At 47.0% G+C, this 216278-nt stretch overlaps 7 protein-coding genes and 1 long non-coding RNA gene across 22 annotated transcripts; 1 reads left to right on the top strand and 7 right to left on the bottom strand.

Moving 5' to 3' along the window:
- Window positions 1–247: 247 nt before the first annotated feature.
- On the bottom strand, window positions 248–72655 carry MYH9 (myosin heavy chain 9). Its single transcript, XM_030040493.2, has 41 exons — window positions 72474–72655; window positions 56292–56644; window positions 50520–50676; window positions 40181–40208; window positions 39283–39376; window positions 33960–34052; window positions 33206–33269; window positions 32550–32648; window positions 31530–31673; window positions 29253–29348; window positions 28044–28162; window positions 26792–26944; window positions 24774–24947; window positions 23803–23976; window positions 23112–23226; window positions 20551–20744; window positions 20092–20213; window positions 19639–19708; window positions 18512–18672; window positions 17673–17781; window positions 16568–16699; window positions 15690–15896; window positions 15047–15184; window positions 14422–14545; window positions 13384–13555; window positions 12557–12769; window positions 11954–12098; window positions 11223–11429; window positions 10143–10247; window positions 8739–8891; window positions 8137–8385; window positions 7306–7518; window positions 6381–6593; window positions 5864–6025; window positions 5059–5187; window positions 4632–4720; window positions 4306–4429; window positions 3033–3241; window positions 2493–2601; window positions 1961–2133; window positions 248–1771 (listed from the first exon to the last, which is right to left on the bottom strand). Exons 2-41 carry the CDS (start codon window positions 56622–56624, stop codon window positions 1654–1656), a joined length of 5883 nt encoding a protein of 1960 aa, XP_029896353.1. The 5' UTR covers window positions 56625–56644; window positions 72474–72655; the 3' UTR covers window positions 248–1653.
- Window positions 72656–75060: 2405 nt separating this feature from the next.
- On the bottom strand, window positions 75061–95122 carry LOC121233901. 3 transcript variants are annotated; one of them, XM_041129626.1, is made up of 7 exons: window positions 93198–95122; window positions 90986–93026; window positions 83088–83163; window positions 80418–80502; window positions 79805–79970; window positions 79522–79679; window positions 75061–76763 (listed from the first exon to the last, which is right to left on the bottom strand). In XM_041129626.1, exons 2-7 carry the CDS (start codon window positions 91638–91640, stop codon window positions 76761–76763), a joined length of 1143 nt encoding a protein of 380 aa, XP_040985560.1. In that variant the 5' UTR covers window positions 91641–93026; window positions 93198–95122; the 3' UTR covers window positions 75061–76760. The 3 variants fall into 3 exon arrangements, 2 of the variants coding, with proteins under 2 accessions (XP_040985560.1, XP_040985561.1); XM_041129627.1 differs by lacking the exons at window positions 90986–93026; window positions 93198–95122 and adding an exon at window positions 84601–84639; XR_005934248.1 differs by lacking the exons at window positions 75061–76763; window positions 79522–79679; window positions 79805–79970; ... (1 more) ...; window positions 90986–93026; window positions 93198–95122 and adding an exon at window positions 83282–83377 and having other exon boundaries at window positions 81500–83163.
- Window positions 82747–83524, top strand: LOC121233902. The gene is made up of 2 exons (XR_005934249.1): window positions 82747–82792; window positions 83266–83524. It is a non-coding gene; the product is annotated as an uncharacterized LOC121233902 (long non-coding RNA).
- Window positions 95123–95296: 174 nt separating the features above from the next.
- On the bottom strand, window positions 95297–103608 carry TXN2 (thioredoxin 2). 2 transcript variants are annotated; one of them, XM_030040413.2, is made up of 4 exons: window positions 103475–103608; window positions 102513–102730; window positions 100744–100867; window positions 95297–95996 (listed from the first exon to the last, which is right to left on the bottom strand). In XM_030040413.2, exons 2-4 carry the CDS (start codon window positions 102728–102730, stop codon window positions 95880–95882), a joined length of 459 nt encoding a protein of 152 aa, XP_029896273.1. In that variant the 5' UTR covers window positions 103475–103608; the 3' UTR covers window positions 95297–95879. The 2 variants fall into 2 exon arrangements, with proteins under 2 accessions (XP_029896273.1, XP_029896272.1); XM_030040412.2 differs by lacking the exon at window positions 103475–103608 and adding an exon at window positions 103363–103426.
- Window positions 103609–104953: 1345 nt separating this feature from the next.
- On the bottom strand, window positions 104954–114189 carry FOXRED2 (FAD dependent oxidoreductase domain containing 2). The gene is made up of 9 exons (XM_030040407.2): window positions 114060–114189; window positions 112934–113479; window positions 111089–111340; window positions 110305–110574; window positions 109436–109602; window positions 108613–108778; window positions 107863–108104; window positions 106808–106978; window positions 104954–106024 (listed from the first exon to the last, which is right to left on the bottom strand). The coding sequence occupies exons 2-9, from the start codon at window positions 113455–113457 to the stop codon at window positions 105759–105761; spliced, it is 2058 nt and encodes a 685-aa protein (XP_029896267.1). The 5' UTR covers window positions 113458–113479; window positions 114060–114189; the 3' UTR covers window positions 104954–105758.
- A 171-nt stretch (window positions 114190–114360) lies between these two features.
- Window positions 114361–122195, bottom strand: EIF3D (eukaryotic translation initiation factor 3 subunit D). 4 transcript variants are annotated; one of them, XM_041129623.1, is made up of 16 exons: window positions 122037–122195; window positions 121540–121674; window positions 121164–121209; window positions 120639–120775; window positions 120456–120541; window positions 119912–119984; window positions 119660–119775; window positions 119310–119442; window positions 118531–118678; window positions 118146–118276; window positions 117596–117681; window positions 117239–117368; window positions 116610–116752; window positions 115506–115786; window positions 115149–115247; window positions 114361–114481 (listed from the first exon to the last, which is right to left on the bottom strand). In XM_041129623.1, the coding sequence occupies exons 2-16, from the start codon at window positions 121660–121662 to the stop codon at window positions 114468–114470; spliced, it is 1746 nt and encodes a 581-aa protein (XP_040985557.1). In that variant the 5' UTR covers window positions 121663–121674; window positions 122037–122195; the 3' UTR covers window positions 114361–114467. The 4 variants fall into 4 exon arrangements, with proteins under 4 accessions (XP_040985557.1, XP_029896268.1, XP_040985559.1 ...); XM_030040408.2 differs by having other exon boundaries at window positions 115149–115244; XM_041129625.1 differs by having other exon boundaries at window positions 119660–119772.
- A 13276-nt stretch (window positions 122196–135471) lies between these two features.
- On the bottom strand, window positions 135472–189163 carry CACNG2 (calcium voltage-gated channel auxiliary subunit gamma 2). Of its 2 annotated transcripts, XM_030040669.1 has the most exons (5): window positions 188798–189163; window positions 188109–188254; window positions 141337–141420; window positions 137513–137653; window positions 135472–137015 (listed from the first exon to the last, which is right to left on the bottom strand). In XM_030040669.1, exons 2-5 carry the CDS (start codon window positions 188248–188250, stop codon window positions 136480–136482), a joined length of 903 nt encoding a protein of 300 aa, XP_029896529.1. In that variant the 5' UTR covers window positions 188251–188254; window positions 188798–189163; the 3' UTR covers window positions 135472–136479. The 2 variants fall into 2 exon arrangements, with proteins under 2 accessions (XP_029896529.1, XP_029896528.1); XM_030040668.1 differs by having other exon boundaries at window positions 188109–189163.
- A 3112-nt stretch (window positions 189164–192275) lies between these two features.
- Window positions 192276–214096, bottom strand: IFT27 (intraflagellar transport 27). Of its 8 annotated transcripts, XR_003927163.2 has the most exons (9): window positions 213943–214079; window positions 210452–210531; window positions 209325–209384; window positions 208596–208655; window positions 207588–207705; window positions 207167–207276; window positions 205683–206958; window positions 194985–195119; window positions 192276–194542 (listed from the first exon to the last, which is right to left on the bottom strand). XR_003927163.2 is itself a non-coding variant. In XM_030040670.2 (7 exons), the coding sequence occupies exons 1-7, from the start codon at window positions 213974–213976 to the stop codon at window positions 206860–206862; spliced, it is 561 nt and encodes a 186-aa protein (XP_029896530.1). In that variant the 5' UTR covers window positions 213977–214096; the 3' UTR covers window positions 200323–206859. The 8 variants fall into 8 exon arrangements, 2 of the variants coding, with proteins under 2 accessions (XP_029896530.1, XP_029896532.1); XR_003927164.2 differs by lacking the exon at window positions 194985–195119; XR_003927162.2 differs by lacking the exons at window positions 192276–194542; window positions 194985–195119 and adding an exon at window positions 200323–200568.
- Window positions 214097–216278: the final 2182 nt, after the last annotated feature.

Below are 216278 nucleotides of genomic sequence, written 5' to 3'. Positions count from 1 at the left end.
AAACAAGGTGCATTATCGTCCTCCAAAATCCCCGGTGTTGGCCACTGCCAGCTGCCCCGGTGACACGCCGAAGGTGCTGTAACGCCTGACTTCAGCTACAGAGAGTCGCTCGGCGTCAGGGGAGGTCTGCAGCGCTGCTGACGGGACAGGCCGATGCTCTGACACCGCAGCCGCCGGTTTTGGAGGCGACGCGTATGGTCCTCACTGCACCTAGGGAAGGGGGGAACGGCAACACACGCACACAGACTGCAGCACATGGATAATCTTTATTGGTAACATCAGTGGAGCACCAGTAAACCATTACTGACTGTAGTGGTGACACACAGCTGAGGCACATGCTAAGGCACTTTTATTATATATAAAAAAAAAAAAATTAAATTTTTTTGTGACAGCAATTGGGACACGAGGCTCCTGCATTTAGAGCGCTTCAGGCATACAGTATGGTGCTTCATATTTAATTATTTTTACTTCGCTCATAAGTAGGTCTAAATGCAGCATATACAATATGGTTAAGAATACAGGTAAATCCAGCAACCAGTGTACGGTGTAGAAAAGTAAAGACTATCTATATATAACCATGGTCCCAATAGAAAGGCAGTGATAAAGACCTTTATTTTTTTCTTAATTACTTATTACGAGAGATACAAAGGCCTTACATATATCTGTGCAGATTAAAGGGTTTTTAATATACTCTTAGTCAATGGTGCACAATAACTAATCCCAACCCTTGGTTACAGAGCAGGTGCAAGAGGCTTGGACATGTCAATAAAAGAGGGATTTCCCTCCCCTTATCCCCACCCTCTGCCCACTACCCTATTAAATTCCCCTAGATTCTGTCTATTACCATTAAATATATTTGGTCCCCCAGAGATTCTCAGACAAGCACAAGGACATTGTTCTGCTTCCCCAGCCTGTCATTAACTACTGGTCCACGCTACCTTAGATGAAACCGCTCAGAGGCAGAGACACTAACAGGACATCATTGCACTTCAGAGATCTGTCCGGACAGTAAAAATAAGAAGAGAAGAAAAAAAAAAAAAGACAACTTTGGCAAGTCCTCCAGGTAACTGGTCCCGAGAGGAGCTTCCCTCTTCACCCCTCCCTGGAAACATGTGAAAGAAGAAAGGGCAAATTGCCATGGCCAAAGCACACCGTTTTTCCTGAAACTGCTCCCAAACCATGTGGGTGGGCAGATTAAAAGAGGCAGAAGTCTGAGGTCACTGAACATGATTGCCGAAAGCAAACAAAGAGGGAGGGGAAAGAATACAGGAAGGAGCTTCCCTGCAGCTAGAATCAAAGACAAAAGGAGATTTACAGCAAAAATAATCTTTCCCTAACCCCACTCCCTCCAAACTGTGTAAGGATTCACCAGCAGACATGGCACGGACAGTTCTACAGGCCTTTGTAGTGGCCAAACTGCTGGTCAGATTTCAGAGCCCCGACTCTTTGGCATTAAATACAAAGAGGATTAGGAAACTGGAAAGAGGAGGAAACTAGGAACACAGATGCCCGATGGCTCCAGATACACAGAGCTGGGCTTGCTCTGCAGATCCCCAGCCAATTTAGGAGGAGAGGGTTTGCTGAAAGTCCAATGGAAGAGGGGAGGGTGGATGGGTCACTCCATCACGTGTAACCTGGGTCAAATGGGAGGACTTATTCAGTAGCTTTGGCATCACCAGCATCTGCCTTGCCGTCCACTTCCTCATCGGAGCACTCTCCTGCACCCTTCCTGACAATTCGACGTGTGACGACAAACGGCAGGTCCCCACGCCTAGGGAAGGACAGACAGTACGTCAGCAACACAAGGTTTCACTGAACTCACCAAACAGGGCAGGCTCTGGAAAGCGGTAAGGAAGTACCTGGCCACGCCTTTTACTGGGGGCAGCTGCCACTGTGGGCAGTTACAGCAAGACTCCGCTGGACCGGCTGCCAAGGTACTGCACAAAATGCTCTGCCTTACCTGAGTTTGCTCTTCAGGGAGCTGACTTCTCTATTCATTGCATCAGCTGTTTCAGTGGCATCCTCCAGCTCACGCTGGAGCTTCCTACGGGATGCGTTGGCTCGTTGGGCCTCCTCTTCTGCTTCCTCAAGCTGGCGTTTCAGCTGCTTCAAGCGCATGTTTGCCTTGTCCGCCTGAGCATGTATGGAGGGGGACAAAAACAGAAGGAAAGAAAAAAAAAAAAAAAAAAAAAAAAAAGATCAGTGTTTCCCCAGAGTTACAGCACAGTAGTTAGAGCAGCAGAAAGCAGAGTTTCCAAAGCCCCCTCTTCCCTTTCTGAAGGGAGCTGCCTAGGGCTTGACAGCTCCAAGCTTTTCCTTAAAAGCATTACATTTTCATCTGTATCATCTTGTAATTATCACAGTCAGGGAAAAGAAGAGAAATCCATTGGAAGGTTAATGCTAGAGCCCTCTTACATGCAGATGATGCCTTGGTCATAGAGGGAAATCCTCCCACCAGAAGACTCACTGATGCTGCAGGTAACTATACGCACCTGATCTTTGAATTGCTCAGCGTTACGCCTCTCGTCATCCACCTGCAGCAAGATATCTTTCAGCTTCTTCTCAGCACGGCGCACCTGCTTGCTGGCAGCCTGGCGCTCCCTACACAGAAATACAGTGATGCTCAGACAAGAACTTATCTCCTATTGTCCCCAACAAGATGACCTCACTCGGGCAAGTTAGAAACAAGGAAGATGACAAAAGTCTTCCTAATTTAGTAAAAAGGGGATGGGTGGCAATGTTTCCCAGAAATGACCAAAAGGCACTGATGTCACACAGATACGACCCTTCTTGCAGCTACAGAGGGGCAGCAAGTGTATCACAGCTGCAGTTTTAGGGGTGGTTAATTCTGGAAGAAGCTAGAAGTCTCTACAGTGAAAAACAAGGAAGGTTTGCCAAGATCTTACTGCTGTACTACCCAGTATATCTAGGATGAAGCCCTCACTCAGACAAATAGGAATTTGTTCAAAGAGCTTAAAATGCCAGAGTGGGTGGAGGCTCATAAAACAGACGGAGTTTCTACTAGGACATACTTTGTCTCCATGTCCAACTGCTCTTCCAGCTGCGCTATCTTTGCTTCCAAGGCCGTGATGGTAGCCTTGTACTTGGACTTTACTGCACTCTCCATCTCCTGCAGTTTAAGCTTAAGCTCCTTGTTCTGGCGCTCCATCTGCTGGCGAGCATTCTCATTCTTCTGCGCATTGCTACGCTCAGCATTCAGGTCGGCATTCATCTGATCAATCTGCAGAGAGAAGAAGTACTCAGCATATCGAGCGCTCCAGCCTGAAAGGCCCATTTATTTCTCAGACACATGCTGACACGCAAAGAAGAAGGACCCTCAGGGTGAGCCGAATACCTGGAATAACTCTGATGCAGAGGGAGCTGTCTGTAGGCAGGGTACTTATCAAAATATCTGAAGTTTACCCAGATTTTCAAAGTAATTCCTTGAATAACAGGTTTATCAACCTCCTCTTAGGGCTAAATTTGCCAATCACGTTCAGTGCTCTCCAGGGCGAAGGCCACGATTTGGCACTTAACACAGTAATTATCAGTCTTAGTGAATTACAAAAGTCCTGAGGCAAGTGGATCCAAAACGTGTGTTTTACTAATTTATCATTTATTTGCTGTCTGTCTACTTCCACTACAAAGCAGCAGCTCAAAAATACTGACTTTCAAGGGTGAAAGGGCAAGAACTCAGTCCAATTCCAAGCCAGGGCTCTGGCTGACAGTCAACCAAGGAGAGAACTATGCTCTCATCCACCAGAGTGAAAAACCGTTTGGAAAACCATCAGCCTAGCTCCTTGGCTTTGGAGCGCTAAGAAAACAACATGCCTGACTCTCAAAGTCAGGCAGATAAAATACGGCAGAGAACAGGCAGATTAAGATCATGGTTTCTATAGCAGCCTAACAAATTCCATATGGTTAGTCCATTTCAAGAAGCATAGAACTGGCAGAAAAGTCATTTTCCACACATACTGTGGCACTGTTCAGCATGCCAAGTTGGAGCAGCATGCTACAGATCATCTTTCTCATAATCCCTTAATACAGAAAAAAACCAACCTCTCAGTCCCTTTTTTATAAACTTGGGAGATTGTTCCAGCTACCCAATGATTTAAATTATCAAAACCAGTGAGTTAACATGAGCTCTGACTGCCCACCTGTATTCAGGTGTTTCATCTTGCTTGCATCTACGGACTTCTGAGGGCCTGTGCTGTACACAAAGCAGCAGCTGGCATTACTCAGAGTGCAGTCTGACAATTTACAGACTAGAGAGCCCCTACTGGCACATGAAGCCTGAACAGGTACCTGAAGATTTGCCTTCTTGAGCCGGTCATTGATTATCTCTGTGTTGCCCTGTTCTTCTTCTAACTCCTCCTCCAGCTGAGCTATCCGGGCCTCCAGGCGTCTCTTTTCCTCCATGGCCAGTGCTCTATAGGGCGCAGAAGCATTAAGGTAGTGTTGGTGGCATTAATGCCTTGGGGAAAACTTGCCGGTTCTCATTTTACAAAATAAGCTCAGTCTTTCAGGAGCAGAGAGGATAGAGTGCATGCTGCAGTCTATATAAAAATAACAGCCTGCAAAGTATTTTCTCAAACCAGCTCCTCCACCCTTAAACAGGGAACATTACTCACCCTTTACCACTGTTGTTGGCAATCTCATCAGCCAGCTCATCCCTTTCTTGCTGGGCCTGGCGCTTGGCACGCTCAGCAGCTGCAAGTTCCTGGAATGAAAACGAGACGGTCAGTGATCCAATGGGAAGCTACCAATTAATGCAGCATAGGAAAAAGTAGTTATTGGTAATGGGTGGTACGGTCTCTAGCTAGATCCAGACATAATTATAAGACATGGTCTGCTCCCCTCCCACCGCACAGCTTCCTTTGTTTTGCACACTCCTATAGCTGTCAAGAAAGGGCCAAATTCTGCATGAAGTGGACTTTGTATTTAAGCACAGCAAAAAGTACAAAAGAAAGGAAATAACCACTCCAGCTTAGACTGCTACACTTTGTTCTTGGCCAAAGAAAATGAACAAACCCTTGACTTGCATGCATATTCCATTACCTCCTGCAATTGGATCATCTCTGCTTCCATGCTCTTCAACTTCTTCTCATTTTCTTTGGCCTGTGCCAGGATCTCTTCTCTGGAAGTACGTGTGTCCTCCAGTTCCCGCATGTAATCCTTCATTTGTGCCTGAAAAGGGAGAACAAAAAAGGATGAATTTCAGAGCGTCCACATTAACAAATTGGGTTTGTTTATCTTACAGGAAGCACGGAGAGGGAAAATGGAAATAGGGATTCATTAATCTTCAGCTACCAAAAAGGTTGCTCTAAAAAGAAGAGGAACCATCCTTTTCCCATTTCACAAGTAACACAGAGAAGTAGTAATGGAAGGAAACAGGAACGCTTAAATTGCAGGAAAAAAGAGGGGGGAAGGGAGGGTACAGGAAGCTTTCTAGTGAAGCAATGGAATGGACAGCCTAGGGACGATTTGGAGTTTTTCCTACAAACAGATCAGACAAATACCTGTAGGAATTACAAAGGCGTAACAGACCTGTCTTGGGGCAGGAGAAGGCCTAAGTGATATTTAAGTCCCTCTAGCGTTGCAGCTCCATAATACTTTCCAAACCACTGACATGAGGCAAAGCACTAGAGTGGACTTTCCCTACAGCTTGTCTCCCAGGGAGTTAAACAGGCAGATCAGGGTTAGAAGGATATCTGAAATGCCAATAAATCTTTTGCAGTAAATTGCTACAAGGTTCTGCTGCTCTTGTGACAGTGAAGCATGGTTCTCATGAGGTGAAATCTTGTATCCCATTTCCCTAGGTAAATGCTCTACACTGACAGCTAAAACAGTTGCAGTGTCTCACCTGCAGTTTGCGGAGCTGCTTGATGGCTTCTTCACGATTCTTGTTAGCAGTGTCTATATGGCTTTCCAAATCCTTCAGGTCCATCTCTAGCTTCTTCCTGGCAGCTACAGCAGTGGAGCGCTGTTTTCGTTCGTCTTCCAATTCCACCTCCATCTCTCGCACCTGTATGGAGAAAAACAGGCATCAGCATTTCAGCTCCTTGATTTCCCAACAGCCGCTTTTCGCATCCCCCTTTCAAACTGTACAGAAGTGCAAGCATGTGACTTGTTTTCATTCTTCCTGGCAGGGGGATGGGGCTAACATTCCTCACTAATAAAGCTACACGGGTTCTTTTGATAGCCAAAGGCTGTTTGAACAATTATGCACACAAGGGGAAAAGTCTCTCACAGCTTTGCAGTGCTGCCTGAAGAGTTACCATTAACAAGAATCTGTGGATTGGCAGTGTCTGTCTAACCATCTTTGGACACAAGTGCTTTTGTGTACGGAACACTTTCAAGATTTACAGAGCAATTCTTACTTGTCTAATCAGCTGTTTCTTCTTCTCTTCATTCTGTTCATCACGTCCCTGGAGGTCACGGTCAAACTGTGCCTTCATGGCCTGTTGGTTCACTTCTAGACGCAGTTTGGCATCCTCTGTGGCCTGCAGTTCATCTTCCAGCTCTTCCAGCTGTGTCTTCATCTCCTCCACCTGCTGCTCCAGGGCTCGCTTAGCCTTCTCCAGCTCATGGACCTACAGCACAGTACCACACATGAGGTTTCCTCAAAGAGTGCAGACAATTTCACCTATCCTAAGAGCAAAAAAGTCTAAGAACAGCCACTCACATCAGATGGGATACAACACACTGAATCTGTCCCCTGTATTAGGGCAGAGATACCCCTCAAATCCAGCTGCTCGCATACCTGCAAGCTGCCAGTATGAATCATGATTACCTATTAGTTCTGGTCATGTATGTGTGGTGGTGGGGAGAAAAAGAAAAGCATCTGTTAGCTCAGTCCTGACCTACTGCAGACTTATCAGAGCTGGACACCTCTGGTTCTGACAGAATTCAATAAAATACTTTTTAGCCTCCGATTATTTTTTTTCTTCCTTCCTGCTTATCATAACATTTTTTGTCTTGAAATATTGGGGTTACTGTGTTCCACTGCCTGGCTAATCCCTGTGTTTTACGTATCAGGCTCACATCATACCTTTATCTTTGCCACAATGATAGCAGTTAATTTTCAGTTTGCCACTACCTCATTTGGGTCATTTCCAAGCTCTTCCAACCCATCTTTCCCACTTACTAATGTAATACAAACATAACATTCACAAACTCACAGTGTGTGCAGTGTTCTCTACTACATCCCTCTGTGTTCACACTAGCATAAGCTTTTTGCAGTATTAAACTAACAGTATCACCTGTGTGACATTTCCTGCCCAGATACTTCAACTTCATACTTACACTTTTCCCAACATCATCCTTTGAACTCATCAGGTCTTCCATCTCTGTACGGAACTGCTTATTGATTCGTTCCAGCTCAGCTTTCTGCTCTATGGCCTCTTCCAGGGCTCTGGCCAGGGAGAGGGCCTTGGTCTCCTTCTCACGGGCTTCTGCCTCAGCATGGTCCCGTTCTTCTGCATACTTGGCAGAGATGTTCTTCTCCTCTGCCAATAGCTACAAGAGCACAGCATCAGTATTCTGAGACATTACTGACAAATTTTTAACAAGGTAAACATGCATTTTTTCTTTACTGCCTTCTTGATAGTGTTCTGCCATGGATAGAAGGAACCAAGAAAATGCAGCTTCAACAAATGAAGCATGCCACCCCACCTTTAGTAACTGTGCTGACCCCAAGTGAACAAACTTCTGAGTCTCTAGGCCTCCAATCTATTCTTTCCAACCTTCCCTCAAAGATGATTTGCAAACACCACTTTGAACTTGGTCTTGATATAAATGTTATCCCTTTGGGAAAAGGAGCATCACTAAACTTGTTATGCATGGAACAGTATTAATTTACTTCTATGAAAGCTTATTTCTCCACTCTATATGCTATGCCTTAGTTCAGAAATAATATGCATTCTCCAAGTAGCATTGCTTAGGTATTCTTAAAGCAGACCCGTCAACAAGGGCAGGTTGGATGGGGCTTTGAGCAACATGGTCTAGTGGAAGGTGTCCCTGCCCATGGCAGGGGTGGTTGGAACTAGGTGATCTTTAAGGTGCCTTCCAACCCAAACCATTCTATGATGCTATGATAAGATACACCTACTGAATGCCCAGTGACTGAAGTCATACCTGATCAAACTTCTTCTGCTTCTTCTCTAGGTTGGAAACAATCTGCCGCTGATGATCGAGGTCCACAGCGAGGTCATCCAACTCTTGCTGCAGGCGGGTCTTCGTTTTTTCCAGCTTGTCATACGCAGCTGTCTTCTCTTCATAACGCTGGCTCAAGCCCTCCAAGTCCTTCTGCAGCTTCTTCCTGGCTTCCTCTGCTGACTCAAGGCAGCCCAGACCATCATCCATCTTCTTCTTTGCGTCTATTGCCTGAAGGAGAGAAAAGATAGCACATGAAGCTACGCCACAGATAACACTATACAGTAGCAGAAGTTGAGGAAATAAGTCTGCTCATTTCTGAAGGTACTACTCCCCCCTCAAATAATACTGTAGGACTGAATTCCCAAAGGGATTCCTGGATAGAAATCTACAAGCAGTTCATGTGATCATCATCAGAGACCTCTCCATTTCCCCTCTCATCCAAATCAGCAGGATCACCCTTTCCCTGGAAGGGTTCTGCTACTAGAAGTCAATTCTGCATTTAGATTTTACTTCCTTCAAGACAGACTTACGTTTATGCTTCCTCTCAAAAGTCATTGGTTTACGGGATGCAGATTTTGTACCTGTTGCTGAAGAATAGAGATCTGTTTCTCCAGGTTTCTCTTTGTCTCCTCTTCTTCTTCCAGTTGCTCTTTGAAACTGTTCTTCTCATCCTCCATTTGCTTCAGCTTAGTGCTGAGGCTCAGTTTTAGGCGAGTCTCCTCCTGCAGCAGCTCCTATAAAGCAAACAGCCCAGTGGAATTCAGCACTGATCCTTGGCTTTAAAGGCTCACAATCCTCACCCACTCTCTCCAGAATGAGTACTTTTGAAGTTGAGTTTAAGTATGCAACTTATTTCACAGATAAGACAACCAAAGCCAGAATTTAAATAATTGTCTTCCAGACAGTCAGTATAGAAACAAAATATTCAGAAGGGTCCTATTCTCTCGTGCACTCTAATGATTACAGTATACTACTTTACTACACAAGCCATCCACAGTCCTTTCTGGAGCCCTCCGAGTAGCATACAAAGCATTAAAACCTCTCCCAACAATAGCGTGACTGTACTCTGCTACATGACTTTCTCATATTCAAGTGTCAAAGAAACAGACAACAGGCTAAAGTGATTTAGCACGATCAAAAACAACATTAGTCTTAGCAGAATTGTAAGACACTGGTCATTTATCAACAGCATTTATTGACTTATGCTGTCAGTGCTTGAGCTGAAGGATCTGTAGAGACTAATAAGACCAGTCTTCAAACTAGTACGTAATTTTTTGTATAGTGCACTACCTTTGAGTCTGTTTTTTAAAAACAGGAATAAGTAGACAGAACATCAATGACTGTTTAAGGTTACTCAGTATCTGAGGTTTGGCACGCTCTTCCTTTCTTTCCCTTCCAACGTTCTGCTTGGTACTCCATGCTTTACCAAAAGACTTACAGTCTATTAACTGTAAATGGTTGTTTTATCCCAAAGAATAAGACTAAGCATGATTTTTTCCTGAGAAAATACCAAATTATTTGAATCTATCACTTCCCCAACATGCACTGGGAAATAAAATTTTCTGCTTAACTTTACAAATTTACCAGAAACCACACACACACAGACACACACACACACACACAAACAAAACCCCTATCAAATATTGACTATGAAGATCTCGAACAAGAACTTAGTATTGCAGTGCGGTTCTAGCATTAAAGAGCTCTCTAGCAGAAAGGTGATAAAGGAGGACTTCTAAATCTAAGACAGAGAAAGTTACATGTTTCACATACTTAGGAAGTGGAAGGAAGATAAACAGCTTGTTTCTGCAGAAATGCTCTGAATGCCATGCAATATAACCCCTTAGCAAAAACCAGCCAGATCCAATCCTTTGAAGTGTTGTATATCCAGTATTTAATGGTGTCCAGAGTGATTTCTCACTTTAGAATTTGTAATGGACACTGGCTGCACCACACACAGCTGCCTTGGCTTCCAAAGCTCTCACCTGTGTATCCTGAAGCTGTGATTCCAGAGCAGAGAAGTCCTTTGCTAATTTGATTGATTTGCTGTCAGACTGGTTCAAAAGACCTGTGACATTGTCCAACTCGACCTGAAGGAGAGATCAGAGCATCAATTATTAAATGCATCAGCAAAAACAAAGCCAGGAACAGGCGAGCAGTTACGAGACCCAAAAGTGAAAACGGAGGCACCTCTCAACAGTAAAGCATGTGTATAATCTCTCACAGGAATGAATGCATCATTTCCAAAGTCCCAGGGATGAAATACGAGAAGTCGAAAACAGATTTTTACTTGGGATCACCTCTGTTGCAACAGCCTTCTGGTTTTGGTTGTTTTGGTCTTTTTAAAGCCTATATGAGATTTTAGACAGCCTGACAAGAATTTTAAAAGCTTCTATTAAACTAACTCTCTTCTATTTTATACTATCTGCTTCAGGACTATATCCAGAGTCTTAAAATTACATTTTCACACTCCAAAAGACACTGCACACACCAGCAATGCTCAACTTCTAATGACAACCCTCCATAAAAGAGATGGCAGAAGACAATGCTCCACGTGAGTCAAAGGGATTTGTTGTTCCCCTGAAGAAAGGAGGAGAAAACCCTAAATTTCCACATCACCCTTGAGCCACCCCTCATCACCATCAACCACATTACAAAGCATCAAGACACTGTCTTCCAAATTAGTTACACAGTCATCAGTCTGTGCCACTTCAGGTCCACAAGCAGCTGAATGTTTACAGAACTGTACTGTACAAACTGCTGCATGCTGAAGGGGAGCAGACATGCTGATACTTTAAGGCTTACAAAACTCAAATGGCAACTGGTTATTTCACCTTCTCAGGGCTGCTCATGATAAGCGACATCAATCTGAATGTCCTGCCCTGGCAGTGAGTTAAGGAGTTTGCATAGTCCTTGGGAAGCAAACTATGGATTTGCTTTTTGTAGGAACTTTATCCTCAGGAGGAACAAGATTTTTGAACTAGCTATGGGGAGGTACCATCCTACAACCTTTTCTCTCTAGCCCTGGGCTGAATCAGAAGCTAAGGAAAACCCGTGCCACTCACCTGCAATTTGTTAACCTTCTCAGCCAGTTCAGTCTTCACTCTCTCACCTTCTGTAAATTTCACCTGCAGTTCTTGGAGCTGAGCATCTACTTTTTTCCGCTTGTGCTCAGCATCCCCTTTACCCTGCAGAAGAACCTTCACCTCATTGGATAGTTCAGCCCTCTCACTTTCCAGAGCTTGTTTTGCTTTTTCAAGATTTGCTTTCACCTGAGGAGGGAAAAAAAAACCAGCAAAACCCCTCAGACTTTAGATATGGCAGGATCCTTCCACTGAGTACTCCCCCGCCCCCGAACAAGCAAGCTCATGTTGCACGTGTAACAGATAAGTTGTAGACTGCTTACTCAGAAAAAACAATTTGACAGCCTGTCACTGATAAGCAGGAGACAATGTAACAATCAGAGAAGATGACAATACAGGAGATAGTCTTGCATCATCAGATTTCCAAATTAAAGGTTGTACAAGTCAACAAGTGCTAGCAGTGAAAAGAATGTCTTGGCTATGCAGTATAACATGCCTGATGGGAAAAAAGAATTAATGCAACTATTTAAAACAACTTCACATATGCTTCATAGTGAAAAATGATCTACCAAGGGAAGAAGAAGAGCACATGTATCAGAAGCCTAGTATCATGAATACTTCATCTTCTTCTGCAGCTTTAAGATATTGTCATAGAGCAGCTATCATTTCAGGGAGGTTGACTGCTTTGGCCTTGTGTTTTCTGTTCCACATACCCGTTTGGTTTGTTCTAACTGCTCTGCTAGCTCTTCAATAGCTTGTGAATGTTTCTGCCTCATCTCTTGGATTTGAGCCTCATGAGTCTTTGCCTCATCTTCGAGGGTCTTCTTCAAAACCGTTACTTCTTGTTCTCTCTTTGACCTGCAAAATTCACAAAGTCCATTTAGATGACAAGGAAAGAATCAAACAGATGTGTATAACCACCAACAGCATTTCTAATGCAGGAAAATGCCAAGGCCTGTTCAGCCCTTTGAGCTACAAAGACACTTTTCAAAGTTAGAACTTAGCATTGCACCCTTCTTAAGTGCAAGCCGGCAGCATTACTTTCAGCCTAAGAAGGAATAGCCTGAAAGTATGAATGTTTCAGGGGTATCACTAACACTATGGTTAGGGAGCAAATTAACTTTCTTACATCAGATGAGGTAATGCAGTCTTGACTACAGCTTGCACACTACCTCCTTCTGTAGCCACTGAGGCTGCTAACCAGCCTACCCTGATAAAGGCAAAGACTTGCTTTGGTAAGAGACTGGATGCGGCAGCATTTATTAAAAGTCAAAACCAAAACCAAGTAAGACAACACATCTACATGCTGGAGTTACCTGAGCTCTTGCTGAGCAGCTGTAGAATCTAGCGTGTCTTCTAGCTCTGTTTTCAATGCTTCCAGCTCTTCTCCCAGATCCCGCTTCTGTTTTTCAGCTTTATTCCTGAATGCTCTCTCTGACTCCAGGTCTTCCTGCAGCTCAGTGATCTGGGATTCAAGTTCCCTGATCTTTTTCAGGGCCATGTTCTTCTGAGCTGCCTCTTCTTCCACCCTGTGTTCAACATAGGGTTCTGGTCAGAGCCAGATTTAAACTGTATGTAAATTAAAACCACCTGTCCTACTAAGAATAATCAAGAAAAAAGCTGGTATTGGTCAGCTCTACAATATTACATTCAAACTTTGATCCATACATCATCTACAAATTCTAAGTTCTATTTCCCAATACTTGAGAGAGCACGATTACTTACCTTAAAGAAGGGGACAGAGAGAGACTGACAACAGAAGAAAGCAGAAGAGAAAGCACCATTTTACATTGGAAATTGGACACTTTACTGAATAGATGAATATAGCAACTACCTGAGAGGCAGCGTGTTGCCACTACTTTTGAACCCCCTCTGAATTCTTACTGCTCCAGTGAAACATGTGCAGTGCACATTACATTCATAGTCTGTACAGAGACTACAGTCTACATTCATAGCTCTGTACAGAGAATGTGGCGGTGAGCAGCAGCCAACGAACTCTGATGCCGAGGACATGGATCTTAACAGTTCACAGGCTGAAATACAATAGCCACAGATTCCATTTAGTCCCTATTCCAAAGTGACACAAGACAAGAAATACTTCCCAACCTGGTGGTCCCTGAACCCTGCAGGGTCAGGTTCTCACCTAGCTAAGGCTGCCTGCAGCTCCTCTTCCTTCTTGGCCAGCTGCATTTTCAGTTCTGCAATCTGAGCCTGCAGCTCAGCAATCTGGTCATGCAGATCACTGGAGTCCCCTTCAAGCTTTCGACGAGTCTTTTCCAATTCTTGCCTCTGCTTTTCTTCACGTCGCAGACGTTCTGATGGAGATGGGGACACATTAAGTTACACAAACGACACATACTCAAAGAACGTTGTACGAGCAGAGAAAATAAAGCTATTTAAGCAATACTTTCTTTCCTAATAATACAACTGGCCAAACCGTAGCTGGAGTGCATTATTCTGTCAGGACCTATACATGCAACTGCCCCCATATTTTGCCCTTAAAACATACCTGGGCAATTTCCCTTTCCCTCATTTTATAGCCAAAAACCTCCTTCCCCTCTTTCACTGTAGTAAATAGTGCCAGCACAATGCCAGTCTTTCCCAACACCCGCACCACACAGGCGTAACCACTCATTAAGTGATGCTGAACACAAGGTCTGTTCTCCCTTTACTGAAACTAAATAGGCTGTCTCCTGCTATGTTAACCTGGGCAGTCTCCAGATGAAGTGCCTCTAGCTTAAACTCTGAAGAACTTGTGTCAACAGGATATCAGAAAGAGTACTAACCCTGACAGATTGATGCTGCTGGAAGTAGAAAAGTGGAGACACTTCCACAGCAGGAGAAGAAAGAGAACCAGCCTCTCTTCTCCATTGGCCTGCTGCTTTGGAGAGGATTTTTATTTAGATCAAGGGCTCAGCTGACAAGGCACATAACCTTCAGCCAGCCACTGAACAGCTCTATCAAACCGATCAATAGCATACACACTATAGACTAATTTTTAACCCCTCAGAAACTGGAGAGGACTAAAACTCTAGAAATTAAACTGAAGTTCAACAAACTTTAAGAAGAAACCACCTAAAACTAAACTAAACAGGCAAGTCCTTTGCAGGATCTGCCTTTAAAAAAACAAACAAACAAACAACAAAAAAAACCCAAACCACAAACACAAAACCAAAACCACCTTCAAGGTCTGTGATCATGGCCTCATGCTTATTCTTCAGTTTGGCTAAACTCTTAGATTTCTCCTCTTCCTCTGTGAGGTTTGTTGTAAATTCTGACATTCTGTCTTCCAACAGTTTCTTTTCCTGCAGAATTAAGAAGGCAGTGTCAAAGCAGTTTCTGGAGTTACAGGAGATTTTTCCAGAGTTGACTGTGCTTAAAGATGGCAATGTCATGAATGCCTACTCCTGCTACAAGGAAACTTGGAACAAAAGAAATCCTTTCAGGATTACAGACAGTATTCAAATAAATGGTTACTTAAAGATTTGTATTTGATAGTCCTTTCAAAGCCGAATGGGCAGTCTGTTTATGAAATAACTTGATACTGTTTGGCATAACAATCTATCACAAAACATTTGCTCATGGATTGTTATTTAGTCAAGGCTATTTAAATATCATATGATACTGACATGTAAAGAATACAGGCAGGTAGCTAATTTCAAAAATTCAGGTCAGAGATGTCAAAGACAAGATGGAATTCATTCATAAGTTTCCCTGTAATATGGGAAAGGTCACCCTTTGATGGGTGGCTCCAGGAGAAAAACCTGTGCATCTTTAGCCTACATAAGAAGCTGCAGGAGTCTTACCTTAGCCAGTTTGAGATTCTGATCTTCCAGAACTATCACATCTTCTTCCAGTTTCTTCAATTTGGCCTCTGTGGTCACTTTTTCTAGCTGCAACTTCTGCCTTGCGCTTTCCTCTTCTTCCAGCTGCTCCTCTAGTTCCTTCACAACACCCACAGAAAAGCAAGGCATTTGTCAGTGCTGCTCACTAACCAATGTAACAGCACAGCAGCAATACTAGAACTTGGAAGGTTTCTTTATGCTTCCTTCAAGGTATTGTTAGTACTTTCCAGAAGTGACATCTCTATCATGACTTAATGCAACACACTGCATTCTAACAAACAAGTTTTCTAGCAGAATAAACAATGCTATTTTGCAAAGAAGAATGCTACCATCCTAAAACACCTGGCTTAAGCAAATACTTGTCTAATTATTTGACAAGTGGCCATCATCTTCATCTTCAGGAATGGAACAGTTCATTCCAGATGACTGACTGAAGGCCTCAGGCTCAGCACCAGAATCGCTCTGTTCTATTGCTATTTCCACAGATAGATTTTTCTATGCTTTTTTTTGTTGTTGTTCTCTCTCTCTCCCATTTCCCTCCAAGCTGAGACAAAAGAATGACTCTAACCCTTACTATCCTCTTTACTGACAAGAGGCAGCTTACCTGGATGTTCTGCTGCATTTTCTTCTTTTCAGCCTGCAGATGTTGACACCGTTCTTCCTCTTCCTCCACCCTTGCTTCCAGGTCATGACAAATCTCCTCCAATTCTTGTTTCTTGGCTGTCAGGCGGGCTCTTATCTCCTCAGCTTCAGCACAGAGTTCAGTTTCTGCTTGCAACTGTTCCTGCAGCTGCATCTTCTCTGCCATCAGCTACATTGGACACAAAGCCAGAAATAAGACAAGCTCCAGTTTACCAAAGCACTTGGCAATCTGTGTTAAGTGAAGTTATGTGCTCCTGTGTTCCAGTTAGTCTTAATCATTGCAGCAGTCTCCTGCTGCTAATCAAAAGCTAAATATCAAAACATAGTTTTTAAGTGTTTGTTCTCCTTCACAAAACATGCACTGCAACTACATATTAGCCTTAACGAGCAACCACATTGTTAGCCTTAACAAATTTCTCAAGACCACATCCATTTGAAATAGGGAGATTGTCTAGTTTTCCCCTGCAAAATTAACACAAATAATTATCAGCCCTACAGAAAAACAATCCTGCTGCCACCTTCTGTGTTCCAAACAAAAAGGATTCCATTAATGACGAGGTTGAATTCAACCAGCTTGCTATAATACTCAGCCAAAAGAGACTTTTCGTCACATAATGGCTATAGAAGGGCAATAGGTGGTCACTGTACAAAATGACCTGCTAGAGGAACTGAGCTGGGAAGAAGGGCAAAGGAAATTGAACAAGATAGCAGCCAAGTCACCTATTTCAACAAGGTGGAATCCTGCAGCTTGTCCGTCAGACCAATAAAGCAAAGGAGGTGCTCTCAAGCAGCTGGCCAGGTAGAGAGAGGATGACTTTTACACGAGATTTGCAAACTCACCTGGGCCTGGAAGGTCTCCATCTCACTCAGTCTATTTTCTGCAGCTAGCTGCTTTTCCTTGACCTTTATTAGTTCTTCTTCCTTTGCCATCATCTCCTCTTCCTGTCTGCTTACTTGCAGAAGGGGCTTCACCTGAAAGGGAAACCAAGGGAATGAGACTTGTATAAGAAACAAGGAAAACATGAAGAAATGCTCTTGTACTTGGATAAGCATTGAATAAAACAATATTTTAGATAAGTGTGATTTGAAGGACTGACCAATTGTTTTGTTATGAACACTGGGAGGATCACAGAGGACTAGGTATCATCTGCTCTGCCAATAACACACTTTCTGCCTGCCCAACTTTTTCTCCAGGATGGGATGCATCAGAAAAGGGTTGGGTAAATTCCAGACCCTCAAGGGCTAAGTAGTAATAGCAGGAGAATAAAAAAGTTGCCACAGAGAGGGGAAATTCACAGGTAGGTCAATGTAAACAAAAAACAAACACCACCCATCTCCATGCTCCCCCATCAAAAACCCTCAGAAGTCATTTCATATGAAAGAGAAGAAAAGTTTAAACACTGCTCTCAACTCTCATTTAGCTCCAAAGTCTCATGGCTAAAAAGCAAGAAATCACATACATTCAGAAAAAAGACCATTTCTTCATGTGTTCATTGTCCTTGTAAATGTAAAATATCTACAAGTCTAACAGCAAGATCAGAGCTCAGTGCTTTTCCTCTGCTCTTACAACCCTGGAGAAAGAGATGGCAAGCCATCCCCATACTAACAATTTTTGATTAGCTAAATTGACTAGACGTGTAATAAGTGACTCTTTGAAGTGCCATACCACCAAAGCAAGCAATGCTCTTACTCTTCTTGGGCATAAAGCATTAAAAGATGACTTCTGCTTTTCCACAACATTACTTGGATATAGTCTTGCACTTGGTTTATGCAGGCATACTGCATAGGTATAAAATATGCTCTGATATTCTCTGCCTAAATGAATCAAGGTGTAGTTGTAAGCCAGCCCGATTGTAGAGGAAGTAGCTTTTGCGCTCTGGTTTAACTTGAGAAGCTCAAATTGCAATCAAATTGTCAAAATTGCAAAGGGAAAAAAAAATATTACCTTGGTGAACAATCTCCACCATTGCCAGTTCCGCAGTTTCAAATAGGCAGCACAGTTCCTCTGAAGCACTTTCATGGCTGTCAATTGCTGCTGGCGCTTGGCAAAGGCTCTGCAAGGTAAAAGGAGGTCAGACAAAGGAACCCACAGCAGCACGCAATTCTCTCCACCAAGCCCTTTCTTGGATAGCTCTACATTTTTACTTTAGAAGGTTTCCTCCTAAAAAACCAGCAAAATTTCCAGTGAACTTCCTCTACCTTTTCAAGTTTTTTTCTGCTCAGGTAAGAGTGGTTATCCTTTCCTTTATTCAATTTCCTATTTAATAAAGTTTTCCCCTAATATCTTCTAATCTGAAAAGCCTCACTATTTCCACTTCAAAAAAGGGAGATCTGAAACAGAGGTCTGTTTTCCTGCCAATCTGACAGGAATTATTAGTTTTGTTTTTAAAACCATACCATTTGCAGTCCTACCCAATAGCTTAAGAGAAATCCTGTACCTCCTGGATCAGTACCGTACTAAGACCTTTTCATTTTCACATTTGCAGTTTGCAGCACTTCTGTCAAAAACTTTGCCTGCTGTATAGTATTCTTACAGAGAGCAATAGACTTTACTGCTCTGATAGTATGTGGGATAGTAGCACATGGAGTTTCTTGCAGGTGCCAGTAGTCCAGCATTACAGAGATCAGAAAATGCTAAAACACCATCAACTGTTATGTACAACAAGTAAATCATGGCCTTTCTGACAAAAAATACTTTCTAGTCAGCTGTTTTTGAAGAGAAACTTATACCTGAATGGGAGAAATACACATGCTTATAATGTACTTTACAAATATGGTCCTTACTTTCTGGCCAGGTAGCCTCTGCAGCATGCTTGGAAGCCAATAATGACATCTGTGATCTTCAGGTCTCTCTCTTCCTCAAGATGAGCAAGAACTCCAGCTCTGAAAAACACTTTACTCTGTCCAATTCGGTAAAGGTTGGAATCCAGCTCCAATGCTTTGATCTAAAATGAGAGAGAGAATAATTCATCTCCTGCAAAGATCGCTTCAAGTGAAACATCATAAAACATATTTGTGTGTCACAGCTGTAAGATACCCCCGCTTCCCTACAATGAGCCAGTCAGGCCAACCAAAGTTGCTAGCTCCCAATGAAGTCCTGTCCCAATTAGAGGAGTTGGAGCTCAGCCAACCACAGCATGAAATGGAGGTAAGCAGAGACAGAAAATATGATAGAAAGCATTGTTTAATACAACAACACATCAAGTACCTAGAACTACAAGGATGCTGTGAGGAACATACGCCTAGTCCCAAGAGCCCTCTTCCTTTCCTAAAGGAAACACATCTGTTGATCGTTCCTATTTAATTTTTCCCAGTCCTAATCTTTGTCAGAAAAACGCACCCCAACCAACTTTCCCATCCTTTAAAGGATTTGCTGTCAACACTTCTAATCGTTAAGAGGAATAAGGTATACTCCTTTAAGACAGAAAAAAAAGGAATCCCTTACAGCCAAATTCAATTCAGTCTCCCCTAGTCTTCAAGCTACAGAGCCAAAGCTTTCCCTTTGAAGCAGGCAATTCTGCAGAAATTCATTGGAGCCTTCTACTGAAAGCATTTGTCATCAGCAGGCCATTACAAAAAGTTTGTTGAAGCTCATACTTTAAGCATGTGCTAAAGATAACATTAATGCTTTTAAGCATTTTGATTCCATGAATACTGCTGGCATCTCAAAGTGTATGCATCTGTGGAAACACAAAGATCCTCTTTGCCTAGGATTATTGAACCTCATGCTAGTCAAAAGCCTCCCTCTGCGAAGCCAAGAGAAAGCTTTTTGCACACTCCTCTCAGACAAAACATTTGACTTTGGAATTTTGGTCTGTGAGTACAAGATATATTTAACATGCACAACTCTGATTTCCAAACCGCGCCCATTAATTTTATTCTATTCAAGCAGAGTTTCTGGGATGTCTTACCATCAACACGCAAGCCTGCTTTCCATCCATAAATCCTTTGGGAATTGCATTTGGAGTTAAGATTTCGTATCTGAAAAGGAGAAAGCATTAGACTAGTTACACTAGTTTTTGAAAACAACAACAAACAAAAAAAAGAAAATCAGTAACGTGTTCCTATGTCATTATGAGTTTGACAGTTTACAGTCTTGTTACAAGAGAGAAGTTGCATCTCTAGACAACAGAGCATGAAGCAGCAGTCTTCAATGGGGTCCTCCACACCTCACCTTAACTACACGCTTAGTAGAGAAAGTCAAAGATGCTTTTGGGAGGCTTCGCGCCAGGGAATACAAAGGGACAGATGTGCTGCCTTTGAAAACAGTGGCAATCTAGTTGCAATAAAATACATCCATTTTTGCGCTTATGTCTTAACTTTGCCAGGGTAAAGACTGCTTCAGATTCTTTTCCAGGCCTTACCTTTGTCTGAATTCCTGGAATACAACTCTGTTGGGGAAACCTTGACGACAAATACGGATTCCCTCCAGCACTCCATTACAGCGAAGCTGGTCGAGGACCAAGTGGGGATCTAGTTTTCCAGCCTAGGGAGGAAAAAGTATACTTTATAAATACCACAAAGCTTTTACAAAAGAGGCTTACCCCCTTGCCTCCCCCTCTTTTTTGTAAAGCAGCCAGTTCTCTCTTTTCTAGTTAGAAGCAATTAAAAGCTTTTATGCCACCTTAAGAAAAACTGTAATGATCAGTCTCCAAAATTTTGGTAAGCATACAGTTATTTAGGATGACCTTAAAAAGATATCCAGAGAAAACAGGACCTCTTTAAAATCTCTTGTAAAACCTGACAAAAGATACCAACCCAGCCACGCGCCCCAGGAAGCCCACATAAGACTGCATGGGCTGTGCTGTTATAACAGTCTTTACCTTTTTCTCATGGTTGGGGATAATGCAACGGACGAAGTTGGGGTTGGTGTTCCTCAAGGTAGCCATCAGTTTAGCCAACTGTTCTTTATAGAGTTGTCCCACTGTTCGGAACATACCCTTCCTGGTTTTAAAGGCCCCTGGCAATGCTGTATCTGACATACCAGCTACCTGATCCAGCCCAACAATACGGTCAACTAGAGAGAGAACAAGAAAGAGTGTTAAAATTCTGCCGCAAACAAAGGAAGCATTGGAACGTACAAAGAACATCTGGGTAGAACAGGATAAATGAGAGGAGCTGCAGGATCCTTTTTGCTTCATCTCTACACAGATGTAGACTCCTGTACAGAATTTGTGCAGGGATAGGAGCAGGAAGGAAAAAAAAGCAACAGCTCACTACAGGAAGTTTGAGTGATGGAGTCAAACTTACTCCCAAACATATTCTACTGATGCTCTGGATGGCAGCTCTGGGAGAGCAATCTAGAAGTAAGTTTCAGATGCTTCTACTTGCTTAGGTTACAATGAAAAACAACAAACCAAGAGTTGTAGCTGCTAGCCCAGCAGAGTCAACTTTTAGTTAACTCTGACCCAGAAGGGGCCACAGTTAGAGAAAAAGCCCAGCTTCACTCTTGCATTACAGGCAGAACTGCCATGACCGGTGATCAGAAGAGACGTATCTACTTATAAAATGAGCAAACATGGTAAAAGGCATGATAGAAACCAAACCTCAAGATACCACTGTTTGAGTTATTTTTGGAGTATGAGTATTCTATGACAGAGACATGAACAATACCGCTAGGAGCAAGTCAGAACTCCTTGCCCCAACAGTTTTCTCCACTACGCCACAGTGACATCCAAGCACTGATGAAGCTATCACCTTGATGGGTGGACTCCAGAGATCCTTTTTTCAATAGAAGCCAACTAGATCTGAGAGTAGCAGGGCCAAGAAGAAACTAAAGCATTACTTTTTCCCATTGCTCTTCTACATGGAGATCAAAATTCACCCACCCAACCAAAACCAACTGTATCACTATAAATTTCCACACCCCCAGTGTATTTTTATTAAGGGCTTCAAGCTACTACACTTTATCTTCAGTGGTTGGCTGATGCCTACACTCTGGCTCCCAATGTTCACTTCAGAAAATACATCAACTTGTGCTCAACGGGCTTCTGATTAAAAAAAAACCTAAGAGAAACCCCGACAAAAGAAACAAGAAAGGATACTCTGATTTACAGCTAACATTAGTTTAGATCTGCTCACTTCTAGAGCAGCTGTTAGAATAGGGTCAAGGTTGTCTTATCAGAAAGAAAAGAAGGTTATGTTACTAGATGACATCACAGGGAAATCCACAGAAGAGTGTCCCAGATTGCAGCTGGAACAATCCTCTTAAAAATCTTGAGCCCTGCAATCTACATCAAGATAGCAAAAAGGACAGTCACTTGCAACAGAAGATCCAGCTAAGAACAATAAATGAGAACTGATAAGCTGTGGCTCAGTCAACATTTCAAGTCCAAAAGGAGTCCCACACAGCAAAGGCCTTGCTAGGCACAAGTTGCTGACAGTCATTTTTCATGGAGTACAAGTTCCTTTGCCAAACTAACTTTCTTTTAAATGATCAGCAGCTGAAGTCCAATCCCAATACTAGAATCAATATTAAACTGGATTTCAGTTTAAACAGTCTCAGAAATCTTCCTTCCAAATCTTGCAAGAAATACTGCCTTGCTAGCTCTACGTTCAGTTGACAGGGATTTGCTTTTAGCTGCTCCTATGCAAGTCTTGCAAGAGCAACGTTTAGCACCTGAATATGTCCATATTTTTCTTGTATCCACTTGCAAGGTGAGTTTGCTTTTGTTTTAAAGTCCGTGAGGAGCTACTAGCACAAAGCAGAGGAAATGAACAAGAAAGACAAGCAGGTATAACAAAGGGACAAAGAGAAGTTAACGGAAGCATTTCTCGCACAGCTCTAGGATGCATTACACACATGACACGACAGCCGGGTTTCTCAGTCACCTGGTTCTAGATGAAGAATAGGAAAGTGTTGATAGAAATAGGCTCTCTGAACGTTCTGCATCTCTGCAACAGACAGAGACGTCAAAGAAAACCCACCACAGAAAGTGACAGCAACAGTAAGACTCAAAAGCAGATAAATCCAGAGAAGATAGAGTAAAATACTGAACAACACTGCAAAAAGAACACACCAGTTGCAGGACTGAAAACATAGATTCAACCTCAGATCTTGTGTTTGAGTGTTGCAGCTATGCAAGCCGCTGGGACATAATGATGCATTCATATTTTACCCTGGCATTCTTGGTTTCAAGAAATAATTGCTATATATGCAGTGAGCTTAACGTAGGTTGATGCAAGTGAATCTTTCTCTTGAGTTACAATGAACTTTTAATGAAATACCATGATCTAAGCAAAGGATGTTCCAGATAATGCTCATCTTGGTGGCTTAGTCTGCAGGGAAGAAAGCAAACGCAGCTCATCTCAGACTTTTGATGATCAAACAAACTCTTCCACATAAAACAAGAGAACACAAATGAGATTAAGTTTAATTACATACCATCTTTCCACAGCTCAGACACAAACTTATCCGATGACTGGTGGAGAAGAGTAGCAATGTTATCATTCAGCGGATCCATGTTCTTCATCAGCCATTCATCTGCTTTATAATCCACCTGGAGAAGACAAACATGTCAAGAAACTTGGGGGGGGGGGTTTCTGCAGCACAAGATGCAACAAGATCCTGCAAAGTCTATAAAAGTAGCACTGAGGTTTGCACAATCAACAACAGATTACCTAATCATTCTTGGATTTGCCATCTAAGCAAGCATACCTACAAATTTCAAACCCTGACAGACAGCTGCATGTTCTGTTCTGTCAGTAAAGGGAATGGATTTGCAATGCTAGTTTGCACCACCCAGACTGTGACACTAAAACAACTGCATCATCATTTTTGGTGATGAAGTCTTGATGGAACGTTTCTGAAAAACACCTCCAATCTCATCAAGTCACAGAGAACAAATTTAAATTGGTGTCAGTTTGACACGTCTTTGACTATACAATATGTAACTTGCAGGCAAATGCCCTTAGGCCCTGTAAGGTCCAAAGCAGTGGAACAACATAGTGAAATCTTCCACTGGTTTCCCATAGGCAGCCATTTTGGTAAGTAGCCATTTCTAAGAAGCAGTGGTTATGCATTAGAAAATACAGCAGACATTCCAATCTTCACATTTTAGCTGCTAATTCTTTACCTTGCCAGCATAATGTATGATACAGAAGTCAGCTTTGTCTTTCAGCTGCTTGGGCTTCTGAAATTTGGGGTGGGTGCCTTGCTCTTGTACAACTTTTTCCACAAAGCTTTTGTCTGTTGCTTTTGGGAACCAACACTCTTCATCCAGCAGGGCCAATATACCAGGAGGCCCAGCCTTAAAGAAGGGAAACATCAAAACATCATTAAATACATGACTACACCAATAATTAACACCTTTAGATAGCTAGGGAAAAAAAAAAAAAGACGATACCTAAAGACTGATCCCCACCACATTCACCTGCTGTGTGGTAACGGTTCAACTACTTCCATACTAATAGAAATTGTTAATAATTCTTCAAAATCCTCATCTCAATTCTGAACATTTTTATGTTTTATTTCCATGACATTTATCTAGGTTGTTTTACATTGAAAAAAAAAATCTTTTTAACAGAAGGAACACTATCACACTGTTCTCCAAATATCCAGGTGTCTAAATACAGAAGAACATAACAGAACATTTCACAAACTAGTCCTTATTATTGGAACATCTACTATGAAATTTATAAATTTCCAAGTTTCATTGGAGCAGAATGAAAGCAACAGAAATTCACAGCTTCTTATCACACTTATAGTTAAGTAAGGAAGTTCACACCACTTATGGTAAGCCACACATACATCTAGTACCATGCAGATCTACACAAATGAAGACAATTTTGTGAGAGGAAAAAGTGGCTGACTAGATCTATTTTCATGCAATGTTTCCTACAGAACTGATACTAACAGATTTATTGGTGACATACTTTCAGACAATGAGGAAACTGTTCACTTCTGCTTTTAAGCATTACCACAGTGTCAATAGAGGATTACAAAAGCTAGAAAGTTAGTTTCCCATCTACACATAGAGGTTATGTCCTCAATGACAAAATTAGTGCAGTGACTTCTGGCTGCTGCATGGTAGAAGAACAAGCTTACCGGCTTCTCTATGAGGTCAATGCAGGGCTGCAGATCCAGGCCAAAGTCAATGAAATTCCACTCTATGCCCTCCCTTTGGTACTCTTCTTGCTCCAGAATGAACATGGTGTGGTTAAAGAGCTGCTGCAACTTTTCATTTGTGTAGTTAATACACAACTGCTCAAAGGAGTTCAGCTAACGAAGAAAAAGGTAGAAAGATGTTTGAACAGTTGCTTTTGAAGACACACCTACTATTCTCTTAGCACAAAAGATCACATCTATAGAATGTGAATTCAGGAATTTAAGCTACTGTTCTGTTTGGGGTGGATAGCCCTTTGTCAATAACCCCATTTGGTTATGAACTGCCTTTCCTGTCACATGCCACTGCATCACTGCTGCAATCCCTAGGGAAGTTCAAACACACTGTTCCTCAGACTTTGCAAAAGAATGTTTAGTTGTAAACAGCAGAAGAATTGCTGCAGCTGCTTAACCTGGGAACAGAAAAGACTCCGGTTTTCTCACAAACTCAGAGCTGGCAATTCCTCTTCGTAGAAAGAAGCAGCAACAGAAGCCTGAAGACAAATTCCTAAAAGCATGTGGGCTGGAAAGTCCCTTTTTAATCCTCATATATAAAATCAGAGCAAGGAAAGTGAGGGAAATTTATTCAACATCTCCAGGTTTCTTCAAACTGTAAGGACAAGGTTAATAACCCACGGTGCATTTGCATGTTAGACCACACTAAATATAATGCAGCTGCTAAAGAGAAAAGTCCTGTTCCACTTCTTCCATGTTTCAGTAATTCCTAACCATGTATTTCCACTCCCCTCCTTTTCATGAGATCCAGCAACCATAAAACCAAAGGCAGACTGATCAGAGAGGGGGAAGGAAAAAAAAAAAAGAAAGAAGGAAAAAAGAAAAAAAAACAATCAACTTTTCTGTGTCTTAGTTTTCCATTTCATTAATAAGTTGGTCCAATTCACTTTGCAGCTGCACATGAGATAGATCCAGCATAACACAGGTTGATAGGATCTGCCTGGCTGGGATAATGGCAGGATAGTTCTTTTCTGACGGCAGCCTGTGTTGCTTCAGACTAAGTATAATGCAAACCCACATTCTACAATTGTCATTTCATAGACATAAGGGTTTAGCCTAACAGCTCACTGCCACCTATAGAGGGAGCTCCCACCTCCCCTCTTTTCCATCTCTCCCTCAACTTTCCTTCAGCTCTTCCTCTCGTACATTTATCTTGCATCAGTTTTTATACTCAGATTTCCTTTTGCAGACTGATTCAATTATAAAACACCCTAAGAAAATATTTTCCACGGAGCTAGAGAGGTGAACAGTACAAGCAGTTGCAGCCAGGAGCAGCAGAGGGGAAAAGCAGCAATTTCACTCCCTTTCTGCATCAAGAAGCTGCTGTTAAATCAGTTCAGCTGTATGTGAAATCACACTCTGATCCCCAGTTTTCAGGCTTCTTGCAGAAAGGAGCATGCATAGGTCAGAATTTGTTGAATCTGATTTGGTCTACCCTGTCTTTGTCTTTTTCAAAACTCATCAGCAGGAAGATGAAACCATTTCTAACAATTTTTAATGACGCTAATAGGTTTCAGTGGGTCAACACTTAAAAGTTTTGGGACATAAAATTTTAAGTCCAGTGGTGATCCATAACTCTACATGACATTTTAAAAGACTTTTTTTGTAGGTTAGCAAACTCTTAAGCTGTGACCTATAAAACCTCGAGACTGGAACTGTGAAATTAAAATAATTCTAATGCACATGTGAAAAAGGATGTAAGCACCAGAATATACAGCAATGAGATAAAACATTTGCAGAATACATAAAATACTAAAGAATGAACCACCTAAGTCAGTTAATAACTTATCTGACAGTTCAAATCACCAGAGAACTCAAATAACAAAAGCAGAATACACATCCTTTCCAAAACTATACTGTTCTTTTCCAGTTTTAAAGCCATTTCCTTCAGCGGTCTTTGCTCCACGGTAAACTGTGCTGAGTGCAGGGACTTGACATCTCCTTACCTCAAAAATCTCAAAGCCAGCAATGTCAAGGATTCCAATGAAGGACGCACCCTGTCGCTTGGTCTTATCCAATGCCTTGTTAATACGCATAACCAGCCACCGGAACATACGTTCATAAGTGGCTTTAGCCAGCGCTTCAATGGCAAAGTCAGCCTAAATAGAAAAAAGACGAAGATCAGGAGTTACATTATAATCCAAAGGAAGGCACAGATTACACTGTTTCAGCATCTAATGGCCCAACTGTAGTCTGAGATTTTTCTCTCTACCACCAAACTCACTGAATAAGGCTCATTTCAGAGGTTATTCCCGATGAAAAGTAGATGGCACAGCGATACGCCATAAACAAGTGCAAACAAAGTGTCTTACTAAATTAGTGTGTCAAAGCCAAAATTCAGGATCCTGCCTGTTGGAGAAACCAATGCCTGGTATTCAAGAAAGAAAAATTATGCCCAGTCACCTCCAAAGACTATAGTAACACAGCTTGTTTCACAGGCCCAAAGAAAAGCATTTAAATTCTTTTGTAATTTAGGCTTTGTGAAGCCAAATCCCTCCCTTCCATGCCACTACCCTACCTGTGACTGACACAAAAATACTATGTATAGTAAGAACTTAAATATCAAAATGGAAAGGCAGCATGGAAAGGCAGCCTGTGACTATTTCTAGACTTCACTCTCTTCCTAATCTTTTCCATGTTACGTGGGCATGTTTATTTACACTGAGAATAAGGATGTGTTCATAAAGAAGCCATGCAGTAAGTAAGCACAGGGGCTTTGCTCCATTCAGCAAGCCACTAGCTCCTAGGTCAGGCTTCATTTAGAGCACAACCTGAGTCAAGTGTTACAAAATTTACAATCAGTTTCAAGGGCGAGCAGCAAATTCTTCCACCCTCATAGCTAACTTACTCAAAAACGGTGCTTTCTGCATTACAGCAACTTGAAAATGTTATCCTTGCACGCAGCACTGAATGAACTTACTCCCTTGGGACAGCCAGTCACCGAAATCAGGGGAGCCGCATTCTCCCTCTCTCTTTTTTTTTTTTTTTTTTTAAGATGAGGAAAAGTGCTACAGGGGCAGGGTGATTTCTATCTTTATACAGATCAAGTGAGCAAATACTAGAAGCAATATGTGGTTGCCATACACTGCAGTCATAAAGATGGTTATTAAATGTTACAGAAACCTCTAATACATTTGTTAGCTTTGTGGCGGCAAGATTAAAGACTAAAGTACTTGTTCATTTTTAGAGAATGCATACCTGCTCTTTGGTTTGAGCTTTCTGGACATAATCTCTCCCAACTTTGATGCGAGGAGTCAGGATACCTCTAGTGAAATCCGTCACATTGATACCCAAAAGGTGAGACACTTTCTGAGCAGCTAAAGACAGTAAGGGGAAACAACAAAGAGATTAATTTCTTTTATTTTTCTCACAGAAAGCAACAGAAAGAAAAACATTCCTGCAACTGCTTTCCCGAGAGAGTCATAAAACAGCTTATAAAAAACATTAAATGAAGAACAGATTGATGAGACAAAGAAAGGTATCTTCAAAATGAAAAAATAAAAAAAAAACTCTTGCAACCCATACTACAGGTTATTGAGTTTCTCCAGAAGCCATGAGAGTAAATTTGAAGCAACATACCACTAAGTCATAACACGGAAGCTTTAGGAAGTTCATAGTCTGTAATCAATTTAAAGATACATCAAGTAACGGATTTCTTAATCAAGCTAATTGTTCTGTCTTCATTTACTGATTAGTCTTTGAGGCAACTCTGTATTTCAGATTCAAGATCCAAAACCCAAATGGTTTACTCTCCTTCTCAAAATGCCATTTAGAGCATATTTTCCATAATAATAATAGCCCAAAATATAAACACTTAAAGATAAACTGGCAACCTCTTATATTTCTGCAGTACATCTATAATGAAGGTCTAAGAGTTAAGTCTTCCAACAGATGGCCTTCCATCATGTGAAACACGGTACTTATTTACACATGTAAAAATGGGCAGTGCAATTAAAATATGTACACGTACTTTATACCCACCATGAAACTATCCGTCTTACTGTTACAGTTACAAGTCTACCTACAAAGTCAGCAGAGAACATTCCTTAAAGTCTGATAATATAGCTTTGTAGGGGCAGTCATTCCTAGCTTGGTTCAAACACACACACACACACGCACCATACTCCAGTAGTAATCCTTTTCATCTGGTCATCACATGTACTTTCTGCCTAGCCCTGTCACAAGAACAGTACCACATTCCTGCCCATGGGTGGCTGCAAACACAAGCCTGGCAAAACATGCTCCTTTGTATGAAGGCCCACGTCAGCTCCTTTGACAAACAATTCACCTTATAGAAAAACAGGACTCCAGCATTCCCTACATACTGTAATACATTCTTCTACTTGCAAGAACTTCCTGTAGGCTTTTTTCTGCATTTTTTTTTTAGGGGAGGAAAGGATTGGTTACCTGTATTGTCTGGCATAGAGGCTTGGTCTGTATTACGCTCCTTTTTGAAGACTATGTTGCCAAGTTGAAGAACACCTGAGATAACCTTCAGCAGACCTTTTAAAGTAATAATAATAGCTTAGCGTCAGACATCACCAAAAGCCCCGATATGACCCAGTTACCTTTCCTGACATGGTTAAGAGGCCCTTTTCCACATCCCAAGGATCTTTCTGGCATTTGGAAAAAACACCACAGGTAATTCCTCTGTATGACTCCCATTCAGGGCACAGGACTTTCCCTGTCCCTCCTATGCAAGACTACACAGCCTGGAAATTTACCCATTCTCAGTATCACTAAGTAAAGTGGGAGACAAGAGTGAGAGTAATGCGCCACCCTACAACATCTATATTTTTTGATAAAACATTTGTTCTCTGTTAGAGGGCCAAAATTCACTATTTTCATGTTAAACACAGGAAAGAGACAGTTATTAAGAGTACAAACCAATTAAAAGAAGGAAGACTTTATTCCTTTAACCCTGTATCACTTTCAGCTCCCTGACCAAGGTCTGTAGTCCATACAGACATACTTTACAATGTATGAAGGGCAGCAGGATGTGGGCAAAAGTACCTGTACCATAACTATTATTAATTACATGCTGAAGCACCCTACCCATTGCTAATGATATATTCATACTCTTCGAATAGTGCATGTCACAAAAGCAGCATCAGATGCTAGGACGGGAAAGACATTTTTCAATGCCAATAGTATCAATTCAATTTTCACCTTGTATCAATCAAAGCTGATTGCATAATAGCTTCTAGTTGCCTTGAGCAAAGTAAAATGCCAGTCACTTGCAATGGGGATCTTGTACCAAATATTTTTTCGTCCCCTTATTTCTACCTGTTACAGAAACATTTGTTTCAAAACAATATCCTTTTGATAGCAGAGTGAACAAAAGGCTCTATATATGCTACAGCAGGACTAATAGAAAAGAAACATACATGTTCCTAGTGGCATGTTATGAAATTCAGTGGTTTGACAGCTGAATCTGGTGTCCTGGCACGTGGACAGACAGCTTTGATGTTGTCTCATAAACAAAGACAGTGTTTAGACTTTACATCAAAACTAAGCAACCCTACCATCCAGCCAACTACTGTATGTATTATTCTTCTAAGCCTATGAGGAACATTAATGCACTTCACACTGAACAGCAAGTGCAAAACACTAAAGCTATCTTTGCTGTAGTGGCTGGAACCAATAGCTCATCTGTGTGACAGCAAAGACATGCCCTAGAGCATACATTAAAAACCCAACTCAAAAAACTGAGCATAGCAGAACATCCTGACAATAAACTAGGCTGCCAATTCTTTTATTCGGTTTAGACAAATTTCTCTTCACTTCCATGCAGCAGTTTCAGTCTCAGATGATTCAGGATATCAAGAAGTGTATTAAACTGTGGGTAATGACAGCATGGATTTACAGCAGGCTGGACTGTGAAGAGCAATAGTTAAGGCACGGGCACATATTCCCTACAGCCACAAGAGCTGCAGCCTCCAGCAGAGGAGATGGTGACCTCAAAGCACCACAGATGCTTGCTTCAGTGTAGAGCAAAACCAGTCCTAGTTTTAGAAGACCTTATACATTTAGAAACTGAGATTTTGCAGAACACTGGTTCCCAACCAGTGAGACAGATCATGAATGAGACAACACAGAGCTCTGGTGAATACGTATCACTGCACTTTGTGCTGGCTGCATGCAATTCGAGCTTCACTTGTCATGGTACTGTGCTCCCAGAATCAGACAATATTAATTTCTGATCAGCAGTTCAGTGTTAAGCTGGAAAGAAAGGCACTATGACCAGGCCATTCTCAAAGTACTAATCCAGCAGTGGTTGGATTAGATACTTTAAAGCCACTGCTTAGGGATAGGGGGAGCACACAAGCCACGCATTGCACAAGAGAATGAGGGGATTCTTGTATCTTGGATGTGTTATTCATAAACGGGATATACAGCCCTCAGATTGGGAACAAAAACAGCAAGCAGAAGCATGTTTTCTTTAGCTGCTTGACTTCTAACATTAACTGTATAAACTGAAACTGTGCTGGTAGATCCTGAGGTGGTCACTCCAAAGCCACTAAGTTTATTACTTGCACACTGTTCACTTGGGGAGGGGCTGGGAATGGACACCAGACAAAACAAAACCAACAAAAACCCCCAAACAAACAAACAAACAAACAAACAAAGGACCCCCTCCTCTTTCATTTCCTTGCATTTTCAAGCCCTTCAGAGGGTTCATACCTATCTGCTCTTCATCTGGGATGCCCATGATCTTCATTGCCTCCATGGTCTCCTGAAACATATCTTTGTCTTGCTGACCCGGGATCGTAACATGCCCATTGGAAAGGAAGCGATATTTGTTGTAAGGCTCCAGCAGCAGATCAGCTTAGGAAAGAATTGAGAAAGAAGTTACTATGGCTTTTTCTTTTCCTTTTTTTAAATAGACAACAAGCTACCACTGAGATCAAATTTCTGACTTGCATATGCTAGCAGGTGCTGGATGAATCTGCAATTAAACTCAGTTTTACTGCAGGCTGAACTTTTAATGTATTTTAGATAAAACTGGAGTTTTTCTGCCTTATTTCTTTCTACTCCCTCCTCTGGACTACTCCACCAAAGCAGTGTCAATCATCATTACGCCCTAAGTCTCTAAGAAGCAGAGATTAACTTGAAAGTAAATGTGCCTTTCATTTCAGACACCTCATTTGTTTCAAGTCAGGTGAAAGTTAATATATAGCTCTTGAAACAGCAGCAACTATGAGAAAAGTCCTCTCCTCCTGTCCTTCCTCCAGATCAATTTGCAGCTCTCGCATAACATGGGCCCTGACTACTAGGCTGAGATATTAAAGCTAGATGCCCTGGGATACTAGACTTCTAGAGCTGCTTAGGTGCTAGCAGCTTTGCTCCATTCAGTTTAATGCTGAATACATCACAGTAGGACCATTCCTGCACTAGAAGGGTTTACATCATGCAAGATGAGACTAAACATGGGACAGTGATTTAGATAACAAAGGGCGTAGAGTCATTGCTGGCAAGGAAACAAGTGCAGGAAGGAACCAGAGAAGCAAGTTTTCAGGAACTGAGACGTGCAGGGGGAGGGCAGAGGGATGCATGAGTGTACGGAAGAAGTGGAGGAGGGTTGACCATATCTAAAAGGCAGAGCCAAGAAACTATGAAGGAACAGGTCCTAGTCTACAAGTGTTTTGGACCCTCTGTCGTTGTGATGAGGGAAACCTGTAACTACAACAAAATCATACTTACTCTTCAAATGCTCCCCTGCCCCAGATAGCAGGTAGTAAAAAATGTGGAAGGTTCTCTCCTCTTTGGCTTGACGAATTGCACGTGACTTCTCGAGCAGATCTTCAGAGAGTGAAGGCATATGGCAGGACTTACAAATCACTTCCTATTCTATGGCAGGAGAAAAAATTCCTACTACCCAATGTTCTTCTCATGCCAATTAACAGGGGTATTGATTTAGCAATCATTGTCAGTCAACAACCCACTGAGCTTCTGGTCTCAGTTCTGCCAGCCTCTGAATGATGGCTACAAGAGAGACTTAACTGATAAAACCAGAAAAACAGTTGGCATCCATCCCTACTTGCCTTGGACAGAAGTGAGAATGGCTTATGAAATTCCAAAGCTATTCATCTTATCACAGTTTATGCTTCCATTTTAGCCTCCTACGATTAGAATTCATTCATTCAGAAAGGACTCCCACCATGATCACAAAGGTCACAAAATACTATATGAAGAAACAGAAGACTACAACAGTAATCTTGCTAGCATAAATTTAAGTGTTTCCTACCACTTTCTCGACCTGACAAGTAGAAAGTCAGTTGTGAAGTGATTGCTAGGTACCATTATTGCCACCTCTCTAGTCTTTAACTTCTCCTTTTAAGTGGTTACAGAAAGGATACAGGTCTCGATATTGGCTCCAACAATGTAGCCGTTGACATCAAAGTTGATTCTGATGAACTTGCCCTAAGAGGAAGATAATAGCATTAAAATTAGTATTTATTCTATCTGGTAACAGCAGTAAACAGCAAAGGTAAACTTTCCTTTTTTAACCCAGGAAAGGAAATTCAGAACCGGTCAGGCAGGTTTTAGGCAAAACATACGGTCAGCCAATAGGCAATGCCTGCTGACCACAACAGCAATTTAACAAACAAGACACCAAATGCTTTCAGACATTTCTGACATTCAGACAGCCTACAATTCAAAATTCATTATGTTTCAGCCTAGATTTCCCACAACCAGGGTCCCTTCAGTTTCATGTGTTCACCCTTCACTGGTCTAGACAGTTCTACCTCCCTCAATGTTAACTTCAACCATCTTCATTTAGTTCCAGCTCTAGTTCTCCCATCTACCTCTCACACACTGTCCATTGCTCTCCAGAGCAAGCAAAATAAGGACCAGTATTTGCTCTCCAAAATAAAACTGACTGTAACAAACTTAAAATAAAAATCGGCATAGATGGTCCTGGCACAGGGTCAGGTTCCTTCACTCCAGGGGCCTATCAGGTTAATTCTGGATAATTCACTGAATGAAATTCACTTCCCAGATTAATCTGAAGGAATTCACTCACAGACAGTTGTCCTATCCCTGACAGCAATTCACCCAAAAGCAGACCAAGTCTTCCCTCTGGCACCCAGGCCGGATAGTAATACTCACAAATCTTGAGGAGTTGTCATTCTTTACTGTCTTCGCATTTCCAAAGGCCTCCAGGATGGGATTAGCCTGGAGCAACTGTCTTTCCAGTTCTCCCTAGAGAGAAAACAGAAATTAATAAATAAGGTAGTGGTTCACTGCATTAACCTTGGGTCAAACCAGCGCTGAAGTTTCAATTCATACTAGCTTGGCATCTGTTGTAGAGAAGCCATATTAAACCTTAGAAGATGATCCCTTAAACCTTCAAAGGAGACTCATTAGTTATCCGGGTAAAACAGAAACAGTCACAAATATGCCTTATTCCCTTCCTCAATACAAGGGCATCTCAGTGCTGTCTTTCTGTTAACAAGAAGCCCTTCAAAGCCACTCGGCCATAACACCCCACAGACTTCCCAGGACTAAAGCGAAACACCGTACCATCCAAGATCAGGCCCTCATCCCAGAAGTGTCTTGCCATCTAGGCTGGAAAAGTGAGGAAAATCCTGTCTTGCTACTGCAAGACAGCCCTGAACTCTGCTAGTAGTAGGTTAAGAAGTTAGTCTGAAAAGGTCTAATGTTTTTTAAAAAAAAAAAAAACAAAAACCAAAAAGCTTGCACTAAGAGTCTGCATCTTCCAAAATTCAAACAAGCAAAAACCTCCTTTGTAAGGAGGCACACAAAAAAAGGAGAATTAGTGGTATCCCACAAACTGCATGATCGCTTGCATTCTGCTGCTGTATTCGCACACTCCTCCCCTCAAGGAACACAAAATGCTGGAGCTGTAGAAAAAGAAAATTCAGAACTTTTATCCCTGCCAAGTACTAGACCATTGAAGCATATACACCTTTCCCTGAAGGCTCTAGATATATCCCTGGCTGTTTTTAAAAATTACTTGTCCTCTGTGCTAAAAGCATGGAGTTCTATATCTTTCAAGATTACCTAAAAAGCTTCTAGAGACAGAAAATGACAGTTTAGATTAATGTTTCTCTTTTTAGCAGTTCTCAGTAAGTACTCATGACTTCCTGTGCATAACGGATGGAAATGAAGTTTGATTCTCAAGAACTGGAATTTATGGGCAAATTATTTAAGGGTATTTCTAAAGGAAAATTGTTCCCATTCATTCTCAAAGTACATTATAAAACAGATTAGTCCTTACACAGTCTCTCTAAAAATACATGCAATCCAAAAAAAAAAAAAAAAAAAAAAAAAAAAGGGGAAGATACATGAGAAACTGTATGAAGAACTACAAGTCTTTATTTCTTACTTCCACAACCACCTTACTTCATGCTTGCAAAGTACTAAGGCCAAACAAGACCTTCAGTCCCTGTAGAACTGCACATATACAGAAGAGGCAGCTGCTGCAAACACTGATTCACTGTCAAGTATACATAACAAGGGGGTTAGCCCTCGGAAGGGAACCTGAGCTGGGACATCTGCTCTCACAGCAGAGCCAGCACGTGCCTCTGTAAGGAGAAAACCTTGAAAATAGGGTTCAGTCCTTGAAACTGTGTGGCAGTCACATTTCCCCTCCTATTCTGGCACATGTACTGAAGTTGGAACAATCTTCCCTCACCCCATTCCTCCTCCCCATCCTGCAGTGAAGTCCTATGCCTTTGTGACTGCAATATGTTACTACGCAAGTGAGTATCCCCTCCTATGCTGGCATCTCAACCAGCATTTCAACAAAGCATTTCAACCCAACTATGGAACAAGGAGGGAAGAGAAAAAAAGCCCATTTTTTCCTCTAAACAGAAGTCAGGCTTTGACATCAAATCTATTTTAATTATTTGGCTAAAAATAAAACTAAGGTCATGATTAGCTACACAAAGATCAAAAGTTTAGAGAAATCCATACTATAGACCCTCCTGTTATTTAGTACCTCAGGAAGAAAGTGTCATTAGTGTCAAGTAGGTGTTGGTAAACTGTAATTTAGAGGTGATTAGGTCTCTTGAACCACTAAGGTAGAAATATGCATAGAGAATGCCAGCTCAGGCTCACAGCAATATAAAGCTGTGGGGAAAGGAAAATGCTGAAGAGTTGGTCAAGTCAGTTAGCTCTCATGACTTGCCTTAGCACCATGATACAGTGGGAGGATCAAGTTCTCAGCATGCCATGGCAATGGCACGTAAGATTAAGTGGCTCTGATTACTGCAATGTATCCATTCCTCACTGTACGCTGTCTTTGTTTAAAAAGACAATCCCATTATCTTCAAAATTTTAAATAAGTTTTTGGGTGGAGTTTGTTGGTTTTTTAACCTTAAATTTTGACGGTCACCTTTCACTTGAAGGAAGAGACTTCATTATTAGCATGCAGTGGGTAATTCTGCAAAGCAAAACCAGTACAACAGAGAGCTCTCCGTCACAAACTTTCTAGAAATTCTAAGGTTCCTATCATAAAGACGCTGCCAATTTTCTGACACCTGTAATTGCCATTCCTTGACCTGAAACAAATTTGTTTAATACTTGGCATGCATTTGAAGTATGTACAATATTCCTCATGAAAACAGAAGCAGAAACAGCCACTGGATCTGTTAGCCTGTGGTTGGGCAGCACACACTCTTCAGCACACTCTCTTTCTACTGCTCTAAAGTTACACCACCAATTTAAAGCAACAAAAATCCTTGACATCTATCCTTTACTCTGAATTTTTTGCATCTCATATACTTTTTGGAATGATTTCTATGCAAGGTAGAAGTTTTGCCAGCCATTTATTCTTCAGGAAGTATGGAGAAAGGCATCTAGACATCACAGCTAGCTTTAACAGCATGCAATTTAAAAAACTAAAAGATAGGGGTGGTTGGTTGTTTTGGTGGGATTTTTTGTTTTGTTTTTTACACTTTAGGGATTTGCTTTTGTATTCTTCTCTGCAGTCATGTGAGAGATTCTCAAATAACTGAAGCCCAACAACAGTGAGTCGGATGGGGAAGGGAGAAAGACCGTTAGTAACTGAACCTTCATTGAAAATATTTAAGCATTAGCCACTATTACCCATGAATTTCTGATTAGCTGCGAATAACATTCTCATCCTGAAAAACTATTATGTGATTTAAGAAGTCAGTAGAGAAGCAGAGACTAAACATGGGAAAACATCAAACTCAATTTCCATAAATAAAGTTTCATCAAATGGAAAAAAGTGTTTATATAATCAGATTCAGTACGCCCCAAAAGCAGCCTTAATGTGCTTAGTAGTCACACCATGCAGCTAGAAGCTATTTAGCTGAATATACTAATGCACTAGGATCGGTGGAAGGTGCCACTACCTCCAAAACAAGAGCGCTAGTATTGAAGAATATGCTTTATAAATCTGTTTTTGCTCCAATACTTGGAAAAACAGGGGTTTACATCCAAAACGCCTAATAGATGACAGTCAAGAAACCTTCCTGGTACATAAAGCACCACTGCTTTCTATATTATCATTGGTTAAGTTCCGTGCCTAATCTCGCAGAAAAAAGGTTCTACACTACCACGTTCTACCTAAAGAAAAAAAATTTGCCCTGACCAGTATACCCGAGATCCTCAGAAAATTTAACGTATTCATCTTCATAAACCCTTACAATCTGGTTCCAGGTTTTAAGATTTGTAAAGAATTGTTGCATAGAGCACTCATTACCAATTAACATTCAAAGGCTCCAGGTTTAAATCCTCTCTGGTAAGGCCAGCGCTACCGTTTAATCACAAAACTGGAGCAAAATGTGAGCTGCAGGACTTTTTGGAAGAATCAAAACTTTGGGGGGGGGGGGGGGAATAATAAACTTGGGCAAATCACCAACCAGTCCAACTTAGGACTGTTTTATTCTCCTAGGCAGACTGCCTGTCCTGCTTTGGTGGTTGAAATTTTGCTCAGGGATAAGCAGTGGAAGAATACTTAACTCAACCCCATGATTCTATTTTCCACACTTAAAAAAAGAAAAAGAAAAAAAGAGAATGTTTCTAAATACAGCTACTGACAGACCACGGAAAAAGCCTTCATATGTCTGAAAGTTTGGCACATACAAAGTTTTTTTTTGGTTGGATTCCAGAAGTTACTTATGCCTGCGTGCAGAGGTGCCTTCTTATTCATATACTCTACACACATAAGACATGCCTACACATTAAGCTACTATGGGAAAACTCTTATGTAGAGATACAGTGGACACATTTGGCATCTGGCTTTTGTTACACAGCTCACCAGTGAACATTTCCAACGTGTTCAGCTCTGGCTAACAAGCTCACAGTCCTGGAACACCCTGTCTGCAGGGCAGTCTTCCCCCCAACCTTTTCTTGTAACCTGCAGCCGCATGTCGCTGCAGGGAACAGAAGGATAAACACCTAACTACATTTATCTTACTAGGAACACCACACACACTAGACGCTTATGGTTCTAGGAAAGCCTGGTCCAGTCCTATTGCTCTGAAGGAATACTTCTCAAATGGTGTATCTGGGAAAATCCTGCAAGAAAAACCTTAAATGCAAACTAGTATTGAGCACAGAACACAAGTATTCTTGATATTACTTTAGTCTCCAATTGAACATCCTCACAAAAAGATTACTGTGCACCACACAAAAAAAATAAAATCGTGAATTGTCTATGGATTTGTTTTAGCTGCAGAAAGTGATATTGGTGTGGAGTGAAAAGCTGCTCAAAAAAATCACACAATGGGACAGAAAACGCATTCCTGGTGCAGAACGTGCAGTAAACGTGCAGCTCACCTACGAGGATACAACTGACGAATTCGGCAATAGTCCATCGGGGGAGAGGGAGGGGGAAAAAAATATAAGTGAGACATCTTTAAAGTCCTCCCACCATCACCACCACCCTCCTTTCATGTGCTGCTAATGCTTGGCTGTTTTCCACCCTTTTAATGTTTTCCTACAATTTCAAAGTTTTCAGCTGATGTCCACTAGCCTATCACTGTGTTCTCCAGTTTTGAGACAGTATACATAATAGCCAGACCTAATCTATAATGATACAGAGGGAAGGAGACAACTCCTTCATGGAAGGATCAGTTTTAAACTGCCTAGACTGGTTATAAGCAATACATCCGTGTGAAAAATCAGTACGGGTGATGCTTCATTTATAGTGTCTCTTGCCCATGCACTTGCCCATGAATCCAAGAGGTTGTGGATGAGTTTATCCCCACTGTAGGTCCACTGAATTCAAACGAGTTATGACTTAGAACAACGTCCCCTGGCTTGCAATTTTTGACAAACTTTTATTGTTTCATAGTTCACTGTCCTCCTCAGTCCCCTGATAGATCGTAGTATCTAGGCTTTTATTGAGCAATATAGCTTTTACCAACATCAGCCAATATATATTTATTGTCCAAAGTCAGCACAGCAATAAAGCATCATTAAACCTAGGTCTTACCTGGTCTTTTTTAGACTTGTGTGAGGAAGCAACATGAGCCAGATACTGAATGACCTTCTTGGTGTTCTCTGTTTTACCAGCTCCCGATTCACCTCTGTAAAAAAAAATCTGCAATTCATTCACAAACAAGACGCAGGGGGACATATTCATATTTCTAACCCCAAAAGGGCTACAGAGCTCCTTAACTGCATTCTGGCCATTGCAGCACCTCCCTCAAAACCAATAAAAACCAAGTTGTACTGGCAAGCAGTAGCAGTATAGCTGGACTGCAGGCTAGCCCTCAGCCAGTTTGCTGTTGGGTGCAGGTTCCATATGCGTGCACGGAGGAGGGAAGGCAATGAAGAACTATGCTTTCTAGCCACTTGGATACAAAGATTGCCAAGTGGCTGAGGAATAACTCGGAGGCTGCTGTAGAGGTAGGACTGAAAGGTAATGAAGTGAATCTTTCAAAAGGAAGCCTCCTGGCTGCAAGAAGAAACATACCAATTCCTTAAGAACTTAGGGACAACCAACTTTGCTGTGCCTAGAAGAGAAACTGCTGAATCAAGAGTATCTGTTACTGTATCAGCCTCATCAGTATGAATGTACTTAAACATAACAGCTGCATCAAATCTGAAGGACTTCTCCAAGCCTCTTCCATTGACAAAGCTGTATTTCTTTAGGAGTTTGAGCACAGGGGCTGTTTCAAAACCTCCCTTCTTCCTCCACTTCTTACAAAAATTATTCTGCAGAAAGGATTAAATATATATTGGAGGAACTGTAGTGGGACCTTCCTTGACTCTCCATTATTACCTGATTTACTGAGCCTACCCCCGGCACTTACAAGAGAGTCCTCCAACCCAGAATTTAACAACACAAATTTTGACATCCAGACAAGCTGACAACTGTAAATACTCACGTGCAAAGGATGGACTGATCCTCTCGATCTAGAATAAGATTTAAAAAAAGTAGTCAGACTAAGACTCTAAAATTAAACTTCTGTGACAGAATTAAATCAACACCAAAGACAAATCCAGGCACTAGTAAACTCTGACAAGTATCTTCAGAAATATGGCCAGGTAACCCCTTCTCTGGCAATAAACCCCAACCTCCCACCATATGCCCAAGTATAATGGCACCACAGCAATTTAGTTTTCTTCATCCAGAAAGAATATTGTTTGCATTACAATTCTTCTACAAACAATACAGAAGTCTCCCACTGAATGTTTCCTTACCACAGAGCTACAATTTGATGTACATCTACTTGTTCTTCAGCCCCCTCCCTGCTATTACACTGAGCCCATACTGACTTACAAAAGTTATCAGGAGAGCAGTGGAAATGGAAGGGGGAGGGGGGACGTGGGACGGCAACCATTACAAATCCCAAAGTGCCAAAAACTCACATCAAACAGAGGCTTTCACCCCCAAAACAAACACTGGAAGCTCGGTGAGAAATTTTTGTTACTTATTTTGTACAGAATGGACTTGAAAACTACAACACTGAGCAGCAGCCCAAGTCCTCTACAGCTGATTTGTTTGTGACACCATCCCCTGTTGTATTAACACAGCAGCTGGTAACAGTAGAAACCTTTTCTTTTCCATGTTGACATACCAGTAGACTACTAATTCCTGTGCTCAATTCCCAGCTGTGGATGATAATATCCTTCCAGGTAGAGAACTCACTTCACCCAGCCTATCCACCACTATCTTCTCCCACATCTTTAACCTCCTTTCAGCTTTCACCTATGATTCTGCTTCCTCATATGCAGTCCAGACTAGTCCTTCCACCATGCCTTCACCCACTGTTCCTCCACCACTTCTGTGTGAACACACTGCCCTGCTTCTGCCTTGGTTTCTGTGCCCTCCCCCTCCAGTCTGCATCCCATTCCTCCCCCATGCCACCAGGACCCAGCTGGGAGCGCTGGGCAGACTGGAGAGTGCCCGTGCCTGCACCACAACAGCCTTAGTAGCTTGTAGTCATCACAGGGACAGCGAGACCTGTTCAGACATGGAACAGACCTGGGCACAGCAAGTCATTCACAGACAGTCCACAAGAGCTATTGGGGCACTCACAGAACAGACTGTGCCACCAAACTCAAAATCCCCATTAGTTTGTAAGTTATCCATTTGGCTGTGGTTTTTTGGTTTTGTTTGATTTTAGGTGGGGGTTTTTTGCTTCAGATCAAGACCAGGGGACTATCAGATCATCCAGTGTGAGAACCTCAGTAACACAGCAGTTAGATTTCATCCAGTTATTGTCATTCTTTCCTTTTTCCATGCTGAGCCCCAATTTTGTGTTGGACCGAAGGCTAATCTCCAAAGAGAGAAAAAGCAAACCTCAAACATCCATGAGAGTATACAATTCACTGGATTGCTCTAATAAATTATTTCAGCAATTGGTAACCTTCACTAGTATGTTTATGGATGTGACTGTCTCCATATTTTAGTTACTGGTTCTTTCTATTCCTTTCTCCAGTAGCTTAGAGAACCCAAGTGCACTCAGTATTCTCCCCACCAGAGAATACTTAAGACAATATAATTGAGTCATCATTCAAGTTGTTTTGCGCAAGATAAAGAGATTGAGCTGTAATTAGGGAAGGCTTTATAGTCAGATAAGAGTTCAAGCACCTGAAACCACTTTCTATACCCTTAAAATACTGCTGCTGCAAGTGAATTTAGCATTTCAGTCCTAACATCATGAATGCCGTATTCATCAAGAAAAATCTCCTATAAACTCAGTTTATAAAGAGAGAAGTATGTCTAGCCTTTGGACACATTTTCATGGAATAAGGAAAGCAGGTAAACCTACCAAATTTGAGATTCTATCTTTTCTTAAGTTATTCTGAAACCAGTAATGGAAACGTTAGGTTCACATGCTACAGGATAGGCAACTCCTGCTCTTAAGCTTCTTTACTGGAAACTGACCGTACGCAGATGAGCACAAAAAAATAGAGGAAAATAATCTGCTTTATCCCTGTTAATACTGTTCTCAGAAAGAGCTGATCAGCCCTAAGACTGGAAGAAAGCAAACAGAAGAAAATAATCACTCAAATGGTTTTGGCCCGGAAAATTCTTAAGCATTCAAAACTAGATACTGCAGCTTTACGAGCATTGCATACTCATTTTTTCAAGTGCTGACTTTTATTGATTGCCTTTAAGATACACACCCCTTTTGCTGAGGGACAGGCTACGAGTAGATATTAGCCAGCTCTGAAGGCCCCTCCCATTCAAGGTTCCCAGTGGGTCAAGGGCTCAGCAGGCACACACCAGCCCTCTGCATGACTGGGCACTTTGAGGGTGGATCAGGAGAATAACGAATTACTCATTTAAGGACTGCCTAAGGAAATGTATTCTTCGGTAGTGGGACACCTGGGTGCAGTTCTCCATCACCAAGCAGCTATGTGAAAGGACAAGATTGTGCCTCTGAATAACATCTGACTTTTGAAAGCTTGACTATAAACAAGCAGCCCACTTGTCCTAGAAAAGGTTATACTCACATTCAGGTACTACAGAGGCTCTTCTAAGAAGGCAATTTGAGAGAAGGGGGGGGGGGGGGGGGGAAGAATAACCCTAAGGAAGGTGCTCCTTATTCCTGGTAGCCAGCTCTGGTCTTGGAATTATGAGCTGGGGCTCCTCGAACAGGCAATGGAGCCCCAGGCACTTGAATAGCACATGCCTTCCCATTCCCCCTCCTCCAGAAGATCCTTATTCCAGCAAAAAAGCATTGGTAAGCAAACAGATAAACCGACTGCCCAACAGAAAAAGAGATGATCAACATCAGATAATACTAAGCAGCTCTTTGGCACTGAACACTTTTTGATCATGACAAGTTTTGTCCCACTTTGTCAAGAAGCTCTTTTCGAGCCTCATTCCAACGAGGTAAGGTAGCAACAGCACCCTGGAGTGACCCGAGGAAGTCCCAAAGGGGCAAGCACAGGATTTTTCCACACCTTAACAGAGAACAAGGTGTTGAAAGGTGCTCAGGCAGGAAAAGTCACAGACAGTTTTCAAAATCCTCTTGGCACTACGTTCTCCTCCCCCAGCATACTTTCCCGGTGGCCCGCTGCAGCTGCGTTAGTCACCTCTGCTTTAAGCCAGCAGGAACGTACCTGCGAGTGCAGGCAAGTCACCGGCAGCGTGCAGACACTGCCATAAAAGGCAACATTCCTGTTTGCAATCCGGGGGAAATTCTTTCCCAGGACTGCAAAGCAGCAGTCACTGGGATAGCTGGAATTCTTCTAATTGTGTACAGACAGACAACTCAAATAATGTGTTGAGCAACAGGAAACTGGAGCCGACCAAAGGGCCAAAGAGCTAACGCATACAAAAGCGTAACTCTTAGATACACTTCCAATTAAGAATTGCTTTAAATGCCAATATTCATTCTCCATACAATACTGACTTGTGCCATCACGAATCAGAGTTCAGTTGCCCAGACAAGAGGCCACCTCCACCCCTTTTTCTTTTTTTTAAAAAGGATCATTCGACATGGGCGTACTGCACAACTTCAGTCAGCACTTGCCTTTACTCCATTGTCAGTTGTGCAAGCAACCTACTCAGCAAAAGAGAATGTGCTGGGTACCATAAACTCAGTTGCTTATAATAACACAATCAAGAAACGCCTGATTAAAAGAAATCTGCATCTGCTTTTCAATCCTAAACAGAGTCACTTATTAAAAACAATCCAGAATAACAACTCATTAGTTAATTATAGCAACAGTTCTGTATTTCAGACCAGCTGGCAGGGAAAGCTTTTTATCTAGGCGCTTCTTTAGCTCTCATCACCATAGTATTCAAGTGATCATAAGCAGCAGCAGCCTCAAGCACCCAGAAATTCAGGAAGAAAAACATCCTTCAAATTTAAGCTATACAGCAGTATGGTATAGTAAGATCAGCAGATTAATTTTACTATATAAGAAGAACATAGTATCTAACTCATTCTTGACTTTCTTCAGTCCAAAAATAAAAGACCACATTTTAGACTGCTTCCAGGACCTTTGGCATACATTAAAAAATTAATTAAACCAAAATTTGTTTTCACAAGAGAGACATCTTGTACATAAAAAGTCCTCAGCCAAATATTCTACTGCAAAACAACGAATCCGAATGAATGCTGAACTACTGTGGTCGAATATATTGGCATAACTGATAAATTAACAGAGCTCCAAACTCTTGAATTTTGTTTTTAGATGTTTTGGGATGGGAGAAGAAAAAGGTTGGGAGGCTGGAAGAGCATGTGCGATTTAAGCTCCACATCTCAGTTTCAGAACATCCTAGCAGGCCTTTATCACCCACTTCCTCTGCATGAGTGACTCCAGTTTCAAGCCCGTTCATCTCCATAAAAGGAGAAGTAATATAGCATTCACACAATGGTGACATCATCTCTCCGGCTAAGAGGAAGTGTAGCTGAAAGGCAAAGGCTTGGTTGGCTTGCAGTCCCCTGCCTATAGCTGACTCATTAAGGCTAAAAGCTTAACCATAGCTCGATGGTACCACCCACCTCCTAACCACCAAGCATCTGGCAGAACTGAGCAGCCTGGCCCTTTAGGTTTCCGTTACCATACTGCTCCCCCAGCATCACGGTGAATGCCTCTAGCCCAACTTAGGCAACTAGCTGCCTGACCAAGTGAGAGTTGACCTACAGCAAGAATTAGTCTTAAAGGCATTTAAGTGCTTCAACCGTGCAATAGTTTCAGTTCCTCAGTCTCTCCTCAAACTTCTCTTCCGACCACAGCATAAATCTTACAACCAGTGTCGTTCCTTCAGGGCTCTAATGCAGGAGCAGCCCCGGGCACTTGACACACTGTGCTACTCGCAACCACCCCACTGGCATAAACTCTAATCAAATACGTTCACCGTGGTGCTTTAACCTACGTGTTGGTTTGAGTAGGATCAAAAACACTCCAGGGGAACACCAGAACAGAGCCTGAGAGCCTGCTTCTGCATTATCATTTAAGGAACGCGTTACAGAGAAGTTTCAAAATGCTAATAACCCATCATCAAGTTAAAAAAAAAAAAAAAAAAAAAGAAATCAAACTAAGGACAAACATAGCATATCCAAGACAGCTCTCAACAATAGAACTTCAAGATATAAAAAAAAAAAAAAAAAAGGAGAAAAATCACTTGAGTTGGCAGGAACACTGCAGTGCCAAGATGCAGCTTTGCATTAGCTGAAGTTTGAGGACAGTCACAAGAAGAAAAGAAAGTTTCATTTCGAAAAATGAAATATATCCTACTGGGTCAAATGCAAATGTTTATTTCCCCAAGCCATTTTTGGACTAGAGCCCATACCCCTTTCTCTAGCATTCCTCAACTGAATCTGGAGATAGCAAAACAGGAAAACAAGTTAGGCTGTAATTTTAGGTTACACAAATGTTTATGAAGTTCTGACACAAAGGAAAAACTGGTATATAGCCTGCAAAAGCTCAGGCAGCTCATCATACTGAAACAGTGAACTGTAAGAAGACTGACAGCAAGGGCTGAACCATTACACAAGTGACTGCCAGAGAGCTCCTGCTTTGGTTTACAGGAATGAAGCAAAAAGGGTGTGGTAACTACTAAAAAACAAGTGGGCAACGGACTCTTTTTTAGCTCCTTGTTCTATTGAAAACCACATTGAGACACAGATTTTGAGAGCTGCATTTAGAAATCTCAAGTAATTCAAAGCATGTAAAACATTTCTTAAGACAATCAGAAACTACGTACATCTTTTCTTGCCATTTGTATACAAAGACCATCAAAACGAACATCCTCCATAATTAGTATCCAAACTTAACATTGCCCTTTGCATCAGAAATTTGGACAACTCTTGGAAACAAACTAGTGAAACCACAGGCTATATTCTTTTGAGTTTAGTGGAAACAGAACTTGACCTATATACGCAACTCGAAAGACATCTGTGCCTCTACATAATTTGAACAGCTCTGTCAATCAAGTATCCCTGAACTGGTAAGCGCACACAGAATATTGTACAGAAAATAAAGATGCGCTTTGGAACAGTGCGATATACAGTGCAGCATAGCAGACCAACGCTAAGAAGCAAGATGAGAAAGAAGACTTGAGACCAAGGAAGTTAAAACAGAAGTGTTCTACTAGCTCGGAAACTTAAGAACTACATAAACGTCTAAGAATTAAAAATAAAATACTTCAAGGTCATGTTCTATAGAAGCAGACCTAAGGACTGTTTCTTGTGAAAATGACAACTGGGCCTGAGGTGCATGTGAAGATCTACAACAGCAAATGATTTGTCTTACAATAGCTAACACTGTTTCCTCCCTTAATGTAACAAGGCAAATAAAAATCATGAAGTTACTACGCTTCAGCATTTTTTCTTTTAATCACCAAACCCAGAGACTACCTAGCTCCCAAGTGAATACCAGCAAGGCGCTGGCTGCACAGGCTCCTTTGCAGACTAATCCATCAAGGTCAAGGAGGGTTTAATCACTGCACAATGATTTAAGAGTTTTGTTCAGTGAACTGTTAGGAGCCCTACACTAATACGTGGAGAAACTGGATGAGAAAGAAGATGGAGTACATTCATTAGCAATGTGCTGTCTATTTCCTCTCCCTCCTATCTCTTAGTTGAGGAGGTTGAGCTTTGGAGACCAGAATAACCATTCTGATCTAACCTACTACAGAAGTTTCAGACACTGGCATTAAAACAGCCATCATGCTCCAGATACCAGTGATATTTCTAGCTTCTATCAGTCTTTGACATAGAAAATTCCCTGTATGTGTTCCAAATGGACAAACAGGTGCTGTTTAACAGCTTTAAAATATGTTTTTCTAAATAGATCCTCTGGAGACTATGAATTGAGTTAAAGAATGTACCCCTTCAGTGTACATCTGTTGTGTTAGAATTATGATTTGTTTGCTCAAGACACCACTCCACTTGCAGGCACTGTGCTTCAATCATCAGCACCAGAAGAGTAATTCTTCTGAAAGCCGTCGGACCTGAGGCTTCTGGCATTCAGGTTACCCAGGGAACAGAAACATTAAGACAAATGGTTGCTTTCTCCGAAAACAAAAATGTTACACTTTTTCAGAGTTCTGCTCTTGAAGCACAGGAAGTCTCTCCAAGTACCATGCAGCAAAATAATGTTTCGTCTCGGGTCCGAGTCTTAATGTCTTCAGTCAGAGAAAGGAGGAAAAAAAGAAAGAAATTGCTTTGAACATGTTCTCCATCATGTTATTGCTTCAAGGAAGTACTTCTGATGAAATTTAACAAAAAGCAATTTAACCTCTTGGAATAAATAAATGCCACATGACATTTTTGTGAATGGAGGAACCAAGGTAGACACAAAAAGAGGACCAAGCTCACCCATAGTGCATCAGCATAGATGCCTGAAAAGGGTTAAATAATTTCTGGATTAGCAGAGGTTGAAATAAAGCTCTCATCTCCTCTCCCTTCCCCATTCCTTTCCTGATGAACGTCCCTTTGAATGGCCTGCTTATTAGAATACCATAAATTGACTGAAAAGCAAAAAAAAATTCAGAGTCCAAATCAATTAACATGCAAGGCTTTTCCGCTCTGTCAGCTTAAGAGATAACTATACCCCATGCTGACAGAAGTCAGAGTCAACAGCTTGCTATCCTTCTCCAGACCATGAAGGATTCCCGGTCTTCAGGGCTCTGAAAGTAACCTAGGGAAGGCAGCCTAATCCTAAATGCCTCCGGCTCATGTGGAGCACTGGACCCTTTCATCTTCTATTCTCTGTACAGATTCCTGCCATACCACTGGCTGCTGCACCAAGCCTCCCCCACCGCTAAGCAAAACTGAGAAAGTGGAATAGGAATGTTGCTTTCCGTTGCCCTAGAGGCTAGCCAGGACCAGAGACACTGCAACAACTACCTCACCTTCTCTCCCAGTAGCAGACATTGGAATGCTACTGTTATCCTTTGCAATAAGGAAATAAGGCAGCAAATAAACCTAAAACGATCTCTAGGGTTCTTGCTAGCACACATATGCACATGTGAAGCAACACACACACACAAATCTTTCCAAACCTAGTTAAACAGGTCAAAGCAAGCTAGTTCAAAAGCTAACTGGGAATGATATTCACATCCAACAAGCATTCAAAAAAGTCAGCGACAAGATATCTCAAACCAGGCAAAGAAGGGCTGGGGTAAACCTCTAGACTGTCAATTCCGCTGAGAATATTGCATAGCTGGAATTGTTCTGAGAAAGGTAAACACTCCAGCAGAGCTCACAGCAACTTTCCTGTGCTAGGAAAACAGAGGCAGGGTTGCCATTCTTTAGCTTTGTACACCAAAGCAATTCAAGTGGGATTTCTGAGTTTTAGACATCACTCAAGCAGTGGTCTGACGGAAACACCTTCTCTTTTCAAAAGGAAAGAAAAGATCCACGTAGATTATTCACTAGCTCTGAACCACCATCAGACCAGGAAAGGTCACCTGTCCCTTGTTGCAGAATTACAGCTGTCTGGATATCCACTGCCACATACTGATATATCTGAGAGGGATGAAGGACAAGATGCATGCACATGCAGTTCCAAATGGTTTAACTGTTGTCTATAGAGGGAAAAAGACTTCTTCAGTCTCCTTACAACAATGCCAAAGAAACTGTTTCTGATTTGACATAGACAAGATTTCTTTTTAGGGAACAATAATTCTGGTAGTGTTTAAGAAAAATGTATGTTGGTACTTGAGCTGACAAGGAGTGGGCAAGGTAGAGAAGGAAATAATAAAGGAAGCGAAACAGTGGTAAGAGGTTTATGGACAACCATGCTGTCACGTATAGTACAGGCAGTGCATCTGTCCTTGTCTTTCACGGCAGATCCAGTCTTTGAGGGAAGTGAGGTCCTGTAGGTTCATAGGTTTTTCCCTCTGGATACAACATTCCTTTCAGAGTAACCATCAGTAGTATAGCTGTATTTCTTCAAGACCTGCCACATCTTCAACAAATTGCCATCAGTACCCTGCCACCAGTCCACTCCAGCATGTCTCTCTGGCTCACCCCTCCCCACCCAAGGCTTTTACAAATATAGCTTAATCAACCCATCATGTTAGCTCTCCCATATGCTCTGCTCTGCATGCATCACACTTCAGCAACCTTTCTCAGCATTCTTCACACGTAAAATTTGTTTAAAGTCACTAACAAAGGTAAGTGGAAGGAATTTTTCTTCCTCCCTTTCCACTCTGGGCAACCATATTGTTATAGTCCTCCTGTGTTTGGAAGTGCAAGTGGTGGCGAGGGCAGGGGAAAAGCAGAACTCTTTAAAATTGAGTCTAATTAGAATTTTAAAGCACAATTTTATTGTATCTGGCCTTTGTTCAAAAAAAGCTAGGCTCGTGACAAGACCTAGGAGAGGCAAACCCTAATCATTGCTAGTCATCAGAAAATAAAGGAGTAATCAAATTCATACAAGCCATGCCAAATCAAACTGCCCATTACATCCTTTAAACCTTACAAAGCATGCCTCTTCATATAACCCAGCTACAAACAGGAAGAAAAGCACAAAATACCTCCATACCTGAACACTCTCCAAGCATCCCAAACCCAAGCACTGACTGTGAAAGACCTTCTCTCAGAAGGGGGGATATGCACAGGACATTCAGAGTTCCATATTTAAAAGTCCTCAAGTGACAAACAAGCAGCACATAATATATATGGTTCTTTATTTCTCATTTGTATACAGGGGGGAAAAAAAAAAAGGTCAATCTGCTTGCTTTCTTTTATTCTATGAAAGGCCAACAGATGTATTTAATATTGCCTGATAGTAAGTTTTATTCTTAACAGAATAAAAATGTAACCAAACAACTCCTGATCAGTAAAACTACCACTGACCATCACACTTCAAAATGCAGGTTATACTAAGCTTGTTTCACCCAACCAGACTGTATGACTGGATTTTAAATACTTTTGTTAAAAGCCTCTATCAACCAATACAGGTACTTGACCATTTACAGCTATCATTCCATAGGCTCATCGTTGAGAGGGGGAAGTTCACTACCTCGGTTGTCCTTGCCTGCTTCTCTGAACCCTGTGCATTCACACCAGTCTGTTCTTTGTCAAGTTTAGCTCTTGCCAGACTCTTTGTAAGGTTCTTCAAGCCACTAGAGCAGGAGAAAGCTATTCACCTGAACACAAAAGCTGGTACCAAGTAGGTGTCAGGTGTCTGTAAGCAAGGACAGAAGGGGCAACAGTGCCTTTTGATAGCAGTGAGTTGTTCTCTTACAGTGTTTTGACTGCAACCTTGATTTGCGATTTCAACAAGAGTCATTATCTCAGCACTCACCTTGCATCATACTCCTGTAGGCTGTGTCTGTGATGGCATAGATATGAGGGGGCATCTCATGTCTCTTTTTGCCTTTGTACATCTCCACTATTTCTTCTGAGTATATGGGCAGGTTCTTGTAAGGATTGATTACCACGCAGAACAGGCCTGAGTAGGTCTGGAAAGAAAATACCCCAGCAAATAAAGACAGGAATTAAAAATGTTGTATAGTTGCACATTTTAACAGTATATTACTTGGAAAAACAAACCAACCAACCAGTCCTTTTTTAAGTGCTCCTTCCAGTGATGCCATGTGGGATGCTTCCCACTAAGCAATATTAGAATCTGAGCAACAGCTAAAGTCATATCAACTTGACTAGTACTCAACCTTTCCAAATATGCACAGAGCATCAACTGACACATTAGTCACACTGATATCAAACTGGCCTGCTCCCTGGCTAATTAACAGTCCACTAGGACTGGCTTTTCTTCCCTTTAAAGTTCCTATATTCAAGTCAAGTGTCCATTTCATTCTATAAGGTAGGTGCTCAGCTCCTAGAAACATGCATTTTATTATTTTCTGCCTCATGTTTGCTATGGATTTATCCAGTAATTGATCAACTACAACATAAAACTTCAAGCCAAAATAGTTACTAAAAGAAAAATAAGACCAGTGTACTCCTTAGAGGTTTTCAAGACCACTGGACTAGGCTGAATTCAGTGTTGACCCTACTCTAAACAGGAACTTGGATTAGATGGCCTCCTAAAGGCCCTTCCAGCCTGAACGCTTTCATGATTTATAAAGTAACAAGTGTAACTAGAACTAGACTCAAAACTGTAAGGTCATTAATGTAGTATAGTTCTGAACTAGTCAATATAGGAAACAATTCATCTCAAATGGTTAATTGGTTGATCTGTGACAGCAAACCTCAATTTCTCAACTGGTTTCCACTGGCTTATATTCTACAGTTCTAATGGAAGACAACTGTCAAAATACTTCTAGTGAAAATATTAAGCTTCTTAAAAGAAAAAAAAAATTTTAAAAATACCTTTGAGATCTGAATACCTACCCCCCCCCCCATTTTACTTGCAAAGGGACTAGAAGGAGCAGAGGTTTCTTAGATATTTCCTAGATATTCTAAGAATAGCATTCCAAGCGTTGCTCCTGGGGTTTAGAGCTACCGTAGTCCCTGTCAATTTTAGAGGCAGCTGCTTCAAACATCTGGAGAGGAGTAGCTTTCTACAGCAACTTGCAGTGCTACCAGAAGAGAGTACATTTGGCACTTATTTCTATTGCTACCATCTCTTCTATTGTTTGCTCAATGAAGAGTGCTTCGGAGTGGTAGAATTCTCCACAATGAGCACAGAGTACTTAATCAGATTTAGCCTCTTTAGCTAGATAAAGGTAAGGATTAGACTACAGTGATCAGAAGGGTGAAAATAGCATCTCCTACAGAGTTTATGGTCTTATATCCAAATTTTCTACACGCTGGCTTACCATTAAGTAATTAGCCCACTCATATGCAGCAGATTCACATACAGCTTTTACCCTATGTCCCCCAGAAAGCAAAATTTTTATAGGTATTTAAGGTTCCTTTTCCATACCCCAGCATAAACTATCAGGATATGTTTCCAGACCTACTTTTTTTTCTATTTTTCTAATATTTGAGGAATATTTGAATAGCTTACAGAAAATACTAAATCTCTTTCCAAACTGGGAAACTACAAAAGTTGGCTAAAAACCTTTTAGTGTAGGACTTCTAAAGTTTTAGGAAGCTAAGCTTCAGTGAGACATTCTAGTCAGGTTAGGTTTGAGGTAGTGCTTGAAAGGAAGTTTAAGGAGTTTGCAGAAACCAACTTGGCAATGCTAGTTCCTTTTGCCTCAGCCTTAGTTCTCCATCATATCAGACAGTACTTGTACAGCACAGAACAGCAGCTGAAAGACTGGGTCATGCTTTCCTGATCTTTGACTACACTAGTGGAAGACAGAGTAGGACCAAGAGGTAGAAAGGAGTCGACTCAAGAGCAGCACATTCACAGTACATGCAGTACACCTTTTCCTTATGCTGGTGTGGAAATAATTGACATTGGAATCAAATGAATTGTTAGAAGGAAAGCTGTAATTTTATCTGAGTTCTGGAAAACAAGTAAACAAAAACCCTCTAGGCTGCCAGTTCCAGCTATCTGCATTAGCAGCCATCTTGCCTCAAATCCCATGGCAGCAGCAACCTGCACATATTAATCAAAAGAAGATGCCCTATATAGACCCTGTTCCCCCCTGCAACAAAACTAACTCAGGCCACAGACTGAACCTCCCTCTCCTTTGAAGAGGTTAATACAGCTAAACGCCTGTTCGCTGCTTTCGGGGAATTAGAAGTGAGAGCAAAAGAAAAGTGGTAGCAGTAGCAACTACTGTGGTAATATTCCACAAGGAATGTAAAGTTTACTTGTCTGTATTTGTGTGACTTTTTATGGCCATGTGTACTGAACAAATTAGAATTGTTGCTTTTTAAGTAAGAGTAGTGTAAAAGTCTGAAGCTGGGCTGAAGCAGTCTTACAGACGAAAGCAGCAGTTTAGAAAACGGAAGACATTCATTTCAATTACAGTGATGAAGCCATGAAGCAGGTATGCAGGAAGAAGCCATCACCTTCTTCCAGCATTCTGGTTGCCAGGAGAAATACCTAAGGGAAGTTTCCTTGCAGTATAATGATCTCAGTCAGATGTGTGAGGTGATATTTTTGTCTAATAAAGAGAGACAACTAATCATGGCTGGGATAGGCAACTGAGCTAGATAGACCACCATGTCACAACTCCTGGTCAAGCACAATGACAGAGTTTTATATAGGAAGCAAGTTGAATAATACCAAGCAAAAGCTGCCAGCCCTACCACAGAGAAGACAAGAGTCATCCTCATCTTATTAAAGTGCAAGTAAAGACTTATATGCATAAACCTCTGAATTGAACCCAAGGCTCCAATTGAAAGGCTAATCTATTATAAGCGTAGCTGGCTTGGAATTCTGTACTTTGTTTCAGACATTACTATCTCAAAATAGAATTCTGGCATTACCTTTCACTAACTATTTCAAGTACCACATGGGCCAAACTGGAACTAGCTTTATTTTTCTAACTGCTAAACTAGCTCTGAAGAGCTGAAAGGACCATCTGCAGCATGGCACAAAGCTGACAGCATCAAAAAGTTTATTCTCCAGGAACTGTTAACTTCAATGAAATAACTGGAACATGTAATGTTGAGTTTTGAGTTTCGCACTGAAGACAAACAAGGCAGTTCAGGTAAGCAACACAGAAGCTGAAAACGATCTTCTGGTGAAGCATTCCAAATAGAAAGGGTTAATATGAATGCCAGTCTATTAGCAAGTCACCTCGGTGCAGAACCAATCAGCACATGGAAATAGCAAATTGGTGTCAGACTCAAGCTCTTAGTTCTTGAAATGTTTGACACTCCCTGCTCAAAATTTGTCTGCGCCAGCCGTAAGATTTTCCCCTTCCGTTTATACGATGGGTAGACAGAAAAATAAAGTTTAAAAAAAAAAAAAAAAAAAAGAAAAAACACAAAAACACAGCCCTGCTGGCAAAGAATAGAGAAAGGACAAGAGCAGAACTAAATTATGCTTATGATCTTTCCAGAGACATTTGTGCTAGAGATACATTGCGTGTATTCTCTTTCTTCAAGAGGATTAATGATCAACTAACAGCCACTCCAATAAAAGTATTTTAAGCCTTTGCATTAATCTTCTGACTTGCTGAGAACTGCTGACAGGTGAGATCAGTCCATTTCACAAGCGCACAGAAACACAGTTTTGGCAAGACTAAGATTCTGTAATAGAGAATTACTATGCTAGGTTTACTTACTTGGGTGAAGGGTGTGGAGATTTTTTAATACTTCTTACAATCCAATTAGAAGAACTCAAATTATTACAGTCACAGACTATGTCTGAAATTTCAGAGGGTATCTTGCAAGATACGTGAAACAGCCTATTGCAGAGTGTGCAACAGACTTAGAGATGCTGTTGAATTATTTTCAACAACTTATTACATAACCTAGCAATGTTTCCTGTTCTAAAAATGTTACATGTGATTTTGCACATCCTATTTCATCTCAATACCAAGACTCTTCCCTCTGAGAATAGATTTTGACCAATAGTCAGAGGAGTTACTGACTACACAGAATAATTAACTGCATCAACCTCCAACCACATTAGCTCTCAAAATTCTGAGATCAGACGGTGGGAGTCAGACTAAATTTATATCAGCTTTGCATCCTTCAGATGTTCTCCGTTAATTTCTGCAACAGTTGTCTATACACCTTTGTGCCGCTCCAGAAGAGTAGTGGTCACAGCACTAGCCAGAGTGGGAGTGCCTAGCTTGTGTTCATGCTCTGTTAACCTAGAAGGCAACAGTTTACAAAGGTTTCTACCCAAGATGGATAGCTAGAGTGAATTTCTGCTATGTGGTGTCTTAGATACTACCAGTCCCTGTTAGGGCAGATCATCTATAGCTTGCCATGTAAAATGACTACATAAAAGACTATGGGTATGACAAAGTAGTAAGCACTCAGAAAAAAACAAAACATACAGATAGATATAGCAGAGAGTTTTTAATTATGTTGTCTTCTCCATATGACAAGAGAGGCAGCTTTTGGGCTTTGGCAGCACAAAAAGAGGGGAGAGAGGAAATGTAGACAGACTTTCTTCAAGGACTGTATTAATATACATGTTTACATATGAAATTTATTCTTTAATACATTTTATTTTAATAGATCTTCTAATCTACTGTGAAGATTTCATAGCACTCAAAAATAATGAACATCCGGCATTTCTACATCCCACAGGATTCCATCTCAGGCAGTCCCATTTTAATTATGTAAGCAGAGGCTAGCCCAAGAATAAACAAACCAAGAAACACTCGTTCCTGTTTTAACCAGTCACTGCACCCAAATTTTACATTACCGCTGCGTTTAATCATTCATTCTATGCCTGCAAAGTATCAATAAAATAGGCGCTATCACAACCATCATCTGCTGGCTAAACAGAAGCCACAGGAAGAAAATCAGAAGGGAACTGAAGAACCAGGTCAAGGTTCCAAACTCTCCTTCCCCACCTTTCCTTATTCATTGCTTTTGGTATTCAGAAGTAGTTACTGCATGCTTCATTAGTATGACCATTGGTCCCATAAATGGTAGCTTTGTCATTTCCACAGCAATAAGAAGCAGGAATCTCTGCTCTTGTCCATTTTGGGGTAGAAAGAAAAGGAAGTATTTCCTATCTGTAAGCACGCACAGGCACATATGTGCCTTCTCTAGTAAAACACTCCAAGATCCAGAATTTTTGTAACACAAAGCTTGGCATTAGCATTCTTTCCCACTGAAGCTCCAGACGTGGGAAAATGCAATTCAGATGTTAGGTATATCAGGACTGTGTTTTTATTATTATTTGGTTCAGTCCAGATCAGACTCCCCATTTACCACTCTCCAACTGCTTTCACTTCTTGCTAAAAGAAAGTTAAATGGCATTCAAAACATCCTGCAAATGAAGACATTAAAATGTTAAAGACAGATTTACCACAGCATTCCTTGAAAGCTTCAACATTAACTAGAGGGGGATTGGCATAGTTTAGTGAAAAGATTTTAAGTAGAGGGAAGAAGCTAAGTCACATGAGAGTTGCGTATAGGGGCAACGAAAGGTTAACATACACATTTTAGAAGCAAAGTGATTACAGTAAGTTCACATACTATGTAATCAAGAACTCTTACCCCAACAGACAAGACTACTTACATAGATCAGTCCCGAGTAGTATCTCTCCTTCAAGTTGTGAAGCACAGAAGCCTCATTCAGGCATGTCAGCTCCGCCATATCTTCCACTTTAGAGAATTTGGGGGGGTTCATCTTCTGGATGTCATCCTTATTTACTTTCACTTTCTTCCCATTCTCTGCCAGTTCCACGATGGCCTCATCTCCTACTTCTTCCTTCAGGCTAGCTGCCTCAAACCCATTCTTCTCTGAGGGAACCCATACCAGCTTCTTAGCTGCCCAGTCGGCCTGAGTCAGGGGGTTATTAATGATGTTTTTATCCACATAAAGGTACTTATCTGCATCTCTCTGCGACATTGTGTTTTAGAATTGGGGACCTGCAAAAAGAGAAGGGGGGGAATATTTTTAAAGCCTCAAGTTGCCTTGCAAATTCCTAGAGGCAGACAGGCACACGGCAAGTACTCTGAAGCCCTGGTCATCAGAACATGCCTCCCCCTCCTTTAGTTTCATGTTAGTAAGAACTGGTACGTTGTCAAACTTCCAATAAGGTCACGGTTTGGCTTGCCAAGAGGATGAAAAAAACCAAACTAGCAAGCAGTTAAGAAAAACCCTACAACAAAACACTGACCGTTAAGCATTTGGAAGCCATTATTTGGCAGAAAAGAGAAAGCACATTAAAGTGGCAAGCATCAAACAATTTGTAAGATGTGCCAATACTCATAGCATCAGATACTATGTCAGTAACGTTCAAGTCACGATTAGCCCTTCACTGCTCTACTTGGTAGAGATATTAGGTCAGAAATATAATCATAAATGTTTAATCAACAATTTCACTTCCTATCTCCTTGTTCTGATAAGCTACGAATCAAATACTACAACTTCTTAGAAATCCCATATACCAGCCGAGACAATACATGAGACTTACTTTGCTTCTAAAAGACATCATCGATAATTTGAGGATACCAGTTAAGACTGACATTAGATACTTTCCATCACCAGCTTAGCAGCAACACCCAGCCCACCAGTTTGTATCTTTTTTCTAGATAATGTTCAGTAGCAAAATAGCTCCAAGGCAGTAACAGAATAAACCTGTGGTCAGGAAATTTTACAGCCAAAAATCCTCTATTGGGATCCTTCTATGAAGCTGTGGTCAGGTAGAGGAGAGAGTACCACCCCTATGAGAGGGAGATGTAGGCAGCATGCTCAGAAAATGGCACCCTAGATTTAGTGTTTCATCAAAACCAGAACACTACCGCCAGGGATTTTCCAGTTTATAAGGCAGCAATTTTATTGGTGCCACTCAGAAATCCTTTCAATCAGAAGAAAGGACTGCATGCGTCAAGGCTCATTAACCACGTAGCAGCAGCCTCTTTACAAGGTCCCATAAACATTACTTCTTGGATCCTTCCTCACAAAGATACCCGTGTCCTCAATATAAGTTTTTTGTAACTTGGATAGAAGTTAGAGCTCTTTACCACCAAAAGAACAGGAAATGAAAATATCAATATTCATGTCATGGCAGGCTGTCAGGATTTACAGAGATAAATTTTCTACAGACCATACCCATATTTACAAACCAGCCTGCAAATCAAATAGGTGAAGTCTGACTATAGATACCGCAGACAAAAAGTTACTGAGAGCAGGACAGAAGCAGTTCAATTCTCAGAGTATGCATGAGAGCAACAATACATGTTGAGTCCCAGCATTAGCAAGCAGTGAATGAAGCCAGAAAAACATCAGCTATAATAATCACGGGCACAAATGCCCACACCAGTCATTTGTAAGCATGTAGGGAAATTCCTTTCAACAAATGTATCGCTGTAGGTGGTATGCAACTTTGTGCCAGATACTGTATGGATAGCTGTATATTCACAGTCAAAAATTCTTTAGCAAACAAAGAGAAAATTACTCTATAAATAATCATTTCCTTTAGCTTAAATTTAAAATCTTTGTCTTAAGCCTTATAGGATATGCCAAGCAGCTACTCCACGCTTTACCTCATCTTTCCTTCCCCACAGGGTCACTGACACTTCCACCTCAATAACCGCAACAGTGATTCTCAGAGCAGCTCCTCCTCCCTGGCTTTTTGTATTTTTATTGAAAACCCAGATTTTAATGGGTACGTGATGAAGAGGTTTATTGCAGAGATAAGATGTAGCAATCAGAAGACTGCCATGAAAAATTTGAGCTGTCAAGAGAGCTCCAAGACCACCCTACAACAGCTAGCCTGACAGTGTGTAGGAAATAGAGAAGACTAACAATTCAACAAAAGATATTGAGACTCCATGACATTGCAGAGTATCATCTGCAGGTTGTGGTCAAACGGTTAAAAAAAAAAACAAAAAGGAGTGGAGGAAAGGAAGGGAAAAGGAAAAAAAAAAAAGAAATAAATATTCAATTGTGTCCAGAGTTGTATCAGGTTTGGCAAGGCAACAGCTGTGCTCTACCCTCCATTACACAGTTTCCTGCCTATGCGACTCCCAGAATCTAACCAGTTGCCTTTTTTGGCTATAATCAGGCAGGACACAGAGGCAGTATGCTTCAGCTAAATTCAGTTTCATCATTTCCTGAGGAATCCGAAGTAACCAGACATCTGAAGTGTCCTGTATTACACTGAAACATATTCCTCACTTCCTTACTGTTAAGAGTACATGCCTTCAACACACCTTGGAGATTTATTCTGGGATAAAGACTAATTCTTTTGGGATAAGAAATACATAAGACCACAAGAAATCTTTCAAGGGGTATCCCCACCCAGTTCTAGATCTGGAGAGAACCAAGGGAAGAAGATAGCCACAGAGAGGTTAATCAAATTCCTCACAGGAGGAGAAACCCGAATTATCTCACATACAGCAAGACTGCATTCTTCAGCCAGTAAGGGATCATTCTATAGCATCTACGCCTTTTTATTCCCAGGACTGAAAACAACAACTTTCACAGTAAGAAGAGAAATAGCCTAACACGGCCATTCTAAAATCTCACCAAACACTAAGTTTTTTTATGCCAGTACTAACAAATAGTGAGGAGGTTCAAAGATGGTCTGCACCTCAAACTTTAAACAGACTTGAAAATTACCCTATTGCATGGAAGCAGCAAGCATCACCATCACAAACTAGTTTTCATGTGCTCCAGAACAGAATCATCAGGTACTAGAACTAAAAAAATGGAGGATCATGCCAAGATAACATGGTATTAGTGCTATTCTCAAGGCTGACTTCTAACCCACAGGGCCTCTAAACTAGCAATACCACAAACCAACCATTAATTTGCCTTCTCCACAAGAACACTACCAGAGGAATCAGATTCAGCAAGTTCCATCTCATGGGCTCCAAAACTTATCTTCCTAGCTTATGCCACATTTCACTGGGCATTTCTAAAAACGCCTTAAGTGGTCAAAGAAGCAAGCCCAGTAAGCTCTTGCATTCGTTGAGAGTAGCTGTAAGGCTGCAAGTCATTACCATTTTAGGAACAAATTAGGAAGCAATTTGTTTGCCTAGTAGTTTGCATTTTGGGTGTAGATAATTACGTGGGGCAAGGACATTTATCTTTACATGGCTATTGTGCAACTGTCAGATGAGAATACCGTTAACAATATTCTTTTTGATGCAACACCAGTCTATAGGCAAGAAGACCAAAAAAATACAGAAGGAAGACAGACCATCCTTGTTTTGAGTTTAAATGCCTCCTTCCTAGTATTGTTTCCAAAAATGAAATATTGCAGTCACTTCCCTGTTAACCCAGTATGCTCCCTTATTGTGGTTTGTAGCAGTCTGAGGAACAGACTAGTCAAACGTTGCTTGTTTTCCATTATTTCAGGTGCCAAAAGACATTCTTTTGCCATTTAACTAACTACATAGTTGCCATAAAGATGCCATACAGTTACAGATGGATGCAAAGTGATCACTACAGCCATGAATAGGACAGGACCAAGACATAAATAATATGTAGTCCAACCTCAAAAAATTTTTCAATAATGCTTTACATACATGCTTCCCTGTAGATTCTTTTGAGATGAACAAGTTAAACACTGGCTCTAAGTTAAGATGCCATGCGTTCCCTTTGAACTAGGCAGAATTGCCCCAAACGCTCCTTTGAATACAATCATATGGACAGAAGTTTGCCTTAGCCTCCTACAATTTCATAGCCTTAAGGCTTGAATTACGAGACACTTCACACACTCCTCTCCCTACTTAAAGCATCAAGTGCTTCCCAAAAGCCTGGAAACAAACACCTTGTCTGGCTTGGAAAGGTCTAAAAGCTACCTCTGCTATAAGTTCCCTTCCTTTTGATTACAGCGTTTTGCAACTGCTAAAAGCATAGAACATTATCTGTTTGCAATTTAATTTTCCAGAACTATTTGTATTATTCCCCCCCCCTTCAAATGTTTACTCTGTCAGCAGCCACATAATTGTTTCTGGGACTGAGCTGCTGCTCAGTAAGATGAGCTTGGGCTATGCTAAACTATGGAGGTAACAGCCTGAAGTAGAAACAGAATATATTCAGAAAAGCGTTAATGGCAACAGTTAAAGCATCACACTTGCTAACAAGCATTAGAGCACTAGCTAGGCAAGGAAAGCACTTCTAGTTTGAGTTATCCGAACCACCATTAAAGTAGGGATCCCCACACTGTTCTTTTTAGGCTTCAACCTCATCATTAGCAAAGATGCATTTACTACATTGGAATAGACAGCTTTAATCACAAACCATTTCTTTGCTTTAATGAATTATGAGAAGTTTGCGAAATACTGGGCTATAGAGAACATAAAAGAGCCAGATACATGTACTGTATACTTGCTGATTCAGATCACCATTTCAGAACTTTGCTGTACGACTGAGCCTGCATGAAAAGGGACATATGTGGGTAATTACTAGAAGTTTCTTCTGCTTCATATCCACCAGTAAGGCACTGTTATAAAAACTTTCTGTGATTTCACATGACATGATCCCCCCACAGGGTTTGTCTAGTAACCTTTATACTAGCAGTGCAAGAGGAACTACGCTAAAGATCAGGGTGACAAAAAGAATGGACAATAAATAGTAAACACATTTAGACTAAAACAAGTTAATTTCCTTTGTTTATACAGTTCACATTTTAAAAGTATTTCAGGAACACAACTCTCATGCCATTTTCCAAACTGGCTTACCTTTAGCAGGTTGTGAGAGAATGGCATACAAGACAAAAGGCCCTTTCACAGAGCAAAAGGAATGTACACCATTTCTACAGGCAAGACAAGACTTTTACACTAGAAAATCGCAGCACTACTGGTCACTTACAATCCCATTTCAGTTACAACTAAAGTGTCCTCAGTGAAGAAACTCGATTCTTTGTTAATACACAGCATTTAAAAAATAATCTGACTTTGAGAAGAAGCTAACGATTCAAACTAAGTTTGGTCAGTAACATTCATATGATGGGAATCTGTTAAGCGTACAATCTGAACAGCTAATACTTGCATTATTTTTGCAAACTCAACTATTTCACTTTCCCCAGCCAGCTGAATACAGTTCATCAAATCAACAGAAACAGTTGCATTAAGTGCAGCTAGAAAGCACAGTAAGCAGACTTCAGTGGCCAGACTGCCTACAGTGACCATGAACTGACAACATTAAAAACCAAAACCTAACCCACGAAAAAAAACTCCCTATAATTCCCTTGTACTCACTAAGAAACCGTTCAGATCTCATCTGTTTAGGATGTACTAGGCTGACACTTCACAGCTCCACGTGCCAGGAAGTTTATGGGAAAGAAAACTGCAAAGTTTGTTAGCACAAACTGTTCCAACTTCAAAGTAACACCTATATAAAAACTGAAGTCTGAATCACTAAGGGTGAGAATGAATCGCAGGGGGGAGGGGGAGAGGAAGGGAAGGGGAAAAGCTGGCAGGAAGCTGAACTGATGGACTGGTTATTATCTGCTTGTTTCTCAAGTTCAGTATATTGTGACACACCAGTGCTTGATGCTTCAGACTGAAGAATCATGAATTTCAGTTATCCCACTAGAGAATACAACATCAGGCAAGTACACAAATTTGCAATTAATACTCCCTCTCTGATAGTCCCCCAAGCTGAAGGCGTTCAGCTACACTTACCCTTTTTGTTCAGAATGCCGTGCCGCCACGCAGACTCATTTCATCTAGTTCAGCTTTATTTGGGATTCATAATGATTGCTATTAGGCTTACTGTAGTTAACTGCTTTCCTCTCTAGTCACAGTCTGACGCACACAATACATTGTTGAAAGATTTATTTCACAACTGGAATGCAGATTGCTGGCAATTATTGTTGCATATTCAGTTTGACTGTAGTGCTGCCCAGACTTGCCAGCTACCATGTTTATTACTGTAAGTTAAACTCAAAGGTAGAGCACTAAAGTGCCTTCTCTGTATGCACAGGGCTCCAAGAATCAAGAAGGAGGAATCTAATTATCTAACACATAAATGATACCTGTACTACACAGAGGTGATCAACTGACCAGACTACACGCAAGACAGAAGAAAGAAGTTGAAGGGTATTCTGTATCTTCCAGGTGGCCTAAAGGTACCTGGCACGCATCCTCAGAACAACAAACATAGAATAAATGTTTCTCAGTTTCTGCATGTCCAGCTCCTTTCATCAGCTGTCAAGCACCACTTTCTGGTATGTGTGAAGCAGCACTTGCATATTCTACTGTAACAGCTGACACAGGAGGTTTGCTCTGTGAGGCTGGGACTTTCCATGGCAAACTGCAAAGGCCACAAAGCTATATACAAGTAAGGCACTGTCCTTACATGCTACTTAATAGTCACATTTTCTCTCCCCTGGGTTCAAATGAATGGCAAGATTGGGAGAACAGAAGCTACAAGCACAGCACATGTAGATGTAACGTAAATTAATGCCAATCTGAAGAGGCTAGTTCTGGGTACCAAAGAGCGAAAACGGGATAGCGCAGGCTTCACCATGGGCTATACATGCACAGAAACAATCTTGGCAAACTGCACTGCATACCGTAAAGAAATTAACCACTGTATGTTATGGGCAAATACGGCCGGGCATAGCTTTCCTATGTTAATGCTAGGGAGGGTATGCTTGCCCCTATTTTAATTGCACCTTCTCAGTTCAGCGAGACACAAAGACACATTATCATGTACATGGCACCAATAAAGTTAATCAGTTCTATGAAGCCTGTGCACATTGTTTAAACACACCAAACACTGGTTTAGGGAGGGGGAGGGTAGCCTTCTGTTGATTTCAAGTCCAGTCTTTAGCATGACAAAGCTAGGCTGGCTGCCACCCAACCCCATTCACTTTGAATAAATATTCAAAGTTTACAATCCTGCATAATACACTTTCTGCAACTGTTGTTTCTCATTAGTGCTCATACAGTACATGCCTTCTCAGCAGAGGAGAGAATTCCTCTTCCAGAGACAGTGTGCCCACAAGGAAAACATTCCAGGGGGAGAACACATTCTTCGTGACCACTCAGCAAAGTAATCCCACTTAAGGAGACAGCTGTAGTTCAGAAAACTGCAGCCCATCCCTGCTGTTCAAGCTGTTTTGCTGGAAGACTTGTTTTCAGGAGGCATAATGGACTGCAAAAGTTCTGATCAGGCATGCAGAATTCCCTAGGGCCATTGCATGAAAGAGGAGGAAGAGCTTGGAAAGTTTCAGCCTGTCCTTGTTATCTCAGGGTCACTTTTCATTCCTTCCCTAATATTCTGTTTTAAGGCTAAGAAGGTATCTGCCAAGAACTCTCTGGGGCACTGAAGTGTAAGGTAGTTCTTCCAGTACATAGTTCTATATCAATTAGCACTCCCTGTCGTCTTTGTCAGCTCCAGGTTTCATTTCATCACAGGAGGCAACAAGGAACAAAACAATTACACCTAAATACAGAGAAGAAAAATACAATTCTGGTTCACTCTTTTAGAGACAAATATTTAGCACACATGTGGCTAAGAAAGTCACAGGAGCAATTATTCTCACTTACGTTAACCGAGAAATTGCTTTGATCTCAGCATCAATAATACTAATTTTCTTCCAGCTCATATTGGAAAGAACCAAGTGCAAATATGTCTGGCAAACCATTTTAAAAAAAAGATTATTTTTACATTGCAGCAGGGAACCAAGTTTCTCTAGACACTTACAGCTCAACCTACTGTGCCAAACTATGATCGTGCACAAACAGCCTTCTGCTACATCTCATATTTTTGTTCTTTTTTCAAATAGTTCTGCTGCACCATTAACAGCAGCTGTGGGGATGGTAGGCAAAAACCGTGGCACAGAGAAGTCTACCACCTTTACAGGGTCCAACTTTGATTCTCAACTCTTCTAGCTGTATACAGGGATTCATTAAGAGGACCTACCTCTGTCTATGAAGGTGATCTTGGAGGTGGGGGGCAGGAGGAGAGTGACTCACTCTGGACATGGAACAACAGCAACTCCTGCACTGAAGGAAAAGCTACATAGCCTTAAACTCCAGGATGTATAAGGAGGCCAGGTTGAGAACAACCTCACAGAAAATAAATATCAAGTTCAAGATGGTCTGAAAAACTTTGAAACATTCTGATTGCGACATTTCCCTACTGCTTTCAAGGTCTTGCACAGCTTCATGGTTCCTTACTTAGCTATCCATTATAACCAGTGTTCTAGAGAAAGCCCCCGGTTCAGCGGAGCACACAAGGAACGCTTGTCTGGTCTGTACACCTCAGCCTCACACTTGTTTTCTGGTTAGCTTGTTCCTTTCCTGACCTGTGCTTTCTTCCCTAAACGTCAAATGTATCAGTCTTTAAAAAGGAACAGCATTAGGCATTTCTTATTTTAGAATTCACCCAACCATGCCCTCCTGTCTGGATGTCCTGAAGCACTGATTTTTGTATTAAAGGAGAAGAAAGGACTCATCTTTCAATCTGAAATGAGTAAAAGCAGGGGCACTTGATAGTAGGAACCTGGTCTGAACTGTTACAATCATGGCTATATGGCATATAAAATTTTCTCCGTTCTGGCATTACAGGAAAAGACTTTTTTTGAAAAAAAAAACAAAATTATCCCCTTCTGGTAGGCAACTGACATACTATGACATTCCACAGTACCAATAAGAGGAGGCAAATATAATTTGGAAGTTTCCAACAAAGTTTTGCTTTCTGGCATAAAAGGATAAAAAACAACATGAGGAAACACTGACCACAGAGTAGCAGAACTCTTTCATGCGCCTCCACCATAGTTAACAACTTCTCCACAACCGTATACACTACAGTGCTGTGGTGGTGAGGCACTGGAGCAGGTTGCCCAGAGAAGCTGTGGATGCCCCATCCCTGGCAGTGTTCAAGGCCAGGGTGGATGGGGCTTTGAGAAACCTGGTCTAGTAGAAGTTGTCCCTGCCCATGGCAGCAGGGCTGGAACCAGATGATCTTTAAGGTCCCTTCCAACCCAAACCATTCTATGATTCTATGATCTCGTTATCCACACAAGCAAGAGCTGAACCATTACTGCTGTTGTACTTTTTCCTGATAGAATTGGTATAATACAGCGTGGTAATATTTATCAGTTAAATCTACATCAAGTTTTTAGAACTAAAAATCTACCTATATAGTCCTGCCCCTTAGGAAAAAAAACTTAAAATTTGCCATGTGCAAAAATTATTAACTCCCACTATGTGGAGGAAAAGATAAACTGACTGTGCACACATATATGACAGTGCTATGCAGACAATACGTAGATAATTTTTAGAAGTTACACCGGTTTGTCTAATAAATTGGCAATCCCTTTTTTAAAGAAAAATTATGACTAATACACCTTCCCCATCCCATTTGCGCATTCTCCTTTCTCATCATATACGCATTAAACTGCAAACTCAAGTTCATCTGCACAAAACTTTGACTTGGGAAGGGCCATTAAAACAATTCAGAATAATTTACTGCGTAATGAAAGGTCAAAGACTTCAGTATCTGCTATAAACATTCATACTGCAATATAACCCAGATGATAAAAGCTAAGTGAACTGGTTTAAGTCACAAATGTTAACTCACAGTTTAAAGAGTTTTTGTGCCTGTGGAGAAATCTTATTTTGTACTTATGCTCCTCTAAGAAAGAAAATTTCCTTTGTCAGTAAACAGACACATCCATTTGAAACATGACAGTTTCAAGTATCCAATTACTTAAATATTGTAAATAGTCTACCATATACCTGTATCCACACTCCCATATCCAATTATGTAAACAATCCTGTAAAGCCTGAACACATTTTACTTGATGTCAAAAAGAGATAAAAACATCCCTATCTCTGAACAACAGAAACAACGACATCTGAACAACACCTGTGAAGAATAAAATACATTAAGAGGTACTCTGCTAAAAAAATAAAATTCATTAATATAAAAAAAAATTATTTCTTGGACTACTTCAGATGCATTTACAAGCAAAAAGTAACTAAAACTGTTTTCTAGGTAGTTACCTGCAATCAGCAATTTATGAATTAAGTTGCCTGTTTCTGGACACCTTCATCTCAAATCCACCCCTTCTGGTCTGTTCCACTAATTGTGAAACACGCAACTACCTACCCCCCCAGCCACCCAAAAAAAAGGAAGAAAAAAGACCAAAGAAGAATGTCAATACCTTCCTCTACATTTTAAACTATGAATAACATGGCCAAAACAGAAGTCAGGGAGTATTTTTCTTCATCTACATTTAAAAAATGGTCAAAAGTCAATTTACCTCATCAATCAACTAGTTCCAAGTGCTTAGCCAGGAACTTTCTCATCCAGTTCATTGGTTTGACTTCAGATTTACATTCAGTATTTGTTGTCAAATTCTTACATTTGAGCATCTTGTATTCATTCAAATAAGCCTAAGTCCTAAGATGGACTACCAATTTAAGAAAAAGAAACACTATCAGTGAAAATTAATTTATACTCACACATTTCAAAATAGTTGATTGTATCGATTCTGAGCACAGCAAGACTAGAATCTCTTGCACTAAATGGCAAGCAGACCTACAGTGTAACAGTTCCTGCCAAAAAGAGCTTACTGACTAAAAAATTACCTACAAATTGATACAACAGTTGTTTTAAGTCAGTCACATTTGGAGAAAAAGACAGAAGCAACTTAAATTATTTTTTTTTTCCATGGAAATTTCGCTGTAGGTTTCCTTTTTTTTTCTTGGATATTTAAATCAACTCTAAGTACGTCAGTAAAACTAGCTGGATCAAGTGTTGGCCACAACTGACTTTAACCAAAGTCAAATCTCCTGCACCTCCAACGTGGATTAGAAAAGCCTAAATTCAAGCAAACTGGTGAAGTCTCGACCTTAAAAGAAAAACACTGATGAGCGTACGCTCATCACTACAAACAATAAAAAGGGAAGTAAACTATTACAAGAGCATGCTTTAAATCTTACATTTTAAACAGGAAGCTGTCCAACAGGAAGAAAAAAATACCTGACTGCACGGGACTGTCAAAGTTGAGCTGTAAAGTTTCTCTAAACCTCTTTTCTTACGAGTCTGAACGCCTACTTTGCTTTCATTCAAATCAGAACTCCAGCTCTGCGTTGAGGCATATATCACAATGGATTTCCTGCCGAGACTCATTAAAATGGTAGTTCTTGATGAATAGAAGTATTCATCAGTTAAGGAGACTTTATGATACAGATTTCCAAGTTAAGTTCCCCTCAACATATATTAATTATTAGCTTGAATGTACTGAAATCACTCATCCATGTGGTTTTATTTACTACTCTCAGTAGACTCAGCATACATGCATTAGGAGAAATTTAAACTTCTAGTCATGAAGACAAGCAGAACCCAAACCCTATGTACAAAACTCTAGAGGCATAAGTTTCATAAAGAGGTCATGGAGTCAAACCACAGTATGCAGAGTTATATTTCATTATACCTCTCTGCATCCAACAGCAATACATTTGTAATACTTCTATAAGAAATAATTTGCAGTACACAAGCACGCCAGATCAATTTTAGAGTTTCTACTTTGCTACGTTTAAAAAGGACATGACTTAGCAGTACTAGCTCTGGAAGTATCGTACAGTGAAATCAATCACAGTTCCACCACTGGAAAATTGTAGACACTACTATTTCTTTAGACTTTTTAGGATGTTCAGAAAGGCAATATATTGTGCTGAACAGTAACCGGCAAAGGGCCATTAACTGAAAACAGGGACTAGTCCATTACGCTGAACACGACTGGGTTGGAATGAGGTCAGAAGATGTCTTGCAATCCTAGGCTACTGTACTGGCTTAACAAATCGGTGTTGAGATTATTACTTCAAGTACTCAGAACAAGTTCTCACAGCCACTAAAGAAAAAAGTGAAGCGGATAAACCATAATTAAGATGAACTTGTAAATTGATGCATTTCATTTAGTTGGACAACACCCATTTGCATTAGCTTCCAGGGCAGAAGTTGCATTTGTGTTTTTGTCTCATCACACTCCATTTAAATCAGGTTGCTAGCTTCCATCTCTTTCTACACTAGGAAATTCAATTAGAACCACAGTGTGCTTTAACTGAAAAGAAATTTAAGGTACAAGGTCACCAAGCCACCATCAAGCTAGAGCAATTGCCAGCAAAAACAATGCCGCTGTAGGCAATCCTATGCTATTATAGTTTTGTTCCAACCCACAGAAGACTTAACATCAGGCACACAATTTCTCTGTTTAACATGCAAACAGCTGTGCGTCAATTACAAACTACGAAAACAAAGAATAGTAAGATAGTTATACAAGAAATCAAAGACAAAAATGGATGTTAGAGGGCACCAAGTGCATTATTGAGTCAAACAAAAACGTATTAAATCATACACTCAGGATTAAAGTTCTGGACACGTTTTAGTAGGTGTGCACACTAACTCTGAGCCTCTAAAATGCACTTTAGCCATCAGTGAGCTTCAGCACATTACCCAATAACCTGAAGTTACCATGCAAGAAAGCAGATGTAGTACACAGGGGTGGGGGATAAGACAACCTTAACTTTGACTTCCCCTTTCGGTAAACCTTGCATTCACCAGATGGGTTCCTGTACCTCCAGTGGGTCTGCTTATAATCTCACCCTATTATAGCCACACAAAGTCATAAACAACATGAATCTGGGCAAGACACGGGCCTAGGGATGGGGGGTAGAAGCAGAAGATTCAGCAGAATCAGCTCAGAAATCACAATACCTCTGACATGTGTCCTGTCCTGTCTGTTCGGTATCCTGGAGATTAACAGAACAAAACCTGAATTTTTGGGTATAGACAGACTACTTTAATCTCCCAGTACAACTGAAGTATATTTTCATGGAGTTAGTAGCCATGCAGATACACATACACTTCCTTGTACCTGCATGTGAATAGTCTGACGGAGGACTAACCTGTGAATTATTAGTTATTATAAACATTTAGCACATTATTTTTCATGACCTGCCAAGATAATAGTGGTTCAAGTTTTCAAGATAGTTTGTTGCAGTGGTAAATGTAAGTCTCCGCATTTGTAGTAGAAATATTTGCAGTGCCAAGTACTGTTACAAAGAGATTTAAGCACCTGTGGCATCTGACTCCACCACAGTTTTCAAGTCAAAGATGAGTATTAGAGCTACCACCTGCTACACAGTTTGAACACTCGCCAACTTTTTCATAATACCAAAGTAATGTACTGGACAACACAGATTATTTCAGCCTCCTAAGTGAGAAATTCTTCTAATCTTCCCTACAACTTTACTGGACAAGTAATTTTATCCTTTTTTTTTTTTTTTTTGTATTATTATTATTACTCATTCATTACTGATTCACTTAAAAGATTACGGTGTACCTCTTACAAGCCATTTGTCTTAAAACGTTCTGAAGCATATAAAAAATCCACCTAGAGGAAATAATGAAAAAAAGCTTATTCTTTCTTTTTCCCTCCAGATAAAAACATCACCCTGGCAACTTTTTTCTTATGAGAATGACTTGAAAGAAAAAAAAATAATCCCAGAACCATGGCAGAAATATCCTAACAATCTATGCAAACAAAGTCCAATAAAAGGCCATCAGTTTCTACACCCATTCTTCTGGGACAGACAGAACCTGACTATTTAGCCTTCCTGTTTGTACAGAAAGAGCCACATGCTACCTGGCAGAGCAAACTTTTGAGGTCGAAGTCTCTTCTCCAGAGAACTTCCAAAATCAGATCTTGGCTATACAAGTCAAGTATCCAAGAGATGATACTGTATTACAAAAAGAACCACGTTAACTCACCAGCTTGGTGCTGGTCATACTCACTTTGAGGTTCCAGGTCAGTAAATATGAGATGTTCAGATCCCCGCTTCTATCCACTATTAGCAGTTTTGCAGCTACCTTAGGGTTAGTGAAAATTTTGCCTGTCCACCTCCAGAAAGACAGTGTGCACACTATGAATAAGCGCAACAAATAAAGCTGTCAAGAAGCAGAACACATCAATTTAAACAGTTCCACCTGACACGGAGCTTCGCGGAACTGTTGCATGATTTCCCTTTAGTTATTTTTACAAGGTCAGATTAGCAGCATAATCTGGTGTTTATACAGTTTTGGCAATTGTGATTAACAACTTCAAAACTCTTTTGTGCTAAATACAACTCCACTTACATTTATCAATTGCTTCCTCCTCATTACAACTTTCTAGTTAACAAAAATATTTGCTTATCTCATTTAAACTTCGGGAGAGAGCACTACAGTTGCAGACAGTGCATCTGTGAGTCAATACATATCTGCACTATGATTTGCCATTTTTACTGGAATGCCATGGATAAGTGAACTTAGTCACGTTGTTACCTAGTGAGTAATTCCAAAAGCATCTTTACACAAGCAGTAACTGATTAGAGCGCTGTTACTTTGGAGTTAAAACTTTACCATATCTACCCTTACAGACAGGAGACATATATGAGAGTTAAGGATGTGTAATTTAATCTTTCAAGCCATGGTTCAACAGCCTCCATGCAAAATACCTTATATTTCTTTATAGTATAGGGCAGAGGCACAGAAATCATAGTCTGCAGGCCAAAGTCCACCTACTAAAATATCTCTTCAAGTTTGAAGCACAAATTTCTTACGCATTACTTGAGAGATTGCTCTGTTTAGGACAGATCTGCTCACTTAGAAAAAAGCTTAGGTTCTTAGTCTGCTCTGATGGAGTGTGGCTCAGGACAGGATGACATAGGATACAGAAGAAAAACCTGTGGAAGAAGAAAGATGAAGAACACAAACGGTGTTTCAAGAGTAAGAAAAGGAGGAAGGAAAGGAACTGTAAGGAGGGGAAGGAGGGGAAAAAAAAAAAAAAAAAAAAAGGAATTTAACAGCCACGGCATGAAGAGCTTCCTGACCAATGCAGTTTACTTCTGAAAAATTCCACTTTATTACCAGAAGCATGTTACTGCTTTAAAACTCATTTCACCGTGTGTTTAGGCAAATTAAGAGCAATCCTTATTAAACCCACTGGGTACACACCACCCTCGGGGGCTACGGAACTTGTTACTTTCCACACCTACTGCAGACAGGTTGGTAACCATATCCCTAAAAGCCGGAGAACTTTTCCTACTCGGTTGGAGGTGATGCCTGAAAGCGCAAGCTATCTGCGAGAGTTTTCCCTGCAAGCTTCATCTTGCCCTGTCACTCCCTCCTCCCTCTCCCCTGGCTTCGCTCTACAGACCAAACCGAACGAGGAAGTCGAGATCTGAGGGCGGAAGCCAAGCCCAGCGCAATGTCTGCAGGAGGATTGTCAGCCTGTGACTCAGGCTACAGCCCTGACAGCTGCCAAACGGTCCCATTTTCCCCTACCCGTTACTTCCAAAGGAGGGACACTTAAACGCGAAGAAGGGCGGGGGGGGGGGATCGGGGAGACGCACCGGAGGGAGGGGGGAAAGAGGACGGTCCGGGGAAAAAGAGCGGGGATAACGCTACCCCGCCACCTCAGGGGAGGCCAGTTACCAGGGCGTGGAGGGAGGAGAGAGGCAACTCCCTGGGCAGAATGCAACCCTGCGGCGGACGGCGCGGCGGCACACACGCCCCCGAAGGAGAGGGGGGGGGGGGGGGACGGGACGACGGGGAACACCCCGGGCACGGCAGGTCAGCTCCCGGCCGGTTTTTCTGCCGCCCGGCTCGGCGGGGAAGGCGGAGGAGAGCGGTATCCTCTCGCCCGGCTGGACAAAAAGGCGCGAAACCCGCGAGCGGGGTGTGCGTGAGGAGAACGAACCGGGACCACCCGCGCCCACCGCCCCACCCGACCGGTTTCACCTGAGCCCGGCTCCGGCAGGAAAGAGGGAGGGAAGGAGGGAGGGAAACGCCGCGGCGGCGGCTGCGTTCCTTCGCGGCGAAGAGAATCGGCGTCCTCACGCTGCCGGCTCCTCCCGCAGGCACCGCGACCGCCTTCTCGCTCACCGGCACTGCGAGGCGCCCGGCCGGGGAGGAGCCGCCGCGGATCAGCAACGCCACCGTCCCGCCTCTCACCCCGCCGCCGATCACCCGTCAACCAATTAGCGGCGCCGGTTGGGGAAAGCTGACGGCCTCCCCTGCCAATAAGGAGCCGGCCGCAGGAGGCGGAGGCGAACCGTTGAGGAAGCGGCGAGCCGTTTGGGGGGGGGGGGGGGGGGGCGGTGCCTCGCGCCCTCTGCCGTTAGCAACGCCCGGGCGCGCGCGGAGCCCCGCCCCTCGGCGGGACGGGACGGGCCAGCCCAGCCCGGCGGCCGCCGGCGGGTTTCGGGGGGGGGGGGCGGCCGGCCTCCCCCCGCCATTCCCGCCGGCCCCGGGGCCGGACCGAGCCCCCTCACACCCTCCCACACACACACACACACACACACCCCCCCCTGCTCCTTTCTTCCCCGTCCCGGGTCGAACGGTACCGAGCCGTTCCCACAACCCCCCGCGCCAGGCCGTGCCCTGACTAAACCCCACAATGCCCCGCGCCGGCCTCTCGCCCCTCAGGAGAGGTTTGCCTCGCTGGCACGATGGAGGGGCCGCGGGTTTTTGGCCCTAGCCTGGGAGAAGGGAGCTGGGGGTCAGCCTCCGGCAGCAGGGCGATGGGCTGAGGCGCCGTTCTCCGGAGGCCGTGCCTGAAGGCCTCGGCAACGGGGAAGGGAGGGAATTCCCCAGCCGGTCGAGAAGTTGCCCACCCAACCCTGTTGTCTGGCAGTGCAACATGACCGCGGCAGGAAGGTGGGAGTCGGAACTGAGTTTCATCCGATAAAGGGGCAGAACTGAGGCGAGCGGAAGCATCGGCGCAAGCAGAAGCATCGGTGTAAGCAGCCCCTGATGCTGCTGAGGTGTACGAACAGCCGGTGCGTGCGTTACAGGAGGCTCAAAATGCATTGAAAAAGGCACGCCAAAACAGTAGAGGTGTGAAAAGGTAGAGGTGGGTGGTGTAGTTCTGCCTCTTTGCATTTGCTACAGCGCTCTTCGAGGCTGAACTTTGGGATGAGTAACAGGAGGAAGCAGCAGCCAAGATGTAAGACAAAAGTCCTTCTGAAAAGAGTACAGCATATACAAGTCCATGTGTCAGATCCAGCTATGCAGATGAGGTTTATTGCACGTTTTACAAGCAGGCAGAAATACAAGGCTCCCTCCCTTTGGGGCTTCCTGCTTTCTGCAAGGAGGGCAGATTTGCAGATGTAGGCACCGGTGACAGAAAATGCAAGGTGAGGTTTACCGATGGCAATACCAAAAGTTACAAGTGGATGAGGCAAATGAAGTGAGAGAGGCTTGAATAAAGAGAGAAGTTAGCAGAGAAGTGTCTCGAGTAAGCATCTCTTGTCCAAGTGAAACACTTCAGGCTTAGGAAGATTCACTGCAGCCATTTGGAAACAATGCTAGACCTTTGTATCTAAGGACACAAAAGGCAGTGGGAGAAATCACTGAAAGGTTTGTACAGCTGAGTATCAGGGATACAGAGGTGTCATTGTTAAAGGCAGAGATGAGGAATGTAAATACAGGTACAAAGTAGAAATGAGAATTTAATTTGGCAGTGGGAAGGGAACATACAGGGTAGGTCTTCACTAGTACACCAAGGCAGAAAATGAAAGGAAGCTGGAATTGTGACAACCAGAGATACCTACAAAACCAGATACCTTAGATGGTGAAATGATCTGCAGTATCCAGTGACTCATTTTGATCCATGAAAAAGGTGACTAACATATGGAAAGGATATCTACTGGTTGAGCAACAGGGTTTTAACTTCTCCCACGAAAATGTAGCAGAATGAAAATAGTGGAGGTGACTATATATATCAAAAGCTTTTTAAGAACAGGAGAGGCTGCCTCTTCGGCCAAGTGGCTGAGAAAGGAAAGGTAAGTGAAGGAAAGCAGTCAATATCAAGTCTAAATGAAGCTTTTAAAGGAGAGGAATAGCAGATCTTAGCTGGGAAAGCAAATACATAAGGCAGAATGAACTGACAGCAGTAGTGATGTGGAAATAAAAGATAATGACTGCAAGCATGAAATGCAGACATAAAAAGGCTGCCACAAAGTCTTTTTTGAAGAGCATACATGATACTGGGCATTTAAAATTTTGTTATTCTTTTCTGACTCTCATACTTTCATGTGTACTCTGCTCTTCCTGATTCTAAGATTTAAGTCTAAGGTCAGGCTGGACTGTCTTCTTAAGGTTTGGCAATTTTTTTCTTTTTTTTTTTTTTTTTTTTTAAATTTGAGAACTTGCTCCCACTCCTGTTTAATCAAAATCAAAACTTTCTTGATGACTTCAGCAGTAAAGCGTCAAAACTGAGTTCAGAACAAAGATTGCCGCAGGTTTACACCATCCTTTCCCTTAATAAAAAGTGTATCCCACCTCTTTTGAAAACTCTCTGTATTTCCCTCATGGTCAGATTTGTAGATGTGTGGTAGTTGAGGCAAGTCAGATTTGAAATGTCTGTTTTCTGTACATTGATTACTTTGAAAGTAAGTGCAACAGGTTTTTATGTTGATCCGGTGGCAGGAAGTTACCCAGGAAAAGAGACACACCTCAGAGAGAAACAAGTATGACTAAAAAAGCTATCATATTAATTTTATACATCTGTTACTTTCTACAAATTCACGGGATGTTTATTTAGATCTTTCTGATCAACTTCACTCACATTTTCCATCAATGTTTGCAAGCCAGCATCCTTTGGAAGAACAAACCTGTACTGGTCACTGAATTCTGAAAAAAATGATGTCAACAGCAGACACGTTTACCAGTTTGGTGGGAGTAAATTAATGGTACTGTAGTATTTCGGGGCGGGGGGGGGGGGAGAATCTACTAAGCTGTGAGCATCCAGAGATGCCTCTTCAATTTGCCAGCCTTAACTGCAGACCACTTTGCTGTACTACAGTGTTTTCCCCTACACTGGTCTAATCCAAGACAATTGGGTTTAAGTTTGTTGGCAAACAGCAATCCCTGGGAGAAGCCTGCATTTCTGTGATCAACAATAAATGCAGGGACATTTGATTTCTGTATCTGACAAAGTGGCTAAATTCATTTTGGTGAATAATTTACAATGTTTTGCTGAGGCAGAAGAAACCTCTTCCAAAACCAATTTCTTACTGACAAGCTTGAGAGAGTGAAACAAGAAGAGTGACAGAGACAAAAGGTGTTTACTTCATTGGAGAAGTCACATCATTGCTAAATGTTAACCACAGTGGGTTTAGACAGAAACCACACATTGTACAGATCTGGAGAATGTCACAATCTGGTATTGCTAAGAAGCCTGAGCTCTGCTTTTGCAAAAGCCTGAAACATCACTAGTTTCAGTGCAGATTCATAATTAGAATTTCTCAAAAAAGCAGCCCTGGAGTGGCTTTAATATGTACACCCATACAAAGGAGCAGCTATAAATGCAGATGAGAACTTGAAGGGTATTCATGTACTGTAACAAAAGGAAATGGCTCTTTGGCAGTGGGTCTGTAGAAGCCGCATAGGTCTGTGGACTTCACACCTATGTCCTCTGTACAACGTGAAATTTGTCTGCAATTTAGGCACCATCTATTAGCACACAACTTCCTTTTCCCCTTATACCGATTCTTTATTGTTCTGCTCCCGTAACGAATGCCAAATCGAAATTGTAAGAAGGTGGAAAACCATGAACTCAAGACGTGGAAGGGGTGAAAGCAAGTGATGTTTCCACTGGAGGGTTCAGAGCTTACAAATTTAGTGAATAACCATTTAAACCCAAGTTCTAGCTCTGTTCATCCAATTTCCACCAGGAGCAGCTGACATAAAAGTGCTGCACTGGACCACAGTAAGGGAAACGTGGCCCGGTAACCTGTCTCAGAAGCAGCCAGTAGCAGATGCTAGGAGGAGAGTAGCCCTTTTACAGAATGATGTTACCCATAGCATGACTACCCAACTTCTGGCATGGCTGTGGAAAAGGTACGGCTTAATTCGCTCGTTCTCCTATGGCGGGGTGCGATTCCATCATGCCCTCTTTATCAGCAGAGCTGGTTTAAGATGTCTATTCTCCCAGTAGCCATTTGTTCCTAGTGCTGTGTCATAGCTTACCACTGCTCCAGTGGTGCTGATGCAGATGTTCCAAAAGCCATATTGTAAACTGGATCACTGAAGTAGAGTTAAAAAAGAAGGTTATGAAAAAAGATCAGTTCACTGATCTAGTTTATAGGCCCACAGAGAGAAGCAGCGCAACTGAAGGGATTAAACTGAGGCACTGGGATAGCAGTCTTCCAAATTGACTGCTGATGGAGAAAATTTAAGAGGGAACTATACCTGCGCCCCAAGACTGGGGAGGAGCCGTACCTGGCATACTCCAACATTTAAAACAGTTATTCTACTTTTCACCTTTCCCCAACCCTCCACCCACACAGGCCCGTGTGAACAACCCGCTGAACTCCTGCTCCCTCATTGTGGTTCTTGCTTCAGCTTTAGTAAAAGAGGAACATGTTTTTACTTTCCTAACACATTAATGACAAGATCCGCAGCTGAAAAACAAAGCATTTACATACAGCATCTCTGCTCATTTGGGATACCATTCAGAGGCATAAATCTCTGCCCATTGGTTATGTAGCACTGTAAGTATATTTGTCTTGTGCAGAGTTCCTGCTTTCAATAAAATGGGAGTGACACAATCTTGTAAAGGGACCTTTGTTGGGGAAGCAGGTGATCAAACAGCTGGGCTCTGTCTGAAGGCAGTCATGGAAGTATCCTCAGAAACCCACCTAAATGAAAACTTCTGTCTTAGGCAGCGGAAAACTTTTCTTGGAGCTTGCGAGTCCCTCCAAACCCTAAGATGAGATTACAACTCCATTATGCATGGTTAGAGACACCACATTCCTGATCTGGCATACTAAGAATAATGGCCCAGAGCTCTTTACCTCCAAGGAATTCTAATACAATCATCTCCTGCAACTAAATGCAAGCACAATGCTAAGCAACAGACATTTTTTAGTTCAGTATATCCCCTTCCTAACCTTGTTTCCTCTAGCCCTGTTCTCTTGCTGCTCACTATTTTCTATTCAGCTTTAAATTCGGAGAAAGCTGGCATCCAACACCATTATACAAGCCATCCAGCAAAAGTATCTTTGCCCCAAAACCAAGATTTGGAATCTGAGTTTTCCACCTTGGGCCTACCCAGACTTGTCCAAAATGCCAGCAGAACATGTCCTGTTACCTGCTGTAAATAAGCATGGCAACTCTTTGCTGCAGAAAATAACCATTTTAACACAATGTTACAGCTTACCTCCTTCAGTGATAATTCAGCGAGTAAGATGCATGTAATTTTAGGCTTGTCTGTCCTGGCCTCACAGCTCCCAGGTTCAACAATTGCTAAGGAGCCTTTATTAACATCTCAAATACCTCCTTTTCCTTCTCCTTTTCTCAGAGGGGGCAAGAAATGCTTCAGATTCCTGAGTTTAAAAGGGCTTGGGGGCATTCTTCTTACTCACCAGAGGATAAGCTGAAAGGAGAATAACATCCCTCCCAGCCCCTCTGTCACCCTGCACCTGTCATGCTTGTGATGTTCAGGTAGCAAACATACATACCAGGCTTGGGTCAGATATTGATAAGGAAAAAATACTTTAAAGAGAATGACAAATCCATCTAAATGCTGTTTAATTCATCCTGATAAGGTAGGGCTGTGGAGAGCTTTACAGCACCTTTGCTTCTCTTTTCCTTCCGTAGGTCTCGGGCTGGGCTGTGTTTTCACAGAACCAAGAATTCAGTAGCAGGGTGACTGTGCTATTTGGAAAACAGGACTAAGTTCAGAGAATACGTAAAGGTGATAGTGTTTAACTACTTCACAGTTTTTTTCATTGTTTTAATTACTTTTCAGCATCAGTCACCTTTAATGGACTTCTAAACAAAAGATGTGTATCCGGATGTTCATTTCCCTCTTCCTCTCCCACCAGGAACTTAGTCTCCCCCCCCCCCCCCCAAAAAAAAAAAAAGAGCACCCCTACTTTCAACTAGCTGCCTTTCTTGAGGTTACCGTGTGAGCTTTTGCTCCGCTAATGGTGCCTCTCCGCTTACCTCATGTTTGCTGTTTGTTTTTGGGCTCAGCCTGCAATAGTAATCAAGGCCAAATATTTGCTCAAATGAAGTGGCTCTGTGGTTTTCATTCCAGGGAGCTGGCTGAGGACAAAGTGAAACTAGCCTGAAATATTCTAGTATGCCCAAGAGATGCTAGGAACAAGGGATTTTTCCAGTGCTGTAGAAAGTCATGCAGTTTCTCATTGTAGCTTTGTTGTGGGAACTGCAGGGGAACTAACTCGTTTATAGCCTGCCACAATTAAAGACACCACTTTTGTCTGCCAGTAACCAAAGTCGGTCCAGTCAAAGCCAAACTTTGGGACCATTCTGTCAGGCTACAACCAGAAAGACGACTCAATATCAAGTTATGCAAGCATTCGTTCTCCCTCTTCTGCAAGACTGAAGCCACATTTTTCTGATAAGAGGAGGCTACATCCTTTGTGCTTGCAAGTCAGCGGCAGGTCTTATAAACACACCCACAGATTCTCAGCGTAACATATTGCAAGCTCTGTGCGTCTGGAGCCAGTGCATGCTTTGCTCAACAACCCCCCTTTCATTTCTGCCAAGATTCCCTCCCACATTTGGGACTTTTTTCCTGCTCCCTTGAGAGCCTCCTCAATTCTCCCAGCTCCTCCGGCCTCCCACTGTCCGCTTGGACTGTTCTGTACAGCTTTGCCAGTCTGCTCTGCCTTCGGAAACATATGGGCCAGTGCAGGACGCAAAAAAGATCCGCGCGTTGCCCTTATTCTCGGCCCTGTGTTTGGGTCAGGTGAATGGACCAGAAGACTGAACTGACAGCGCTGGCACAGAAGGCAGAAAATTAGCCGGGACTTACTGAGGCATTAGCTTTGTAGGATGTGAGAAAATACCAAGACACATAGATGAGGTGCCACCGCTGTGGGAAAACACCTTTTAGCCGAGGTGCAGATGAGCTCCACTTAACACAGTCATCTTCTTTCCCATATATCAGAGCATCGTTTCCTGGGATCTGTTCTCTGGAACAAAGAAAGCAACTCACTGGGCACCCTGCATGTTTGCATAACACAAAATTCCTGTCAAAAATCAGCACTTCACTGAGGAGTAGCAGGCTACTGAGCTGCCCAACTGCAGGCTAGCACCTGCTCTGCAATATTTCTCAGCTACCAGGAGACAGGAAAGTGTTAGAGGAATCAAACCCACAGGACAGAGGTGCTCAGGGGCTTCTTCTGAAATTCCTTGACTTGAGGTAGCAGCTTGTGTTAGGCTGGGATGTAAGGAGTCCTGCAAGCACTGCTGCCTTTTGCACTGGCTCAGGAAAAAAAAAAAGAAGAGGTTAAAGGTTTTTTTGTGAAGAGAATATTTGGACATTGAGTTACAGACCCAAGTGTGATACAAATCTAAAACATGAAATAAGAAGATAGCTCCGCTCTCTTCTACCTAGTGGGTCAAGGCAACCAACCCAGGGTAAACCCTGTCCACTCCCTCCTCGTCTTTTCTGTTTACACATGGAGTAAAAGCATCCTTAAACCTCTTGCTACTCTACCATTCTCCTGATTACAGATGCATCTAACACTGAACTTGAAACACACACCTCTACGTAAGTTTGCGGCTAATTGCGAGACAGCACAGAGGCCTATAATTCTTTGACTCTTTATAGAGGAATGTACATGTATAAAAGCCTTTTGAATTTTCATAAGCCGCCCCTTAGATGTGGGATAGCAAAACACAAAAAGATGAAAACAAGATGCTCACCCGATGATTCAGCTTTCCTGCAAAGTTTCTTCTAACAGCCATCATAACCCTGAAAATAATCATCCCAGCCCTTTTTTCCTGTGGGCTAAAAACACATCAGCGATGAGGATCATAATTTAAGTTTTTTGTTCCTACTAGGTATCCATGAGAAAGAGCTTTGCATTACATGGAGAAAAAAAGAATCATGTGCAGGAAAAGCAGATATGTGTATGTTTGGTTTTGTTTGTTTGATTTTTTTTTTTTTTTAAATTTAAGGAATGCTAAATCAGGTTTAGCTTTGCTAGGGGACATACCAGCTGTCTCCAAGCTCTTTTTATATTATGATCTCTCTTGTACCTTAATTGAGAAAGCAGGGTGTGGAAGTTTCAACAAAGGCTCCCCTTTGTAGTGTGTTAATTAGGCACAGGAGTTAACAAAACCCCTCAGTTATAAACAATTACCTTTCCCCAGGCTTGCTTTCATTTTCATGCTACCGTGTTTTTACTAATTTTCTATTAGTTTTCCAGAGTGGACAAGACTAATTTCTAAAATTAGTCTTCTAATTAGCAAAGACAAGGAAAAAAAAAACCTAAGCAGGAAAATGTGTAAAGCAGGAGGAGAAAAAAAAAAAGATATAATTAGGAGCACTTAAAGATGCCTTTTTTTGTGCTTCTTCAGGATACATGAGTCCAAGGTCTTTTCGGATCACTGTAAAGTCTCCTTTAAGACTGAAAATCTAGATTATGGTCCCCTGCAAGTGACTCTGGGTGTAAAAGCCTGGGGATGGGAAAGAATCTGATCTGGGTTCGTGTGCCCTGCAATGAGTGCTACCTTCACACCCGCAGGAGGAGGAAACAGAGGAAAGCGGAGAGGGGCTGCGAGCTGTAATTCCTCCAGACCCTCTCCATCCATTCCATCTGCAAAGCAAAATTTGCTTTAAAAAGAGGGCCCCGCTTGCCCTGCAGGACATCTTTTTGCTCAGCCCCAGAGACACACAACAGCTGGGAAGGGAGAGGCCCCTGCCCTGCTCCCTGCCAACGCTACGCTTGGTCCCGATGGCAATGACCTCACCTCTTGGCACCGAGCTGTCCCAAAAGGGAGTGCCAGCCACCCTGGCACTGGTACCCTTCTCCTCCCTCTGCCTCCCGGCACGGGAAGGAAAAAACCCAGGGGCTTGGGGCAGTCCTTCTGCCTCAAAAAGAGGCAATCCCAATGATGGAAAACTGTATGCTAAGGGCAAGCGCCGTCTTAATGCTAAACGTTTTACACCCTGCATTGGTTTGAAACCTTTCACACTGCTGCTGTCTAATCTTGTTCTCTGTTGAACTTCTGGAGAAAGGGAGCAAGGTGCTTTAACCCACAGTACCAGGAGAAAAGGCTGTTACGATTCAGTCTCCAGTCAGTGTCACGCTTCTCGTCACCTGGGATAGTGCTGCTTGCCCAAGACCTTCTCGATGTCGAAGGCACCCAGATATTCAAGCATAGGTGAGGGGCTACATCTGCGTTCCATGAAGGTTGCCTTTGCGTCCAAGAAGCTGCCCAGAAAGCAGTGGAGCAGTGTTTATGGGGGACTGGGGAAAGAGTAGCTCAAGCTACAGTCCCAACAGGGTCTGTGTCTCCTGGCCTGCCAGCAGACCTGGAAAAGACTGTCTAGGGGAAAACTCATAATTCTCAGTGGCAGCTTCCCAAGTATAGCAGTTCTCATTGGGAACAACCTTGACTCTCCTCTCTGGAAGAGACTGAGGATAGTCTAGTGAAGACATCTAGCGAAGATAGGCATTCCCCCCTTTATTGCTGCACATCAAACCACAGTCCTCCTCTGTCACTGCGCTGCGGTAGCAAAGACTGATTCTTAAGCCAAGATCAGCTCCTGTTGCCTTCCCCAAAGAGCTTTCAAGCTCAAACAGACCGAAGAAACTCAGTGTGAGAGAGCAATCAGAAGTGAAGAAGGGCTGAGACTGGCCCCAATGCCTGCAGCAGGTCCCAGGCAGGACCTGTGTGCAGGATACTACCCCGACTGACCAGACAAGTCAGGGAACCAAGGACCCCGTGGCAGCACAGAGCTGCTTCACGTACGATGGAAAATGTTTAAACTGCTGTAGTTGGGGCCCACAGGAAACTTTTGGGAAGTGTGTGCCGGGTCTAAGACAGGAACGAAGAGAGTCAGTGTTTAAAATATGCACTGACAATGAATTGCTTCATTACTTAGAGAAAAATTGAGAAGGGGGGAGGGAGTAAAACCCAGCCACATCAGGAAACAGGCAAATAATTGTCTGACGGATACACCAGGTCTCCTGGCTGCTGCTCTAGGACTTTGCTGCTGCTTAGCCCACAGTGTGGGCTCATTGTGATAAGCTTCTCCTTCCAGGAGACAGCAAAGTCTCCTCTGCATTTAGGTATTCCCCATGGAAACGCACTGCATCTCAGAAAGAAAGATCATTTTCCCGGAGAGAAAAGTTGGGGGGAAGGTGGCCATTTGAAGGCTCACATACTAAGCATAAGACCCTGAGGACAGCCTCTTCCCTTGATGCCGACAGCAGGGGCTGCACGGCACAGCAACGTCTCCCGCGCTGCGTGTCCCCATGTGCCTCAGGTCCCCAGGGGCTGCGCAGGGGACCCCCCAAGAGAAGTGCCACAGCCATGCTGTGGGATTAGGGTCAAGCTCAGCAAGGTGGTGCAATCCCTGCCTACATGCTGGTCAGCACAGCTCCTTCCCTGCCATGCAGTCCCCTGCCTGGATGCATCCTCTCCTGTGGGATCTCACACCCTGGAAAAGAAGAAAACAGAAACGTCTTGCGTAGGGCTGTTTACCATCTCTGCTGGTGTCCTGTTTTGCCCTGCTGTACTAATTTTCTTTCTCCTCCTGCAGCTTCCCTGGTACATACACTCTCAGTTGAAGAATGAGAGAAGATGAAGATGAAGAATGAGTTCCTTCAAACTAAGGAAACTTTTGGTCCACAAGCTGCTGAAGAAAGGCACGCAGACATATGAGCCGCAGCCCCCCCTCCCGCAGCACTTTGCAAAGCAAGTGAATAGCCTCGGGCAGGAGGCTTTCTACACGTTGAACGGTCCAAGGCAAGGAGTAGTGCAGGGCAAAGCACCTGGAGAAATTGGACCTCGTGGCCTGGGCTTGCACATCCGTGAGCAGAGACATGGGAAACGCTGCCTTTCTGGAGCTGAAGTGGGGAGGGGAGCGCTGGAAGCTGCAGGCAGGAAGAGTCTGACTTGGGAAGGTGCCCATCTTGCACAGAGCGAGGCAGGTAACAATCACACAACTATTTATGGTTGTTTTTCGTTGCGACAACCACAGCCTTATACGGGCAAGAGTGCTCCACTCGAGGCAGAGCTGCGGAGGTGGAGCCTCGAGGGGCACTCCTGATGCTTGCTCCCAGGCTATCTGCCTGCACAAGCCACTGACCTCCTTCCCGGGAAAAACCCTGGGAACCCTCGCTGAATCCAGCTGTTTAAATTTCAAACTACAAAACGACCCGGCTCCCCTCCCCTTCCCACCCCCATAACTCCTACTAGCTGGAGCTGTGGTGAAGCAGAAACGTCTGTATTTGTCATGTTGTGGGTATCTGGGAGCACTGGGTTGGAGAGTCCCCCACATCCGACGTGGGAAACCTATTCCCATCTGGTTGTGATAGTACTGAGAACCGGAAGAAAAAAAGAAAGGAAAAACAAACAACCCTCCCCTCGGCCCCCCCAGTGTTGCTTGTCAGACTCTAGCAAGTGTGTGAAAGGCTGCAGCTGGCAAATCTGGTGCACAAACTCCATTGCAGATCCTTTTGCCTCTGGATGTGCTTCGGAGCCCCCCAGTACCTCTGGCTGAGTTGTCAGTGGGCGCGTTGGGTTCTTACACATTTCAACCCCCTTCAATCCACCCGGCTGAACTACGCTGGAAACTGCTTACAAATAAAACCATGCATAAACATGCTAAAAATGTCACTGTCATCAGATAAGGTTGCTATGCACATAAAATTCCTGACATGAGTTTATTAAACCAAGGACATGAAAAGTTAAGCCACACGCATATGGTGGCTGGGATGGGGAGGGGGGTACAGCGAGCAGGATTCAGGCTGTAACACTGGTTTTGGGCCAGCTGCCAGCCTGTAGGACATCATCCCAGCGTGACTCAATTTATCCCAATAGGAGGGGGAAAAAAAGAAAAAAAAAAAAAAAAAAAAGATGTCACAGAACCCACCTCCTTCTGCGAACACTGGCATGTTTCGGGAAGGAGCAGCAGGCGGGAGGCAGGGATTAGCCGTGCCACTTGCGAGCTGCGGAAGGCTGGCCTTCCAGAGGACAAAGCACGCGCTGACCGCCAGCCCTCAGCAATCTTTACCAAAACCAGTCATATTTAGCACTCCAGGAGGCAGCTATCTCTGTTTTATAAGAGAGGAAACAGGCGCTGAGAGCTTCCTCTATAACACATTTCTCGTAGTCGTGGCTATGTTCGAGTCGCAGAAACGCAGGGTTGGGTGGGCTAGGTGCTACTACGTGGGCTTACCAGTTCTCAGACACCCAGGTCTGCGGAGAGGTGCATGAGCTGCCAGATGTAATGACCTTCCCTACCGCGTACTGAGATTTTATAGTTCTCAAGCCACATATTTTAAGAGCCAAGGGGGGCAGGAGCTGTGGGAGTGATTTCAGGTGATCCCCCCCCTCTCCTGAGCTTATCACAACAGCCACCCTTCACTGCTTGCAGGCTGTTTGTGGCTCCAGAAAGAGAAGCTGTGCACCCTTTCCCCCGGGAGGAGTGACGTGAGCTGGGTTAACCTGCAAGGGTGGAACATCGTGTTCCTCCTCAGCCTCACAAGGGTCAGGGTTTGATGACCGCATTAGGTCAACCCAAGTCTGAGCAGTCCCCGAAGGGGGGCTGTTCCCCTCCCTCGTCTGATCTTCACACTCCCACTGCCAGTCCCAGATGACACAGCCGGCTGATCCAGCTGGAAAAAAACTTGAACCAAAAGAAAGATGTTTCCAGCTTGATCATTTCCTCGGTCCATTTGACTGCCTGAGTGCTAGAGAGGTGCTGGAAATGCACGGTCATGGGCAGCCAGATGTAAGCTGGTCAGAAACTATGAGGGAATCGCAGCCCAGGAGAGGCCAGAAAGCCTCCTTTCCAGTGATACCGTGAATGAATTTATTCCAGCTGCGTGGCTGGTCACAGGGGTTGTTATAGCACCCCACATGCAAGTGGTTGCAATCAGTATCTGAATTAAGGAATGTCTATTGCCAAACATGTAGGATTACCAAAATCACAGCATCGTTTAGTGTAGGAGGTAACTCTGGAGGTCTCCAGTCCAAACATTTTCTCGGAGCAGGACCAGCCTTAAGGTTAGGTCAGGGCGCTCAGGGCCATATCCAGCTGGGTTTTGAAAATCTCTGAGGATGGCAAATCCACAGTCTCTGTTCTCGCCTCTTGTCCTTTCACTGGGCACCTCTGGCAATCTGGCTCTACCTTCCGCGTAACCCCCATTTGGGTAGTGGAAGACCGCGGTTAGATGGCCTCCCTCACAAACCTCTGCGAACTCCCGCTGCCTCTGCTCATGCGTCAGATGCTCCTCCGTGCCAGCTTCGTGCTCCTCCACTGGAGTTGCTCCAGTTTGTTAATGTCCCTCTTGCAAATGTAAAGGACCATCCTGAAGCAGCCTGAGGAATTGTCCGTCTCACCTCCTGGAGGAGAGCGGGCGTCTCTGCCTACTTGTAAAAGCACGAGTCTTTGCGAGTGTGTTCGCTGGCGTCTGTGTGCACCGTACCAGCACACGTCAGTGCGCGTACGCAGTGTCACGCAGCGAGTTGGTGCGTCCGCCTATCATGTAAATATTGGCTCAGAAGTTTAGGTCATAAAAACGGGTGCAAATTCACTCAAGTCCAGGGAGCTGTGCTGGTTTCTGTGAGCGGAGCTGGACTGCAGGTATGCTGTGTGAATGCTGTCCGTATGCGTGTCCAGGGATGTCTGTGCACCGTCCTTCTCCTTCAGCAGCTCTGCACCTTAGCAGGCACGGATCCTCCTTCCCGTTGTTATCGGAGATGATGTTCACAGTCAGGTCTAAATCTGGTCAGGTAGCTTCTCGATTACTCACCTGTCAGCTATTACTCTGCTTCAGTAACCCTGAAGCTCGGGGAGACAGGGTGTACCAGGCGGTAGCTAGGGCTGGAAGACAACAGAAATCATGTTCTGCTCTGGTGATGTTGCTGGAGGGCAATGCATCACTGCTGTGATGTCATAACTGTGAGGCACAACCTTCAGAGCGTAAAAAACCACCCATTACTCAGTGGGCCAGCAGGTGATTTCAAAGAAGGCAAGCGAGAAGGGAAACCTCCAAACTTTTACCTGCTTGCTGTCTTGGGGATAATGGTAGGCAAAATGACGTGTGACTGCAAATCAGCGGTGCCTTTTGCAATATCAGAATTGCTGCGTGATGAGCAATCCCTCTGAAGTATTCATAAAAGATGGGAAATGGGGAAAGCTGAGATGAGCTCCAGGCTGTGGATGGGGGAAGCGCACCGCAAGGATATGGGATGTCAGGTACGAGGCTGACAAATAGGTCATGGACACGATCTGCAGGCAGGGCGGGAGGAGGGAGGCAGGGAGAGGGCATCTCAGCTCTGCCGGCTGAGCGTGCAGCTCAGCTCCCCCCAGTCCACCTTACACAGCTGAAAATCCCATCGGGAAGAGTCCCTGGAGAGGGGGCTTGGGGCAGTTCGGTGCGGGCCACGCTCCCGTTCTGCGGAGTAGATGGCCCGGGCAGGGTAGAGCCAAGGCTGGACCAGCGGCTATCCCGAGCTGCAGAGGCTGCAGCAGAACGAGAAAGCTCGAGAGTGCTGGTTCTCAGCCGGTCACATCCAATCCTCGTTTTGCAGCAAGGACTGCCGTCAAGCCTCTGGCATCAGGAATTTTGGTGCTGCAGCTCAGGGTGCCTGGATGTCCGACACAGAAGGACGAGGGGTGCCCGGTAAAGACCTCCTCGGTGTTAAGCTCCGGGCTGGAGCTGTGGGTTTACAAAGAAGAGGAAGCGAAGCGATGTAGTCTGCTATGGGGAACAGAGGTGTAAACCTGGGTTAACGTAGGGTGAGGTGCTCAAAGGACTGGCCCAGTTCAGAGCCAGGCAAAGTTTGCTCCCCAGCTACAGAAGGTTATTACAGAAATGCAATAAAACAAGTTTTTACTACAAGCCAAGGACAAGAATCACCAGCTGTTCACGTCACCCAGCTCCCTTTAGTCTGAAACAATTTGGGGACTGCCTTAGATGGCATGACCAAAAGGCGGTCAGGTTTGAAAGGCAGAGCTCGTTCCAGGGATCAACATCTCCTTTTGAGACCCTTTGGTAAATCCCGAAGCCAAGGCAGGGAGGTAAAATACAAACTCAGCTCACCTTCCTCATCAGTTCCACCTCTGGATCTACTGGTCCCAGCTGGGATGGGATGGGAAGGGAAGCTGTGTCTGCACCACCGCCACAGCTGGATATAGGTTAGAGGCCCCGAAGTACGTGCACAGCCACCATAAGCCATGGGACTTTGCCCAGGGCAGGGTGGCCTGTCCCTCCCAGCTCTGCAGCCTGGCGTATCTCACCAGGCTTATCTGGTCGCGTGCCCTCCTCCCTCCCCAGCCGTACCCCCAGGGCCAGGTTTTCCTGCTTCACCCCAAATGCTTATTTTTATTATTTTAAAACAAACAGAGTTGCATCTGTTTTGATTTCCAGAAGGTTAGAGGGAGGTCAGAGCTGACATCTGGGCTGGAGATAACATTCCCGTCTAATTAGCAAGCCCTGAATAACGAGGGCCTTCCTGTCCCATCCCCCTGCCCCAGTACGGGAGAGGGCAGAACTGGCGGAGGCTGGGGCAGAAACGGGGCAGGAGAACGCCCCGTTAAATGGCATTTCGTTTCCTAGTGCCCCCGGACCGAGCTCGTGGGGCTGCTGATAGGGGCCCGTGGGCGACGGCCCCTCCTTCGTCCTTGCGTGGGCACCATTTGCAGGCGCTCGGCCTCTGCGGACTCTTTATCCAAGGAATTGGCCACGGCTTTGCAAAGGGCCAACGGTGCTTGCCAGTCACCCCGCAAGCCCGTTCGCCCTTTCTGCAAAGCAGGGGTTACGGATTTAAACACCCTGGGCGCTACCCACACTGCCGTACGCGTGGCAAAAGATGTGATGGCGGTGGGAGACACGGACGAGACGCACGGTGAGGTCCCCAGAGCACGGCCGGGCCGTCCGCTGCCCTCTCCTCGATCTAGGGAGCTGTACGTTGGCAGCTCCATCCCCGTTTCTCGGGAATGGGGTCATTTACCAGGACGGCGCAGCCCGACGGGCTGACACGATGCGGCTGTTTCGGCGCAGCAGCACCGCAGAGAGGAAGGAGCTACGGCGGGAGCCGGCTTTGGCCGGGATGCTGGGCTGGGGGGGTGAAACCGCAGCGGTGCTTGTGAGGGCTCCTGCAATTTGTAGACGTATCCCCCTCCCCGCAGCGGGGCACGGAGACGCAGGAATTAAAGCCTGACTCAGCTGGGAGAGAGGCTCCCCGGCTGAATCACGCCTAGGCTCACCGTGGGCTGGCTGGGCTTGCAAAACCCCGTGAGATCGCGGGCGCAGGCAAGAGCGGTGGGGGCTGAACCGCAGCCAGGTGCTCTCCGGGTGAGATTACAACACCGGGCGCATCCACTCCGCGCAAAACCCCGGCTGACATCCCTCGGCAGAGCCGGTGACACACCAACCTGCCTGCCCCATCACCCCCGCGGCGGGGGGATTTGCTGCCGGCAGCCTCCGACGCGCAGCCGCCCTCGCTGGAGGTGCCGCAGCCTGTTGTTTCCTCGGAGGGGACGTGACCGTCGTTCCCGGCTTCGGTATAAAACCCCACGGAGGGAAGGAAAAAGGAGGCAGGGGAACAAGTCTCGGGATTTAACACCGGCAGAGCTCAGCTGCCGTGCCCCTGGCTGCAGGCTGGAGAAGATGGGGCTGGAAACCGTGCCCTTGGGTCAGCCACGTGCTGCTGGCCACCACGGGCTGGGCACGGTGTCACGGGGAGGCACAGCACCGCGGGGGAGAGGCAGAACAGGGAGATGGCAGCAACCTAAAGAGTTCGCTTGCAGACACGGCCACATGCTGCCGGTTTCTGCGCTGCAAGCTCCAGTGAGACCAGCAGTGACGGTTCCCTCGTGTTCCCACGTCCTTTCATCTCAAGGGCGCTGCCAGCTTCTGCCTTCCTATGCGATGCCAGACGGAGTAAGAAAACCCCAAATGTTCTTCCTCTGCGCATCACCGAGAAAACCCAAACTGAGAACGGAACTTGAGCCCAAGGCCAGGGAAAGGGGAACGGGAACTAAACAGGGCCCAGACAGGTACAAGGGGGGTTGGTATGCTGGGTGACCGCATAGTTTAGCATTAGAAATGCAGTGGTAGGCGTGACAGCAGCAACCTTTAATATTGCCCGAGCTCTATGAAAAGTCTCCATGCTCCTGCCAGGATCTTAGGGCAAAGCCCGTGGGACTGGCCCAGCTGGGAGGGGGAAGCTGGACCTCCTCAGGTGGCGAGCTAAGCTGAAAAAGCTGAGCTGAAGGATCAGCCCCTTGAGAGCAAACCCGGCGAGCGAGAAAGAAGACCGCAAGGGTTTTGTCTTGTAGCTTCCTGCCAAAAACTGGCACGGCTGTAAACGCCAGCGCAGAACAATACGGTCTCCTGTCCCAGCAGCTGCTAAAGCCGTCACCTGGGGAGCTTCCTGCAATCAGCCAGTGGAAGGACAAAAAGGAGCTCCCACATGCTTTCCTGCAATTTGTCATATGCCTGATCTCCGCTCTGCTCAGTCCCTGCCATCCTCCCTTCCCCCAGAGCCGCCCGTCCCACGCTCCGACAAGAGGATGTGGTCACGAAGACCAGCCTCGGGTGAGGAGCAGGCTCATCGTTCACCCTTGCTTCTCCAAGCAGCAAGAAGTGCTTTTCTTTATGACTTCTGAATCACCCGACAGCCTTCCCACAAACAGTAGTTCCCCTGGGCTGGTTCTGCAGGCGCTGCGTGGACTTCCCCCGTACCTGGGTCTCGGCATCCCAGAGAGACCCGCGGCACTCTGCAGATCCTCTCTGCCTGCCACGCGTCCCAGCTCCAGGGCTTACAGTGCCCAGAGTTGGCACGACGCTGCCACCGGCTTCTTTTTCAGACCACTGCACTTTTCCAAGGCGTTAATCTCTGGGTCTGAACGCTGCCGTGCTGGATCTCTCCTCACGGGTGAGTATTTTTAGAAAGTTTGAGCTCAGACCATGCAGTCACTCCTGAGCTATGCCAGGACGAAAAGAAAACAACCACTTTTGCTTGAACAATACCAGCACGGAACAAAAAGCCACTGCAAATGGGGTTTTTCAGCATCACTCAAAACTAGCCAAGCTTTGAAAGACGAAACTTTGCAGTCAAAAAAAAAAAAAAAAAAAAAAAAAAAAAAGGTTCCTAGTGAACAGAAAGGGCTTTGACAATTTACTTAAAAAGCCAGATTAAAGCAAAACAATGTTTTACAAATACCGGCGGGCGTGCTGGAGCTTGCATGCAGCACGGCGCTCCATCGCAGCCGCTGTGCTAGCCAGACCCAGGGCGTTCGTTACCTGCTTGGCTGCGGTGTGGCACGGCCCTGCGGTTAAAGCCACCTGCAAGGAAAGGAGCCACGCAGTCCCTGCGCCCACGGCTACGGGCCCCGCGGGGAAACGTTATTGCCTCGCCATGGAGCAAGAAAGCAACCTCGGGAGATGCAGCTCCTCTCGGTCCCGAGGCCATGAAGCTGTGCGTGCAGAACCGGCCGGGACAAACACCCTCTCGCTGCCAGCTGTGTGGGACCGGCGTGGAGGAGTTGCAACCACGCGGGTGGACGGAGGTCACCATCGTCTCCGGAAACCACCGAAATCTCGTGCATTTTGTACCCTCTGGACAACTTGACGTGGATGTTTCTGAGGACTCGCGCTGCAAAAATTTCCTGGTTTTCAGTATTGCTGAACCACTCCTCCGCTCACAGGAGAGATGGAGCCGGGGTGCCTTCAGCAGCAGAGGGATGAGCGGCGTGTGCCAAGCAGGGTACCGGGAGCTCAGCCTCCCCCCGAGGGGGAGAGCGAGCAGGCTGGCTCCTGTCCTTGGAATTCCGTCAGCAGCTACAGCTGCTGGGGACATCTGTGTGCCCCAGAAGCTCCTGGCACTCTCCACAACAGAGAACAAAAGTATGTGAGCAGATAAACACACACACACACATATATATATGTGCAGGAACATTACTTCACAGAAGCTGCAGGCTATGGAGAAAACCCAATCAATTTTAGTGCATTTCTATCACGACTCTTTGGATTACAAGGGCCTAGGAAGTTGATGCGGGCCAGCGGGACGTTGGGCATGAGGAGCAGCTCCAGCATCCTTCTCCAGCCTCTCCTCACAGGACCGGTTCCCCCACCTCAGGGCCCGAAGGCAGCCACAGGGCTTCTCCTCGCTCCATCCCCGCTGGGATGTGGCGTGTCACATTTTCAAGCTCTCTGAAGGTCTCTGCTTTCCACCCATTTGGCTCCTCTAGGTGTAAGAAATTTGGGGTTTCCCCTGCTGCTCCTGCCTCCATCCTTCCCTCGATGGTAGAACGCACGGTGAGGAAAAAAGCAACCAGGCATGGCTCAGCACAGCAGCCACCTCCGGCATCGCACCCAGCCTGCAGCTACCGCTCTTGCCATGAGTTGCAGCCTCTGGTTTTTGTCTGAGAAACGTTTTAAGAGGGAAAGTGTTGCTGAAGTTACAAAGCTGCAGAGGCAGAGAAACCACGAAGCTCACAAGCGCGTCCCGTGTTCCTTGAGAACAGCAGGAAGGCACCCGTGTGCGGTGATGGACTTGAGCCTGCGTGGGTTGCAGGGGCAGGTAACGAGGCCGGGACTGTGTAACAGGTGATCTGGTTTGGTTTTGGTCTGGCAGTCAAGCCTATGGTAGTTTTATCTTATCTTTTTATTGCTTAGGATATTGCAGCTGTGCAAGCTGTTATTCCTTAACTTGCAGGAAGCTGAAACTCAGAGCGAGCACTTGACGCAATTCAGCAACAGTTTTGAACAACGCTGAGCTTAACGTTGCTGCTAACAGCCTTGCAGGGTTGGAGAATTTAATAGGATTCGGACAGAATCAGCAATAATTACTTAGTTGAGAAAAATGAGGTGGGCTTGGGGGGGGAAGCTCAACATGATTAACAAACTGTTTAGGGCAAACAGCCCGGCCGGGCTGGTGAAAGGCCCTGCCTATGGCAGCGTCAGTGGCGGCCGTTTCCCTGTTGACATGGAGCCGGTCTTTGTTTCATTCTTTGCACGGGAGGAATCACATCGTATGTTGATAAAGCAAAGGATTTACTGTCAGCGCTGGGTGGCCGGGCTGCTGAGGCCAGACCTCATTGGAGCCAAACGTGGCCAAAACTGTCCCCTTCGAAGCTGTAGAGGACCACCTCTACACAGCCCCCTGTGTGCTGCAAGCCAGGCAACCCGAATTTTCCATCCTCCTCCAGCACTCGAAGCTGGTCTCGGCGTAGCACCCCTAGCAGAGAAGGTAGCGCAGCTCTCCCTCCCTCCTTGCAGGCATTCGCCGTGGCCCGGAGCGGTTGGAGGTGAACATGGAGTTCAGCAGGCAGGCACAAACGTCCTGGGGAAAGGAGCAGCTGCGTTAGGGCTTGATGCAAGTGTAAAGACAACAGAAGCAAAAGGAAAACCTCTGCTTGCCTGGAATCGGGCACCTTGGACAAGGCTGTGAGGACACAGGCACTGCGCCTGACCTTTGCAAGGGTTCAGACCTTATGTCGGGTTCAGAACGTACCTGGGGAGGGAGAAGCGGGTTTAGCTGAGCTTCGCTCCCCTCGGGAAGGCACCGACCACCATGTCCTCTTAAAATAGCAACCAGGAACACCAGAAGCTGAGAAAGCTGCTGTAATGTAGGCAGCCTTGGAAAGGAGAGAGCAAATGCTTAACAGATCAGAGGAGCATTCGATGTGCTTAACTCCAAAAGGGAAAACCAACTGCATCCTTGCTGGAGTGAGCAGAGAGGAAACATTTTCCCAGCTGACATGGAGAAAGCAGCTACTGCTGAGGAATTACCTATTGCTTCAGCTCTCTTCTCTCAGGAAAGACCAACATCACATTCAGGTGGCACGAAAATTGCTGTGCAACCCCTCTTTTAACCGCTAAGTAAATACAGGGCTGGTAGTGCTTCCCACTTGCACCTCCTCTGTTACTAACAGCAGCTGTGGGAATCCCTGAAGCCTCCCCCAGCAGTCAGCAAACCGGGAGCTGAATTAAGATCCTGCCACAGAAAACATCCTTGTGCTTTGAGCCCTGTCCTGTGCTGAAAACCGGGCAAAGCGCTCGAGGAATCTCAAGCTGCCCCCAAACCCCTCCTCCTCTCCACCAGTTACGCTGTTTCTGAAGGATTTCCACAGGGCACCACGTAGGTGGGTCTTAAGCATTTATCTCAAAGAAACAGTTGTGGCTTTCACATAATGCACCCTAAAGCGTGCTGGCACTTTAATAGCTGAATGGCACCTTAGCTCCACTTTTCCTTAGAAGGAAGTGATAAAATAGCTAATTTATATTGCCTCTTCATTACACAATGCAAAGTCACTGTGTTTTTTCCTGTTCTGTAGGATGGTGAAGCATGAAAATTGACTATTGTCGGGTATATGACGCTGTTCCCCTACTTTTCCTGCTCATGCAGGAAAATGGTCTTTACTAGAAGTGTTTACAGAGCAGGAACACCAAAACTGCAGGGCAAATTGCCCAGCCTGAAACACGAGCAGGACATGAGCAGCATAGCTTCTGCGGTCTCCCAAATAAAATAAAATGCTGGTTTTTACTGATCGTAACCGACCAACAGTTCTTTACCGTATTACATCGAAGTGACATCACCTCTAGCAGCACACCGGGGGTGAGATCAGCCCAGCCTGGACGGGGAGGTACCCATCTCAGGGAACCAGCACCACCTTGTGCTGCTGCCCAGGCCCCAGGGGCGATGGAAATAGGTGGGAGCAGCGATGCCTGCAGCACTGCGGTTGCGGAAGGACACGCAGGACTTGGATCGCCACTCCCCTGCTCTTTCAAAGGTCATAAATTGTTATTGCAAAGGCACAGAAAAAAAAATTGCCTTGCCGCTCGTAGCAACCTATGCCAGGGAGGTGAAATGGAGCGGAGCCAAAGCAGGGTTAAGAGTGATTGAAGGAAACAGAAGCTGGGAATGAAAAAAAGAAAAGCAGCTTGTACATGGTTATTAAGCACTTACAATGTTCTCATGCAGCTTAGATAAGCAAAGTGGAATTAAGCATTACAGTAGGCATCAGCCCTGGTGCTGTACTCTGCCTACAAGCGCATGAGGAGGCCAGGAGCACTTAGAAGCCAGGTTGACTGGAAACAGGTGTATATGGGGAGGAGGAGGAAGAGAAGGGAAGAGCTGAAGGCTGCTCGTGATACTGAGCACACAACTGCCTCCCTTAGTCTAAAGGTCAGGGCAACTGAAGTCAAAAGACTGCCTGTTGGCAGGGCTCACCTGCGTGAGCAGATTTAATCATTCACACAAGGGAGAAGGAGGCTCTCAGGCTCCTCAGGCAGGAAAGGAGTGAGAAAAGCATGGGGGAGCGAGCACAGCTCAGGCTCCTTGTGTGCAACGAGCCGCGTCCTTCCTCCGGCATCCCACAGCACCCAGAGGGGGTCCTAGGAGCAGCACTGAAAGCCCTGTGAAAGTTATCCACTTGTTTGTTTTTCAGCACATTACCTTTTAGTAAGGATCAAGTGACAACCTCCGCTCTCCCAACCCATCGTTAGAAACCAGCCGCTGTGCTGCTGATACTCCCTCTCACCTCTCTGGACAGACAAGGGATTTTCCTGTGATTTCTGAGAATCAAGTTTTATTCTCCAGCCAGACAGCAGTGACCGATAAAGTTCTCTTTATTACAGACCTACAAAAGGAGATCCATAAACTACTTCTATTTTCTCTTATAAAATCATGACAGGAGCCCATGGTTTGGTGGAGGAGTTGTACCGTCCCAGCGACACGAGGACAGAGGGACAAAGAGACAGGTTTCACAGAGGCATTCTCAGCTTTAAACAAACCCACCCAGGGCAGGTATGTACCCACATCTTGCAGGGAGCAGCTGCCCTCTGCTCTGGGCTATCAGATGCTAGGCAAAGAGAAAAACATTCCTCCTCTTAACTCAGCAGCAGCACCGCACGTCAGCTCTTTGCTGATAAACACAGGCTCCTAATACCAGCCGCATTCCCCATTTTGAGAATAAGCAGCTCCACTCCTCTGCGCCCTTTACAACTACTGCTGCTCAAGAGAAGGGGGAGTGGGAGGGAAGGGTTACAACACTGTCCATCTCCTAAAAACCCCAAACCAGAAGAAAACCCCAGGTTGTACAAGGCAGACAGTTCACGTGCCCCTCAGCTCTCCCGGGCAAGGAATGCACAACATGGACGTGTCCAGAGGCAGGGGTACAGCCACCCTTTTACTTCAGGCTCCGATGAGTTTCTTGAGGAATGCCTCCAGCTGATCCTCGTCCTTTATTCCCACAAACTTATCCACGACGTCTCCGTTCTTCATAGCCAGCACGGTTGGCACTGCTGACACCTGGGAGCAAGAGAAATAGGGAGACACAGGTGAGCAGAGGCTGCGGGGAGCCCAGCTGCACCCAGGCCCCAAATGGAGCTCTACAGAAGAAGAAGTGGCTACAAGGGAGCTGAGCATACGCTGCTCAAGGGTAACATGTCCGCTCACAAAACGCAGGCCAGCTGAGCTCCGTGTTCCTCCTCTCCCTGTGGCCTCATCTCTGCACTGACTTACGTCGCACTGCTCAAGTCAAGGCTGAGCTTTTTGAGTTTAAGACAGACCCAAAATTTTAAAGACAAAACCAAAGCTAATATAAAACCAAGGCAAAGCTTTTCACACCTCTCCAGTACAAATTCCTCTTCTCCTTCCCTTTTGTCCTATCATAAGCAAACCAACCCAGTCTTTTACCAGGACACCTCTCAAACATGACAACCTTTGGACTTTTTATGGCCAGGGTGGTATCAGACTGGACCATGTTCTTCTCCAGACAGGACTGGAACTGGAGGAGGTTCACCCCCCGCATCACTGCACAGGCAGATTTCCTGCTCCATCTTATCACGGTAATGACAACCCCCTCCAACCCATCTTTCCTTTTCTGGTCCTGTTTTCAGTGGTTTAGCTGGTCACACAGCAGTGGCTGTTCACTGCAGATCCCTGATGATTAGGTGAGAAGTGTTAAAAAGTCCCTCTGACCAGAGAGGTCAGCAGCAGGCAGCTGCACTGCTCTGGGCGGTGCTTTTTTAGCCCAGAACAAAGTTTTCTGGGAATTATCCAAGAGAACAGCGGTGGAGATGACAATGCTCCCCAGGGCCTTGATGGCTGGCTGGTGACAGAAGAGACCCCTGGGACACAACGGAGGGAAGGAGCAACCAGAGCTTGGAGAGCTGCGTCGGCAGAGAGATCTGGTTGTGTTTCTGACCCCACAGCTTCGGTGCCCTTATCTTTGCAAAGCCTCCCCCTCAAAACACGTCCTGTCCTTATGTCACCTGCTGCCTCCCTGCTAGCCTGCTGGGCCTTCCCACATGTGCTGCCAGCAAGGATCTGCAAATCCTTCCTCGGGAAACCCTCCAGAGGGCTAGCTTTTCTCCCATCGGGAGCCTGAGATAAAAGGGACATTTTGTGCTTCCCTTCCCACTGGGTCCCGGCTGGCAAGTCCAGCGTGGCTCCCCGCAGCCTGTTCTCCAGGGCTTGTGCAGTCTCATCTGAAGGGATGGGAGCACCGGGGCTGCTGCAACGCACGATCTTCAGCTCCTCCTAGTGACTGGTGGGAGCAGATCCGGAGGGCTCGGGGCCCCAGCGCTGGTGATGGTGCCGCCAACATGCTCCCTTGTGATTTTAAGGGTGAGAAAGGACAGCACCAGCACTGCATTCAGCTGGTCTCTCCCTCCCTGAGAAGGGCAAAGCTCCACTGAGCCTCCTCTCTTGTTTGCAAAGTGGGTTAATAACGAGCAGAGTTGCCCCAGCTCCAACCAAAAAACCAGCACGCCCAACCAGCAACAGCAAGCATCAGGCCATTATGGCCTGGGTGAGGAACAGGCGACTCTTCGAAGCGCTACAGAGAAGCAGCTAACACCGAGTTACAGAGCACATACTTTGTTTTGCTGCTTGAGAAGAAAATGTCATGGGAATTTCTAGAATGCAAAGTTGGGGCCTTTTTTTTTTTCCCCTTCTTTTTTTTTGGGTCCCATCTGCACTGAACCTAAATAAACCCTCCTGCTCCCTCAAGAGCATTTCTAGAGAAAAAGTCAGGCTGCTTTTGATCAGTACTGACCACAGAGATAAATAAATAAACGTGGCCATCCAGGCTATTCCTGGCAGCACCCGTACCGAGGGAATTCTCTGCCATCTGAAACTGGGGCTTCTATACAAGCTCAGATGCCACACAATGAAGCAAGGGGAAGGATTTCACCCAGGCTCCAGAACAAGGCGTAACACAGGACCGAGCTCCGCTGATGAACAACCATCCCTGTATCCAGCAGCTCTCCGGAGCTGCCCACCCGCAGCAGCTGGAGAAGGGGCTGCCCTTTCCCAGTGGCCACGCGTGCGGGCAACAGGCCAAGGCAAGAGATGAATCTAAAGAATTTTAAGAGACAGCAGATTAAACAAAAGTATTCCTTCTCCTGTTCTGCTCTCAGGGCAAGAGGTCAGGAGCAGGCTGGAGCAGCAGAAAAAGGCTACAACCAGAGATGAAAGGTGTTAGATAAAAGGAGGAATCCCTAGAGAAAGAACTTTTGTGCTGGGCATAACTGGACGGGGAAGGGCGCCGGGGATGTTTCTAGTCCCAGGAAACGCGTCCCCACTTCGTGCTAAGCCGGGACGGCTGGGAGCCAAGGGCAGACTGCAGCGCATGTGAAGGAATGTGCCGGCATTCCTCGGCTCTTCCAGGGCTTCTCTCCCCCTCGCCTTGCCTCCCCCCCACCAAGGAGGCTGCTGAAGAGGATGTTGTGCAATTGGGCAGCAAGCCAGGGGCTGTGTGGGCAGGGGAATAAACATGGATGGAAGGAGACTTCCTGGCAGCTAGTGGAGGAGTTCTAGGGGTGGCATGGATGCTGAAACCCCCCCCCAAACAAAAACTTTCTGAGCCTGCAGACATCTGATCCCCAATGGAATGGCTTTAAAACAAATAAATCTTCCCTGATCCCTCCCAAATACCACCTTTGGTTTTCCTGATCTCTTCCAAACACTACCTTTGGTTCCTCTTTGATCTTGACTTGGTGTCTTCCCATCAGCCCTTATGCTCACATCTCCTTACATGGCAACCTCCCATAAGATGAAGCAAAACCAAGCACACACTCAGCACATGAACCAAACTTCTGCCTTGAAAAGGATGCCCCAAACTATGAAGATCAAAGCAAAAATTTATTCTTTACCCCCACCCGTTTGCAGCTATCCTACTCACAGACACTGCCTAGAGATGGGGTTTTAGCCACAGGGATAACGGTTAAGACCAGATACACGGATCACTCAGAGTGGAGGACACAGCGACGATCCCCAGGCCCTCCTGCAAAACAAAAACTTCAACATGTTTGTATATAAGGCTCCAAAATGAATTGCTGGAAGCTGGCCCTTGCCTGCAGCCTCAACCCTGCCTGCACCTATGCCAGCAGGGCTGCAGGACAGGCAGACCCTGCAGGCAAATGCGCGTACACAGCCGGCTGTGCAGCTGCCCACTCATCATCTACTGGGAGAGCACACGCAGCATGTCAAACCCGCACAACTCGGGAACGTTCAGCCTCTTTTTAAAGACCTTTCTTCACATGCACACACTCTTGTTTGCCATTTTCCAACCTTCTGAGATTATCCTCTTGTAATCCCAGCTAATTTGATCTACTGGAATGCTTGGAACAATATAAGAGCTAAGTTAATAATCTCTATTCTCCTCTCCTTTACTCCTTGGGGTGGCTGCTACCAGAGCCTTGCCTGCATCTATTAGGATTTACGCACTTTCTGACCACCACTGAAACAACCTCACCCTCTTCAACTTCTTCTCACCAGCACCCTCGAGCTACGCAGCCTTCGGCCTTGCAACACACAGCCCTGCTCAGGAGCCAGCAGCCATCTTCCTTGACCTGGGGTGTTTCTGCCAGCACGCTGCCACCGAGGAGAGCACCAGAGGCTCTCATGCTCAGCTTGTGGAAGCTGCAAGTCCCATTTGTGGGCGCCAGCTGGGTAGACACACCACCACAGCACAGGCAGAAAGGTCTCTTTGGGAAAGAGTGGGAGGGAACAAGCTGTTTTTGCTTCCTTCTCCTTCCGGCTCGGCAGGGTGTGGGAACGGCACAGAGCATCTCCTCCAGGCTCAGCAAAATGACAGCTCGCTCGGGAGATGGTTCACACTTTGCTGGGCAACTTGAGGAGCTTCCTGTGCTAGCCTGCACCCTGGGAGCAGGACTTCATCTGCAGAGGGGAGCAGATCCATCTGCGTGACATGCGAGTGAAAATTAAGCACTCTCTTCCCTGTAAAACACAGCAGCAGGATGCCCCAATTTAGTAGACTGAGTTGTTGTTTACAAGGAGAGACAACAGAGGCAAGCACAGTCAGAGTAGTTTTTGAATTTCTTAAACTACCCAATCACTGACACAGGGTAAAAATAAATGAATCATGTAAACCAAAGCTGTGGCCTTCTCCAGTCACTCTGCTCCTTCCTGGGAGCAAGGCAGCACAGGGAACACACCCAACAGGCGTGTAAAACACTAGCGTAAGCACCAAGGTCTGCGCTTGTCAAGAGTGGGACGCATGCTCCTGTTGCTTATGTGTGTTCTCTGACCTGGCTTCTACCTGTCCAAACAAAACCCACAGTGTCTGCTTAAGCTGCGACTGAAGGACAGGACATTATCACCCATCAATAAATCCTGAACAAGGAAGGGTAAGAAACGACAGGCTGGCTGCACAAAAAACCATGTTCAAGAGCAGAGCAGACTGGGGCTTGTTACTTCACGTTCCTGCCCTGCACCCAGGCAGCCCATGCACACAGTAAAACCGCAGGCTCCTCGAAGCCAGACAAGCGTTTACTTTGACAGACACCTGCAAGGCTTAGAGGACACCTTTCTGCAGAATTAGAAGTGGGGATGCTGAACATGAGCAGCAGAGCTGGAGGAGAGCCAAGCAGCGAAATCCACCTACTAACGAGTGACCTGAGGGATCAGGAACCTGTAGGCACTGGGCTTCCCCTCCCCACCAATGTCGCTGCCGTGCAGGCACACCTCTCCCCAGGGAGGGATCTTTGCACCGCCAGCAAAAGAAAGTCTGCACTCTTCTGGCTCCTACCTCATACTCAATAGCAAGGTCTGTGTGATCGTCAATGTCCACTTTGGCCATCAGCACCTTCCCCTCCTGCTTGGCCACCATCTTCTCTAACCTGGGGCCAAGGATCTTGCAGGGGCCACACCACCTGATGGGAGAAAGAGGAGAGGGGACATTAGAGGAGGCAAGCGCAGCAGCAGCCATGGAAGGCTTGCTGGTACACCAGTGCCTTTACCACCATTGCCATTCCATTTGAGAGCCAGCCTGGAAATGCCATTCCCAAACCACGGCTTAGAAAAACGTTTCTCTCACAAAGGAGCTGTCAAAGGGCTTTGTCTCTGCGTATGCGTGTGTGGTGGGGAGGGCCTGAGTCACCAGGTCACCATTCAGCATTTGTGGTGCTTTTGGTGTCATTTCAATCACACCGCAGTCTGCTCTGCCAGCCTTGGTGGTCCTCCTGCCCCCTCGTCTTGGCTGTTCGTCCCTACCCGGCTTTGCGTCCTCGCTGGTGCGTACGTGCAGAGCTGTGACCCTGCTGACCATAAAGCTGCCCTAGAGCAAGTGTTGCTGCCGGGTGCAGGGGCCACAGCCCACACTCAAATCGCTTTATGTCAATCATCAGATCATAGACTTCCCCTCTGCACTCATAACAGGGTTTACAGAAATTCCCCTTTAGCTCCAAAACTCGCAGAGGCATCCCATCTGTTCAAAGACAGACCACCTATTGCAAACCCAGGTGCAGCAAGAGCAGACTTTGTGAGGCCCCGTATACAGAAAACACCCCCTGCATCCTCTAACTGCACCAGTTAGGATGGCATGAACTTACTCAGTTCAAGAAAAACAACACTTAAAGCTCTAAGTGCCCTTTTCTTTTAAAATTGAAGCTCTGGTAAACTTTGTTCCTCCTCAGCCTCCCTCTGCATCAGGTTTCAGGCTTTCAATTATTTGTCTTCTCCTCCCTGGATAATCCCCATGAACGTTCACTTTGGTTTGCCAGTTTGGTCTATTTAAAGCAGAAGTTTTTGGGCTGTTTCATACTCTGTTTGCCCAGAATCAGCCACAACAGGCTCACGTGACAGCACTGTGGGACTATGAAAATACGTGAGAAAACAAAGATAACCAGCATCGTTAATCCAGCAGATAACACCTAGGAATATTTTTACTGGTGAGAGGATGACAACGTTTTTATCGATGGCAACTGCTGCCGTTGGTATCACATGGCTGTTATTAATACATAAAGGCATTTGCCGTCAAGAGCCCTGCCTCAAGAGCACGCAGCGTAAGAAAACCGGAAAGACACAACATGACAGTGCAGGGGCCTACCAAGCGCAGCGTTCTTCCACGGCTGTTAACATAATTTAGTGTTTTTAAGAGAACATTTAATCCACAAAGCTAAAAAAGGGAGATATGAGAGCTTTTTCTTGAGGTGTCTTTTGCAGGATGATGCAACGCCGGGGCCAGGGTGACACCCAAGCACTTGGGAGGTGCAGCTATGCTGCCCTGGGGAATGCCTTCCTGGCACTTGTGTTTTACTCTCCTACAGGGTGTAGCTACACCTACAGCGGTGCAACCCAACGAGTGAAACCTCTATGGATTGTGCCATAGGGGCAGAAGCACCTTTTAACACCAGACGCTCGGCAGGGCGGGCAGGGCGGTCGGCAGCTCCGCAGCTTGGGAAACCCTGGGGCGTACTCACCTCCCCGGCGTGTCCAGAGTGCCACCGTGTGAGGAAAGGGACACACCTGCACGTGGGACGGCAGAGAGGGGTGCAAGAGCCACAGGGGGGAACTTACTGTGCGTGGAAGTCCACCACAACGGGTTTGGGGTTGTTCACCACCCGGTCCTGGAAGTCGCTGCCGTCCTGCACGTTGAAGGTGTTCCTGCAGCCTGCTGAGGTGCCGAAGGCCCTGCCGTGGGGTGCCGGGGGGGCACACGGTGCCAGGGGGCCCTGTGGGGACAGTGTCCTGGGGGTGAGGGACAGCAGCCGCCGGAGCACCAGCCTCTGGGCCATCTGTGGGGAGAGAAGAAGGTATGTGGGGTGGATACACATACTCTGGGGGGGGGACAAGAAGGTATGTGGGGACCCCACAGCTAGTCCCACTGCAGCAGAGTCCCCTCAGTGGGGCAGCCCCCGAGCCAGGAGATGCCCTAGATAGAAACATAAGGGGCATCGCACGGGAGCGCTCGCTGCCCCTACGCCCAGCCCTTGCCACCCCACTGCAGCTCCAGCCCCACGGCCGTGGGGTCCCACCCGCCACGGAGCCCTCCACCTTCCTTCCCATTTCTATGGGGCAAGGCCCCCCCGCCCCAGCCACGGGATCCCCGTTCCCCTGACACCATGGGGCATGGCTCCTTCAGCCAGAGAGTCCCAGCAGCTCCCATCAGTGGGACAGGACCCCCCCCAGCCACTGGTTTCCCCGCCTCAGCCCGGTGGGGAAGGACACCCCCCCCCCTTAGGCCGCGGGGGCTGCTTCTCCAGAGGGCAGGAACCGCCTCCGCAGCCACGGGGGCCCGACTCCCCGCTCCAGCCCCGGAGGGCAGGACACCCTAGCCGGGATGGTCCCCTTCCCCCGGCGCCATGGGACGGATCTAGGACCCCCCCCCCCCCAAAAAAAACCCAGAGGCCCAGCCGCCATCCCGCACCTTCCCGGGCCCGGAGGTGACCCCCGCCCAACCCGACTTCCGCTTAGTGCCCCCGCCCACCCGCGCGCTGATTGGCCTCCACCGCAGGAAGGCTGCGAATAGCGGAACTAACCGATTGGCCGCCGCCTATCAAACGCCGATCTCTGACTGGTGGCCCGTTGCCGTCCTTCAAATCCCTTTCCCACCGCCCTCTCGGGGGATCGGCAGGTTGTTTCTAGGCGGGGCGAGCCCTGGGTGCTGATTGACGGCGGCGCCCTCCAATGGGCGCCGCGACCGCGGTTAGGGGCGGGGCCCGGCGTGGCGCGCCTCCCGCACGTGGTGCCGGTGCCGGTCCCCCGCGGCCAGCGGCTCCCGTCAGCTGGGAACCGGGCGAAGGACCGCTTCTGTCAGCTTTCCTGGGAAGACACAGCCCTGCCAACCCGGCCCCGCGGCCAGCCGGTCCGCACGACGGAGAGAAGAAGCACCGGGAGCAACCTGCAACCCTGGCTCCCGGCAGGGGCGACTACAAACCGGACGGGGATTATCGCTCCCTCCACACCGCCGGCTCCGACGGCATCGGGCCGGGCGGGAGCGAGGCTGAGGGCTCAGCCCCTGCTCCCTGGGAGCTGCTGGCACCGGCGCCGAGCACGCCGACAGAGTTGGCAGGTGCCGTTTGCTTTTTTTTTTTTTTTTTTTAAATCTTCACATTTTTACGAGAAATCACAATTTAAGGCAGCACGTATGTGGCCAACGAGCCTGCAGATCTCGCGTGGGAATCCGAGGATGGAAGAGGAAACAGCCAGAGAAGGCGTGTGCAGGCTCTCGGTGACAGCCAGTCGGCCCAGTTCAGTCACAGGCCCTTCTCCTCCTCTGGACAATCCCAAAATAAAAAGCCCACGCTGCCAAGGATGGAGCAAGTCACGGCACCACCACCCAGACGACTACAGGCCATGAGAGCCGTTGCTGGGCCGGCCTCAGAGCGGGGGCAATGGGATGTAATGCCCATGGAGGGCTGCTGATCGACCCCAGCGGAGGAGGTGATCGTTTCCCCTTTCCAGCTGCACATTGATGCGCAGGATCTTCCGGCAGCAGCATCGCTAGGGTAGCCCGGTATTCCCAAAGAGGAGCAAGAACTCATTTGTCATCTCCTCCACCTCTTCTGCTCCCCAGCCTCTCCAAGGACGAAGCAGAGGCAGGGTAGGAACCAGGGCTTTACAGAAACAGCAGCTGAATTTGAAGGATTGGGAGAGTTTTAGGTACATGTAGGTACAGCCCCCCGCCCCGCACTCAGGGGTATCGGGAAGCACAAGTGCAGAGGGGTACGTTCTTCTAGATGCTAAGGGGTTGGAAAATGTGTGTGGAGTTAAAAGCCTGTTCCCTCTCGCCCTTCCACTATTTCCTAGAAACCACAGGGACATTGTTAAGGTCAAGCTCAAAACCGCTCTCGCTTTGCAACTCCAGGGTCATGGAAGGAGCCCGCAGGGAGGCGACGGACAAACGCACGTGGCTGAGAGAGGGAGCAATAAAGTGCAGACGGCCTCCCAGTCACTGCTGGTAAGATCTCAAGGTGACTGGAGCGGAATCAAATAAGAGAACGAGCATTTTAACAACATCAAAGTCCACCTGAAACTTTCTTGACGGGACATAGTGCAAATAGGAGAAATATTGGTCATGCTTTATAAAAGACAGGGGCTAACCTTTCAGGCTGCTTGGTGCGGGAGAAGAAAAACGTGAGGACAGCGGAGCCGAACTCAGCGTAATTCTCTGTGTCCCAGGCATTCCAGGCAAGCAACTCCTCCTTCATGGAGGGAAGGGTCCCTTGTAGTGCTCTCTGGGAAATGACAAATTATCCAACCTATACAATAACTAAAAAACACCCCTCTCCACTCAAGCTGCACAGCTGCCCTAACTCAAATGCAGGAAAAATACCAGGAAGTTTGCCTGGAGTACCGCTTCGGGATTCAGCGCACAAACAATCTTCAAGTATACGCAGCATACGGCATCCAGGGAGCAGAGAGCCTGCACCGGGCTGCCGCAGGGCGCGAGCGGGTCACCTCCGAAGAGGGACGTGACATTTTCAGTTACCCAGGGGTTCCTGCACTCTCTCGTGTGACCCCTGGACGTCGCTGCAGATATTGGTCTGTGAGATAAACACAAACACCATCTTCAGGCAACTCTGAACCCTGCAAGGACAACATGGGAGCCTCAGCGTCACTGATTTTGGCCCCTCGCTTATTCTTCAGAGCACGTTGGTCCTCTTTGTAACAGCAAGATCCGAGCAGGTCTTTGGCAACTCGCGGTCGGTGGAAGGCGTGGGGATGGAAAAGGTGCACGGGAAAGGGTAGAATCCTGCCGTGGATCTCCATTACAATATTGTCACAACAGCACCTATGGGTTTCAGTGTGGAGCGAGAAAGGTTAAAGCTCGTCCTTGGTGTTGACAAGATGCTGCAGCGGACGAACCGGTATCGCGTGATCTCTCAGCAGCTGGTCCTGCGACCCTTCGTGGCTGTCAGGAGGGCTGTCGCCCGAATAGTCTGTGGGAGTGTAATCCTCCAGCAGGCCGGCATCTACCGCGTGGCGGCGGAGCCCCTCGCTCCCCATGAGCCCTTGCATTCTCACGTACCCCTGCCGACAGAAGGGAGGCAGCTTCTGACGAGTGAAGGCAAAGAGGAAACAGGATTCTGTGGGGGAAAGGATCAAAAATCAGGCTCAGCAGAGGTACCCTCTAGAGAAAAATTCCCATAAACTCTGCAAGGACTCATTGAAAACAAAAGGCAGAGAGGATGAGGGAAGATGACTGGAGTTTCCCACCCAGCACCCTGCCCTGGGTGGCAGCAGAATAATTGACTTAATTCTGCAGAGCTCAGGAGATGCAGGGTGGGATCTCCAGTCTGCGCTCCGAGAGGAAAAGGAGCTGGATTTGAGCTCGCAGCCCCCTGGCATCTTCTTCGTACCACAGGATCGCTTCCCTCTGTGTGCCACTTGGGGTTCCTGCAGGAGGTTCCCAGACCAGTCTTCAGACCAGGAAGGCAGGCAGCAGAGGCTCTCCAGCTCTCACATGCCAGCGCTCCCATTTCTCATGGGAAAGCAATCCCATCATCAGTACCCGAAAAGAGATCTGGTACCCGATGGCACAAAGGAATGTTCAGATAATGGAGGAGGCAGGAAAGCTGCAGCTAGAAAAGGGATTGAACCCAATGTCATACACCTTTCCCTAAATCCGGGTGTGCCTGGGGCAGTCTCTTTCTGGTAGTGAGCAAGAACAAAGGCTATTTGGGAACATACACACAGCACCGGCACTTTTTACCATCTGGGCATTGCACCAAAGAGGTGTGACTGATGGTGACACCACCAGCTCGCCACAGGGAGATCTCGGCTATTTGTAGAAGAGATCGCTCCTGTCGCTTGTCCCTCACATCCCTCCTCCTCCTCCTCCTGCCACCTCGACCCTGTGCTCAAATTACCTGCAAAGAAATTGCGCAGGTCAGTGCTGAGGCAGTTCTCCAAAAACCGCCTCAGTGGCAGGATGTGAGCGTTCGGGGCCGTCCAGTCTGTCAGAAAGTCCTCCACAATGTGATGGACGGCATCTGGGCGGGGGAGAGGCCAATCTGGGGGCCGAAGTCTCATCTCGCGCTCTGCCAAGAGAACATTAAGGGAATCTCTCAGAATCAAAACGGCATTAAAAAGAGCTTGGGGAGTGGAAAGCAGCTATGACAGCTGTTTCAGCTTTTGTCCTGACCTTTTAATCCCTACCTTACTTTCATTTGCAATCCCCTCTGCTAGCTCTGTCCTCAACAGCCCTGCCACTGCACAGCTGCCCCTTGTCCCTGCCCGCAGTACCTCCTGTCACTTCGCTCCCCTTCCCCCTGGGCAAGGACTGCCAGACGGGCTGAGCCGCGTTCAAGCTTTAATGCTGCTACCCATCACGCTTCTGTCTGTGCAAGGCAGGCTGGACCCTGACCCTAGGTTTCTGGAGATGAAGATTCAGCACGCTCATTTCCCAAGGAAATCTATTCTGAGCGTATTTGTTTGCTGGATGTAACACTCATCTTCAAACCCTTGCCTTTGGCTGCCTCTATCACTGCGTGACCTCTCAGACCTGGGCCGGCCACAGAGAGCAGCTTTCTTTTGGCGATAACCCAGCCTCATTCGCTGGGACCCTGCAAAATACACGCAGGGTGCCAGCCAAAGGAAAGCAACGTTCCTCTTTTTGGGAATGGGGAAATTCCCAGCAGGCCTGTTTGTTCCTAGTCTCAAATGTGAGGTCTCTGGTACAACCCCCCCACCCCACTCCCCATATCAGTTTGACCGATGGAAACTTCTTGCTAACTCCCAGCTTTTTTTTCAGCTCACCCAGCGATGGCAGATGCCCCAGAGGACGGACACGAAGGAAGTGGAGGAGAAGGGTGTACAATGCCTTCAGGTACCAGCCCCCCCTCCCCTTTGGCTCTCAAGTATCTTCATCCCTCTCCATTTTGCTCGTATCAGATAATTAGCAGGGAGAGGCAGGAAAGCTTACCTGTTGGGAGGCGTTTGTAATAATAAATAACAGGGTGCAAAAAATTGGACTGCCAGGCATGCTGTGCCTCTCCCACGGCTCGGTTGTAGTAGAAGACATCCTTGTCAGCCCCAGAGAAATTCCTCCCATACTCCATGATGATGACAAACAGCCCATTGGGAGCCTTTCTTCCTGTCTGCATTTCCAGCTCGGCCAGGACTCCAACCGGGTACTCTTCCAGGTATTCAAATGCTGTGGCATTCCTGTGAATTGCAACCAAAACCACCGGACTTTTCCACCAGAGAAAAGCCAGCTGGGATCTAACACCCCCTTGGCTGGTCGAGGCTAAGGCCAAAGAGCCATCAGAGAGTAATTATTTTTGGTTGTTACAGATCTGGCCTGGACTTGCCACAGAGCTTATGAAGGCTGCAGATACTGTTACAAGATTCCATTATTTTCCTGGATTATGGGATTCCTCTCTATATTAGCACTGCTCAAGGAAAGCTTTTCCCTGGGGACAGTAAAAGGGTACTACGCCCCTGAGCCTAGAGGGAAGGTCTGGACCATTTCAGCCCTTTAAGAGAGAGAAGTAATTGGCACAATTGGGCATACTGGCACCAGTTGTGGCAGTGGTACAGGTTTTGAGGTGGCTGCCTACGTGACAGTAATGGCAGCAATAGAGCAATTTGTGCGGTGGCACCACAGGAAGCAATGGTAAAGAAAAAGGAATGAGATGGTGGAGTGCAGTGCTGGGAATAATTACTCACTCACTCTCTCAGCAGTATGATGTCAGCCAGGACACTGAACATCTGGTAGAGGCCCGAGGCCTCGTTCACCCGCTTGATGATGGAATTGGTCAGCTGTGTAATAGGGTAGACTGTGGATGGCCAGGGAACACCATGGTGACGGTTTTCCAATAGGCGGTGGACTGCGCGAGCTAAGACATTGCGAGAAACAAAGACAGCTTATTTAAAAATCTAAGCTTACACTTTTAAGAAATCTGATCGCTCTGCTGCGGCACACACAGATACTTGCAGGACACAATAAATAAGCTTTACAGCTCATCCGTGCTCAGGATCTCCCACCCCAATCACTGGTAACTGCAGTGGAGATGCCCTCTGAAAGCTGATGTGATGCTAAGTGGTTGCTGAGGGGGTGGGGGGTCCTCAGGGATATTTCATTACTTCTGAGCAGTCCTTTAATGATAAGGATGGGCACACACACATAAAGATGGAAATTCTCTCTACTGCCCAAAGCCGCTGGGTTTTAACTCCACAGCACAGACCTCTCACCCACAGCCTGTCACGAGGCAGCGCATCTGGCAGGCAGAAATCTATTGTGTTACATAAATAAGAGACAATGGGCAAGAGAGACACAAGACAAAACAAAGACAGACAACCAAAAACTTCAGATATGACCCCAAGTCACTTCTCCTCCACTTTAGATGATGCAGCTGCAGCTTGGCTGTGTTTTGCTGTTCTTACAGCCAGCACAAGACTAAGGGTAATCTCTTTCCAGCAGCAAGCTATGAATTTTTCCTTCGAAGGGAGGAACAATTCCCACCTCTGCCCTTTCTGTACAGCCCAGTACTCACTTGTATACCGGAATCCATGGATGAAGCCCCCAGCAGATTTCCTGAAGTCAACAGAATGGCTAGCAGTGCCAAGAACAAAGAGCCCTCGAGTGCCCCTGGACTCATAGCTGGGTTTGATCTGAGGATACTTCTTTTTATTCCCTTTTCCTGGCATCATTCTAAGGGATCTGATGTGCAAAAGAGAAGAGCAGGCTGTCAGGAAAGGTGGGGGTGGAAAAATAAAAGAGTTTCTGATAAGGCACACATATTCCAGCCACTCTAAGACATTGCTTCACGCCCCCACAGCCTTCAGTGGGATTTACTACTACAGCAAGGGTCTTCCAGAAGATAAGAGTGCTCATCTCAAGGTAGCTCTGGACAAGATCAAATTCCAGCTGACAGTGAATTTTGGAAGACAGTGAAGGTAGCAGTACCATTTTCAACTGCAGGTTGTACTAGGGGACAAACCAAGGTGGAGTGAAGGTTGCATCCTCAGGGAAAATAAGCAGACAAAACCTTTCTGTAGTGATCTGTACCTGTACCATCCTCCTTCCAAAACCAACACAAAACACTGCTAGCCTTGTCCATGTGATCTGGCAGGTCAGGATGTTAAGTTCTAAAAGGCACAAGTTTTTCTGTGTCACCCAGGTCCCAACACTGCCATTTGCTCAGCTCTAGAGCCCGTCAGTCAGAGGGCAGCGGCACACACGTTCGCACTGGGACATGGCCATAGCTGCAGGGTAAACAAAGGACTGAGCAGCACCAGGTAGCTCTGAGCACACGGAGGTCCAGGCAATGCTGCCAGCAGAGGACCTGACCTTCCCTTTCCTCCCCACTCAGGCCCTTCGCTCTAAACACCTGCTTCCCTGGAGATGCTGCTTCTCCCTCACCTGTTATAGATAGAGAAGTCAAACTTCCAGCCCAGGCAGCGGATGACACGGTCGTAAGGTGCGCGGGTGGCAAAATTATCCAGTTCGTCCTGCGGGAGGGTGATGGAGTCGATGCCTGCACTGGTGTTCCTGTTCTCCAGGTAGAACCGGAGCGTGATGTGCAGCTTCCCTTTCTTGTCCTTGATGATAGCCAGATCTTCCAGGTCACCCTCCAGAAGCCCATCCAGAGATTTCAGCTGGTAGGTGTCCAGCAGGCCGTTGTTAATTGCTCTATGAAAAAAAGAATGTAAGAACGGCTAAAAGAAACGAGGAGAGGTGGGATCCACGGTTCTGTCTCAGCTGCTGAAAATGGGACACCTTCACCAGGCATCCTGCACTCCCCTTCAGTGCAAAGGTTATTCCCAGAGCCTCAGGGCTCACAGGAACAGCACAGGTAACACAGCCTCGCTGCCCTTGCAGGATGCGGTCAACCTCTCAGCTCTCCTCTGTGACTGCAAGCAAGGGAACAACTTGGGAGCCGGCACTTTTTAATGATAGTTTCCAAGCGGACATTTTCCTGTTTCACACAGACCCTGAAGAGCTCTCATCAAGCTCCTGTGTTCAGCAACTGCAGCCTGGACTGCTTTAAACCAAGGGCATAAAGGTAGAACACCCTATGTTTCCTCTGCCACCCCCAGGACCACAGCCCCTCCTGTGCCAGTGTGGCTCATCGCCTGGGCAAGTAGCGATTCTCCTTGTTCGTACTCCAGCTGTGTTAGAAAGAGAAAAAGGAGTGGTTTCCTACCTCAGATCCCCGACGTAGTGGGTAGCCCACGAGAGGCGCACACGGGACCGGCTCACCATGTGGATGAAATTCGTGACGCCCAGAATGTTCTCCGCCGTCTCAAAGGCCGAGTTCCCTCGGCCCAAGATCAACACGGTTTGGCCAGCAAAATCCTCCGGGCTGATGGACACGGTCTCGTAACCCTCAACATATTCTGAACCAGGAAAGTTTACCACGTTGGGGACCCATGTCCCAGTGGCGACCAACAAAGAGCTGCGAAAACAGGGATGGCACTAGGAAATACAGGAATTACGGGAATGGGGCCATCGTTCCCTCTCATCACTCCTTCCTCCTCCCACTGTGGAAGATGGCTGTGACGTGCCCCCTGCAGCCACACTGGATCAGCTGCACAGGTCGTGGTTTCAAAAGAAATTTCTCCCCAGCTTCACCTAATGACCTGCTCCTCTCTTCCCTATCCTCAGGCCAACAAAGACAACTAGGAGTGTCATTATATATAGCAAAAGTCAGTGTGGGTGCTGTACATATACATCTCCCTCCTTTGTTCATAAATGTGCAAGTACTACTCATATGTACTTACTGACAATATATATAATACTAAAGTTTCACAGGTTGATTATATTTTGCATAAAAAATTACTTTGATTTAAAATTTATGTTGCATTTTAGTGCAGCAGAACAAAAGTAATTTTTAAGAGGGATAGAAAATGGTTTTGGTATTTTAAAATGTAACTCTTAGCCATAAAAACACGTTAGCGACATCACTAATTGTTAATGCTAGAATTAAATACAGTAATCTTTTTATATCCCTCCATAAGAACTTTTACTTGAATCTTAAGGAAATTTTTGTGACTTAGACAGAAACACCAGGCAGCCGAGGCTAGCGACTGTCTGCTGTCCCAGCCTTGCTCACACAGCTCCCGAGAGCAACTCGCTTGCGGTGCGTGGGTGTCCTGGATTGCCTTCTGTCCCCTCCGAGCTTGCCAGCCAGCACACCTCCAAGTGACAGCCAGCACGACCTGCTGTCGTAGAGCTGAGGTTCTCAGGAGAGGTGAGAAATATACTCCGTATGTTCACACGAGTAACTTCTAGGTTTTTAGGAATGTAGCTCAGTGACGGTACGGGATACACACGCATAAGTGTGACAAGGGGAAGGGGAATTCAGGGACCAGCAGTCTTGAAGGTTTTTTTCTCCCAGTTGCCTCCCTCTGCTGCAACAGCCCCACTTTTCTTTTGTTCCCCCCTGCCAGCTCTGCGCTAGCCCAAGGCTTTGGTTGGCTGGGGCATACTTCTAAGCACATGTGGGTTAATGGAGGTGAGGTGTCGCCGCACTGACTTGCTCAAATTTGTAACAAAGGCAGCAGTGGCTACAACAAGTACGACTGTGGTTTTTTTTTTTTTTTTTCACAGAGAGCAATTATCTAGTGATAAACCAAAACTGATTTCAAGCTTACCTATCAAGGATGGAACCTGTGGTGATGGCAATCGCAGCCAGTTTGTGTCTGCCCTGCCAGCTCTTCAGCTGTCTGAGGCATAAAGTGGCTCGTGAAAGGCAATGCCTTCCCAGGAGCAGTTATTCCACCCACCCACCCCACTGATCCCTGCAAAATGTTTTTCCCCTGTGACGGTAGTTAAAGCTCTAAAAGGCTGTGAAACCTCCATCCCTGGAGATACTCATGCCTCAACAGGGCAAGGCTCTGAGCAACACGACGTCACTGACCCTGCTTTGGGCAGGGGGCTTGGGCGAAATGACCGTTACGGGTCTCTTCCAACCTAATTTATTCTGCGATTTTGAGACTTCGAAGACACCTGTGGAGAGCAGCATGGCTAGCCTGGGTTTGGCCGTTACCTGCACTTGTAGTTCTGCCTGTCCTGGTCGGTCAGGAGGAAGTAGTGGCCGTTCCAGGCCTGCGTGTTCCTCTCCAGCGTCACGTGGACGATGGCCGTGTTGTACTGAACCCGCAGCTTCAGCAGGGCGGCAAAATCCTCCAGGTAACGCACCATCGCGTCAGCGTCGGGGAAGAAGTCGCGGGAGTAGCGTCGGAAAAGCAGCCGGCGGTCGTGGCTGAGGAGCGAGTTCCAGTCGTGGCGGAGGTTGAACTCGCTGTTGGATTTGCCCGTGTACCGCTTGTTGATGCTGATGAGCTTGCGGTGGCGAGGGTAGAGGGCGAAAAAGCTGCCAGGAGCGTGGCTCCGCTCGAAGACGACGTAATCCCGGCTGGCTTGCTGGAGGAAATAGGCCGCCTGCAAACCCGAGGGGCCGGCCCCGATGATGCAGTAGTCGTGGTAGAGGAAAGCGGCGCCGCTCACCACACGCAGGCTGCCGGTGTACAAGGCCAGCCCCAGGAGCATCCCGCAGACCGCCGGGGCCATAACGGGGCCGGGACAGCCGCCCCTGTGGGGGAGAGGACCGGGGAGGCGTCACCCAGGGGCGAGCGGCCCCGGTGGGCGCAGGACTCCCCACAAGAGACCCCAACCCCCCCAGCCTGCCCAGTCCCTGCCCAGGCCCGGCCGCCATGATGCCACCACCGCCCCTCAGGGCCCCAAGCCGGGGTGGGGATGTTGAGGCGGGGCCCCGCTCCCTACCCAGCCAATTAGCAAAAGGGGTCCCAGGTCTTCCAGCCAATGGGCACACAGGGTTCCCTGCCCCAGCCAATAGCAGACAGCGTGGGGCCAGCAGGCGGGAAGGCAGGGCAACACCTGTGGGCTAGTGGCCGCCAGCCCCCCGCCGTACCTCTGCGCCCCAACAACCAATGGGAAAGGGAGGCGCAAGCCCATCAGCCAATGGGAGATGGGGTGCCCCGCGTTGCCCTCGCTCCCCCGCCAATAGGGACCGGTCTCGGCCTCGATGTTCTCTCTCTCTCTCTCCCCCCCCCCCCCCCCCCAGCCCAATGGCGTGCGGGGCGTGGCCGCCACCCGCGAGGCGCCGCACGTGACGCGCGGGCCCGCCGGCCCCGTCCCGCCAACGGCCGCACCTGCAGCATAGAGCTCGCGCCGCTCCTCCCGCGCCGCCGGTGGGGGGGGGGGGGGGGGGGGCGGCGGGGAGGAGCGAGCAGGGCCGCCCGCCGCGCCGCCACCCCGCGTCACGTGACAACGGCGCCGCCGCTTCCCGCCGCCCGCACCGTACCACGTGTCTGGGGGGAGGGTGGGCGGGGCTGGGCTCTTAAAGGGGCAGGCGCGCTCGCCGTGATTTCCCGCAGAGCGGCTCCAGCGGGTTCTCCCGCCCCCGGGGCCGGGTACCCGTAACCCCCCCAGGCACACACGACATCGCGCCGCTGAGCAAAAGTGACTTTATTGGGCTTTCTCCGCCTCCCCCCCCCGCCCCACTTCATGATTTCTCTGCAGAAGAGGCGGGTGCGAAGGCGCAGCTCAGCCCGCGGGGTTCAGCTCTCCTCCTCTGAAAGAGAAGAGAAACAGCAATGAAGGGAGTGCGGCTGGGGAAAGAAAACCACCCCAAACCCCCCCAACTAATCCCTCTCTGTCAAGGAAATGCCACAAAGAATGAGAAAAAAAACAAGCTTGCCACCTCAGTGTGCCTGTCCCCCCCCCACCTACAGACCTGTCCGTCAGCCAAGACCACACACGCATCATTTGGAATTACACAAGTTATATTCCAGAGCAAATTACGCAGCGACCTAAAATTCCCATAATAAAACCCAGAGCAGCCAGGCTAAGCTTACAGCCTAAAAAAAAAAAAAAAAAAAGAAAAAAAAAAAAGCTGGAAGGTGTTTTTCCTATCACAGAAGCAAGAGCTCCAAGGTCCCAGCGGTTTCCCACTGTCGACAGAGCACATGCAGGTCACGCGTCGGGGAGCGCAGACGGTTTTAGGCAGCGAAGCGAAGGCAGCGGTTCTCCGCTGCGGCACCACCAACCCTCCGAACCCCCCGACCGACCGACTAGCGATCGCTCCACTTCAACAGTCACTTGGTAAAAGCCTTCACCGAGTTACCTCAGTCAGGCTAGGTCACCACGCATTTTAAATGTGTCTCAATCTTACAGTCACTCCCGTTTCTAAAACTGTAGTACAAAAAAATACCCCAGTACCAATAGAAATCGGCACCCACCCACTCCCCCAAATCCTGGGGCCGTTGAACGAAGGGCTCCTTGGCAGGCTTCGTTTTCCCAGTCGGTGCTCTGGACCTGGGTCCTCTCCCCCACCCCTGCTAAAATCAGTCCTGGCTCAGTATCCATACAGAGGTACGACATCCGCGTTTCCAACTCTCCGCTCGGTTTGCTTCCGCGTACGCCCAACGTCACCCACGCCTTTTCCACCACCGAGCGCCCATCCTCGGGACCACACATTCTCCAGCCTCGCTCCCCTCTCGTCATTGCACTAGTCAGATCTCACCCTTTAGATCTGGTCTTTATCATCTGGACCAGCAGAAGACTGAAAAGCATAAATCACCAAGTATGCTACGAACCTTCCTCTTCCTCTTCTTCCTCCTCATCCTCCTCATCTTCATCAGAGCTGAAGGTGCCGTCAGGCAAGCTGTAGATCCGGATCACCTGCTTGTTGGGGTCCTTGAGGATGAGGTACTTCCCCTCATCCAGCTTCATGCAGATGTCGATGACGCATCGCAGGATGCCCCAGGCGTTCTCTATGCTGAGGTTAATCTGGCTGGCAAACTCATTTGGCTTGAACTGCTGCGTGCCCAGGATCACGTGGCGGGCAGAGTCCTTCACATGGTAACGAGATACGTACCTAGGGGGGCAAGGAGAAACCAGAGGGGTGTCAGGAGGTTAAGCACAGCCAGCAGAATAACGACTCCAAGAAAAGCAGCGTGATCATCTTAGTTTTGTTTTCTGGGCTGAGAAATCCTAATACTCCAACACTGAAAGCTAAGAGGATCTCCTGGCTACAAGCTGTCAATCATTAATGTACCTGGAATCCTTCCACCATCCCAAATCAGATGGGGTGGTACGAAAGATACAGAAGGTTAGTCCCACAGATAAAAATTAAGCAACAGCACAATTAGCCAGGAGTTTGGAATTAAACAGATGCAAATGCATCAGTCCCATACCCGAGGACGGAACCTGGGATCGCAGAACCACCAGAACCGAGTTAGCAAATGCCTCTTGTTCGTTATCCGCAGAACAGGCTCAACTGATTTTAAGCCGACAGTTCAAAAAGGGCTGTGGTGATACCTCCCCTCCACCCAATTTCTCAGTAACAGGGCACTGAAGATCTCAAATCAAATTCCTGACAGGTAGCACAGTCACTGCATTTATTTCCCTTGCTGGCAATCTCGGCAAACAGGCCGAGAGCGCCGCGGAGGCCACCTGCCCGTCACGTGCTGAGGTCTCTCACAAGGTCAGCCGCGACGGGGGGCACATCAGCCAGATGCTGAGGGGAAGCAGCTTACACGAAGGCTGGTGTGCTCACCGCAAGCTTTCCGCTCTTGGCCACTCAAAATGCGGGGTGATTTTACGGTTGCTCATTCTACAACTGGTTTGCTTTGACATATACTGGGTTAAATCATGGAAAATGCACCTGAAAGATGTTTGGTGTGAAAACGCTGTCTTACCCGAGTTTAAGATATTCTGATCCAGCCAGCAGCGCGCAACATGTCCAGCGGGCTAATTTGTAGCTGTTGTTTTTCAGCTCGGTGGCAATCACAGCTCCTCTCTGAGAGTCAAGCTTCTGGCGCCAATCTACTCCATTGCAATACTGAGGGGAGAATCAAAACTAGGGTCAACCCAACAAGCCACCAGCAGTCATCTCTTCAGCTACCCTGACATCACACAGGGAAGTTCCTTCTGTCTACCTTACGATCCCATAAAAGGGAATGCGAACAGCAACCTACAGGGAAAGCCCTTGCACCAGAAAGGGAGAAGGGCAAAGAGTGGGGACTGGCCAACGTTTGTGGCACTGGTTAGGAAGGGAAGTTTGTGAGGGAAGAGTTCATGAGGGAAGCATGGGAACAGACTGGCTACTGTGTCGGACACCTGGGGACAAGAGGGTTCAAACCAGCTACCCCGCATCTGGGGGAGAATCCCATCAGCACGGCTTGTCCACCAAAGTTATGCTCCTTTGGTGGAACGTAACCACGCGGGGAACACCGCCAGATGTTTGTCTCATCTTGCCTGCTGTACCTGGCACGTCAGGCAGCAGTGAAGCAGTTAGAGCTAGCTTTGGGATCTCGTTCTTCCTCACCCTGGAATCCCACTCGTTCAGTGTTTTGATGTTGATGAATGACACTTCTCCATTAGCTCCTGTCATCACTCCGTCATGTTCACAGCGGACAATGAGATCTATATCATCTCCCAGCTTCCACCTTCGGTATCTGCCAACAAACAATCCAGCTGGTTATTTCTGACCCTTGTTCTCTTCCAGATCCATGTAAGCCCTCAGCAAAATCCCTTCCCCGCTTTATCTGGTCACCGTGAGGATGTCCAGGAATGCCTCTCATGGTAAAGCTTCTATCAATAAGACTCCTAACTTGTTTTGTCTCTGTATAACTCTGACATCCTGCCCCCCTGCCAAACCTGGGCACCAGAGAGATCAACATACCTGTATGCAACAGAGGCTACTTCATTTTTATCCATGTCATCCTCCACGAAGGGATTTGGGTTGGGAAACTTGTATTTCTCCTTTCCCTGCAGAAGAAAACAGAAGGGCAATGTTAGGAGAAAAAACCCGAGAGCGCTCTCCCCCACTGGACAAATATTCTCTTATAGCACCAGTAGCCAATTTCCCTTATGTAGAAAACCACTAAAATATTAAGACAGGTGATGAGAAGCCTCATCTTCATGTTAGTCACTTCACTGTAAGCTGTACTCCTACTGGCACTTCAGCTTCACGAAGAGTACTCGGAAGCCTGCCTGCTTCACCAATGGGAGCGGGATTGCTTCTTTGTGGAATAAAGGTGAAAATCTTTCCACAACAAAGTCACACTGCTCACGAGAAGTAATCCCACCTCTTCCAAAACTGAAAGAACATCAGTGTAACATACTTCTGTCAACTGAAACACTTCTATGCTGTATTAAAGCAGCCTTAGTGACGTCTCTTCTTGAGACTCTCTGAAACACAGACCCTACCACCCAGCACTGCTCAACCTTACCATCCTCAGACACTGCTGCGAGAAGTTATGATTGATGTAGGTAGCTTCCATGGCAAGGTTGCGTGGAGAATTAAAGGAGTTGCCCTCTTCCTGGGGGGGTTCATTGGCTGTTTCGCTCACTGTCAGGAGGTCTGGGAAGAAAACCAGACACAAGTGGTTATACCTGGGGGAGTAACTACGTCAGCTTCAGTGAGTCTCTAGCCCCACAGTGCAGCAGATCAATACTGAAGTTACGCCCACAGCTAGCAAGTGTACTGCAGTAATTGGGTTGTTCCAGGGGTCTCAGTCTTCTGACACCGAGACATAAAATAAACTCAAAAAAGCGTAAAGAAAATCAGACCCTTTAGCTACTGTAACAGAAATTTCTTTCAGAACTTTTCCTCACCAAAATCTGAATTGTCCCTCTTGTCAAAGAAAAGCTTGGATCCAACTCTCTGGACAATGATGTCCCAGGAATAGACGGAGCGAGTGCAGCTCATCAGTGTGGCCAGGATGGCATCTGTGGCAAACACATTCCCTTGGGTCTTGGCCAGCTACAGATAAAGGAGCAGGAGAAAACTGTGTTTCAGCGACAAGAACAGACACCCCTTCCCTTCCCCAGCTAGGACAAGAAGCGTTAGCAAACCAGACTATTAATTTCTTCTCCCATGGTGAGGAAGCTAGACTGGTAGGTACACCACCGATAGCTAGACAAAGTGTGAGGTACTACCCAGCAATCCAGGCCCACCCTCACCCAAACAAGGAAAAACTAAGAAACTTCTATTACAAAATGTTAATTCTGTTGGGAAAAAGCATGGCTCCTTATTGCTGATCAGGTCACAGAGAGAAATCTCCAAGCCTTCCTCATCTCCAAAAGCAGAAACCTCAAGAACCAGGTCTCTGACATGGAAGTTTCTTTCTCAACACAGCTCAAGTACCAGTCTGCTTGCCCTTCCAGAATTACAGCTTTTCGTTGCCCAGCATTCCCAGTTTGGCATTAACCTAGCTCTGCCTTGGACGTAAGAAAAATAATGATACCAGCTAATGCTTCTTCTCCTCTGCAAGCTTAGGGATCTGGAATTTTTCTGCCCTTCTCTTAACTTCGGTCTGATGGCGACAGCTGGTCTCTAACAACAGCACGCACTAAAAAATACACTACTGGGTTTTACAAACCAGTAAACGTACCTTTCGGATAACTGGGTCATCAGTAGTAGTGACGGTATGGAAGATGCGCTTAATACTCCTCAGTAGCTTCTCATTCCTTGTTGTAATGCGGTCGAAGGCTTTGTCATAGTATTCTAGGGCTCCACAGCACTCTCTGCAGAGATAAGAGAACCATCTTGATACCCTCCCTACAGAGACCACCACCCAGGAACCACAGGGAACCGAGGGGCCTGTGGGGTGTTCCACTATCTTCCCCTCCTTTGGGTACCTCAAGGAGAACATTGGGACCAGGCCAGGAGGCCCTTGCCCTCCTGCTTTCCAAAAATCCGGTCAGTTCAGGCAGCAAGCAAACAGCCGTTTTAGGAACTCACATGTCCTGTGGCTCCGACACCTCCAGGTAGCGCATCTTCATCAGCCGAGGGAAATCCATCTCTTCTTTCACCTCCCAATCACTGCGAACTTCAACAGAGGAGTCACGAGGCTTCTGCTGTGCGGCCAGAGGTAGGACAGATAGAGAGAGAAACAGAGACGCAGCACATCAGGATTTGTGCAAGAACAGCTGCCCCGTGAGCGCAGCCAGAAAAACCAAACCATCACAGGGGGCAGAAAGCTTGCTAGTTTACCTGTGATTTTTGGTCCCATTTCTGCCTCACTCCAAACTGCTTCTGAAACTTCTTTTGTAGGCGCAAACGATCTCTAAAATGAGAAATATGAGAAAAGCCATGAAGAGAAGTTCTTGAGTCCTACACGCCACAACCATTCCTATGCTTCCCAATTACCATCAGAGGAGCAATGCTTTTAGGCACTGAGCTGCTGAAACGCTTACTGAGCTGCTGATCAACATGCCCAAGGCATTAAAAGCTCTGTTCTTTACTCTTCAAATATCTTCATCTCTAAATATTGCGGCACAGTTTTCAGAAGTTTAAAACGCTGTATTTACTTTCTGAATACGATTAAAAAATTCTCCTAAATTCTTAGATAGCTGTTTGAAGTCCATGCTTGTAACTACCGCTGACATCAGCAGAACGTCAGGCTTGAAATGTCCTGAAATTCCTCTTTGCTGACTGTTCGCTCTAGTGGGTTCTGTTACAGTAACTTCCTAAATTTATCAACAGTATGCTCACGGACTCCAACCCAAGTACGGTACGCTCATGTCTGCAGCCCCACCTCTCCTTCTGCTTGGCACTCTTCGGCAGCGTCTGCATGCTGAACTGCAGCATGTTCCGACGGTCCTTGTCTCTCCGGAGGTTCCTCTGCAGAAATGAAGGAAGGAAAAAAGAGAACGTTTTAGTTCCAAATAATTCTGTGCCGCTGAGCTCTCCTTTGAGCCCGTTTCTGAAAAGACATTACCTGTGCAAATCGCATACGATTCCTCTGGTACGCTGTTTTCTGCGTTCGTGCTGTATCCACCAGCTGGAAGCTAGTCTCATCCTCCTCGTGGAAATAGGCATATTGACTTCCGCCACCAAACTGTGACGAGTACTTGTCTGGAAATAAAACAAAGCGTCTTGACACCAAGCTTCTAGGAAAAAACCCCAGCACTTTGTCCCTTTATCCCCTGGAATTCCCTCCAACTGCCTTCACCTAAGTCTGATGCACAAATCGGCACTCCTGCCTTACGCCAGCATGTTTTCTCCCCCTCCAAGCCTCTCCCTGAGAAGCCCCAGTCATGAGGCAGTACAAAAATCAGGAGTAAGCCCTAAGGACAGGGAGAGCTCTCCCAAGCGTAAGGCACACTTCCTCATTTAAGCAGCCTCTCTTGCTGAGGTGCGCAGGTAACCACCAGAGTGGGTGTGAGCCATGAAAGCAGGAATGACGCTTGAAGAAAACTTTGTAGGAAATAAACCACGGGAGCAGCCACCAGACAACACGTACTTGTATATCTTTTATCTTGATATGTGGCTCCTGTCCAATCAGCCACCTAAGGACAAACATAAACAGTCAAAATGAGCGAGTCAAATGTGACATCTTCCCCCCCAGCTCTGACTTTATATATGCAGGACTTCAAGAAGGTGGAAGCAAACACCGCCATACACTCCAGAACTAATCTTTTCAACTCCCACCTCTGCTCCCCAGCACTCCTAATGGTTCACAACTGTGCTATGTGTCAGGATGCACTGCGAAGGGTGTCAGAAGAGCAGCCACAGGAGTAAGAAGTGAAAACCCGCGGCAGCGCGCAGAGGTGGGGTGCCAGAAGGCACGCAGGGCTCGTTCGGCAGCAGCCCAACGCGCTGTGGCACGACAGAGGTACCTTCCCCAGGCGGTCTCCTTTACTGAAGGGCTGGTAGGGCATGTCCCTGAACTGCTCGGGCACGGCGCACGGGCCCCAACCGGAGGGGTTGTCCTGGATCACGGGTGTCACAAACTTCGCCATTTTTTTAAACTTCTAGAAAGGAGAAAAAGCCAAAAAAAAAAAAAAAAAAAAGCAAACAAGCCCAACCAAACCCTCAGCTGCCGCACGCCGTGACACCCGCTGCGGTTGGGTCACCGGGGACCGCGGCCTTGTCCCGGCAAAGACCAAGGCGCGGTGCCACCGGGAGGGGAAAGCGGGGAGGCCCCCCTCCGCCCGCCGGGCCCGTACCGAGAGGATCGGCCGCGGCTGAGACGGGGAGACCCGTGTGGAGGGGGAGGGACGGGGAGCCGGCCCCCACCGGAACCGGTGGCAGCGCCGGGGCGGGGCCGGGGGTCCCGATACCCGCGGGAAGGAGGCGGTAAGGACCGGAGGACGGCCCCAGCACCCCCCCTCACCTGCGGGGCCCCGTCACGGCGCCGATGGCAGCGGATGATGATGAGGATGATGAGGCGGCGGCGGCAGCAGGCGAGGAAAGAGGCCTCACGCAGCCCCGGCCCGCCCTTTCTGCGTCAGCGCCGCGCGACAGCGGGGCCGCCGAGCGCCGCCGTCGTAAAATTAGAAAGGGGGAAAAAAAAAAAAAAACAAACCCCACCCGACAACCAAACCGCAAAGGAGGAGAGCGCGGCTGCCGTAAAGCGTCCCCCGCCCGCAGGGTGCGCGGTACGGCACGGCCATAGAGGTGCGGGAGGGTCGGGCTAGAAAAGCCGCGGTGCTCGGCGGGTGGATGCGAGCGTCTCTATGATCCGTTCCGCCGGCGGACTGCCGGGCCGGGCCGGGCCGGGGATGGCGGCGGTGGGCCTGGCCGTGGCCGTGTCTCCTCCTCCGGTCACGCCATCCGTGGCCGCTGGAGTTCCTTTCCGTGTTCGGTTTACGTGGGCGAGGCCGTTGGAACCGCCTGTCCCTGCTGCTGAGGGCCCGCGGGTGGCGGCCCGGCGGGGAGGGCGCGGGGGCCCACGCAGGCCGTGAGGGTGTCTGTCCCGTCTGTCTGTCTGTCTGTCTGTCGTGTGTCTCCCCCTTTATTGTGCCTTCTGTCGTGACAGTATAATTTCCCGACGTTTCGCTCCCCCTTAATGAGCGCTTGGTACCAAAAACGCGTAGGAGTGGGAAGAGAGTGACGTTAATGATAGTTAATTTGCCCTGTTGATTAAAAAGCTTGGGTTCGGCTTTTGAGTAGAAAAGCTGGGGGTGACACATGACAAAACCATTTACTTTGCACCCGGCTGTCACAAAGAGGAAGAAAACACTGTTTTCTGTGCCTGCTGAAAGCATGGCAGCTCAAACAAACGACGGCGAGGTGTCAGAAACATCTTCTCCGGTGGTAATGATTAAACTTTATAGAAATGTGGAACTTCTCTTAGCAGATGTATTTAAGCCCACGGTAGGCAAATGTCTGTCGGGAATGGTTTTGGTGTAAATGACTTGCCTGATAGCAGCGGGATGGGATAAGTTGTTGTAACAAATTTCCTCCTCCCGTCTATCCTCTACTCTTAGGAAGGTAAATTGGGCTTCACAACCACACAAAGGACAGCCCAATCTCAAGAATTTTGTTTTTTTTTTCCTTTGGAAGAACTTGAATTCAAATTACGTGGCCTAAAATCATGTATTGGAAGAATACTGATCCTCAGCTTAGTCAAATGACGGTTTCAACTATTAGCATGCAGTCCCCGTCTAGTTGTGCCAGGTTGCTCTACAGACATGAGATGGTGTTACTGTAAAGTCTGGCAGGTAAATTCCTGTTTTGACAGATAAAAATGGAGATGGAAGTTAAGAGATTTATGACTTTGATAGAGAACAGACTTACAGGGCTCTGGACAAGACGTATATCAATAAAGCCATGTGTCAGGACAGGAAACACGACTTAATGCTGTGCCTCTTAATTTTCTCACACACACACACAGCCTCCTGAAATAAAAATATATTCCAAACTCTGCAATGGTTTTGTAGAAAAGCAGGTACTTTTCAGGTTGTAGTTGCATGATCATTCAACTGACTTTGTGTTTAGAGGTTGTTACAAAACACTTGTCTTACTCTGAGAGGTGAAGATGTGCGAAGAATGAGAATTGCAGTTGCCCTTGCTGTATTCGCAGTGTGGTATTCAAGGTTTTGCATTGTCCCTGATGGTTTTCCTTGACCTGCTGGAGGGGAGACCTGGGGCTGGAAGTTAGGATTCAGCCCTGCGGCCTCTCTAGGAGACCATGAACCAGCGATTTAATACAGCATGTGTCTCAGATCCCTGTCTCAGTAATTGGGATAGTATTTCTTCTCAGGGAGTGAGGGCAATAAATCATTAAATCTCAGATGTTCACATGCCAGAGTGATTGAAATTTTCTCTACCCCTAAAAAGAGCAGGATCCAGTTTACACATCTCTTCAGCTAAAAACTAACTCTTTAGAGAATTTTACTGGGTATCTTTTACCTAAGAAGAGTCTAGATCAATATTTTCCAGGCAGAGGTGTGTGCATTTTCTTCTTTATTTACCGCTTGTAATTCCTCCTTGAGAAAGAATCGAAGCCGCAGCAGTCTTTGCTTTGCCAAGACACCCTGCCATTAATCAGAAGTGGGATTATTAAAGCACTTTTCCCCGCTAGCGAAAAAACCCACTTATAGAAATACAGTTTATAAAATACAATTTGTAACTGTCTCACCTAAACAGCCTTTTTGGAGACAAACACCATTAGTGCTGGAACTGCCTCGCTGGTTGCTGGCGGTGGCTCGGTGCGATCACAGCTCCAGGTGACCCCCACAGTGCCCGTCCCTCGCCCTCCCGAGACAGGGCAATGGGCTCAGAGGGGCTGACTGCTTAGGAGATGGTGATAAAAAGACCAAGAAGTTCTGAAGAGAAAACTGAAATAAGGAATGAATGAAGAGAAATGATGACAAATGGACTGACAAACCAAAATCCTGTCCTTTCCACAGCTTCCTCTTCGCTCCTGAGCCTGTGTGAGGTGCTTACAAGAGGATGTAATGCTGCTACCATCTCCCAGAGACGTTGGACCATGTGCAGTTTCGGCTTAGCCCATCAAACTACCTTTTCTGGGGACAGAGTTGGGTATAGGAACGGGTCGGAGGAAAGAGTATGAGTAGGGAGTGCCCGGGGTGGGATAAATGCTCCCCTGGGCATGGACATAACCTTCCAGTTTCTTATCAAGGGGAAGAAAGGTGCTAAGAAAAAAATCCAGTCTTGAAGCAGGTGAGATTTGCTGCCACATTTAGGTCAAATTTACTACAAGAGGGGAGGGAGCGGGTCTGTCTCGCATTCCGCTTCGCGCCAGGCACCGCACCTCCCGTCTCCTGTGCCATGCTGCGACTCTCGTCCCGTCTTGCTGGCCCCGCGTACCGCTGCCGCAAACGGTTCGCCGCCCGGCCTCCAGCTTTCGTTAAAGGCACGTCAGGTATGTCGTTTCCCGGAAAAGTACTCAAAATACACTTGCTTTCAATCATTTGATCCTTGATCCATAATTTCAGTTCATCAGTTAATTAATCACTTAATCAGTTAATAAGGCTAATCACTCCTCCCTGGAAGATGCTTGTGAGAACAGCCAGGATAAATTGCTCACATCTGGTTTTCTGTTCTTGTCTTCCGCTTCTCTGTTTTTGGGCTCTGTGCTGGTGTTAGCAAATCCATAAAAGAGGGGCTCGTTCCAGTCCAAAGCCTTCACCACCATCAGCCTCCACCATGGTTTGGGGCTTGTTGGAGAGCTGTTGCTCTGTGAGCTGGCTCCGCATTGAGCAGCAGCCTCCTCCTGCTGAGCGACGACAAGATGCAGCTCAGGCAGTGTTCCCAGAGGTTTGACAGGTTTAGATGAAGGAAAGCAAGTCCGAGTGCCCAACCCGTTAGGGACCTTTCCTTAGAAAATAGATCACCTCTGCCTTGACTGAAGATGCCTTGGAAAGCCTTAAAACAGGGGTTGCTTTCCAGCTTGGGTGGCTGTACTTCCACTCAGAGAGGCAGCTGAGGATTGGAAGACTAATGTTCACATTAAAACACTATTTTCCAGCAGTTCCTTTTCTCACTCCTATAACAAATGCATCAAAAATAGCCAGCTGGGTTCATTTTCCTCACTAAACAACAAACACACCGTATGCCTGTGCCATATGCTTAGTCTCTGCTGCCCCGCGCTTCTTGACAAACCCAGAAACCAGGGGAAATAGTCTTCAGCCTTAACGCCTTCCTCCGGCGGAGATGCCTGACGTTTACACACCTCTTCAGGTCAGACTCTTCTTCCGAAGTCATCGTCATCATCTTTAAAGCAGCAAAACTCACTGCTGGCTCCTGGGCTCTCATTGCAACCAACCTTGGCCGTATATGAACTGGCTTCTGCCACAGGCCGGTGTTCACAGGCTGGGAAGCTCTCCGTCCTTCCCTGGCCTTCCTCTTCGCATCCCATCTTTCCCGTTGCACTTTCATCTGCCTTCTCGGTCTGCTGTTCTCCCAGGCCAGGCGCTTCGGTGCGACGCGTGGCCTCCTTTCCAGCACCTTCATCCCTCTCCTGGGTGTCCTGGAGGCTGAAACACAAACCTGCCCTCCTCGCGTGGCAGTTGCTCGCTAGCTTTTTCAGGGAAGTGCTTGACTGGATTTTCAGGAACGCTGGAAAAACGGCCATAAAGCAACTTTACCGTGCACGTGCTGCGAATCTGATTTTTAGTTTGCTGCCTGTGCGATCTAGCGGGGGTGGGAGCAGGTGGCACCTGGCAGATTTGCTGCGTGTGTTCAGACCAGCCATGTCCATACCGTAAGGTCCACACAGGGAATGTGCTGAGCTTATTATTCTTGCTAGCAGATAGTGCTTTCTCTGTGAGGCTTTCTCCCTCTTCCTCCTCCTGCCATGCTGAGCTCTCCCCACGGCTGCTCGGCCGGAGTGTCTCACCCTCGAGGACGGACAGAAACCTGGCAAGGGCAGGCTTCTCCTTCTTAAACCATGTTGCTTCTGTAGGCTGGGCTCAGAGCCTGGCCTTGTGTTGTCTGCTCCTTCCATGCTACCAGGAAAAGCCACGAATTTATGGCGCACCCAGAAATTGTCTTTCTCTGAATCAGTGCTGTCTCTTGCCTGGCTTTGGCCACTTTTATCACCAGTGTCAGATCTCTCCCAAGGCTTCTGTAGCTTTGACTGTCAGGGCCTGGACCGCATGTATCGTCGAAGAGGCAGCGTCTATCACGCTCCGTCCTCATCCTCGGCTGCTGAACGCTGCCCTTTCCAGAGCTGTAGAAGGAGCCCGGGTCCCGCTGTCTCCTTGCAAACCATCAGCAAGATTGCCTCCTTTGATCTGCACTCAGCACTGGATTTTATCCCAGCAGCCAACAGGCTAATTCCACAAGTTTATTCTACAAAGCTCAATTAGAGCAGCTGGCGCCGGCAGCGTCCCTGCTGGCTCCGAGCCTGCGGAAGGGGAGGAAGGCTGGTGCAGTGGCTGGGGTATGAGCTCCGGCGTCCACAGGCTGAGCTCCAAATCCCCGCTCTGTGGCTGTGTCCTCCAGGCCACCCCAGTAAGCCTCCCCAGTGGGAGCTCAGCACCTCCGTGCTGCACAGGGAGGGACAACATTTCCCTGCCTCACCGGAGGAGAAATACATTAGAGATGCAGGCTACCGCGGTGATGGGGAACTGTGTCAACAGAGGCAGAAGCAGCATCTGGGAAATGCTGCATAGATCCAGCCGGACCAACGGCGGGGAAGAGGACGAGCCCCGGGGTGATGGAGGGTGTGAGACACACCGTGCCTTCTCACCACTGAATTAGCGGTTTGCTTTTCAGCTGCGGGAGCCCCGCTCTGTGCCCTGCGGTTCTCCAGTGCCTGAGTTATATTCAGCGCTGCCCTGAAAAGGATCCTGGTGTGTGTGAGCAGAACGGCAGGCAACACGGGCTTTCTTTACAAGGGCCCTTGCTCAGCACAGAAGCGCCCACAGTTATTTCCTTCAACATCATCAGTGTTACGATAACCTCTGTGAAAAATCAGAACCTTCTGGGGCTAAACATGCTCTGCAAATGCTCCCGCCTGCCTGGTCCCTCCTCTGGAAAGCTTACTGTTTATGCCAGTCAGGCAAAGAGGTCTGAGCAGGACATCAGGAGGCAGAAAGAGAGTCCAGGAGATTTCTGCTAGGGAGCAGAGTCGAACCCTGTTTGCGCAAGACCTAGTTATCAAGGCAGTAAGGAGTCGAATGCGGATGCTACCTATGTATAACATGCTGTCTCCCTCCCAGGGACTCTCAGGAAAGTCCCCACAAAAGAGAACAGTGGCAAGGGACATGCAGCAGCCCAGCGAGCCCGCGGTTGCCATTCCCTTCCCTGCCCCTCGGTAAGTCAGAGACAGGGCTGGCTGACACGCTTGGCCGGGGACAAATGTGCCTCTCGGGGTACAGGGAGTACGGAGCCTCGGGGCTATTTCTTCCTCTCCTCTTGAGCAGATTTCAGCACCATCTGCTCTCTTCTGTCTTTGGAGGAGTCAGCCGGGCGCTTTTGTCCCTTCTGGCAAAGCCGTGCTGCGTATGTCCCCCGTTGGGCGTCAGGCACCCCGAGGCAGCCGGGAAGGATGCACACTCTCAGCCCTGCTCCAGAAAGCTCCCACTGCAGCAGCCCAAGGTCTTTCTTTCTCTCCTCTTTCCTGTCCGCAGCCTGTCCCTCTGGATCAGGCACTTCCCAAGGTCGCAGCTGACTCCCAAGGTCGGGTCCAGGCTTTGCTGTGGCCTCTGCAGGAGGGGATGGGAAGGGGCTGGGACTGGGAAGGGAAGGGACCTTCCCAGCACCGCTCACTCCCCAAAAGGGTTCCAGGAGCAGTGCCAAGCCCTCAGGGGAGAGCAGCAGGGGCAGGGGGAGATGTGGGGCAGCCATGGGGCTCCCTGACCTGGGAACTGCTCCGTGGGATTGCTCTTTGCTCTGGATGCGTGAAGTATCTCCCTGCTAAACACTCCTGGATGATCCCTGGCCCGGCACCAGCCGGAGACCAGAGGAGCTGCAAAATTTTGGGGAGGAGAGGTGGGGAGGCTTGATGATGGCTGGCAGGCAGCTTGCTGGTACACGCTGCCTTGAACCTCACGGCCACACCAAGCTCAGGGTAAGAGCTTTGTTGTCCGCCCTCCCGTCCTAAAGTCATACCTGCCCGTGGGCTGGCTGGAGCCTGTCCTGGGTGGGGGCGAGCTGAACCCCCACGTCCAGGTGAATTATATCGTTCTGTCCCCTCTGAGCTTCCCTGCTGGAAGAAAAGTGGGAATGAGGGGAAGCAGGTAGTGAGGAGCCCCGGCAGGCTGGAAATGGTCCCCAGCCACCCCTGTGCACCAGTGGGACACTGGGCAAGGGTCCCACTGCTGCATCTCCTGTGGGAGCTGTGTGGATGCTCCTGCACAGTGCAGCTTTGAGACTCCGCTGCTGTGCCGAGCTCGTCCCACGGGATGGCACTGCCTGCTCAGGAACGGGCAGCCAGGCCGGCGCTCCTGGCAGGCATAAATTCAGCAAATTAAACGGTGGTGGCAGATTCTGATTGACAGGTCCCTAGAGAGCAAAGTCCCTTGTTTTCTCCATCCCCGAGGGGATCATGAGCAGCAGGAGGAGCAGCAGCAGAGAAAACCCTTTCCCAAGCCCAGCGCTTTGCCCTTGCAGATCTGTTTCTGGGACTCAGCCCATATCCGTATATCTTGACCCCTTTGCTGAAGCTGCCGGTGCCTGGCCAGCCAGCTCCTTCACTGCGGACTTTCCGCAATGTCAAGAGCCGACCGCTGCGGAGGATGCCGAGGCCGCCTTGTCCGAGCCCTCGTTGCACACGCGAGCCGCTGCACCCTCATCGCTCCGTGCCCAGGGTGCAAGGCCCGGAGGTTTCAATAAAGGGCAAGCGAAATGAGGCCAGCGGGGTTTGGCGTCATTCGCACGTTACTCCTCTCTGCGGTGTAAAACTGGCACAAATGACAACGCTCTGCCAGAACGGTTCACATCTGCGTTGGCTCTGCCGGAGCCAGGTCAAAGCTGGGATTTGCAGCCTGGGAAGACGAGGGATGAGCGAGCACCCAGCCGCCAGTCTCCTGCCTCTGCTGCTGTGCCCATGGGAAGCAGCATGGCCCGTGGGGGTCCTGGCTTCTCTGGCAGGGTCCTCACTGCAGCTTCATGCTCGGCAGGTCCTCGGCACCCCTTTACCAGCCCGTGGTTGTTGGCTTTAGGATGGAGTATCCACCATGGACACTGGGACATCACAGATGTCTGCCCTACCCTTGTGGGCACAGATCCCCAGGAAAAGGTCTTTTTAGGACCTGTCCCATGTCCCGGGGACAAGTCCCTGTCCTCTCTCCCACGCTGGAGAGGAGTTTCTCCTCTCCGTGGGGCATTTTGGCTGCACGGTTGCTCTGGAGCTCTGTGGAGCCACCAAAATGTGGTGTGGGTATGCTCGGTTTGGTCAGGACTTCTTGTAAATGCCCTGCCTGCGTGAGGAGCAGCATACTGGGCAGCAGCCCCCGCGGGGTCCAGCTCCATGCCTCAGCTTAGCAAGAGGGATGACTTGTTCTCCGCTCTTGGAGGGAAAACTCAGGCTGGTGGCATTTAATTCATATCCCCTTAATCTGTACAGGTCCTTGGCTACTCCTAAAATTTACCCTCTCTCTGCCTCCCTTCCCTACCAAAACTGTTGCCTCTTCTTTCTGTCTCTGCAGGGGGTGTCCAGAAGGGCCTGGGGAGAGGAGGGGAGAAGCCCCCAGCAGCTGGAAGGCACCCGGGGAGGGAATGCCGAGTCGTCTGGAGCCACCTCTACTCTTGGACAGACCTCCAGGACATTCAGCTGGCCTGTCCTTTGCCAGCTTTACTCACCTACCGGCTTTCGTTAGGTTGACTGTACCTCCTCACAGACCCCCTTTCTCCATCAGCTCTTCTTCTCGAGCCACTCTCCATCCTTGGCCTCGGTGCTTGGCTTTTGAAAGGTGAGATGTGTGGCTGTCTTCCTCCCCTGTGTCATTCCTCACACGCAAGCAAGACAGTAGACTTGCGTGTCTGACGCTTGGCCTCTCTCTGTAGTCATTTGGCACTAAAAATTATCTGCAGAGAAAAGTACTGGGCTCCATACCTGGGTCTTAATTTCCTCCCTCACCAAACCGTTATTACTAATTATGGCTCCTAGGTGTTTAAACCATTTCAATGATGCTGTTAAATGCCCGGCGTTAATTTAATAGCCAAGTATCTGGGTTTCCCCACATGAGGAGCTCTCAGAGCATCTCCCACAGAAGCAAAACCCAGCCAGCCCTGGCTGTGGTCCATACAAGAGAGGCAGCAGAGGAGCGGTGAGCACACGTTAAGGACAGACCCACCAGCGCCAGGAGCCGGGCATTACTCAGCAGGAATCGCTCCCTCGCCCCGTACTGTCCCCCAAAGGGACCCCCCTCTTCAGCCACGCTGCCTCCACAGCTATGGAAGACCTGGCACCGCTGCCAGCGCTGGCCGGCATTGCTTGGGCAGAGTGTGCTCTCTTCAGCTCGGGTCCTTCTCCAGAGCCATCCTAGGGGATCGCTCTCCCTGGCAGACGCCCTGCCTGCCTTCCACCCATCCCCAGCCAGCAGTTGAGAGTGTGTCCTCAGATTTGGAGGTGGGGGGGGGGCTGTCAGAAATCAGCCCCGTGAAGGGTTGGGTGCTGCTTTCATGAAAGCAAGGAATGACCATTGCCCCCCCAGAGGGGTCCCGGGGCTGGGGTGCGACGGGGACCTGGCTGAAGGCATCAGACCAGACTTTGCCTGCTGCATCTCTGCTCCTGCTGCACTGCAAAGGGTCTGCTGGTTCTCCTCCTCCACTGCTGGGACCTGGGACTGGGGCGGGGGGACTTTTCCAACCCAGATATTTTAACTGACCTCTCAGTCCCGAGTCTTCAGCATCCTCAGGGCCTCAGGGGCTCAGTGCTGTGGAGGAGAAGACCCTGGTGCCTTGCTCACCCCTGGTATACCCAGGGCCTGCCAGAGCACCGAGCCAGCGCTGCGGGAGGCAAGCAAGCGGCACAGGGAGCGCTGAGACCCAGGAGGGGCACGGGGTAACATTTTAGGGTCTCGCACCCACCCAAGCGTTAATGTGCCCTGGGAGAGAGGGGGAATGAGGGCTCCCACCCACGCACAAGCCCTTTGCTTTCAATGCCGCCCCTTTAAGACATCACTTAATATGACAGATTAATTAGTTAATGTTTGTAAAGTGCTTTGAACATGAAAAGTGCTGTATAAGTGCTGAGTATTAGTATTAATTATTATGGCAAGGAGGCTGGCCCCATCTGAGCAGCGTTCCCCATGGCTAATTTCAGGCCGGTGCTGTTTCGCCGCCTCTCCCCCTCCGTTGCCCCGTCCTGTAAAAGCCAGAGGGAGAAGGGGAGAAGCAGAGATGAAGAAGTAAGACCATCTGCATCCTGCGAGGAAGGAGCACCTCATGGAGTCGTGTAGGGGGGTCTGAGCCATGCACCCCCTCCGCTCCGGGCAGGGCATCGCGTGGGAACCGGAGCTGCATCTCCCCCGTGCCCCACTGGCATGGGGGGGACACGAGGGAGCACCCTCTTGCCCCCAGCTCTGCAGCGGGGCCAGGCTTGGAAATATCATCGTGAGGATGGAGATGTGGGGGGGGGGGGTTTCTCCAGCTCATCCCACCCATGCCTAGGCGGGGGCAGCCAGCACTGGTGGCAGCTTCAGGCAAAGGGGATGAGGAGGGGGTGAGAAGGTTTCGGGGTCTCTGAGCTAGACGAGGCGGGGAGGCGGCTGCGTCCTAGACGTGCACGTGGCGGGGTCGGGAGCTCCCCGGCGTCCCCCGGAGCCGGCGCCTGGCCCGCTTTGCTGCCTCTCCCCTCCTCGCGCCCTCCTTCTTGGCAAGGCTGCTGCTCCCGGGAAGGCTCCCCGGAGGGGGAGCAGAAATGGGGCGGCGGGTGCCCCCAATTACCCGGGCGGTGAAGCCTCCCTCCGGCTGGTCCGCGAAATGGGTGCGCTGACAGGCGTCGGGGGGTGGGTGTGAGGTGCTACCGGGGGTCCCAAAGGAGAGGGGTGAGCTGGAGAGGGGCTGGGCTGGAGTAGGGGTTGGTCTGGGAGAGGGTCGGAGCGGGGACCCACGGGTGCCGGCCGTGGGATCCGGCTGCCGAGCACCGGTATCGACCCGCGCGAGGCGCATCCGACATGGTGCTGCGATCGCGCTGCGACCCATGGGTGCCTGCCGGGACGTCTGGAGCCCGGCGTGCCTTCACCCCATTGCCCCCCTGCCGCTGACGAATTACCCCCCCTGGTGCCACCTGCTCGTTCAGCTCGTGGTCTCGCCGGCCCGTTACGGGTCAGACCCTGGCCGCGCTTCGGACGGGCTTTGTCGCTCAGGTGTCTGCCCTTCCCTGCCACCCCTCTAATCCGGCGGCGACGGGGTCTGGTGGGGATCCTGGTCCGTTCCAGAAAGACACGGAGGGTCCCACAGCAAGCGGGAGCCCAGCGGAGAGCGAGGGGATCTTGGGACGCCGCCGAGCATTTCCACCAGGCGGCCACTGCCAACCCAGCTACTGAGGAAAATCGCCAGAAATCCCGTGCGTGGCGGAACAAAACCCCGAAACGACATTAAGCCCACGTTCCTTTTTTTCTCTTTCGAGCCCTCAAGCCTGTGGGAATTCTGAGCTCGCCGGCGGTTCTTGGCTTGCCGCCACGAGAGCCGCTGTCTTTGGGTGGGAGTTGGGGCATCGTCCCTTGCGGTAACACCACCCCGGGAGGAACGGGGCAGGAGGAGTGACGCTGGGGGCTGAACGGGGGCTGGAGCAGATGTTTTGGAGGGCAGCAGGGAAAGCCCACACGTGCGACTTGGGTTTACCCGCACTTACTTCAAAAAACAGCTGTGGCAAAGCCCTCTCCTCTTGCCTTATCTTCCTGCTTGTACCTCAGAGACCGGCTTGAGAAGAGCGGTTGAAGCAAGACCGTCCACTGAGTCGCCAAAGAGGACAAAACTGCCCGCAACAGTTGATTCTCTTGCTGGGTTTCCAGGTGCTCCTCCGGCACAGCGGAACAATAAATCCCCCCCCCCAATAAATCCACATAAACGAGTACCAAGTTATAAAAAAAAAAAATCTTTATTTCATGTACCAGGATTTTTTTTTTTTTGTCATTTTCTCTTTTTAAAATTTTTTTTCTTTTTAACAGTCTGAAAAAAACCACGAAATAAAGAAAATGGAGGTTGGTTTCTCGTACTGGTTTGAGCTGGACATGAGTGACATCCTCGGGGAAAAAAAAAAAAAAAAAAAAAAAAATTTCCCTGCCAGCCCTCACCTCCCGCGCGCGCTCTCCCCCTTTCCCCCCGGGCCCCCGGGGGCACGCTCGGCCCTGTGAATGCTCCCCAGCTCCGCGCGGCGTCGGGCCGGCGAGGGCAGCTGGGGATGGAAACCCCAACGCCGCTCTCCCTCGACGCCGGGGATCCGGGAAACCGGCTTCAACTTATTCCTTGGGGGGGTGGTGGGCATCGGAAAGGGGGGGGGGGGTGGTTCCCTGTGAATCTTTTTTAAAGGGCTGGAGGGGTCACGGGAGGGGATTTCGGCGACGCGGGGGTCTGGACACCCAGCCGAGCCGCTCACATCCTCCTCTTGGCCCGTGACGCCGTTTTTTTGGGGGTGACCCCCCCTTCCCACCGCTGCCGCCCCCCGCCCTGTACCTGGGGAGGGGGGTTAAAGCAGCGGCGGAGGGGGTTGCAGGGAGGATCAGGCTGCTTTTAAGAAGAAAACCCGCTGGGATGAGAAGTGGGGGACTGCGCAGCTCCTAAAACTGGAGCAGCGGGAACGGGGACGGGAAAAAAAAAAAAAAACAAAAAAAAAAACCAGTCGAAAAGTGGGTCTGAGCTGCCCAAGGGCTCGGCGGCCCCATCCTGCAAACCCTCGGCCTCGCGCCTGCCCCCGGGGTGCTGCTGCTTTTGGGGAGCAGCACCAAAAGGGGTCCTGTCCTTGCCGCGGCTCATGGGGGTGTCACAGAGGGGTCCCCCCCCCCCCGCGCTCCCCTGCCGCCGTCTCCCCTCCCGCTTGTATCCGCGGCGGCCGTCGCAGCGGGGAGCTGGATTAAAAGCGGTTCCTGGCACCCCCGGTACCCTGTTCCCCCCCCCCCCCCCCCGAGGCATGGCAGGGAGGGAGGGGGCTGCAGCCAGGCCAGGGGTCCCGGCGTGGGACCCCGGCGAGGTGGGGGACGAGGGTAAAACCCAGCGGACGCGGAGATGCCCGATGGCTTCGCGCCTCTCGCCGGCATGGCCGCCGGGACTTGAGGGGGGGCTCAACCCGGAGCGGGGGTCTCCCCAGGATGGAGGCCGGAGGGGGTTCGTGTGTCAAGGCCGAGCAGCCGGCTTTGGGTCGGGATGGGGGGGGGGGGGGGCTTGGCCGTGGCCAGGGTGGTCGAGGAGCCATTTCGCGGGGCAGCTGGGTGGGCCTCGCCATACCCCGACATGGCCGCAGCCCCACTGGCGGGAACTAAGAAGGGGGATCGCGGGCAAATTTTGGGGGGGGGGGGGGGCACGCGACCGCCCTGGGGAGCCTCCGGAGCATTCACAGGAGAGCGTGCGCGTGTCTGCACGAGTGCCGCCCTCCCCGCCGTCGGCACGCTGCCCTCGGCTGTGGCCTCCCGTGTCCCCCCCCCTTCCCACCGACGCAGCAGCTTCCCGAAGGGATGGGAGCCCCCGTTCCCCTCCGTCAGCCCCCCACCCTGCTCCCCGCTGTCTTTTCTCTTTTTTGTTTTTTTTTTTTTCACAGTTTAAAGCTGGAGAAAACAGAAATGAAAAGAAAAAAATACTATCTGTTTTTCTTGCAAGTAAATCCACTTATTATATTTACATTTATTTATAGCTGTTGTTTTATTAAAAAAATTGCCACTTTTTTTTTTTAAGAAACCTTTTTTTGTCCTTTTTTTTTTTGTCTCTGTGTGTGTGTGTGTATCTTTATTTACTGTGTCTGTTTGCTTTTTGTACTGTCACCGTTAACCCCAGGGTCCCCAGGGCCGGGGAAGTGGGGACCCCCCCGGGGGGACACTGCAGAGGGGTGACTCAGCATCGGCTCCTGGAATCCCTAGGGACAGGAGTCACTCAACCCCTACGGACCCGCGGGGGACGAGCGGATCACCACGGATCCTGGGGGAGCGGAGCGGATCCCCACGGATCCCGGGGGAACGGAGCGGGTCGCGGTTGACCCCGGCACCCCGGGATCCTCCGTAACTGGCCCAAGGACACCAAGTCGCTGCCACCTGAACCCCCATCCCCTGTCGCCTGAGGAGCCCATGCTGGGTTAAAGGTAAGTGGGAAACAAACCGTAAAATTAAATAATAAAACCCCCCAAAATCCAAAGAGCTGCCTCCTCCTCCTCCTCTTCCTCCTCCTCCTCCCACTTGATTTATTGTCGTTTGTTATTTCTTGGTTCCCTTTTATTTTTTTTTAAGTCTGTTTTTATTAAATGTTAAAATAATGGTACATGGGAAATCATGCATTTTCTTTTAAATTTATTTCTATTTTTTAAATCTCTTTCTCTCGGTTTTAAAGTTTTTCTTTTTTTTCCTTTTTTCTTTTTCTTTTTTTTTTAAACAATTTTTTTCACTGTCGTCTCTTTCCTCGCGTTTCCTTTTCGTTTGTTTGTTTGTTTTTTTGTTCGCTCGCTTGTTTGTCTGCTTATCTGCTTGTTCGTTGGTTGGTTTTTTTGTTGTTTTTTTTTTTTTGTTGGTTTTTGTTGTTTTTTTTTTGTGGATTTTTTTTTTTTTTTTTTTTTTTTTTTGCGTTGGGAAGGTTCCCACCCCCCCAAGGGGCGCTTCCACCTCCTCCTTCCCACCCCCCTCCTGCCCCCTGCTCCCTTCCACCCTCCCCACCCCGCAGCCCACCCCATCTCCTCCTGCCCGCTCCTGCCCCATTTTCAGCTCCTGGCGACGGCTTCATACCGGGGTGGTCCGGCGGTTGGCTGTGTTGGTGTGGATAGAGTCCTTGTTCTCTTTCTGGATACAGTTGTGAACCTGGAGGAAACTGTTATCCCTGTCGGAGTTGTAGGTGGCGGTGGGGGTGGTGGTTGCCTTCAGCGGGTCCCTGGTCAGGGTGTACATCGAGATCTCTGTTGATGGGAGGGTGTTGAACCCTTTGATCCCGACGGGAGAGGCATCCCTGGAGTGTGAAGGCTCGGTGGAGCGGGAGCTGGAGCGGCTGCGTCTCTGATAGCGGTACCGATAGCTGGGGATGCGGGTGATGGCGGAGGACTGGAGGTAGTCCGTGGCACGAGCGTTGGCGCGCAGCTGTTTGTGCCGGTCTATGAACATGTGGACGGCCAGCACTCCCACCATCTCGGCTATAATGAAGGACAGGGCCCCAAAGTAGAAGGACCAGCCGTAGGAGTAGCTGTTCTTCTTGGAGTCACTCTTGGAGGGGTCTCCAGCGTTGGCTGATATGTATACGATGATGCCAATTATATTACTCAGACCTGCCAGCCGGCCGGCGGAGGAGAGAGAGGGAGACGTCAGGAGGGTCACCCGTGGCAGCGCTGGGGGCCGTGGGGTTGAGCCCCTGCCCCCAGGAGTTAGGGACGGGAGGTCCCCCAGCCACCCATCCCCTCCCGGTGGGCAGCTTTCCTTGGGGAAACAGGGCAAGACCCTCCTCGCGTGCCTGCTGCATCCCTGGACTGCGCTCCTGGCTGGTCCCTGGATGTGGGGAAACCCTCTCCCTCCAGCAGCTCCCAAGCAGCAGGAAAGCCCCTGCCTGCAGAGCGCTGCTGCCTGCCCCTGCCAGGCGAGCAGGCAGGGTGGAGAGGCATCCTCGGGAGGCTGCTTTCGCCCCAATTAAGGCTCATCCAGGCTGGGAAACACACGCACTCCTGCCTAGGCAGCAGGATGCTCCTGCTGGATGCTCCAGCTGGGCAGGCTCCCCCACCCGCCCCCCGGAGCCCATCTCCGGGGCGTCAGGCCCTCTGCATCCCTTTACCTGCAGACACGAAGAAGATGCCGGCACTAAGGATGATGTTGTGTCGGGTTTTGTAGAACTCGCTGGCTGCAATGCAGAGTCCACCCATGAAAAGCAGAATCACGCTCAGGATCGGGAAAATACTAGAGGCTCTAACAGCCCCTGCGGAGGAGAGAGGGAGAGGGGCAGAAAGAACAGCGCAGGTGTGAGAGAGAGGAAAAAAGGGGCACGGAAACAGTGCCAGGGCGAGGGGACGGGGGGACGCGAGCACGTTTCGTGGGTGGGGGTGAAGGGCAGAGATGGAGGGCAACGTTTGGGGGGGGGTAGTAATTTGAGGAGGGATAAAGGTGTTGGGGGACGGAGGGAAGGAGAGAGAAACAAAGTGTGTCAGAAAAAGAGAGCGGTCCGAAGCAACTCTCCTGTGTCCTGGCCACTGCTGCTGGTGGGGGCTGCGGGGCTGGTGGCTGAGCTGGGAGCCTGCCCGTGCTGCCTGTCCCCCCTCACGCTGTCTTTTCCTCTGCTTTTGGGGGGACTATGGGCTGGAGGGGGAGCCCCAGCACCATCCGGCCTCTCCTCCTGCGGGGTGCTGCCGCTCAAGCCTGCTCTTCAAAGAGCAGCAACCCAAATGCTTCCCGTGGAGCTGCTCAATCTCGAATCCTCCCGAAAGGGCATGAGCATCTCAAGGAGAGAATTTTCTTTTTTTTTTTTTTTAGGGATGGGAAGGAGCTCCTGGTGCTGTGCACTGCTCTGCGGCTGCAGCGAGGACTGAGAAGCGAAAGTCCCAGCCCTGCGTGCAGAAACGCGGGGCTTATCCTAGTGATTAAACGGCTGGGCTCCTTCCAGAGGGCAGTGATGGGTTCAGATGTGCCAGCTCCCACACACGCACACTCTCCATCGGTCGATATGGGAAGAGCTCAGCCAGCAGAGGGCAAGGGTATAGATGCACGTATATGCTCATACGCACGTGCAAAACATACCCCAAAGCTTCTGGGGCGACTCTCTCGTATTCACGCAGCAAAAGGCCAGGACTGTGTAGACGCACACCCGTATACGCACGCACGCACACACTGCTCGTGGGCTGTTCAGTGGGTACCAACAATCTGCCTGAATTCATGTTGCCAATATTCACGTTTTTTAACTAGGAAGGCCTTCCTTCCTCCCTTCCCAAGAGAAAATAAGCTGTTAAAGTGTGAAATGAAGCCTTGCTTGATAAAGAAAGGTATCAGATGGACTGGTGCAATTCTGCTTGTGGAGCAAAGATCTGGAAGGGGGGATGAAAGCTAATCCCTCCTTGCCTGCAGGAATGAACTGTACTGAAGCAAGCGCAGGACTTTTTCCTAAGCAGGCAGAGACCCTGTCAGCGTCAGGATCCTACCAGGCACAAGCAATCGGCTCTTTGAGGGGGGCCCTAGCCCACTGCCTGTGCGTGGGGAGTGCAAAAGGCAGGGCGAAACCTCTCCTGCTTGCTTTCCAGTTCTGCCTGGCTGTGTTTCAGGGAAGAGGATAGTGATAATAACCGTCTTAATAGCTTCTGGAAAGCAAGGTGGGATTTGACAATGGGAAGCTTGAATGGCAGAAAGCGAACATCAAGCAGACATCCGCTGTTCAGAGGGTTTCTAGAGGGATGGTTGGTCAGTCCCACAGCCTGGCCCTGAGCACATCAGTTTTATCTGGGCCTTAATTCTGAAATTCATATCTGTTGGGAGAACACAAAGTTGCTGGCTGACACGGGGAGTTGCGGGCGTTATGTGATGGGGGAGGACGGCAGCCTCCCTCAGCCCCTGCTTTCTGTCCCTCAGGAGGACCACGCCAGCAAGACAGGGGCAGAATCTCATCCAGCCTTCCTGGGTCTGGAGTCTTTGGTCTAAAGAGAAGGAGACTCATGATGGTGTTCGGATGCTCCCTCATATCATCGGTCTACTCTCTAACTCAAGTGTCTTCTAGCAAAAAAATGCAGGGATGCTTCTGCTTCCTCTCTGACAACAAGCATTTGATTTCAAAAAGCCTAAGGCACCTTATGTGGATGGCTGGCAGAAATAAAGTCTAAGCCCTTCTAGCCAGGCTGTGGACACTGCCCCACGATCGTCCTGGTCCCCTGAATGTGGGAATCGCCTAGTCTGATACTAATAAACAACTTCCTATCTGTTCTTGCCAGTACCCATGCAGAGCGCCCAGGGACTCCGGTTTGGCAGAAGTCCTGGGAAGAAGCTGTTCAGTGGGGTCCCTCTCCAGTCAGGTCTAAGCCAGCAGAAATCCCACTTCCCTCAGAAGTGACCCAAGTAGTCCTCTACTGACTTGCCAAATCCCTCTTTGAACCTCGTTCTTTCTTAAAAAGGACGCTACCCTGGGGACACCATCAGATCCTGACGTTGGGCCAGTCGTCGTCTTCAGATCTTGTTCCCTCTGAGGGAACAGACCCATCCTTCTTGAGATGTTCACCCCCTTCCTCCAACTCTTCTTTCTGAAGTGCAGCTGATGCTGCAGGCAGCTTTCTCGTTCCCAAACGACTCTGCAAGAGCTGGTTTGCCCTCAGAGGCGGCCTCCACAGTCGCTGTGCCAAACTGGATCAAACCCCAGTCTTCAGCTCTGCTGTTCAGGGGCCACGCAGCGATTAAGAGACCAATGCTGCAGAAAGGCATCTGAAAGAAGCAATCTCCCCGGGTTATTTACAATTTACAGTGGATGAAGAACTGTTTGAGAAACCAAGAGGAAGCAGCATAAGATCTGCCTCTTTTCACATACAAATGAGCCTCACAGAGCCTAAATTATCTCTCTCAGCCCTGCTGCAGGGCTGGGTCTCTACATCTGGCTTGGAGCATGCCCAGATGACAAGGAGCTATTCTGAAAGACTCCCGGCCTTTGGAGACCTCTGGTGCTTAACCTTGGGAGGTCAAAAGCTCTTATCTCACATTTCTGAAAGGAGAAGATCTCATGATGCCAAAACGCGTTGGGCTTGTGGAAGGAGGGCAGGATAGCGAGGTGGGGACCTAAGAGGAGGAGTGATCCCTGTTCAGCTGTGCCAAAGGAAGAGCAAGCTCCTGCTTGTGGGGCAGGTGGAAATGCTGACTTGCGATCAGGGAGGGCAACACATGATGTGGATCTGTCCTGCTGGCCAGGCTGCCTTCCCTGACCCCATGTGCGAAGCTGTGCAAGCTTTACCTGCACGTCCCATGCTGGACTCGGAGCTCAGGTTAGGTTTCTTTACGGAGACGCCGTGTACCTGGGGTACAGCACCTCCCCAAGGGGCTCTGGGTGAGCATCAGGTCTTTTCTTCAAAGGGCTCTGACTGTCCTTATTCCTCCTTCCCATTCCCATCACTAAAATCGCTAAAACCAGCAAAGATCAGGTCTGCAGCCTCCGTAGGCAAGTGGTGTTTGGGGAAAGGTGAAGACAGAAATAGGTGCTCCTCGGACACCATCCGGCTAACATCTTAAATCTGGTGCAACTGGAGTATCAGGTAAAGAAATACAAACTTCCTCTGCTTTAGGAGGACACACACACACTCACACACACTCACACTGCCCCAGCCAGCGCAGTCCTGACCTTATGCCCACTCAGCAGCTCTCTGATGGATTTGAAGACTCTGGATTTATATCCTAATTAATTGCCGTTAATAAAAAATGCCGCTGGTTGTTACTATGAGTTCACACCTTGCACTCTCTCATGGGCAGGGCCCAGGGAGGTGAGAGTGGAGCTGTTTTTGGGGGTGGCGAGGCTCTGGGGTCACCTCCTCTGGCCCGCTGAGCCTCACAGGTCCCAGCATCTCCACCACCCTACCTGCAGAAAGCAAAAGGCACCCGACGCTAGAACCTACAAGCCATTGCAAGAAGAGCCTGCGGACTTACGGAGGAAATATTCTGCTGTATCGGCTTCATAATCTGCATCCTCAGGGAAGTGATCGATTTGCTTACACAGACCTTTAAAATTCCCTAGGGAACAAGAGAAAAAAAAGAACAAATGAGAACACCAAAACCTGCCTCGCAGAAACAGCTGCCCTCTGCATCGCCCTTTGTGCCCGCCCTGCCTTCCTCCCAGGCAGCACGCCCGCTCCTGTATGGATGCCCGTTAAATGCCCACGTACTCCCCTCGCGCTCTCGCACACGCGTCTCCCTCTTATTTGCAGAGGAACGTGGGATTCGCCATCTGGATCCAGCCTGATGCCCACCTAGCCCAGCACCCCTCGCTCAACGGTGGAGAGCACCAGAGGCTTTGGCCGGCCGGCATGATTCCTGCCGCAGACGGCCGGGAGAGCACTGCCCGCCTCTGAGGGAGGTGGGATGGGAAGAGGAGCCGGAGACTGGGTCACGCTGCGAAGCGAGAGGATTGGGGTCCCTTCCCTCAGCATCGGCCGGCGTAAATGTGGGTGTTTGTGTTTCACCTGGCGTGGCCTTGGTGGATCCCGGCAGTGCTGTGTACGGCGGGGTGATCAGGTTTGGGTGGAAAAGCGTTTGTTTCTCTCAGCTGTGAGTTTGCTGCCTATTCGTTTCATGGGCAGGATACATCCCATTGTTCTGCTGCGGTATGAGAAGAACAAAAGCTCTTAATCTACTTTCTCCGTATGACTGCTCGGTTTTGCATACCTTTATCAGGCCCCCTCTTGCGTCCTCTGACAGACTAAGGCTACAAGAAGCTTGGTGCAAGCGTGTATGCAGCTCAGCAGCAAAACACCCTTTGCACTGGGGGAGCAAAATCTTCCACCATGAGCGAGGGAAGCTGGGCTGGTCTTCCTCAGTTTTGCCCAGCTGGTTTATGTACAGGGCCTTCTGCTAGCTTTAGTCATTGGGCACCCTTTTTCACACACCCCATGACCAGCAAAGCTATCCCAGCAGGAGGCCAGCGACATCTTCTCAGTCTTTTGTCATCTGGGATGTCTACCAGGCTCTTATTTTTGTCATTCATGTCTCTCTCCTCTTGAAATCAGAAATACCACTCCAGAGAGGTAATCTTCAAGCCACGTCGTCATCATGACCACTGGTTGACTAGTATTTCAAAGGATCAGGTTGTTCATGCTTGTACAGGGGTGACCATATGGCAGGCAATTCCATTATACCTCCTGGAGTTCCCCCAAACTTTTTCTTCCGCCTTCCCTTACATTTCCTTCTGGACTCTTGCACTGGCTGTCCATTAGCACAGAACTGATGGACATAATCTGTCCAGAAAGGAGGAATGCAGTGTCCGCATGACATGCATGGATAGGCATGGTGATCCCATGGGCCCCCTCACCAGAGGTCAGCCACCAAAGTGGCTCAAGCTGACTGATCCATCAGCAGAAGCGTTTGGGGCCCGAGTTTGGAGAGTGACAAATGCTGTGGCAACCCAGGGAAGCCGCCTGCCACCCTGTCCCTGAGCCCAGCCGCTGGACCAGCTGGGTGCACAGGGTGAGGGGACAATGAAGCCCCCACACTTGTGGTTGTTGCCTCTGGGAAGGGTTGCTTGTGAGGAACCCAGAGCTCTTCCAGGCCAACCCTACCCAGGCTGAGACCTGCAGGGACCATGTCAAGTCCCCAAGTCATGTCTTGGAAGGTTTATTCCAGATGAATTCCAATGATCTTTCAGGTATTTGGGAATAGCTGGAAGAAGGACCAAGCTCAAAGGATTCCCCCTGAGTTTCTTCTGGGGGCCAAGCCTTGCTGGATCAAGGTTAGGGATGCTTTGGGAGGCGGTGCTGAGCAAAGAGCTGTAGAAGGCAGGTAGGTGGGTTCCTCTAGGTCAGCCCCCCCCCAAGCTCAGCTCCTTCTGCATCCAGTGGGCTCGTGTCTGATGCTTCTGAGATACCTATCACCATTAACTACTAGTTCAAAGAGCTTCCATGAAGAAGCTAGGGACAGCAGAGAGGACTGTGTGTGTGTATGTAAGAGGTAAGCAATAGGAGAAGAAAGTAGGAACAAAGCCTCTCCATGTACCTCTGAAGTGTTATTCCCGCCCTGAAACTGTGGTTTAGGAAAGGAGGTTATTAATCACGCATCCCCGATCCAATTACCTCGTTCAAGAAGCATCTGCTTCTCAGCCATGGCTCTTCTGGAAGGAAAGCCTCATAGCCAAGCAAATCCCCTTGCCACAGTCCCACCCTGCTACTTGCCCACTTAAATACCTGTGAGGAAGGCAGATACAGCATGAAGGGGCTCCTTTCCCTTGCTCGTCCCTGACTGCCTGGGGCCATCTGCCCGCGGCAGACGAGCAGCTCATCACCCTGGTCCTTTGGCTGCGGTCACTGCTGTACAGTTGTGCCGGTTTTGGCTGGGATAGAGTTAATTTTCTTCATAGTAGCTAGTATGCGTCTATGTGTTGGATTTGTGCTGGAAACAGTGCTGATAACAGAGGGATGTTTTCGTTGCTGCTGAGCAGTGCTTACCCAGAGCCAAGGGCTTTTCTAGTTCTCAGCCCACCCCACCAGCCAGCAGGCTGGGGGGGCACAAGGAGTCGGGAGGGGACACAGCCGGGACAGCTGACCCAAACTGGCCCAAGGGATATTCCAGACCATAGGATGTCATGCCCAGCATATAAAGCTGGGGGAAGAAAAAGGAAGGGAGTATGTTCGGAGTGACGGCGTTTGTCTTCCCAAGTCACCATTATGTGTGATGGAGCCCTGCTTTCCTGGAGATGGCCGAACACCTGCCTGCCCATGGGAAGTGGGGAATGAATTCCTTGTTTTGCTTTGCTTGCATGCGCGGCTTTTGCTTTACCTATTAAACTGACTTTATCTCAACCCACGAGTTTTCTCACTTTTACTCTTTGGATTCTCTCCCCCATCCCACTGGCGGGAAGTGAGCGAGCGGCTGCGTGGGGCTGAGTTGCTGGCTGGGGTTAAACCATGACAACAGTGCATGTGAACGCTGCTGCTCTCCAGCCTCCGATTTCAGCTCCTTGCCCAGCAGATCCGGAACGCTGAGTGCCTCCTGCCCGTACACGCTTGGGGAGCCGGCAGAGCCTGCGTGCACCTCCCAGGTGAGGCTCCCGGAGCGCAGCCAGAGCCCCCCACTTGGAATCAGCCAGGGAGGGAAGAGGCACTGCATCTGGACCCCCCCTCACTCTGTGCCATCCTTTCTTTACCTGCTTCCTCTCTTCTCCCTCTCCCCTGCTTCGTTTCTTGCTGTATTTCAGCCTGATTAATTCCTATGTGAAGAATCAAGCTGCTTGGGAAAGATGCTGCGTCTTGTCCAGGGTGTCTTTTACGTGGACTTGTGTGGGATAGCTAGTATAGAGGTTCAGCCACTTAGGCAGGGTGAGGGGACATGCAGGCTCTTTGCAAATCTGTTCCTCGTGCCGAGTCTCCAAAAGGCATTGATCTGGCTCAGCAGGGCGCTTGGCCGTTGGGGTGTCCAGCCTTGGCTTGCTTAAAATGCTGTGGTATTGAGGAGCTGCCCTTCACCGCAGGCTGATACCTGTGCCAGGCTGATCCTCCTCCCTGCCTCAACCCTGCTTCATGTTCGTGAGAGCAGGGTGGGCAGCGTTGGTCCCACCGCAGCCCCTGCTTTGTCTGTGCTGAGCACAGACCGCCGTGACGCTGGATGCTGACTATTCGTCTTGTGCTACCGCACCCTCTCCTCCAATGCCTCCTAGCTCCTCTGGGCAACGGATGGGGAAAGGATGCAGAATTTAGGTCATTAACACGCTAACCGGGAATATAGGAGAAGAAGAGTCGGTTTTTGCTCTGCCACAGGCACGCTGTTAAAACCACTTCTTCTCTCTGCCTTAGAGTCCCACCCTGTAAAAGGGGGGTGACGGCACTCCTCTGCCTCGTGCCGTACGGGGACGCGTTAAAGAGGGCACGGCGTGGGTGCGCCGGTGCCAGCGGCTGAGCAAGCACACGGAGGAGGTGAGCGACGGACGGCGGCGGTTCGGACGCCCGCTCGGTGAGGGGAAGGCCTCGATGTCACTTCTCGCGCCAAGGTCGCTCGGCGGTTCTCTGACAGACATCCGTGGCCTGCTGAGATGGTGCAGCAGCCTCCCCGGCACCTGTGCTGGTGGAAAAGCCGCGGCCACACGCGGGGAGAGGAGGGATGGAGGAGCTCGGCAGCGCTGCCGAGGTCTGACACAACAGCCTTTTTCTCTGCTGCACGTGTGGCTGGTGGAGGCAGGGAGGGAAAAGCCGTGCCACCCTCTAGTTAATAGCCCTGAATGCCTGAGCAAGAGCAAATCATTATTTGGGAGGGCATGTAGGGCTCTGAGAGCCCCTGCAGGGAGTAAGAGCAATGTGTGTCCTCTGTATTTGTGTCCCTTTGCCCTTCTCATTCTTCCCAACTTGAGCTACTTCATGCTGTGAACCCTGAAACAGGCGGGTGTTGAGCTCTCTGGCTTCTCCTGCCTCTCCGAGAAACTTCAGCCAGACACCTCCACCTCCTCCCTGCAGCTCTCCCAGCGCAGTTCGGGCTCTCCCCTCCATCCTCTTCCTCGTGCTCACCCACCAGATCTTCCTCCTGTTTCTCAGTCTCTCTCATTTATCGCAGCCACCTCCCTCTCTCCGGCGTATCGGTGTTGGCATCCTTCGAGCATCCCGCTTCGGGATGCGCAGGCTGCAAAGGAGGTGGGGAGGAGCTCTGACTCGTCTCAGGACAGAAAGGCTGGGGGTGCCCCAGTCCATGGAAAATCACCGAGCAGCCCCCAAGTCCCCTGGGTATTACTGGAAGTTCTTAGACGAGATCCCCATCTTTTGCTTGTCGCCTGCCCAAGCTTTGGAAAATGCAGTCTGGAGGAGCTGAGATTGGTGCAACAGGCACCCTGCTCAGTGCCTGGACCGGGACAGACGTTGCCCAGCCGCGGCATTAAGAGCAGAGACAACCTGCCATACTGCCAAGAGGGACTGAATGTCTAAGACGCACGAAAATCAACATTAATTGCACGGTTCAGCCCCCAGAGAGACCTCCTCCAACGTGGCCAGGTCATCGTTTGGGTACATGCTGTCTATCCAGGACAGCTGGCAGCCATCAGCTCTGCTGCAGCGAGAGTCAGACCGAGTTACCCCTGATGAGAACCTGGCTTGGTATTGTTGGTGATACGGTTTATTTTTGTGCGGCTTTGTGCAGCCCTGTCTCTTTTCAGAAGTCTCGCTTGCCTGCAGAGTGCAATCCATTGCAAAATAGTAAGTTCCAACAAATGAAAAGCTACTCCCTTCCTGCAGGGTAGGAACACTTTTAAATGGTCAGGACTGTACATCTGAAAACTGGGAGCCAGAGGAAAAGACGTCCAAAAGGAGAGAAGCAGACAAAGAGGGACGAGAACAGAAAGACCTGTTTTCCCAGAATGATTTGTGATATTTCCATTTATGGAAAAAAGCAATCCACTGAAAGCTTTCCTTCAGTCTCACTCTCTAATTTAGAAGAGGTTTTGGCATGGTGGCTTCTAGAGAAATAAATAAAGGGGGCTGGATATAGCTGTTGTCTCTAAAAGCTCAGAAAGATGGCTAGGTGTTGGCCAAGGTTTCAGTACCTCTTTCCACCACACGGTCCCTGTATCATTTTAGGCAAGTCACTTAACCCCCCTCTTCTTTCACTCAAAATGGGAATAATGGTATTTGCCTGCCTCAGGGAAATAGCCTGAGGGTATTTATATTAAAAATATGAAAGTGATCAGACACTGGATCATTTGTGCCAGATAATTCTCCCCACCTTCCAGTTCAGGCGTAACGTGCTCATCTTTGATGTGACCTGCTCCCAGATAAACACGAAGGCTGCGTGCACATGAAAGCTCTCCCAGAATCACACTTGTGATTCCTGCCTTAGAAGTCATCTTCCTTGCAGATTAAACTAATATTTGCTATCTACCCATGAAAGAAATGCAAGAAACAGCGCACGAAGGGCAGGTAGTCAGACACAAATACAAACATTTCTTTCTGCTTCAGGACCCTGTTTCTGAGCGGAGTCCGTTTGGTACCAGGTGGTGAAGTGGGGCTCAGAGCCAGCCTCTGGGCTGGGAAGACAAATTCCATAGCTACATGGCAAACTGTTAGCGCGTCTTTCTTACACGTATTGGAAAGGGCTTCCAAACTGGGAGAGGAGGTCTGACGTCCCTGTCAAAAAATGACACTAGTAACACTGAGTTGTTAATGCCCAACCTGACACCACTTCGAGAGGACGGGCTGAGGTTTCATGAATCACCAAGAGAAGCACAGGAAAAGCCCTTTAAAGGCATTTTGATTGCTCTCCACCCTTCCGAGAATAAAGCACTCGAGTGCACTCATCGTTTTGGGGAATTTGGAGCTGACGAAGAGCACAGTGGCAGGGAGCACAGACAGCGCTCGCGGGCATCTGCTCTTACCCACCTGTGCTGACATGCCCAGAAGAAAGGCTGGATTTTCAGAAGTGCTCAGTATCCCTCTCGGGGAATCTCTCCATGGATAGCACCTTACAAAAATTGGGCCATCTTTTCACGTGCCTCGGTACGCATTTAAAGGCCCTGGTGACAGGGTGTAGGGTTATACCAGCAAACGTAGCCACTATGCCACAAGGGTTGGTCATTTTGGGGCTTGAGCAGGTGCTGCTCTAGCAGCTCTGAAGCTGCGCAGCGGCAGGGAATGCTCTGCTACCGGCAATACCTTTTTGCCTCAGGCAGGTAATTTTAAGACCGAGGAGTCCACAGCTCTCCTTAGGGACAGAGGAACTTTCCACTACGAGGTGAAACTCAGTGGGATAGCAAATGGGGTCTGCGGGGGTGAGCCTGGGACAATAGCAGGGATCGGATGGGAACAAAGGACCATCAGAAATCTCGCCACCTTCCTGTCCAAATGCAACGCACCTGCTTTGATGTGGTGTTCTCCAACATAAACATGCAGCAGTGCATATGTTAAAAAAACCAAACAAAACCCTAGCAACATAACCAGTATGTTGCATACATAATTCTCTCCCTGGGGAGAGGATAAAAGAACAAACCGCATGTGACTGATATCAAGCCCCATCACTTAATGTGCCACTGGAAATCATTCAGATATTGTGGTGAAGAAGCCTGTAAAAGAACTGATGCAAAATAGAAACTGATCTTATAGTTAGGAAAGAATATCCCCCCTGCCTACAAGGTAGAACCATTATACCAGCTCTCCTCACCTTATTATTAATAATCATGTTTACTACAGCTGTTGCCAAGGATCAGATGATAAAGGGAGTTTACTGCAGTAAAAATGGTACAAACACTGCCTTACAGACCGTTGCTGCCTCGACGAGCACGAACGAAGGGGTATATCGCAGCGCATTAGCAATGACCAAAGCAACAGCAGTAAAATGGCCTGATAATACCAATTCTGGGGAGGTGAGTTTAGTCAGGAGGTGGTTAATAAATAGAAAAAGAAACGCAGACATAGATGGGCAGGGGAGAAGAAAGTGGGAGAAGCCGGTATGGGGTAGCACTGAGGAGGAGATGACAAGGTGGCAGGAGAGAGGTAGAGCGAACGGCCACCGAGCACCGGGGGAGAGAAGCCCCATCCAAGTCCACACCACTTCTTCTGCCTTTTTTCAGCTTTTCCTCCTCGCTTGCTCCCTGCGGCCCTCCCTGACAGTCACCCAGCGAAGGAGAGGGGCCAAACGACAGAAGAAGACACCACGCGTGCTTGGGTCCCCCGCCGTAGAGCTCGGGGGAGCGCAGAAGATCCCCATCACGTCCCAGTTCCCCCAGCAGCGTTCCGCCTGCCCGGTGCTGCGGCGGCGGAGGGGGGATCGCGCTGCGTGACGGCCGGACCCTGCGCCTGCTCTCAGCCTTGAATCCCTTTGCATTTTTCCTTGGAGGCGGCAGCCTCCTCGCCTTCCCACCCCGCTCCGTAACGCCGCTGCGTGCTGCTAAGTCGCCGACAGACTCTGCCTCAGAGCTGGCTATAGCTATTCCTTGTACGTGGGTGGAGATGCAGTGGTAGCAAAACCTATTATTAAGATTATATGAAGATTTCCATTTATAAACACCTTCTTTTTACGGGGTTGTAACTTTCAAAAATATCCCCGCTGTGGCTTGAAATTTCCCATGCTTTGTCACAGGCAGAGAGTGAGATTGGCTGGGAAAATTGGGCAAAGGCTCTTGAACACGTTTTGGTGCAAACACAAATCCAGCACATTTGAGCTTTACAAGCTGAAACATTGTGGGTGGCTGGTTTTCAGGGACTGCTAGAGATCTGTCCAAGTTATAAATCAAAAACCTCAACACGGCAATAATAAAAATAATTCAAAAAATCCTTTTTGCATACATCCAGTACAAACATCTCCCCCGGTAAACAATTGCCTCTATTTTCTAGACTTTGCCAGAATCAAACCTGAGCTGAATTTCTTCTGAATATAGCACTAAACACAAAAATGTGTTAGGCTCATCTAAATCATCTAAAGCTGTGCATAACTTTGCTCCTCCTAATGTTGTATTTCTCGCATTTCCCGTCTGTGCTGGCATTCTGGAATTGAAAATAGTTTTATATATACACATATAACAAATGCATGTTATGATTTCATATATATGTCAATGAAATAATTTGGTTTTTCTAACTGATATTTTCCTGTGTGATTCAGTGAATGTGTAAAGCATTGGCAATATCTCTGCTTTGTCAGCAGAGAGGTTAGAAATTATTTTGCAGTTGTTAGAGTGACTAGTGTCACTCTAGGTAAGAAAAACATGAACTTTCTGGCGTATGAGCCCTGTTGCAGAGTTTTCAAGAAGAGGCAGAACTGGTCTTTAAATGAGCTGGGAACTGGAAAAAGAATTGAAAAAAGGGTTTGTAAATAGTTGTGGTCAGATGTCGTAGCATGATGTTGGGTTTTAAACTCCAGGAACACAGCTTAAGTGCTGGAGCTGCTGGGGTGGAGGATGGAAAAGTGAAGGCAGAAGTTGATCAGGACATGGGGAGAAGTCCAAGCAAAACAGAAAGGGCAAGTGAAAGAAATCAAGATATTACAGAGGATTTAAAAAAAAAAAATCTGGCAATTTGTAGCGAGAACATTTGTGTGTGTGTGTAACGAGTCAAATGTGACACTACAACTGTGAGCCGAGTGACAGGAAGGGTGATGCAATTATCTGCAGTGAGAGAAAAAATGATGTGCATAAGGTGTGGGAGGAGAGGAGATGCTCCATAGTTACCACAGGCAATCCCAATCCACGGCTGCACATCCAGATGTCAGAGGAAGGGAGATACTGATGTAAGCTTGGAGGGAAAGGGGTGGATGGGATGAAGGGAGTATTTAAGAGCTGTTGCTTCTCTTTTTTTTTTTTCCCCTATCATGGCAAAAATATTGTAACTAGGACAGGTTTTGCGTATAGGGTTACACCATCAAACTCTCAGAAATTAGAGCGTGTAAACAACATCCTAGCTGGATGAGGACATAAGGACTGAACTATCTTGAACTTGAACTCTAAGACCCAGAATTCAGGTGGGTTAGTCTCTCCCCAGAAGTACACAGAGGAAATCCATGAGCCAGAAAATTTGTACTTCAGCTCATCTTACTGGGTTGCATTTTTCTTCTCAGATATAAGTGTGTTGCTGATCTGTGAGCACGCATCAGAAGACAGAGCCAGGCTCACCTTGTACGGTAGGTCATGTTTTGGGTCAGTGCTGAGACTATAACTCTAGGGGTGATTGGAAGTTACTGCACACAGGCACGGATTTACCAGGCAAGAAAAGAGGGAAACCCAGCCCTCCTTACACCGTGAGAAGTGGCCTGCGCAGGCTGGGACACAGCCACGAGCTGTACAGTGCCTCGGTTCAGAGGCAGGCTGAGCCCCTGCCCAGGTGGGAACTTGGGCTTGGCTATTCCCAAACTCCTAATCTTGAATCTTGCAGTTGTAACGCTGCGTTCACAAGGCTTTTGGAGTGCAATTTCCTTAGTCATTTTTAAATTACGAAGGAGGAGAAAAGGCAATTCAAATCTTTCATCTCCAACTCCACACTGCATTTGTCTCTGACATACCCAGCCGGATCTATAGGGAGACGCTGTCCTCAGTTAAACTGGTGTAAATCTAGTGTGACTCTGAGCTGCTCCTTCAGCAGATATGGTCACAACCAAGAGAGGAATTAGGCTCACAGCTGGTAATTAGCTTATGAATTATGTGGTGTGCTTTAGGGTCCTTCAGGATGCAAAGCACTATATAAAAATTATTATTAGTTATTAATAATAAAAATAACTGAGAACCTCAGGGAAATAATCCAAAGAATGGAGCAAGTCAATGACAGAGGCAGTTTTCAATCCATCCTCCCTCTTCTGCGCCACTTAAGCTCTCCTCCCCCTTCCTCTCCAAGGCTCAGACACATGGAGGAAGGGAGAGACCCCCTTCGCACGTGTTTAGCAATTTGGCAGTCTCAGCAAGTCTCCTGTGTTCTCCCACACAACATCGTCAGCCGGCAGTAGGACTTGTCAAATCTGTAACGTAATTGACAGCCAGCAGTAGCAATTTTGGGGAATAGCAAGGCGTGGGAATTCCTCAGCTTGCTTCCCATGGGAAAACTGCAACCCTGCCCCGGTGGTCTTCAGCGCCTTTCATCTCATTGCCCCTCCTGCCCCTTGGAAAAGGACTGGGCAGGTAGGCACCGCTTGCTTTCTTTAATAATCTCTGAGTGAGAACTGCGGGTCCGGCCACGGTCGCCTGAGTCGGGGTGAGTGGCTCCACTGGGGATGTACAACCGGTTTTGGCTATTCCAGCCCAGCAGATGAGTGTGAAGTTTATTTTAGGCGAGGAAATAGAGCAAGGGAAGGGCCGGGTTTTCTCTAGCACTTTTTATACCCCAGGGAACCCAAAGCCCTTCATGCAACACTGAGAAAGATCCCCCAACGCAGTGGCTCCGCAGACGAGCATGGCAGCCATTACGTGCTCACTGAGCTCGCACACGCTTGCCCTCGGAGAGCGGAGGCGGCTTTACCCAGGCAGGGAATATTGGTTATCCCTTACTCCGCTCAGAAAGCGTGCTGAGATTTTTGCTGTCCCTTCAGGCAGCCCACCAGAGATGGCCAGGAGGGAACTCGGCATAGGATTTCCTTGGCAGAAAGCCCCGCTGACTGCAGCGCTTCGGGCTGAGCTGCAACGTGCAGGGCCACGCACTCGTGGAGCTTTTCTGCCCTGTGCCCTTTTCTGCCCTGAAATGCACCACCCACAATCAGAAGATGAAAACCCCGAGGAAGAGGTCAGGACTTTCTAATTTTGCAATTTCCTCTAGCAGTCGCTACGTCTCGCCCTGCGGCGCTGGTGTTTCGGGAGAAGCCCAACCCAGAGCAGCTTCCCTGCCGGGTCAGGGCTACCCAGCGCCGTGCTTCGGGGAGCACCTGGGATGGGGGAACGTGAGCGTGCCGACCCTCTTTAGGATGCTCACCCCCGGTAAATGCACTCCTGTCCTCGACCTCGCTCACAAAACGATCCAAAGCCTCCCAAACGCTCCTAAAGCAATAAAGAATAAGAAACTGGAGGGAAGACAGGGCGGGAAGAGTGGAGGGCTGACCTGATGTACAGCAAGACCCTTCTTACAGGCAGCTGGGGAGAAAGCCACTGGTGTCCCCAGCTATCCCAGAAAGGGGAGATCCCTGCCTTGGCAATGTCCCCAGGGTGGGGACAGCCTCCATTGCAGCCCCTTCCCAATCACCCTGAACACTGAATCCAAACACGGCTTAATATCGTTTCTTGCATTTCCCAGCTATGCTGGGATTTGGGATTTGAAGAGGTGTGCAGGTTGCCTGTACAGCTCCCGAACAATTTTAGGCTCATACTTCCCTGGGATCATTTTGGTGCAATTGCTGGCAGGGCAAAAATCCGGAGTAACAACCAGACTGGTCTGTGAAAGCTGTAGGAAAGCAGTGCCCTCTGTGCTAAAAGAGCCAGGACGCACAGTTTGCTTTGTTACACACAAAACAAACGTCATGCTTATTTTTCCCTTGGGTCGCTGCAGTTCAGAAAGTGTTGGTAAACACAGTCTATATCCCACAGGGCCAAACAGGGTAGCTGGCCCACGTGAGTCTGATCAAATTGCATTAGCACAGCTATGCTGTGGCTCTCAATGTCTCCAGACGAGCTGCTGCTGTTCCAACTTGCTGCTTTATTCATAATCCATATCAAACATTGGGTGTTAAAGTAGATATTGCACAGATTTGATTTTAGGTCCCTTTTTATGCAGCTGAGCAAAAAACAAATGCCAAGCCTTGCAAGTGGTGTTAGCTTTTAGAGGCTGCTATTAGAACATTAATAATTTTATTATTGTTATTTCCTCTGGGTTGCAGGTACCCCAGTGATTTACAAGGAAACAAAGTGACTTGGCCCTCTCCTGAAGTGCTTACAACAAAAGTTAGACTTAAGCACAGCGCTGGGCTTATTTAACAAGCAAACAGTGCCAGCAGGGTGTTTGGAAGAGGGAGGTTTATAGCAGCACAGGATCGTGAGACATTTATGGTTGTGTGTGCCTGTGTATCCTGTTAGTTTATGCCGGCTTTTAAAAAGAAAACCGTGGAGGGGAAAAGTGTGCCAGATTTAGGGACGGTGCCTGCAAGAAAGGTGAGCGGAGGTCAGCGAGGGAAGGATGATTTCGAAAGGGGAGGTTGAAGGGGAGGCTGCAAAGGAGGAGTGTGAAACTACCTGTGGCACAGCCAGCGAAGGCATGCAGGGGAGCAGGTACTGCTGCTCAGTCATAATAACCCCTTTGAAGCTTGACTGCAAGCCGTGCTGCTGCACCAATATTTTTTCATCCATTGAGCACGCTAATTTATTACAGAAGAGTCTGTAGGTGTGAGCTATGTGCTAGGGCTAATCTCTGAAGCGTTTTGAGCTACTCTACACATAACATTACTCTTGCGTCCTGGGGAGGAGGCTATTCATAATGGGATAAAATTTACTCACAATACTAGACTCGGGAATATTATTTCTAATGTCATCTGGTCCAGTTACACTCAGTTAGAAACCTGAAAGGCCGTTTCAGGGTTTTGAATCATGTCCAAGCCAGGTAGCAAGCCACCTTCTGTGGCCAGGATTGTATTACCTGGAGACAAGCCCATCAGACCTTCTTATACCAAACCTCCCCACCTACCCCAGACACGGAGTAACGTAGGTCTCAGAACTGAAACTTCCCTGCTTCAAAGTCTGTAAACCAAGAACTTGTCTCCTAAAGACTGCCAAACCCCAAACTCCTTCCAGATTAGCCCACTTTTCCTTGGAAAAAATTACCAGTGCTTCACTGAAATCACCGGTCTGAAATTCCAGCCCCTTCCTCAGTTTCTAGTTTACTGCTAGTTTCTAATTTACAGCATTCTGTGAAGCAACAACAACTGTTGTGCTGCACCTTAGATCTTAACCTCATTATCTTACCTTTGAACTGGAGTTGCCAGTCAGGAAATGTGCCGTGATCAAAGAACGGCAGCACTTCAGTCTCACTGGGTGTTTGTCTCTCCATGAGTAAATCCTCTTTTTTGCCCATGCTACAGCCACTGCTGAAAATCTTTCTCTTTTGAAGTTGGTCAGAGTTTTTCAATGAAGATTTCCCAGAGGGATACAAAGACTTTGACCTGATCACCTGAATCCCATTTGAATAAGGTGAATACCTGAACTATTGGCTTCCTGACAATTTCAGTGCATCTAACTCATGGTTGTGGTCTAAAAGAAAGCCTTTAAAACCCATTTTTGTCCCACCCCAGTGTAGAACAGGAAGATTTATAATTTCAGAGTTTTGTGGGACAGGAAAATAGTTCTCTGTATTTTTCCAGCTTGGTCTCCACACCTACCTGACTTCATGTCAGCTACCATGCACCTTACTTAGCATATGTTTGCATCTTCTCTTTGGGTCCTGCTGGGACAGCTGTGGCTGCTGAAGGCACAGCTGGCCAGCTGTTCCTTGGGGACCACTTGTCCACTTAACTCTACCCACAGTTGCCACATCTCAGTCTATCAGTCTGTTTCTTCAAAACCGACCTCTGAGATACATTGTGCACCAAGACCTCGTCCTCTTGGCCCTCTTGATCAGCACAGCCTTGGAAGGCTGTGGCCTTGGTTTAGCCAAGCCAACGTTAGAGTCACGTCAACCTCAAACATGAAATTCAGTCTATGCGTTAGTCTCTGGTCCAAACCGTCTCTCCTGGAGCCACTTTTAGTGCGCACCAAAATGAGTTTTGGCCAAGCTAGAACCAAAACCGTGCAGGTTTTCCTCTCGCTTCCTCTGTGACCTGACATAACACATGCGTTGTGTAAATGCCTCTTCAGGGCTGCCCTCCGTTCCTGCTGAAGGGCTCCTCTCTTCCCGTAGTGCACTTCACGGTGCACTGCGGAGCAGCGGTGGTTAATACATCACAGCAAGAATGAATGACTTTGCCTAACCACCGGGAACCGGTAACAACCCCGGCACTCGGAGATTCCCCCTGCGGGGTGGAGAAGAGAGAGCATTTCTTGACTAGCTGGAAGCCCTGTGTACCGAATACCTGTGGAGACTGGCAGGGAAAGCGAGTGAGCTGGGACTGGATGCATTCCAAGCATCAGAGCAAAACTGAGTCTCTCAGTGGAGGATGCTAAATTTTGACAACGGGAAAGAAACAGATAGACAAAGGGTGAGTGGGAGGGGAAAGCCTGTCCCTGCTAATGCTGTCTGCTCGTAGCGTTAAGCATTATTATGTATTTCCACATGCCATCGTGTGTACACGGCGTTTTACTAGCGGCTAAAAAGGCAGGACCTTGCCCCCCAGGATTTCACAGTACAAAGGCCCCAGCCTTTGGGGCACCAGCAAGCGAGGATGCTCAGCTCTTCAGAAGAGGCTCTCGGCAGCCGTTAGGCAGCAACAACGAGGCCTGGATCCTGCTTCTGGTGCGGTCAGCGGGAAAACAGTGGGGACGAGATTAGGTCTGAGAGGTGCAGGCTGGAATAAGGGAAGGAAGCGCCTGAGAAAGGTCACGAGCTGAGCTATGGCATGTTCATGTCTTGTTTGCTCCTGGCTTTGGCTGGGTATCTCTGAATCATTCCTCATTCTAAAGATGTAATATAGTAAACAACGTTAATAGTCAGAAGGGGCAAAGCTTGCCAAGGGCGTAGGAGAAGTGGAAGTCATTAACGCGGGAAGACTAGCTGCAGTAAATGAGTCCTGAGGGCAGGCACGAGGGAGGTGAATAAGGTTGTGCGGTGAAAGGAGAGGAGGAGGAGCAGAGTCATCGCTGCGGGGAGGCGGAGGGGGGCTGGGGAGGGGGAGATGTGCTGAGTAAGCACTGAGTAGGGTGGGAGAGGAAGGAGGGAGCAAGCTCCGACAGAGCCACGTGAGGCCTTGAAGACAAAATGAGGAACTGAACTTTGATGTAGAAGGAGGCTGGAAGTCGGCATGGGGATTCGAGGAGAAAGAGTGACACAAGTGGAACAGCAGGTAAGGAAAAGATAACGTAGCTGCTGCACGCTGGGTGTTTTAGTGTGAGTATTAAGCCTCCCCTATAGTCCTGCTGGGCCTCTCTGGCTCTGAGAATTGAGTGGGTTTGTGCTTTCGTGATCTGGTCTAAATAGCTTGGTAAAGCATTGTCTCTGTATTGCTTTTGCCTAATCAATCAGCCACCCATCAGGAGTGTTAATTTGTCCGGGGAGGCAGTCGCAGGGAAAGGGCTGTCTGTGAGCAGTGGGATGGGTGCCATCACAGCAGCAGAACAACAGCACACCGAGGATCTCCCATCCCTCCATCCATCCAGAGGTTGTAGGGTGTGGAGCATTTCTACAGAGGAGAAAGCAGCGGGATCGCCTCCAACCTCAGGACCTCCCCAAAAGGCGGCCAAGGGGATAATCGCAGGAGTTGAGCATTTTCCACACTCTGCAGGTTCCCGAGGAGATCAATCTTTGAGCAACCTGATCTAGTGGAAGATGTCCCTGCCCATGGCAGGGGTGGTTGGAACTAGATGATCTTTAAGGTCCCTTCCAACACAAACCATTTGATGATTCTACGATAATACCGCCGTCTCTGTTGTTTATTGCAGCTTCCCTAGATCGTGTCCTACCAAGGGTAGTTCCTGCAGGACAGAACTGCCAGCACGAGCAAGAAACATTCCTGTTCCTGTGGATCCCTCCCAGGAGAAGGCCCATCTTCCACCTCTGAAATTCTGAATAGATCCTATGTCTTTTTTTTTTTTTTAAACTGCTGATCTCTCCTTTCACTCCTGAAGCAATTTTCTGCATGTGAATTTCTTCTATTTTCTTACCTTCTGTGATCTTTGAGACTTCTTACAGTCTTTGCTTTATTACTCCAACTGTGGTGACTTTCTTCATGCTGTCCCTTCCCCTTTCTTCTCCTTCTTTCCCAACTATTGGCATGCAGTTTCTCCCCTTCAGCTTCCTGATCTCTGGGACTCAGATCTAATGAGCCCAACATTTCCCTCCCTACCCAGTGCTGCCTTGCTTAATTTGCACCACTCCCTGTTGTGTCTTCACCTCAGGATTACGCTAAACCTTTGATCCCCTTCAAGCATTCTCCCCACATGCTTTTTAGTGCTCATCTGCAGTTTGACTGGCTCCCTCCTTTCCTCTCTTAGACCATTATGGCGATACCTGCAATGCTGTGTTAATCTCCGTTTCTGTCCAACACCATCTGCATTAAAAACCAAAACCAAACCCAAATAAAATCCATCACTTGAAGATCTTCTTCAGGATACTTTGTCCAGTCTCTGATTTTCAATCATTTGGGTTATACTTTCAGAAACAACAGTATGAATCTCTCCTCCATATCCAGCAGGAGACTTAGGGCAGTTTATTACGGATAGTCTTGTTCCTAGTCCTTCTTTGTTTCTCAAGCTGTTATTAGCCCTTCCTCCCTGTGTCTGTGACACTGGTATTCTTCCCAGCACACCCATGTTGTTGTTACCTCCTAACCCTTTTCCAGACAAGTACAATATATTTTTTTGGTCTTTCAATCACAGATTGCCCTGATTTATCTCACTTAGACTTAACACCCCCCCTTTCCTGAGCCTTTCTCATGCCTCTCCTCCTACTCTTTTTGCAGCCCTGGAAACATCTGACATAATTCAGTCGCTCAAGAAAACAACTACTTCTCTTGACCCTGGTACCTCTCATCATTTAGGCCTATCTCCTTACTCCAGCTTTTTACTTTACTCCTGTTTCCAGTAATTCCTTAGCTTCTGGTACTCTGCTCAGCTCTTTGAAAATAAGCCATTAGTTGCTGTGTCCTCAGGCTCCTCCATCGACACCGCCGTTCCATTTAACAAGCACCCAGAGCCTCCTTATTCTTCATAGAGCACTTAAGAGAGTCACTCTCTCTTATCTCTCCTACATGACTGTCCTCGTCCATTTTCGCTGTAGGTTCATGCAGACCATAGTGCAGAAATCTAATGATCTCCTTTCTGCTAATGACGCCTGGTCCCATTTCTTTTCTACCTCGTGGCAGCCTTGTGAAATGGTTGCCCACTCCATCCGTCTCGGGGTATTCATTGCGATGAAGGTACTCTGGTTTCTTAGCAACTGCTCAACTTTCAAGTAGTTCTTCGGACAGGGATGCCTCTTGTGTGCTGGGATCCCTTCTCCAGGGATAAATGATCCTTTAAATCTTTTTCTAACAAAACTTATAATCATACTTAACATTCACACTGCTTTCATCCGTAGAGCTCAAAACATTTTGCAAAATCAGTAAGCATCATTTTCTCCATTGTAGAGATGGAAAAGCTGAGTCACAGAGATATTAGGGCCAATATTTTCATGTGTTCATTCATTTTATGCATCTTCATTTCTGGGAACCCAGTCTGAAATAACTTAACCTAATTGCTTTGCTGTAGGACTTGAAAGGGAGCAGTAGGTCTTCAGCACCTTTGAACACTACAGAATAGAACAGTAGGAGCAAAATATCTCAGATGAGGCACTGAAAAATGAGTACCTATGAAAATATAGTTGTATACCATCTGATCAAGACCACACAGAGCTCAGTTACTTCTGGCATCAGAGCCAGAGACCTCCATTCATGAGAATACTGCTGCTTCAGGGTCTTCTTTCTGCCTTAAGTGGTGGAGAGATGTGATGGTGCAACACATCAGGCTATTTTAGAAGTTTCAGAATAAATCTTCAGTTCGTACTGTGACATATCCATACCTCCTCAGGTTTTTCTCTGTGAGGAAAGGAGAAAACAACCCTGCCCTAGAAGAACTAGTGGTCTAGCAGCTAGGCTTAATGTTGAAATGGTGGAGACTGGTTCAAAATTCTTCTTCTCACCCAGCAAAGACTTCACCCTGGATCTCCTCTATTCTAGATGAGTTAATTAATTATTTGGCTCTTCTGATTGCCTCTTCTCTTTCTCTCCTTCTGACTAGTGATCCCATCTCAGATCTAAGCAACCTTTTCCGCTGAGACTAGGAAGTGTGTTCCTGCAGAGTGTCAGCTTCAACAAACTGGCATTCACAGTCAAAAAATGTGTTTCAGTAAAAAATTCCTGTGAGCTCTACTAGCCACTTTAATGTCAATAGTACTCAAATACACATACCTTTTATAACTGCACTGGCTCTTCCCGGCTTACCTGCAGCCTCTCTTGCCTAAGAAAGCTTCTGGATTTGTATCAGCTTTTCTCAGTTAACTCCTTCACAGGTAGAATAGTTCCTCTTAATCTAAAATGCTTCAAATAATCCATATTTCTTTCCTGTCCCTCTTTGAAACCCATTCTGCATATGCTAGGCATAACCTGGGCACTTTTGGCAATTTTTAAGTTATCTTCTCTACCTAGGTATGTCACAACAGCAAATCTACTAGTCATAATGTCTACAGCGTGGTCTGACCTTTGAAATGTTCTTACTCAGGGCTTTTCTAAACTAAACACAACTGGTATTACATCTTTGCCTTTTAATCTCAAACTCTTGGTTTCCCATTCATTTCGAGGCAATTTTTCAAATTCCTCTTCTTTATTTTCCAAGCTGATTTGCTCCAGTCTGTGCCATTACTCACATTTCTCTGCTAGCACCGGCTTCCTCAGTGTCCCACAGCAATAGCTGTTGACATATTTTTTTCCAATACTTCTTCCTTGGCCTGGACTAACGTTTCCTTCTCTCTGCTTTTTGGACTCTCTCTCTTCCCCCTCTGTCTTGATTTCAATTGATCTCAGATTTGTTTTCAATCGTTTTTTAAAACTTAGTCTTGTATTTTTCCACTGTGAACCCAGGCCAGCCTGTGTTCTTCTAGCACAGGGTACAGATGTTACAAAAGGTGGGACTGAAAAGTAATGTAAAAGTACAATTCCACGCATGATCAACAGAAAGCCCTTCTCTCTTTTGAAGAACCTGGGAGACATCCACTCCCTCAAAACTATTAATGCTCACTCCCATCTGTTTTCAAATAATTCTTGGAGAAAGATAATAATTTCCCTTAATTTGTTTGTTGATTGACATCTTTTCACAACACAAGGGCAATTCAACCTCTGATTTGTTTGCTAATCCATTTCTGCCAGCATTGCTTTAAGTATATGAGGTGTGAAAAATCAGTTCTTTTCTGACTGGACCCATATTAAATGACTTTTATCCTATGCCACCAACTGGTAATGGAAAATGTTTTAGTTTCCATTGCCGCCCCCGCCAAAGGAAGAATGTATCAAAAATATACCCAGAAAACCAGATATTTTTGCAGCTCTTGTCATTGTGTGTAAATTCTAAGTTTCCCTCAGACAAAAATTTCCACTAACAATTTGGTAGTGGCTTTAACTCATTAATAGTAGTGTCTCATCAGAGTGAATACTTTTTGATTATAGATTCAACATTTGCTTTTTACAAACATGTTCACTTAAATGTTGCTGTTTGAGTGAAAATCCGTGCCAGTAAATATGCTGCTCAAACAGTCACAGAAGGCAGACAAATGGAGTGGGAACACAATTGAAGCGAATTTGTTTAAAGTAAACTGAATGATCACACACAAATATTTTATGCGATATTTACTAAAACCTATCCCCTTGCCCATCTGATAACCACCACGTACTTTTTGCAAAGTAAGATACAACATCCCGACAACAGGCCCATCAGAGCGTGACCTGTCCCTCCAAATGGTAGGAGTTAACCAACAGTGGGAGATGCAGCATGCTGAGTTTTCATTAAAAGGGCAGACTTAGAGGTTAGTCTAAAATTCAGGTCACATACGCTTTTCACTCCAAATGCACATATACGCTCAGTCCTGGTTTGACTGCAACCGCAGAATCCCTCCTTGATGAAATAAGCCATTTAACAAAGAAAATGTGACTGGAGAATCAATACTTAAAGGTAATGATAGGTAGAGGGTATGAATTGCTACCTTCTCCTGGTGGAAATATATCAGCTTTCTCAATTATTGGTCTGTCCAGCTATGTTTCTTTTCTTGGCTGCTCCAGGAACGCTACTGTTGTAGTACAGGGTAGTCCTACAGGTGCTATTAGGAGCACCACATCACTATCCTCTTTATTGGGCAGCAAGGGACAAGTGCGGGGGAGTCCAGCGGTAGTTAAGATAGTTTAAGTTGTGTGAGTTATGTGCTGGCCGGACAGAGAAAATGACACATTACAGCAGCTCACACTGCTTCCAATTCACTCAGCTCAAGCTGTGAATGCAGCCAAATATATACAATTTGCCAGCATTTTTATTAGTTATAAACTTCCATCTTCTCCATCTGAGCCAGTGAAATTGCTCTTGTAGCTAGCTGGATGAAAGGGCTTTGCTCCTGAGTGGAGAAGTCCTGAAATTAAATCCCAGATGTTGTATGCAGTGAAATGGCTGCACTGCAAAGTAATAGCTTCGGGTAAATAAAGTTGGTATTGGAAACTTACATTGCAAACATCTGATGAACTCTTTAAAAGAGAGATGACAGTGTCGCCACATCTAGCTCTGGATCAATGATGCTACTGTACACCATTACATGCCTAACATATAGATTGTAAGCCAGCTATAAAACCGATAAGCAGCCCTGGGAATCACAGACATTTCAAACCCAACAAAACACCAAGTGCTCATCTACCATATGTAGCGCAGTGACACTCTGTGCCATGGGGCGTACTAGTGAATACGAGCAAGCAAATTTGGGGCTGTTTGCAAAGTCATTTGACCGCGTTCCTCTGGCTGCACCGCATTAGGTTTGGAGTACAGTATCTCTAACGCAGCTCTGTTTCCTAGCTGGCCTGGGCAGTCAGCTCCAGGAAAGTGGGATTAACAGTGACCGCTACATGTGCGTGCAAGGAATTACTGGAGGTGACGGTAAAGAGGAGATGCCTGCGACCAGCGCAGCCACTGGTATGGCCAAGGGGGAAGGTCCTGATCCCACGAGAGGCCCAGGCTGTTAGCAGGGGTCTGCACAAAGCTGTTTGCAGCCCGACGGCCGGTGTCTCCGAAGCATCGGCGTGTGGTGCCACCCAGAACTGCAGCCTCTCCCAGGAGCCCGGAGTTTGGGAAGGCTCCTCGGGCGGCAGGTTTGACTGCTCTGACTGGACTAGATCCAGTGGGCCAGCCTAAAGCCCTTTCTGCGTGTTTATCTAACATGCATCACAGTAGGAGATACTGCTTTATGAAATACTTACTGTTTCTAATTACAACCCAGGGTTTTCCAGAACGGTGGCATTGGCTGGCAGACATTCACGTGGTCTCACATTGCCTTTTACTGTGTTTCTCATCCTCTCATTTGTCCAGTAGACCATTGAACTATTGAGCAGCCCTGGCTGACACATTTTTGCAGCTCTGAGACCTACAGCAGTAGATCCTCAGCACATGGGGATTATGATCCCTTGTCATGTTTAGGAAAAAAAAAAAAAGTAGTTTTTATCTGAACCAGTTAAATGGGTTGGTGTTGCTATTAAAACTTTCCTGTCCACTTTGGCACTGTGCAATGAGAGTAGTATACTCCCTGAGCTGTTGTACAATTTCCTGAATAAGAAGCCAAATAAATGAGATTTCAGAGGGATATTTTTCTCCTTGTCCTTCCCGATGGGTCATTATATCTTGGTGCAGGAATCCCAAAATCCAGTAGCATCCATGCTGACCAGAGACAGCTTCACGGGGTTCATACAACCGCCCTTGTTTCCAGGACCCTGAGGATGGCCCGCATGGGTTATGATATGGTGATTCCTCCAGCCTAACCCTTTGCCAACAGAAAGGCGTAAGTTCCCGTTAGGTGAGCAAAAGCCTGTAAGAGGTGGCTCACAAAGAGGAGTCCGCTCATCCCCAGGACAGAGGAGAGCCCCATGGGCATCTGACCACAGGTACTGGAAATAGGGTGTGTGGAATTTCACTTACTGGTGCAGAGAGGCATCAGAGATGTTCCCATGGGTTCACAGCCTCCAACGTGCGCGCAGTGAGCTCCCAAGGAGCTTGATACTGCAGATCACATTTTCCTACATCTTTTACTCTCTGGTTACTCTTGAGTTATTGTGATAAGGTCGATGAGGCACTGCTTTCTCTCTACTTGTGTGCACCACCTAGGAAAAGTCATACAAGGTGCTCCCTTTGGCTTTCTTACAAGTATATGGCCCAAGCAGGGCTTACAGCTTATATTGATTTGAGATCTAAGATGGGCTATTTTCAGTTCTTGATCAGAACCTACTGAGGACTGCTAGAGTGAGGAGCTGGGATAAGTTTCAAAAGTGTGATGCACAAACCACTAAGGCCGAAGTGTTGATTTTTCAAAAGCCATATGCCTCTGGAAGTTTGGGCATGGCTGTTCTTCAGTGATATACCACATTCATTTGAAGTTCTGCTGGGATATAATATCAAACCTGGCCCCGGCTGGATGAAGACCTGAGCAAACTGGCCTGACCTCACAGCTGACCTTGCTTTGAGCAGTAGCTTGGGCTCGAGACTCTGTGAGGTCCCTTCTCACCTGAACGCTTCAGTTATCCTATGATTCAAACTTAACTAACACAACTGGCTGACTGACTTTTTCTTTACCAACACCCCCTGCCCTGTGATGGGAGGGTGTATATAAACAAGCACAAATGGAGGTGAAAGTCAGTCCTATGTCATTGCAAAGCCCAGCAAGCCACCGCTAAAATACATATGCAGCACGGTAACAACCAGACTAAAAATACCTACAGAGCAACTGTAAAATTTCATCCTGCCACAGGATCCAGCTGCTGAAACTTGTGTTATAACTAGAACTTACAAGGAGAAAAGCAACCAGATGATTGAAAAACATGTACAAGGAAAAACAGACTTTCCCAGACTGGCAACATATTGACAGACTTCTGTGAGTGCATCATATATTAAGGTAAAAGAAACTTCCATGCTAGTCTAAACATAGGAAAAGGATAATTTCTCCAGCAGATCCACCCCATTGCCTGGTCATGGTGTTCTTCATAACTGGTAAGCCTCTGAAAATGTTTTGGGATGGAAGCCCAGACGTCAGCTAAGATTTACGATGCATTATTATTTCCAACTTACCAGTGAAACTGAATCAGAGAAAAAGGACTGAAACTGAACTCTAACTCAGGCCAGGGGAGTTTTATTTCCTTGGGGTAACCATGGGTCCCACCACATTTGAGAACTGCTGTGCTCAGAGCAGGGAAATTGGAACACTGAAATCCCAATGAAACAGTCTCAACAACCAAAAAGCAATGCCCTTCACTGGATGTTGCTGCATTCTGGTGGAAAGTAAAAAATCAGCTTGTAGTTCACAAGGAATTGCAGCAAGAATCCACGATCCACTGACTTTTAAAACCATCAGTAAACCCCAGTTCCTTCCTTCTCCAGCCCTGGGCATAAGGTTTCCTCAGAGGCATGCCAGGTCATTTCTGGGCATGCACTTGCTGTAAAAGAGAGGATCGGGATTATTAGTTTTGTCCCTTCTCCAGTGGGGCTTGTACAAGTTCATAACGTTACTGTACTGATAAGAGTGGTGCAGGCAATGAGGTCATGACTGCAGTTACCTTGGACCTTCGAGGGTCTCTGGGGAACTGTAGCCCTTTTCTCTAGGAATGCAGCTGCACGCTTTCAACCTGCATTTATCTTACAAAGCAGTGTGTCTCGAATCGAAGTTCTGCACAACAGGATTCTTCATAATGGACTTGACAAATCTGGGGCAGTGCATAGAAAATCTCCCTGCAAGGGAACAAGTTCAGGTGCACCAACACCGATTTTCACTCTTCGGCAGATGGAAGGCTATTTAGAGGTGGAACACTGAAAATGGCATTATTGCCAAGACTTGCACCCTGGGGTTGAAGGGAAAGGAGCTGTCAAACAGAGAGGTTATGCTGGTAAGAAACTCCCAGACCACCCCAACTCCATTGCAGCAGGAGGACTGAATGATCAGTGACCTTGAGCAGATACTTCTTTTATAGGGGAGGAGGGCTTCGTAAAGAATTGTTGTCCCTGTGGAACGTGTCCAAGGAGAGATAGGAGATGTGTGTGAGGAAAGAATCTAAGATGAAACAAGAAGTGTACAGCCATCCAAGCAGATGGAAAGTGGTAGCACTGACTGGCCTGACAGACTCGTTTGTATGTGCACGGTGAAGCCTGGAGATGAGCTGCTAGGGATGGCTGAGCACATTCTCTCCCCGAGGATTTCTGGATGGGATCCTTAGACTGGGATCTCCCTGCGAAGTCAATGAAGCATACACCAGTTCCAGACAGTGTTGCCATGCTCAATAGCTTGTGGGAGAGGAGTAGTGTAAAGACAGTCTTGCCACTCTGGACTTCAGAGGTTACTCTGGCGGGGGTCAGGATCTTCACTCCTCCTCTGTAACGAAGGGAATGTCCCAGGCAGGAATAGAGTCCTGAGGGGGTCATACAGAATAAAGCTAAGACGGGCATGCTTCAGCTTCTGATGAATGGCAAAAGGAGAGGGATGAACAGGCTTTTCCTTTCGTTGCCCCATCCTGCCAGTAGCTATCGGACTCTGTAAGGCTGCTGAGGTATTGCTAACTCATGGTGTTAGAATCTGCTCATTAACTCCCCATGGATATAAGAGAGGAGTGAGGGCTCGTTTGGGAAAAGGCAGGAAGAGAGGGAGTATGGAAAAGATTTTGGAAGGAAAGCCAAGGACAATCAGATATAGTCATGATGCTTTGGCTGGGATGTATATTGAATAATACTTCCGAGTTGCCCATAAAGTCAAGATCCTGGCAGAGGATGGATCTGGATGCTAACTCAGCATTTGTGTGCTATGGTGAGAATACCACGGGGACTCAGTCCATTTTCCTCATTGAAATGATCAACTCAAATGAATTAACTTGGTTTCCACCTCACCCAACCTAAATCATCCTCCTTTGAAGTTCTCCTTCCTCATTCACGCTTTGTTTGTGCCCTATATATATAAAATCCAATGTGTCTCAAAGGCAGCTGGAGTAGAAACCACAGAAGGGACACAGAGGCCTTTTATCCAAAACAGACCTGCACAGTAAATTAATCCCATTTTTGGACACTGTAACAGCTCTCAGATTAGAGAGACAGAGAAGGTAGCACGGCTGGACTGCTGACTATACCTCTGCTTGCTGCCCTTGAAAAGGACTGATTCAGGGGACTTTGCTCACCCACACTAAAATACCTGGTGAGTTAGAGGAAGGTGGAAAACCTGGTCCTGATGTTGCATAAGCACATCATGTAACTTAAACTGAGGGATCAGTTCAACTCTGTAACTGTGAGCAGGCATAACTGTAGTGAATTAAAATTGTTACAGGAAGGAATGAGAAGGGGTTTAGGGACTGACTTTTCTGTCATATCTCTCAGGGAGAAAATCTCAATGAAAGCCACCAGTATTAATGAAAGCCAACTGGAACTTGATAGGAGTTATTTTGCCATTTTGTCAGCGTTGGTTGGAACACAGGGATTTAGGAAGATTTCCTTTGTAGAAGCACATCTAGGAATGCCGTGCTGTCTCCTCTGAGCTGTGAGATGCACAAGCCTTTGGGAATTTGTATTTCTCTCAGGATCTGGTTTGTATTCAGCTTTTCAGATTTATATGGGAGACCAACAAACCCACTTTACTGGCACCTGTTAACTGGATGAGAATACATGAGCACAGACACAAATCCTACCTACGTGCTGTGAGGGAACCAGAAGGATGGAAGGGAAATTCAGGTTTTCAGCTCTAATCACTGCACCTCTTCTAAAAATCACCCCCACGAGCTAAGGAGAGGAGAGCCTGGATGGATAAACAAACACCTTTTCACAGTGGGTAAACTGCCAAGTCCCAAAGAATGGGCTTCAAGAAAGTCCTTGTCAAATCATTGAACAGGTCATATCAAAGAAATGGCACATGAGAAAGTGGCCTCTGTTGCCCACTGTCATGATGGCTCCGGGAACTGGAGTGGGAAGGGGACGCGGTAAGTGGGGACCAGCACGGCACGTAGGGATCGCAGAGAAAGGGACACGCTACAGCTGAGACATTTCCTAACTGCATCTGCTGGTATTGCACTTGGCTCTGAGCAGAACCATTCGTTGTGCTTTCTCAGGAGCACACAAACATTCCCTCCCATTTAAAAGGAAGGAGAAGGAAGCGCTCAGCTGCAGGGGAAAATAGAGAAATCAGAGAGCGAGGGAGGGAGCAGCAAAGGAAAGAGCAGGTATAGCGCACGTCCGATGATGTCCATCTGTTCCTCATTAACCAGATGTCCCCCACCCACCTCCTGAAGTGCCATTGACTGTATATTGTCAGGACAAGAAGGGGATAACAATGCCACCATGGCGCAGACATTCATACACCAACAGGAGTCCTGCCATGCAGCCATCCCTCCCTCTACTACCCTTCCAGATTGGATGCCAAGTCCCTCTTTTTCCTAATCAGCTTTTAAACAGTTACATCCTCATAAAGCTTCTTGCATTATAATTGCCATGTGTTTCATCCCGCTCTGAAAATGGCAAGTTATTTCAGCCCAGTTTACCAGAATCAGACCTTACTTCCTGTAAGTGTGTCACCACTTCCTGCAGTATTTAAATGAGAGAAGAGTGAATCCTTGATTTAAAAAGTGATTTCTGCTTGCCAAACTTCATCATTTTAAGAGTCAGAGAGTCCTTGGATTCACACCTGTACCCAAAGAACAGCAATAGATTTATGGACAATTCAACCTACTAAAGATTATTCAGAAATGCAGGAAGAGCCATAAATTACTTTGTCTATGTTGTTAGCCAAGGATCATTTATAATAATAGCCCATCGAGTCATCCTTACTCCAAGGGTGATCTGTGCATTGGTCTGTGTGTGGGCATGTCAGCGTAGGAAGACTGTCTCATACCCTAAGCTGTACTCACAGCCCGTTCATGGGAAGCCTTCCCTTACCTCCGTGTCCCTGATGAAACCAAAGCACTCTGTCCTCTACCCTGTAAATCATACCGCAGCATGGCTCATAAATTGTAGTGTGCAAATGGAGCATCTGCTGAGCTGCAGCCACAGATAACGTGATGCTTCCACCTATTTCCTTTTAGAAAAACATGCAGGTCACGCTGCGTGCTGGGTCCCTGACTCGTGTAACAGCTAGAAGATAACCCGTGTCCTGATCTTGTCTTTTTGCTCTGAGCTCCTGCGCAGGGAACTTGAATGGGTGGAGGAGATCCAGGTGGGCAGGTGTCCTCCAGAACCAGCAGCTCTGAACACTTGCCAGATGAGCAGCTGAAGGCCCCACTCGCTTGTTGGGATAAATATCTCTACCTCTTTCAAAGTCATTGTACGTAGTGAGCCTGCAATGCTCCTAGAATAGCGCTAGGTTTAAATGCGTCTTCCCTGGGTGCCAGCTGTTGAACAGCTGGTCCTGAGCCTCGTGTTGATGTGGGACCTCTGCACGAGTTGCACGCTCTTCTCGATGTCACGGTGTTATTACATGGCTGTAACTATGAAAGTAGCCTCAGTGCGGGTGCCTGCTGGCTGTTAGGCAGAAGAGTCCTTCACACATCATTGACAGTAGTTGGTCCTTGAGCCGTGGTGGGTGATGAGTGAGATTGAACGGGGTGGGGTGGGACCGCTGAGCCCTATGCACATTACGAAAAGCCGAACAAAGCCAGGTGAGGATGGAAAGGATTAAAGAAAGACTTGGGCAAGGAACAAAACAGGGAACTTCATCAAGAGACAGGAGAGAATGGACGGCAGAGAGGGGAGTGAATGGTTTCTGAAAGAAAAAAGCCTAATTTAGTGAAGGGAACAACCACGTTCAGAAAAGACAAATTATGAGCTGGCAATCTGAAGGCAGGAGATCCCCCACTGAGTCAAAGGGAGAGGGAGCAGCGGGTGGGCACATTGTGTTTGTTGTTTTCTCATGATCTCTATTTTCTGAGAGATGCTGGGTTCAGACATTATGTGCGAAGTTCATCTTTATCACACACGTGTTGCATCTAGCAGTGCCTGATGAATTAAAGTGTAAGCCACGAGGCCCGTGCCTCATGATAGGATTCTGTGAAAGGCTGCACTTAAGCTACCTGGGGAAGTTGTGCAAGCCTGCAGGGAGAGGCAACTGCAGCAGGAGGTCAGGCTCTCAGGAAGGGATGGTCGATAGAGGCTCTGTACCCCCCAAATATCCCTGGAGATGCCCAGTCAGGTGCAGTGCTTTTGTCTCTCTTTACGCTCCAGAGGCTAAAACCACATTGGAAACTCAGCAGCTGGATTCTGCGGCAGCAATCTGATTAGTGTCCAACAAATGGCTCCCAGCCAGGTTTGTGACAACCTGATCAATCAAATTCAGAAAATCCCTTTTTAGCTCCACAGCTGACATTGGAAAAGATCTGGGAACATGTTTGGGAATTGAAGGCACCTGCTGAACATGAATGAGAAAGCAAAAAAAAACCACAGGCAAGCAGGTGGAGAAAGAAATGAATGGATGATGGTGAGATGATTTCTTGTGCTGGTGTGTGGAAGCAAGCAAGCAATGTGAGGTGCCAAACTGTGTCTTTGCCTGCATCACGTAGCACACATGAGGCTGCGCTGCGGGGGGCGAGTTAATGTGGACGGATGCATTTCCATGTCTTGCTTTCACAGTAGAAAAACACACCTGAAGATTTGTCCAGGTGAGTTACAACTGACATGGAAAGCCTGAGGAGAAAGCTGGAATCCAGCAAGACGTGGAAAGGCATACCCACAGTGACTGTTGGTGCTGTTAAACACCATCTGTCACAGACGTACACAGGAACTCACTATTGGATCCTTCTTACACCACAAAGGTTAAATGAGATAATCTGCATCTTAGCCTCACACGCATCATCGGTGACCATCAGAATCAGTGGTTTATGCTCACTTGTAGTAGCTATGGATTTGATCCAATATATCAACTTCGGGCTGTACTTCCCTGACACTGCCCAAGACTTCAACAGCATGGAGTTTCTTTTTCTTTTTTTCCTTTGCTGTTTTCTTCTTCTCACTCAAAGCATTGTAGAGTTGGTTTGTTTTTTAATAAAATCTTTTTTAGGTACCAAGTAAGTCTGCAGTTGCAGCAAGAACAATACCCCAGTGTTCTCTCTTTCCCCTTTGGTTCTAACAACATCTGAGTATCAAACGGGCTTTGCTTTGGAGAGAAAAAAGATAATAATGAATGACTTAAAATAACTCTGCTGAGGAAAATATAAGTTTGATTTCAATTGCAGAGGGAATAACTTTTTTCCTGGCTCACTCACTGACTCCAATAGAAGACCAGCAAGATCTGATACGACTCCTGCAGAGACCTCCCATGTTCAAAGCATCTGGGAGCTTGCAAGAAGTACTGTAGAGCTTGAATCGGCTCTAATATGTTACTGATTGCAATCCATGACATCTCCGCAGTGCTTTAGAGATCATCTATGTACTTCACACCTGGAAAACAAGCAATACCCTTCTATGGTGTGATAGGCAATGGGGCCAGGTAATAGCACACTGGAAGGATGGTGGAGTGATCTGGATACGGACTTAAGACTTGGCGAAAAGTGACTTCAGCTCTGCCGCAGTCTTTGTGTATACTTGGCTAACCACTTAACCTTCCTGTGTCTGAAATTTTCCACATATAGAATGGGTATGGGAGCATTTTCTTGTGCTCCAGGGACACTGGGTGATGAAATGCATCAAGGAGTGAAAAACCATGCACCGGCAGAATGACTTCTGTTGCTGTGAGCAGAGGACAGCAATGGCATGCATAGAAAGCACAAGTTGAAACCTCACCAGCAGCATTGTTTTTGCTGATGAAAAATGGGACATTTCCTTCAGTAAATCATCTGTTAGTCTTTGTTTACCTGACCAGCGATGGCACTAGTGGGTTGGGAATGTCATCCTGATTGGTACCAGTAAAACTTTCATACCACGATCTGCCACTCCTTATTCTGGAGGTGCCATGTGTGTAATGGAAAATAAATTTATTTTGAGAGGTTTAAAAATGTTATTGAGACCATTCTTATGTTCCTCCTCTGTGAAAAGAAGCATCAGTTACTACTCAACTAACCACACAGACCTCACAGGAGGCCATAATGATCTTTAAAAAAAATACTAGAATAGTCTTTCTATGCATAAAAATGTCAACATTTTAAACTCTTGCCATTCAAAGAAACTTCTATAGGGAAGCTGTGGATTTCCAGCTTTCTCAGTGGTGTCTGAAACAGGATGGATGGTGTGAGGGTTAAAGGTGGCTTTGTGCTGCATTTGTATTTTTCTGACCATCAGACCAGAAGAGATTAGCTTAGTCTCTGATGCAAGTTATAGTCACCTCAGGGCTCTTCTAACATATATACCTGACCAAATCATAATTCAAAACCAGGTCTCACTGAAGCAGGAGACTCTTGGAACATGATGTCTTGTTACTTGTACTATTCGTCCTTTGGCCACATCTGCTAATTGAGGGGAGGTTTATGCATTTCTTGGCTATGTGGGGGTTTCCATATAGCAGGGAACTTAAACCAGCAATGCCCAGCAATGTTAGCAGAGGGCAGGATCTCTTTCTGACTCTATGGAGTCAGGCAGCAATACAATTAACTGAAACAGCATGATGTTTTCTGTTCTGAAGAAAAGAAGTCACTGGCTTCAAGACTAGATCTTGCCTGTTTTGGGCCTTGGGCAGGTATTGTTTTGGAGGGGACAAATCACAAAAGTCACCGTGTCCGTTTAAACTAATAAACGAGACAAATGCATGTTTTCCAGGGAAGAGATACTTCAGCCCTGAGAAGAGGCCGTAACCGAGTGCACTAGAAGGCTATGCAGGCTCCTGGTGAGTTCAAGAGAGGGTGTCTGAGGAACCCAGCACGACCCCATGACCCAGCAAAAACCCGTATGACACAGCAGTACCTGATATAACCAGTGCAAAATCACCACGATAACCTGGCGTGACCCACAAGATTGACCCTGTGACAACGTTTGATTTATTACAAATGACATGGATTTAATTGCTCACCGGAGAATGCCGAATGACGCAGCACAGCGTTGCTCACTGTGGCTCTACTGAACTGGCATGTTCTGATTGGCTTCGGCAACACACCCATTGGGTGATTCATCCAATTAAAGAGCGGCCAATCCTCCCAACGCTAATGAAATACATCTCTATTTTACTTGTAGCACTTTCTAGCAACCCATTTAGGCTTTTCTGCTGCTCTCATCACCCTAAGGTATGAGCACATTGTAATTGATGGACAGCTGGTTTGCAGTTGAGGTTAAAAGGAAAACCTGGTTCCTAATAGGACAGAGTTGAATAATTTGTGAGTTTATAATCAGAATACAAATGTTCAGTCAGCTAATTAATTACCATACTGGCTTAGCACAGGTTGGATGATGTCCCCCACCCCAATAACATTAACATAGAATTGTTAAGGACTGTTTGTACTAAGCAAACTAGTGTTAAAACATTGTTCTAAAGTGTGTCAACTATGTCTCAAATATGGTCTGAGCTTTCCTGCAGACCATGAGAGAGACACTGTGGTTCTTCTCCACTGGAAGGAAAAGATAACTTCAAGGTGCATAGCAAGCTGCCCACTAACATCACTAATGTATTAGCATACGTCAGCCAGAGCGTAGATATAGTTTGGTCCTCAAATTCATTCCAGTTGTTTCACCCCATTTAATAGCACAAAACAGCAAAGAATTTTGCTTAAATTCCATCTGAAGACATTCTGTACGTAGGGGAAATCCTGAATGACATAAGTTCAGGGATATATGAATGTGATGGTAGTTTAAGACTCTTTTCTCCTCTGTCATTCTGGACCAATTATAATCCAGACATGCTGGAAGATCTAGTCCACACGTGAAGAACAGCCAGTAGTGTCTGTCATGAACTAAACTGGTTCAATAGTTTTGTCTCAACCCTCATGATAGACCTAATTTTTCCTATTAGAACCTCAGTTTCCCTTACTTCTTTTGCATGTCCCTTGGTCTAACATCCATGAGGTCCCAGCTCACTTCCTTCCCTGCATGAGAATTAAATCACCCCTCAGCTGTAGGCTCTACCCCAATTCCTCACTCATTTTGCTGCTGTACAATTAAAAAACAGATTCTCCCTCATTTGCTCTCACCACCCTCCTCATCTAATGCCCTGGTTTTATAACAGCATGTAGAGATGTGAACTGATCTGCCTCCCATCTTGTCATCTCCTCTCACATATCCAACCCAGTTCCCAGGGTCTGATTTTGTACAACTATGAACATTTATTCTTGAAAATTGATCACTGGCCCAGAGGCTAAATGTTTGTTATGCGGAAAAAAAAAAAAAAAGAAAAAAAAGAAGACATTACAATTATTCTTATTTTAGGTCCTGAAAAGGGCAGGAAGTCCTGCTACATTAGCAGTGGAAGGAGCAAGGGTGGCTTAAGAGGGTCTTGACAGGTTCATAAAGTCACAATATTTGAAAGCAAAGTCCACATTTGATCACCTATCAACAATTTATCAATAGCTCAGTGATCAAAAACAAAGCTCTTTCACTTCATTAAACACATTCAGTGCCGTTTGCTCTACATTCCAAATGGCTGAACTGATGTTCCAATGCAGCCTATTTTTAGTATTTCTGATTGGTTCATTATTTGGGAAAAGCTACTGACTCTGTATCTGCTGCAGACATCTAATTCTTCACGTGGATTCTAAAGAAGAGCAGGGCTTCATATAGGTCTCAAGAATTTGTTTGGATGTGGGTTCAACCTCTGTCCCTGCTGTGGTGCAGCTCAGTGAAGTGATGGCCATGGAGCTTTCCTCTCCCTGAGTCCTTTCCTTTGTTTGTATTACGGGGAAGAAGCCATGTACCATATTACACCTTTTTCCAAGAAAACTAAGATCAAGAATGACAGAAAACTAGCAGTCTCAGTGAGAATTAAACAAGCTACTCAAAATAAGTGATCTCTTGGGTGTCTGAGTAAATTACCACCTCCAGATCAGATTTTATTTATTTTCAGAACAAACTATTTCTTTGCTGGTAAATCCTGCAGTTTTGTTATGAATCCAATGAATTTTCCCTGGTAAGTGACAACCCTAGAGACAGAAGTGGCTGTGTATCCCCAGGGCAGATACCACACGGGCAAAAGCATTCCAGCATTGCCTCTTCAGCAAGCTTCAGCCCTCATGTGAAAGGACAGGATCTGCAGGTCACATGGAGATTAGTCTCTGTGTCCTCCAGCCCTGCCTGCTAAAACTGCAAAGGAGAAATCCAGCTGTGATGGCATCTTCTGGCTCCAGATTTCTCAAGCACTCGGAGACATGTCTGGGACCAAGCTCCCTTTCAGAACCCCAAATAATACAGTACCCCTCCCATAGGAACAGAATGAGATGCGATCATTCATTCTTTTCAGACCACCTGTGGTTACCAAGTATGGGGAAAAAAACCCTCCAACCACACAGGCATGCCCGTATAGGGATACGGGAATTAGATTTGGATTGAGAGCTGAGAGAGGCTGTTACTATAAATCTCCATGGCACAATGTAATGTGACCTTGCACGGGTCTTGGAAGCAGCACACCTGAGTAAGCGCTGCGTCCTGACAGCTCCCAGACACACTGCTAATTTGCCCGTGCAGAGCACCATGCTTGAGTAGCCATTAGGGCTTGAAATACCTAAGCTAGCTTGCTTGGAGTTATTTGGGTATCATCTCCTTCTGGTGCTGGGCAGACGTGCCCTGTTCTGCATTCTGCTCTGCCTGGAGAAGGAGGTGAAGTCAATTCTAGGTGTAATACCCTCTTACTGATGTCAAAAGCAACAATGCAGAAACAAGTTCTACACGCTTGCTGTCTTCTGCTTTGCTGCCTTTCATATGTCATTTGTCATCTTAGATTGTCACTTCTTTGATGTAGGGACGACAGCTTTTCTGTATGCACGGTGTCTAGCATAAAGGTGTTCCCACCCTACGTGAAGCATTTTGATGCAGACGCAATGGCGTAATGGCAATAAGAGGTGAAATACTCAGAAACCCTCTGCCGAAGAGCAGCAGCCAGAGAGGAACGTTAAGTTTTGGTTCCCCTGCTTTACCAAAGATAATCTGGCCAAACCACGGGTTCTCTGCCATGAAAACTGTGCCTCTGGCCTCCAGAAGGACAAATTCATGTGCTTACAGCTGTGAGACCAGCAGAGATGCCTCAGGGAAGGAGGTGGCCGTATCTGTCTTGAGTTGCTGGTATAGATAAATTTCTTGGTACCATCGAGTCCTGACAAAAATCTTATGCCCCAGCTCCTTTGGTTCTTCCTCTCCCCAGCTTTCCTTTGTCAGACTTTACAGCACGGAGCCACGACCACTGGTCACACTTTCCAAATTGCTGCAGGTCCATGGTTGGCTGGTCTGTGTGATCGATCCTGCCCTGTCTATGCGTGTCTAAACCCTTCTTTCTCCCACGGGCTGGAGCAGGGGTGAGAGGGAGAAAAGGCCTTTAGGGGTGGCAGATGCTGGCATCAGACAAGAGCAAATCCATCCCATTTCACAAGGCAGAGAAGATGGATGAGGAGGTCTGTCTCTCCATCCATCAGCTCCAGCTGATATTCCTGCTTCTCTCAGCAATTCAAGTCTCTCCTACCTCTGAGTCCCGGGGTTTCTCCTGACTCACCCTCCTCTTTCAGACCATATTTCTCAATTACCTCCTTCCAGCACTCACGCCGCATTCCTATTACCACCTCCCCATGGCGTGCCGTGGCCAGGTCCTGGGTCCTCTCTTGCCTAGTGTTTCCTTCTGGCCAGCTGTGCTTTCCAGCTGCCACAGACCCTTCCAGCCCCAGCCGTCCCTGTTTCCAGCATGCAGAGGTGCTTCCCTCCACAGCTGAGTCAGTCTACTCCCAGAAACAACCCATCCCTTCAGTTTCTGCATAAGAGTATAAATCCTCCCTGGCCTTGGTGCCTTTACATCCTCACAGTGCTCTTTCTCACAGTCTTGCTTTGCTCTGAATGCTTTCCCCCTCGCTGTTCTTGTAAATGTGGGCCAAGCTGTAATGATGCAGCACACAGAAAAACACCTTTCTCCTGTGATCTTAGACAGCCCCTGGAATTAATTCCTGGAAAGCCATTCTTGGCCTTTCTGAGTTACGCTTTCCTGCGAACACACGGACAAAGCGATGACTGAAGCGGGGAAGAGTGGAGCGATGACTGGGGAAGAGTAGTGCAATGATTAGGTGGTCACCTGAAATTTAGGAAAATTGTCGATCCCGTGCTTTTCCTGTGTGCTGTGCTGCTGTTTGCGTTGCAGTTCGCTCGGCAGGGTAGACATGTTCGTTCCTCTGTTGCTCCCCTTCCCAACAGCAAAACAGCTGCACTGCTCTGCTCTGCTCTTGGCAGTTGTTTCCTTCCAGACTATTGAGTACGGCTGCAATGGAGGGGTCTCAGCTAGAGGACACTGTGCAATGTTCAGCTCCAATTAATCTCCAGCATCAAGCCTGTTCACAGCTGCTCTGTTACCCCAAACCATTGCACTTCATGATAGACTCTCTCATCATCCCTGTTTTCCTCCCAAACCTCCTATTGAACTTTTCTATGAATTTTCTCTTCCTTGAAAGGAATACATGGCTCCTACTTTTGGAGACACAAAGGGAGCAGAAGAGATTTAAAAAATTCCACGATTTAAAGACTTAGGGGTCTAGCCCACTGTGCAATCCCTCCCAGCCTGGAAGAAGATAGGAAGGAACCTAGCCCTGGTTATTTCTTGAGGGAGCAGCTACACGTCTCCACTTCTGTTGTTTTACAGGTCAACTTACAATTTCTCTTTGTGCTGCACACACTGAGATGATAGGGCTCCAGGCAGGCAAATTATTTGAGGAATATCTGGGACAGAGGCTTCTACACCAAACTAGCACCTCCTCATCCCAAAAGCATACACTGCAGGGATGCTCTGAGGCAAGTTGGAGGAGGTGGGAGCCTGGAGACAGCTATTGCTGGACCTTTCCTCTCCCCCAGCTGCCTTTCCACAGTGTGTTGGGGATCTCTATCTCTCAGTCAGTTGTTTTTTCTGGACACCAGCCCCTCTTGCTGTCCCCAAAATACTCTAAACCAGCTCTTCACCCCGCCTACAATGTTCCCACTGTCTGTGGCCAAGCATGAACGCCCAAACGCAGGGAAACCATCCATCCTGCAGTCATGTCGTTCGGTAAAACTTCATAGTTGCTTCAACCTGTACTTTGTTTCACCTCTCAAGCACCATTCCTTAGTCTCTGAGTATTTGATTTCTGTCTCCAGCCCCCGCCTTCACGGGAGATGACATTCTTTTCTGCTCGAGTCCTTTCAGGCGCTACTGATCTTGAAGCTCCCCAATTACAACCACTTTTCTTGTGATGGTGACACCTTAAGAGACAACAGCAGCTGCCTATAAAGGGCCTCTGCCATCTGTTTCCTCTGCCACTTCTTTGAGACAGCTCTAGCTATATACAGAAAAATATTTATCACAGTACATTCACTCCCTCACTCAAAAAATGAGCAAGAGAAAAATGTCTACTTTCATGATTCTGCCACTGCCCTTCAAAAACCCGTGACCCTCAGCCTAAGGAAAAGGGCAATGCTTGAATCTAAAAGGAAGCAGCAGAAATTCTTGATGATTGATCCCTTGAGACCCTGTACTCTGAAGGCAATTCTGGGAGGCATCTGCATTTGGAAATGACTCCTCATGGCTGGCTGAAAGGCAAAAGTCAGAGCCAGGCCACTTCAACTCAACCACCAAGCTTTCATACCCACCATGTCTGAAAGGAGATGCACGTGTGCGCGCGTGCACACACCCACACCCCAACACACTTAGTTGTCAATCCTTTCCCACCACCTCCCCACAGAGGTTGAACGGGATGGGATCAAGGGGTTCCTACCCAGGAGGACTATGGGCTAGAAATGTAAAGGAAAGAGAAGAAATGTCATCGGGGTGAGGGCTGGGGGAGAAAATGGCAGACATGAGAGATGATGTGGAGAAAAAGGGAAGAAAAGAAGAAACAGTGAATTCTGAAGGTGACTGATGGAGAGAATGAAGAAAAATTGAAACCAAGAATGAAAAAAAAAAAAAATTGACACTAAGAAAGAAAATTATTAGGCAACATCTTCAGGAGGAAATAAAGCTCCAGGAACAGGTTCTCAGAAATTTACTGGTTACAATGGACAGGTCACAGTAAGGTTGCAGGAGTCAGCAAATAGGGTTGGATCAAAAGTGGTTTGATTGACAGTGCTTGGTCTATGATACTGAATGAACATGACCATAAACCTGGGAAATATTCAGTGTTCAAGCGTGATCCATTGCATTGCAGCTACACTGGTGTATAAACAAGACCTGAAGAAAGAGAAGCTCTCTGAGCGATAGCAAATTTAAGAATGAAATGTAGTTATGAAGCAGTGGGAGGAGGAAAATAAAACAGATACTAAAAAAAAAATCATGTTCAGCAGGAGAATGAAAACTGAGAAATAGGAAGAGAAAAATCAGAAAGGGATAGAAAATCCAGGGAACGGAGGTGGATAGTGTTATTCTTTATTTGACAGAATGTATACTTTCTACAACAAGCTAAATCGGAAATTTATAGTTGTTTGCTTCTAGCAAAAAACACACATCAGAAAAATTCCTACCCATGGATAGGATGGCATTGCATTCGCAAGTTTTTGTATACCTTCCTCATTTTCTGTTTTTCACAGCTAGCCTGTAGGGGTATACGCTCTGGGGGAATAGGAGCTGCAGGATAAAGGCCATGCGCTTCTCTGGGGAGTTATAGATTTGATAGGAAGCTAGTATAAAAACTTCAGCGGCCTCTGCCACAGAAACAGAAGTGGATTTCACCTATCCTGCAGGGCTTGTTATGAAAACTCTGATTGTGTCGTTTGGAATTTTATGGGAGAGCTTTTCTGTAACACAAAGAGGATAAATGGGGCTGGGAGACAGAAAGCTGTCAGTAAATAAAAGAGATTCAATGAAAGATAGAAATGCAGAAAGAAGAAAAAGAGAAGGGTGAATGCCAGGGGGTTCATGGTCACCTCTGCCATTTTACACGCTCACCGATCCAAGGTGAGGAGTCCGTAAGAGGATTTTTGCCCCTCAGGGAGGGCAGCCAGGTCGAATTTTTCTAATGAGGGTGAAAGACGATGAAAATGGAAATAGTTAAAAAAGGACCTGCTGGACTGGATGAACCGCTGCCATAAATAAGAGCAGAATCTCATTAACTTTGGGGCTCACTCACACTGGAAGTGAATTTAGCCCTTGGTTTGTCAGGTACGGCGCTGGCAAAGCGGGGACATGCAGTGACCTTGGGGGCACGGCTGTTTAAAGCACGCACAGCCCTTTCTCAGCCTCATTCTCCCCTTGCCTACACGGACAGCGTGAGCAGCGTGGCTCCATCCCAGCCAGTGAGGCTGCATCAGTGCAAACGAGGGGAGAATCAGGCCTTCATCTCTTGTGCATAGAAACACTACAGTATTGTACGTCATCAGATGCCAGTTCAGTAATCATTTCCACAGATACAAGAGAAACGAGACAACCTTGTTTCTAATTTAGTCATGATAGCATCAAAGAGACCCAAAGCCTATTGCTTTCTGGGAAGCAGGGACTTCAACAATAATAATTCTTCGCACATATATAGCACCTTCATTCCTAACTACTTACTTTATACCCTGGGGTGTGAAGAAAAAGGACTCCACTTAATTCCATATGCTCTTAATTGCTCTCTATCCCAGATCCTTCCCAGAAAAATATGATAGAAATACCGAAACTCGCTGTTAATTTGTCAAATTAGGGCAGTCATTGACACCAGCAGAAACGCAGGCCTAGTTTGCATCTTATATTGCAACTGCATAGCATAACATCTAGAAACAAAAGAAATGCCAGACTAAGTAAATCTGAGTTCCGTTTAATCCCTGACAAATGTTTCAGGGAAGAGGCAAGAACCACATGGCAGTCAGATAGGGGATAGACTGCCCTTGTGAAATGTTATCCTAGTTTTTATGGCGACTGGCTTAATTGCTGAATTATGAAACACCCAAAATGCTGTTCACATCCATTAGGAGGACGCTTAATTTTCGTGAACTCTGTCGTAAATGCCCACTTGCTTGCTAAATGTTGTTAAAATCTTGGCCACGGGAGCTCCGGTGGCAATGAGCTCCACAGCCCTGATACGCATCAAATGAGAAAGCTTTAACTGGGTCTCCGGTGACTCACGTCAGGTCCTCTTGTCTGTGTGCTACAAAATGGGGAAATCAAGAGCTACTGATCCATCTTCTCTAGCCCATTCATTATTCAATACAATCCAATCGCTTTCCCTCTCATTCACCTCCTTTTCCAGGCGAACATGTCTAGTCTTGCAGGCTGCCTTCATACGCACGGTCTTTCCTCCTCCTCCTCCTCCCTGTCCCCCTTTTACGAACCCTCTTCTGACTTTGCAAAACCTCCCCTTGGATGGCCCTTGCTCCTGCACTCTCTGCTGTCCCCCCTGCTCTATCCTTTACGCCTGGGGACTTGCTGGCGGTGGATTTTCTGCCTACAGCCATGTGCTGCCCTGGGCCGCTAACAGCAATAGCCTTGTTTCTGGCATCCAGCGAGCCGCCGTGGTTCACGTAGAGCCCTGCACGGTACGCAATCCCCCTTTTCACAGCGGGTACCCTCTGACCTGACTCACTGAGGTTCGTTCAGCTGATCTTTGAGATCCACGGGGCCTGGAGACCCCAGCCCCGTCCGTTTCACCCCCTTAGGCGTTCCTGAGCATCTCAGAGAAAAACCATCCCCCTGTAAATAGCTTGAAAAGGATGACTGCTTGCTGAGCCACTTCTTCCTGACAACCGGAGATCCTTCACTGTAGTGCACAACAACTGCCCCAGGGTTATGGCTACAGAGACCCTTATTTTCCATTTGGATCCCGGCCTGATCCACGTCCGAGAGTTGCCAGGGAGGGTATTTAGGGCTGCTGTGAGCTCCTTCCAGCCCAGTTAGCTGGCTGCATGCAGATGAGCCAGCTCATCAGCTGAGCTGCCAGTGAGCCCTCCGGCCACGGGAGGTTGGAGGCAGCAAAGTGGAGGGATGTCGGCTTGACCACGGGCAACGAGCAATGAGGGGAGCAGAAGGAGGGGCTTGGGTCTCCCCCCCCCCCAGAGGCAGCCGGGCTGTCCTGGGGGGCAAGAGAAGACAGCGACAGCAACTGGTGTCATACGCTGCTTCGAGGAGGGGGAATACTGGCCAGAGAAAGGAGGAGGGGGAGAGCCGGAGAGGGCATGGAAAAGAGTTGCTTTAGAGCGTGGAAGCGGCACGGCTCCAGAAGGACGGGGTCCTTCAGCTGGGGGGGGAATGACTGTACGGGAGATGGGGGAGAGCCAGGGGGAAGTGGTGGCAGGAAAGAGGACAGAGAGATGAGACGGCAGGAGCAAAGGGGACAGAGGAGAGCAAGGGCAAGATAATATAACAGAGGAAAGAGCAAGGGGGATGGGCCTCAGAGAACTTGGAGAGAAACAGGCAGAAATAATGAAGGAGAAGCTGCTTTTGAGAGAAAGCACAGAAGAGACATGAAGATGAAAGAGAAAAATAAAGAGGAAAAACAGAGGAGGGAGACGAGAACAAATTAAAATGGAGATGGATAGAATGAGTCAAAGATGGAGGGTGAGGAAAAAGCTGGGGTCATACAGGCAAGGGAAAAATAACTTTTAGGTGTACTGTATTTACAATACGTTCTGCATATGCCTGACCTGTTCTGGGCTCTGCGTTTCCCCTGCCGGGTAGCTGTCGCCTTGGGATGGAGCCTGCGGGGGAAGGAGACGGAGCGAGAACCCCACTGCTAACCCATTCCCCCGGCAGCAGCCCCCTTCCCTCCCCGAAAGCCCCCTGCAAGGGGGAAGGTTTCTTGCCCGTGAAAGGCAGCGGCACATCCCCTGACAGCGAGCGCAATATGGAAGGGAGAAGCAGAATGGAGCAGCGAGGGCTCCCCCCTGGGATAAACCGGGTATGCTTGATTGGGAATCTGCTCTTAAAACAGGGGCAGGGGGCAGAGCCATCTGAGAGCCTGAAATGTTCCCTGCTCCCCCCGGCAACCTCCTCGCTACTGCTTTTAAATTAAATAAATATGGAGATTCTGCTGTCAAACCTCAGCGGTCCTCCTCCCCCCAAACTCTCGCTTAGATCGTACCAAAGCGCAGAGAAGTGAGACCGGGGCTCAGAGGGCTACATGGGGAAAGGGATGGGTTAAAAAGGAACCATTGGATAGGAATAGCTCCTGGTCTTCCTGGCAAAGAGACATTTGTTCTATCTCTGTGTAATTTCTTTATACATTACTGCTGCCACACTGCATCTCCATGTCCCTCCCACTGCATTTCGCTCTCACTCTCTTCAGCAAGGCAATTTCTGGTGCATTTCAGGACAATATTAACCCATTCCTCTTTCTCTGTCAGTAGGAAGATTCATAATCTAAAAGCAATTTAAAAGTCTGTTCTAGCAACTCTCTGGTGAGGAACAGCATTTCCTTGTCAAATCTTACAAAGGAACTGAACCTGCAGGTCTCAGCCCCTCAAATCCCTGCCTTCTCGGTGACTTACAGTCAGGTGTGAATTCAAGCTGCAAACCAAACCCACCCAAGTCCGGGATCCCGAGTCATTCTCCCTCACCGTCTGCCACCCCACTTTTTAAAATCCGTTGTCTTCCTCTTCATCCAAGGCCTGTCCGGCTCTGCATCCTCCTTCTCCCCGGCAGATGCAATGCCGGCAGCAATCGGCTATGTGCCGGGCCATTGCCTCCTGCTGCATCTCAGGGCTGTGCTAGGCTGCTCCCGGTCCTCAACCGTGAAGACACGGAGACCCCGACTTAATCTACTGCTATTTTCACTACGTGTTCAGAAAAGACCCTGGATTAGGACAGCAAGAGTCGGGGGAAAGGACCCCGGTAGATTTGGGGATCCTTGGAAGTAGGACGGCAGGCAATTCCGCAGTGCAAAACGAGGGACGCTGAGAGAAACGAAGGGTAAAAGAAGGGAAGTCGGGAAAGGTAAGAGCGAAGATAAGGAAAAAAAAACACTCATAAGATGGGTGTGAAAGGAAAGAGGTGCCCCGGGAGCAAAGAGCAGTGGGAGAAGGCAGTGCGAGGAAGCGACGCAGCGCCAGAATTGTCTGGCAGAAGCTTGTCCACTGCCTGTGCCCTGCCTCACTTTGCTGTCAGCTCTTCATTTCTGCAAACACTGAAACTGCACTTAACTCTCATGCGCTGTTCAGATATAACAAGCTGGAAAGGGAACAGATCAGCTCATTAATTTTCCTTGGGAAGGGTCTCTAGGCAGGAATTATTTTCTGCACCAACATCCATTCAATTACTTGCCTTCACACCAGTCAGATCTACAGGGATGTCTAACCCCATGCGCATCACTCATGCCTGCCTGCCCTGGACTCTTCTCTTCCTCCTTCTCGGTATAAAAGCCTCCCAGACCTATCCCTTTCCTAATAATAATGACAACATGACAAAACTAATAACCTACAGATATAAAATACATTTCATTTGCTTGCTTCGTAAGACCCTGATAAGGCATCATTGCTCACTTTTTGAGATCCTGCAGGAGATCTACAGGAGCTAATGAAAGAATTAGACAAGGCATCACTCATAATAAAAAGTGGTTTTAAAACATTGGGTGCCAAGAAGGAATTAGGCTGGAAGATCCGCAGCCATTTCGAAGTTGTAAGAGGCGCAGTATCCATGTGTGGCATGAGCTTGCAGATCTCAATTGCTTGGTGTACGTGTGTGTTTTGTGCCTACGCAGTTAAAGGGCTGAGAAAGGCCATTTTTCTTGAAGGGCAAAGATTTCTGAATGGCCCGGGGACACATCTGGGCAACCCCAAAGTCTGAGAAAGAATTATCTCAAGGAACATGAGGAAAAAAAATCAGAAGTGTGATCTGCAGTAATGGGAACCGACACCACCTTTCTGCTTTGGCCCCGCCATGGAGCAGGGGCTCACTGTAGGACACAAGAAAGGGGGGAAAGAAATCCTGACAGAGGATGAACATCCCAAATGACACTCCTTTGTGGAGCAATACAAAGATCTGAAAATGCTGACGGACATCCACTGTGGGGAACAGAATGACTGAAGAGAAGGGAACCCCAAAATTGAAAGCCCGGGGACCAAATTCTCTAAGAGGAACTTGCAATTCTGACCTCAGCGTATCTGTGTGTACGGCCTGAGACTGAGTCCCCATGTCCATTTTTGCTACTGGAGATCTCAGCCAAGAAGAGAAAAGACAATTTAGCACCGTATTTTGAACACGAGGAGCCCACCATCTCTGACAGCCTACAGTGTTGACTAATGCCAGCGTTCCCCCGCATCCCCAGAAATGAAGGCAACCTCATCAGAGGCTTCCTACCAGTAGCAGGAGGCAGTTTGGGCTCTTTCGTTGGTTATTTTCTTGTTACAAAGCCTCCTGCCTTCACTACCTCCCCTCACCCTATAGACCTGCCCCGACGCCCACCCCAGGCAGCAGAAGCCCGTCTGTCCCACCCGCTTTCTCAGGTGTCTTTGCCACCCCGTGGGCCGGCTGTGAGCAGAGTCCAAGGGTTTTGCCGTTTTTACAGCCTCCTGGGACCGAGCCCTTCCCTCCACAAATCTGCCCCCGCTCTGTATCGCGGGGGAAACGAGCCTTTGCTGCACCCTTCTCCCTCCAGCTCACCAGCAGGCAGCTTTCACCAGGGAAAGCGAGTCAACCAGGGACACCTTTCCGATTCCTTCTGCTGAGAAAGAAAATAACCCCCCCTCTAAGGGGATCAGACGTGACAGTAAGAGACCCGCTGCCCAAGGGCCGGTGGAGATATTTGGCTGTGCTGTTCTGGGAGCAAGAGCGTGCCAGCCACCAGCCCATGCAGGCTGTGGGGCTGCGGGAAGCCAAACGGAGGCATCCCGGTGCCAGACCTGTGCCGTACCCCCCCCCCAGCGAAGCAAAACCCGTGCTCAGGCCCTGCTCGGCATGTGGCCGTAGGGCCGGTTTTGCTTTCTGCTGAGATGCTCTTGCTCCCCAGCCTTTATCCAAGTTTTGGTGCAACCTGTGCCCTCGGGCTAGGAACTCAGAGCTGGGCTCAGCTCTGGTGTGGTGCATTGCACCCTCCTACCCCCCCAGTCTCGCCGCTTCTGCCCAGCACCCAGGGGCTGGAGAAAGGGGCCAGCCCAAGATTTACACAGCTAGAACACCCTGCCAGGGCCATGCAGCTTGTGCTCAGGCTGCATTTCACACCCCTCGCGCAAGGCTGCAGTCGGAGCCCGCTGGAGAGCATCAACGGGGAGGGCAGGGGGATTGGGCTGGCGGCACAGCGTCGGGGGGGGCCGGGGGCACTTTGGAGCTTTTAATTGGAAGCATCCTGGCGGTTTCCTTTGCAGTGCAAGCCACTTCTCCAGAGTGCCTGTGGGGTCCTGTCAGATGTAAAGGAGAAGGAGCCCCGAGCTCCTCCGATCTGACAAACCTCACCCGCCCCTTCCTCCTCCCCCTCAGACCGCGTCCCTCTGGGTACGGCTCCTTGGGCAGATAGACATGATCTGAATTCACTGCCTCTCCCGGCCGGGGTCCTCATATCTCCTGTCTCCACCCCAGCATCCTTCCACCCTCCAGCCTGGGGACACGGCTCAGGAAGGGAGTTCTTCCCCGCAGCCTCCCTTCCCCGCATGGCTTTGCGTTTGGGCTTCCTTCCCCCCCCCCCCCCCCTTCCCTCTCTCATTAATTTTTAATTAAGGAGACGTCTCCTTCCCCGGTTGTAATGAATAGCTCTGTGAAATGCTTTTCATTTTTTGTTAATATATACCTCTATATATTTACCTATTTGGAGGAAATGTGTGCGTGCGTGTGAGCGAGTGTGTTTAAAATATCCCCCATTAATTTACTGCTATTGATTTTCTGGCGTGGAGACAGCATATAGTATTCAGCATAGAGCTCCTCTGCAGGATATGTTAAAAGGCAGCAGTTTGGGTTGACAAAGGGCACTAAATGCAGTATGCGTCAAATAGACCATCGCTCAATGAAGTCACTTAGCTATTCAAAACATGTCCAGCCATCACTCAACCGTTTGCACCAAGAACGGGGGGGAAATTCGCGCTTCTTCCCGGACACAACCATTTCCAAACAGCAGCTTTAGCTCGCTTTGGTGAGAGACATCAGAACATACATAGTTTATTCCCCCCTCCCCCCCCGCCTTCCATCTCCCAGTGCCGGTCTTAGAAAACCAGTTCTGCGGTACCCGCTCCCCGTTCTCTCCCATCGGGGAGCTCCAGGCACACCCAGCTCTGGTGGACACTGACAGACGCAGACATTATCCCTGGATGTCCATAAAACCCCCGGCAGCCCACCCCTCCGGCTGGGAGCTGATTCATAAACAGGGCTTTTACAATAGGCTCTAATGTGCGCTCTTCTGCTCTCGCTCGCTCCTCGCTACGTGTGTAACATAAACCACGCATTTACATCGGTTGCCCCTATCCCTCCAGCACAGGCTGAAGACCACCTCCCCAGCCCACACGTACGCCAATAGCAGTACTGAGCAACACATATTTAAAAGCGAATCACTGGCCCCTCTTTTCTTTCCCCCTCCCTTAGGAACGTCTGATTCCAGAAGTTGGCTGCGGCGGTGTCTCTTCTGCCATCAGACATGTCACTGAGTTGCTGTTCAGTTTCACCACATCAGACTTAGGCTGATTTTTCCATTCAGAGACTTGTTTATTTTTAGCCTTTACCATAAACCTTAAAAAAAAAAAAAAAGAAAAAAAAAAAGCCCCAAACAAAACCCCACCCCCCCCAGCAACAAAGAAACGGGGGAAAAATCCCAGCCCCAAACCAAACCGATCAGCCGCCAACTAGACCCCTCTGCACCCAGCCCAGTGAGATGTGGTTGCTTACAGACATTACGAAATGCTCTGAACTCTGGCTCGAGATGACTGGAATCGTTAGCTTTACTGTATGAGGCATTTTGGACATAACAGGGTTGCTTGCCTTTCTCTCTTTTTCCCTCCTAAAGTGAACTGATAATTGCATCCAAAGTGCTTTGCACTCACCCCCTCCCCACATCACCCCTCACTCCCGGTCTTGTCTTTGCAAATAAGCCATTTGCAAAGAGAGCAATTCTTTCACTCTGTGGTTACAGCCGGAGCACAGCAATAATACAGCATTTGGGCATTGCTTTCCCAGGCAATACAAACAAGCTGAAGACAGGCAGACCGCACGGTTGCTGTTTGAAAGGGTCTCCCGGTGTTTTTGTAACGCACACATTATTCCAGTTGGAGGGGGGAAGTGAATTTTGGGGGAAGGGGCGGGGGGGACTGTGGGGAAGAGGAAGGGAGAAGGGAACGGAGCAGAGAATGTTTCGCCTGTCTTCTTGCCTCTGTGCCCTAAGTAACTGAGCCCACCGCTCTCGATCCGTGGTGAAAGGAATGAAGTGAGAAAATGGTGGAATGTGGAGGGATTTATTTTGGGGGGGGAGAAACATGGGGTGGTGGGAGAGGAAAGGGGGGGGGGTGGAGATCCAGAATCAAATACCTTCCAGGCAGCAGGTTCTCCATAATCCAGAATGGGTCATGACTTCCTCGTTCTTTTTGCTGGTTTCGTTCTCACTGACAGTTTTAGTCTTGCAAACCCCTCTGGAGTAAAGCCAGTAGTCGGTCCCCACAGCTATGGTCATCAGGCTGAAGGCAGCGAAAGCACCAACGGTGGTTAAAAGCATCTGAACACCTCTGTCAAAGAGCCCCATAATTCTTCATTATACAAATACCCAACCGCCTTCTGATTCTTGGGGTGTGTGTGTTTAATAAAATAAAAGAATAATAATTCCGACTAATAATATAATGGGTATATATAGAGAGATAGATATCAAAAAAGGGAGGTAAGAAAGCCCACGGAAAAGAGTGTAAATTAGAAAGACCACACGGGAAGAGGCTTGCCTTTTAAATCGGAAACGTTCTGGTTGAAATATAAAAAAAGGAAAAAGGAAAAAGAAAAAAAAAAAGAGAGAAAAGAACCAAGAAAAACCAAACAAATAAAGAGAGAACCCCCCCCAAAACGAGACGCCTTAATCCCTTTTTCTAAAATTCTGGTCTCCAGTTTCCATATGTAATGGCTAATTTGGAGATGGCTTCCACAGTGAACAGGGGAGCAGCAGCAGCATCCTCAACACAATCTCTCATTATCTGGACCTAGACAGTTAGAGACTGTAAGAGCAGAGATGCAACCTTCAGTCTTCTTGCTTAGCTCTGCAGCCTGCGCCATGAAAATCCTTTTCCTTCCCAGTTATCTTCCTTGGGTTTTTATTTTTTTTTTTTTTTTTTTTTTTCCCGGCAGCGGCAGTCGCTCCAATCCTCTCTCACTTTCTCTCGCTTGCTTCTCCTTCCTTTCGCTCGCTCCTACCACCAAGCCAGACCGCCCAGTATACTGTAAGCCCTTGATTTCAGCTGAACAGGTGCCGAGGTCTTGCCTCCCATGGCTTTTCCGCACAGCCGCGGCGCTCGCTCCCGGCGGAGGTGGGCGAGGAGAGAGGGGGGCTCCTGGGGGCGGCGGCGGGGCGGAGGAGGAGGAGGAGGAGGAGGAGGGGGGAGGCGGCTCGGGGGGAAGAAGAAGACCGACGAGGAGGAGGAGGAGGAGGAGGAGGAGGAGGAGGAGGAGGAGGAGGGGGACAGGCGCTGTTCCCCTCCCGGGCGGGGGGCGCGGAGCGGAGCCCGGCTTCTGCACCCCCTGCCCGGCGGCGTTCCCCGGCGGCTCCCGGACGCCGCTACTGCATCGAGGCGGCGACGGCGGCGGCGGCGGCGGTGGCGGCGGCGGCGGGGACGGGGAGCCGGCCGGTTCCCCCGCGGTGTCGGTAGTAGCGGCGGCGGGCGGTGCTGAAGGACAGCTCCCCGGGCGGCGGTGCGGGAGGAGCGCGGCCGGGTCCCCGGTGCTGCAGGACAGCTCCCCTGCCCGCGCCGCCCGCCCCGTCCGCGCCGCCCGCGCCCCAGCATCCGCGGCCGGCGGCCGCCCTCCTCCGCTCTGCGCGGGCTTAGGCGGGCGGGGAGGGAGGGAGGGAGGGAGGGAGGGAGAGAGGGAGGGGCGGAGGGGGGGGGGGGGGCGGCCTCCCCCCTCCCTACCGCTGCCAGCCCCGGGAAGGGTCCCTACCCCCCCCCCCTACCCGCCCGGAGGAAGGCGTAGCTGGGGGTGTCCCCCTTTTCTCGCTTTACTGCCTTTCTCCCCCCCCCCCCCAAGCTCAGCCTCCTTCGCAGCCCCCGCCGTACGCGCCCCAGAGCCGCAAGTGCAACCCGCACGCCGCAGTTAGACCCGCACGAAAACTTGGGTCAGCCGTTTGCTCTCCCCGGGTGGACGGGTGAAACGTAACGCGGAAGGGTCGTTTCGAAATAAGGACGCGTTGCTGTTCTTATCGGCGGGGTTACGGGTTTTTAAGGGCTCGCTCTTCACTCTTCTCGGGTTCGCTGCAAGTTGCATATGTTTTGGTGTTGCTCGTTTCCCGTCCCTCTGTCTCCCCCTGACCAGTGTCGTGTGAATCCCTGCGTCCTGACTTTGTCTCTGTAGCTTTCGCTGAAACCCCAGTGCTTGCTCCAAGAAGCAGACATTTTGGGAAGATTCTTCACGAGGAAGGACGATTTATTATTACTACTATGATTTTGTTAAGGAAAGGAACCACCAAAACCGAATCCCTTCCCCCCCCAACCCCCAGAAAGCAATCCACCTCTCACATCCTCGTTTTACACAGAAAGACGCATGAGCTGAATGGATGCAGACTGAAATCTATCACTGCTTAAGTTTCCTGTGTCAGACACAACCTGATAGTACCGGGAACATATACAAAACTGTGCAATACTGGCATCTAAGTATGTCATAATCCTCTCTCTCTTCCTCAGCAATATCATTACACCAGGTTAATTACATTAGTCACCTCCCGGTTCTATACATGTAGCTGCTCATTAATGCCACAATCATAAAGAAAAGAAACAATCTAATTCTTGATGCTACCGATTTTGTTTCTCTCTGATCAGATTCATTGTTCTGTGAAAAAGAGACCAGAAGAGCTGCTTTAGGTTCACTGCTGTTCTGTGCGGGGGAGCAGGGCCGAGGGAAGGGGGTGCTGCGAAGTTGAACCAGTTGGAGGGTTTCAGCCACGTTGCAATTTCCTAACTCCATTTATCTGTCCTCCCTTACCCCTCTCTGGGCGCAGACCGGGACTGCCATTTCAGGACAATCTGACCCCGAACTGTTGGATGTGAAGGGCTCTATAGGAAGCAGCAGGGGGGGCCGCTGGCTGCCCTACAGACCACTGCTCATTCCCCCCATTTGGAGGGCACAGACCAGGCTGCCCTCACAGCTGAGACCGAGGCAGAGGTATTTACCGGCAAGCACTCACGGTGCTGGCATCGGCCGTATGCAGATCACCACCAGCAGAAGGGATGGAGGGCGGGGTGGTAGGAGAGAGCGCAGGTTGAGACCCCTGAGACTTTTTTGGGGGACAAACACAGTCCCCAGCCTCGCCTGGGGGACTCCTGGCCTCGCGCTCTGCCACAGGAGCTGGGGGTCTCTTTCTACACTCACGGAGCTGCCAAAGCTGAGGATGGGCAAGGGGGGAGGTGGCCCCAATGCACCTTTAGCACTCTGAGTACAGCCTGCTGCAAGCGTGCGGAGGCTGGTAGCTGTGGACAGGTCCTCTGAATTGTTGTTCTTTGTTCAAAGGAATTTGAGAGGCAGAAAGAAGCAGAGAACCCCCTAAGCTGGTGGGAGATTATGGCTCTACAGGGATGGCCTGTGGTGAGGAGGAGGCTCTGTGAGGGTCTTAACTGGGGACGCTAGAGAAGGTCACTCAAGGACCTCTCCTTCCCTTCCAAGAGCTTTCTACTGAAAGAAGGAAGTGGCCTTGAAGAAGGAAGGCTTAAGGGAGGAATAAGTAATTCTTGGGACTCTGAGCCATTTTCTTTCTGTGTTGGTGGTGGTTCTCCTCCAACCCTACCACAGTATTCAAGTCTTCCCATTCTTCAAAGGAGGGAACAAAAGCTGGGCCAGGAGCCTGAAAGACTCTGAAGAGGAAAAAACTTCAGCCGGCTATTCTGGCACTCAAACCCATCAGGCACCAACATCACACGTGTGGATGGGAAAGGCACTCTGGAAATCTGTGGAGCTCGTGGCTCCAAGGAAGGTGGGCTCCTCAGTTACTCTGTCCTCTCAAAAAAGTGTAGCACAGCTCTTCCAGTGATGCCACACAAGCAACCTGGCTGGAGCGAGTGGAAGCGAAAAGGGCTTAGGCCCTCTGAAAACTCACCCATCCTTACCCACCAGGGTCGTTCAAAGAGGAGAGGGAGAGAAGGGGTGATGCCATGTGTTTTCACTTAGGGCTCACCTGTCTAGCCCATGCGGTTAAGTGTTTATTTTACTATTACAAATTGCTTTGGGTCAGGGTACGCTGGGCTGCGCAGACCGGGGTTGTCTCTGGGTTGAGGAACTTGCTTCTGTTGGTGTGTGAGTCTCGTGAGACTAGTAGGGTGAGCAAGCAGTCACTGCAGAGGTTGTGGATTTGGGCTTGCCGGGAGCCCCGACACTGTGAGAAATTACAGATTTGATCTATAACAAGAAAAATCTTGCTGAAATATCAGGATTACCTATCTTTACATTTAACGGATCCAGTCAGATGCATAGGATGACGCAGCAGCTGGGCCAAAACAGAGACCCTCAAACCAGTCCAGAACTGTTGCCTTTATTACATATTTCTACAGCTTTGACAAGTTTGGTTTCAAGTGATGACAGCAACAGGAGAGGGGCACGTTCTCCCCAAAGAAATCGCCAGTGTAAGAAGGCCAGGTTTGCAGGGCAGTGAGTTCTTTCATCTCTGGCTAAGAGGAGTGAGACCTATGAGGGCTCAGCACATCTCAGGATCAGGACTAAACACAGCTTCCTGCCTCATGCTTCCCAATTTCCAGAAATAATTCTCTTCCTGCTACCCTACTTATATACTCTTAGGCCATTCACAATAATCCCTCTACAGTTCTAAATGCCACAGGAGAAGAATGGAACAAAGGCAATGCAAATGCCAGAATGTCCTGTGTGACTGCTTGTGCTGTGGCTAGATGCTGCGCTGAGATTTCATCTTTCCTACAAAGAATCATTAAAAATGGTAATACAAAACAAGAATACAGAATAAAAATACTGTGGCAGATTTTTACAACAGTCGCATCTTACTGAATAGCGCAACACAGAATGACATCTATAGAAGAGTAAGGAGAGAGAAATTAATAGTCTGGAGGAAATAGAGAGATTTTAAATTACATTTTAAATTACTTGAAATGAGAAGCTGATGAGACAGGGAGCCGCAGGAAGTCTGCTTCCAATGGCAAACCAAGAGTGCTGCTATTTGTGGAGAGAAGGGGCAGTGCTGTAGGAAAAAAAGGGGCACAAGAAAGATGCAGGAAGGGAGATGAAGGGCACGAAGTCGGAAGCAACTCCATGGGATGGTAACGGAACTAAATAGAGTGTTTGTGGATTGAGTGCTGCAGTGGAGTTTTTCGGCACATAGGAGAAAATCAGACAGCGATAATATATGAAAACCGGTATCTAGGAATCTTCATCCTGGGGAGGCCAGCTCAGAAGAAGCTGCTGTAATGAGATGTAAAAGAGATAGAGTTGATGCAGCTGTATTCGCAGGCAGAGCAGAGGTGTTAATAGACAGATGCACCAGCAGAGGAGATGTTAGGAAAAATAAATTTGGGTTAGGGTGATGATTATAGAACTGGAAGCCAATGGGGCAGAGAAGATAGAAGTGAGATATGGTGAAGAAAAATAATTAAAATTTAAGAGATTTCACTGGAGAAAGCTGAAAAAAGTTGCATATCTGTACAGATAGACAAGCAGAGGGGGTGATCAGAGCAGTCATCACTGGTATCCAAACCTGGGGGTCCCAAAGCACTTAAGAAACATTATTCACGTCATATCTGCATGCTGGTGGTTTTCCTAGACAAATACAACAAACTAGCAAACTATGGAAAGAAGATCTGTGGTTTTGCCAGAAAATCGCAGGTGGGGATGACAGAGATAGAGACAGAGATGGAGATGGAGATGAGATAGAAATAGGGAGATAAATACAGACGGAAAAAGCCTCAGTGGTCCTCTCATCTTCAGGTTCATATAACTTGAGGATCAACATAAAAGACAGTTTAAACATCAAATATTCAAATACTACAGGAGAGTCATCTCTAGTGTAACACTGTGACTATAAAGGAAGAAAGAAGAAGGGAGATACAGGCACAGAGGTCTAACAATTAATATGAGTAGGTTTCCATGCAAAAGTGGTGCTCATGCTGCCCTGGGAGTGTATAAAAATCTCCTGTGTTAGACAGGAGTGGAACGCTGGCAGGGACCAAGTATGAGGTTATAAGGCTGCAATACATAACTCCCTCAGTTTCTGACCTATATCCTCTTCCAAGCTAACTGTTGTGCAAACAATTCATTTAGCCTCATAACACTCTTACAAAATAACATGTTCATTAGTTTGCGGAGGCACCGAGGCACTGAAAAATTCAGAACAAAATTGCAAAGCCCACCAAAGCAAAAGTATTTGCACTGATATTAGTGGGATCTGGGGGCTGCTAGAAATGAGTTGGGTACCCACGGATACCCAAGAAATCTGTTCCAGACTGAGTCTTGAAGCTAGAACTCCTTTCCTTTCCATGCAAGACTCCTTTTTCTCACTCAACCTTTTCTTCCATTGAATGGTAACCTTTGAAATGTTTGCTACTTGAAGATGGTTGGGGAAAAAAAGTGTCGTCTCATGAGCCCTGTCGGTTTATTTCTTCAGAAAGGGAAAGGCTTCCTTCTTTACTTGAAAGAGATAGTGGGAGAAGGCTGGGATTCCCAGGATGAATTTTCCGCCATGATGAATTGCTGGGATGTGAACTGTTTTGCCTCCCTTTCTCTTTCCATGCTGTGCTGAAGTTTGTATGTACAGCAGCCTCCTAATCAATAGGGATAGAAAAAAAAAAAAATCAATGCCTGCAACCCATTAGCTCTAACAGAGAGCAGGCTGATAACAAGTCACTCTAGCTGGAATTCCAGTATTTGGTAAAGTATCCTCAGTGAGGATATATGGATACATATACCTACAAACTTACTGAATAAGACTAGTAGAGAAAATAAGTTGTGAGAACATTCCCCCTCCCACCAGCACGTCTATCCCCATGTATTTGCGTAACTATGTTAAACTAAAGATACTATCCCCCTCGCCTTAGATCCTATCCCTCATACTTTTTCACTCCAGTGCACACATTTTTCTACACTTGATCTACAATCCCAGGCTACCTTCGTGCTGGACATTCTTGTATATAAATAAATACATGCCTCTACACACCCTTACCCCTGCATAAACCATACACCATAGAAATCCAGTTTGAGACTCACTTATTCACAAGCATACAGCCATTCCTTCTCCTTTGCTGTATCCCCAGATCCTTCATGGAAATCCTCTTTTTTCTTCCCATTCATATCCAAAACCAGGCACAGATAGTTCCAACTGACACCCACATATATCCAATCCTGGAAGCATATTCCATGAAACAAAAAGTTGGTGAAAAGGTTATGGCACAGGTTTTGTAATCAGAATCCGCTCTAAGGTCAGGGCACAGGGAAGGGGTCTCCGGAATGGATCAGAGAAGCAATGGGTCTCACTGCCCATTGTGCATGAAATATGGGCACAAATAACTGTCTTGCTCCCAATAAAGCCTTTGTCCATCCCTCCACTGACTATAACTAGAATAGACTCTCACTCCTGATCTGCCTCTCATGGAAGGGATGGTCTCTCCTGGTCAACTTCAGAATCCAAGAGTTAAAAAAGTCATCATTTCTTGACAAACCAGTTTATGAAACTCCTGTGAGGAAAGAATAAGGCAAGAAAGAGAAAGGCCTTGTTTTTTTCTGAACTGAAGGTTTTTAGAATCTTCCTGGTAGCATCAGCACAATCATGAATGCTGAGGGAGAGGTGAGGCCTACAGTGGGGATGGTTTGTGTTGACACTGATCGATATTCTGTGATATCAGGCTTTCTTCCAGTGTAACGGGCACAGATGGGGACAGAGAAGAGGATCCTGTGCAGCCTCATCTATTCAGTATCACCATTTAAAGCCACAATCCAGCCCAAACATGAGCTTTTGCCATCTGGTCCTCAGCAGCCACAGAGGCATCCCTGGGGCTCCCTGTACGGGCAGACTTGCCCTCCCAGGTCTGCTGGTACTGACACAGGTAACCCTTCTGCAAGTCAGCGATACACACTTTTGTCTTCTTTAGGACATCCCTAGCTCTTCTTCTGTCAGATAGTTTAGGGTATCAGGAGAGGAATATTGAACTTCTAATTTCTCTGCTGCTCAGTAATAAATCAGGGTTAAAAGAGACTCTTGAAGGAACACCCTAAGAAAAACAAGATAAAAGTTTAGTCTCTGGCATAGGTTATTTAGTCCCTCTGACTTTTCAGTGGGACACATCAAGAGAAGCATGTATCCCAACACCTGTTCAGGAGTTCAGTGAGTGGGAAATCTTAGAAAATTCAAAATCACCAGGTCCCACTGATGTCAGTGGCAGGCTACCAATTTTAATGTGAGACGGTTTTCTTTCTGTAGTCCCACATAGTCAGGGAGGCATCCCATGAGCTGTACTTGTACTTTAGACACTATTTCAGAGAAAGCCAGCTGGTGTGTTGTGTCCACAGAGCTATTGTATGAATTCCTAGGATTTGGTTTTACATTACCATTGTAACGGTTTAGGATCCCCAGTGTGAATTCCTATAGAGGAAGTAGGTTAAACACATGAGATTAAGCCGGTCAAATGCTAGACTGGAGCATTATGGTGGTGCACAGAAGAGTATACCATGGATAGAAATTGTAGAGAGGTGATATTCTCTGCCTTGGGAATAGAGGCCTATTTTAAAAAGAAAGCAACACACATACGTCTATTTAGGCTTCTAACTCCACGTTTAGACATCGAAGAACTGTCCTGATTTTCAGTTGTGCTGAGCAGTCAGCATCTCACATTGGTTTTGCAGGGATGTAGAGGCTCCAAATACCTCTGAAAATCTGGATTTCTGTTTTGATGTCTTAATGTCATCTTAGCAGATTGACTTTGACCTCATATAATAACAAAATTCTTAATAGAAATGAAATCAGAAGTCCCAAGGCCAAATGCTGGGCTCATCGGGATTGCCCACCTTCAGTCATTCACTGCAGCTACTGACCACTTGTGAACATTTCTGGGAATGGTCTGAAAGCAGAGTTTACTCATATGATGGCAAATCATGGGAAGTGAGGAATCGACTGCAGAGCAAAGCAACTCCCAGCAGCGCACTTGGCTCATGCGGCTCCACCAGCCCAAGCTCAGGACCTTGATGATGCCTTTCTGCTGGCTATGTGGGTCACCGACCAGCCAAACACTCCAGCCCATCCTCCAAGGGTGTGGGGTTATGGTTCTCCTTTGTGCTTCTCTAATTTGTTTGCTCTGTTGCTGTCTGCTTTGACACAGGAAGTCTGGCAGGAGGCACGGGGAAGCGTATCTCAGCCATGCTCCCCTCTCCCTGTCAGGGACACAGGAACATGCACGGGAGAAGACAGCTCGGAGCAGGAAAATGGAATCTCAGGCTGGTTGTTCCCTGGGTTAAGGGGGTGGCTGGGAGATGAGCAGTCCCCAGTGCAGAAATGGTCCTCCTCCCATGATGGCCGCTACTGCATTCTTTGACAGGACACTTTTCCAGGCTGCTTGTGTCTGTTAGATAAAACTATTCGGTTGCCATCTTTCCAGTAGCCAGTCTGAAGCTACAAAGCACTTCTCTATTTCACAGACCACTGGGACTCTTCTCTGCAACTGACCTATATTAGTTATAAGCTTCATTCGTTCTGGCCTGCACTCCGCTCTCTTCTCCCACATGGAGCACATGCACTGCTCCTCCCCCTCAAACAAACACCTTTACACATCCAAGGACATTGTAAAAATAAAATGATCACAACCTGGCCCTCCGGGAACCTCGGTTTTACAGTTTGTCCCGCTCTGATGCCAACAGAATTCACAACCCAGTTCAAGAGAGACAGACAGTGAGTGAGAGAAAGCAGGCAGACAGGCACAGACAGAAGGAGACGGAGGAATCGGGGAGAGATAAAAAGGAGCAGAGGAAAAGAAACAGGGCAACCAGAAAGAATACATTGCAACAACAAGGGAAAGCATGTAAACTAGGAGTATAGAACACAACTGAGAAAGGGGGATGGAGTTACAGGGAAGAGTAAAAATTTAAAATGATAGAAAGTTGAAGGAAGAGAGAAAGAAGGAGATGAAAAAAGGCAGAGGAAAGAACAGAAAAGAAAAGAAATGGTCAAAGGGAAGAGGGGGAGGTCCAGTCAGGCAGCAAAGCAAGGTGGTGTCTAAGACACGAGGTGGAAGAATTAAGGTGCCTGTGAATTTGGGCGCTGCTTCTTCACGTCTCCTTTTCCACTGAGACTACACTGTGAGGAAAAGGGCAAGAGGAGGGGGAAGAAAAGGATAAATAAATGCCTGAGCTGCCATCTTAAACAGCTCCTAGTAGTCAAGCAGGTACACTAGAAATAGGCAGTCCACAGGTTGCAAACGCTCAGGTGCACATTGCAGTTCAGCAGGCAGGAAGCAGTCTGCACTAGCACAGTGGCATTTACACTCCCCGGTCCACTGGGTCTGTCTGTGCACTGGCAGTGAGCCCTGCACACATAAAAATGCTTCTGTTTAGTACAGGGGAATTGTGCTCTGATCTCTGCCCTGCATCCTCTCTCAGGTCCCAGTAAAAAAACCTCACCCCCAAACACGAGTGCTGTTGGTCTCCCTTCTTCTCGTATGAATCCCCTTCCTCCCCTCTGCCTGATCCCAGTTCTCGTTTGCGCTCCGAGGGCTGCCTTGCCTTCCCATGCCCCTCTTTTCCCCAGGGTTGACCTCTAGCCTTGCTCTTTTGTTCCTCTGCTTTCTCTCTCTATTTCCTTATGGCTCTTTCTCCTCACTGTCATTCATTCAGCTCCCCCTTACACAGGCCTATATAAACAACCCCCCCTCTTTATCTCCATCTCTGTAGTTATCCACTTACCTATTACTGTACTACCTAACTGCCACACACCTCTCTCCCACCTATCCACCTACCTCCACGACACACACCTGCCAAATCTGCCTGTCTTTCCTTCCTTCATGGCCTTTCTCTCGCTGTCCCCCAGCCAGTCCGTTTCTTTGTCTCCCCCTGCCCAGCTCTTCTGTCCTTCCCTCTCTACAATCCATTCCTCTTTCCTTCTCCCCCACTCTGCCCATCTGTCTGTCCGTCCCCGCTTCCCACAGTTCTCTCCAGCTGATGCACATGTACCCCAGTCCACCTCTCTCCCCTTCTTCCCCCCCTTCACACACTTCATCTCTTTGTGTCTCCTACACACCCAGACCCACGCTTGCTCTCTCCCATACTGAGAGGAGGCGGCAGCAAAGAATTTGCTGCTGACCGCTGCATTGCTAGGAGGCAAACACATGGCCGGCCTTGTGCAGGCCAGTTTCTGCCTGAGTGCCCCAAGTCACATATCCCCAGCATCATCTCTGGCACTGGGAAAACAGATGGTATAATAAATGAGCGCAGTCTGATAAAAGGAGGAAAGGGTGCCTGCCTCGGATGCCCCTCGCCCGTGCAGAGACACACATCCAACATGGGCACCGTGCTCTCGCTCCTATACCAGTCCAGTTTCGTGCCAGAACTAGCCAGCTGAACAAGGCACAAGCTCTACCGCAGTACCAGATGGAGAGGAGAGGGGTAGGAGAGGGTGGTAGCGGATAGAAAGACCAGTGGGTTTTTTTCTGACAGCAGCTTATAACCCCAGAAAAAAAAGTACATGGGGGGATCAAAGCAGCCTTAAGGTAATGGGGAGGGCTGTTAGCATGGGAGGTGTAGCAGAATTGTGGAGACATATGGTTACAAGCCCCCCATGTGCAGAGACAGTTAGGAGGAAAAAGGCAAGAAGCATGGACAGCCTCTCTACAGACAGTAGAAGAATCAGATATCAAAATGGTTGTGGACCAAGATGGCATCCAGCAATCACTTCTGTCTTGGTGAAGAGGGAAAGCCACCCGACTGGCAGTCTTAGCTGGGAGGGCCATCCAGAGCAATGACTTAGTCCACCTAAGGGAAATATCCCCAGGTCTCAGTAGGTGCAGAAACTAGAGGACAGTCTGAATTACTCTGCTTTTGCTCATACCAGAACTGTCCTCCTGCCCTTACTCGGTTTCATGACACTGTCCAAGAATGCTCCTTTACCTCCTCTCCTACCTTCCTAGACATCTGCAACCAGAGACTTGCAGCATCCTTTCCTCTGCATTTACCTCAGTTACAAGAAACCCATACTTGTTACCCACCAGCGTTCCCTGCCCATCTAACGTTTTCACATTCATTGCAGCCTGATCTCTCTCTGCTGACAACAGCACTGAGAAGCATCATCTTAACCCTGTAAGACGTCTTTCCTAGACACTCTGTTCTGTTGTCCTTACAAGCTGATTTGATGCCTGATGCTTCAACTGCAACCTGAATTCCAAAACTTGAGTTTCACAGTCCCCAAACTGAAGCCACCCAACATCACGAAAACAAAGTCCTAGAAATAGCACACAGTGTCCATGCACAGCTGTTAGACTAAGAGAAAGTGATGCTTCACAGGAATCAAAATAAATTAGCAAAAGCAGAGAAAGGAAACCAACACAGAAAAGAGATTCCTCCCATGCAGAGCTGAAGGCATTTTTTATTGTAGGTAATTTTATTCATGAACAGAGTAATTTCTATCTGCTTTACATTGACCTCACACACATTGCATTTTTCTATTTTTTTGAGGTTAAATATTGATATTCTGGGGATGTCTTCCACAGTATGAACTGATCATGAAGTTTTTGTTGTGAGATGTCAATGCTCAAGTTGCAGTGGACAATTCTGCTTGGTCAGGTGAGCAGATGAATATAATGTATTCAGGATGCTGCAGCACAATTAGGCATAAGTTTATGTGTTGTTTGTTCCCCCCCCAGGAAAAAAAAAAAAGAAAAAAAGGTTTAAGCAAATAGGTCACCCCACTTTCTGGCAAAAGAAAATAGAGATAGCGCTGGAACTAATTTGTGTTTTAAATGATACAAAGATGTGTGGGTAACAATTGTAGGCGTCTATTTCCCTCCACTCAGAAATCCCCTTGGAAGAACTGTACTCAATCTGAATTTCCAACATCTCTTTACACTCTTCCACCCTGATAGTCTGATAGTGTCCTTAGCTTACCTACTCTATTTTTCCTGGTCTCACCTGGATATGCTGACTCCAGCCACTGCTCCTCACAGCATCACAGCTTGCTGTTCTTATCTCCCCACACTGCTCCTAGGCTTATCATTCTGGATTCTCGCTATTGCCCTATCAAATCCCAATGTCAACCCTGTCATGCAGACTTTAACCCACCCTTGTTCTAATGCAGGCCCTACATCTTGAACTGAAACTGATAGCCACCATTGACCTTACTCATCACGGCTCTGAATTCCCCAAACTAACCTTGGCCCCAAGATCTTGGCCCTGAAAAATCTCTGTTCAGTTATTTATTCTTACTGCCTGACCTCCCACCTGCAGTGTCATCCAGCTCTACCCTGTATCCTCATTTTCCCTCAATGGCTCATGCAAAAATTACTTTTCCTCCCACTTTATTTCCATACATCATTCTACAAGCCAGGAAAAGCCTTACGTCTTCCCACTGCTAATTCCCACCCTCCCACTCCACCTCAGCAAATCCTTTGGGCTCTTCAAGAAGGGATATAAAGCCCGCTCTTTCCTACATATTCCTATTCCCCTCCTGCTCCTGCATTTGTCCTGTTGGGGACACAGCAGCTGACCAGTTCTGCCGATATACCTACTCTGCTCACAGTCCCTAACTCAAAGTCCTCATATTGTGTATTTTTCCAGTACTTGTGCAAGAAGATTACAGGCTCCACATTTCTCCAATTGATGCATATCTGGCTGGAGGGAAACTCATCAAACTGACCCCATCCCTGACCCCAGCTTGACATGTAGGGTCTGTCACATTTCCCTTTTAAACATTGCCAGATTTGGATTTGATCTCATAGACTAGGAAAGAGAGCAATTCCAGGCTTCTCTTGACAAACAGCTCTAGGGGAGGAAATATGTGAAGCTGTGACAGAAGAATGAGAGAAAGACCCCCAAGGAGTGAAAAAAAACCACCAAAACTCCAAATCAGAATGAGAACAGCCAGTGTCTGTGAAAGTTTCACTGCGGCAAGCTCTCAAGAGCCAAGCTGAGGCTGCCAGGACTCAGCTGGGGGTCTCCTGCCAGGAAATTACACTCTAGACTGAGCAACATCCCCATCTCTCAGGTGGCTTCAACAGGGAATCACAACAGCTAAAGAGCCCTGAAAAGACTCGAGACCGAGTAGCTCTCTTCTTTCTCCCTCCCCCAAGCATTGTTGTTCCGGGTCAACAGAGCCAAGGGCAACTGGCACAGAAGACATTGTTCTCAAGGCAAGATGACAGCAGGAGGAGGAAATAGGATGCGAGAAGCAGAGAGATGATGTGCCCTTAGGCTAAGAGAGACGTTGCGGGGGCCAACATGGCCCTTGAAGAGCTCCTGCTCAGACTCCACCTCTGCTGCAGAAGGTCCTAGAAGTCCCTTAGCTCTAGCTTCCATGGAGTACCATCTGCAAGATGGAAAAATTACTTGCTAAGAACAAGCAGAGGTGGCTATTCTCCATCAAGAAGTGGATATGAGATAGGAAAAGAAGGACTGAGAATGCATGGGGAGAGAGGGGTCCCATCATGCAGGTGTCAGGAATAGGAATGTCTTCCTGCTAGTAGCAGATAATCTGCCATCACACTGCTGGCTTTATACAGGCAGATGAGACAACAACTGCAAGCAGTTGCCACCTGAACATCATAGATACGGTAATTATTAAAAGCAGAGCAGAGTCTTGAGCGGGGTATGGACCCCCATGGATCTGTGTAAGCACCAGTAGAAAGCAGTTGCTGCCTACAGAACAGAAATGCAGTGTTTTCCCTGCTGTCAGCACCTGCGTCAGGCTCCTGGTTTCTCTTGAGATACAGCTCTTAATTGGGATAGATTGTACGTTTTCTGCTGTAGCCCAGCCCAGCTCCCAGTTTAATTGCTAGTTTATGACTTAGCCTGTTTCGTGCTTTCCACGCTACTTCTTTCCCCACTTAATCTAATAGAATTATAGAAAGTATTGCTGGGAGGACCTCAGGAGGCCACACAGTTTATCCTTCTGCCCCAAGGCAGTATTTCATTTTCAACAACATCATGTGTCTTTTGCTATCAGGTCAGATCGGTCTAAGATGTATAGCGGGTAAAGAAATGAAGCTTACCCAAGGGAGTCAATTGGCATAAAAGACTAAATCCAGCCCTTTAAGTCACTGAAGTTGTATCAGAAATAACCCTGGTCCAAATGGTGTCATTTATCAGATTAGTTTTCTGAAAGATGTCCTTTCTTAAGTTTTAAGTCTCTAAAATGAACAAATCTCTAGAAGAAACTGTTCTGACAGCCCCATTTCAGTATATTTAATGCTTTATTATGAACAGCAGTGACCACTCCATTGTTAAGACTGAACAGATCTTATCACAGTATGATCAGCTTTGAAACTCCTATTAACTCCCACAATAAAACCTGGTCTTTCTGCATTTCACTCCACAGTAGAATATGGCTGGCAAGACAAAACAAAACCATTAAAGCGTCTTTAATATGACAACTTTACACAAACGAATTTCCAGCAAAATTTCAGAATGTCAGTCAGCTTCTTAAGGTTTTTTTCTTCCAAGACAATTTAGCTAAAAATTCCACTTTTGTTTTCTTTCGTCTATTAATCTCTCCAAGAAGAAATGTCTTGCAGCCTTGGGAATAGATAATGCAGAAATTAGAAGGATAAAAAAAATCAGCTGGTGATGTATCAAGCTAAGTAAAGCAGGGCACAAGTGTAACAGGGATTCTGTGCAGCAGAACCAGGAGGACCAAAGGAAAGGTAAGAAGGAGGGACTCCAAGGAGGAAAGAATGTTTTTGTCTAATCAAAAAAGCAAGGAGGAAAAAGGACTATGCATCTCTTAAAAATGGTTAAAGGCCTGTTTGCTTCCTCCCCCTTCTTTTGAAATTTCAGTTCTGGTTGAGCTGGATCTCTTCTGGGTTGTAAACACCCATGCTGAGCACCTGCAGCACTGCACAGCTGGACAAAGTAGGGGAGCTGTAAGAAGACAACAAGCTTCCTGGTCAGCAGACAGGCTTTCTGCCTTCCTCCCACTGTTCTCCACAGTGTCTGTAATTCAGAGTGATGCTAAGGCTATAAGCAGAAACCTCACCCTACAGATGTGACCGCAACAGTTACTGAAGACAGTAAGAGAAACTTAATAACGGCTTCGGACTCTTACTCATCCTGCATGTCCAGCTCACCTACTCACTACCCTAAACTCCTTCACATAGACACAAAACTATTTTCCACAGCCTTCCCATATCTGGCTCCCATGTTCTCTACCCACTCTTCACTACTAGACTCCACAATCAAGGTCACAAATAAGCTAGGAAAATAGCAACAAGCATCACCTGCATCATGCTGGTATTATATAGGACATTAGCCAGGAAGGACAATATATTACGCTTTTAAAATGCATTTGGAAGGACTGAGATGGTTGTTGTCAAACATACCATTTTGAAGGGCATTAAATTGTGTCTACATTAGTGCTTGAAATAGTCCTGTAAAAAGCAAGTTGGGCAACATGCTTTAGACACAACCTCTTTTCTAATTCTAGTCATGGCCTGTGGAAACAGGGAAAGGGGCAGTGGGTGAATCCCTACTGCTAGCTAATTAGATCATACATTTCCTCTCTCAGGCAATACATCTTTCCCTGCATGGGATGCATTTTTCTTCACTAACCTCTCAAAAGCAGCTTCCCTATAAATCACAAATCACCACTGCAAGCATTCCCTTAATGAGATCCTCCAGCTTTTGCATTCATTTCATAAAACAGTGTTCACCAATCTTCATCTTACTGGTGCATTTAGACTGTTTATTTGAAGTTATGAGAGGTTCTTCTGGTGCAGAGAGATTGAACTCCCTGGTCAAAGATTGCATAGGATCCATTTTATCACCCATTCCCAAGGCGTTCATACCCCCCACATACCACGTCACAGGCGGCATACACACCTGGCATGCTATTTTCAATTTGGAAAAATATCTGTCTTGTGTTGTAATCACATCATCAATAGAACCAGGGGGAAATGAGCTACCAAATCAAAACAAACCTTCTTTAGTCCTTTAACTAGATCAGCACAGCATCCAAAATAACTTTTATTCTTAATAGAGGTACTAGCACCTGCAGGCAAGACTCCACTCAGCCCATGTAAATCAACAGACACCCCCCAGGATTAACAAGACAACCCATGTAAGATAAAAATGCCGGTAATGCTAATCCAATTCAAAAAAGAGGGAGTCTCCTAGTCACCCTAAGCCCATGGAGGAGTCCTTCCTTCTTTGGAGGAAGCAGGGGCTTTCCCAGCTGGTTCTGTCATTTTTTGAGGTGGCTTCTAGCAAAAGAACCTATTTGTTTTCTTTTCTTGTGGGCTGAGCTCCTACTTAACCTCTTTAGCTGGTATTCATGCTCCCTAGCTAATTCCCAGCATCAACACACTGTTGCCAGTGCAATGAGCCCAGCTGCTTCTCCAGATTCTTGAAGTGCTTCATAAACTCTGCTACAACATCTGCAGCCATATTTCTTATGTTCAATACAATGTACTTTTCCTAGCACTGGGCATAAAAATAGTTTCAAAACGCACATATAAAAGTCTTGAAACACAGATTCCTGAAAAGCCTGCCTGAAAAATCACTCAGTGCTTGCTCTCTACAGAATTCAGCTTCCCTTGCCCAAGGAAGGGTAACATAATCTGGGAGAAGAGAAAGGTTGCAGTGTTGAACTTCTCAGTGTTGGGCTCAGTTACAAGGCAGTACCTCACCATGGATGCTTTCACATACTGCATTAGCAAATAGACTCTTACACATGCAACATCAGTACTCCACACAAAAGAGCAGCTCTCTCTAGGCTTTTACCTTTTCTGATACGAAACTTGTAGCCAGACACAGCTGAGTCAGAGTAACTTAGCCAGGCTGTTTTTCGTCTTGTTAGTCCTGTTTCCACTAGCAACATCAGAGTGGTGGTCTTTAATCCGAAATTCAAGGGCAAGCAGGGAAAATTTAACAACAAAGAGGACTCTGATTCTAGAAAGGGATTGAGAAGTGAACTTAATGAGAACACAGTATTGCCAAGTCCAGCTGACGAAAAGAAAAATGACACAGAACCACATAAGATGACAAAGACATGAAGAAGAAAAGATAATTTGTTTTAAATTTTGGACTCGTCTTTAGAATAAGAAAGGTATTCTTGCTATCTGACCCCATTTTGCAGATAAGCCAATCTGGATGTGACTGTAGGAAGTCCTGCTCGCTTCAGGAGAGGTAGCTTCTTGAGAAACGCTGGGACCAGCAGAGGGCACTGCGTCACCAAGTGACAGCAGTACAGATGCAAGACGGCTCCTACCAGGCAGTGAAAGTGAGCCACGTTGAAGAAAAGGAATTCTAGATTCTAGAAGTCAGAAACACATATTAGTCATCAGCTTACCAGTCCTGCAACTGATAAGAGTAACACTGTTAAAACAGGCCTCAAACTCTGGGCACTCCTAGAAACACACCTAAATCCAGCTTGGTCCCCACACATCTCAGTCTCCATGTGTTAATTTTAGGGCACAGGCCTCCTACTGAAAATGCTTTTCAAGCAGCAGGGCCAAATCAGTCCTGCCTTGCAACATACATATCAAGGTTGGGCTGCTTAACTTGAAAAACATCCTGTCAGCTTCCTCTCTTCTTCTCCAAACCTCTAAATCCTTGCCTGTAGCAGCAGGAAGTCTGTTCAGACAAGAGACATGACAGTATCAAAGCAAAGAGCTGGCAATTTCCATTCTGCCCTCCCCTTTTACTCCCCGCCTCCTCCAACCTAGCAGACTTTCAGTGAGCAGAGAACCAAGTTAGAGGACATGAAAGGAATGCTGAGGTAGCAGCTTCAGAAGAGTGTCTTTCCACTTGCTTATTTCTAGTTTATTTTGAATTACCAGAAGATGACCATGAAGAAGCAAATAGCTCATCTTTTTTTCTTCTCTCTGTATTCCATCCTGCAGGATTCTGGGCTCTAGAAGAAGCTTAGAGGGTAACTCAGTCATACCAGTCATGGCCCTCAAGCTAGTGAGTGAAAAGTTTCCACTTTCTCTTTGTACAGTTGGTGGAATGACTTTGCCAGGATGTGGAAAGGGGCCTCAAAATTTTTCATCTCCTTCTGTAAAGAAATAAGAAAGTTGTGAATGACAGATGGAATAAGCATTTGACTATTTCTGCTCTAACTGCTTCACAAAAGAGACATTAAAACTGAGGGTGAGTTAGACCACAAACAAGTGGAAGAGAGCCCCCAATTATCTTTCTTTACCTGAAAGAGATAACTTTACAAACACCCACTTCCACAGATGGTGGAAGGAGCAGATACTCACCACTGACATCTCACAGTATTCCAGGCCATGTTTCTCAGCCCACTCCTGTGCTTGTTTCTGCTCCACAACTCGACGACCAACCAGGTCTGTTTTATTCCCCACTAAGACACCTACAGAAAAAAACCCATGAAACAGGAAAAACAACAACCCAGAAATGCTGACTTGTTAGCAATAAAGGCTGGAACATTTGTAGAAGTAGCTGAAAAAGTTGGAGGCGTGGAGAACAGTCTACAACCACCTAGAAAAGGTTCCACAAAGGAAACATACTCATGCCTTATCTGCTTTGTGATAAAAGCAAATGGGTTGGAAGAAGCCATGCCTGCCCTTGGCTTAAAATAAACGCTCTAGGCCACATCTCAAGGGGAACAACTGCTGTGGAACAAGAGGGGAGCAGATAACAAGAATCTCACTCATTTCTTACCTGGGATGTGCACTCCAACTGCTTGAGCCCTCAGCTTCTCCAACCACTTGGCACAGTTGTTGAAAGACTGCTCATTAGTGACATCATACACAAGGCACAGGACGTTGGGTTGCTCCCACTGCACAGCAAGAAAGGAACATTGTCAGCTCTAATGAAACTGATGTGGTCAACAGCCAGTCCGTGAACACGGCAAACACAGATGCTAAGACAAAAATAAAAAGCCTAACATACAGGAATCCTATGCCCTGGCTGAGGTTTCACATTTCAGTTGAGCTGACTAAATGGATAGCTGGCACTGGGAGAGGTAGTCTTGCTCTCTTTCCCCATTCCTGTCTGCACGGTCCTGTTCCTTTATTTGTATCGGCTCTGGCACTCATCTGATCCCTGGGGAAGCTGATTCTTCATGCTGAATCGGCTTCTACAGGGGTCCCTTGCAAACCAGACATAGTGCAAGGGCAAAAGTGGAATTACCTCTTGTAGAGCAATGAACCATTAGGTTGCCTTAGCCATCCTGTGAAACTTCACATCAATTAATTGATTCTACCTCTCAAAATGAGATAACACAATAGAGAACTGTACAGGTAAGGACACAAATGTGTGAAGGAAACAACCAAGGGCAGTGTTATACTCAAGGACAAAAATGAGCCCTGTTGGATCAAACACATCACTATAACACAAAAAAACCCCACCGTTGGCGTAGCATCAAAATAGATGTTTTTCTAAGAAATAAAAATAACTTTAACCAACCGTACACAGTGATTCTCCGTTAAACATCCCTATTTCTTTTGCAAGAAAACTGAATGACTATCTGCTTTCCTTCCTCTGGAAAGTATTTATTCTAGTACTTTTACAAGTTTTAGAGAGGTAGAACAGGATGCATTGGCAACTGAGGTAATTGCTCCCATTTACACTGAAGACAAAGTTTGCTACATCTGCCAGACTGGGGAGTTCAGATCTTCAAAGCAAAAGCACTTCTTTGGAAGAAGAGGACAGTTACATAAGACTTACCAGTTTCTCCAGCATTTCAGAAAATAGATCTTTTCCTGCAGAGTCAAAAATGAAGAATTCCTGAAAGCAGAAGCAGAAAGAAGGCTCTTGCCAGGAAAAATGCAGTGTAGGGAAAGGTTTTGAAAGTAAATACCGGAACTTGTAACTCCCGCATTCAGTACAGCAGTGTTGTGTCCCTAAGGGACAACTTCCCCGCACTGACAATACTCCATTTCAGATAGTATGAGAAAAGAAATAGCTATTTTTCATGTATAACCAATAAAAGGGTTACCTCCAAGGCCCCAAGTCTGGTTTCCATCCCTACTGGAGACAGAATATGTGGAGCAGGAAAGTAACCTGTGCTATTTATACAAAATTATACACGTGGTCCACGTTCCACTAGTGGGAGTATAGGGCATTAAGGGAGACCCTAACAGGTAAGTTCCAGCTTCTGTAGTTCTAAGAAACATGAACTAAACCTGAGTGCCCTAAAGGACAGAACAGATTCTTAACAAAGCTGGCAACAGCTTTGGTTTAAGATGTCATGTCGGATAAAAGTACGTAAAACTTCTATTTTTAAGATTAAACTAACCCTGGAGTATCAGCAATTGTACATGATCAGCCTCATTTCCTTAATGCAACTTAATGGCTTTATGAACATGCAGAGCGATCTTCCACCAGAATGAGACTGAAGTGAGGTTTGAGCTCTGGATGTCTTTCTGACCGAATTTATGTCACAGAAAAACTCACCACACTATCATTTGTCTCCGGAACTGATACAGCCTTCACCAACAGTTCTATGCCCGTTGTCTGTCAAGAAAAATCAGGAAAACAAGGATCAGAGGAGTTTTTAAGAGCCTGTCCGACTGTATACCAACTATGCATTGGACTGAGGCAATTCTTGTGAATCATTACAATCCCATCAAACACAGACTGCTGGGAACTCCTCATAACTCTGGTAACATACTCCCACCTACATGTCAAAGCCACGTAGATCTGCTCTGATGGAGGAAAAAGACAGAGAAGAACCAACATCCAGAGATTTGCTTATATATAACTAAAGGTACTAGCTGAAATCTGCAGGGCTACGTTCACTATCACACTGCTGCTCTAAAGCACGCCTTAGAACCTTTTGCACCAAACATGTGATCAGCTAACATATGGGACTGAGGTTATTTGTGCCTCTTCCACCTTTTATCTTATTCTGCTTTGTAGCTTGTTTGTTTGTTCTATTTCTATCCTTAACTTCTGGTTTCCATCTTTATTTCAATGAATAAACATATTTTAGGGGATTTTTTTCTCCACACTCATATTTTCCTTTTTTTACTTTACTTATATTTACTTTTATTTTTATCCTGCTTCTGATTAGTCATCACCATTGATTCTCACACTGAAAGACTGCAAACTGTATCCTCTTCATCTGGGAACAGTTTCTGTAGATTATAATTATCTTGGGGCTATGCAGCACATCTTCATGTTTGCATAGTGATAAGCGCACTGTCCACACGCACACTTAATAGTTGGAATTAAAAGCTTTCTCCTTCAGCAATGCTTTTTCATAGAGCACTCCCTAAAGAGGGAAGCTCTCTAACACAACAAAAGCTTGTGAAAACATTGGTTCAGCAGGAAAATTATAAAATTAAGTAAATTACTCTGCATTAAGTTTCAAAACCAGCACCCATGTAATGTAAAGACTTACAGAATAGTAAATGGTTTCTCTTCAGAATCTAGGGTGTAAGAGAAAGAAAACCCTGTAAGACCGTATCTTGAATGCCTCAACTTAAAATCATATTATTTATTTTGTTCTAGACCTTCTTAGTTTTCTCATGCAACTTAGAAAAGTGTTGGATAGCGGTTTGAGTCTGTTGTATGCTTACCAGTGTATAGTTCTTCTGAAAATGAGCCCCATCATTGCGGAACATCTGGGCTAAAGCACTCTTCCCCACAGCTGGATCTCCTGCAAAACCAAAAACATAAAAGATTTTTGTTTCATCTTACAGAATCTTATTTTCCCTCAGTTCTGTTGCCATAAGAGTTTCAATGCTGTAACTCTGAATACAGGCAAGATAACTGTCACAAGAAGCACAAAACAATCTAAAAGGTAATACCCATGTAAGGAAATTAATATTGCCATTATGCGTAATGGTGTTGACATCAGATTTCTGCTCTATGAATGACAGTAAAGGGCCCCCAGATCAGGGAGGAACTGCTGTTTGTTCTAAAATTCATGCCTACCCTATAGCCTTTACCTAAGAATTAAAATTTCCCAGGTATGTTGTCATGTAGAGAAAAACACGGTGTGATAAGGGAGACTGGGCTGCAGAGGAAGCTACTTCCTCTCCTTAGATTATCCATTTCCCCAGATTCAAATCCTTGTTATATACTGAATTTAGGGAAGAGACAGGTCATTTATATACTACAAAGCTGCTTAAGCTGGTAACATTCCTCGATGAACTCTTCCTGCTGACCCTGCTAAGAGAGCAACTCTTGCTGACTCAATGCTGCTGGTGGCTCATTAGTTGCATCCTGGGCATAACAGAAGCAAACATCACTTGGCTGGAGAGAAAGAGCCTGCTGATTCATCCCTATATGGAAGGAAAACCAAAGGACTTTAGTTTTTGCTCTTCTAGAGCCAAGGCTTTCTGGTACGGCTTGCACAACACTTCGGGCAAACCTGGCAGCTGCCTGCTTTAGCCTGCCATTACAAAACTCTGTAAGATCCAAAGCAATGGCAGAGGACTGCAGAATTCACATATAGCCATATCTCTCCATGAAAAGTATCATAATCCTTGCAAAACAAAGACTTAACTTAATGTTCCCAAAGGGCTTATCCACTCTTCACATACTGTCTCAGTAGCCTGGATAGTTCAAAGGACAGGAACCAGGAATTAAATACCTCAGTGGTTCTAGCTTTACCCTTAAAGGAACACTTATGGCAGCCAAGCCTGGAATACAAGTCTTTTACCTTATGTTGTTAATACATAAACCCAGAAAGGGGTATACTTTGACCCTATTACAGCTTCCTAGATGGTGTTTTGAAGGAAATTGGTAAAGCTATCTGCTCACGTAATATTATAGAGGAGGAAGGGTGTTTTGGATAGTGACAATTGCTCCTAGATGCATTAACCAAATGTAGTTCTTGTTGAAACATTTTTAGCATGCTTGCTTACTTTGAGCTGAGTTGGGCTCATAATATTTAGACAAGAAAATCTGGTAAGTCAGCTTGTTTGTTCCTTGATCAGTTCAAGCTTGTGCTGAAGACAACACTCTGTTCTGAGTGGAAGCTATTCTGTGTTTCAATAGACAATTAGATCTGTCTTTGTAAAATGAGATAGAGAAGCATACATTGCTCCAAACTGTGCAGGCATCATCCAGTGCAAATTTTTAACTAATGTGTTGCCTTTCTTCAATTTGCCAGCCCCAGTTGTTCTTTCCCTCTTCTTACTCTTTGTCATCCTCTTAGCCCATTACATCACTACACTTTCTCAAAGTAAGTTTCCTTGCCCTTTTCATTTAGTTTGGTCTCATCTGCCAGTACTGCATCCCACGGTATTTATTCCATCCATATTTCTGTTACTCTGCCAGAATCTGTAGTGTGTCTCTAAAATGCCTGCTACTGCCAACTGTCTTTCTACAATGAAAACCTTTTAGGAGTGTCTCCATAGTAAGCTTAAACAATAATATCTTCTGCTGTGTGTCTGTAAATTATCCTTGAGATAACACAGGAATTGTTTTCTATTGTCAAGTTAATAGACCTTCTTTTGCTAATAAAAGCCCTTTTCCCCTGTTGTTCTCTTTGACCTTGGTGCAGCTCCCAATACCGTGAGCTACTCTATTCTTCCTAACCATTTCCTTAGGTAGGCAAGAGTTCCCTGTTCCACCTCTGATGTTTTTGCTCCTACCTATGTAATTGCATTTTCTTGTTCCCTTTAGGTTGTTGTGGTTACTCATCTCTTATGTCTCTTTCACTATATTGGTCTATTCTGCAAGAGGGAAGTTATTTTGCCTGGTCTGCTTCATTAATTTATTATTTTTAATAATACATGGATATTATTGTAGCACTTAGGAGAACTACGTATGGGACAGGACCTTCCTGTTGCATTGTGAACAGAATTGAAAAGGCAGCTCCGGACCCCATTAGGATTAAGCACATAACTAGGTCATCCAAAGAAAACCTATATGAATTTAAAAGGGTCATCGAATTGGCCTTTGGTAACACTAAATGACAAAACTTGAAAGACTTAAGCAAAGCCTATGTATTGGGACCTGGAAACTTCCAAACTGGAAACAATGTGTAAGTTTCAAATCTAGAAGACAGGCAAGATGCTAGTGCTGTCCACAGTAACTGTCAACAGAGGCACAAGGGAGATTAATTCTTTTGCATTTGCCAAAGACCACACCTGGCTTTGTGCGAGTTGATGGTTAGCTACTTCTGAGGTTAAAAAAAAAAGGCAAACATCTTATTCTGGATGAAAGAAAACAGGTTTGGAGCAAAGAGTTAAACCTGGGAGTTGTCTGCACACAAAGGTTTTATGGATTTGTGCTTCTGGCTGAGGTCACATAGAGCTTCAATGTAGAGGGAGGGGAAAAAAAAAAGAAAACATTTTCTTCCCGCAGTGTTAACAGTCAGCTGTACTTACTTTTAGCACCTCCATAATCCATCCTGACTAAATAGACTGGTGTCTTCACCTCACTTTTTTTCAGGTTAACCTCTGATTTGCTTGAGGAAAAAGACGCCTCTGTGAACTGCACATGCTTCATCCTTCTACTCTTTGCTAAGACTCTACCCTCCCATCATGCTCTCAGAATCATCCCCATTTCTGACATGAATTTTTCCTCCGGCACAAAGGGAGCCTCCCGTATGAGACAGGACTGGGCTGCCTACCCTGCTCCCTTCACACTTTCCCCATCCTCAGCCCACCTTTCCACACTGCAGAAATACTCTTTTTTTTTTTTTTTCCTCCTTTCTTTCTTTCAGATCCTGTCCTTGCATTTCAGCTGGTCCAACTACGCTTCACACCCTCCCTGAACACAGCTCTTGATTCTCCACATGTCGTAGGAGGGAGAGGGTACGGGGTGGGTAACGACAAACACCATTTCCACCGTTCCCGTCCCGAGGGAGCTGAGGTCCCCACCTCTCTCTTATCGCCTCTTTCCCCACCTCTTCTCCGTCGGGGCGATCCCTCGACGAGGGGCTGAGAGAAACCAGGCCGCCTCCCGGCGCGGCCCCGCTCCGGGGCTCCCTCCTCTCTGAGGGGAGCCGGGCGTCCCAGCGCCGCCCCCGCTGCTGGCCTCGCCCCACCCCACGGAGCCCGCTCTAGGCCCCGAAAGCCACCGAGGCGGATGGGACCGGACGGGCCGGACTCACCTGCCAGGAGGCACTTGGCAGCGAGCTTCACCATCGCCCCGGCCCGGGGAAGGCGGCGGCGGCGGCGGCGGGCCGGGATGGCGGCAGCGGCTGCCGCCACCGCTCTCTGCCGCGGCCTTAGCAACGGCGCGGCCCTAGCAACCGAGCGCCCCGCCTCCTTCAGGAGGCCACCGCCCGCCCAGCTCGGTTGGCTGTGAGCTCTGCTCATCAATGCTACCCAGGGTTGTTATTGGTTCTGTTGTCTTTTCCCGCCCACCAAGTGGCCTGTCATTCAAATCCGCCCACCCCGCCCCTTCTGGTAGCTAAGGCGGGGCCCCGTGCTCAGCGGATGGCGCCGTGGTGTTACCGGGCCAACGGAGTAGTTTCTGCCCAGCAACTAAGTACGTTTTCAGGAGGCGGCTTGTTATTGGGTAGAACACAGGGGACCGTACCACGGAGCCGCAATTGACCCACTGCGGACAGGGCAGAAAATAATAAAGTTACGGGCAAAGAGCTGTGTAATAGGGGCGCGGCAGCACCCAGAAGGGAAAACACAAGTGAGAGCGAGGGAGAGAAGCCGCCATTTCCTGCCTGTGATCCCACGGAATGCGATCGCCCGGGCACAGGCGGCCTCACCCGCACGCCTGGCTGAGTGTCTCCCTGCGCATGCGCGCGAGCACACGCTCCTCTTTACCCCCACCCCGCGGCCCTCCTGTCCTGCGGAGCGGGAACGCGCTATTCCTCTCACCCGCCCCGCGCGGGCTGCTCTGCGCCTGCGCAGACGGCTTAACGGCGGGGAGGGGTGGGAGGGATAAGGGGCGCGGGCATTGCGCGCGCTCTCGGCCGTTAACGGCAGGCGGGCGTCCGTCCGTCACGAAGGTGTGAGGAGCGGGCTGGCTGTGGGGCTCACACAAGGAGAGGTCAGGGGGTTTGTGTCCTGTCAGCGGGAGTCCCGTGATTTGGGTCACTTTTACCTCAGGGCTTAGAGCTGGAGTCAGATCGGTGCGGGAGTCGGAGCTGCACCCACTCTTTGTTCTTTGCTGCTTGTAAATCGGCCAGAAATCTGAATTCCACAGTGTCGGTTCGGTCAGCATGTCTAAAATAGCCTGTTTATGAGGCCTGCGTGTCCAGTGTGGAAATTGAGCAACGTTTCTCCTCAACCTGGGCCAACATTTGATCAGTTATCCTTTCCTCCAGTTCATTTTTCTTGCTTTTGACTATGTTACTGTTCTCCCAGGGACACCTCTCTTCTTGTTCACCAACTTCTTAGTTGCTTTCTTCTTAGTATCTCAGAATTTTGTTCTTTTTTTTCTCTTTGTTATTTTTGTAGTCTTTCACACTGCATTAGGTTGGTTCCTCTAATTATTTGTTTTTCTTCTTTTTCAAATATTTTTACTAAGATCTCCCTTGACTACTCTTAAACTATTTCTATGCCCTATTCTTAATCTTTAAACTGATCTTCTGTCTTCCTTAAGCAGTCCAAGTCAAACTTAATGGGTTTGGGTTAGAGCTGAAAAAGCAGACTGTGAATCTTCCTGGTTTTTCCCCTCCTTCCAATCTCTTTGAAAGATCTTACACTGTTAGAAGGTGTGTCATTCATAAAAAACAATACTTTCTCAGGGTATAAACTTTGCTTGGCTACACTTTAGGTTGTTTACTGTGGAGCACAGAATCTGCTTGCTATGAAAAGCAGTATGTGAGCTTAGGAAGAAGAGAATAATGCATCTGTATTTGGGTTATAAGATTGGACATTCCAAGAGTAGAGTTGGTTGAAAATAAATTTTTCCAAGTTTTATTTTAACCACAAGGTAGTGCTTGCTTAGAAGGCAGCTTTTTTGGTCTTTTCTAGTATGAATGACCCATTTTACATGTTTGAGATTATGTGATGTATCTGCCAGATATGTAGCCAGGCAAGCAAATAGTATAAAAATAATAAGTACCTATAGCAAAATCAAGGGAGTCTTTTATATGCACATAAAAAACATTTTTTCTGTGATAAAGATATGGAAGGGACTTCTCTAGCCTGAGTGGGCAGAGACTTTTATTGTACATGATGACTGTAGTGAAGCATAGTGATGGAGTCACTTACTAGGGGTTCCTTTAAAAAGGAAAAGAAAGATTAATCCTTGGTCTCATTATTGCTTTCACTGTTTTCTCTTCCATTCCTGAATCCTCCATCATATAAACCAGGTGTGCGGTTATTGATGTTCTCCATCACTTATGTCTAAATAGCTTACCTCCTTTTTCATCTTTTCTGCCTTCCACTCCATCCTCCAAGAAATTTGCTTGTCTCTGTGTTGTTCCATTTTTGTGATCTTTGCAGTATCCTTTGTTGTCTATTTGTAATATTGTCCCAG

This window comes from Aquila chrysaetos, chromosome 17, assembly GCF_900496995.4.
Source record: "Aquila chrysaetos chrysaetos chromosome 17, bAquChr1.4, whole genome shotgun sequence".
Lineage (NCBI taxonomy): Eukaryota > Metazoa > Chordata > Aves > Accipitriformes > Accipitridae > Aquila > Aquila chrysaetos.
The sequence above is the reverse complement of the archived record's forward strand: the minus strand, read 5'-3'. Positions and strand labels throughout refer to the sequence as shown.

Excerpts from the sequence above, each read along its gene's own strand:
- MYH9 (XM_030040493.2), bottom strand. The coding sequence starts at position 56,624 with ATGTCGCAGAGAGATGCAGATAAGTACCTTTATGTGGATAAAAACATC. Across the intron at positions 15,897-16,567 it reads TGGAGACCTTCCAGGCCCAG|CTGATGGCAGAGAAGATGCA; the intron begins GTGAGTTTGCAA and ends TGTCCAATGTAG. Across the intron at positions 2,134-2,492 it reads CTGAGCAATTCAAAGATCAG|GCGGACAAGGCAAACATGCG; the intron begins GTGCGTATAGTT and ends ATACATGCTCAG.
- LOC121233901 (XM_041129626.1), bottom strand. The coding sequence starts at position 91,640 with ATGTTCCTGCACATATATATATGTGTGTGTGTGTGTTTATCTGCTCAC. Across the intron at positions 83,164-90,985 it reads GCCACACCGCAGCCAAGCAG|GGTGTGAGATCCCACAGGAG; the intron begins GTAACGAACGCC and ends CTTCTTTTCCAG. Across the intron at positions 79,680-79,804 it reads TGAGAAATATTGCAGAGCAG|AACAGATCCCAGGAAACGAT; the intron begins GTGCTAGCCTGC and ends TTTGTTCCAGAG.
- TXN2 (XM_030040413.2), bottom strand. The coding sequence starts at position 102,730 with ATGGCCCAGAGGCTGGTGCTCCGGCGGCTGCTGTCCCTCACCCCCAGG. Across the intron at positions 100,868-102,512 it reads GTGGTGGACTTCCACGCACA|GTGGTGTGGCCCCTGCAAGA; the intron begins GTAAGTTCCCCC and ends TTCTCCCATCAG. Across the intron at positions 95,997-100,743 it reads ACCTTGCTATTGAGTATGAG|GTGTCAGCAGTGCCAACCGT; the intron begins GTAGGAGCCAGA and ends TCTTGCTCCCAG.
- FOXRED2 (XM_030040407.2), bottom strand. The coding sequence starts at position 113,457 with ATGGCCCCGGCGGTCTGCGGGATGCTCCTGGGGCTGGCCTTGTACACC. Across the intron at positions 110,575-111,088 it reads CACTACGTCGGGGATCTGAG|AGCAATTAACAACGGCCTGC; the intron begins GTAGGAAACCAC and ends TTTTTTTCATAG. Across the intron at positions 108,105-108,612 it reads GACATCATACTGCTGAGAGA|GAATGCCACAGCATTTGAAT; the intron begins GTGAGTGAGTAA and ends TGCAATTCACAG.
- EIF3D (XM_041129623.1), bottom strand. The coding sequence starts at position 121,662 with ATGGCGAAGTTTGTGACACCCGTGATCCAGGACAACCCCTCCGGTTGG. Across the intron at positions 120,776-121,163 it reads TCAAGATAAAAGATATACAA|ACAAGTACTCGTCACAGTTT; the intron begins GTACGTGTTGTC and ends TTTTATTTCCAG. Across the intron at positions 116,753-117,238 it reads TGAACGAGTGGGATTCCAGG|TATTGCAATGGAGTAGATTG; the intron begins GTGAGGAAGAAC and ends TTCTCCCCTCAG.
- CACNG2 (XM_030040668.1), bottom strand. The coding sequence starts at position 188,319 with ATGGGGCTCTTTGACAGAGGTGTTCAGATGCTTTTAACCACCGTTGGT. Across the intron at positions 141,421-188,108 it reads GAGAACCTGCTGCCTGGAAG|GGAATTTTAAAGGTCTGTGT; the intron begins GTATTTGATTCT and ends CTTGTTCCCTAG. Across the intron at positions 137,654-141,336 it reads TACAGCAGAATATTTCCTCC|GGGCTGTTAGAGCCTCTAGT; the intron begins GTAAGTCCGCAG and ends TCTCCTCCGCAG.
- IFT27 (XM_030040670.2), bottom strand. The coding sequence starts at position 213,976 with ATGGTGAAGCTCGCTGCCAAGTGCCTCCTGGCAG. Across the intron at positions 207,706-208,595 it reads CTGAAATGCTGGAGAAACTG|TGGGAGCAACCCAACGTCCT; the intron begins GTAAGTCTTATG and ends CTTGCTGTGCAG. Across the intron at positions 207,277-207,587 it reads AGTTGGAGTGCACATCCCAG|GTGTCTTAGTGGGGAATAAA; the intron begins GTAAGAAATGAG and ends TTTTTTCTGTAG.